The 218804-nt window shown below is 44.4% G+C and overlaps 1 pseudogene across 1 annotated transcript; it reads right to left on the reverse strand.

Moving 5' to 3' along the window:
• Positions 1–2839: 2839 nt before the first annotated feature.
• LOC309794541 (zinc finger protein 541-like) lies at positions 2840–195528 on the reverse strand (annotated as a pseudogene). Its single transcript has 14 exons — positions 195076–195528; positions 184208–184612; positions 180069–180312; positions 176553–178415; positions 160654–160712; positions 160287–160446; positions 158749–159069; positions 10661–10724; positions 9924–10066; positions 9415–9518; positions 8100–8175; positions 7453–7541; positions 3816–3956; positions 2840–3632 (listed from the first exon to the last, which is right to left on the reverse strand). The product of its transcript is annotated as a zinc finger protein 541-like (transcript).
• Between the last annotated feature and the right edge of the window lie 23276 nt (positions 195529–218804).

Below are 218804 nucleotides of genomic sequence, written 5' to 3' on the forward strand. Positions count from 1 at the left end.
CCCCTCTTCTCTCTCCCTCCCACTCCCCCCTCCTCCGTCTTCATTAACATAACTATCAGTTACCAAATACCTATCATATGCCAGGCCCTTTACAGTAATTTTCATTTAGTCCTCACAACAACCACAGTAACATTCCAAATAATTTATCTGGCATAATATAAATGACTAAATCCAGAACCCAACAAATACACATTATGTTCATGTTATTACATTTACGGAAGAGTAACAATGTGCATTATTCTTACCCGTGCCGTCCTCTTAATGCCCATAACGTCCCTGGTCAGGTTCTCGGCACCTCCTGTACGTGACATCAGTGAACGTCACGACTGTCCTAGGAGGCGGGTTTGGTTATGGCCATTTAGCGGTTAGGAACTCAGAACTGCCTGGTCCTTGGTTGGGGGCTGAGCCGGAGCCCCATCCTGCCAGGCACTGCCCTCCACTCAGCAGCAGGGTGACCCCTTTCCCCGGTCTGGGAGGCAAGGAGGGAGCAGTGCCCACCTCACTGAGCTGTTATTAACGACAACATGGACAGTAATAATGACGGTAACAACGATAGATGATGTTTCTCGCGTGCCAGCCAAGAGCCACGTACTGCTCTGAGCCCTCCACTAGGATTAATAACAGGTGGTGTTATTTTTTTTTAAATTTTATTTATTTTATTTATTTATTTTTGGCTGCGCTGGGTCTTCATTGCTGTGCGTGGGCTTTCTCTAGTTGCGGCGAGTGGGGGCTACTCTTCGTTGCAGTGCGCGGGCTTCTGGTTGCAGTGGCTTCTCTTGTTGCAGAGCATGGGCTCTAGGCGTGCGGGCTTCAGTAGTTGTGGCTTGCGGGCGCTAGAGCGCAGGCTCACTAGTGGCGCATGGGCTTAGTTGCTCCGCGGCATGTGGGATCTTCCCGGACCAGGGCTCGAACCCGTGTCCCCTGCATTGGCAGGCAATTCTTAACCACTGTGCCACCAGGGAAGCCCCCGAACTACAGGTTTTGATCCGTCGCCTGGTCAAGTATCAGTGGGTTTTCCATGCCCTTGGCATAATTATTACTTGTGGAATATTTGCTCTAAAATGCATGTATAGATTACACACTCGTGTCCTGGATTGCCATCCCGGAAAGCATTTAAGAAACATCAGGTTCGGGACTTCCTTGGTGGTGCAGTGGTTGGGAGTCTGCCTGCCGATGCAGGGCCCTGGTCTGGGAAGATCCCACATGTCGCAGAGCAACTAGGCCCGTGAGCCACAACTACTGAGCCTGGGCGTCTGGAGCTTGTGCTCGGCAACGAGAGGCCGTGACGGTGAGAGGTCCGCGCACCGCGATGAAGAGTGGCCCCCGCTCGCCGCAACTAAAGAAAGCAATCGCACAGAAACGAAGACCCAACACAGCAAAACAACAACAACAAGAAAAAGTTAAAGGGCATTAAAAACAAACCAACCAGATATATGTGGGTAGGCATTTTCCATCCCAGTTACAGAATGAGAAAACTGAGACTCAAACAGGGCAAATGACTTGCCCAAGGTGGCAAAGAAGGAAGAAGAGCCAGGCTGTAGATTCTGGTTCATCTGATGCCAGAGTCCTTTCCCCAACCACAGTGCCCGCACCGCTTCCAACTCAACTTCCTCCTCTGCTCCTCCTCCCTCCCCGTCTTTTCAGATGGACTGAGCTGAAACCTGGCCCTTCTGTGAAGCCTCCTGACACCAGCGTTTGCCCTGCTCCCCTAGCCAGTCCCTCCGAAGGCAGCACACAGTTACAGACACAGTCACGCCTTTAAGCCATCAATCCTCTGAGGTGTCCCTCTTCCTCATCTCAGTTAACAGCATCTACTCAGTTGCTCAAACCCCAACCTGCCCTGCCAACCTCGATCTGTCCTTTTCCTTACCAGCTCTCCCTGTGATGTGTGACCCGTCAGCATGTCTGAATCTACTTCTAACGTGATCCCTAATCCTTGCGCTTCTGGCCTCTTCACTGCTACTCCAGCCCAGGCCACCATCTCCGCTGAGAGCCTTCCAGCTACTCTCCAGGATTCCCGTCATGCCGCCCACGGCACCCTCACAGCAGCTAGAGCTTTGCACAGCCTCCCCTGGTTCCCGTGGCAGAGTCTGTGCTTTGCCGCACCGTGGCCTGGAAGTGGGTCTCAGCCTCAGCAGCCTCCTCAGTGTGGCTTCCCACCCCCGCGCCATCCACCTGCCAGCGTCTGCCACTCCCTGTCACTCCCTCGGACTTGGCCCCCTGCTGTACTTTCCTCATGTCGCTTTGTGGTGGACACAAGGTCTGACTCCCCAGTGGCTGTTTCTGCTTCCTCTTCTTTTCCTGGCAAATGGGATTCCAGTTTGGATCGGGTGACAACAAATTTGAGGGAACACACTGGTTCTCCCCAGTCCTGGAACTGGGGAAAACCAGGGGGGAACACAACTTACGCTTTTGCCCTGGAGACAAATCTTGAGGGTCTGGGATAACGGTGGCCACTTCCCTTTCCACTGCCACGGATCAGTTCAGAAAGAGCACGGGCTACAGTTCTGGCTGAGGAGACGTGAGGGGCGTTCCGTTGGGCGCTGCTACAAGCTTTCCTCACTTTTAAAAAGGGGAACAAGGAAGGGAGGGAGCTGCTCTCTGCCCTGCACCCTCCGAAGGTTTGGGTGCTCCGCGTACAAGAGGGGATTCTTGCTGCTGCTGCTGCAGCCGACTTGCAGACGCTGGCCACTGCTGGCAGGCCTGGACTTCACCGTGGAGCCACTGGCACCACCACGTGTCCTGAGAGCTTAAACCTACGCTGACTCCTCTGTTATTACGGCCCAAAGCATATGCACTATAGATATCTAAACTCACCTTTTTGCTGCTTTATCACTCCTACCTTAGATGCTCCTAAAATGTAAGCTCTGTGAGGGGAGGGGCCTGTCCCTCCATCACTATGTCCCCATCACGTGGACTGGGCATTGTCTGGCACAGCTACAGCAGGTGCTTGATAAATGCTGGCTGCATTAATGTATGAGGGTCCTCCAGAGCAGGGACTCAGTCACTGTGGCTTCTGGGAGCAGCAGGGGCTCAAAAGCCTTCGCTGGATCAACAGGCAGGGAAGCCAGAAAACAGCTTCTTAAGAAACAAATTTAATACTATATACAAGGGAAAACGTACAGAAACAACAAAGGAGACGCAACAGGGCTGGAGGTGCCCATCCCAACTAGCTGCCCACGCAGAGGGCCGATGCCAGCCCCTAGCTCGCCCTCCTCCTCCTACAGTTGGAAGGGCTCCATGGGCCCCCTTGCCCTGGCGGTGGGATCCACGTGGTCCTGAAGCCGGTGCCACTTCATGTGGGCATTCCGACCCTTGATCTTGCTAAACACCCTGAGGAGGCACCAGAGGACACAGGGGTCAGAGCAGGGGGAGGCGGGTAGCCCTGAGGGGGGCACCCCAGAGGGCTGAGGGCAGGCGGTGTGGGAGCATCTAGGGAAAGGGCGGTACCTCTCACACTTCTGGCAGGGAAAGAAGCCCTGGCCCTTGCTGCTCCCCGGCAGCTCAGGGGTCCGCTTCGAGTCGGTGTTTGGGCTGGAGTTGGGGATGGACTCCCTCCTGGAACTCTCAGTAGTCCTCTGTAATTCGGGGGTTGGGCGGTGGCTGGGTTTCCTCCGAGGGCTACGAGTGACCTGCACAGGGGGCAGAGGTGATGAAAGGGTGCTGACCGCCCCGCCGCCCTTCTAAGAGAGAAGCAGGTGTCCAGAGCGTCCAGACGTCGCGGGGTGCACCCCCCCACCGCCACCCAGCTTGGATGGGCACCGGGCATCCAGATCCGTGCTGAACTCCTGAAGCCCTATCCCGAGACCCTCTACCTTCGCTTCTGTCCTGTCTGCTTCACCCAGCTCTCTCTTGACCCTCTTTTCCGGCACTGGGGCTCGGCCGCAGTCAAACTTGATCATTTTCTTCTGCGTGTAGTAGAACTCGACACACTGGGCTACTGTTTTTGTCTGGACCTAGTGGAGGAAGACAGAAGCCGACTAAGGACAGTGCCTCAGGAGTAGCAGTGAGAATGGCCTTGACGCCCTAAATCCCCTCCCCATGGGGCCACAGCTGCCACTTTTTGAAAGCCCTCCTGAAACGTGTCTCCCCTACGGCTTGCTGTGCTCCACTGCTACGGGAGACAGAGAATCACAAAGTCCTCCTGGGGATGAAGGAGTTCAGAGAGAAGCCACCAGAGTCAACACCATCTAAGCTCTGCACGCTCTGAGCAACAAGGCTGGCCCAAGAAGGCTTCTCTCCAGGAAAAGGCACACAAAGGTACACACGAGGACGCTCACTGTGACATCATGTGGAGCCACATGACTACCGACTGGGACTAATTAAACCAGAGTGTCCTTACGTGTTGGATACCTCATAGCCTTATGCGACAGCTAGGCAGAGCCCTCCAAAAAACTGAAGAGGAAGGAATACTTCCCAACTCAGTCCGTAAGTTCAACATTTCTCTGATACCAAAGCCAGACAAAGATATTACAAGGAAAGAAGGCTACAGACCAATGTCCCTCATGAACATAGATGAAAATTTTTAAACAAAACTTTAACGAACAGAATCCAACAATATATATATGTATATATATATATATATATATAAAGGACAATATACCATGACTAAGTGGAGCTCATCCCAGAAACGTGGGGTTGGTTTAACAATCTAAAATCAATGTAATTCGTCATATTAAACTTAAAAAGGAAAAATCATATGAGCATCTTGATAGGTGCAGAAAAAGCATTTGATACAATCCAATGTCCATTCCTGATGGAAACTCTCAGCACAATAGGAATAGAAGGAACTTCTCTTCAACCTGATAAATGATACCTACAAAATCCCTACAGCTAACGGTGGAGTGGTTTCCCCTCAAATATCATGAACAACACAAGGATTTCCACTCTCACCACTTCTACTCAATACTGTACTGGTGGTTCTAGAGTGCAAAAAGGCAAGAAAAAAAGTAAAGGCATCCAGGTTGGAAAGGAAGAAAGAAAAGTGTCTTTATTTACAGATGATATGACTGTCTATGTAGAAAATTCAGTGGAATCCACAAAAAAGTTACCAAAACTAGTAAGTTAGTTTGGCAACATTTCAGAACACAAGATCAATATAAAAATCAATTTTATTTCTATACATAGTAGGAACAAACCATTGGAAACTGAAATAAAAAAGAACTCTATAACATCATAAAAAACACAAGTACTGGGCTTCCCTGGTGGCACAGTGGTTGAGAGTCCGCCTGCCGATGCAAGGGACACGAGTTCGTGCAATGGTCCTGGAGGGATCCCACGTGCCATGGAGCGGTGGGGCCCGTGAGCCATGGCCGCTGGGCCTGCGCGTCCGGAGCCTGTGCTCCGCGGCGGGAGAGGCCACAATGGTGAGAGGCCCGCATACCGCAAAAAAAAAAACAAAAACAAAACAGAAAAAAACCAAGCGCTTAGGAATAAATCTGACAAAAAGTATGCAACAACTGTACACTAAAAACTTCAAAACATTGCTGAAAAATTAAAGATTGAAATAGATATACCCTGTTCACGAGTCAGAAGACTCAATATTGTTAAGGTAACAACTCTCCCCAGTTGACGTAGAGAGTCAAAAACAGTACCAATCAAGTTCCTAGCAGGAATGTTTATTTTGAAATTGACAAGTTATTTCTAAAATTCATAGGGAATTAAAAAGGATGTAGAATACAAAAAATAACTTTGAAAAAATAACAAAGTTGAAGGACTAACATTTTCTAATTTCAAGACTTAGAATAAAGCTACAGTAATAAAGACAGTATGGGAATAGCTTAATAAAAGACAAACAGATCAATGGAACAGAATACAGGGTCCAGAAGTAGATGCATATATATATGGCCAACTGATACTTAACAAAGGTACAAAAGCAACTGAGTGGAGAAAGTATGGTCTTTCCAACAAAAGGTATTGGAATAAATATCCATATGCAAAAATGAACTCACCTCGCACCCCATACAAAAATAAACTTACAATGGATCATAAATCTAGAAATAAAACCTAAAACTGTAAAACCTCCAGAAGAAAACATGGGAAATCTTTGTGACTTTGGGTTAGGCAAAGATTTCTTAGATACAACACGAAAAGCACAGTCTATAAAAGAGAAACTAGTAAGTTATGCTTAAGCAAAATTTAAAACTTTTCTTCAAAAGACACTGTTAGAAGACTGACAAATGGCATATTGGGAGAAAATATTTCCAAAGCATATATCTGGATAAAGGACTGGTGTTCAGAACAAAATAAGAACTCCTACAGCTCAATAAAAACACAGACACTCCAATAAAAACAGAGGCAAAAGATATGAACAGACAGCTCACCAGAGAAGGTGCACATAGAGCAAAAAACCACAAAGATGCTCAGCATCATTAGTCATTAGGAAAATGGAGTCAGATGCTACTGTACACTCATTAGAATGGCTAAAATTAAAGAGACTTAGCATACCACGTGTCGACGAGGGTGTGGAGCAACTGGACCTTTCATAACCTGCTGGTGGGAATGGGAAGTGGTAGAGCCACTTTGGAAAACAGTTTGGCAGTTTCTTAAAAAGTTAAACATACATCTACTATAAGTTACCCTCATTCCCCTCCTAGGTATTTATAATCCCAACCCCGTGTCCGCAAAAAAAAAAAACAAACAAAAAAAAACCCAGTACATGTCCGTACAAAGACTTGTATGTAAATGTGCAGAGCAGCTTTATCTGTAGTCATCAGTAACGGGAAACCACCAACAGGTGGATGATTAAATGAACGGTGGTCCGTCCACACAGTGGTATACTCCTCAACAGTAAAGGGATGAACTATGGGTACACATGACAACATGGATGAATCTCAAAATCATTAGGTTGAGTGTAAGAAGCCAGACAAAGCAGATCACATGCTGTATGATTATTCCATTTATATAAACCTCTAGAAAATGCAAACTCATTTAGAGTGACAGAAAGTAGACAAGAGTTGACTAGGGACCCGGGTGGCAGGAAGGAAGGGTTGCAAAGGGGCAGGAGGGAACTTTTGGGGGTGAAGGATACTCTCATTATCTTGATCATGGTGGTGGTCTTACAAGTGTATAACTATGTCAAAAACATTAAATCTTACACTTCGATTATGTGCAATTTTGCGTACATCAAGTTAAAAAATTAATCAGCAGGATATTAAGTATATGATGTCATCCTTTTTTGAGAAAGTGCATATAGGTGTGTAAAATCCGTATGGGCAGTAAATACCTGTCAGGTTATCAATCAGAAGTAGGATTGTGGGGAGGGGTCTGGAGGGCTTTATTTGGAACATGGGATTCATTTCTGTACTGTTTGGGGTTGTTCAAAGCAATGGCATTTCAGTTGTCAACTGTTCACAGCATGAGCAGAGTATCGCCCCTGACAGGCCCTGCAGTTCTAGCGCCTCGGCCGTGTGAAGGAGCCTTGTCTACACCAGCCTGCCATGTTCGCCTTACCATCTTGTGTATCAAGTAGAAGTCCTTCTTGTAGGCACAGAACGCCTTCTTAAAGAGCCTCTTCTCCATGGAGGTCCAGATGTCCGAACCTATTGGAGAAACAGCCAAGAGGAGGAAGGCTGTTTCTCCTTCTGGGACCACAGCCACGGCTGAAGTGCAGACTCCCCTCCTTTTTCAGGCCACTGAGCGCCACTTATATGCCAAGATTTCTGCTAAGCCCCTTACTTGCTTTATCTCACACAATCCTCACAAAAACCTTAGCAGGTAGGGGCTATTACCATCCCCACTTGACAGGTGCAGCAACTTGAGGCTTCCTCTGGTTAAGAGACTTGCCAAGGGCAGCCGTGGGCCCCTGGTTGCCTGACTCCAAGGCTGGAGTGCTCAACTGGGAAACCTGAGCCCACCCCAACCTGGCACCCCCCTTCTGGCCAGGAAGAGCCCACGAGGGAACCAGTGGAAAGGGGAAGGTTGGATCCAACTAGAGAACAGCACCCACTGAGTCCCCCAGAGAGGACGGGCCCTTCTGGGAGGGCAGGTGTAGGCCCCAAGAGAACTCCGGGAGGCACGTGCAGAGCTTGCCATGGAAAGTGACTGGCTCGCAGGGGCCTCAGCCAGGCCAAAACCACGCGGGCAGCCACGCTCGTTACCTGTGTAGTGATAGTTGGCGAGAGGGTGAGTCCGTGGCTTCTGGGGTCCTCTCAGTAACAGGGTCTCCAGGGCAACCTGGAACGAGAGGAGTGGTGGGCAACTCTCTGAGGGAGGGAAGGTGAGGTAGAGGCCCGCCTTCATTCTTTCATCCATTCAGAAAATATGTGCAGCCCTCCCTAAAGCCACCCCTACCCCAGGGCGACTCAAAGTGTGGTCGGTCTGTGGACTGGCCACCAGCTGTGAACCACTTGGGACACATTGCCTACAGCACTAAGCGGACTGTTGAGTGCAGCTGACGTTACCTTTTTCATAGCAAGATTTACTTGATGACGAAACAGTGTGTGGACTTATTCTGGCACAAGCTCCTTATTTCTTCAGGGAGCAGCATTTGGAGCGGCACTGCCCCCGCCCTACCCCATGTTATGGTCCTCATAGCACTCATCATTATCTATCACTTTTAAAAAATGTATTTCATGTGCTCACTCTCCTAAAATGTAAGCCCTGCAAAGAGGGGGCATTTGTCTTGCTCAACAGCGTAACCCCGGTCAGGACTCGCTATGCAGTTTGCAGGACCCCGCGCAAAATGGAAACACGGGGCCCTGTGCTCAGAAACTATTAAGAATTTCAAGATGGTGGCAGCAGAGCATTAAACCAAGAATGGGCCCCTGAGCTGGCCCCAGCCTGATACCATGACATCACCAGGTATCAGGAGGACCCAGTAAACGTGTGCTGATTACTCTGCTGAGCACCCACCACGTGCCAGCCACTGCCTCTCAGCTTGAGAAAAAGCACCATGTAGCCCTGACTCTTGGGTCTCCAACTCGGGTGACGTGACTTCCTCTCCCACTACACACAGTTGGACTTCTTCATTGTCTAAACTTCAGGGTTGTGAGGAGGGTCCTTGGAGGAGGCAGAGGCATTTCTGTTGCATCAGAGGTTTGCATACACCATTTTTAATCCAAAAGTCAATGTTCAGTAAATAAACCAGATTAATGCAGGCCCTGAGTTGGTTCTGCTAGGCACCGCCTCCCCAGTGCTGCGCTGAGATGAGGTAACGCTGGAGGAACCCTGGTGCTCTGCTGTCACCCCAGAGAAATAACTGATTGAGCCCGTATGTGTGCATTTCCCCTACGTTCAAAAGGACACCACCAGTCCCAAAGCGACCAGGGAGAAGGGTGGGTGGCCAGCCTTTGGTTCTCGTGAGCTGCAAAGCCCCAGGTAGAAGGCACGTGTCTTGCGCCTAGAGCCCCTGGCCCTAAGAGAGCAGGGAGCTTCCCGCAGCTCCTCTGAGCACCCCCCTCGCCTGCACCGCACCTGGATGTTGCCCTGGGCTTCATGCAGGCAGTGCAGAGCGAGCTCCAGGTTGGTGCCCCCGCCCGGCATCACGTTGGAGCAGGCCAGGTTGCAGAGTTCGGTCACTGTTTCCAGCAGGCAGCCCGGCAGCGAGAAGGAGAGGAGACACAGAGGGTCAGCAAGTGCCAGAGAGGAAACCTCCCCAACAGCACAGATGGGGTGGGGGGCTCCTGTCACCATCTCCCTCATCTCTCTGTTACAAGCAGGCTGAGGGAAGGGAGGGACAAGGAGGATGGGCAGAAACCCTGCTCCTGGCACCTGCTCTGGATGGCCTGGCCAGCTACTGGGTGAGAGGAGAGGTGGGGCAAGGGACTGCAGCACAGCAAAGCAGTCCTGCGCTGAAGGCCAGCTCTGCCCACCCCACCCCCGCCTGGGGATCACTGCTTCTTGGTCAAGGTGAGAACTGGGAGGAGAAACCCCTTGGACATGGAGGAGGGCTCTCAGGAACCTGGCCCCAAAGTCTCAGTCACCTCTATCCTGCGTCTTCGGGTTGGTCATCACATCTCCCCATGGCTTCCAGACCAGAGTAGCTACATGCTCGTCACTTCCAGCCAGTGATCTGTCCTGGAGCTCTGGGATCTCAGCCTGAAACTGGCTCCCTATGTTGATGTGTCTGAAATGAGGCCACACACACGGACATAAAAGGCATATGTGTGTGACCAAGATGGGAAATACAAGAGAGATGTGCGGTGAGCCCTGCTCACCAGGGCTGTGGAACCCACCTTTTGGCCATCTCTCAGACACAGGGAGTGCTCATCAGCCCAGTAGACACGCTCTGGTATTCCAGAGACCTCTTGAGGGATACTTCCTTCCTTCCTCCAATTTGCTTTATCGCCAGATTTCTGGCTTCAGGCGTTTGGGGTCTAGGACAGGGGAGGTATGTGCTGATACCTGGCATTCTGCTGTATCCAAGGTAACATCCAAGCTACAAAACAGTATCTCACTGCGCCATCACCAATTCTATCTAGAACCCCAGGGTGCTGGGCATTCTGTCTGCAGACATCCAACTATGGTATGTCTGGACAGAAGGAATATTGGGGAAACACCTGGAGAAATCCACCACTTCTCTCCTAGAGAGGTTCTGGGTCTAGACCTGACTTTCCCGTGATGAAGGCTCCCTTGGGAAAAACCGACACTGGAATGCAAGGAGGGTAAAAGCATCCCCACATTGCAATGACCCTCAGGTTCTAAGTCTGTTCCAACTCACGGTTCAGTGCTGATCTTGCTGTTGTCCTTCACCACACTGATGCCAAAAGAGCCGTCCATGTGATCTGGAAAACGCCCAAAGAAGAGGCTCAAGGAGACTGGGTACAACTGACCCATGAGGCCCTTTTTGCCTGCCTTTCCAGAGCAGCTAAAAGCAGGCTCTTCAAGATTGCATGGTATACACACACTACTGTATATAAAATAGATAATCAAAAAGGACCTACTGTATAGCACAGGGAACTATACTCAATACTCTGTAATAACCTATATGGAAAAAGAATCTAAAAAACAATAGATATGTGATTATGTATAACAAAATCACTTTGCTGTATACCTGAAACTAACACATTGTAAATCAACTCTAATCCAATGTAAAATTGAAAATTGGAAAAAAAAGATTGCATGGTATGGAGTTTCCTCAAAAATTAAAAGTAGGACTACCATATCATGCAGCAAACCCACTTCTGGGTATTCATCCAAAAGAACTGCAGTCAAGACCTCAAAAAGATATCTGAACTCCCATGTTCACTCCAGCACCATTCATAATAGCCAAGATGTGGAAACAACCTAAATGTCCACTGACAGATGAGCACATAAAGGTAATGTGACATAAACATACAATGAAATACCATTTAGCCTTAAAAAGAAATTCTGCAATATGCAACAACATGGATGACCATTGAGGACATTATACTAAGTGACATAAGCCAGTCACAGAAAGAGAAATACTGCATGACTCCACTTATATAACGTATCTAAAGTAGTTGAATTCATATTGATAGAATCAAAGAGTGGAATAGGGGTCACCAGGGGTTGGGGCAGTGGGAAATGGGAGGTTACTAATCAATGGGCATAAAGTTTCAATTAATCAAGCTCTAGAAATCTGCTGTATAACATTGTACCTATAGTCAACAATACTGTATTGCACACTTAAATATTTGTTAAAAGGGCAGATCACAGATTAACTGTTCACATCACAATAAAATAAAAAGATTGCATGGAAGTGGGATAAGACTTCTGAAAAAGTAGAGTAAGGAACTCGGCAAAACAACAGATTTACTGACAAAAATCATTAAAAAAAAAAGAACAGTAAGCTAAAGTCTGCAAGTTGTCCTAAAGGCATACAGCATTTTAAGAAATACTCATTCAAGAAAATCTACTAAATCTCGGGAAGAACAGTGAGAGTCTGTGGCACTGGAGCCATGGCCCACTCCCTTACCCACCTAGCCCCCAGCTCTTTGTAAAGGAAGCTCTACCCAGGTAGGTGCAGCCAAGGAGATGGGGGCTTCTTCTTCCCCTGGCTCCCATGCTTAAAGAATTAAAGTAAGATAAAATAAAAATTTCTCATCAAAGAGAAAATGCCATCAAGAGATGGAAATTATTTTTTAAAAAGATACAAATGTGGACTTCCCTGGCGGTCCAGTGGTTAAGACTCCACGCTTCCACTGCAGGGGGCATGGGTGTGATCCCTAGTAGAGGAAGTAAGATCCTGCATGCTGTGCGATGCAGCCAAAAAACAGAAGAACCAAATGGAAATAGTTCAGGGGTTACAAAAGTACAATAACCAAAATAAGGCTCAACAGTAGATCTGAGCTGGCAGATGAAATGATCAGCAAACCTGAAGATAGAACAATGGAGACTATGAAATCTGAAGAACAGAGAAAAAAATATAGGAAAGTGAAGAGAGCCTCAGAGAAATGTGAGATGTCATTAAATGCAACAATATATATGTAGTGGGAGTACCAGAAAGAGGGGAGAAAGGGACAGAATATTTAAAGTATTAATGGCTGAAAATTTCCCAACGTTGATGAAAAACAATATGTATATCCAGCAAACTCTACAAACTCCAAGAAAGATTAAACACAAAGAGCTCTACATCCAGACATAACATAGGCAAAATGTGGAAAGCAAAAATAAAGATAAGATCTTGAAAGCAAAAAGGGAAAAACAATTTGTTACATACAAGGGCACTACAGTAAAATTAACAGCTAACTTTTTAAGAGAAACGATGTAGGTTACAAGGCAATGGGATAATATATTCAAATTACTGAAAGTAAAAAAGTGTTAACCAAGTATCTTATATTCAGCAAATTATCTTGCAAAAATGAAGGTAAAATAAAGACACTCCCAGATAAATAAAAACTGAGGCTACCTGTTGCTGGCAGACCTGTCTTACAAGAAATATTAAAGGTGAAATATTATTCAGCCCGCAAAAAGGAACAAAGTACTGATACATACTGCAACTTGGATGAAACCTAAAAACATCATGCTAACTAAAAGAAGGCATTCATAAAGGACCACATACTGTATGATTCCACTCATATGAAATATGCAGAATAGCCACATCGATAGAGACAAAGTAGATTAGTCGTTACCCATGGCTGGGGACGGGGAGGATGGAAAGGAGGGACTGCTAATAAGTACAGGGCTTCTTTTGGGGATGATGAAAATTTCTGAAAACGGATGGTAGTGATGGTTGCACAGCTCTGTGAATATACTAAAAACCATTGAATTCTATACTTTAAAGGGATGAATTGTATGGTATGTGAATTATATATCCCTAATAAAAATAAAAAGTAAAGGAAGTCCTGCAGATTGAAAGCAAATGACATCAGATGGTAACTTGAATTCAAACCAAAAAAAAAAAAAAAAAGCGAAGCGCTAGTAAATATGGGTAACTATAAAAATCAGTATGATTACATATTTCTTTTCTTTTCTTAAGTGCCTTAAAAAATAACTGCATAAAACAATATGTATTGTGGGCCTCTAACATATAGAAATATAATATATGTGACAGTAACTGCACAAGGAGCACAGCTGCATTGGAGTAAAGGAATATCACCTCAGACAGTAACTCAAATCCACAAGAATAAATGAAGAGATCAGAAATGGTCAGTAAGAAGGTTAATATAACAACCTCTATAAATCATGCTTGTTTTCCTTTATTCTCTCAGTGTTTTTACACGAAATAAAAGTATATAAAGCAAGAAACATGACCAGTAAGGTATTACTGGGTCTCTCACATATAATAGCAAAAGAGTTAGAAGGAAGAGAGCTAGATAGGAGCAGTGTTTCTATATTTCATTGTTAGTGAGTTATTACACATCCTAACAGATTCTGATAAGACATATATTTTAAGTCCTAGAGCAACCACTAAGAAATGACTAAGAAAAAGTGAAAAATTAACAGAATTAAAATGTTACACTAGAAAATACTCTCTTAATACAAAAGAAAGCAGGAAAGGAGGAACAGAGGGAGAAAAAGACATGTAACATATAGAAAATAGAAAGCAAAATGGCAGATGTAAATGCAACCATATCAATATAACAGTAAACAAGAATGGATTAAACAAACCAAGCCAAAAGGCAGAGTTTCTAAGACTGGATAAAAAAACACATGATCCAACTAATGGTGTCTAGAGGTAACATGCTTTATTTTCAAAGACACAAATAGGCTGAAAGTAAAAGAAGAGAAAAATATATACCAAGAAAACAACAACCAAAAAAGAGAATGGAATGACTATACTAATGTCAGGCACATTAGACTTTAAAACAAAAAAATATTACCAGAGATAATGATAAAATTATTGTAGTAATGACAAATGAAGTCACAATCACATCATAATGGTAAAAGGTCAAGCCGTGAGGAAGATGTGACAATTACAAACATATACACACCTAAAAACAGAACCCCAAAATACACCAAGCAACAAACGACAGAACTGAAGGATGAAATAAACCATTACAAAATAATAGTTGGAGATTTCAATACTTTCAACAGTGGATAGGGCAGCTAGGCAGAAGATCAACAAGGAAATTGAAACTAACTAGACAAAACAGACAAAATACAGCATTCCACCAAACATCAGTAGAATACATTCTTCTCAAATTCACATGGAACATTCTTCAAGACAGACCGGATTCTAGCCCATATAACATGCCTCAATAAATTTTAAATTTTAAAATAAATTTAAGGGAATTCCCTGGCGGTCCAGTCATTAGGACTCCACGCTTCCGCTGCAGGGGGCATGGGTTCGATCCCTGGTGGGGCAACTAAGATCCTGCAAACCACACAGCACAGCCAAACAAATTAAAAAAAATTTAATAAATTCAATTGAAAAAGAAACAAAGTATGTTCTCTGACCACAAGAGAATTAGATTACAAATCAATAAAAGGCAGCAATTTGGAAAATTCACAAATATGTGAAAATTAAGCAACACACTCTTTAATACTCAGTGTATTAAACAAGAAGTGGAATGATAAATTAGAAAACACTTTAGCTGAATAAATATAAAAACACAACATACTAAAACTTACAAAATGTAGCTAAAGCAATGTTCAGAAGGAAATCTAGAGCTGTAAAATGCCTGTATTAAAAAAGAAGAAAAATCTCAAATCATTTATGGTCAACTGATTTTCCACAAAGGTACCAAGGCAGGGCTTCCCTGGTGGCGCAGTGGTTGAGAGTCTGCCTGGCGATGCAGGGGACATGGGTTTGTGCCCCGGTCTGGGAAGATCCCACGTGCCGCGGAGCAGCTGGGTCCGTGAGCCATGGCCACTGAGCCTGCGCGTCCGGAGCCTGTGCCCCGCAACGGGAGTGCCACAACAGTGAGAGGCCCGTGTACCGCAAAAGAAAACAAAACAAAACAAAGTACCAAGACTATTCAATGAGAAAAGAACAGTATTTTCAAGTGCTGGAAGAACTGATACATACATGCAAAAGAATAAATTTGGACTCCTACCTCATACAGTATATAAAAGTTCACTAAAGATTGATCGCAGGCCTAAGAATAAGTTGGACTTCATCAAAATTAAAAACTTGTGTACTGCAAACCATATCATAAATAAAATGAAAGGACAACCCACAAAATTGGAGAGAATTTGCAAATCATATATCTGATAAGGGGCTTGCATCCAGACTATATAAGGAACTGAGACAACTCAATGATAAAAAGATAAGAATTCAATTTAAAAAATGGGCAAAGGATCTGAGCAGACATTTCTCCCGAGAAGATATACAAATGGATAATAAGCACATGGAAAGATGCTCAACATCGTTAGCCATCAGGGAAATGTAAATCAAAACCACAATGAGGGGGCTTCCCTGGTGGCGCAGTGGTTGAGAGTCCGCCTGCCGATGCAGGGGACGCAGGTTCGTGCCCCGGTCCGGGAGGATCCCGCTTGCTGCGGTGCGGCTGGGCCCGAGAGCCATGGTCGCTGAGCCTGCGCATCCGGAGCCTGTGCTCCACAACGGGCGAGGCCACAAACACTGAGAGGCCCACGTACCGCAAAACAAACAAACAAACAAATAAACAAACACCCCACAACGAGCTACCACTTTACACCCACTAGGATGGTTATAATGAAAAAGACAGATAAGAAGTGTTTAGCAAGGATGTGGAGAAACTGGAACTTTCATACAATGCTGGTGGAAATTTAAAATGACCCGGCCATTTTGGAAAACAGTCCGGCAGTTCCTTAAACGGTTAGACATAGTTACCCTTTGACCCAGCAATTCCACTCTGAGCTGTATACCCAAGAGAAATGAGGACTTATGTCCAAAAACAACTTATACATAAATGTTCTTAACAGCACTATTTGCAATAGCCAAAGGACGAAAACAACCCAAATGCCCCTCAACTGATGAATGGATAAATAAAATGTTGTCTCTCCAGAGAATGGAATATCATTCATCCATAAAAAGAAATGAAGCACTGAGGCATGGTACAACATGGATGAACCTTGACAACATTATTCTAAGTGAACAAACTAGACACAGAATGTCACATATTGTATGATCCCAAGTATATGAAATGTCCAGAATAGGGAGACCCATAGAAAAAGTAGGTTGGTAGACTGGTGGTTGCCCAGGGCAGAGGAGCTGGGGGCTACAGGGCCTGTGTGTCACCGCTCGTGGATATAATCTTCTGGGGTGATGAAAATGCTCTAGAATTAGATTGTGGGATGGGTGTACAATCCTAAGAATACACTAAAAAATCACTGTACACTTTAAATGGGTGATTCATATGGCATGTGAATTATACCTCAATAAAGCTGTTTAAACAATTACTCGAAAGGGCAGGCAGAAGGGTGGTTAGGCTAAATTGCATCTATTTTCTTTCTGGCTACAAAGTTATAAGCACCTAGAAGGCTGCTGGTCCCAGATGGTCCTGGGATAGTTCTGAACAGCAACAGGACCCCCAGACCAGACCCAAGCGTAGGCCAGAGGGAATGGCTGGACCGAATTCTACAGGGGGCGGGGGTCTGGCCCCCCACAGGCCTATCATGGGGTGATCAAGCTCACTCACCAAGCATGGCGCTGATGAGCCTGTCGGGACGGGCCCGGGCAGATGTGGAACACAGAGTGTTGAAATACAGCCCAGAGCCCTCCCGGATGGGGCTGAGCATCGGGGGCGGCGTGTAGGCAGGGCACTGGGACACTCCCTTCAGGAGACGGTCCACCAGGAACACGGGCGAGCACAGGCAGCTCTGGCGGCATCCTCCCGGGCCCGGCTCCCCAGACATGGAGGGCGGAGGAGGGATGAGCAGTGCCTTGGGCCGTGGGAGCTTCTTCCGCTTCCTGTGTTGGCTGCTCTCCTTGCTGTCTCTCTCTTCCCCGTCCTTCTCCTGTCCCTGGAGAAGAAGAGACTTCAGAACCATAGGGGTCACCTGAGGCCACCGGCCCCACAGCTCAGTCCTCAAGATGGCCTGAGAGTGGGAAAGGGTACTGACCAGCCAGACGCACACCCAGCATGGCCGTGCAAAGAGTCCTCAGCACAGGAAGCCGGGCAGGGCCACCACGCCTGAGCCAGACTCCAGACCCTAAGCCGGGCGATGTTTGAGGCTGGGGCCTTCTCAGGCACCCACACCCCCCAAGGAGAGGCCCTCACTCAGACCATTTTGGAAACTCATGTCCGTTGTTAAAGTGACTGGCACTTAAAGAGTGGGGGCCAGACGGATGCAACAGCATGACAAAAGGAAAACCTGTTGCCCTCAAAAGGACAGCAGCTCCTGGGAGACAAACAGTGGGCTCCATGCACCCCGTACCCGAGTCCAGCATGAACGTCTCCAGGTGGGGTCTTCCAGCACAGGCTGAAGAGACGACGGCTTGACCTTGCTACACTCGCTCTTACCTCCACGCAATCTCCCCTCCTCTCTGCCCATCTTACCCCTCCTCATCCTCCAGCTCTCAGCTGCAACACCCCCTTCCTCAGGCAGGGTCTCTGGTGCCCTCGGGGCTCCTACAGCTCCCTCTCCCAGCCCGGCCCGTTCTGGGTCGTCAGTGTCCGGGGATGGGTCTATCTACTCCGCTGGGCTGGGAGCCCCAGGAGACGGGGGCAGGCCTGTTGTGGTCGCTGCAGTGTCCCCAGCCCTGCCCAGACACAAAAGAAGTTCACTGGAGGTTGAATGGATGAATGAACACGCAAATCAAGCTCTTATGGAGTCAGGATTTGGGGGCTTTTCTCACAGCTCCCACTGGCAGCTGGAAAGCAGCTGGAAGGAAGTGCACCCACCTTGCTCCCCGGGGGATGGTTCGCTGGAGCCACAGGCACCGACACAGGGACCACCAAAGGGGCGGTGGTCATGTTGTCCAAGGACTTCCTGGCTCTCGGGGAACTCTGCCTGTCCCCCTCCGGCCTCAGCACCTGTCTTCGTGGCTTGCAAAACTCCATGCCACACACCTACACACAGAGAAGAGCCAGCCCTTTAAGAGACACAGTACGTAGGGAGAAAGGGGCCTCTCCAGAGCAGCACAGCCCTGACTCCCGGCCCCCAGCCAGGCTCCCCGGAGGACGGCTCCATCCTGAGATGAATGGCAGCTTCGAGCCCCTTCACCTGCGGCTCCTGCTTCCCTCGAGGTGACGGCCACTGGTCGCTGTGAAAACACATGTGGCTGCTCAGCCCTCTCTCTGTATAAAACATCTGGCTGCAATTCTTGCAGACGTAAGTGCTCCTTGGCTCTGCCCAGTCTGTGGGACCACCATTGTGCTGGTTACTGTGGGGAAGAAAGGGAGAATGGGACTCTGTCCCCAAACACTGATCCTCTGACAGCTTTGGACGAACCCTAAAGAAATGGGGATGATGCCCCCGATTCCCCGTGGCCTGGTGCTCACCCCTTCAGGAGTGAAGCATCCAGAGCTCGCTCACCCAGGCCCAGCACATCAAAGCCACCAGAGGATTCCCGAGGGGCTTCGGAACTTACCAGCCACACGCCATGTTCTCCTCCTTCATCGGGTGGGGGACCCGGTAGATATTTCCACCCTGAAGACGAAAATACATCTGAGCCAACATATCAGAAATGAGATGCAAGAGTGAAAACTATAAGACTTGGAAGAAAACACAGGTATAATTCTTGGTGACCCGGGAGTAAGCAGTGGTTTCTTGGATGACTCCAAAACCAAACAAAAGACAGACATGTTGGACTTCATCAAAACTTACAACTTCTGACGGATACACCAGAAATACAGCTACACGTGGAACAACTCCTACAGAACACCTACTGAACGCTGGCAGAAGATCCCAGACCTCCCAAAAGGCAAGAAACTCCCCACATACCTGGGTAGGGCAAAGCGGAGAGATTCCCGCACAGAGGATCGGTGCCGAGCGGCACTCACCAGCCCGAGAGGCTTGTCTGCTCGCCCGCTGGGGCGGGCGGCGCTGGAAGCTGAGGCTCGGGCTTCGGGCAGAGCGCAGGGAGAGGACTGGGGCTGGCGGCGAGAACTCAGCCTGAAGGGGGCTAATGTGCCACAGCTAGCCGAGAGGGAGTCCGGGAAAACTCTGGAGCTGCCGAAGAGGCAAGAGACTTTTTCTTCCCTCTTGGTTTCCTGGTGCGCGAGGAGAGGGGATTAAGAGCGCTGCTTAAAGGAGCTCCACAGACGGCTGAAAGCGCGGAGCCCAGTGACGGGCGTGGGACGCTGGGGCCGCTGCTGCCGCCGCCAAGAGGCCTGTGTGCGAGCGCAGGTCACTGTCCACACCGCCCTTCCGGGAGCCTGTGCAGCCCGCCACTACCGGGGTCCCGGGATCCAGGGGCGGCTTCCCTGGGAGAACGCACGGCGCGCCTCGGGCTGGTGCAACGTCACGCGGGCCTCTGCCGCTGCAGGCTCGCCCCGCACTCCGTGCCCCTCCCTCCCGCCCGGCCTGAGTGAGCCACAGTCCCCGAAGAGGCTGCTCCTTTAACCCTGTCCTGTCTGAGCGAAGAACAGACGCCCTCCGGCGACCTACACGCAGAGGCGGGGCCAAATCCAAAGCTGAGACCCAGGAGCTGTGAGAACAAAGAAGAGAAAGGGAAACCTCTCCCAGCAGCCTCAGAAGCAGCAGATTAAAGCTCCACAATCAACTTGATGTACCCTGCATCTGTGGAATACATGAATAGACAACAAATCATCCCAGATTGAGGAGCCAGGAGTCACTGCTGTGCCTCTGAGGTGGGAGAGCCAACTTCAGGACACTGGTCCACAAGAGACCTCCCAGCTCCACATAATATCAAACGGCGAAAATCTTCCAGAGGTCTCTCTCCATCTCAACACCAGCACCCAGCTTCACTCAACGACCAGCAAGCTACAGTGCTGGACACCCTATGCCAAACAACTAGCAACACAGGAACACAATGCCACCCATTAGCAGAGAGGTGGCCTAAAATCATAAAACGTCCGCAGACACCCCAAAACACACCACCAGACCTGGACCTGCCCACCAGAAAGACAAGATCCAGCCTCATCCACCAGAACACAGGCACTAGTCCCCTCCACCAGGAAGCCTACACAACCCACTAAACCAACCTTAGCCACTGGGGACAGACACCAAAAACAACGGGAACTACGAACCTGCAGCCTGCAAAAAGGAGACCCCAAACACGGTAACATAAGCAAAATGAGAAGACAGAAAAACACACAGCAGGAGAAGGAGCAAGATAAAAACCCACCAGACCTAACAAATGAAGAGGTAATAGGCAGTCTACCTGAAAAAGAATTCACAATAATGATGGTAAAGATGATCCAAGATTCTATTTCCAAGATCCAAAATCTTGGAAATAGAATAGACAAAATGCAAGAAACAGTTAACAAGGACCTAGAAGAACTAAAGATGAATCAAGCATCGATTAAAAACACAATAAGTGAAATGAAAAATACTCTAGATGGGATCAATAGCAGAATAACTGAGGCAGAAGAACGGATAAGTGAGGTGGAAGATAAAATAGTGGAAATAACTGCTGCAGAGCAAAATAAAGAAAAAAGAATGAAAAGAACAGAGGACAGTCTCAGAGACCTCTGGGACAACATTAAACGCACCAACATTCGAATTATAGGGGTTCCAGAAGAAGAAGAGAAAAAGAAAGGGACTGAGAAAATATTTGAAGAGATTCTAGTTGAAAACTTCCCTAATATGGGAAAGGAAATAGTTAATCAAGTCCAGGAGGCACAGAGAGTCCCATACAGAATAAATCCAAGGAGAAATACGCCAAGACACATATTAATCAAACTGTCAAAAATTAAACACAAAGAAATCATATGAAAAGCAGCAAGGCAAAAACAACAAATAACACACAAGGGAATCCCCATCAGGATAACAGCTGATCTCTCAGCAGAAACTCTACAAGCCAGAAGGGAGTGGCAGGACATAATTAAAGTGATGAAGGAGAAAAACCTGCAACCAAGATTACCCTACCCAGCAAGGATCTCATTCAGATTGGATGGAGAAATTAAAACGGTTACAGACAAGCAAAAGCTGAGAGAGTTCAGCACCACCAAACCAGCTTTACAACAAATGCTAAAGGAACTTCTCTAGGCAAGAAACACAACAGAAGGAAAAGACCTACAATAACGAACCCAAAACAATTAAGAAAATGGGAATAGGAACATACATATCGATAATTACCTTAAATGTAAATGGACTAAATGCTCCCACCAAAAGACACAGATTGGCTGAATGGATACAAAAACAAGACCCATATATATGCTGTCTACAAGAGACCCACTTCAGACCTAGAGACACATACAGACTGAAAGTAAGGGGATGGAAAAAGATATTCCATGCAAATGGAAACCAAAGGAAAGCTGGAGTAGCAATTCTCATATCAGACAAAATAGACTTTAAAATAAAGACTACTACAAGAGACAAAGAAGGACACTACATAATGATCAAGGGATCGATCCAAGAAGAAGATATAACAATTGTAAATATTTATGCACCCAACATAGGAGCACCTCAATACATAAGGCAAATACTAACAGCCATAAAAGGAGACATCGACAGTAACACACTCATAGTAGGGGACTTTAACATCCCACTTTCACCAATGGACAGATCATCCAAAATGAAAATAAATAAGGAAACACAAGCTTTAAATGATACATTAAACAAGATGGACTTAATTGATATTTATAGCACATTCCATCCAAAAACAACAGAATACACATTTTTCTCAAGTGCTCATGGAACATTCTCCAGGATAGATCATATCTTGGGTCACAAATCAAGCCTTGGTACATTTAAGAAAATTGAAATTGTATCAAGTATCTTTTCCGACCACAATGCTATGAGACTAGATGTCAATCACAGAAAAAAGAGCTGTAAAAAATACAAACACATGGAGGCTAAACAATACACTACTTAATAACGAAGTGATCACTGAAGAAATCAAAGAGGAAATTTAAAAATACCTAGAAACAAATGACAATGGAGACACGACGACCCAAAACCTATGGGATGCAGCAAAAGCAGTTCTAAGAGGGAAGTTTATAGCAATACAATCCCACCTTAAGAAACAGGAAACATCTCGAATAAACAACCTAACCTTGCACCTAAAGCAATTAGAGAAAGAAGAACAAAAACATCCCAAAGTTAGCAGAAGGAGAGAAATCATAGAAATCAGATCAGAAATAACTGAAAAAGAAATGAAGGAAACGATAGCAAAGATCAATAAAACTAAAAGCTGGTTCTTTGAGAAGGTAAACAAAATTGATAAACCATTAGCCAGACTCATCAAGAAAAAAAGGGAGAAGACTCAAATCAATAGAATTAGAGATGAAAAAGGAGAAGTAACAACTGACACTGCAGAAATACAAAAAAGATCATGAGAGATGACTATAAGCAACTCTATGCCAATAAAATGGACAACCTGGAAGAAATGGACAAACTCTTAGAAATGCACAACCTGCCAAGACTGAATCAGGAAGAAATAGAAAATATGAACAGACCAATCACAAGCACTGAAATTGAAACTGTGATAAAAAATCTTCCAACAAACAAAAAAGCCCAGGACCAGATGGCTTCACAGGCGAATTCTATCAAGCATTTAGAGAAGAGCTAACACCTATCCTTCTCAAACTCTTCCAAAATAGAGCAGAGGGAGGAACACTCCCAAACTCATTCTACGAGGCCACCGTCACCTTGATACCAAAACCAGACAAGGATGTCACAAAGAAAGAAAACTACAGGCCAATATCACTGATGAACATAGATGCAAAAATCCTCAACAAAATACTAGCAAACAGAATCCAACAGCACATTAAAAGGATCATACACCATGATCAAGTGGGGTTTATTCCAGGAATGCAAGGATTCTTCAATATACGCAAATCAATCAACGTGATACACCATATTAACAAATTGAAGGAGAAAAACCATACGATCATCTCAATAGGTGCAGAGAAAGCTTTCGACAAAATTCAACACCCATTTAGGATAAAAACCCTGCAGAAAGTAGGCATAGAGGGAACTTTCCTCAACATAATAAAGGCCATATATGACAAACCCACAGCCAGCATCGTCCTCAATGGTGAAAAACTGAAACCATTTCCACTAAGATCAGGAACAAGACAAGGTTGCCCACTCTCACCACTCTTAGTCAACATAGTTTTGGAAGGTTTAGCCACAGCAATCAGAGAAGAAAAGGAAATAAAAGGAATCCAAATCGGAAAAGAAGAAGTAAAGCTGTCACTGTTTGCAGATGACATGATACTATACATAGAGAATCCTAAAGATGCTACCAGAAAACTACTAGAGCTCATCAATGAAGTTGGTAAAGTTGCAGGATACAAAATTAATGCACAGAAATCTCTGGCATTCCTATATACTAATGATGAAAAATCTGAAAGTGAAATCAAGGAAACACTCCCATTTACCATCGCAACAAAAAGAATAAAATATCTAGGAATAAACCTACCTAAGGAGACAAAAGACCTGTATGCAGAAAATTATAAGACACTGATGAAAGAAATTAAAGATGATACAAATAGATGGAGAGATGTACCATGTTCTTGGATTGGAAGAATCGACATTGTGAAAATGACTCTACTACCCAAAGCAATCTACAGATTCAATGCAATCCCTATCAAACTACCACTGGCATTTTTCACAGAACTAGAACAAAAAATTTCACAATTTGTATGGAAACACAAAAGACCCCGAATAGCCAAAGCAATCTTGAGAACGAAAAATGGAGCTGGAGGACTCAGGCTCCCTGACTTCAGACTATACTACAAAGCTACAGTAATCAAGACAGTATGGTACTGGCACAAAAACAGAAGGATAGATCAATGGGACAGGATAGAAAGCCCAGAGATAAACCCACGGACATATGGTCACCTTATCTTTGATAAAGGAGCCAGGAATGTACAGTGGAGAAAGGACAGTCTCTTCAATAAGTGGTGCTGGGAAAACTGGACAGGGACATGTAAAAGTATGAGATTAGATCACTCCCTAACACCATACACAAAAATAAGCTCAGAATGGATTAAAGACCTAAATGTAAGGCCAGACACTATCAAACTCTTAGAGGAAAACATAGGCAGAACACTCTATGACATAAATCACAGCAAGATCCTTTTTGACCCACCTCCTAGAGAAATGGAAATAAAGACAAAAATAAACACATGGGACCTAATGAAACTTCAAAGCTTTGGCACAGCAAAGGAAACCATAAACAAGACCAAAAGACAACCCTCAGAATGGGAGAAAATATTTGCAAATGAAGCAACTGACAAAGGATTAATCTCCACAATTTATAAGCAGCTCATGCAGCTCAATAACAAAAAAACAAACAACCCAATCCAAAAATGGGCAGAAGACCTAAATAGACATTTCTCCACAGAAGATATACAGACTGCCAACAAACACATGAAAGGATGCTCAACATCTTTACTCATTAGAGAAATGCAAATCAAAACTACAATGAGATATCATCTCACACCAGTCAGAATGGCCATCATCAAAACATCTAGAAACAATAAATGCTGGAGAGGGTGTGGAAAAAAGGGAACACTCTTGCACTGCTGGTGGGAATGTGAATTGGTACAGCCACTATGGAGAACGGTATGGAGGTTCCTTAAAAAACTACAAATAGAACTACCATATGACCCAGCAATCCCACTACTGGGCATATACCCTGAGAAAACCATAATTCAAAAAGAGACATGTACCAAAATGTTCATAGCAGCCCTATTTACAATAGCCCAGAGATGGAAACAACCTAAGTGTCCATCATCGGATGAATGGGTAAAGAAGATGTGGCACATATATACAATGGAATATTACTCAGCCATAAAAAGAAATGAAATTGAGCTATTTGTAATGAGGTGGATGGACCTAGAGTCTGTCATACAGAGTGAAGTAAGTCAGAAAGAGAAAGACAAATACTGTATGCTGACACATATATATGGAATTTAAGAAAAAAAATGTCATGAAGAACATAGGGGTAAGACAGGAATAAAGACACAGACCTACCAGAGAATGGACTTGAGGATATGGGGAGGGGGAAGGGTAAGCTGTGACAAAGTGAAAGAGCGGCATGGACATATATACACTACCAAACGTAAGGTAGATAGCTAGTGGGAAGCAGCCGCATAGCACAGGGAGATCAGCTCGGTGCTTTGTGACCGCCTGGAGGGGTGGGATAGGGAGGGTGGGAGGGAGACGCAAAAGGGAGGGGATATGGGAACATATGTATATGTATAGCTGATTAAATCTGTTATAAAGAAAAAAAATACTATACTTTATAGATGTGCAGTTTCTTGTATGCTAGTTATATCTCAATAAAGCTGTTAAAATATCTGCATAAAAAAGAGATTGCATGGAAGGGGGATAAGACTTCTGAAAAAGTACAGTAAGGAACTCGGCAAAACAACACATTTACTGATAAAAATCATTAAAAAAAAAAAAAAAGGACAGTAAGCCAAAGTCTCTGCAAGTTGTCCTAAAGGCATACAGCATTTTAAGAAATACTCATTCAAGAAAATCCACTAAATCTTGGGAAGAACAGTGAGAGTCTGTGGCACTGGAGCCATGGCCCACTCCCTTACCCACCTAGCCCCCAGCTCTTTGTAATGGAAGCTCTACCCAGGTAGGTGCAGCCAAGGAGATGGGGGCTTCTTCTTCCCCTGGCTCCCATGCTTAAAGAATTAAAGTAAGATAAAATAAAAATTTCTCATCAAAGAGAAAATGCCATCAAGAGATGGAAATTATTTTTTTAAAAAGAAACAAATGTGGACTTCCCTGGGGGTCCAGTGGTTAAGACTCCGTGCCTCCACTGCAGGGGGCATGGGTTTGATCCCTAGTCGAGGAACTAAGATCCTGCATGCTGTGTGATGTAGTCAAAAAAGAAAAAAAAAGAAGAACCAAATGGAAATAATTCAGGGGTTTAAAAAGTACAATAACCAAAATAAAGCTCAACAGTACATCTGAGCTGGCAGAAGAAACGATCAGCAAACCTGAAGATAGAACAATGGAGACTATGAAATCTGAAGAACAGAGAGAAAAACAATGTAGGAAAGTGAAGAGAGCCTCAGAGAAATGTGAGATGTCATTACATGCAACAATATATATGTAGTGGGAGTACCAGAAAGAGGGGAGAAAGGGACAGAATATTTAAAGTATTAATGGCTGAAAATTTCCCAAAGTTGATGAAAAACAATATGTATATCCAGCAAACTCTATAAACTCCAAGAAAGATGAACACAAAGAGATCTACATCCAGACACAACATAGGCAAAATCTGGAAAGCAAAAATAAAGATAAGATCTTGAAAGCAAAAAGGGAAAAACAATTTGTTACATACAAGGGCACTACAGTAAAATTAACAGCTAACTTCTTAACAGAAACGATGTAGGTTACAAGGCAATGGCATAATATATTCAAATTACTGAAAGTAAAAGAGTGTCAACCAAGTATCTTATATTCAGCAAATTATCTTGCAAAAATGAAGGTAAAATAAAGACATTCCCAGATAAATAAAAACTGAGAATACCTGTTGCTGGCAGACGTCTCTTACAAGAAATATTAAAGGTGAAATATTATTCAGCCCGCAAAATGGAACAAAGTACTGATACATAGTGCAACGTGGATGAAACGTAAAAACATCATGCTAACTAAAAGAAGGCATTCATAAAGGACCACATACTGTATGATTCCACTCATATGAAATATGCAGGATAGCCACATCGATAGAGACAAAGTAGATTAGTCGTTACCCATGGCTGGGGATGGGGAGGATGGAAAGGAGGGACTGCTAATAAGTACAGGGCTTCCTTTGGGGATGATGAAAATTTCTGAAAACTGATGGTAGTGATGGTTGCACAGCTCTGTGAATATACTAAAAACCATTGAATTCTATACTTTAAAGGGATGAATTGTATGGTATGTGAATTATACATGCCTAATAAAAATAAATAGTAAAGAAAGTCCTTCAGATTGAAAGCAAATGACATCAGATGGTAACTTTAATCCAAACCAAAAAAAAAAAAAAAAAAGCGAAGCGCTAGTGAATATGGGTAACTATAAAAATCAGTATGATTACATATTTCTTTTCTTTTCTTAAGTGCCTTAAAAAATAACTGCATAAAACAATATGTATTGTGGGCCTCTAACATATAGAAATATAATATATGTGACAGTAACTGCACAAGGAGCACAGCTGCATTGGAGTAAAGGAATATCACCTCAGACAGTAACTCAAATCCACAAGAATAAATGAAGAGATCAGAAATGGTCAATAAGAAGGTTAATATAACAACCTCTATAAATCATGCTTGTTTTCCTTTATTCTCTCAGTGTTTTTACACGAAATAAAAGTATATAAAGCAAGAAACATGACCAGTAAGGTATTACTGGGTCTCTCACATATAATAGCAAAAGAGTTAGAAGGAAGAGAGCTAGATAGGAGCAGTGTTTCTATATTTCATTGTTAGTGAGTTATTACACATCCTAACAGATTCTGATAAGACATATATTTTAAGTCCTAGAGCAACCACTAAGAAATGACTAAGAAAAAGTGAAAAATTAACAGAATTAAAATGTTACACAATACAAAAGAAAGCAGGAAAGGAGGAACAGAGGGAGAAAAAGACATGTAACATATAGAAAATAGAAAGCAAAATGGCAGATGTAAATGCAACCATATCAATATAACAGTAAACAAGAATGGATTAAACAAACCAAGCCAAAAGGCAGAGTTTCTAAGACTGGATAAAAAAACACATGATCCAACTAATGGTGTCTAGAGGTAACATGCTTTATTTTCAAAGACACAAATAGGCTGAAAGTAAAAGAAGAGAAAAATATATACCAAGAAAACAACAACCAAAAAAGAGAATGGAATGACTATACTGATGTCAGGCACATTAGACTTTAAAACAAAAAAATATTACCAGAGATAATGATAAAATTATTGTAGTAATGACAAATGAAGTCACAATCACATCATAATGGTAAAAGGTCAAGCCGTGAGGAAGATGTGACAATTACAAACATATACACACCTAAAAACAGAACCCAAAAATACACCAAGCAACAAACGACAGAACTGAAGGATGAAATAAACCATTACAAAATAATAGTTGGAGATTTCAATACTTTCAACAGTGGATAGGGCAGCTAGGCAGAAGATCAACAAGGAAATTGAAACTAACTAGACAAAACAGACAAAATACAGCATTCCACCAAACATCAGTAGAATACATTCTTCTCAAATTCACATGGAACATTCTTCAAGACAGACCGGATTCTAGCCCATATAACATGCCTCAGTAAATTTTAAATTTTAAAATAAATTTAAGGGAATTCCCTGGCGGTCCAGTCATTAGGACTCCACGCTTCCGCTGCAGGGGGCATGGGTTCGATCCCTGGTGGGGCAACTAAGATCCTGCAAACCACACAGCACAGCCAAACAAATAAAAAAAAATTAAATAAATTCAATTGAAAAAGAAACAAAGTATGTTCTCTGACCACAAGAGAATTAGATTACAAATCAATAAAAGGCAGCAATTTGGAAAATTCACAAATATGTGAAAATTAAGCAACACACTCTTTAATAGTCAGTGTGTTAAACAAGAAGTGGAATGATAAATTAGAAAATACTTTAGCTGAATAAATATAAAAACACAACATACTAAAACTTACAAAATGTAGCTAAAGCAATGTTCAGAAGGAAATCTATAGCTGTAAAATGCCTGTATTAAAAAAGAAGAAAAATCTCAAATCATTTATGGTCAACTGATTTTCCACGAAGGTACCAAGACAGGGCTTCCCTGGTGGCGCAGTGGTTGAGAGTCTGCCTGGCGATGCAGGGGACATGGGTTTGTGCCCCGGTCTGGGAAGATCCCACGTGCCGCGGAGCAGCTGGGTCCGTGAGCCATGGCCACTGAGCCTGCGCGTCCGGAGCCTGTGCCCCGCAACGGGAGTGCCACAACAGTGAGAGGCCCGTGTACCGCAAAAGAAAACAAAACAAAACAAAGTACCAAGACTATTCAATGAGAAAAGAACAGTATTTTCAAGTGCTGGAAGAACTGATACATACATGCAAAAGAATAAATTTGGACTCCTACCTCATACAGTATATAAAAGTTCACTAAAGATTGATCGCAGGCCTAAGAATAAGTTGGACTTCATCAAAATTAAAAACTTGTGTACTGCAAACCATATCATAAATAAAATGAAAGGACAACCCACAAAATTGGAGAGAATTTGCAAATCATATATCTGATAAGGGGCTTGCATCCAGACTATATAAGGAACTGAGACAACTCAATGATAAAAAGATAAGAATTCAATTTAAAAAATGGGCAAAGGATCTGAGCAGACATTTCTCCCGAGAAGATATACAAATGGATAATAAGCACATGGAAAGATGCTCAACATCGTTAGCCATCAGGGAAATGTAAATCAAAACCACAATGAGGGGGCTTCCCTGGTGGCGCAGTGGTTGAGAGTCCGCCTGCCGATGCAGGGGACGCAGGTTCGTGCCCCGGTCCGGGAGGATCCCGCTTGCTGCGGTGCGGCTGGGCCCGAGAGCCATGGTCGCTGAGCCTGCGCATCCGGAGCCTGTGCTCCACAACGGGCGAGGCCACAAACACTGAGAGGCCCACGTACCGCAAAACAAACAAACAAACAAATAAACAAACACCCCACAACGAGCTACCACTTTACACCCACTAGGATGGTTATAATGAAAAAGACAGATAAGAAGTGTTTAGCAAGGATGTGGAGAAACTGGAACTTTCATACAATGCTGGTGGAAATTTAAAATGACCCGGCCATTTTGGAAAACAGTCCGGCAGTTCCTTAAACGGTTAGACATAGTTACCCTTTGACCCAGCAATTCCACTCTGAGCTGTATACCCAAGAGAAATGAGGACTTATGTCCAAAAACAACTTATACATAAATGTTCTTAACAGCACTATTTGCAAGAGCCAAAGGACGAAAACAACCAAAATGCCCCTCAACTGATGAATGGATAAATAAAATGTTGTCTCTCCAGAGAATGGAATATCATTCATCCATAAAAAGAAATGAAGCACTGATGCATGGTACAACATGGATGAACCTTGACAACATTATTCTAAGTGAACAAACTAGACACAGAATGGCACATATTGTATGATCCCAAGTATATGAAATGTCCAGAATAGGGAGACCCATAGAAAAAGTAGGTTGGTAGACTGGTGGTTGCCCAGGGCAGAGGAGCTGGGGGCTACAGGGCCTGTGTGTCACCGCTCGTGGATATAATCTTCTGGGGTGATGAAAATGCTCTAGAATTAGATTGTGGGATGGGTGTACAATCCTAAGAATACACTAAAAAATCACTGTACACTTTAAATGGGTGATTCATATGGCATGTGAATTATACCTCAATAAAGCTGTTTAAACAATTACTCGAAAGGGCAGGCAGAAGGGTGGTTAGGCTAAATTGCATCTATTTTCTTTCTGGCTACAAAGTTATAAGCACCTAGAAGGCTGCTGGTCCCAGATGGTCCTGGGATAGTTCTGAACAGCAACAGGACCCCCAGACCAGACCCAAGCGTAGGCCAGAGGGAATGGCTGGACCGAATTCTACAGGGGGCGGGGGTCTGGCCCCCCACAGGCCTATCATGGGGTGATCAAGCTCACTCACCAAGCATGGCGCTGATGAGCCTGTCGGGATGGGCCCGGGCAGATGTGGAACACAGAGTGTTGAAATACAGCCCAGAGCCCTCCCGGATGGGGCTGAGCATCGGGGGCGGCGTGTAGGCAGGGCACTGGGACACTCCCTTCAGGAGACGGTCCACCAGGAACACGGGCGAGCACAGGCAGCTCTGGCGGCATCCTCCCGGGCCCGGCTCCCCAGACATGGAGGGCGGAGGAGGGATGAGCAGTGCCTTGGGCCGTGGGAGCTTCTTCCGCTTCCTGTGTTGGCTGCTCTCCTTGCTGTCTCTCTCTTCCCCGTCCTTCTCCTGTCCCTGGAGAAGAAGAGACTTCAGAACCATAGGGGTCACCTGAGGCCACCGGCCCCACAGCTCAGTCCTCAAGATGGCCTGAGAGTGGGAAAGGGTACTGACCAGCCAGACGCACACCCAGCATGGCCGTGCAAAGAGTCCTCAGCACAGGAAGCCGGGCAGGGCCACCACGCCTGAGCCAGACTCCAGACCCTAAGCCGGGCGATGTTTGAGGCTGGGGCCTTCTCAGGCACCCACACCCCCCAAGGAGAGGCCCTCACTCAGACCATTTTGGAAACTCATGTCCGTTGTTAAAGTGACTGGCACTTAAAGAGTGGGGGCCAGACGGATGCAACAGCATGACAAAAGGAAAACCTGTTGCCCTCAAAAGGACAGCAGCTCCTGGGAGACAAACAGTGGGCTCCATGCACCCCGTACCCGAGTCCAGCATGAACGTCTCCAGGTGGGGTCTTCCAGCACAGGCTGAAGAGACGACGGCTTGACCTTGCTACACTCGCTCTTACCTCCACGCAATCTCCCCTCCTCTCTGCCCATCTTACCCCTCCTCATCCTCCAGCTCTCAGCTGCAACACCCCCTTCCTCAGGCAGGGTCTCTGGTGCCCTCGGGGCTCCTACAGCTCCCTCTCCCAGCCCGGCCCGTTCTGGGTCGTCAGTGTCCGGGGATGGGTCTATCTACTCCGCTGGGCTGGGAGCCCCAGGAGACGGGGGCAGGCCTGTTGTGGTCGCTGCAGTGTCCCCAGCCCTGCCCAGACACAAAAGAAGTTCACTGGAGGTTGAATGGATGAATGAACACGCAAATCAAGCTCTTATGGAGTCAGGATTTGGGGGCTTTTCTCACAGCTCCCACTGGCAGCTGGAAAGCAGCTGGAAGGAAGTGCACCCACCTTGCTCCCCGGGGGATGGTTCGCTGGAGCCACAGGCACCGACACAGGGACCACCAAAGGGGCGGTGGTCATGTTGTCCAAGGACTTCCTGGCTCTCGGGGAACTCTGCCTGTCCCCCTCCGGCCTCAGCACCTGTCTTCGTGGCTTGCAAAACTCCATGCCACACACCTACACACAGAGAAGAGCCAGCCCTTTAAGAGACACAGTACGTAGGGAGAAAGGGGCCTCTCCAGAGCAGCACAGCCCTGACTCCCGGCCCCCAGCCAGGCTCCCCGCAGGAGGACGGCTCCATCCTGAGATGAATGGCAGCTTCGAGCCCCTTCACCTGCGGCTCCTGCTTCCCTCGAGGTGACGGCCACTGGTCGCTGTGAAAACACATGTGGCTGCTCAGCCCTCTCTCTGTATAAAACATCTGGCTGCAATTCTTGCAGACGTAAGTGCTCCTTGGCTCTGCCCAGTCTGTGGGACCACCATTGTGCTGGTTACTGTGGGGAAGAAAGGGAGAATGGGACTCTGTCCCCAAACACTGATCCTCTGACAGCTTTGGACGAACCCTAAAGAAATGGGGATGATGCCCCCGATTCCCCGTGGCCTGGTGCTCACCCCTTCAGGAGTGAAGCATCCAGAGCTCGCTCACCCAGGCCCAGCACATCAAAGCCACCAGAGGATTCCCGAGGGGCTTCGGAACTTACCAGCCACACGCCATGTTCTCCTCCTTCATCGGGTGGGGGACCCGGTAGATATTTCCACCCTGAAGACGAAAATACATCTGAGCCAACATATCAGAAATGAGATGCAAGAGTGAAAACTATAAGACTTGGAAGAAAACACAGGTATAATTCTTGGTGACCCGGGAGTAAGCAGTGGTTTCTTGGATGACTCCAAAACCAAACAAAAGACAGACATGTTGGACTTCATCAAAACTTACAACTTCTGACGGATACACCAGAAATACAGCTACACGTGGAACAACTCCTACAGAACACCTACTGAACGCTGGCAGAAGATCCCAGACCTCCCAAAAGGCAAGAAACTCCCCACATACCTGGGTAGGGCAAAGCGGAGAGATTCCCGCACAGAGGATCGGTGCCGAGCGGCACTCACCAGCCCGAGAGGCTTGTCTGCTCGCCTGCTGGGGCGGGCGGCGCTGGAAGCTGAGGCTCGGGCTTCGGGCAGAGCGCAGGGAGAGGACTGGGGCTGGCGGCGAGAACTCAGCCTGAAGGGGGCTAATGTGCCACAGCTAGCCGAGAGGGAGTCCGGGAAAACTCTGGAGCTGCCGAAGAGGCAAGAGACTTTTTCTTCCCTCTTGGTTTCCTGGTGCGCGAGGAGAGGGGATTAAGAGCGCTGCTTAAAGGAGCTCCACAGACGGCTGAAAGCGCGGAGCCCAGTGACGGGCGTGGGACGCTGGGGCCGCTGCTGCCGCCGCCAAGAGGCCTGTGTGCGAGCGCAGGTCACTGTCCACACCGCCCTGCCGGGAGCCTGTGCAGCCCGCCACTACCGGGGTCCCGGGATCCAGGGGCGGCTTCCCTGGGAGAACGCACGGCGCGCCTCGGGCTGGTGCAACGTCACGCGGGCCTCTGCCGCTGCAGGCTCGCCCCGCACTCCGTGCCCCTCCCTCCCGCCCGGCCTGAGTGAGCCACAGTCCCCGAAGAGGCTGCTCCTTTAACCCTGTCCTGTCTGAGCGAAGAACAGACGCCCTCCGGCGACCTACACGCAGAGGCGGGGCCAAATCCAAAGCTGAGACCCAGGAGCTGTGAGAACAAAGAAGAGAAAGGGAAACCTCTCCCAGCAGCCTCAGAAGCAGCAGATTAAAGCTCCACAATCAACTTGATGTACCCTGCATCTGTGGAATACATGAATAGACAACAAATCATCCCAGATTGAGGAGCCAGGAGTCAGTGCTGTGCCTCTGAGGTGGGAGAGCCAACTTCAGGACACTGGTCCACAAGAGACCTCCCAGCTCCACATAATATCAAACGGCGAAAATCTTCCAGAGGTCTCTCTCCATCTCAACACAAGCACCCAGCTTCACTCAACGACCAGCAAACTACAGTGCTGGACACCCTATGCCAAACAACTAGCAACACAGGAACACAATGCCACCCATTAGCAGAGAGGTGGCCTAAAATCATAAAACGTCCACAGACACCCCAAAACACACCACCAGACCTGGACCTGCCCACCAGAAAGACAAGATCCAGCCTCATCCACCAGAACACAGGCACTAGTCCCCTCCACCAGGAAGCCTACACAACCCACTAAACCAACCTTAGCCACTGGGGACAGACACCAAAAACAATGGGAACTACGAACCTGCAGCCTGCAAAAAGGAGACCCCAAACACAGTAACATAAGCAAAATGAGAAGACAGAAAAACACACAGCAGGAGAAGGAGCAAGATAAAAACCCACCAGACCTAACAAATGAAGAGGTAATAGGCAGTCTACCTGAAAAAGAATTCACAATAATGATGGTAAAGATGATCCAAGATTCTATTTCCAAGATCCAAAATCTTGGAAATAGAATAGACAAAATGCAAGAAACAGTTAACAAGGACCTAGAAGAACTAAAGATGAATCAAGCATCGATTAAAAACACAATAAGTGAAATGAAAAATACTCTAGATGGGATCAATAGCAGAATAACTGAGGCAGAAGAACGGATAAGTGAGGTGGAAGATAAAATAGTGGAAATAACTGCTGCAGAGCAAAATAAAGAAAAAAGAATGAAAAGAACAGAGGACAGTCTCAGAGACCTCTGGGACAACATTAAACGCACCAACATTCGAATTATAGGGGTTCCAGAAGAAGAAGAGAAAAAGAAAGGGACTGAGACAATATTTGAAGAGATTCTAGTTGAAAACTTCCCTAATATGGGAAAGGAAAGAGTTAATCAAGTCCAGGAGGCACAGAGAGTCCCATACAGAATAAATCCAAGGAGAAATACGCCAAGACACATATTAATCAAACTGTCAAAAATTAAACACAAAGAAATCATATGAAAAGCAGCAAGGCAAAAACAACAAATAACACACAAGGGAATCCCCATCAGGATAACAGCTGATCTCTCAGCAGAAACTCTACAAGCCAGAAGGGAGTGGCAGGACATAATTAAAGTGATGAAGGAGAAAAACCTGCAACCAAGATTACCCTACCCAGCAAGGATCTCATTCAGATTGGATGGAGAAATTAAAACGGTTACAGACAAGCAAAAGCTGAGAGAGTTCAGCACCACCAAACCAGCTTTACAACAAATGCTAAAGGAACTTCTCTAGGCAAGAAACACAACAGAAGGAAAAGACCTACAATAACAAACCCAAAACAATTAAGAAAATGGGAATAGGAACATACATATCGATAATTACCTTAAATGTAAATGGACTAAATGCTCCCACCAAAAGACACAGATTGGCTGAATGGATACAAGAACAAGACCCATATATATGCTGTCTACAAGAGACCCACTTCAGACCTAGAGACACATACAGACTGAAAGTAAGGGGATGGAAAAAGATATTCCATGCAAATGGAAACCAAAGGAAAGCTGGAGTAGCAAGTCTCATATCAGACAAAATAGACTTTAAAATAAAGACTACTACAAGAGACAAAGAAGGACACTACATAATGATCAAGGGATCGATCCAAGAAGAAGATATAACAATTGTAAATATTTATGCACCCAACATAGGAGCACCTCAATACATAAGGCAAATACTAACAGCCATAAAAGGAGACATCGACAGTAACACACTCATAGTAGGGGACTTTAACACCCCACTTTCACCAATGGACAGATCATCCAAAATGAAAATAAATAAGGAAACACAAGCTTTAAATGATACATTAAACAAGATGGACTTAATTGATATTTATAGCACATTCCATCCAAAAACAACAGAATACACATTTTTCTCAAGTGCTCATGGAACATTCTCCAGGATAGATCATATCTTGGGTCACAAATCAAGCCTTGGTACATTTAAGAAAATTGAAATTGTATCAAGTATCTTTTCCGACCACAATGCTATGAGACTAGATGTCAATCACAGGAAAAGAGCTGTAAAAAATACAAACACATGGAGGCTAAACAATACACTACTTAATAACGAAGTGATCACTGAAGAAATCAAAGAGGAAATTTAAAAATACCTAGAAACAAATGACAATGGAGACACGACGACCCAAAACCTATGGGATGCAGCAAAAGCAGTTCTAAGAGGGAAGTTTATAGCAATACAATCCCACCTTAAGAAACAGGAAACATCTCGAATAAACAACCTAACCTTGCACCTAAAGCAATTAGAGAAAGAAGAACAAAAACATCCCAAAGTTAGCAGAAGGAGAGAAATCATAGAAATCAGATCAGAAATAACTGAAAAAGAAATGAAGGAAACGATAGCAAAGATCAATAAAACTAAAAGCTGGTTCTTTGAGAAGGTAAACAAAATTGATAAACCATTAGCCAGACTCATCAAGAAAAAAAGGGAGAAGACTCAAATCAATAGAATTAGAAATGAAAAAGGAGAAGTAACAACTGACACTGCAGAAATACAAAAAAGATCATGAGAGATGACTATAAGCAACTCTATGCCAATAAAATGGACAACCTGGAAGAAATGGACAAACTCTTAGAAATGCACAACCTGCCAAGACTGAATCAGGAAGAAATAGAAAATATGAACAGACCAATCACAAGCACTGAAATTGAAACTGTGATAAAAAATCTTCCAACAAACAAAAAAGCCCAGGACCAGATGGCTTCACAGGCGAATTCTATCAAGCATTTAGAGAAGAGCTAACACCTATCCTTCTCAAACTCTTCCAAAATAGAGCAGAGGGAGGAACACTCCCAAACTCATTCTACGAGGCCACCATCACCTTGATACCAAAACCAGACAAGGATGTCACAAAGAAAGAAAACTACAGGCCAATATCACTGATGAACATAGATGCAAAAATCCTCAACAAAATACTAGCAAACAGAATCCAACAGCACATTAAAAGGATCATACACCATGATCAAGTGGGGTTTATTCCAGGAATGCAAGGATTCTTCAATATACGCAAATCAATCAACGTGATACACCATATTAACAAATTGAAGGAGAAAAACCATACGATCATCTCAATAGGTGCAGAGAAAGCTTTCGACAAAATTCAACACCCATTTAGGATAAAAACCCTGCAGAAAGTAGGCATAGAGGGAACTTTCCTCAACATAATAAAGGCCATATATGACAAACCCACAGCCAGCATCGTCCTCAATGGTGAAAAACTGAAACCATTTCCACTAAGATCAGGAACAAGACAAGCTTGCCCACTCTCACCACTCTTAGTCAACATAGTTTTGGAAGGTTTAGCCACAGCAATCAGAGAAGAAAAGGAAATAAAAGGTATCCAAATCGGAAAAGAAGAAGTAAAGCTGTCACTGTTTGCAGATGACATGATACTATACATAGAGAATCCTAAAGATGCTACCAGAAAACTACTAGAGCTCATCAATGAAGTTGGTAAAGTTGCAGGATACAAAATTAATGCACAGAAATCTCTGGCATTCCTATATACTAATGATGAAAAATCTGAAAGTGAAATCAAGGAAACACTCCCATTTACCATCGCAACAAAAAGAATAAAATATCTAGGAATAAACCTACCTAAGGAGACAAAAGACCTGTATGCAGAAAATTATAAGACACTGATGAAAGAAATTAAAGATGATACAAATAGATGGAGAGATGTACCATGTTCTTGGATTGGAAGAATCGACATTGTGAAAATGACTCTACTACCCAAAGCAATCTACAGATTCAATGCAATCCCTATCAAACTACCACTGGCATTTTTCACAGAACTAGAACAAAAAATTTCACAATTTGTATGGAAACACAAAAGACCCCGAATAGCCAAAGCAATCTTGAGAACGAAAAATGGAGCTGGAGGACTCAGGCTCCCTGACTTCAGACTATACTACAAAGCTACAGTAATCAAGACAGTATGGTACTGGCACAAAAACAGAAGGATAGATCAATGGGACAGGATAGAAAGCCCAGAGATAAACCCACGGACATATGGTCACCTTATCTTTGATAAAGGAGCCAGGAATGTACAGTGGAGAAAGGACAGTCTCTTCAATAAGTGGTGCTGGGAAAACTGGACAGGGACATGTAAAAGTATGAGATTAGATCACTCCCTAACACCATACACAAAAATAAGCTCAGAATGGATTAAAGACCTAAATGTAAGGCCAGACACTATCAAACTCTTAGAGGAAAACATAGGCAGAACACTCTATGACATAAATCACAGCAAGATCCTTTTTGACCCACCTCCTAGAGAAATGGAAATAAAGACAAAAATAAACACATGGGACCTAATGACACTTCAAAGCTTTGGCACAGCAAAGGAAACCATAAACAAGACCAAAAGACAACCCTCAGAATGGGAGAAAATATTTGCAAATGAAGCAACTGACAAAGGATTAATCTCCACAATTTATAAGCAGCTCATGCAGCTCAATAACAAAAAAACAAACAACCCAATCCAAAAATGGGCAGAAGACCTAAATAGACATTTCTCCACAGAAGATATACAGACTGCCAACAAACACATGAAAGGATGCTCAACATCTTTACTCATTAGAGAAATGCAAATCAAAACTACAATGAGATATCATCTCACACCAGTCAGAATGGCCATCATCAAAACATCTAGAAACAATAAATGCTGGAGAGGGTGTGGAAAAAAGGGAACACTCTTGCACTGCTGGTGGGAATGTGAATTGGTACAGCCACTATGGAGAACGGTATGGAGGTTCCTTAAAAAACTACAAATAGAACTACCATACGACCCAGCAATCCCACTACTGGGCATATACCCTGAGAAAACCATAATTCAAAAAGAGACATGTACCAAAATGTTCATAGCAGCCCTATTTACAATAGCCCAGAGATGGAAACAACCTAAGTGTCCATCATCGGATGAATGGGTAAAGAAGATGTGGCACATATATACAATGGAATATTACTCAGCCATAAAAAGAAATGAAATTGAGCTATTTGTAATGAGGTGGATGGACCTAGAGTCTGTCATACAGAGTGAAGTAAGTCAGAAAGAGAAAGACAAATACTGTATGCTGACACATATATATGGAATTTAAGAAAAAAAATGTCATGAAGAACATAGGGGTAAGACAGGAATAAAGACACAGACCTACCAGAGAATGGACTTGAGGATATGGGGAGGGGGAAGGGTAAGCTGTGACAAAGTGAAAGAGCGGCATGGACATATATACACTACCAAACGTAAGGTAGATAGCTAGTGGGAAGCAGCCGCATAGCACAGGGAGATCAGCTCGGTGCTTTGTGACCGCCTGGAGGGGTGGGATAGGGAGGGTGGGAGGGAGACGCAAAAGGGAGGGGATATGGGAACATATGTATATGTATAGCTGATTAAATCTGTTATAAAGAAAAAAAATACTATACTTTATAGATGTGCAGTTTCTTGTATGCTAGTTATATCTCAATAAAGCTGTTAAAATATCTGCATAAAAAAGAGATTGCATGGAAGGGGGATAAGACTTCTGAAAAAGTACAGTAAGGAACTCGGCAAAACAACACATTTACTGATAAAAATCATTAAAAAAAAAAAAAAAGGACAGTAAGCCAAAGTCTCTGCAAGTTGTCCTAAAGGCATACAGCATTTTAAGAAATACTCATTCAAGAAAATCCACTAAATCTTGGGAAGAACAGTGAGAGTCTGTGGCACTGGAGCCATGGCCCACTCCCTGACCCACCTATCCCCCAGCTCTTTGTAACGGAAGCTCTACCCAGGTAGGTGCAGCCAAGGAGATGGGGGCTTCTTCTTCCCCTGGCTCCCATGCTTAAAGAATTAAAGTAAGATAAAATAAAAATTTCTCATCAAAGAGAAAATGCCATCAAGAGATGGAAATTATTTTTTTAAAAAGAAACAAATGTGGACTTCCCTGGGGGTCCAGTGGTTAAGACTCCGTGCCTCCACTGCAGGGGGCATGGGTTTGATCCCTAGTCGAGGAACTAAGATCCTGCATGCTGTGTGATGTAGTCAAAAAAGAAAAAAAAAGAAGAACCAAATGGAAATAATTCAGGGGTTAAAAAAGTACAATAACCAAAATAAGGCTCAACAGTACATCTGAGCTGGCAGAAGAAACGATCAGCAAACCTGAAGATAGAACAATGGAGACTATGAAATCTGAAGAACAGAGAGAAAAACAATGTAGGAAAGTGAAGAGAGCCTCAGACAAATGTGAGATGTCATTAAATGCAACAATATATATGTAGTGGGAGTACCAGAAAGAGGGGAGAAAGGGACAGAATATTTAAAGTATTAATGGCTGAAAATTTCCCAAAGTTGATGAAAAACAATATGTATATCCAGCAAACTCTATAAACTCCAAGAAAGATGAACACAAAGAGATCTACATCCAGACACAACATAGGCAAAATCTGGAAAGCAAAAATAAAGATAAGATCTTGAAAGCAAAAAGGGAAAAACAATTTGTTACATACAAGGGCACTACAGTAAAATTAACAGCTAACTTCTTAACAGAAACGATGTAGGTTACAAGGCAATGGCATAATATATTCAAATTACTGAAAGTAAAAGAGTGTCAACCAAGTATCTTATATTCAGCAAATTATCTTGCAAAAATGAAGGTAAAATAAAGACATTCCCAGATAAATAAAAACTGAGAATACCTGTTGCTGGCAGACCTCTCTTACAAGAAATATTAAAGGTGAAATATTATTCAGCCCGCAAAATGGAACAAAGTACTGATACATAGTGCAACGTGGATGAAACGTAAAAACATCATGCTAACTAAAAGAAGGCATTCATAAAGGACCACATACTGTATGATTCCACTCATATGAAATATGCAGGATAGCCACATCGATAGAGACAAAGTAGATTAGTCGTTACCCATGGCTGGGGATGGGGAGGATGGAAAGGAGGGACTGCTAATAAGTACAGGGCTTCTTTTGGGGATGATGAAAATTTCTGAAAACTGATGGTAGTGATGGTTGCACAGCTCTGTGAATATACTAAAAACCATTGAATTCTATACTTTAAAGGGATGAATTGTATGGTATGTGAATTATACATGCCTAATAAAAATAAATAGTAAAGAAAGTCCTTCAGATTGAAAGCAAATGACATCAGATGGTAACTTGAATCCAAACCAAAAAAAAAAAAAAAAAAGCGAAGCGCTAGTAAATATGGGTAACTATAAAAATCAGTATGATTACATATTTCTTTTCTTTTCTTAAGTGCCTTAAAAAATAACTGCATAAAACAATATGTATTGTGGGCCTCTAACATATAGAAATATAATATATGTGACAGTAACTGCACAAGGAGCACAGCTGCATTGGAGTAAAGGAATATCACCTCAGACAGTAACTCAAATCCACAAGAATAAATGAAGAGATCAGAAATGGTCAATAAGAAGGTTAATATAACAACCTCTATAAATCATGCTTGTTTTCCTTTATTCTCTCAGTGTTTTTACACGAAATAAAAGTATATAAAGCAAGAAACATGACCAGTAAGGTATTACTGGGTCTCTCACATATAATAGCAAAAGAGTTAGAAGGAAGAGAGCTAGATAGGAGCAGTGTTTCTATATTTCATTGTTAGTGAGTTATTACACATCCTAACAGATTCTGATAAGACATATATTTTAAGTCCTAGAGCAACCACTAAGAAATGACTAAGAAAAAGTGAAAAATTAACAGAATTAAAATGTTACACAATACAAAAGAAAGCAGGAAAGGAGGAACAGAGGGAGAAAAAGACATGTAACATATAGAAAATAGAAAGCAAAATGGCAGATGTAAATGCAACCATATCAATATAACAGTAAACAAGAATGGATTAAACAAACCAAGCCAAAAGGCAGAGTTTCTAAGACTGGATAAAAAAACACATGATCCAACTAATGGTGTCTAGAGGTAACATGCTTTATTTTCAAAGACACAAATAGGCTGAAAGTAAAAGAAGAGAAAAATATATACCAAGAAAACAACAACCAAAAAAGAGAATGGAATGACTATACTAATGTCAGGCACATTAGACTTTAAAACAAAAAAATATTACCAGAGATAATGATAAAATTATTGTAGTAATGACAAATGAAGTCACAATCACATCATAATGGTAAAAGGTCAAGCCGTGAGGAAGATGTGACAATTACAAACATATACACACCTAAAAACAGAACCCCAAAATACACCAAGCAACAAACGACAGAACTGAAGGATGAAATAAACCATTACAAAATAATAGTTGGAGATTTCAATACTTTCAACAGTGGATAGGGCAGCTAGGCAGAAGATCAACAAGGAAATTGAAACTAACTAGACAAAACAGACAAAATACAGCATTCCACCAAACATCAGTAGAATACATTCTTCTCAAATTCACATGGAACATTCTTCAAGACAGACCGGATTCTAGCCCATATAACATGCCTCAATAAGTTTTAAATTTTAAAATAAATTTAAGGGAATTCCCTGGCGGTCCAGTCATTAGGACTCCACGCTTCCGCTGCAGGGGGCATGGGTTTGATCCCTGGTGGGGCAACTAAGATCCTGCAAACCACACAGCACAGCCAAAAAAAAAAATAATAAATTAAATTAATTAAATTGAAAAAGAAACAAAGTATGTTCTCTGACCACAAGAGAATTAGATTACAAATCAATAAAAGGCAGCAATTTGGAAAATTCACAAATATGTGAAAATTAAGCAACACACTCTTTAATAGTCAGTGTGTTAAACAAGTGGAATGATAAATTAGAAAATACTTTAGCTGAATGAATATAAAAACACAACATACTAAAACTTACAAAATGTAGCTAAAGCAATGTTCAGAAGGAAATCTATAGCTGTAAAATGCCTGTATTAAAAAAGAAGAAAAATCTCAAATCATTTATGGTCAACTGATTTTCCACAAAGGTACCAAGACAGGGCTTCCCTGGTGGCGCAGTGGTTGAGAGTCTGCCTGGCGATGCAGGGGACATGGGTTTGTGCCCCGGTCTGGGAAGATCCCACGTGCCGCGGAGCAGCTGGGTCCGTGAGCCATGGCCACTGAGCCTGCGCGTCCGGAGCCTGTGCCCCGCAACGGGAGTGCCACAACAGTGAGAGGCCCGTGTACCGCAAAAGAAAACAAAACAAAACAAAGTACCAAGACTATTCAATGAGAAAAGAACAGTATTTTCAAGTGCTGGAAGAACTGATACATACATGCAAAAGAATAAATTTGGACTCCTACCTCATACAGTATATAAAAGTTAACTAAAGATTGATCGCAGGCCTAAGAATAAGTTGGACTTCATCAAAATTAAAAACTTGTGTACTGCAAACCATATCATAAATAAAATGAAAGGACAACCCACAAAATTGGAGAGAATTTGCAAATCATATATCTGATAAGGGGCTTGCATCCAGACTATATAAGGAACTGAGACAACTCAATGATAAAAAGATAAGAATTCAAGTTAAAAAATGGGCAAAGGATCTGAACAGACATTTCTCCCGAGAAGATATACAAATGGATAATAAGCACATGGAAAGATGCTCAACATCGTTAGCCATCAGGGAAATGTAAATCAAAACCACAATGAGGGGGCTTCCCTGGTGGCGCAGTGGTTGAGAGTCCGCCTGCCGATGCAGGGGACGCAGGTTCGTGCCCCGGTCCGGGAGGATCCCGCTTGCTGCGGTGCGGCTGGGCCCGAGAGCCATGGTCGCTGAGCCTGCGCATCCGGAGCCTGTGCTCCACAACGGGCGAGGCCACAAACACTGAGAGGCCCACGTACCGCAAAACAAACAAACAAACAAATAAACAAACACCCCACAACGAGCTACCACTTTACACCCACTAGGATGGTTATAATGAAAAAGACAGATAAGAAGTGTTTAGCAAGGATGTGGAGAAACTGGAACTTTCATACAATGCTGGTGGAAATTTAAAATGACCCGGCCATTTTGGAAAACAGTCCGGCAGTTCCTTAAACGGTTAGACATAGTTACCCTTTGACCCAGCAATTCCACTCTGAGCTGTATACCCAAGAGAAATGAGGACTTATGTCCAAAAACAACTTATACATAAATGTTCTTAACAGCACTATTTGCAAGAGCCAAAGGACGAAAACAACCCAAATGCCCCTCAACTGATGAATGGATAAATAAAATGTTGTCTCTCCAGAGAATGGAATATCATTCATCCATAAAAAGAAATGAAGCACTGATGCATGGTACAACATGGATGAACCTTGACAACATTATTCTAAGTGAACAAGCTAGACACAGAATGGCACATATTGTATGATCCCAAGTATATGAAATGTCCAGAATAGGGAGACCCATAGAAAAAGTAGGTTGGTAGACTGGTGGTTGCCCAGGGCAGAGGAGCTGGGGGCTACAGGGCCTGTGTGTCACCGCTCGTGGATATAATCTTCTGGGGTGATGAAAATGCTCTAGAATTAGATTGTGGGATGGGTGTACAATCCTAAGAATACACTAAAAAATCACTGTACACTTTAAATGGGTGATTCATATGGCATGTGAATTATACCTCAATAAAGCTGTTTAAACAATTACTCGAAAGGGCAGGCAGAATGGTGGTTAGGCTAAATTGCATCTATTTTCTTTCTGGCTACAAAGTTATAAGCACCTAGAAGGCTGCTGGTCCCAGATGGTCCTGGGATAGTTCTGAACAGCAACAGGACACCCAGACCAGACCCAAGCGTAGGCCAGAGGGAATGGCTGGACCGAATTCTACAGGGGGCGGGGGTCTGGCCCCCCACAGGCCTATCATGGGGTGATCAAGCTCACTCACCAAGCATGGCGCTGATGAGCCTGTCGGGACGGGCCCGGGCAGATGTGGAACACAGAGTGTTGAAATACAGCCCAGAGCCCTCCCGGATGGGGCTGAGCATCGGGGGCGGCGTGTAGGCAGGGCACTGGGACACTCCCTTCAGGAGACGGTCCACCAGGAACACGGGCGAGCACAGGCAGCTCTGGCGGCATCCTCCCGGGCCCGGCTCCCCAGACATGGAGGGCGGAGGAGGGATGAGCAGTGCCTTGGGCCGTGGGAGCTTCTTCCGCTTCCTGTGTTGGCTGCTCTCCTGTCTCTCTCTTCCCCGTCCTTCTCCTGTCCCTGGAGAAGAAGAGACTTCAGAACCATAGGGGTCACCTGAGGCCACCGGCCCCACAGCTCAGTCCTCAAGATGGCCTGAGAGTGGGAAAGGGTACTGACCAGCCAGACGCACACCCAGCATGGCCGTGCAAAGAGTCCTCAGCACAGGAAGCCGGGCAGGGCCACCACGCCTGAGCCAGACTCCAGACCCTAAGCCGGGCGATGTTTGAGGCTGGGGCCTTCTCAGGCACCCACACCCCGCAAGGAGAGGCCCTCACTCAGACCATTTTGGAAACTCATGTCCGTTGTTAAAGTGACTGGCACTTAAAGTGTGGGGGCCAGACGGATGCAACAGCATGACAAAAGGAAAACCTGTTGCCCTCAAAATGACAGCAGCTCCTGGGAGACAAACAGTGGGCTCCATGCACCCCGTACCCGAGTCCAGCATGGACTTCTCCAGGTGGGGTCTTCCAGCACAGGCTGAAGAGACGACGGCTTGAGCTTGCTACACTCTCTCTTACCTCCACGCAATCTCCCCTCCTCTCTGCCCATCTTACCCCTCCTCATCCTCCAGCTCTCAGCTGCAACACCCCCTTCCTCAGGCAGGGTCTCTGGTGCCCTCGGGGCTCCTACAGCTCCCTCTCCCAGCCCGGCCCGTTCTGGGTCGTCAGTGTCCGGGGATGGGTCTATCTACCCCGCTGGGCTGGGAGCCCCAGGAGACGGGGGCAGGCCTGTTGTGGTCGCTGCAGTGTCCCCAGCCCTGCCCAGCACACGGCCAGGCACAAAAGAAGCTCACTGGAGGTTGAATGGATGAATGAACACGCAAATCAAGCTCTTATGGAGTCAGGATTTGGGGGCTTTTCTCACAGCTCCCACTGGCAGCTGGAAAGCAGCTGGATGAAGTGCACCCACCTTGCTCCCCGGGGGATGGTTCGCTGGAGCCACAGGCACCGACACAGGGACCACCAAAGGGGCAGTGGTCATGTTGTCCAAGGACTTCCTGGCTCTCGGGGAACTCTGCCTGTCCCCCTCCGGCCTCAGCACCTGTCTTCGTGGCTTGCAAAACTCGATGCCACACACCTACACACAGAGAAGAGCCAGCCCTTTAAGAGACAGAGTATGTAGGGAGAAAGGGGCCTCTCCAGAGCAGCACAGCCCTGACTCCCGGCCCCCAGCCAGGCTCCCCGCAGGAGGACGGCTCCATCCTGAGATGAATGGCAGCTTCGAGCCCCTTCACCTGCGGCTCCTGCTTCCCTCGAGGTGACGGCCACTGGTCGCTGTGAAAACACATGTGGCTGCTCAGCCCTCTCTCTGTATAAAACATCTGGCTGCAATTCTTGCAGACGTAAGTGCTCCTTGGCTCTGCCCAGTCTGTGGGACCACCATTGTGCTGGTTACTGTGGGGAAGAAAGGGAGAATGGGACTCTGTCCCCAAACACTGATCCTCTGACAGCTTTGGACGAACCCTAAAGAAATGGAGATGATGCCCCCGATTCCCCGTGGCCTGGTGCTCACCCCTTCAGGAGTGAAGCATCCAGAGCTCGCTCACCCAGGCCCAGCACATCAAAGCCACCAGAGGATTCCCGAGGGGCTTCGGAACTTACCAGCCACACGCCATGTTCTCCTCCTTCATCGGGTGGGGGACCCGGTAGATATTTCCACCCTGAAGACGAAAATACATCTGAGCCAACATATCAGAAATGAGATGCAAGAGTGAAAACTATAAGACTTGGAAGAAAACACAGGTATAATTCTTGGTGACCCGGGAGTAAGCAGTGGTTTCTTGGATGACTCCAAAACCAAACAAAAGACAGACATATTGGACTTCATCAAAACTTACAACTTCTGACGGATACACCAGAAATACAGCTACACGTGGAACAACTCCTACAGAACACCTACTGAACGCTGGCAGAAGATCCCAGACCTCCCAAAAGGCAAGAAACTCCCCACATACCTGGGTAGGGCAAAGCAGAGAGATTCCCGCACAGAGGATCGGTGCCGAGTGGCACTCACCAGCCCGAGAGGCTTGTCTGCTCGCCCGCTGGGGCGGGCGGCGCTGGAAGCTGAGGCTCGGGCTTCGGGCAGAGCGCAGGGAGAGGACTGGGGCTGGCGGCGAGAACTCAGCCTGAAGGGGGCTAATGTGCCACAGCTAGCCGAGAGGGAGTCCGGGAAAACTCTGGAGCTGCCGAAGAGGCAAGAGACTTTTTCTTCCCTCTTGGTTTCCTGGTGCGCGAGGAGAGGGAATTAAGAGCGCTGCTTAAAGGAGCTCCACAGACGGCTGAAAGCGCAGAGCCCAGTGACGGGCGTGGGACGCTGGGGCCGCTGCTGCCGCCGCCAAGAGGCCTGTGTGCGAGCGCAGGTCACTGTCCACACCGCCCTTCCGGGAGCCTGTGCAGCCCGCCACTACCGGGGTCCCGGGATCCAGGGGCGGCTTCCCTGGGAGACCGCACGGCGCGCCTCGGGCTGGTGCAACGTCACGCCGGCCTCTGCCGCTGCAGGCTCGCCCCGCACTCCGTGCCCCTCCCTCCCGCCCGGCCTGAGTGAGCCAGAGTCCCCGAAGAGGCTGCTCCTTTAACCCTGTCCTGTCTGAGCGAAGAACAGACGCCCTCCGGCGACCTACACGCAGAGGCGGGGCCAAATCCAAAGCTGAGACCCAGGAGCTGTGAGAACAAAGAAGAGAAAGGGAAACCTCTCCCAGCAGCCTCAGAAGCAGCGGATTAAAGCTCCACAATCAACTTGATGTACCCTGCATCTGTGGAATACATGAATAGACAACAAATCATCCCAGATTGAGGAGCCAGGAGTCAGTGCTGTGCCTCTGAGGTGGGAGAGCCAACTTCAGGACACTGGTCCACAAGAGACCTCCCAGCTCCACATAATATCAAACGGCGAAAATCTTCCAGAGATCTCTCTCCATCTCAACACCAGCACCCAGCTTCACTCAACGACCAGCAAGCTACAGTGCTGGACACCCTATGCCAAACAACTAGCAACACAGGAACACAACGCCACCCATTAGCAGAGAGGTGGCCTAAAATCATAAAAAGTCCGCAGACACCCCAAAACACACCACCAGACCTGGACCTGCCCACCAGAAAGACAAGATCCAGCCTCATCCACCAGAACACAGGCACTAGTCCCCTCCACCAGGAAGCCTACACAACCCACTAAACCAACCTTAGCCACTGGGGACAGACACCAAAAACAACGGGAACTACGAACCTGCAGCCTGCAAAAAGGAGACCCCAAACACAGTAACATAAGCAAAATGAGAAGACAGAAAAACACACAGCAGGAGAAGGAGCAACATAAAAACCCACCAGACCTAACAAATGAAGAGGTAATAGGCAGTCTACCTGAAAAAGAATTCACAATAATGATGGTAAAGATGATCCAAGATTCTATTTCCAAGATCCAAAATCTTGGAAATAGAATAGACAAAATGCAAGAAACAGTTAACAAGGACCTAGAAGAACTAAAGGTGAATCAAGCATCGATTAAAAACACAATAAGTGAAATGAAAAATACTCTAGATGGGATCAATAGCAGAATAACTGAGGCAGAAGAACGGATAAGTGAGGTGGAAGATAAAATAGTGGAAATAACTGCTGCAGAGCAAAATAAAGAAAAAAGAATGAAAAGAACAGAGGACAGTCTCAGAGACCTCTGGGACAACATTAAACGCACCAACATTCGAATTATAGGGGTTCCAGAAGAAGAAGAGAAAAAGAAAGGGACTGAGACAATATTTGAAGAGATTCTAGTTGAAAACTTCCCTAATATGGGAAAGGAAAGAGTTAATCAAGTCCAGGAGGCACAGAGAGTCCCATACAGAATAAATCCAAGGAGAAATACGCCAAGACACATATTAATCAAACTGTCAAAAATTAAACACAAAGAAATCATATGAAAAGCAGCAAGGCAAAAACAACAAATAACACACAAGGGAATCCCCATCAGGATAACAGCTGATCTCTCAGCAGAAACTCTACAAGCCAGAAGGGAGTGGCAGGACATAATTAAAGTGATGAAGGAGAAAAACCTGCAACCAAGATTACCCTACCCAGCAAGGATCTCATTCAGATTGGATGGAGAAATTAAAACGGTTACAGACAAGCAAAAGCTGAGAGAGTTCAGCACCACCAAACCAGCTTTACAACAAATGCTAAAGGAACTTCTCTAGGCAAGAAACACAACAGAAGGAAAAGACCTACAATAACGAACCCAAAACAATTAAGAAAATGGGAATAGGAACATACATATCGATAATTACCTTAAAGGGAAATGGACTAAATGCTCCCACCAAAAGACACAGATTGGCTGAATGGATACAAGAACAAGACCCATATATATGCTGTCTACAAGAGACCCACTTCAGACCTAGAGACACATACAGACTGAAAGTAAGGGGATGGAAAAAGATATTCCATGCAAATGGAAACCAAAGGAAAGCTGGAGTAGCAATTCTCATATCAGACAAACTAGACTTTAAAATAAAGACTACTACAAGAGACAAAGAAGGACACTACATAATGATCAAGGGATCGATCCAAGAAGAAGATATAACAATTGTAAATATTTATGCACCCAACATAGGAGCACCTCAATACATAAGGCAAATACTAACAGCCATAAAAGGAGACATCGACAGTAACACACTCATAGTAGGGGACTTTAACACCCCACTTTCACCAATGGACAGATCATCCAAAATGAAAATAAATAAGGAAACACAAGCTTTAAATGATACATTAAACAAGATGGACTTAATTGATATTTATAGGACATTCCATCCAAAAACAACAGAATACACGTTTTCCTCAAGTATTCATGGAACATTCTCCAGGATAGATCATATCTTGGGTCACAAATCAAGCCTTGGTACATTTAAGAAAATTGAAATTGTATCAAGTATCTTTTCCGACCACAGTGCTATGAGACTAGATGTCAATCACAGGAAAAGAGCTGTAAAAAATACAAACACATGGAGGCTAAACAATACACTACTTAATAACGAAGTGATCACTGAAGAAATCAAAGAGGAAATTTAAAAATACCTAGAAACAAATGACAATGGAGACACGACGACCCAAAACCTATGGGATGCAGCAAAAGCAGTTCTAAGAGGGAAGTTTATAGCAATACAACCCCACCTTAAGAAACAGGAAACATCTCGAATAAACAACCTAACCTTGCACCTAACGCAATTAGAGGAAGAAGAACAAAAACATCCCAAAGTTAGCAGAAGGAAAGAAATCATAAAAATCAGATCAGAAATAACTGAAAAAGAAATGAAGGAAACGATAGCAAAGATCAATAAAACTAAAAGCTGGTTCTTTGAGAAGGTAAACAAAATTGATAAACCATTAGCCAGACTCATCAAGAAAAAAAGGGAGAAGACTCAAATCAATAGAATTAGAAATGAAAAAGGAGAAGTAACAACTGACACTGCAGAAATACAAAAGATCATGAGAGATGACTATAAGCAACTCTATGCCAATAAAATGGACAACCTGGAAGAAATGGACAAACTCTTAGAAATGCACAACCTGCCAAGACTGAATCAGGAAGAAATAGAAAATATGAACAGACCAATCACAAGCACTGAAATTGAAACTGTGATAAAAAATCCTCCAACAAACAAAAGCCCAGGACCAGATGGCTTCACAGGCGAATTCTATCAAGCATTTAGAGAAGAGCTAACACCTATCCTTCTCAAACTCTTCCAAAATAGAGCAGAGGGAGGAACACTCCCAAACTCATTCTACGAGGCCACCATCACCTTGATACCAAAACCAGACAAGGATGTCACAAAGAAAGAAAACTACAGGCCAATATCACTGATGAACATAGATGCAAAAATCCTCAACAAAATACTAGCAAACAGAATCCAACAGCACATTAAAAGGATCATACACCATGATCAAGTGGGGTTTATTCCAGGAATGCAAGGATTCTTCAATATACGCAAATCAATCAACGTGATACACCATATTAACAAATTGAAGGAGAAAAACCATACGATCATCTCAATAGATGCAGAGAAAGCTTTCGACAAAATTCAACACCCATTTAGGATAAAAACCCTGCAGAAAGTAGGCATAGAGGGAACTTTCCTCAACATAATAAAAGCCATATATGACAAACCCACAGCCAGCATCGTCCTCAATGGTGAAAAACTGAAACCATTTCCACTAAGATCAGGAACAAGACAAGGTTGCCCACTCTCACCACTCTTAGTCAACATAGTTTTGGAAGGTTTAGCCACAGCAATCAGAGAAGAAAAGGAAATAAAAGGAATCCAAATCGGAAAAGAAGAAGTAAAGCTGTCACTGTTTGCAGATGACATGATACTATACATAGAGAATCCTAAAGATGCTACCAGAAAACTACTAGAGCTCATCAATGAAGTTGGTAAAGTTGCAGGATACAAAATTAATGCACAGAAATCTCTGGCATTCCTATATACTAATGATGAAAAATCTGAAAGTGAAATCAAGGAAACACTCCCATTTACCATCGCAACAAAAAGAATAAAATATCTAGGAATAAACCTACCTAAGGAGACAAAAGACCTGTATGCAGAAAATTATAAGACACTGATGAAAGAAATTAAAGATGATACAAATAGATGGAGAGATGTACCATGTTCTTGGATTGGAAGAATCGACATTGTGAAAGTGACTCTACTACCCAAAGCAATCTACAGATTCAATGCAATCCCTATCAAACTACCACTGGCATTTTTCACAGAACTAGAACAAAAAATTTCACAATTTGTATGGAAACACAAAAGACCCCGAATAGCCAAAGCAATCTTGAGAACGAAAAATGGAGCTGGAGGACTCAGGCTCCCTGACTTCAGACTATACTACAAAGCTACAGTAATCAAGACAGTATGGTACTGGCACAAAAACAGAAGGATAGATCAATGGAACAGGATAGAAAGCCCAGAGATAAACCCACGGACATATGGTCACCTTATCTTTGATAAAGGAGCCAGGAATGTACAGTGGAGAAAGGACAGTCTCTTCAATAAGTGGTGCTGGGAAAACTGGACAGGGACATGTAAAAGTATGAGATTAGATCACTCCCTAACACCATACACAAAAATAAGCTCAAAATGGATTAAAGACCTAAATGTAAGGCCAGACACTATCAAACTCTTAGAGGAAAACATAGGCAGAACACTCTATGACATAAATCACAGCAAGATCCTTTTTGACCCACCTCCTAGAGAAATGGAAATAAAGACAAAAATAAACACATGGGACCTAATGACACTTCAAAGCTTTGGCACAGCAAAGGAAACCATAAACAAGACCAACAGACAACCCTCAGAATGGGAGAAAATATTTGCAAATGAAGCAACTGACAAAGGATTAATCTCCACAATTTATAAGCAGCTCATGCAGCTCAATAACAAAAAAACAAACAACCCAAACCAAAAATGGGCAGAAGACCTAAATAGACATTTCTCCACAGAAGATATACAGACTGCCAACAAACACATGAAAGGATGCTCAACATCTTTACTCATTAGAGAAATGCAAATCAAAACTACAATGAGGGGCTTCCCTGGTGGCGCAGTGGTTGAGAGTCCGCCTGCCGATGCAGGGGACACGGGTTCGTGCCCCGATCCCGGAAGATCCCACATGCCGCGGAGCGGCTGGGCCCGCGAGCCATGGCCGCGGAGCCTGTGTGTCCGGAGCCTGTGCTCCGCAACGGGAGAGGCCACAGCAGTGAGAGGCCCGCGTACAGCAAAAAAAAAAAAAAAAAAAAAAAAAAACTACAATGAGATATCATCTCACACCAGTCAGAATGGCCATCATCAAAACATCTAGAAACAATAAATGCTGGAGAGGGTGTGGAAAAAAGGGAACACTCTTGCACTGCTGGTGGGAATGTGAATTGGTACAGCCACTATGGAGAACGGTATGGAGGTTCCTTAAAAAACTACAAATAGAACTACCATACGACCCAGCAATCCCACTACTGGGCATATACCCTGAGAAAACCATAATTCAAAAAGAGACATGTACCAAAATGTTCATAGCAGCCCTATTTACAATAGCCCGGAGATGGAAACAACCTAAGTGTCCATCATCGGATGAATGGGTAAAGAAGATGTGGCACATATATACAATGGAATATTACTCAGCCATAAAAAGAAATGAAATTGAGCTATTTGTAATGAGGTGGATGGACCTAGAGTCTGTCATACAGAGTGAAGTAAGTCAGAAAGAGAAAGACAAATACTGTATGCTGACACATATATATGGAATTTAAGAAAAAAAATGTCATGAAGAACATAGGGGTAAGACAGGAATAAAGACACAGACCTACCAGAGAATGGACTTGAGGATATGGGGAGGGGGAAGGGTAAGCTGTGACAAAGTGAAAGAGCGGCATGGACATATATACACTACCAAACGTAAGGTAGATAGCTAGTGGGAAGCAGCCGCATAGCACAGGGAGATCAGCTCGGTGCTTTGTGACCGCCTGGAGGGGTGGGATAGGGAGGGTGGGAGGGAGACGCAAAAGGGAGGGGATATGGGAACATATGTATATGTATAGCTGATTAAATTTGTTATAAAGAAAAAAAAATACTATACTTTATAGATGTGCAGTTTCTTGTATGCTAGTTATATCTCAATAAAGCTGTTAAAATATCTGCATAAAAAAGAGATTGCATGGAAGGGGGATAAGACTTCTGAAAAAGTACAGTAAGGAACTCGGCAAAACAACACATTTACTGATAAAAATCATTAAAAAAAAAAAAAAGAACAGTAAGCCAAAGTCTCTGCAAGTTGTCCTAAAGGCATACAGCATTTTAAGAAATAATCATTCAAGAAAATCCACTAAATCTTGGGAAGAACAGTGAGAGTCTGTGGCACTGGAGCCATGGCCCACTCCCTTACCCACCTAGCCCCCAGCTCTTTGTAATGGAAGCTCTACCCAGGTAGGTGCAGCCAAGGAGATGGGGGCTTCTTCTTCCCCTGGCTTCCATGCTTAAAGAATTAAAGTAAGATAAAATAAAAATTTCTCATCAAAGAGAAAATGCCATCAAGAGATGGAAATTATTTTTTTAAAAAGAAACAAATGTGGACTTCCCTGGGGGTCCAGTGGTTAAGACTCCGCGCCTCCACTGCAGGGGGCATGGGTTTGATCCCTAGTCGAGGAACTAAGATCCTGCATGCTGTGTGATGTAGTCAAAAAAGAAAAAAAAAGAAGAACCAAATGGAAATAATTCAGGGGTTAAAAAAGTACAATAACCAAAATAAGGCTCAACAGTACATCTGAGCTGGCAGAAGAAACGACCAGCAAACCTGAAGATAGAACAATGGAGACTATGAAATCTGAAGAACAGAGAGAAAAACAATGTAGGAAAGTGAAGAGAGCCTCAGAGAAATGTGAGATGTCATGAAATGCAACAATATATATGTAGTGGGAGTACCAGAAAGAGGGGAGAAAGGGACAGAATATTTAAAGTATTAATGGCTGAAAATTTCCCAAAGTTGATGAAAAACAATATGTATATCCAGCAAACTCTATAAACTCCAAGAAAGATGAACACAAAGAGATCTACATCCAGACATAACATAGGCAAAATCTGGAAAGCAAAAATAAAGATAAGATCTTGAAAGCAAAAAGGGAAAAACAATTTGTTACATACAAGGGCACTACAGTAAAATTAACAGCTAACTTCTTAACAGAAACGATGTAGGTTACAAGGCAATGGCATAGTATATTCAAATTCCTGAAAGTAAAAGAGTGTCAACCAAGTATCTTATATTCAGCAAATTATCTTGCAAAAATGAAGGTAAAATAAAGACATTCCCAGATAAATAAAAACTGAGAATACCTGTTGCTGGCAGACCTCTCTTACAAGAAATATTAAAGGTGAAATATTATTCAGCCCGCAAAATGGAACAAAGTACTGATACATAGTGCAACGTGGATGAAACGTAAAAACATCATGCTAACTAAAAGAAGGCATTCATAAAGGACCACATACTGTATGATTCCACTCATATGAAATATGCAGGATAGCCACATCGATAGAGACAAAGTAGATTAGTCGTTACCCATGGCTGGGGATGGGGAGGATGGAAAGGAGGGACTGCTAATAAGTACAGGGCTTCCTTTGGGGATGATGAAAATTTCTGAAAACTGATGGTAGTGATGGTTGCACAGCTCTGTGAATATACTAAAAACCATTGAATTCTATACTTTAAAGGGATGAATTGTATGGTATGTGAATTATACATGCCTAATAAAAATAAATAGTAAAGAAAGTCCTTCAGATTGAAAGCAAATGACATCAGATGGTAACTTGAATCCAAACCAAAAAAAAAAAAAAAAAAGCGAAGCGCTAGTGAATATGGGTAACTATAAAAATCAGTATGATTACATATTTCTTTTCTTTTCTTAAGTGCCTTAAAAAATAACTGCATAAAACAATATGTACTGTGGGCCTCTAACATATAGAAATATAATATATGTGACAGTAACTGCACAAGGAGCACAGCTGCATTGGAGTAAAGGAATATCACCTCAGACAGTAACTCAAATCCACAAGAATAAATGAAGAGATCAGAAATGGTCAATAAGAAGGTTAATATAACAACCTCTATAAATCATGCTTGTTTTCCTTTATTCTCTCAGTGTTTTTACACGAAATAAAAGTATATAAAGCAAGAAACATGACCAGTAAGGTATTACTGGGTCTCTCACATATAATAGCAAAAGAGTTAGAAGGAAGAGAGCTAGATAGGAGCAGTGTTTCTATATTTCATTGTTAGTGAGTTATTACACATCCTAACAGATTCTGATAAGACATATATTTTAAGTCCTAGAGCAACCACTAAGAAATGACTAAGAAAAAGTGAAAAATTAACAGAATTAAAATGTTACACAATACAAAAGAAAGCAGGAAAGGAGGAACAGAGGGAGAAAAAGACATGTAACATATAGAAAATAGAAAGCAAAATGGCAGATGTAAATGCAACCATATCAATATAACAGTAAACAAGAATGGATTAAACAAACCAAGCCAAAAGGCAGAGTTTCTAAGACTGGATAAAAAAACACATGATCCAACTAATGGTGTCTAGAGGTAACATGCTTTATTTTCAAAGACACAAATAGGCTGAAAGTAAAAGAAGAGAAAAATATATACCAAGAAAACAACAACCAAAAAAGAGAATGGAATGACTATACTGATGTCAGGCACATTAGACTTTAAAACAAAAAAATATTACCAGAGATAATGATAAAATTATTGTAGTAATGACAAATGAAGTCACAATCACATCATAATGGTAAAAGGTCAAGCCGTGAGGAAGATGTGACAATTACAAACATATACACACCTAAAAACAGAACCCAAAAATACACCAAGCAACAAACGACAGAACTGAAGGATGAAATAAACCATTACAAAATAATAGTTGGAGATTTCAATACTTTCAACAGTGGATAGGGCAGCTAGGCAGAAGATCAACAAGGAAATTGAAACTAACTAGACAAAACAGACAAAATACAGCATTCCACCAAACATCAGTAGAATACATTCTTCTCAAATTCACATGGAACATTCTTCAAGACAGACCGGATTCTAGCCCATATAACATGCCTCAGTAAATTTTAAATTTTAAAATAAATTTAAGGGAATTCCCTGGCGGTCCAGTCATTAGGACTCCACGCTTCCGCTGCAGGGGGCATGGGTTCGATCCCTGGTGGGGCAACTAAGATCCTGCAAACCACACAGCACAGCCAAACAAATAAAAAAAAATTAAATAAATTCAATTGAAAAAGAAACAAAGTATGTTCTCTGACCACAAGAGAATTAGATTACAAATCAATAAAAGGCAGCAATTTGGAAAATTCACAAATATGTGAAAATTAAGCAACACACTCTTTAATAGTCAGTGTGTTAAACAAGAAGTGGAATGATAAATTAGAAAATACTTTAGCTGAATAAATATAAAAACACAACATACTAAAACTTACAAAATGTAGCTAAAGCAATGTTCAGAAGGAAATCTATAGCTGTAAAATGCCTGTATTAAAAAAGAAGAAAAATCTCAAATCATTTATGGTCAACTGATTTTCCACGAAGGTACCAAGACAGGGCTTCCCTGGTGGCGCAGTGGTTGAGAGTCTGCCTGGCGATGCAGGGGACATGGGTTTGTGCCCCGGTCTGGGAAGATCCCACGTGCCGCGGAGCAGCTGGGTCCGTGAGCCATGGCCACTGAGCCTGCGCGTCCGGAGCCTGTGCCCCGCAACGGGAGTGCCACAACAGTGAGAGGCCCGTGTACCGCAAAAGAAAACAAAACAAAACAAAGTACCAAGACTATTCAATGAGAAAAGAACAGTATTTTCAAGTGCTGGAAGAACTGATACATACATGCAAAAGAATAAATTTGGACTCCTACCTCATACAGTATATAAAAGTTCACTAAAGATTGATCGCAGGCCTAAGAATAAGTTGGACTTCATCAAAATTAAAAACTTGTGTACTGCAAACCATATCATAAATAAAATGAAAGGACAACCCACAAAATTGGAGAGAATTTGCAAATCATATATCTGATAAGGGGCTTGCATCCAGACTATATAAGGAACTGAGACAACTCAATGATAAAAAGATAAGAATTCAATTTAAAAAATGGGCAAAGGATCTGAGCAGACATTTCTCCCGAGAAGATATACAAATGGATAATAAGCACATGGAAAGATGCTCAACATCGTTAGCCATCAGGGAAATGTAAATCAAAACCACAATGAGGGGGCTTCCCTGGTGGCGCAGTGGTTGAGAGTCCGCCTGCCGATGCAGGGGACGCAGGTTCGTGCCCCGGTCCGGGAGGATCCCGCTTGCTGCGGTGCGGCTGGGCCCGAGAGCCATGGTCGCTGAGCCTGCGCATCCGGAGCCTGTGCTCCACAACGGGCGAGGCCACAAACACTGAGAGGCCCACGTACCGCAAAACAAACAAACAAACAAATAAACAAACACCCCACAACGAGCTACCACTTTACACCCACTAGGATGGTAAGATAAGAAGTGTTTAGCAAGGATGTGGAGAAACTGGAACTTTCATACAATGCTGGTGGAAATTTAAAATGACCCGGCCATTTTGGAAAACAGTCCGGCAGTTCCTTAAACGGTTAGACATAGTTACCCTTTGACCCAGCAATTCCACTCTGAGCTGTATACCTGTATACCCAAGAGAAATGAGGACTTATGTCCAAAAACAACTTATACATAAATGTTCTTAACAGCACTATTTGCAAGAGCCAAAGGACGAAAACAACCAAAATGCCCCTCAACTGATGAATGGATAAATAAAATGTTGTCTCTCCAGAGAATGGAATATCATTCATCCATAAAAAGAAATGAAGCACTGATGCATGGTACAACATGGATGAACCTTGACAACATTATTCTAAGTGAACAAACTAGACACAGAATGGCACATATTGTATGATCCCAAGTATATGAAATGTCCAGAATAGGGAGACCCATAGAAAAAGTAGGTTGGTAGACTGGTGGTTGCCCAGGGCAGAGGAGCTGGGGGCTACAGGGCCTGTGTGTCACCGCTCGTGGATATAATCTTCTGGGGTGATGAAAATGCTCTAGAATTAGATTGTGGGATGGGTGTACAATCCTAAGAATACACTAAAAAATCACTGTACACTTTAAATGGGTGATTCATATGGCATGTGAATTATACCTCAATAAAGCTGTTTAAACAATTACTCGAAAGGGCAGGCAGAAGGGTGGTTAGGCTAAATTGCATCTATTTTCTTTCTGGCTACAAAGTTATAAGCACCTAGAAGGCTGCTGGTCCCAGATGGTCCTGGGATAGTTCTGAACAGCAACAGGACCCCCAGACCAGACCCAAGCGTAGGCCAGAGGGAATGGCTGGACCGAATTCTACAGGGGGCGGGGGTCTGGCCCCCCACAGGCCTATCATGGGGTGATCAAGCTCACTCACCAAGCATGGCGCTGATGAGCCTGTCGGGACGGGCCCGGGCAGATGTGGAACACAGAGTGTTGAAATACAGCCCAGAGCCCTCCCGGATGGGGCTGAGCATCGGGGGCGGCGTGTAGGCAGGGCACTGGGACACTCCCTTCAGGAGACGGTCCACCAGGAACACGGGCGAGCACAGGCAGCTCTGGCGGCATCCTCCCGGGCCCGGCTCCCCAGACATGGAGGGCGGAGGAGGGATGAGCAGTGCCTTGGGCCGTGGGAGCTTCTTCCGCTTCCTGTGTTGGCTGCTCTCCTTGCTGTCTCTCTCTTCCCCGTCCTTCTCCTGTCCCTGGAGAAGAAGAGACTTCAGAACCATAGGGGTCACCTGAGGCCACCGGCCCCACAGCTCAGTCCTCAAGATGGCCTGAGAGTGGGAAAGGGTACTGACCAGCCAGACGCACACCCAGCATGGCCGTGCAAAGAGTCCTCAGCACAGGAAGCCGGGCAGGGCCACCACGCCTGAGCCAGACTCCAGACCCTAAGCCGGGCGATGTTTGAGGCTGGGGCCTTCTCAGGCACCCACACCCCCCAAGGAGAGGCCCTCACTCAGACCATTTTGGAAACTCATGTCCGTTGTTAAAGTGACTGGCACTTAAAGAGTGGGGGCCAGACGGATGCAACAGCATGACAAAAGGAAAACCTGTTGCCCTCAAAAGGACAGCAGCTCCTGGGAGACAAACAGTGGGCTCCATGCACCCCGTACCCGAGTCCAGCATGAACGTCTCCAGGTGGGGTCTTCCAGCACAGGCTGAAGAGACGACGGCTTGACCTTGCTACACTCGCTCTTACCTCCACGCAATCTCCCCTCCTCTCTGCCCATCTTACCCCTCCTCATCCTCCAGCTCTCAGCTGCAACACCCCCTTCCTCAGGCAGGGTCTCTGGTGCCCTCGGGGCTCCTACAGCTCCCTCTCCCAGCCCGGCCCGTTCTGGGTCGTCAGTGTCCGGGGATGGGTCTATCTACTCCGCTGGGCTGGGAGCCCCAGGAGACGGGGGCAGGCCTGTTGTGGTCGCTGCAGTGTCCCCAGCCCTGCCCAGACACAAAAGAAGTTCACTGGAGGTTGAATGGATGAATGAACACGCAAATCAAGCTCTTATGGAGTCAGGATTTGGGGGCTTTTCTCACAGCTCCCACTGGCAGCTGGAAAGCAGCTGGAAGGAAGTGCACCCACCTTGCTCCCCGGGGGATGGTTCGCTGGAGCCACAGGCACCGACACAGGGACCACCAAAGGGGCGGTGGTCATGTTGTCCAAGGACTTCCTGGCTCTCGGGGAACTCTGCCTGTCCCCCTCCGGCCTCAGCACCTGTCTTCGTGGCTTGCAAAACTCCATGCCACACACCTACACACAGAGAAGAGCCAGCCCTTTAAGAGACACAGTACGTAGGGAGAAAGGGGCCTCTCCAGAGCAGCACAGCCCTGACTCCCGGCCCCCAGCCAGGCTCCCCGCAGGAGGACGGCTCCATCCTGAGATGAATGGCAGCTTCGAGCCCCTTCACCTGCGGCTCCTGCTTCCCTCGAGGTGACGGCCACTGGTCGCTGTGAAAACACATGTGGCTGCTCAGCCCTCTCTCTGTATAAAACATCTGGCTGCAATTCTTGCAGACGTAAGTGCTCCTTGGCTCTGCCCAGTCTGTGGGACCACCATTGTGCTGGTTACTGTGGGGAAGAAAGGGAGAATGGGACTCTGTCCCCAAACACTGATCCTCTGACAGCTTTGGACGAACCCTAAAGAAATGGGGATGATGCCCCCGATTCCCCGTGGCCTGGTGCTCACCCCTTCAGGAGTGAAGCATCCAGAGCTCGCTCACCCAGGCCCAGCACATCAAAGCCACCAGAGGATTCCCGAGGGGCTTCGGAACTTACCAGCCACACGCCATGTTCTCCTCCTTCATCGGGTGGGGGACCCGGTAGATATTTCCACCCTGAAGACGAAAATACATCTGAGCCAACATATCAGAAATGAGATGCAAGAGTGAAAACTATAAGACTTGGAAGAAAACACAGGTATAATTCTTGGTGACCCGGGAGTAAGCAGTGGTTTCTTGGATGACTCCAAAACCAAACAAAAGACAGACATGTTGGACTTCATCAAAACTTACAACTTCTGACGGATACACCAGAAATACAGCTACACGTGGAACAACTCCTACAGAACACCTACTGAACGCTGGCAGAAGATCCCAGACCTCCCAAAAGGCAAGAAACTCCCCACATACCTGGGTAGGGCAAAGCGGAGAGATTCCCGCACAGAGGATCGGTGCCGAGCGGCACTCACCAGCCCGAGAGGCTTGTCTGCTCGCCTGCTGGGGCGGGCGGCGCTGGAAGCTGAGGCTCGGGCTTCGGGCAGAGCGCAGGGAGAGGACTGGGGCTGGCGGCGAGAACTCAGCCTGAAGGGGGCTAATGTGCCACAGCTAGCCGAGAGGGAGTCCGGGAAAACTCTGGAGCTGCCGAAGAGGCAAGAGACTTTTTCTTCCCTCTTGGTTTCCTGGTGCGCGAGGAGAGGGGATTAAGAGCGCTGCTTAAAGGAGCTCCACAGACGGCTGAAAGCGCGGAGCCCAGTGACGGGCGTGGGACGCTGGGGCCGCTGCTGCCGCCGCCAAGAGGCCTGTGTGCGAGCGCAGGTCACTGTCCACACCGCCCTGCCGGGAGCCTGTGCAGCCCGCCACTACCAGGGTCCCGGGATCCAGGGGCGGCTTCCCTGGGAGAACGCACGGCGCGCCTCGGGCTGGTGCAACGTCACGCCGGCCTCTGCCGCTGCAGGCTCGCCCCGCACTCCGTGCCCCTCCCTCCCGCCCGGCCTGAGTGAGCCACAGTCCCCGAAGAGGCTGCTCCTTTAACCCTGTCCTGTCTGAGCGAAGAACAGACGCCCTCCGGCGACCTACACGCAGAGGCGGGGCCAAATCCAAAGCTGAGACCCAGGAGCTGTGAGAACAAAGAAGAGAAAGGGAAACCTCTCCCAGCAGCCTCAGAAGCAGCAGATTAAAGCTCCACAATCAACTTGATGTACCCTGCATCTGTGGAATACATGAATAGACAACAAATCATCCCAGATTGAGGAGCCAGGAGTCAGTGCTGTGCCTCTGAGGTGGGAGAGCCAACTTCAGGACACTGGTCCACAAGAGACCTCCCAGCTCCACATAATATCAAACGGCGAAAATCTTCCAGAGGTCTCTCTCCATCTCAACACAAGCACCCAGCTTCACTCAACGACCAGCAAACTACAGTGCTGGACACCCTATGCCAAACAACTAGCAACACAGGAACACAATGCCACCCATTAGCAGAGAGGTGGCCTAAAATCATAAAACGTCCACAGACACCCCAAAACACACCACCAGACCTGGACCTGCCCACCAGAAAGACAAGATCCAGCCTCATCCACCAGAACACAGGCACTAGTCCCCTCCACCAGGAAGCCTACACAACCCACTAAACCAACCTTAGCCACTGGGGACAGACACCAAAAACAATGGGAACTACGAACCTGCAGCCTGCAAAAAGGAGACCCCAAACACAGTAACATAAGCAAAATGAGAAGACAGAAAAACACACAGCAGGAGAAGGAGCAAGATAAAAACCCACCAGACCTAACAAATGAAGAGGTAATAGGCAGTCTACCTGAAAAAGAATTCACAATAATGATGGTAAAGATGATCCAAGATTCTATTTCCAAGATCCAAAATCTTGGAAATAGAATAGACAAAATGCAAGAAACAGTTAACAAGGACCTAGAAGAACTAAAGATGAATCAAGCATCGATTAAAAACACAATAAGTGAAATGAAAAATACTCTAGATGGGATCAATAGCAGAATAACTGAGGCAGAAGAACGGATAAGTGAGGTGGAAGATAAAATAGTGGAAATAACTGCTGCAGAGCAAAATAAAGAAAAAAGAATGAAAAGAACAGAGGACAGTCTCAGAGACCTCTGGGACAACATTAAACGCACCAACATTCGAATTATAGGGGTTCCAGAAGAAGAAGAGAAAAAGAAAGGGACTGAGAAAATATTTGAAGAGATTCTAGTTGAAAACTTCCCTAATATGGGAAAGGAAAGAGTTAATCAAGTCCAGGAGGCACAGAGAGTCCCATACAGAATAAATCCAAGGAGAAATACGCCAAGACACATATTAATCAAACTGTCAAAAATTAAACACAAAGAAATCATATGAAAAGCAGCAAGGCAAAAACAACAAATAACACACAAGGGAATCCCCATCAGGATAACAGCTGATCTCTCAGCAGAAACTCTACAAGCCAGAAGGGAGTGGCAGGACATAATTAAAGTGATGAAGGAGAAAAACCTGCAACCAAGATTACCCTACCCAGCAAGGATCTCATTCAGATTGGATGGAGAAATTAAAACGGTTACAGACAAGCAAAAGCTGAGAGAGTTCAGCACCACCAAACCAGCTTTACAACAAATGCTAAAGGAACTTCTCTAGGCAAGAAACACAACAGAAGGAAAAGACCTACAATAACAAACCCAAAACAATTAAGAAAATGGGAATAGGAACATACATATCGATAATTACCTTAAATGTAAATGGACTAAATGCTCCCACCAAAAGACACAGATTGGCTGAATGGATACAAGAACAAGACCCATATATATGCTGTCTACAAGAGACCCACTTCAGACCTAGAGACACATACAGACTGAAAGTAAGGGGATGGAAAAAGATATTCCATGCAAATGGAAACCAAAGGAAAGCTGGAGTAGCAAGTCTCATATCAGACAAAATAGACTTTAAAATAAAGACTACTACAAGAGACAAAGAAGGACACTACATAATGATCAAGGGATCGATCCAAGAAGAAGATATAACAATTGTAAATATTTATGCACCCAACATAGGAGCACCTCAATACATAAGGCAAATACTAACAGCCATAAAAGGAGACATCGACAGTAACACACTCATAGTAGGGGACTTTAACACCCCACTTTCACCAATGGACAGATCATCCAAAATGAAAATAAATAAGGAAACACAAGCTTTAAATGATACATTAAACAAGATGGACTTAATTGATATTTATAGCACATTCCATCCAAAAACAACAGAATACACATTTTTCTCAAGTGCTCATGGAACATTCTCCAGGATAGATCATATCTTGGGTCACAAATCAAGCCTTGGTACATTTAAGAAAATTGAAATTGTATCAAGTATCTTTTCCGACCACAATGCTATGAGACTAGATGTCAATCACAGGAAAAGAGCTGTAAAAAATACAAACACATGGAGGCTAAACAATACACTACTTAATAACGAAGTGATCACTGAAGAAATCAAAGAGGAAATTTAAAAATACCTAGAAACAAATGACAATGGAGACACGACGACCCAAAACCTATGGGATGCAGCAAAAGCAGTTCTAAGAGGGAAGTTTATAGCAATACAATCCCACCTTAAGAAACAGGAAACATCTCGAATAAACAACCTAACCTTGCACCTAAAGCAATTAGAGAAAGAAGAACAAAAACATCCCAAAGTTAGCAGAAGGAGAGAAATCATAGAAATCAGATCAGAAATAACTGAAAAAGAAATGAAGGAAACGATAGCAAAGATCAATAAAACTAAAAGCTGGTTCTTTGAGAAGGTAAACAAAATTGATAAACCATTAGCCAGACTCATCAAGAAAAAAAGGGAGAAGACTCAAATCAATAGAATTAGAAATGAAAAAGGAGAAGTAACAACTGACACTGCAGAAATACAAAAAAGATCATGAGAGATGACTATAAGCAACTCTATGCCAATAAAATGGACAACCTGGAAGAAATGGACAAACTCTTAGAAATGCACAACCTGCCAAGACTGAATCAGGAAGAAATAGAAAATATGAACAGACCAATCACAAGCACTGAAATTGAAACTGTGATAAAAAATCTTCCAACAAACAAAAAAGCCCAGGACCAGATGGCTTCACAGGCGAATTCTATCAAGCATTTAGAGAAGAGCTAACACCTATCCTTCTCAAACTCTTCCAAAATAGAGCAGAGGGAGGAACACTCCCAAACTCATTCTACGAGGCCACCATCACCTTGATACCAAAACCAGACAAGGATGTCACAAAGAAAGAAAACTACAGGCCAATATCACTGATGAACATAGATGCAAAAATCCTCAACAAAATACTAGCAAACAGAATCCAACAGCACATTAAAAGGATCATACACCATGATCAAGTGGGGTTTATTCCAGGAATGCAAGGATTCTTCAATATACGCAAATCAATCAACGTGATACACCATATTAACAAATTGAAGGAGAAAAACCATACGATCATCTCAATAGGTGCAGAGAAAGCTTTCGACAAAATTCAACACCCATTTAGGATAAAAACCCTGCAGAAAGTAGGCATAGAGGGAACTTTCCTCAACATAATAAAGGCCATATATGACAAACCCACAGCCAGCATCGTCCTCAATGGTGAAAAACTGAAACCATTTCCACTAAGATCAGGAACAAGACAAGCTTGCCCACTCTCACCACTCTTAGTCAACATAGTTTTGGAAGGTTTAGCCACAGCAATCAGAGAAGAAAAGGAAATAAAAGGTATCCAAATCGGAAAAGAAGAAGTAAAGCTGTCACTGTTTGCAGATGACATGATACTATACATAGAGAATCCTAAAGATGCTACCAGAAAACTACTAGAGCTCATCAATGAAGTTGGTAAAGTTGCAGGATACAAAATTAATGCACAGAAATCTCTGGCATTCCTATATACTAATGATGAAAAATCTGAAAGTGAAATCAAGGAAACACTCCCATTTACCATCGCAACAAAAAGAATAAAATATCTAGGAATAAACCTACCTAAGGAGACAAAAGACCTGTATGCAGAAAATTATAAGACACTGATGAAAGAAATTAAAGATGATACAAATAGATGGAGAGATGTACCATGTTCTTGGATTGGAAGAATCGACATTGTGAAAATGACTCTACTACCCAAAGCAATCTACAGATTCAATGCAATCCCTATCAAACTACCACTGGCATTTTTCACAGAACTAGAACAAAAAATTTCACAATTTGTATGGAAACACAAAAGACCCCGAATAGCCAAAGCAATCTTGAGAACGAAAAATGGAGCTGGAGGACTCAGGCTCCCTGACTTCAGACTATACTACAAAGCTACAGTAATCAAGACAGTATGGTACTGGCACAAAAACAGAAGGATAGATCAATGGGACAGGATAGAAAGCCCAGAGATAAACCCACGGACATATGGTCACCTTATCTTTGATAAAGGAGCCAGGAATGTACAGTGGAGAAAGGACAGTCTCTTCAATAAGTGGTGCTGGGAAAACTGGACAGGGACATGTAAAAGTATGAGATTAGATCACTCCCTAACACCATACACAAAAATAAGCTCAGAATGGATTAAAGACCTAAATGTAAGGCCAGACACTATCAAACTCTTAGAGGAAAACATAGGCAGAACACTCTATGACATAAATCACAGCAAGATCCTTTTTGACCCACCTCCTAGAGAAATGGAAATAAAGACAAAAATAAACACATGGGACCTAATGACACTTCAAAGCTTTGGCACAGCAAAGGAAACCATAAACAAGACCAAAAGACAACCCTCAGAATGGGAGAAAATATTTGCAAATGAAGCAACTGACAAAGGATTAATCTCCACAATTTATAAGCAGCTCATGCAGCTCAATAACAAAAAAACAAACAACCCAATCCAAAAATGGGCAGAAGACCTAAATAGACATTTCTCCACAGAAGATATACAGACTGCCAACAAACACATGAAAGGATGCTCAACATCTTTACTCATTAGAGAAATGCAAATCAAAACTACAATGAGATATCATCTCACACCAGTCAGAATGGCCATCATCAAAACATCTAGAAACAATAAATGCTGGAGAGGGTGTGGAAAAAAGGGAACACTCTTGCACTGCTGGTGGGAATGTGAATTGGTACAGCCACTATGGAGAACGGTATGGAGGTTCCTTAAAAAACTACAAATAGAACTACCATACGACCCAGCAATCCCACTACTGGGCATATACCCTGAGAAAACCATAATTCAAAAAGAGACATGTACCAAAATGTTCATAGCAGCCCTATTTACAATAGCCCAGAGATGGAAACAACCTAAGTGTCCATCATCGGATGAATGGGTAAAGAAGATGTGGCACATATATACAATGGAATATTACTCAGCCATAAAAAGAAATGAAATTGAGCTATTTGTAATGAGGTGGATGGACCTAGAGTCTGTCATACAGAGTGAAGTAAGTCAGAAAGAGAAAGACAAATACTGTATGCTGACACATATATATGGAATTTAAGAAAAAAAATGTCATGAAGAACATAGGGGTAAGACAGGAATAAAGACACAGACCTACCAGAGAATGGACTTGAGGATATGGGGAGGGGGAAGGGTAAGCTGTGACAAAGTGAAAGAGCGGCATGGACATATATACACTACCAAACGTAAGGTAGATAGCTAGTGGGAAGCAGCCGCATAGCACAGGGAGATCAGCTCGGTGCTTTGTGACCGCCTGGAGGGGTGGGATAGGGAGGGTGGGAGGGAGACGCAAAAGGGAGGGGATATGGGAACATATGTATATGTATAGCTGATTAAATCTGTTATAAAGAAAAAAAATACTATACTTTATAGATGTGCAGTTTCTTGTATGCTAGTTATATCTCAATAAAGCTGTTAAAATATCTGCATAAAAAAGAGATTGCATGGAAGGGGGATAAGACTTCTGAAAAAGTACAGTAAGGAACTCGGCAAAACAACACATTTACTGATAAAAATCATTAAAAAAAAAAAAAAAGGACAGTAAGCCAAAGTCTCTGCAAGTTGTCCTAAAGGCATACAGCATTTTAAGAAATACTCATTCAAGAAAATCCACTAAATCTTGGGAAGAACAGTGAGAGTCTGTGGCACTGGAGCCATGGCCCACTCCCTGACCCACCTATCCCCCAGCTCTTTGTAACGGAAGCTCTACCCAGGTAGGTGCAGCCAAGGAGATGGGGGCTTCTTCTTCCCCTGGCTCCCATGCTTAAAGAATTAAAGTAAGATAAAATAAAAATTTCTCATCAAAGAGAAAATGCCATCAAGAGATGGAAATTATTTTTTTAAAAAGAAACAAATGTGGACTTCCCTGGGGGTCCAGTGGTTAAGACTCCGTGCCTCCACTGCAGGGGGCATGGGTTTGATCCCTAGTCGAGGAACTAAGATCCTGCATGCTGTGTGATGTAGTCAAAAAAGAAAAAAAAAGAAGAACCAAATGGAAATAATTCAGGGGTTAAAAAAGTACAATAACCAAAATAAGGCTCAACAGTACATCTGAGCTGGCAGAAGAAACGATCAGCAAACCTGAAGATAGAACAATGGAGACTATGAAATCTGAAGAACAGAGAGAAAAACAATGTAGGAAAGTGAAGAGAGCCTCAGACAAATGTGAGATGTCATTAAATGCAACAATATATATGTAGTGGGAGTACCAGAAAGAGGGGAGAAAGGGACAGAATATTTAAAGTATTAATGGCTGAAAATTTCCCAAAGTTGATGAAAAACAATATGTATATCCAGCAAACTCTATAAACTCCAAGAAAGATTAACACAAAGAGATCTACATCCAGACACAACATAGGCAAAATCTGGAAAGCAAAAATAAAGATAAGATCTTGAAAGCAAAAAGGGAAAAACAATTTGTTACATACAAGGGCACTACAGTAAAATTAACAGCTAACTTCTTAACAGAAACGATGTAGGTTACAAGGCAATGGCATAATATATTCAAATTACTGAAAGTAAAAGAGTGTCAACCAAGTATCTTATATTCAGCAAATTATCTTGCAAAAATGAAGGTAAAATAAAGACATTCCCAGATAAATAAAAACTGAGAATACCTGTTGCTGGCAGACCTCTCTTACAAGAAATATTAAAGGTGAAATATTATTCAGCCCGCAAAATGGAACAAAGTACTGATACATAGTGCAACGTGGATGAAACGTAAAAACATCATGCTAACTAAAAGAAGGCATTCATAAAGGACCACATACTGTATGATTCCACTCATATGAAATATGCAGGATAGCCACATCGATAGAGACAAAGTAGATTAGTCGTTACCCATGGCTGGGGATGGGGAGGATGGAAAGGAGGGACTGCTAATAAGTACAGGGCTTCTTTTGGGGATGATGAAAATTTCTGAAAACTGATGGTAGTGATGGTTGCACAGCTCTGTGAATATACTAAAAACCATTGAATTCTATACTTTAAAGGGATGAATTGTATGGTATGTGAATTATACATGCCTAATAAAAATAAATAGTAAAGAAAGTCCTTCAGATTGAAAGCAAATGACATCAGATGGTAACTTGAATCCAAACCAAAAAAAAAAAAAAAAAGCGAAGCGCTAGTAAATATGGGTAACTATAAAAATCAGTATGATTACATATTTCTTTTCTTTTCTTAAGTGCCTTAAAAAATAACTGCATAAAACAATATGTATTGTGGGCCTCTAACATATAGAAATATAATATATGTGACAGTAACTGCACAAGGAGCACAGCTGCATTGGAGTAAAGGAATATCACCTCAGACAGTAACTCAAATCCACAAGAATAAATGAAGAGATCAGAAATGGTCAATAAGAAGGTTAATATAACAACCTCTATAAATCATGCTTGTTTTCCTTTATTCTCTCAGTGTTTTTACACGAAATAAAAGTATATAAAGCAAGAAACATGACCAGTAAGGTATTACTGGGTCTCTCACATATAATAGCAAAAGAGTTAGAAGGAAGAGAGCTAGATAGGAGCAGTGTTTCTATATTTCATTGTTAGTGAGTTATTACACATCCTAACAGATTCTGATAAGACATATATTTTAAGTCCTAGAGCAACCACTAAGAAATGACTAAGAAAAAGTGAAAAATTAACAGAATTAAAATGTTACACAATACAAAAGAAAGCAGGAAAGGAGGAACAGAGGGAGAAAAAGACATGTAACATATAGAAAATAGAAAGCAAAATGGCAGATGTAAATGCAACCATATCAATATAACAGTAAACAAGAATGGATTAAACAAACCAAGCCAAAAGGCAGAGTTTCTAAGACTGGATAAAAAAACACATGATCCAACTAATGGTGTCTAGAGGTAACATGCTTTATTTTCAAAGACACAAATAGGCTGAAAGTAAAAGAAGAGAAAAATATATACCAAGAAAACAACAACCAAAAAAGAGAATGGAATGACTATACTAATGTCAGGCACATTAGACTTTAAAACAAAAAAATATTACCAGAGATAATGATAAAATTATTGTAGTAATGACAAATGAAGTCACAATCACATCATAATGGTAAAAGGTCAAGCCGTGAGGAAGATGTGACAATTACAAACATATACACACCTAAAAACAGAACCCCAAAATACACCAAGCAACAAACGACAGAACTGAAGGATGAAATAAACCATTACAAAATAATAGTTGGAGATTTCAATACTTTCAACAGTGGATAGGGCAGCTAGGCAGAAGATCAACAAGGAAATTGAAACTAACTAGACAAAACAGACAAAATACAGCATTCCACCAAACATCAGTAGAATACATTCTTCTCAAATTCACATGGAACATTCTTCAAGACAGACCGGATTCTAGCCCATATAACATGCCTCAATAAGTTTTAAATTTTAAAATAAATTTAAGGGAATTCCCTGGCGGTCCAGTCATTAGGACTCCACGCTTCCGCTGCAGGGGGCATGGGTTTGATCCCTGGTGGGGCAACTAAGATCCTGCAAACCACACAGCACAGCCAAAAAAAAAAATAATAAATTAAATTAATTAAATTGAAAAAGAAACAAAGTATGTTCTCTGACCACAAGAGAATTAGATTACAAATCAATAAAAGGCAGCAATTTGGAAAATTCACAAATATGTGAAAATTAAGCAACACACTCTTTAATAGTCAGTGTGTTAAACAAGTGGAATGATAAATTAGAAAATACTTTAGCTGAATGAATATAAAAACACAACATACTAAAACTTACAAAATGTAGCTAAAGCAATGTTCAGAAGGAAATCTATAGCTGTAAAATGCCTGTATTAAAAAAGAAGAAAAATCTCAAATCATTTATGGTCAACTGATTTTCCACAAAGGTACCAAGACAGGGCTTCCCTGGTGGCGCAGTGGTTGAGAGTCTGCCTGGCGATGCAGGGGACATGGGTTTGTGCCCCGGTCTGGGAAGATCCCACGTGCCGCGGAGCAGCTGGGTCCGTGAGCCATGGCCACTGAGCCTGCGCGTCCGGAGCCTGTGCCCCGCAACGGGAGTGCCACAACAGTGAGAGGCCCGTGTACCGCAAAAGAAAACAAAACAAAACAAAGTACCAAGACTATTCAATGAGAAAAGAACAGTATTTTCAAGTGCTGGAAGAACTGATACATACATGCAAAAGAATAAATTTGGACTCCTACCTCATACAGTATATAAAAGTTAACTAAAGATTGATCGCAGGCCTAAGAATAAGTTGGACTTCATCAAAATTAAAAACTTGTGTACTGCAAACCATATCATAAATAAAATGAAAGGACAACCCACAAAATTGGAGAGAATTTGCAAATCATATATCTGATAAGGGGCTTGCATCCAGACTATATAAGGAACTGAGACAACTCAATGATAAAAAGATAAGAATTCAAGTTAAAAAATGGGCAAAGGATCTGAACAGACATTTCTCCCGAGAAGATATACAAATGGATAATAAGCACATGGAAAGATGCTCAACATCGTTAGCCATCAGGGAAATGTAAATCAAAACCACAATGAGGGGGCTTCCCTGGTGGCGCAGTGGTTGAGAGTCCGCCTGCCGATGCAGGGGACGCAGGTTCGTGCCCCGGTCCGGGAGGATCCCGCTTGCTGCGGTGCGGCTGGGCCCGAGAGCCATGGTCGCTGAGCCTGCGCATCCGGAGCCTGTGCTCCACAACGGGCGAGGCCACAAACACTGAGAGGCCCACGTACCGCAAAACAAACAAACAAACAAATAAACAAACACCCCACAACGAGCTACCACTTTACACCCACTAGGATGGTTATAATGAAAAAGACAGATAAGAAGTGTTTAGCAAGGATGTGGAGAAACTGGAACTTTCATACAATGCTGGTGGAAATTTAAAATGACCCGGCCATTTTGGAAAACAGTCCGGCAGTTCCTTAAACGGTTAGACATAGTTACCCTTTGACCCAGCAATTCCACTCTGAGCTGTATACCCAAGAGAAATGAGGACTTATGTCCAAAAACAACTTATACATAAATGTTCTTAACAGCACTATTTGCAAGAGCCAAAGGACGAAAACAACCCAAATGCCCCTCAACTGATGAATGGATAAATAAAATGTTGTCTCTCCAGAGAATGGAATATCATTCATCCATAAAAAGAAATGAAGCACTGATGCATGGTACAACATGGATGAACCTTGACAACATTATTCTAAGTGAACAAGCTAGACACAGAATGGCACATATTGTATGATCCCAAGTATATGAAATGTCCAGAATAGGGAGACCCATAGAAAAAGTAGGTTGGTAGACTGGTGGTTGCCCAGGGCAGAGGAGCTGGGGGCTACAGGGCCTGTGTGTCACCGCTCGTGGATATAATCTTCTGGGGTGATGAAAATGCTCTAGAATTAGATTGTGGGATGGGTGTACAATCCTAAGAATACACTAAAAAATCACTGTACACTTTAAATGGGTGATTCATATGGCATGTGAATTATACCTCAATAAAGCTGTTTAAACAATTACTCGAAAGGGCAGGCAGAATGGTGGTTAGGCTAAATTGCATCTATTTTCTTTCTGGCTACAAAGTTATAAGCACCTAGAAGGCTGCTGGTCCCAGATGGTCCTGGGATAGTTCTGAACAGCAACAGGACCCCCAGACCAGACCCAAGCGTAGGCCAGAGGGAATGGCTGGACCGAATTCTACAGGGGGCGGGGGTCTGGCCCCCCACAGGCCTATCATGGGGTGATCAAGCTCACTCACCAAGCATGGCGCTGATGAGCCTGTCGGGACGGGCCCGGGCAGATGTGGAACACAGAGTGTTGAAATACAGCCCAGAGCCCTCCCGGATGGGGCTGAGCATCGGGGGCGGCGTGTAGGCAGGGCACTGGGACACTCCCTTCAGGAGACGGTCCACCAGGAACACGGGCGAGCACAGGCAGCTCTGGCGGCATCCTCCCGGGCCCGGCTCCCCAGACATGGAGGGCGGAGGAGGGATGAGCAGTGCCTTGGGCCGTGGGAGCTTCTTCCGCTTCCTGTGTTGGCTGCTCTCCTGTCTCTCTCTTCCCCGTCCTTCTCCTGTCCCTGGAGAAGAAGAGACTTCAGAACCATAGGGGTCACCTGAGGCCACCGGCCCCACAGCTCAGTCCTCAAGATGGCCTGAGAGTGGGAAAGGGTACTGACCAGCCAGACGCACACCCAGCATGGCCGTGCAAAGAGTCCTCAGCACAGGAAGCCGGGCAGGGCCACCACGCCTGAGCCAGACTCCAGACCCTAAGCCGGGCGATGTTTGAGGCTGGGGCCTTCTCAGGCACCCACACCCCGCAAGGAGAGGCCCTCACTCAGACCATTTTGGAAACTCATGTCCGTTGTTAAAGTGACTGGCACTTAAAGAGTGGGGGCCAGACGGATGCAACAGCATGACAAAAGGAAAACCTGTTGCCCTCAAAATGACAGCAGCTCCTGGGAGACAAACAGTGGGCTCCATGCACCCCGTACCCGAGTCCAGCATGGACTTCTCCAGGTGGGGTCTTCCAGCACAGGCTGAAGAGACGACGGCTTGAGCTTGCTACACTCTCTCTTACCTCCACGCAATCTCCCCTCCTCTCTGCCCATCTTACCCCTCCTCACCCTCCAGCTCTCAGCTGCAACACCCCCTTCCTCAGGCAGGGTCTCTGGTGCCCTCGGGGCTCCTACAGCTCCCTCTCCCAGCCCGGCCCGTTCTGGGTCGTCAGTGTCCGGGGATGGGTCTATCTACCCCGCTGGGCTGGGAGCCCCAGGAGACGGGGGCAGGCCTGTTGTGGTCGCTGCAGTGTCCCCAGCCCTGCCCAGCACACGGCCAGGCACAAAAGAAGCTCACTGGAGGTTGAATGGATGAATGAACACGCAAATCAAGCTCTTATGGAGTCAGGATTTGGGGGCTTTTCTCACAGCTCCCACTGGCAGCTGGAAAGCAGCTGGAAGGAAGTGCACCCACCTTGCTCCCCGGGGGATGGTTCGCTGGAGCCACAGGCACCGACACAGGGACCACCAAAGGGGCAGTGGTCATGTTGTCCAAGGACTTCCTGGCTCTCGGGGAACTCTGCCTGTCCCCCTCCGGCCTCAGCACCTGTCTTCGTGGCTTGCAAAACTCGATGCCACACACCTACACACAGAGAAGAGCCAGCCCTTTAAGAGACAGAGTATGTAGGGAGAAAGGGGCCTCTCCAGAGCAGCACAGCCCTGACTCCCGGCCCCCAGCCAGGCTCCCCGCAGGAGGACGGCTCCATCCTGAGATGAATGGCAGCTTCGAGCCCCTTCACCTGCGGCTCCTGCTTCCCTCGAGGTGACGGCCACTGGTTGCTGTGAAAACACATGTGGCTGCTCAGCCCTCTCTCTGTATAAAACATCTGGCTGCAATTCTTGCAGACGTAAGTGCTCCTTGGCTCTGCCCAGTCTGTGGGACCACCATTGTGCTGGTTACTGTGGGGAAGAAAGGGAGAATGGGACTCTGTCCCCAAACACTGATCCTCTGACAGCTTTGGACGAACCCTAAAGAAATGGAGATGATGCCCCCGATTCCCCGTGGCCTGGTGCTCACCCCTTCAGGAGTGAAGCATCCAGAGCTCGCTCACCCAGGCCCAGCACATCAAAGCCACCAGAGGATTCCCGAGGGGCTTCGGAACTTACCAGCCACACGCCATGTTCTCCTCCTTCATCGGGTGGGGGACCCGGTAGATATTTCCACCCTGAAGACGAAAATACATCTGAGCCAACATATCAGAAATGAGATGCAAGAGTGAAAACTATAAGACTTGGAAGAAAACACAGGTATAATTCTTGGTGACCCGGGAGTAAGCAGTGGTTTCTTGGATGACTCCAAAACCAAACAAAAGACAGACATATTGGACTTCATCAAAACTTACAACTTCTGACGGATACACCAGAAATACAGCTACACGTGGAACAACTCCTACAGAACACCTACTGAACGCTGGCAGAAGATCCCAGACCTCCCAAAAGGCAAGAAACTCCCCACATACCTGGGTAGGGCAAAGCAGAGAGATTCCCGCACAGAGGATCGGTGCCGAGTGGCACTCACCAGCCCGAGAGGCTTGTCTGCTCGCCCGCTGGGGCGGGCGGCGCTGGAAGCTGAGGCTCGGGCTTCGGGCAGAGCGCAGGGAGAGGACTGGGGCTGGCGGCGAGAACTCAGCCTGAAGGGGGCTAATGTGCCACAGCTAGCCGAGAGGGAGTCCGGGAAAACTCTGGAGCTGCCGAAGAGGCAAGAGACTTTTTCTTCCCTCTTGGTTTCCTGGTGCGCGAGGAGAGGGAATTAAGAGCGCTGCTTAAAGGAGCTCCACAGACGGCTGAAAGCGCAGAGCCCAGTGACGGGCGTGGGACGCTGGGGCCGCTGCTGCCGCCGCCAAGAGGCCTGTGTGCGAGCGCAGGTCACTGTCCACACCGCCCTTCCGGGAGCCTGTGCAGCCCGCCACTACCGGGGTCCCGGGATCCAGGGGCGGCTTCCCTGGGAGAACGCACGGCGCGCCTCGGGCTGGTGCAACGTCACGCCGGCCTCTGCCGCTGCAGGCTCGCCCCGCACTCCGTGCCCCTCCCTCCCGCCCGGCCTGAGTGAGCCACAGTCCCCGAAGAGGCTGCTCCTTTAACCCTGTCCTGTCTGAGCGAAGAACAGACGCCCTCCGGCGACCTACACGCAGAGGCGGGGCCAAATCCAAAGCTGAGACCCAGGAGCTGTGAGAACAAAGAAGAGAAAGGGAAACCTCTCCCAGCAGCCTCAGAAGCAGCGGATTAAAGCTCCACAATCAACTTGATGTACCCTGCATCTGTGGAATACATGAATAGACAACAAATCATCCCAGATTGAGGAGCCAGGAGTCAGTGCTGTGCCTCTGAGGTGGGAGAGCCAACTTCAGGACACTGGTCCACAAGAGACCTCCCAGCTCCACATAATATCAAACGGCGAAAATCTTCCAGAGATCTCTCTCCATCTCAACACCAGCACCCAGCTTCACTCAACGACCAGCAAGCTACAGTGCTGGACACCCTATGCCAAACAACTAGCAACACAGGAACACAACGCCACCCATTAGCAGAGAGGTGGCCTAAAATCATAAAAAGTCCGCAGACACCCCAAAACACACCACCAGACCTGGACCTGCCCACCAGAAAGACAAGATCCAGCCTCATCCACCAGAACACAGGCACTAGTCCCCTCCACCAGGAAGCCTACACAACCCACTAAACCAACCTTAGCCACTGGGGACAGACACCAAAAACAACGGGAACTACGAACCTGCAGCCTGCAAAAAGGAGACCCCAAACACAGTAACATAAGCAAAATGAGAAGACAGAAAAACACACAGCAGGAGAAGGAGCAACATAAAAACCCACCAGACCTAACAAATGAAGAGGTAATAGGCAGTCTACCTGAAAAAGAATTCACAATAATGATGGTAAAGATGATCCAAGATTCTATTTCCAAGATCCAAAATCTTGGAAATAGAATAGACAAAATGCAAGAAACAGTTAACAAGGACCTAGAAGAACTAAAGGTGAATCAAGCATCGATTAAAAACACAATAAGTGAAATGAAAAATACTCTAGATGGGATCAATAGCAGAATAACTGAGGCAGAAGAACGGATAAGTGAGGTGGAAGATAAAATAGTGGAAATAACTGCTGCAGAGCAAAATAAAGAAAAAAGAATGAAAAGAACAGAGGACAGTCTCAGAGACCTCTGGGACAACATTAAACGCACCAACATTCGAATTATAGGGGTTCCAGAAGAAGAAGAGAAAAAGAAAGGGACTGAGACAATATTTGAAGAGATTCTAGTTGAAAACTTCCCTAATATGGGAAAGGAAAGAGTTAATCAAGTCCAGGAGGCACAGAGAGTCCCATACAGAATAAATCCAAGGAGAAATACGCCAAGACACATATTAATCAAACTGTCAAAAATTAAACACAAAGAAATCATATGAAAAGCAGCAAGGCAAAAACAACAAATAACACACAAGGGAATCCCCATCAGGATAACAGCTGATCTCTCAGCAGAAACTCTACAAGCCAGAAGGGAGTGGCAGGACATAATTAAAGTGATGAAGGAGAAAAACCTGCAACCAAGATTACCCTACCCAGCAAGGATCTCATTCAGATTGGATGGAGAAATTAAAACGGTTACAGACAAGCAAAAGCTGAGAGAGTTCAGCACCACCAAACCAGCTTTACAACAAATGCTAAAGGAACTTCTCTAGGCAAGAAACACAACAGAAGGAAAAGACCTACAATAACGAACCCAAAACAATTAAGAAAATGGGAATAGGAACATACATATCGATAATTACCTTAAAGGGAAATGGACTAAATGCTCCCACCAAAAGACACAGATTGGCTGAATGGATACAAGAACAAGACCCATATATATGCTGTCTACAAGAGACCCACTTCAGACCTAGAGACACATACAGACTGAAAGTAAGGGGATGGAAAAAGATATTCCATGCAAATGGAAACCAAAGGAAAGCTGGAGTAGCAATTCTCATATCAGACAAACTAGACTTTAAAATAAAGACTACTACAAGAGACAAAGAAGGACACTACATAATGATCAAGGGATCGATCCAAGAAGAAGATATAACAATTGTAAATATTTATGCACCCAACATAGGAGCACCTCAATACATAAGGCAAATACTAACAGCCATAAAAGGAGACATCGACAGTAACACACTCATAGTAGGGGACTTTAACACCCCACTTTCACCAATGGACAGATCATCCAAAATGAAAATAAATAAGGAAACACAAGCTTTAAATGATACATTAAACAAGATGGACTTAATTGATATTTATAGGACATTCCATCCAAAAACAACAGAATACACGTTTTCCTCAAGTATTCATGGAACATTCTCCAGGATAGATCATATCTTGGGTCACAAATCAAGCCTTGGTACATTTAAGAAAATTGAAATTGTATCAAGTATCTTTTCCGACCACAGTGCTATGAGACTAGATGTCAATCACAGGAAAAGAGCTGTAAAAAATACAAACACATGGAGGCTAAACAATACACTACTTAATAACGAAGTGATCACTGAAGAAATCAAAGAGGAAATTTAAAAATACCTAGAAACAAATGACAATGGAGACACGACGACCCAAAACCTATGGGATGCAGCAAAAGCAGTTCTAAGAGGGAAGTTTATAGCAATACAACCCCACCTTAAGAAACAGGAAACATCTCGAATAAACAACCTAACCTTGCACCTAACGCAATTAGAGGAAGAAGAACAAAAACATCCCAAAGTTAGCAGAAGGAAAGAAATCATAAAAATCAGATCAGAAATAACTGAAAAAGAAATGAAGGAAACGATAGCAAAGATCAATAAAACTAAAAGCTGGTTCTTTGAGAAGGTAAACAAAATTGATAAACCATTAGCCAGACTCATCAAGAAAAAAAGGGAGAAGACTCAAATCAATAGAATTAGAAATGAAAAAGGAGAAGTAACAACTGACACTGCAGAAATACAAAAGATCATGAGAGATGACTATAAGCAACTCTATGCCAATAAAATGGACAACCTGGAAGAAATGGACAAACTCTTAGAAATGCACAACCTGCCAAGACTGAATCAGGAAGAAATAGAAAATATGAACAGACCAATCACAAGCACTGAAATTGAAACTGTGATAAAAAATCCTCCAACAAACAAAAGCCCAGGACCAGATGGCTTCACAGGCGAATTCTATCAAGCATTTAGAGAAGAGCTAACACCTATCCTTCTCAAACTCTTCCAAAATAGAGCAGAGGGAGGAACACTCCCAAACTCATTCTACGAGGCCACCATCACCTTGATACCAAAACCAGACAAGGATGTCACAAAGAAAGAAAACTACAGGCCAATATCACTGATGAACATAGATGCAAAAATCCTCAACAAAATACTAGCAAACAGAATCCAACAGCACATTAAAAGGATCATACACCATGATCAAGTGGGGTTTATTCCAGGAATGCAAGGATTCTTCAATATACGCAAATCAATCAACGTGATACACCATATTAACAAATTGAAGGAGAAAAACCATACGATCATCTCAATAGATGCAGAGAAAGCTTTCGACAAAATTCAACACCCATTTAGGATAAAAACCCTGCAGAAAGTAGGCATAGAGGGAACTTTCCTCAACATAATAAAAGCCATATATGACAAACCCACAGCCAGCATCGTCCTCAATGGTGAAAAACTGAAACCATTTCCACTAAGATCAGGAACAAGACAAGGTTGCCCACTCTCACCACTCTTAGTCAACATAGTTTTGGAAGGTTTAGCCACAGCAATCAGAGAAGAAAAGGAAATAAAAGGAATCCAAATCGGAAAAGAAGAAGTAAAGCTGTCACTGTTTGCAGATGACATGATACTATACATAGAGAATCCTAAAGATGCTACCAGAAAACTACTAGAGCTCATCAATGAAGTTGGTAAAGTTGCAGGATACAAAATTAATGCACAGAAATCTCTGGCATTCCTATATACTAATGATGAAAAATCTGAAAGTGAAATCAAGGAAACACTCCCATTTACCATCGCAACAAAAAGAATAAAATATCTAGGAATAAACCTACCTAAGGAGACAAAAGACCTGTATGCAGAAAATTATAAGACACTGATGAAAGAAATTAAAGATGATACAAATAGATGGAGAGATGTACCATGTTCTTGGATTGGAAGAATCGACATTGTGAAAGTGACTCTACTACCCAAAGCAATCTACAGATTCAATGCAATCCCTATCAAACTACCACTGGCATTTTTCACAGAACTAGAACAAAAAATTTCACAATTTGTATGGAAACACAAAAGACCCCGAATAGCCAAAGCAATCTTGAGAACGAAAAATGGAGCTGGAGGACTCAGGCTCCCTGACTTCAGACTATACTACAAAGCTACAGTAATCAAGACAGTATGGTACTGGCACAAAAACAGAAGGATAGATCAATGGAACAGGATAGAAAGCCCAGAGATAAACCCACGGACATATGGTCACCTTATCTTTGATAAAGGAGCCAGGAATGTACAGTGGAGAAAGGACAGTCTCTTCAATAAGTGGTGCTGGGAAAACTGGACAGGGACATGTAAAAGTATGAGATTAGATCACTCCCTAACACCATACACAAAAATAAGCTCAAAATGGATTAAAGACCTAAATGTAAGGCCAGACACTATCAAACTCTTAGAGGAAAACATAGGCAGAACACTCTATGACATAAATCACAGCAAGATCCTTTTTGACCCACCTCCTAGAGAAATGGAAATAAAGACAAAAATAAACACATGGGACCTAATGACACTTCAAAGCTTTGGCACAGCAAAGGAAACCATAAACAAGACCAACAGACAACCCTCAGAATGGGAGAAAATATTTGCAAATGAAGCAACTGACAAAGGATTAATCTCCACAATTTATAAGCAGCTCATGCAGCTCAATAACAAAAAAACAAACAACCCAATCCAAAAATGGGCAGAAGACCTAAATAGACATTTCTCCACAGAAGATATACAGACTGCCAACAAACACATGAAAGGATGCTCAACATCTTTACTCATTAGAGAAATGCAAATCAAAACTACAATGAGATATCATCTCACACCAGTCAGAATGGCCATCATCAAAACATCTAGAAACAATAAATGCTGGAGAGGGTGTGGAAAAAAGGGAACACTCTTGCACTGCTGGTGGGAATGTGAATTGGTACAGCCACTATGGAGAACGGTATGGAGGTTCCTTAAAAAACTACAAATAGAACTACCATACGACCCAGCAATCCCACTACTGGGCATATACCCTGAGAAAACCATAATTCAAAAAGAGACATGTACCAAAATGTTCATAGCAGCCCTATTTACAATAGCCCGGAGATGGAAACAACCTAAGTGTCCATCATCGGATGAATGGGTAAAGAAGATGTGGCACATATATACAATGGAATATTACTCAGCCATAAAAAGAAATGAAATTGAGCTATTTGTAATGAGGTGGATGGACCTAGAGTCTGTCATACAGAGTGAAGTAAGTCAGAAAGAGAAAGACAAATACTGTATGCTGACACATATATATGGAATTTAAGAAAAAAAATGTCATGAAGAACATAGGGGTAAGACAGGAATAAAGACACAGACCTACCAGAGAATGGACTTGAGGATATGGGGAGGGGGAAGGGTAAGCTGTGACAAAGTGAAAGAGCGGCATGGACATATATACACTACCAAACGTAAGGTAGATAGCTAGTGGGAAGCAGCCGCATAGCACAGGGAGATCAGCTCGGTGCTTTGTGACCGCCTGGAGGGGTGGGATAGGGAGGGTGGGAGGGAGACGCAAAAGGGAGGGGATATGGGAACATATGTATATGTATAGCTGATTAAATTTGTTATAAAGAAAAAAAAATACTATACTTTATAGATGTGCAGTTTCTTGTATGCTAGTTATATCTCAATAAAGCTGTTAAAATATCTGCATAAAAAAGAGATTGCATGGAAGGGGGATAAGACTTCTGAAAAAGTACAGTAAGGAACTCGGCAAAACAACACATTTACTGATAAAAATCATTAAAAAAAAAAAAAAGAACAGTAAGCCAAAGTCTCTGCAAGTTGTCCTAAAGGCATACAGCATTTTAAGAAATAATCATTCAAGAAAATCCACTAAATCTTGGGAAGAACAGTGAGAGTCTGTGGCACTGGAGCCATGGCCCACTCCCTTACCCACCTAGCCCCCAGCTCTTTGTAATGGAAGCTCTACCCAGGTAGGTGCAGCCAAGGAGATGGGGGCTTCTTCTTCCCCTGGCTTCCATGCTTAAAGAATTAAAGTAAGATAAAATAAAAATTTCTCATCAAAGAGAAAATGCCATCAAGAGATGGAAATTATTTTTTTAAAAAGAAACAAATGTGGACTTCCCTGGGGGTCCAGTGGTTAAGACTCCGCGCCTCCACTGCAGGGGGCATGGGTTTGATCCCTAGTCGAGGAACTAAGATCCTGCATGCTGTGTGATGTAGTCAAAAAAGAAAAAAAAAGAAGAACCAAATGGAAATAATTCAGGGGTTAAAAAAGTACAATAACCAAAATAAGGCTCAACAGTACATCTGAGCTGGCAGAAGAAACGACCAGCAAACCTGAAGATAGAACAATGGAGACTATGAAATCTGAAGAACAGAGAGAAAAACAATGTAGGAAAGTGAAGAGAGCCTCAGAGAAATGTGAGATGTCATGAAATGCAACAATATATATGTAGTGGGAGTACCAGAAAGAGGGGAGAAAGGGACAGAATATTTAAAGTATTAATGGCTGAAAATTTCCCAAAGTTGATGAAAAACAATATGTATATCCAGCAAACTCTATAAACTCCAAGAAAGATGAACACAAAGAGATCTACATCCAGACATAACATAGGCAAAATCTGGAAAGCAAAAATAAAGATAAGATCTTGAAAGCAAAAAGGGAAAAACAATTTGTTACATACAAGGGCACTACAGTAAAATTAACAGCTAACTTCTTAACAGAAACGATGTAGGTTACAAGGCAATGGCATAGTATATTCAAATTCCTGAAAGTAAAAGAGTGTCAACCAAGTATCTTATATTCAGCAAATTATCTTGCAAAAATGAAGGTAAAATAAAGACATTCCCAGATAAATAAAAACTGAGAATACCTGTTGCTGGCAGACCTCTCTTACAAGAAATATTAAAGGTGAAATATTATTCAGCCCGCAAAATGGAACAAAGTACTGATACATAGTGCAACGTGGATGAAACGTAAAAACATCATGCTAACTAAAAGAAGGCATTCATAAAGGACCACATACTGTATGATTCCACTCATATGAAATATGCAGGATAGCCACATCGATAGAGACAAAGTAGATTAGTCGTTACCCATGGCTGGGGATGGGGAGGATGGAAAGGAGGGACTGCTAATAAGTACAGGGCTTCTTTTGGGGATGATGAAAATTTCTGAAAACTGATGGTAGTGATGGTTGCACAGCTCTGTGAATATACTAAAAACCATTGAATTCTATACTTTAAAGGGATGAATTGTATGGTATGTGAATTATACATGCCTAATAAAAATAAATAGTAAAGAAAGTCCTTCAGATTGAAAGCAAATGACATCAGATGGTAACTTGAATCCAAACCAAAAAAAAAAAAAAGCGAAGCGCTAGTAAATATGGGTAACTATAAAAATCAGTATGATTACATATTTCTTTTCTTTTCTTAAGTGCCTTAAAAAATAACTGCATAAAACAATATGTATTGTGGGCCTCTAACATATAGAAATATAATATATGTGACAGTAACTGCACAAGGAGCACAGCTGCATTGGAGTAAAGGAATATCACCTCAGACAGTAACTCAAATCCACAAGAATAAATGAAGAGATCAGAAATGGTCAATAAGAAGGTTAATATAACAACCTCTATAAATCATGCTTGTTTTCCTTTATTCTCTCAGTGTTTTTACACGAAATAAAAGTATATAAAGCAAGAAACATGACCAGTAAGGTATTACTGGGTCTCTCACATATAATAGCAAAAGAGTTAGAAGGAAGAGAGCTAGATAGGAGCAGTGTTTCTATATTTCATTGTTAGTGAGTTATTACACATCCTAACAGATTCTGATAAGACATATATTTTAAGTCCTAGAGCAACCACTAAGAAATGACTAAGAAAAAGTGAAAAATTAACAGAATTAAAATGTTACACTAGAAAATACTCTCTTAATACAAAAGAAAGCAGGAAAGGAGGAACAGAGGGAGAAAAAGACATGTAACATATAGAAAATAGAAAGCAAAATGGCAGATGTAAATGCAACCATATCAATATAACAGTAAACAAGAATGGATTAAACAAACCAAGCCAAAAGGCAGAGTTTCTAAGACTGGATAAAAAAACACATGATCCAACTAATGGTGTCTAGAGGTAACATGCTTTATTTTCAAAGACACAAATAGGCTGAAAGTAAAAGAAGAGAAAAATATATACCAAGAAAACAACAACCAAAAAAGAGAATGGAATGACTATACTAATGTCAGGCACATTAGACTTTAAAACAAAAAAATATTACCAGAGATAATGATAAAATTATTGTAGTAATGACAAATGAAGTCACAATCACATCATAATGGTAAAAGGTCAAGCCGTGAGGAAGATGTGACAATTACAAACATATACACACCTAAAAACAGAACCCCAAAATACACCAAGCAACAAACGACAGAACTGAAGGATGAAATAAACCATTACAAAATAATAGTTGAAGATTTCAATACTTTCAACAGTGGATAGGGCAGCTAGGCAGAAGATCAACAAGGAAATTGAAACTAACTAGACAAAACAGACAAAATACAGCATTCCACCAAACATCAGTAGAATACATTCTTCTCAAATTCACATGGAACATTCTTCAAGACAGACCGGATTCTAGCCCATATAACATGCCTCAATAAGTTTTAAATTTTAAAATAAATTTAAGGGAATTCCCTGGCGGTCCAGTCATTAGGACTCCACGCTTCCGCTGCAGGGGGCATGGGTTTGATCCCTGGTGGGGCAACTAAGATCCTGCAAACCACACAGCACAGCCAAAAAAAATAATAATAAATTAAATTAATTAAATTGAAAAAGAAACAAAGTATGTTCTCTGACCACAAGAGAATTAGATTACAAATCAATAAAAGGCAGCAATTTGGAAAATTCACAAATATGTGAAAATTAAGCAACACACTCTTTAATAGTCAGTGTGTTAAACAAGTGGAATGATAAATTAGAAAATACTTTAGCTGAATGAATATAAAAACACAACATACTAAAACTTACAAAATGTAGCTAAAGCAATGTTCAGAAGGAAATCTATAGCTGTAAAATGCCTGTATTAAAAAAGAAGAAAAATCTCAAATCATTTATGGTCAACTGATTTTCCACAAAGGTACCAAGACAGGGCTTCCCTGGTGGCGCAGTGGCTGAGAGTCTGCCTGGCGATGCAGGGGACATGGGTTTGTGCCCCGGTCTGGGAAGATCCCACATGCCGCGGAGCAGCTGGGTCCGTGAGCCATGGCCACTGAGCCTGCGCGTCCGGAGCCTGTGCCCCGCAACGGGAGAGGCCACAACAGTGAGAGGCCCGTGTACCGCAAAAGAAAACAAAACAAAACAAAGTACCAAGACTATTCAATGAGAAAAGAACGGTATTTTCAAGTGCTGGAAGAACTGATACATACATGCAAAAGAATAAATTTGGACTCCTACCTCATACAGTATATAAAAGTTAACTAAAGATTGATCGCAGGCCTAAGAATAAGTTGGACTTCATCAAAATTAAAAACTTGTGTACCGCAAACCATATCATAAATAAAATGAAAGGACAACCCACAAAATTGGAGAGAATTTGCAAATCATATATCTGATAAGGGGCTTGCATCCAGACTATATAAGGAACTGAGACAACTCAATGATAAAAAGATAAGAATTCAAGTTAAAAAATGGGCAAAGGATCTGAACAGACATTTCTCCCGAGAAGATATACAAATGGATAATAAGCACGTGGAAAGATGCTCAACATCGTTAGCCATCAGGGAAATGTAAATCAAAACCACAATGAGGGGGCTTCCCTGGTGGCGCAGTGGTTGAGAGTCCGCCTGCCGATGCAGGGGACGCAGGTTCGTGCCCCGGTCCGGGAGGATCCCGCTTGCTGCGGTGCGGCTGGGCCCGAGAGCCATGGTCGCTGAGCCTGCGCATCCGGAGCCTGTGCTCCACAACGGGCGAGGCCACAAACACTGAGAGGCCCACGTACCGCAAAACAAACAAACAAACAAATAAACAAACACCCCACAACGAGCTACCACTTTACACCCACTAGGATGGTTATAATGAAAAAGACAGATAAGAAGTGTTTAGCAAGGATGTGGAGAAACTGGAACTTTCATACAATGCTGGTGGAAATTTAAAATGACCCGGCCATTTTGGAAAACAGTCCGGCAGTTCCTTAAACGGTTAGACATAGTTACCCTTTGACCCAGCAATTCCACTCTGAGCTGTATACCCAAGAGAAATGAGGACTTATGTCCAAAAACAACTTATACATAAATGTTCTTAACAGCACTATTTGCAAGAGCCAAAGGACGAAAACAACCCAAATGCCCCTCAACTGATGAATGGATAAATAAAATGTTGTCTCTCCAGAGAATGGAATATCATTCATCCATAAAAAGAAATGAAGCACTGATGCATGGTACAACATGGATGAACCTTGACAACATTATTCTAAGTGAACAAGCTAGACACAGAATGGCACATATTGTATGATCCCAAGTATATGAAATGTCCAGAATAGGGAGACCCATAGAAAAAGTAGGTTGGTAGACTGGTGGTTGCCCAGGGCAGAGGAGCTGGGGGCTACAGGGCCTGTGTGTCACCGCTCGTGGATATAATCTTCTGGGGTGATGAAAATGCTCTAGAATTAGATTGTGGGATGGGTGTACAATCCTAAGAATACACTAAAAAATCACTGTACACTTTAAATGGGTGATTCATATGGCATGTGAATTATACCTCAATAAAGCTGTTTAAACAATTACTCGAAAGGGCAGGCAGAATGGTGGTTAGGCTAAATTGCATCTATTTTCTTTCTGGCTACAAAGTTATAAGCACCTAGAAGGCTGCTGGTCCCAGATGGTCCTGGGATACTTCTGAACAGCAACAGGACACCCAGACCAGACCCAAGCGTAGGCCAGAGGGAATGGCTGGACCGAATTCTACAGGGGGCGGGGGTCTGGCCCCCCACAGGCCTATCATGGGGTGATCAAGCTCACTCACCAAGCATGGCGCTGATGAGCCTGTCGGGACGGGCCCGGGCAGATGTGGAACACAGAGTGTTGAAATACAGCCCAGAGCCCTCCCGGATGGGGCTGAGCATCGGGGGCGGCGTGTAGGCAGGGCACTGGGACACTCCCTTCAGGAGACGGTCCACCAGGAACACGGGCGAGCACAGGCAGCTCTGGCGGCATCCTCCCGGGCCCGGCTCCCCAGACATGGAGGGCGGAGGAGGGATGAGCAGTGCCTTGGGCCGTGGGAGCTTCTTCCGCTTCCTGTGTTGGCTGCTCTCCTGTCTCTCTCTTCCCCGTCCTTCTCCTGTCCCTGGAGAAGAAGAGACTTCAGAACCATAGGGGTCACCTGAGGCCACCGGCCCCACAGCTCAGTCCTCAAGATGGCCTGAGAGTGGGAAAGGGTACTGACCAGCCAGACGCACACCCAGCATGGCCGTGCAAAGAGTCCTCAGCACAGGAAGCCGGGCAGGGCCACCACGCCTGAGCCAGACTCCAGACCCTAAGCCGGGCGATGTTTGAGGCTGGGGCCTTCTCAGGCACCCACACCCCACAAGGAGAGGCCCTCACTCAGACCATTTTGGAAACTCATGTCCGTTGTTAAAGTGACTGGCACTTAAAGAGTGGGGGCCAGACGGATGCAACAGCATGACAAAAGGAAAACCTGTTGCCCTCAAAATGACAGCAGCTCCTGGGAGACAAACAGTGGGCTCCATGCACCCCGTACCCGAGTCCAGCATGGACTTCTCCAGGTGGGGTCTTCCAGCACAGGCTGAAGAGACGACGGCTTGAGCTTGCTACACTCTCTCTTACCTCCACGCAATCTCCCCTCCTCTCTGCCCATCTTACCCCTCCTCACCCTCCAGCTCTCAGCTGCAACACCCCCTTCCTCAGGCAGGGTCTCTGGTGCCCTCGGGGCTCCTACAGCTCCCTCTCCCAGCCCGGCCCGTTCTGGGTCGTCAGTGTCCGGGGATGGGTCTATCTACCCCGCTGGGCTGGGAGCCCCAGGAGACGGGGGCAGGCCTGTTGTGGTCGCTGCAGTGTCCCCAGCCCTGCCCAGCACACGGCCAGGCACAAAAGAAGCTCACTGGAGGTTGAATGGATGAATGAACACGCAAATCAAGCTCTTATGGAGTCAGGATTTGGGGGCTTTTCTCACAGCTCCCACTGGCAGCTGGAAAGCAGCTGGAAGGAAGTGCACCCACCTTGCTCCCCGGGGGATGGTTCGCTGGAGCCACAGGCACCGACACAGGGACCACCAAAGGGGCAGTGGTCATGTTGTCCAAGGACTTCCTGGCTCTCGGGGAACTCTGCCTGTCCCCCTCCGGCCTCAGCACCTGTCTTCGTGGCTTGCAAAACTCGATGCCACACACCTACACACAGAGAAGAGCCAGCCCTTTAAGAGACAGAGTATGTAGGGAGAAAGGGGCCTCTCCAGAGCAGCACAGCCCTGACTCCCGGCCCCCAGCCAGGCTCCCCGCAGGAGGACGGCTCCATCCTGAGATGAATGGCAGCTTCGAGCCCCTTCACCTGCGGCTCCTGCTTCCCTCGAGGTGACGGCCACTGGTCGCTGTGAAAACACATGTGGCTGCTCAGCCCTCTCTCTGTATAAAACATCTGGCTGCAATTCTTGCAGACGTAAGTGCTCCTTGGCTCTGCCCAGTCTGTGGGACCACCATTGTGCTGGTTACTGTGGGGAAGAAAGGGAGAATGGGACTCTGTCCCCAAACACTGATCCTCTGACAGCTTTGGACGAACCCTAAAGAAATGGAGATGATGCCCCCGATTCCCCGTGGCCTGGTGCTCACCCCTTCAGGAGTGAAGCATCCAGAGCTCGCTCACCCAGGCCCAGCACATCAAAGCCACCAGAGGATTCCCGAGGGGCTTCGGAACTTACCAGCCACACGCCATGTTCTCCTCCTTCATCGGGTGGGGGACCCGGTAGATATTTCCACCCTGAAGACGAAAATACATCTGAGCCAACATATCAGAAATGAGATGCAAGAGTGAAAACTATAAGACTTGGAAGAAAACACAGGTATAATTCTTGGTGACCCGGGAGTAAGCAGTGGTTTCTTGGATGACTCCAAAACCAAACAAAAGACAGACATATTGGACTTCATCAAAACTTACAACTTCTGACGGATACACCAGAAATACAGCTACACGTGGAACAACTCCTACAGAACACCTACTGAACGCTGGCAGAAGATCCCAGACCTCCCAAAAGGCAAGAAACTCCCCACATACCTGGGTAGGGCAAAGCAGAGAGATTCCCGCACAGAGGATCGGTGCCGAGTGGCACTCACCAGCCCGAGAGGCTTGTCTGCTCGCCCGCTGGGGCGGGCGGCGCTGGAAGCTGAGGCTCGGGCTTCGGGCAGAGCGCAGGGAGAGGACTGGGGCTGGCGGCGAGAACTCAGCCTGAAGGGGGCTAATGTGCCACAGCTAGCCGAGAGGGAGTCCGGGAAAACTCTGGAGCTGCCGAAGAGGCAAGAGACTTTTTCTTCCCTCTTGGTTTCCTGGTGCGCGAGGAGAGGGAATTAAGAGCGCTGCTTAAAGGAGCTCCACAGACGGCTGAAAGCGCAGAGCCCAGTGACGGGCGTGGGACGCTGGGGCCGCTGCTGCCGCCGCCAAGAGGCCTGTGTGCGAGCGCAGGTCACTGTCCACACCGCCCTTCCGGGAGCCTGTGCAGCCCGCCACTACCGGGGTCCCGGGATCCAGGGGCGGCTTCCCTGGGAGAACGCACGGCGCGCCTCGGGCTGGTGCAACGTCACGCCGGCCTCTGCCGCTGCAGGCTCGCCCCGCACTCCGTGCCCCTCCCTCCCGCCCGGCCTGAGTGAGCCAGAGTCCCCGAAGAGGCTGCTCCTTTAACCCTGTCCTGTCTGAGCGGAAGAACAGACGCCCTCCGGCGACCTACACGCAGAGGCGGGGCCAAATCCAAAGCTGAGACCCAGGAGCTGTGAGAACAAAGAAGAGAAAGGGAAACCTCTCCCAGCAGCCTCAGAAGCAGCGGATTAAAGCTCCACAATCAACTTGATGTACCCTGCATCTGTGGAATACATGAATAGACAACAAATCATCCCAGATTGAGGAGCCAGGAGTCAGTGCTGTGCCTCTGAGGTGGGAGAGCCAACTTCAGGACACTGGTCCACAAGAGACCTCCCAGCTCCACATAATATCAAACGGCGAAAATCTTCCAGAGATCTCTCTCCATCTCAACACCAGCACCCAGCTTCACTCAACGACCAGCAAGCTACAGTGCTGGACACCCTATGCCAAACAACTAGCAACACAGGAACACAACGCCACCCATTAGCAGAGAGGTGGCCTAAAATCATAAAAAGTCCGCAGACACCCCAAAACACACCACCAGACCTGGACCTGCCCACCAGAAAGACAAGATCCAGCCTCATCCACCAGAACACAGGCACTAGTCCCCTCCACCAGGAAGCCTACACAACCCACTAAACCAACCTTAGCCACTGGGGACAGACACCAAAAACAACGGGAACTACGAACCTGCAGCCTGCAAAAAGGAGACCCCAAACACAGTAACATAAGCAAAATGAGAAGACAGAAAAACACACAGCAGGAGAAGGAGCAACATAAAAACCCACCAGACCTAACAAATGAAGAGGTAATAGGCAGTCTACCTGAAAAAGAATTCACAATAATGATGGTAAAGATGATCCAAGATTCTATTTCCAAGATCCAAAATCTTGGAAATAGAATAGACAAAATGCAAGAAACAGTTAACAAGGACCTAGAAGAACTAAAGGTGAATCAAGCATCGATTAAAAACACAATAAGTGAAATGAAAAATACTCTAGATGGGATCAATAGCAGAATAACTGAGGCAGAAGAACGGATAAGTGAGGTGGAAGATAAAATAGTGGAAATAACTGCTGCAGAGCAAAATAAAGAAAAAAGAATGAAAAGAACAGAGGACAGTCTCAGAGACCTCTGGGACAACATTAAACGCACCAACATTCGAATTATAGGGGTTCCAGAAGAAGAAGAGAAAAAGAAAGGGACTGAGACAATATTTGAAGAGATTCTAGTTGAAAACTTCCCTAATATGGGAAAGGAAAGAGTTAATCAAGTCCAGGAGGCACAGAGAGTCCCATACAGAATAAATCCAAGGAGAAATACGCCAAGACACATATTAATCAAACTGTCAAAAATTAAACACAAAGAAATCATATGAAAAGCAGCAAGGCAAAAACAACAAATAACACACAAGGGAATCCCCATCAGGATAACAGCTGATCTCTCAGCAGAAACTCTACAAGCCAGAAGGGAGTGGCAGGACATAATTAAAGTGATGAAGGAGAAAAACCTGCAACCAAGATTACCCTACCCAGCAAGGATCTCATTCAGATTGGATGGAGAAATTAAAACGGTTACAGACAAGCAAAAGCTGAGAGAGTTCAGCACCACCAAACCAGCTTTACAACAAATGCTAAAGGAACTTCTCTAGGCAAGAAACACAACAGAAGGAAAAGACCTACAATAACGAACCCAAAACAATTAAGAAAATGGGAATAGGAACATACATATCGATAATTACCTTAAAGGGAAATGGACTAAATGCTCCCACCAAAAGACACAGATTGGCTGAATGGATACAAGAACAAGACCCATATATATGCTGTCTACAAGAGACCCACTTCAGACCTAGAGACACATACAGACTGAAAGTAAGGGGATGGAAAAAGATATTCCATGCAAATGGAAACCAAAGGAAAGCTGGAGTAGCAATTCTCATATCAGACAAACTAGACTTTAAAATAAAGACTACTACAAGAGACAAAGAAGGACACTACATAATGATCAAGGGATCGATCCAAGAAGAAGATATAACAATTGTAAATATTTATGCACCCAACATAGGAGCACCTCAATACATAAGGCAAATACTAACAGCCATAAAAGGAGACATCGACAGTAACACACTCATAGTAGGGGACTTTAACACCCCACTTTCACCAATGGACAGATCATCCAAAATGAAAATAAATAAGGAAACACAAGCTTTAAATGATACATTAAACAAGATGGACTTAATTGATATTTATAGGACATTCCATCCAAAAACAACAGAATACACGTTTTCCTCAAGTATTCATGGAACATTCTCCAGGATAGATCATATCTTGGGTCACAAATCAAGCCTTGGTACATTTAAGAAAATTGAAATTGTATCAAGTATCTTTTCCGACCACAGTGCTATGAGACTAGATGTCAATCACAGGAAAAGAGCTGTAAAAAATACAAACACATGGAGGCTAAACAATACACTACTTAATAACGAAGTGATCACTGAAGAAATCAAAGAGGAAATTTAAAAATACCTAGAAACAAATGACAATGGAGACACGACGACCCAAAACCTATGGGATGCAGCAAAAGCAGTTCTAAGAGGGAAGTTTATAGCAATACAACCCCACCTTAAGAAACAGGAAACATCTCGAATAAACAACCTAACCTTGCACCTAACGCAATTAGAGGAAGAAGAACAAAAACATCCCAAAGTTAGCAGAAGGAAAGAAATCATAAAAATCAGATCAGAAATAACTGAAAAAGAAATGAAGGAAACGATAGCAAAGATCAATAAAACTAAAAGCTGGTTCTTTGAGAAGGTAAACAAAATTGATAAACCATTAGCCAGACTCATCAAGAAAAAAAGGGAGAAGACTCAAATCAATAGAATTAGAAATGAAAAAGGAGAAGTAACAACTGACACTGCAGAAATACAAAAGATCATGAGAGATGACTATAAGCAACTCTATGCCAATAAAATGGACAACCTGGAAGAAATGGACAAACTCTTAGAAATGCACAACCTGCCAAGACTGAATCAGGAAGAAATAGAAAATATGAACAGACCAATCACAAGCACTGAAATTGAAACTGTGATAAAAAATCCTCCAACAAACAAAAGCCCAGGACCAGATGGCTTCACAGGCGAATTCTATCAAGCATTTAGAGAAGAGCTAACACCTATCCTTCTCAAACTCTTCCAAAATAGAGCAGAGGGAGGAACACTCCCAAACTCATTCTACGAGGCCACCATCACCTTGATACCAAAACCAGACAAGGATGTCACAAAGAAAGAAAACTACAGGCCAATATCACTGATGAACATAGATGCAAAAATCCTCAACAAAATACTAGCAAACAGAATCCAACAGCACATTAAAAGGATCATACACCATGATCAAGTGGGGTTTATTCCAGGAATGCAAGGATTCTTCAATATACGCAAATCAATCAACGTGATACACCATATTAACAAATTGAAGGAGAAAAACCATACGATCATCTCAATAGATGCAGAGAAAGCTTTCGACAAAATTCAACACCCATTTAGGATAAAAACCCTGCAGAAAGTAGGCATAGAGGGAACTTTCCTCAACATAATAAAAGCCATATATGACAAACCCACAGCCAGCATCGTCCTCAATGGTGAAAAACTGAAACCATTTCCACTAAGATCAGGAACAAGACAAGGTTGCCCACTCTCACCACTCTTAGTCAACATAGTTTTGGAAGGTTTAGCCACAGCAATCAGAGAAGAAAAGGAAATAAAAGGAATCCAAATCGGAAAAGAAGAAGTAAAGCTGTCACTGTTTGCAGATGACATGATACTATACATAGAGAATCCTAAAGATGCTACCAGAAAACTACTAGAGCTCATCAATGAAGTTGGTAAAGTTGCAGGATACAAAATTAATGCACAGAAATCTCTGGCATTCCTATATACTAATGATGAAAAATCTGAAAGTGAAATCAAGGAAACACTCCCATTTACCATCGCAACAAAAAGAATAAAATATCTAGGAATAAACCTACCTAAGGAGACAAAAGACCTGTATGCAGAAAATTATAAGACACTGATGAAAGAAATTAAAGATGATACAAATAGATGGAGAGATGTACCATGTTCTTGGATTGGAAGAATCGACATTGTGAAAGTGACTCTACTACCCAAAGCAATCTACAGATTCAATGCAATCCCTATCAAACTACCACTGGCATTTTTCACAGAACTAGAACAAAAAATTTCACAATTTGTATGGAAACACAAAAGACCCCGAATAGCCAAAGCAATCTTGAGAACGAAAAATGGAGCTGGAGGACTCAGGCTCCCTGACTTCAGACTATACTACAAAGCTACAGTAATCAAGACAGTATGGTACTGGCACAAAAACAGAAGGATAGATCAATGGAACAGGATAGAAAGCCCAGAGATAAACCCACGGACATATGGTCACCTTATCTTTGATAAAGGAGCCAGGAATGTACAGTGGAGAAAGGACAGTCTCTTCAATAAGTGGTGCTGGGAAAACTGGACAGGGACATGTAAAAGTATGAGATTAGATCACTCCCTAACACCATACACAAAAATAAGCTCAGAATGGATTAAAGACCTAAATGTAAGGCCAGACACTATCAAACTCTTAGAGGAAAACATAGGCAGAACACTCTATGACATAAATCACAGCAAGATCCTTTTTGACCCACCTCCTAGAGAAATGGAAATAAAGACAAAAATAAACACATGGGACCTAATGACACTTCAAAGCTTTGGCACAGCAAAGGAAACCATAAACAAGACCAACAGACAACCCTCAGAATGGGAGAAAATATTTGCAAATGAAGCAACTGACAAAGGATTAATCTCCACAATTTATAAGCAGCTCATGCAGCTCAATAACAAAAAAACAAACAACCCAAACCAAAAATGGGCAGAAGACCTAAATAGACATTTCTCCACAGAAGATATACAGACTGCCAACAAACACATGAAAGGATGCTCAACATCTTTACTCATTAGAGAAATGCAAATCAAAACTACAATGAGATATCATCTCACACCAGTCAGAATGGCCATCATCAAAACATCTAGAAACAATAAATGCTGGAGAGGGTGTGGAAAAAAGGGAACACTCTTGCACTGCTGGTGGGAATGTGAATTGGTACAGCCACTATGGAGAACGGTATGGAGGTTCCTTAAAAAACTACAAATAGAACTACCATACGACCCAGCAATCCCACTACTGGGCATATACCCTGAGAAAACCATAATTCAAAAAGAGACATGTACCAAAATGTTCATAGCAGCCCTATTTACAATAGCCCGGAGATGGAAACAACCTAAGTGTCCATCATCGGATGAATGGGTAAAGAAGATGTGGCACATATATACAATGGAATATTACTCAGCCATAAAAAGAAATGAAATTGAGCTATTTGTAATGAGGTGGATGGACCTAGAGTCTGTCATACAGAGTGAAGTAAGTCAGAAAGAGAAAGACAAATACTGTATGCTGACACATATATATGGAATTTAAGAAAAAAAATGTCATGAAGAACATAGGGGTAAGACAGGAATAAAGACACAGACCTACCAGAGAATGGACTTGAGGATATGGGGAGGGGGAAGGGTAAGCTGTGACAAAGTGAAAGAGCGGCATGGACATATATACACTACCAAACGTAAGGTAGATAGCTAGTGGGAAGCAGCCGCATAGCACAGGGAGATCAGCTCGGTGCTTTGTGACCGCCTGGAGGGGTGGGATAGGGAGGGTGGGAGGGAGACGCAAAAGGGAGGGGATATGGGAACATATGTATATGTATAGCTGATTAAATTTGTTATAAAGAAAAAAAAATACTATACTTTATAGATGTGCAGTTTCTTGTATGCTAGTTATATCTCAATAAAGCTGTTAAAATATCTGCATAAAAAAGAGATTGCATGGAAGGGGGATAAGACTTCTGAAAAAGTACAGTAAGGAACTCGGCAAAACAACACATTTACTGATAAAAATCATTAAAAAAAAAAAAAAGAACAGTAAGCCAAAGTCTCTGCAAGTTGTCCTAAAGGCATACAGCATTTTAAGAAATAATCATTCAAGAAAATCCACTAAATCTTGGGAAGAACAGTGAGAGTCTGTGGCACTGGAGCCATGGCCCACTCCCTTACCCACCTAGCCCCCAGCTCTTTGTAATGGAAGCTCTACCCAGGTAGGTGCAGCCAAGGAGATGGGGGCTTCTTCTTCCCCTGGCTTCCATGCTTAAAGAATTAAAGTAAGATAAAATAAAAATTTCTCATCAAAGAGAAAATGCCATCAAGAGATGGAAATTATTTTTTTAAAAAGAAACAAATGTGGACTTCCCTGGGGGTCCAGTGGTTAAGACTCCGCGCCTCCACTGCAGGGGGCATGGGTTTGATCCCTAGTCGAGGAACTAAGATCCTGCATGCTGTGTGATGTAGTCAAAAAAGAAAAAAAAAGAAGAACCAAATGGAAATAATTCAGGGGTTAAAAAAGTACAATAACCAAAATAAGGCTCAACAGTACATCTGAGCTGGCAGAAGAAACGACCAGCAAACCTGAAGATAGAACAATGGAGACTATGAAATCTGAAGAACAGAGAGAAAAACAATGTAGGAAAGTGAAGAGAGCCTCAGAGAAATGTGAGATGTCATGAAATGCAACAATATATATGTAGTGGGAGTACCAGAAAGAGGGGAGAAAGGGACAGAATATTTAAAGTATTAATGGCTGAAAATTTCCCAAAGTTGATGAAAAACAATATGTATATCCAGCAAACTCTATAAACTCCAAGAAAGATGAACACAAAGAGATCTACATCCAGACATAACATAGGCAAAATCTGGAAAGCAAAAATAAAGATAAGATCTTGAAAGCAAAAAGGGAAAAACAATTTGTTACATACAAGGGCACTACAGTAAAATTAACAGCTAACTTCTTAACAGAAACGATGTAGGTTACAAGGCAATGGCATAGTATATTCAAATTCCTGAAAGTAAAAGAGTGTCAACCAAGTATCTTATATTCAGCAAATTATCTTGCAAAAATGAAGGTAAAATAAAGACATTCCCAGATAAATAAAAACTGAGAATACCTGTTGCTGGCAGACCTCTCTTACAAGAAATATTAAAGGTGAAATATTATTCAGCCCGCAAAATGGAACAAAGTACTGATACATAGTGCAACGTGGATGAAACGTAAAAACATCATGCTAACTAAAAGAAGGCATTCATAAAGGACCACATACTGTATGATTCCACTCATATGAAATATGCAGGATAGCCACATCGATAGAGACAAAGTAGATTAGTCGTTACCCATGGCTGGGGATGGGGAGGATGGAAAGGAGGGACTGCTAATAAGTACAGGGCTTCTTTTGGGGATGATGAAAATTTCTGAAAACTGATGGTAGTGATGGTTGCACAGCTCTGTGAATATACTAAAAACCATTGAATTCTATACTTTAAAGGGATGAATTGTATGGTATGTGAATTATACATGCCTAATAAAAATAAATAGTAAAGAAAGTCCTTCAGATTGAAAGCAAATGACATCAGATGGTAACTTGAATCCAAACCAAAAAAAAAAAAAAGCGAAGCGCTAGTAAATATGGGTAACTATAAAAATCAGTATGATTACATATTTCTTTTCTTTTCTTAAGTGCCTTAAAAAATAACTGCATAAAACAATATGTATTGTGGGCCTCTAACATATAGAAATATAATATATGTGACAGTAACTGCACAAGGAGCACAGCTGCATTGGAGTAAAGGAATATCACCTCAGACAGTAACTCAAATCCACAAGAATAAATGAAGAGATCAGAAATGGTCAATAAGAAGGTTAATATAACAACCTCTATAAATCATGCTTGTTTTCCTTTATTCTCTCAGTGTTTTTACACGAAATAAAAGTATATAAAGCAAGAAACATGACCAGTAAGGTATTACTGGGTCTCTCACATATAATAGCAAAAGAGTTAGAAGGAAGAGAGCTAGATAGGAGCAGTGTTTCTATATTTCATTGTTAGTGAGTTATTACACATCCTAACAGATTCTGATAAGACATATATTTTAAGTCCTAGAGCAACCACTAAGAAATGACTAAGAAAAAGTGAAAAATTAACAGAATTAAAATGTTACACTAGAAAATACTCTCTTAATACAAAAGAAAGCAGGAAAGGAGGAACAGAGGGAGAAAAAGACATGTAACATATAGAAAATAGAAAGCAAAATGGCAGATGTAAATGCAACCATATCAATGTAACAGTAAACAAGAATGGATTAAACAAACCAAGCCAAAAGGCAGAGTTTCTAAGACTGGATAAAAAAACACATGATCCAACTAATGGTGTCTAGAGGTAACATGCTTTATTTTCAAAGACACAAATAGGCTGAAAGTAAAAGAAGAGAAAAATATATACCAAGAAAACAACAACCAAAAAAGAGAATGGAATGACTATACTAATGTCAGGCACATTAGACTTTAAAACAAAAAAATATTACCAGAGATAATGATAAAATTATTGTAGTAATGACAAATGAAGTCACAATCACATCATAATGGTAAAAGGTCAAGCCGTGAGGAAGATGTGACAATTACAAACATATACACACCTAAAAACAGAACCCCAAAATACACCAAGCAACAAACGACAGAACTGAAGGATGAAATAAACCATTAAAAAATAATAGTTGGAGATTTCAATACTTTCAACAGTGGATAGGGCAGCTAGGCAGAAGATCAACAAGGAAATTGAAACTAACTAGACAAAACAGACAAAATACAGCATTCCACCAAACATCAGTAGAATACATTCTTCTCAAATTCACATGGAACATTCTTCAAGACAGACCGGATTCTAGCCCATATAACATGCCTCAATAAGTTTTAAATTTTAAAATAAATTTAAGGGAATTCCCTGGCGGTCCAGTCATTAGGACTCCACGCTTCCGCTGCAGGGGGCATGGGTTTGATCCCTGGTGGGGCAACTAAGATCCTGCAAACCACACAGCACAGCCAAAAAAAAAAATAATAAATTAAATTAATTAAATTGAAAAAGAAACAAAGTATGTTCTCTGACCACAAGAGAATTAGATTACAAATCAATAAAAGGCAGCAATTTGGAAAATTCACAAATATGTGAAAATTAAGCAACACACTCTTTAATAGTCAGTGTGTTAAACAAGTGGAATGATAAATTAGAAAATACTTTAGCTGAATGAATATAAAAACACAACATACTAAAACTTACAAAATGTAGCTAAAGCAATGTTCAGAAGGAAATCTATAGCTGTAAAATGCCTGTATTAAAAAAGAAGAAAAATCTCAAATCATTTATGGTCAACTGATTTTCCACAAAGGTACCAAGACAGGGCTTCCCTGGTGGCGCAGTGGCTGAGAGTCTGCCTGGCGATGCAGGGGACATGGGTTTGTGCCCCGGTCTGGGAAGATCCCACATGCCGCGGAGCAGCTGGGTCCGTGAGCCATGGCCACTGAGCCTGCGCGTCCGGAGCCTGTGCCCCGCAACGGGAGAGGCCACAACAGTGAGAGGCCCGTGTACCGCAAAAGAAAACAAAACAAAACAAAGTACCAAGACTATTCAATGAGAAAAGAACAGTATTTTCAAGTGCTGGAAGAACTGATACATACATGCAAAAGAATAAATTTGGACTCCTACCTCATACAGTATATAAAAGTTAACTAAAGATTGATCGCAGGCCTAAGAATAAGTTGGACTTCATCAAAATTAAAAACTTGTGTACTGCAAACCATATCATAAATAAAATGAAAGGACAACCCACAAAATTGGAGAGAATTTGCAAATCATATATCTGATAAGGGGCTTGCATCCAGACTATATAAGGAACTGAGACAACTCAATGATAAAAAGATAAGAATTCAAGTTAAAAAATGGGCAAAGGATCTGAACAGACATTTCTCCCGAGAAGATATACAAATGGATAATAAGCACATGGAAAGATGCTCAACATCGTTAGCCATCAGGGAAATGTAAATCAAAACCACAATGAGGGGGCTTCCCTGGTGGCGCAGTGGTTGAGAGTCCGCCTGCCGATGCAGGGGACGCAGGTTCGTGCCCCGGTCCGGGAGGATCCCGCTTGCTGCGGTGCGGCTGGGCCCGAGAGCCATGGTCGCTGAGCCTGCGCATCCGGAGCCTGTGCTCCACAACGGGCGAGGCCACAAACACTGAGAGGCCCACGTACCGCAAAACAAACAAACAAACAAATAAACAAACACCCCACAACGAGCTACCACTTTACACCCACTAGGATGGTTATAATGAAAAAGACAGATAAGAAGTGTTTAGCAAGGATGTGGAGAAACTGGAACTTTCATACAATGCTGGTGGAAATTTAAAATGACCCGGCCATTTTGGAAAACAGTCCGGCAGTTCCTTAAACGGTTAGACATAGTTACCCTTTGACCCAGCAATTCCACTCTGAGCTGTATACCCAAGAGAAATGAGGACTTATGTCCAAAAACAACTTATACATAAATGTTCTTAACAGCACTATTTGCAAGAGCCAAAGGACGAAAACAACCCAAATGCCCCTCAACTGATGAATGGATAAATAAAATGTTGTCTCTCCAGAGAATGGAATATCATTCATCCATAAAAAGAAATGAAGCACTGATGCATGGTACAACATGGATGAACCTTGACAACATTATTCTAAGTGAACAAACTAGACACAGAATGGCACATATTGTATGATCCCAAGTATATGAAATGTCCAGAATAGGGAGACCCATAGAAAAAGTAGGTTGGTAGACTGGTGGTTGCCCAGGGCAGAGGAGCTGGGGGCTACAGGGCCTGTGTGTCACCGCTCGTGGATATAATCTTCTGGGGTGATGAAAATGCTCTAGAACTAGATTGTGGGATGGGTGTACAATCCTAAGAATACACTAAAAAATCACTGTACACTTTAAATGGGTGATTCATATGGCATGTGAATTATACCTCAATAAAGCTGTTTAAACAATTACTCGAAAGGGCAGGCAGAATGGTGGTTAGGCTAAATTGCGTCTATTTTCTTTCTGGCTACAAAATTATAAGCACCTAGAAGGCTGCTGGTCCCAGATGGTCCTGGGATACTTCTGAACAGCAACAGGACACCCAGACCAGACCCAAGCGTAGGCCAGAGGGAATGGCTGGACCGAATTCTACAGGGGGCGGGGGTCTGGCCCCCCACAGGCCTATCATGGGGTGATCAAGCTCACTCACCAAGCATGGCGCTGATGAGCCTGTCGGGACGGGCCCGGGCAGATGTGGAACACAGAGTGTTGAAATACAGCCCAGAGCCCTCCCGGATGGGGCTGAGCATCGGGGGCGGCGTGTAGGCAGGGCACTGGGACACTCCCTTCAGGAGACGGTCCACCAGGAACACGGGCGAGCACAGGCAGCTCTGGCGGCATCCTCCCGGGCCCGGCTCCCCAGACATGGAGGGCGGAGGAGGGATGAGCAGTGCCTTGGGCCGTGGGAGCTTCTTCCGCTTCCTGTGTTGGCTGCTCTCCTGTCTCTCTCTTCCCCGTCCTTCTCCTGTCCCTGGAGAAGAAGAGACTTCAGAACCATAGGGGTCACCTGAGGCCACCGGCCCCACAGCTCAGTCCTCAAGATGGCCTGAGAGTGGGAAAGGGTACTGACCAGCCAGACGCACACCCAGCATGGCCGTGCAAAGAGTCCTCAGCACAGGAAGCCGGGCAGGGCCACCACGCCTGAGCCAGACTCCAGACCCTAAGCCGGGCGATGTTTGAGGCTGGGGCCTTCTCAGGCACCCACACCCCGCAAGGAGAGGCCCTCACTCAGACCATTTTGGAAACTCATGTCCGTTGTTAAAGTGACTGGCACTTAAAGAGTGGGGGCCAGACGGATGCAACAGCATGACAAAAGGAAAACCTGTTGCCCTCAAAATGACAGCAGCTCCTGGGAGACAAACAGTGGGCTCCATGCACCCCGTACCCGAGTCCAGCATGGACTTCTCCAGGTGGGGTCTTCCAGCACAGGCTGAAGAGACGACGGCTTGAGCTTGCTACACTCTCTCTTACCTCCACGCAATCTCCCCTCCTCTCTGCCCATCTTACCCCTCCTCACCCTCCAGCTCTCAGCTGCAACACCCCCTTCCTCAGGCAGGGTCTCTGGTGCCCTCGGGGCTCCTACAGCTCCCTCTCCCAGCCCGGCCCGTTCTGGGTCGTCAGTGTCCGGGGATGGGTCTATCTACCCCGCTGGGCTGGGAGCCCCAGGAGACGGGGGCAGGCCTGTTGTGGTCGCTGCAGTGTCCCCAGCCCTGCCCAGCACACGGCCAGGCACAAAAGAAGCTCACTGGAGGTTGAATGGATGAATGAACACGCAAATCAAGCTCTTATGGAGTCAGGATTTGGGGGCTTTTCTCACAGCTCCCACTGGCAGCTGGAAAGCAGCTGGAAGGAAGTGCACCCACCTTGCTCCCCGGGGGATGGTTCGCTGGAGCCACAGGCACCGACACAGGGACCACCAAAGGGGCAGTGGTCATGTTGTCCAAGGACTTCCTGGCTCTCGGGGAACTCTGCCTGTCCCCCTCCGGCCTCAGCACCTGTCTTCGTGGCTTGCAAAACTCGATGCCACACACCTACACACAGAGAAGAGCCAGCCCTTTAAGAGACAGAGTATGTAGGGAGAAAGGGGCCTCTCCAGAGCAGCACAGCCCTGACTCCCGGCCCCCAGCCAGGCTCCCCGCAGGAGGACGGCTCCATCCTGAGATGAATGGCAGCTTCGAGCCCCTTCACCTGCGGCTCCTGCTTCCCTCGAGGTGACGGCCACTGGTCGCTGTGAAAACACATGTGGCTGCTCAGCCCTCTCTCTGTATAAAACATCTGGCTGCAATTCTTGCAGACGTAAGTGCTCCTTGGCTCTGCCCAGTCTGTGGGACCACCATTGTGCTGGTTACTGTGGGGAAGAAAGGGAGAATGGGACTCTGTCCCCAAACACTGATCCTCTGACAGCTTTGGACGAACCCTAAAGAAATGGAGATGATGCCCCCGATTCCCCGTGGCCTGGTGCTCACCCCTTCAGGAGTGAAGCATCCAGAGCTCGCTCACCCAGGCCCAGCACATCAAAGCCACCAGAGGATTCCCGAGGGGCTTCGGAACTTACCAGCCACACGCCATGTTCTCCTCCTTCATCGGGTGGGGGACCCGGTAGATATTTCCACCCTGAAGACGAAAATACATCTGAGCCAACATATCAGAAATGAGATGCAAGAGTGAAAACTATAAGACTTGGAAGAAAACACAGGTATAATTCTTGGTGACCCGGGAGTAAGCAGTGGTTTCTTGGATGACTCCAAAACCAAACAAAAGACAGACATATTGGACTTCATCAAAACTTACAACTTCTGACGGATACACCAGAAATACAGCTACACGTGGAACAACTCCTACAGAACACCTACTGAACGCTGGCAGAAGATCCCAGACCTCCCAAAAGGCAAGAAACTCCCCACATACCTGGGTAGGGCAAAGCAGAGAGATTCCCGCACAGAGGATCGGTGCCGAGTGGCACTCACCAGCCCGAGAGGCTTGTCTGCTCGCCCGCTGGGGCGGGCGGCGCTGGAAGCTGAGGCTCGGGCTTCGGGCAGAGCGCAGGGAGAGGACTGGGGCTGGCGGCGAGAACTCAGCCTGAAGGGGGCTAATGTGCCACAGCTAGCCGAGAGGGAGTCCGGGAAAACTCTGGAGCTGCCGAAGAGGCAAGAGACTTTTTCTTCCCTCTTGGTTTCCTGGTGCGCGAGGAGAGGGAATTAAGAGCGCTGCTTAAAGGAGCTCCACAGACGGCTGAAAGCGCAGAGCCCAGTGACGGGCGTGGGACGCTGGGGCCGCTGCTGCCGCCGCCAAGAGGCCTGTGTGCGAGCGCAGGTCACTGTCCACACCGCCCTGCCGGGAGCCTGTGCAGCCCGCCACTACCGGGGTCCCGGGATCCAGGGGCGGCTTCCCTGGGAGAACGCACGGCGCGCCTCGGGCTGGTGCAACGTCACGCCGGCCTCTGCCGCTGCAGGCTCGCCCCGCACTCCGTGCCCCTCCCTCCCGCCCGGCCTGAGTGAGCCACAGTCCCCGAAGAGGCTGCTCCTTTAACCCTGTCCTGTCTGAGCGAAGAACAGACGCCCTCCGGCGACCTACACGCAGAGGCGGGGCCAAATCCAAAGCTGAGACCCAGGAGCTGTGAGAACAAAGAAGAGAAAGGGAAACCTCTCCCAGCAGCCTCAGAAGCAGCGGATTAAAGCTCCACAATCAACTTGATGTACCCTGCATCTGTGGAATACATGAATAGACAACAAATCATCCCAGATTGAGGAGCCAGGAGTCAGTGCTGTGCCTCTGAGGTGGGAGAGCCAACTTCAGGACACTGGTCCACAAGAGACCTCCCAGCTCCACATAATATCAAACGGCGAAAATCTTCCAGAGATCTCTCTCCATCTCAACACCAGCACCCAGCTTCACTCAACGACCAGCAAGCTACAGTGCTGGACACCCTATGCCAAACAACTAGCAACACAGGAACACAACGCCACCCATTAGCAGAGAGGTGGCCTAAAATCATAAAAAGTCCGCAGACACCCCAAAACACACCACCAGACCTGGACCTGCCCACCAGAAAGACAAGATCCAGCCTCATCCACCAGAACACAGGCACTAGTCCCCTCCACCAGGAAGCCTACACAACCCACTAAACCAACCTTAGCCACTGGGGACAGACACCAAAAACAACGGGAACTACGAACCTGCAGCCTGCAAAAAGGAGACCCCAAACACAGTAACATAAGCAAAATGAGAAGACAGAAAAACACACAGCAGGAGAAGGAGCAACATAAAAACCCACCAGACCTAACAAATGAAGAGGTAATAGGCAGTCTACCTGAAAAAGAATTCACAATAATGATGGTAAAGATGATCCAAGATTCTATTTCCAAGATCCAAAATCTTGGAAATAGAATAGACAAAATGCAAGAAACAGTTAACAAGGACCTAGAAGAACTAAAGGTGAATCAAGCATCGATTAAAAACACAATAAGTGAAATGAAAAATACTCTAGATGGGATCAATAGCAGAATAACTGAGGCAGAAGAACGGATAAGTGAGGTGGAAGATAAAATAGTGGAAATAACTGCTGCAGAGCAAAATAAAGAAAAAAGAATGAAAAGAACAGAGGACAGTCTCAGAGACCTCTGGGACAACATTAAACGCACCAACATTCGAATTATAGGGGTTCCAGAAGAAGAAGAGAAAAAGAAAGGGACTGAGACAATATTTGAAGAGATTCTAGTTGAAAACTTCCCTAATATGGGAAAGGAAAGAGTTAATCAAGTCCAGGAGGCACAGAGAGTCCCATACAGAATAAATCCAAGGAGAAATACGCCAAGACACATATTAATCAAACTGTCAAAAATTAAACACAAAGAAATCATATGAAAAGCAGCAAGGCAAAAACAACAAATAACACACAAGGGAATCCCCATCAGGATAACAGCTGATCTCTCAGCAGAAACTCTACAAGCCAGAAGGGAGTGGCAGGACATAATTAAAGTGATGAAGGAGAAAAACCTGCAACCAAGATTACCCTACCCAGCAAGGATCTCATTCAGATTGGATGGAGAAATTAAAACGGTTACAGACAAGCAAAAGCTGAGAGAGTTCAGCACCACCAAACCAGCTTTACAACAAATGCTAAAGGAACTTCTCTAGGCAAGAAACACAACAGAAGGAAAAGACCTACAATAACGAACCCAAAACAATTAAGAAAATGGGAATAGGAACATACATATCGATAATTACCTTAAAGGGAAATGGACTAAATGCTCCCACCAAAAGACACAGATTGGCTGAATGGATACAAGAACAAGACCCATATATATGCTGTCTACAAGAGACCCACTTCAGACCTAGAGACACATACAGACTGAAAGTAAGGGGATGGAAAAAGATATTCCATGCAAATGGAAACCAAAGGAAAGCTGGAGTAGCAATTCTCATATCAGACAAACTAGACTTTAAAATAAAGACTACTACAAGAGACAAAGAAGGACACTACATAATGATCAAGGGATCGATCCAAGAAGAAGATATAACAATTGTAAATATTTATGCACCCAACATAGGAGCACCTCAATACATAAGGCAAATACTAACAGCCATAAAAGGAGACATCGACAGTAACACACTCATAGTAGGGGACTTTAACACCCCACTTTCACCAATGGACAGATCATCCAAAATGAAAATAAATAAGGAAACACAAGCTTTAAATGATACATTAAACAAGATGGACTTAATTGATATTTATAGGACATTCCATCCAAAAACAACAGAATACACGTTTTCCTCAAGTATTCATGGAACATTCTCCAGGATAGATCATATCTTGGGTCACAAATCAAGCCTTGGTACATTTAAGAAAATTGAAATTGTATCAAGTATCTTTTCCGACCACAGTGCTATGAGACTAGATGTCAATCACAGGAAAAGAGCTGTAAAAAATACAAACACATGGAGGCTAAACAATACACTACTTAATAACGAAGTGATCACTGAAGAAATCAAAGAGGAAATTTAAAAATACCTAGAAACAAATGACAATGGAGACACGACGACCCAAAACCTATGGGATGCAGCAAAAGCAGTTCTAAGAGGGAAGTTTATAGCAATACAACCCCACCTTAAGAAACAGGAAACATCTCGAATAAACAACCTAACCTTGCACCTAACGCAATTAGAGGAAGAAGAACAAAAACATCCCAAAGTTAGCAGAAGGAAAGAAATCATAAAAATCAGATCAGAAATAACTGAAAAAGAAATGAAGGAAACGATAGCAAAGATCAATAAAACTAAAAGCTGGTTCTTTGAGAAGGTAAACAAAATTGATAAACCATTAGCCAGACTCATCAAGAAAAAAAGGGAGAAGACTCAAATCAATAGAATTAGAAATGAAAAAGGAGAAGTAACAACTGACACTGCAGAAATACAAAAGATCATGAGAGATGACTATAAGCAACTCTATGCCAATAAAATGGACAACCTGGAAGAAATGGACAAACTCTTAGAAATGCACAACCTGCCAAGACTGAATCAGGAAGAAATAGAAAATATGAACAGACCAATCACAAGCACTGAAATTGAAACTGTGATAAAAAATCCTCCAACAAACAAAAGCCCAGGACCAGATGGCTTCACAGGCGAATTCTATCAAGCATTTAGAGAAGAGCTAACACCTATCCTTCTCAAACTCTTCCAAAATAGAGCAGAGGGAGGAACACTCCCAAACTCATTCTACGAGGCCACCATCACCTTGATACCAAAACCAGACAAGGATGTCACAAAGAAAGAAAACTACAGGCCAATATCACTGATGAACATAGATGCAAAAATCCTCAACAAAATACTAGCAAACAGAATCCAACAGCACATTAAAAGGATCATACACCATGATCAAGTGGGGTTTATTCCAGGAATGCAAGGATTCTTCAATATACGCAAATCAATCAACGTGATACACCATATTAACAAATTGAAGGAGAAAAACCATACGATCATCTCAATAGATGCAGAGAAAGCTTTCGACAAAATTCAACACCCATTTAGGATAAAAACCCTGCAGAAAGTAGGCATAGAGGGAACTTTCCTCAACATAATAAAAGCCATATATGACAAACCCACAGCCAGCATCGTCCTCAATGGTGAAAAACTGAAACCATTTCCACTAAGATCAGGAACAAGACAAGGTTGCCCACTCTCACCACTCTTAGTCAACATAGTTTTGGAAGGTTTAGCCACAGCAATCAGAGAAGAAAAGGAAATAAAAGGAATCCAAATCGGAAAAGAAGAAGTAAAGCTGTCACTGTTTGCAGATGACATGATACTATACATAGAGAATCCTAAAGATGCTACCAGAAAACTACTAGAGCTCATCAATGAAGTTGGTAAAGTTGCAGGATACAAAATTAATGCACAGAAATCTCTGGCATTCCTATATACTAATGATGAAAAATCTGAAAGTGAAATCAAGGAAACACTCCCATTTACCATCGCAACAAAAAGAATAAAATATCTAGGAATAAACCTACCTAAGGAGACAAAAGACCTGTATGCAGAAAATTATAAGACACTGATGAAAGAAATTAAAGATGATACAAATAGATGGAGAGATGTACCATGTTCTTGGATTGGAAGAATCGACATTGTGAAAGTGACTCTACTACCCAAAGCAATCTACAGATTCAATGCAATCCCTATCAAACTACCACTGGCATTTTTCACAGAACTAGAACAAAAAATTTCACAATTTGTATGGAAACACAAAAGACCCCGAATAGCCAAAGCAATCTTGAGAACGAAAAATGGAGCTGGAGGACTCAGGCTCCCTGACTTCAGACTATACTACAAAGCTACAGTAATCAAGACAGTATGGTACTGGCACAAAAACAGAAGGATAGATCAATGGAACAGGATAGAAAGCCCAGAGATAAACCCACGGACATATGGTCACCTTATCTTTGATAAAGGAGCCAGGAATGTACAGTGGAGAAAGGACAGTCTCTTCAATAAGTGGTGCTGGGAAAACTGGACAGGGACATGTAAAAGTATGAGATTAGATCACTCCCTAACACCATACACAAAAATAAGCTCAAAATGGATTAAAGACCTAAATGTAAGGCCAGACACTATCAAACTCTTAGAGGAAAACATAGGCAGAACACTCTATGACATAAATCACAGCAAGATCCTTTTTGACCCACCTCCTAGAGAAATGGAAATAAAGACAAAAATAAACACATGGGACCTAATGACACTTCAAAGCTTTGGCACAGCAAAGGAAACCATAAACAAGACCAACAGACAACCCTCAGAATGGGAGAAAATATTTGCAAATGAAGCAACTGACAAAGGATTAATCTCCACAATTTATAAGCAGCTCATGCAGCTCAATAACAAAAAAACAAACAACCCAAACCAAAAATGGGCAGAAGACCTAAATAGACATTTCTCCACAGAAGATATACAGACTGCCAACAAACACATGAAAGGATGCTCAACATCTTTACTCATTAGAGAAATGCAAATCAAAACTACAATGAGGGGCTTCCCTGGTGGCGCAGTGGTTGAGAGTCCGCCTGCCGATGCAGGGGACACGGGTTCGTGCCCCGATCCCGGAAGATCCCACATGCCGCGGAGCGGCTGGGCCCGCGAGCCATGGCCGCGGAGCCTGTGTGTCCGGAGCCTGTGCTCCGCAACGGGAGAGGCCACAGCAGTGAGAGGCCCGCGTACAGCAAAAAAAAAAAAAAAAAAAAAAAAAAACTACAATGAGATATCATCTCACACCAGTCAGAATGGCCATCATCAAAACATCTAGAAACAATAAATGCTGGAGAGGGTGTGGAAAAAAGGGAACACTCTTGCACTGCTGGTGGGAATGTGAATTGGTACAGCCACTATGGAGAACGGTATGGAGGTTCCTTAAAAAACTACAAATAGAACTACCATACGACCCAGCAATCCCACTACTGGGCATATACCCTGAGAAAACCATAATTCAAAAAGAGACATGTACCAAAATGTTCATAGCAGCCCTATTTACAATAGCCCGGAGATGGAAACAACCTAAGTGTCCATCATCGGATGAATGGGTAAAGAAGATGTGGCACATATATACAATGGAATATTACTCAGCCATAAAAAGAAATGAAATTGAGCTATTTGTAATGAGGTGGATGGACCTAGAGTCTGTCATACAGAGTGAAGTAAGTCAGAAAGAGAAAGACAAATACTGTATGCTGACACATATATATGGAATTTAAGAAAAAAAATGTCATGAAGAACATAGGGGTAAGACAGGAATAAAGACACAGACCTACCAGAGAATGGACTTGAGGATATGGGGAGGGGGAAGGGTAAGCTGTGACAAAGTGAAAGAGCGGCATGGACATATATACACTACCAAACGTAAGGTAGATAGCTAGTGGGAAGCAGCCGCATAGCACAGGGAGATCAGCTCGGTGCTTTGTGACCGCCTGGAGGGGTGGGATAGGGAGGGTGGGAGGGAGACGCAAAAGGGAGGGGATATGGGAACATATGTATATGTATAGCTGATTAAATTTGTTACAAAGAAAAAAAAATACTATACTTTATAGATGTGCAGTTTCTTGTATGCTAGTTATATCTCAATAAAGCTGTTAAAATATCTGCATAAAAAAGAGATTGCATGGAAGGGGGATAAGACTTCTGAAAAAGTACAGTAAGGAACTCGGCAAAACAACACATTTACTGATAAAAATCATTAAAAAAAAAAAAAAGAACAGTAAGCCAAAGTCTCTGCAAGTTGTCCTAAAGGCATACAGCATTTTAAGAAATAATCATTCAAGAAAATCCACTAAATCTTGGGAAGAACAGTGAGAGTCTGTGGCACTGGAGCCATGGCCCACTCCCTTACCCACCTAGCCCCCAGCTCTTTGTAATGGAAGCTCTACCCAGGTAGGTGCAGCCAAGGAGATGGGGGCTTCTTCTTCCCCTGGCTTCCATGCTTAAAGAATTAAAGTAAGATAAAATAAAAATTTCTCATCAAAGAGAAAATGCCATCAAGAGATGGAAATTATTTTTTTAAAAAGAAACAAATGTGGACTTCCCTGGGGGTCCAGTGGTTAAGACTCCGCGCCTCCACTGCAGGGGGCATGGGTTTGATCCCTAGTCGAGGAACTAAGATCCTGCATGCTGTGTGATGTAGTCAAAAAAGAAAAAAAAAGAAGAACCAAATGGAAATAATTCAGGGGTTAAAAAAGTACAATAACCAAAATAAGGCTCAACAGTACATCTGAGCTGGCAGAAGAAACGACCAGCAAACCTGAAGATAGAACAATGGAGACTATGAAATCTGAAGAACAGAGAGAAAAACAATGTAGGAAAGTGAAGAGAGCCTCAGAGAAATGTGAGATGTCATGAAATGCAACAATATATATGTAGTGGGAGTACCAGAAAGAGGGGAGAAAGGGACAGAATATTTAAAGTATTAATGGCTGAAAATTTCCCAAAGTTGATGAAAAACAATATGTATATCCAGCAAACTCTATAAACTCCAAGAAAGATGAACACAAAGAGATCTACATCCAGACATAACATAGGCAAAATCTGGAAAGCAAAAATAAAGATAAGATCTTGAAAGCAAAAAGGGAAAAACAATTTGTTACATACAAGGGCACTACAGTAAAATTAACAGCTAACTTCTTAACAGAAACGATGTAGGTTACAAGGCAATGGCATAGTATATTCAAATTCCTGAAAGTAAAAGAGTGTCAACCAAGTATCTTATATTCAGCAAATTATCTTGCAAAAATGAAGGTAAAATAAAGACATTCCCAGATAAATAAAAACTGAGAATACCTGTTGCTGGCAGACCTCTCTTACAAGAAATATTAAAGGTGAAATATTATTCAGCCCGCAAAATGGAACAAAGTACTGATACATAGTGCAACGTGGATGAAACGTAAAAACATCATGCTAACTAAAAGAAGGCATTCATAAAGGACCACATACTGTATGATTCCACTCATATGAAATATGCAGGATAGCCACATCGATAGAGACAAAGTAGATTAGTCGTTACCCATGGCTGGGGATGGGGAGGATGGAAAGGAGGGACTGCTAATAAGTACAGGGCTTCTTTTGGGGATGATGAAAATTTCTGAAAACTGATGGTAGTGATGGTTGCACAGCTCTGTGAATATACTAAAAACCATTGAATTCTATACTTTAAAGGGATGAATTGTATGGTATGTGAATTATACATGCCTAATAAAAATAAATAGTAAAGAAAGTCCTTCAGATTGAAAGCAAATGACATCAGATGGTAACTTGAATCCAAACCAAAAAAAAAAAAAAGCGAAGCGCTAGTAAATATGGGTAACTATAAAAATCAGTATGATTACATATTTCTTTTCTTTTCTTAAGTGCCTTAAAAAATAACTGCATAAAACAATATGTATTGTGGGCCTCTAACATATAGAAATATAATATATGTGACAGTAACTGCACAAGGAGCACAGCTGCATTGGAGTAAAGGAATATCACCTCAGACAGTAACTCAAATCCACAAGAATAAATGAAGAGATCAGAAATGGTCAATAAGAAGGTTAATATAACAACCTCTATAAATCATGCTTGTTTTCCTTTATTCTCTCAGTGTTTTTACACGAAATAAAAGTATATAAAGCAAGAAACATGACCAGTAAGGTATTACTGGGTCTCTCACATATAATAGCAAAAGAGTTAGAAGGAAGAGAGCTAGATAGGAGCAGTGTTTCTATATTTCATTGTTAGTGAGTTATTACACATCCTAACAGATTCTGATAAGACATATATTTTAAGTCCTAGAGCAACCACTAAGAAATGACTAAGAAAAAGTGAAAAATTAACAGAATTAAAATGTTACACTAGAAAATACTCTCTTAATACAAAAGAAAGCAGGAAAGGAGGAACAGAGGGAGAAAAAGACATGTAACATATAGAAAATAGAAAGCAAAATGGCAGATGTAAATGCAACCATATCAATGTAACAGTAAACAAGAATGGATTAAACAAACCAAGCCAAAAGGCAGAGTTTCTAAGACTGGATAAAAAAACACATGATCCAACTAATGGTGTCTAGAGGTAACATGCTTTATTTTCAAAGACACAAATAGGCTGAAAGTAAAAGAAGAGAAAAATATATACCAAGAAAACAACAACCAAAAAAGAGAATGGAATGACTATACTAATGTCAGGCACATTAGACTTTAAAACAAAAAAATATTACCAGAGATAATGATAAAATTATTGTAGTAATGACAAATGAAGTCACAATCACATCATAATGGTAAAAGGTCAAGCCGTGAGGAAGATGTGACAATTACAAACATATACACACCTAAAAACAGAACCCCAAAATACACCAAGCAACAAACGACAGAACTGAAGGATGAAATAAACCATTACAAAATAATAGTTGGAGATTTCAATACTTTCAACAGTGGATAGGGCAGCTAGGCAGAAGATCAACAAGGAAATTGAAACTAACTAGACAAAACAGACAAAATACAGCATTCCACCAAACATCAGTAGAATACATTCTTCTCAAATTCACATGGAACATTCTTCAAGACAGACCGGATTCTAGCCCATATAACATGCCTCAATAAGTTTTAAATTTTAAAATAAATTTAAGGGAATTCCCTGGCGGTCCAGTCATTAGGACTCCACGCTTCCGCTGCAGGGGGCATGGGTTTGATCCCTGGTGGGGCAACTAAGATCCTGCAAACCACACAGCACAGCCAAAAAAAAAAATAATAAATTAAATTAATTAAATTGAAAAAGAAACAAAGTATGTTCTCTGACCACAAGAGAATTAGATTACAAATCAATAAAAGGCAGCAATTTGGAAAATTCACAAATATGTGAAAATTAAGCAACACACTCTTTAATAGTCAGTGTGTTAAACAAGTGGAATGATAAATTAGAAAATACTTTAGCTGAATGAATATAAAAACACAACATACTAAAACTTACAAAATGTAGCTAAAGCAATGTTCAGAAGGAAATCTATAGCTGTAAAATGCCTGTATTAAAAAAGAAGAAAAATCTCAAATCATTTATGGTCAACTGATTTTCCACAAAGGTACCAAGACAGGGCTTCCCTGGTGGCGCAGTGGCTGAGAGTCTGCCTGGCGATGCAGGGGACATGGGTTTGTGCCCCGGTCTGGGAAGATCCCACATGCCGCGGAGCAGCTGGGTCCGTGAGCCATGGCCACTGAGCCTGCGCGTCCGGAGCCTGTGCCCCGCAACGGGAGAGGCCACAACAGTGAGAGGCCCGTGTACCGCAAAAGAAAACAAAACAAAACAAAGTACCAAGACTATTCAATGAGAAAAGAACAGTATTTTCAAGTGCTGGAAGAACTGATACATACATGCAAAAGAATAAATTTGGACTCCTACCTCATACAGTATATAAAAGTTAACTAAAGATTGATCGCAGGCCTAAGAATAAGTTGGACTTCATCAAAATTAAAAACTTGTGTACTGCAAACCATATCATAAATAAAATGAAAGGACAACCCACAAAATTGGAGAGAATTTGCAAATCATATATCTGATAAGGGGCTTGCATCCAGACTATATAAGGAACTGAGACAACTCAATGATAAAAAGATAAGAATTCAAGTTAAAAAATGGGCAAAGGATCTGAACAGACATTTCTCCCGAGAAGATATACAAATGGATAATAAGCACATGGAAAGATGCTCAACATCGTTAGCCATCAGGGAAATGTAAATCAAAACCACAATGAGGGGGCTTCCCTGGTGGCGCAGTGGTTGAGAGTCCGCCTGCCGATGCAGGGGACGCAGGTTCGTGCCCCGGTCCGGGAGGATCCCGCTTGCTGCGGTGCGGCTGGGCCCGAGAGCCATGGTCGCTGAGCCTGCGCATCCGGAGCCTGTGCTCCACAACGGGCGAGGCCACAAACACTGAGAGGCCCACGTACCGCAAAACAAACAAACAAACAAATAAACAAACACCCCACAACGAGCTACCACTTTACACCCACTAGGATGGTTATAATGAAAAAGACAGATAAGAAGTGTTTAGCAAGGATGTGGAGAAACTGGAACTTTCATACAATGCTGGTGGAAATTTAAAATGACCCGGCCATTTTGGAAAACAGTCCGGCAGTTCCTTAAACGGTTAGACATAGTTACCCTTTGACCCAGCAATTCCACTCTGAGCTGTATACCCAAGAGAAATGAGGACTTATGTCCAAAAACAACTTATACATAAATGTTCTTAACAGCACTATTTGCAAGAGCCAAAGGACGAAAACAACCCAAATGCCCCTCAACTGATGAATGGATAAATAAAATGTTGTCTCTCCAGAGAATGGAATATCATTCATCCATAAAAAGAAATGAAGCACTGATGCATGGTACAACATGGATGAACCTTGACAACATTATTCTAAGTGAACAAACTAGACACAGAATGGCACATATTGTATGATCCCAAGTATATGAAATGTCCAGAATAGGGAGACCCATAGAAAAAGTAGGTTGGTAGACTGGTGGTTGCCCAGGGCAGAGGAGCTGGGGGCTACAGGGCCTGTGTGTCACCGCTCGTGGATATAATCTTCTGGGGTGATGAAAATGCTCTAGAACTAGATTGTGGGATGGGTGTACAATCCTAAGAATACACTAAAAAATCACTGTACACTTTAAATGGGTGATTCATATGGCATGTGAATTATACCTCAATAAAGCTGTTTAAACAATTACTCGAAAGGGCAGGCAGAATGGTGGTTAGGCTAAATTGCGTCTATTTTCTTTCTGGCTACAAAATTATAAGCACCTAGAAGGCTGCTGGTCCCAGATGGTCCTGGGATACTTCTGAACAGCAACAGGACACCCAGACCAGACCCAAGCGTAGGCCAGAGGGAATGGCTGGACCGAATTCTACAGGGGGCGGGGGTCTGGCCCCCCACAGGCCTATCATGGGGTGATCAAGCTCACTCACCAAGCATGGCGCTGATGAGCCTGTCGGGACGGGCCCGGGCAGATGTGGAACACAGAGTGTTGAAATACAGCCCAGAGCCCTCCCGGATGGGGCTGAGCATCGGGGGCGGCGTGTAGGCAGGGCACTGGGACACTCCCTTCAGGAGACGGTCCACCAGGAACACGGGCGAGCACAGGCAGCTCTGGCGGCATCCTCCCGGGCCCGGCTCCCCAGACATGGAGGGCGGAGGAGGGATGAGCAGTGCCTTGGGCCGTGGGAGCTTCTTCCGCTTCCTGTGTTGGCTGCTCTCCTGTCTCTCTCTTCCCCGTCCTTCTCCTGTCCCTGGAGAAGAAGAGACTTCAGAACCATAGGGGTCACCTGAGGCCACCGGCCCCACAGCTCAGTCCTCAAGATGGCCTGAGAGTGGGAAAGGGTACTGACCAGCCAGACGCACACCCAGCATGGCCGTGCAAAGAGTCCTCAGCACAGGAAGCCGGGCAGGGCCACCACGCCTGAGCCAGACTCCAGACCCTAAGCCGGGCGATGTTTGAGGCTGGGGCCTTCTCAGGCACCCACACCCCGCAAGGAGAGGCCCTCACTCAGACCATTTTGGAAACTCATGTCCGTTGTTAAAGTGACTGGCACTTAAAGAGTGGGGGCCAGACGGATGCAACAGCATGACAAAAGGAAAACCTGTTGCCCTCAAAATGACAGCAGCTCCTGGGAGACAAACAGTGGGCTCCATGCACCCCGTACCCGAGTCCAGCATGGACTTCTCCAGGTGGGGTCTTCCAGCACAGGCTGAAGAGACGACGGCTTGAGCTTGCTACACTCTCTCTTACCTCCACGCAATCTCCCCTCCTCTCTGCCCATCTTACCCCTCCTCACCCTCCAGCTCTCAGCTGCAACACCCCCTTCCTCAGGCAGGGTCTCTGGTGCCCTCGGGGCTCCTACAGCTCCCTCTCCCAGCCCGGCCCGTTCTGGGTCGTCAGTGTCCGGGGATGGGTCTATCTACCCCGCTGGGCTGGGAGCCCCAGGAGACGGGGGCAGGCCTGTTGTGGTCGCTGCAGTGTCCCCAGCCCTGCCCAGCACACGGCCAGGCACAAAAGAAGCTCACTGGAGGTTGAATGGATGAATGAACACGCAAATCAAGCTCTTATGGAGTCAGGATTTGGGGGCTTTTCTCACAGCTCCCACTGGCAGCTGGAAAGCAGCTGGAAGGAAGTGCACCCACCTTGCTCCCCGGGGGATGGTTCGCTGGAGCCACAGGCACCGACACAGGGACCACCAAAGGGGCAGTGGTCATGTTGTCCAAGGACTTCCTGGCTCTCGGGGAACTCTGCCTGTCCCCCTCCGGCCTCAGCACCTGTCTTCGTGGCTTGCAAAACTCGATGCCACACACCTACACACAGAGAAGAGCCAGCCCTTTAAGAGACAGAGTATGTAGGGAGAAAGGGGCCTCTCCAGAGCAGCACAGCCCTGACTCCCGGCCCCCAGCCAGGCTCCCCGCAGGAGGACGGCTCCATCCTGAGATGAATGGCAGCTTCGAGCCCCTTCACCTGCGGCTCCTGCTTCCCTCGAGGTGACGGCCACTGGTCGCTGTGAAAACACATGTGGCTGCTCAGCCCTCTCTCTGTATAAAACATCTGGCTGCAATTCTTGCAGACGTAAGTGCTCCTTGGCTCTGCCCAGTCTGTGGGACCACCATTGTGCTGGTTACTGTGGGGAAGAAAGGGAGAATGGGACTCTGTCCCCAAACACTGATCCTCTGACAGCTTTGGACGAACCCTAAAGAAATGGAGATGATGCCCCCGATTCCCCGTGGCCTGGTGCTCACCCCTTCAGGAGTGAAGCATCCAGAGCTCGCTCACCCAGGCCCAGCACATCAAAGCCACCAGAGGATTCCCGAGGGGCTTCGGAACTTACCAGCCACACGCCATGTTCTCCTCCTTCATCGGGTGGGGGACCCGGTAGATATTTCCACCCTGAAGACGAAAATACATCTGAGCCAACATATCAGAAATGAGATGCAAGAGTGAAAACTATAAGACTTGGAAGAAAACACAGGTATAATTCTTGGTGACCCGGGAGTAAGCAGTGGTTTCTTGGATGACTCCAAAACCAAACAAAAGACAGACATATTGGACTTCATCAAAACTTACAACTTCTGACGGATACACCAGAAATACAGCTACACGTGGAACAACTCCTACAGAACACCTACTGAACGCTGGCAGAAGATCCCAGACCTCCCAAAAGGCAAGAAACTCCCCACATACCTGGGTAGGGCAAAGCAGAGAGATTCCCGCACAGAGGATCGGTGCCGAGTGGCACTCACCAGCCCGAGAGGCTTGTCTGCTCGCCCGCTGGGGCGGGCGGCGCTGGAAGCTGAGGCTCGGGCTTCGGGCAGAGCGCAGGGAGAGGACTGGGGCTGGCGGCGAGAACTCAGCCTGAAGGGGGCTAATGTGCCACAGCTAGCCGAGAGGGAGTCCGGGAAAACTCTGGAGCTGCCGAAGAGGCAAGAGACTTTTTCTTCCCTCTTGGTTTCCTGGTGCGCGAGGAGAGGGAATTAAGAGCGCTGCTTAAAGGAGCTCCACAGACGGCTGAAAGCGCAGAGCCCAGTGACGGGCGTGGGACGCTGGGGCCGCTGCTGCCGCCGCCAAGAGGCCTGTGTGCGAGCGCAGGTCACTGTCCACACCGCCCTGCCGGGAGCCTGTGCAGCCCGCCACTACCGGGGTCCCGGGATCCAGGGGCGGCTTCCCTGGGAGAACGCACGGCGCGCCTCGGGCTGGTGCAACGTCACGCCGGCCTCTGCCGCTGCAGGCTCGCCCCGCACTCCGTGCCCCTCCCTCCCGCCCGGCCTGAGTGAGCCACAGTCCCCGAAGAGGCTGCTCCTTTAACCCTGTCCTGTCTGAGCGAAGAACAGACGCCCTCCGGCGACCTACACGCAGAGGCGGGGCCAAATCCAAAGCTGAGACCCAGGAGCTGTGAGAACAAAGAAGAGAAAGGGAAACCTCTCCCAGCAGCCTCAGAAGCAGCGGATTAAAGCTCCACAATCAACTTGATGTACCCTGCATCTGTGGAATACATGAATAGACAACAAATCATCCCAGATTGAGGAGCCAGGAGTCAGTGCTGTGCCTCTGAGGTGGGAGAGCCAACTTCAGGACACTGGTCCACAAGAGACCTCCCAGCTCCACATAATATCAAACGGCGAAAATCTTCCAGAGATCTCTCTCCATCTCAACACCAGCACCCAGCTTCACTCAACGACCAGCAAGCTACAGTGCTGGACACCCTATGCCAAACAACTAGCAACACAGGAACACAACGCCACCCATTAGCAGAGAGGTGGCCTAAAATCATAAAAAGTCCGCAGACACCCCAAAACACACCACCAGACCTGGACCTGCCCACCAGAAAGACAAGATCCAGCCTCATCCACCAGAACACAGGCACTAGTCCCCTCCACCAGGAAGCCTACACAACCCACTAAACCAACCTTAGCCACTGGGGACAGACACCAAAAACAACGGGAACTACGAACCTGCAGCCTGCAAAAAGGAGACCCCAAACACAGTAACATAAGCAAAATGAGAAGACAGAAAAACACACAGCAGGAGAAGGAGCAACATAAAAACCCACCAGACCTAACAAATGAAGAGGTAATAGGCAGTCTACCTGAAAAAGAATTCACAATAATGATGGTAAAGATGATCCAAGATTCTATTTCCAAGATCCAAAATCTTGGAAATAGAATAGACAAAATGCAAGAAACAGTTAACAAGGACCTAGAAGAACTAAAGGTGAATCAAGCATCGATTAAAAACACAATAAGTGAAATGAAAAATACTCTAGATGGGATCAATAGCAGAATAACTGAGGCAGAAGAACGGATAAGTGAGGTGGAAGATAAAATAGTGGAAATAACTGCTGCAGAGCAAAATAAAGAAAAAAGAATGAAAAGAACAGAGGACAGTCTCAGAGACCTCTGGGACAACATTAAACGCACCAACATTCGAATTATAGGGGTTCCAGAAGAAGAAGAGAAAAAGAAAGGGACTGAGACAATATTTGAAGAGATTCTAGTTGAAAACTTCCCTAATATGGGAAAGGAAAGAGTTAATCAAGTCCAGGAGGCACAGAGAGTCCCATACAGAATAAATCCAAGGAGAAATACGCCAAGACACATATTAATCAAACTGTCAAAAATTAAACACAAAGAAATCATATGAAAAGCAGCAAGGCAAAAACAACAAATAACACACAAGGGAATCCCCATCAGGATAACAGCTGATCTCTCAGCAGAAACTCTACAAGCCAGAAGGGAGTGGCAGGACATAATTAAAGTGATGAAGGAGAAAAACCTGCAACCAAGATTACCCTACCCAGCAAGGATCTCATTCAGATTGGATGGAGAAATTAAAACGGTTACAGACAAGCAAAAGCTGAGAGAGTTCAGCACCACCAAACCAGCTTTACAACAAATGCTAAAGGAACTTCTCTAGGCAAGAAACACAACAGAAGGAAAAGACCTACAATAACGAACCCAAAACAATTAAGAAAATGGGAATAGGAACATACATATCGATAATTACCTTAAAGGGAAATGGACTAAATGCTCCCACCAAAAGACACAGATTGGCTGAATGGATACAAGAACAAGACCCATATATATGCTGTCTACAAGAGACCCACTTCAGACCTAGAGACACATACAGACTGAAAGTAAGGGGATGGAAAAAGATATTCCATGCAAATGGAAACCAAAGGAAAGCTGGAGTAGCAATTCTCATATCAGACAAACTAGACTTTAAAATAAAGACTACTACAAGAGACAAAGAAGGACACTACATAATGATCAAGGGATCGATCCAAGAAGAAGATATAACAATTGTAAATATTTATGCACCCAACATAGGAGCACCTCAATACATAAGGCAAATACTAACAGCCATAAAAGGAGACATCGACAGTAACACACTCATAGTAGGGGACTTTAACACCCCACTTTCACCAATGGACAGATCATCCAAAATGAAAATAAATAAGGAAACACAAGCTTTAAATGATACATTAAACAAGATGGACTTAATTGATATTTATAGGACATTCCATCCAAAAACAACAGAATACACGTTTTCCTCAAGTATTCATGGAACATTCTCCAGGATAGATCATATCTTGGGTCACAAATCAAGCCTTGGTACATTTAAGAAAATTGAAATTGTATCAAGTATCTTTTCCGACCACAGTGCTATGAGACTAGATGTCAATCACAGGAAAAGAGCTGTAAAAAATACAAACACATGGAGGCTAAACAATACACTACTTAATAACGAAGTGATCACTGAAGAAATCAAAGAGGAAATTTAAAAATACCTAGAAACAAATGACAATGGAGACACGACGACCCAAAACCTATGGGATGCAGCAAAAGCAGTTCTAAGAGGGAAGTTTATAGCAATACAACCCCACCTTAAGAAACAGGAAACATCTCGAATAAACAACCTAACCTTGCACCTAACGCAATTAGAGGAAGAAGAACAAAAACATCCCAAAGTTAGCAGAAGGAAAGAAATCATAAAAATCAGATCAGAAATAACTGAAAAAGAAATGAAGGAAACGATAGCAAAGATCAATAAAACTAAAAGCTGGTTCTTTGAGAAGGTAAACAAAATTGATAAACCATTAGCCAGACTCATCAAGAAAAAAAGGGAGAAGACTCAAATCAATAGAATTAGAAATGAAAAAGGAGAAGTAACAACTGACACTGCAGAAATACAAAAGATCATGAGAGATGACTATAAGCAACTCTATGCCAATAAAATGGACAACCTGGAAGAAATGGACAAACTCTTAGAAATGCACAACCTGCCAAGACTGAATCAGGAAGAAATAGAAAATATGAACAGACCAATCACAAGCACTGAAATTGAAACTGTGATAAAAAATCCTCCAACAAACAAAAGCCCAGGACCAGATGGCTTCACAGGCGAATTCTATCAAGCATTTAGAGAAGAGCTAACACCTATCCTTCTCAAACTCTTCCAAAATAGAGCAGAGGGAGGAACACTCCCAAACTCATTCTACGAGGCCACCATCACCTTGATACCAAAACCAGACAAGGATGTCACAAAGAAAGAAAACTACAGGCCAATATCACTGATGAACATAGATGCAAAAATCCTCAACAAAATACTAGCAAACAGAATCCAACAGCACATTAAAAGGATCATACACCATGATCAAGTGGGGTTTATTCCAGGAATGCAAGGATTCTTCAATATACGCAAATCAATCAACGTGATACACCATATTAACAAATTGAAGGAGAAAAACCATACGATCATCTCAATAGATGCAGAGAAAGCTTTCGACAAAATTCAACACCCATTTAGGATAAAAACCCTGCAGAAAGTAGGCATAGAGGGAACTTTCCTCAACATAATAAAAGCCATATATGACAAACCCACAGCCAGCATCGTCCTCAATGGTGAAAAACTGAAACCATTTCCACTAAGATCAGGAACAAGACAAGGTTGCCCACTCTCACCACTCTTAGTCAACATAGTTTTGGAAGGTTTAGCCACAGCAATCAGAGAAGAAAAGGAAATAAAAGGAATCCAAATCGGAAAAGAAGAAGTAAAGCTGTCACTGTTTGCAGATGACATGATACTATACATAGAGAATCCTAAAGATGCTACCAGAAAACTACTAGAGCTCATCAATGAAGTTGGTAAAGTTGCAGGATACAAAATTAATGCACAGAAATCTCTGGCATTCCTATATACTAATGATGAAAAATCTGAAAGTGAAATCAAGGAAACACTCCCATTTACCATCGCAACAAAAAGAATAAAATATCTAGGAATAAACCTACCTAAGGAGACAAAAGACCTGTATGCAGAAAATTATAAGACACTGATGAAAGAAATTAAAGATGATACAAATAGATGGAGAGATGTACCATGTTCTTGGATTGGAAGAATCGACATTGTGAAAGTGACTCTACTACCCAAAGCAATCTACAGATTCAATGCAATCCCTATCAAACTACCACTGGCATTTTTCACAGAACTAGAACAAAAAATTTCACAATTTGTATGGAAACACAAAAGACCCCGAATAGCCAAAGCAATCTTGAGAACGAAAAATGGAGCTGGAGGACTCAGGCTCCCTGACTTCAGACTATACTACAAAGCTACAGTAATCAAGACAGTATGGTACTGGCACAAAAACAGAAGGATAGATCAATGGAACAGGATAGAAAGCCCAGAGATAAACCCACGGACATATGGTCACCTTATCTTTGATAAAGGAGCCAGGAATGTACAGTGGAGAAAGGACAGTCTCTTCAATAAGTGGTGCTGGGAAAACTGGACAGGGACATGTAAAAGTATGAGATTAGATCACTCCCTAACACCATACACAAAAATAAGCTCAAAATGGATTAAAGACCTAAATGTAAGGCCAGACACTATCAAACTCTTAGAGGAAAACATAGGCAGAACACTCTATGACATAAATCACAGCAAGATCCTTTTTGACCCACCTCCTAGAGAAATGGAAATAAAGACAAAAATAAACACATGGGACCTAATGACACTTCAAAGCTTTGGCACAGCAAAGGAAACCATAAACAAGACCAACAGACAACCCTCAGAATGGGAGAAAATATTTGCAAATGAAGCAACTGACAAAGGATTAATCTCCACAATTTATAAGCAGCTCATGCAGCTCAATAACAAAAAAACAAACAACCCAAACCAAAAATGGGCAGAAGACCTAAATAGACATTTCTCCACAGAAGATATACAGACTGCCAACAAACACATGAAAGGATGCTCAACATCTTTACTCATTAGAGAAATGCAAATCAAAACTACAATGAGATATCATCTCACACCAGTCAGAATGGCCATCATCAAAACATCTAGAAACAATAAATGCTGGAGAGGGTGTGGAAAAAAGGGAACACTCTTGCACTGCTGGTGGGAATGTGAATTGGTACAGCCACTATGGAGAACGGTATGGAGGTTCCTTAAAAAACTACAAATAGAACTACCATACGACCCAGCAATCCCACTACTGGGCATATACCCTGAGAAAACCATAATTCAAAAAGAGACATGTACCAAAATGTTCATAGCAGCCCTATTTACAATAGCCCGGAGATGGAAACAACCTAAGTGTCCATCATCGGATGAATGGGTAAAGAAGATGTGGCACATATATACAATGGAATATTACTCAGCCATAAAAAGAAATGAAATTGAGCTATTTGTAATGAGGTGGATGGACCTAGAGTCTGTCATACAGAGTGAAGTAAGTCAGAAAGAGAAAGACAAATACTGTATGCTGACACATATATATGGAATTTAAGAAAAAAAATGTCATGAAGAACATAGGGGTAAGACAGGAATAAAGACACAGACCTACCAGAGAATGGACTTGAGGATATGGGGAGGGGGAAGGGTAAGCTGTGACAAAGTGAAAGAGCGGCATGGACATATATACACTACCAAACGTAAGGTAGATAGCTAGTGGGAAGCAGCCGCATAGCACAGGGAGATCAGCTCGGTGCTTTGTGACCGCCTGGAGGGGTGGGATAGGGAGGGTGGGAGGGAGACGCAAAAGGGAGGGGATATGGGAACATATGTATATGTATAGCTGATTAAATTTGTTATAAAGAAAAAAAAATACTATACTTTATAGATGTGCAGTTTCTTGTATGCTAGTTATATCTCAATAAAGCTGTTAAAATATCTGCATAAAAAAGAGATTGCATGGAAGGGGGATAAGACTTCTGAAAAAGTACAGTAAGGAACTCGGCAAAACAACACATTTACTGATAAAAATCATTAAAAAAAAAAAAGAACAGTAAGCCAAAGTCTCTGCAAGTTGTCCTAAAGGCATACAGCATTTTAAGAAATAATCATTCAAGAAAATCCACTAAATCTTGGGAAGAACAGTGAGAGTCTGTGGCACTGGAGCCATGGCCCACTCCCTTACCCACCTAGCCCCCAGCTCTTTGTAATGGAAGCTCTACCCAGGTAGGTGCAGCCAAGGAGATGGGGGCTTCTTCTTCCCCTGGCTTCCATGCTTAAAGAATTAAAGTAAGATAAAATAAAAATTTCTCATCAAAGAGAAAATGCCATCAAGAGATGGAAATTATTTTTTTAAAAAGAAACAAATGTGGACTTCCCTGGGGGTCCAGTGGTTAAGACTCCGCGCCTCCACTGCAGGGGGCATGGGTTTGATCCCTAGTCGAGGAACTAAGATCCTGCATGCTGTGTGATGTAGTCAAAAAAGAAAAAAAAAGAAGAACCAAATGGAAATAATTCAGGGGTTAAAAAAGTACAATAACCAAAATAAGGCTCAACAGTACATCTGAGCTGGCAGAAGAAACGACCAGCAAACCTGAAGATAGAACAATGGAGACTATGAAATCTGAAGAACAGAGAGAAAAACAATGTAGGAAAGTGAAGAGAGCCTCAGAGAAATGTGAGATGTCATGAAATGCAACAATATATATGTAGTGGGAGTACCAGAAAGAGGGGAGAAAGGGACAGAATATTTAAAGTATTAATGGCTGAAAATTTCCCAAAGTTGATGAAAAACAATATGTATATCCAGCAAACTCTATAAACTCCAAGAAAGATGAACACAAAGAGATCTACATCCAGACATAACATAGGCAAAATCTGGAAAGCAAAAATAAAGATAAGATCTTGAAAGCAAAAAGGGAAAAACAATTTGTTACATACAAGGGCACTACAGTAAAATTAACAGCTAACTTCTTAACAGAAACGATGTAGGTTACAAGGCAATGGCATAGTATATTCAAATTCCTGAAAGTAAAAGAGTGTCAACCAAGTATCTTATATTCAGCAAATTATCTTGCAAAAATGAAGGTAAAATAAAGACATTCCCAGATAAATAAAAACTGAGAATACCTGTTGCTGGCAGACCTCTCTTACAAGAAATATTAAAGGTGAAATATTATTCAGCCCGCAAAATGGAACAAAGTACTGATACATAGTGCAACGTGGATGAAACGTAAAAACATCATGCTAACTAAAAGAAGGCATTCATAAAGGACCACATACTGTATGATTCCACTCATATGAAATATGCAGGATAGCCACATCGATAGAGACAAAGTAGATTAGTCGTTACCCATGGCTGGGGATGGGGAGGATGGAAAGGAGGGACTGCTAATAAGTACAGGGCTTCTTTTGGGGATGATGAAAATTTCTGAAAACTGATGGTAGTGATGGTTGCACAGCTCTGTGAATATACTAAAAACCATTGAATTCTATACTTTAAAGGGATGAATTGTATGGTATGTGAATTATACATGCCTAATAAAAATAAATAGTAAAGAAAGTCCTTCAGATTGAAAGCAAATGACATCAGATGGTAACTTGAATCCAAACCAAAAAAAAAAAAAAGCGAAGCGCTAGTAAATATGGGTAACTATAAAAATCAGTATGATTACATATTTCTTTTCTTTTCTTAAGTGCCTTAAAAAATAACTGCATAAAACAATATGTATTGTGGGCCTCTAACATATAGAAATATAATATATGTGACAGTAACTGCACAAGGAGCACAGCTGCATTGGAGTAAAGGAATATCACCTCAGACAGTAACTCAAATCCACAAGAATAAATGAAGAGATCAGAAATGGTCAATAAGAAGGTTAATATAACAACCTCTATAAATCATGCTTGTTTTCCTTTATTCTCTCAGTGTTTTTACACGAAATAAAAGTATATAAAGCAAGAAACATGACCAGTAAGGTATTACTGGGTCTCTCACATATAATAGCAAAAGAGTTAGAAGGAAGAGAGCTAGATAGGAGCAGTGTTTCTATATTTCATTGTTAGTGAGTTATTACACATCCTAACAGATTCTGATAAGACATATATTTTAAGTCCTAGAGCAACCACTAAGAAATGACTAAGAAAAAGTGAAAAATTAACAGAATTAAAATGTTACACTAGAAAATACTCTCTTAATACAAAAGAAAGCAGGAAAGGAGGAACAGAGGGAGAAAAAGACATGTAACATATAGAAAATAGAAAGCAAAATGGCAGATGTAAATGCAACCATATCAATATAACAGTAAACAAGAATGGATTAAACAAACCAAGCCAAAAGGCAGAGTTTCTAAGACTGGATAAAAAAACACATGATCCAACTAATGGTGTCTAGAGGTAACATGCTTTATTTTCAAAGACACAAATAGGCTGAAAGTAAAAGAAGAGAAAAATATATACCAAGAAAACAACAACCAAAAAAGAGAATGGAATGACTATACTAATGTCAGGCACATTAGACTTTAAAACAAAAAAATATTACCAGAGATAATGATAAAATTATTGTAGTAATGACAAATGAAGTCACAATCACATCATAATGGTAAAAGGTCAAGCCGTGAGGAAGATGTGACAATTACAAACATATACACACCTAAAAACAGAACCCCAAAATACACCAAGCAACAAACGACAGAACTGAAGGATGAAATAAACCATTACAAAATAATAGTTGGAGATTTCAATACTTTCAACAGTGGATAGGGCAGCTAGGCAGAAGATCAACAAGGAAATTGAAACTAACTAGACAAAACAGACAAAATACAGCATTCCACCAAACATCAGTAGAATACATTCTTCTCAAATTCACATGGAACATTCTTCAAGACAGACCGGATTCTAGCCCATATAACATGCCTCAATAAGTTTTAAATTTTAAAATAAATTTAAGGGAATTCCCTGGCGGTCCAGTCATTAGGACTCCACGCTTCCGCTGCAGGGGGCATGGGTTTGATCCCTGGTGGGGCAACTAAGATCCTGCAAACCACACAGCACAGCCAAAAAAAAAAATAATAAATTAAATTAATTAAATTGAAAAAGAAACAAAGTATGTTCTCTGACCACAAGAGAATTAGATTACAAATCAATAAAAGGCAGCAATTTGGAAAATTCACAAATATGTGAAAATTAAGCAACACACTCTTTAATAGTCAGTGTGTTAAACAAGTGGAATGATAAATTAGAAAATACTTTAGCTGAATGAATATAAAAACACAACATACTAAAACTTACAAAATGTAGCTAAAGCAATGTTCAGAAGGAAATCTATAGCTGTAAAATGCCTGTATTAAAAAAGAAGAAAAATCTCAAATCATTTATGGTCAACTGATTTTCCACAAAGGTACCAAGACAGGGCTTCCCTGGTGGCGCAGTGGCTGAGAGTCTGCCTGGCGATGCAGGGGACATGGGTTTGTGCCCCGGTCTGGGAAGATCCCACATGCCGCGGAGCAGCTGGGTCCGTGAGCCATGGCCACTGAGCCTGCGCGTCCGGAGCCTGTGCCCCGCAACGGGAGAGGCCACAACAGTGAGAGGCCCGTGTACCGCAAAAGAAAACAAAACAAAACAAAGTACCAAGACTATTCAATGAGAAAAGAACAGTATTTTCAAGTGCTGGAAGAACTGATACATACATGCAAAAGAATAAATTTGGACTCCTACCTCATACAGTATATAAAAGTTAACTAAAGATTGATCGCAGGCCTAAGAATAAGTTGGACTTCATCAAAATTAAAAACTTGTGTACTGCAAACCATATCATAAATAAAATGAAAGGACAACCCACAAAATTGGAGAGAATTTGCAAATCATATATCTGATAAGGGGCTTGCATCCAGACTATATAAGGAACTGAGACAACTCAATGATAAAAAGATAAGAATTCAAGTTAAAAAATGGGCAAAGGATCTGAACAGACATTTCTCCCGAGAAGATATACAAATGGATAATAAGCACATGGAAAGATGCTCAACATCGTTAGCCATCAGGGAAATGTAAATCAAAACCACAATGAGGGGGCTTCCCTGGTGGCGCAGTGGTTGAGAGTCCGCCTGCCGATGCAGGGGACGCAGGTTCGTGCCCCGGTCCGGGAGGATCCCGCTTGCTGCGGTGCGGCTGGGCCCGAGAGCCATGGTCGCTGAGCCTGCGCATCCGGAGCCTGTGCTCCACAACGGGCGAGGCCACAAACACTGAGAGGCCCACGTACCGCAAAACAAACAAACAAACAAATAAACAAACACCCCACAACGAGCTACCACTTTACACCCACTAGGATGGTTATAATGAAAAAGACAGATAAGAAGTGTTTAGCAAGGATGTGGAGAAACTGGAACTTTCATACAATGCTGGTGGAAATTTAAAATGACCCGGCCATTTTGGAAAACAGTCCGGCAGTTCCTTAAACGGTTAGACATAGTTACCCTTTGACCCAGCAATTCCACTCTGAGCTGTATACCCAAGAGAAATGAGGACTTATGTCCAAAAACAACTTATACATAAATGTTCTTAACAGCACTATTTGCAAGAGCCAAAGGACGAAAACAACCCAAATGCCCCTCAACTGATGAATGGATAAATAAAATGTTGTCTCTCCAGAGAATGGAATATCATTCATCCATAAAAAGAAATGAAGCACTGATGCATGGTACAACATGGATGAACCTTGACAACATTATTCTAAGTGAACAAGCTAGACACAGAATGGCACATATTGTATGATCCCAAGTATATGAAATGTCCAGAATAGGGAGACCCATAGAAAAAGTAGGTTGGTAGACTGGTGGTTGCCCAGGGCAGAGGAGCTGGGGGCTACAGGGCCTGTGTGTCACCGCTCGTGGATATAATCTTCTGGGGTGATGAAAATGCTCTAGAATTAGATTGTGGGATGGGTGTACAATCCTAAGAATACACTAAAAAATCACTGTACACTTTAAATGGGTGATTCATATGGCATGTGAATTATACCTCAATAAAGCTGTTTAAACAATTACTCGAAAGGGCAGGCAGAATGGTGGTTAGGCTAAATTGCATCTATTTTCTTTCTGGCTACAAAGTTATAAGCACCTAGAAGGCTGCTGGTCCCAGATGGTCCTGGGATAGTTCTGAACAGCAACAGGACACCCAGACCAGACCCAAGCGTAGGCCAGAGGGAATGGCTGGACCGAATTCTACAGGGGGCGGGGGTCTGGCCCCCCACAGGCCTATCATGGGGTGATCAAGCTCACTCACCAAGCATGGCGCTGATGAGCCTGTCGGGACGGGCCCGGGCAGATGTGGAACACAGAGTGTTGAAATACAGCCCAGAGCCCTCCCGGATGGGGCTGAGCATCGGGGGCGGCGTGTAGGCAGGGCACTGGGACACTCCCTTCAGGAGACGGTCCACCAGGAACACGGGCGAGCACAGGCAGCTCTGGCGGCATCCTCCCGGGCCCGGCTCCCCAGACATGGAGGGCGGAGGAGGGATGAGCAGTGCCTTGGGCCGTGGGAGCTTCTTCCGCTTCCTGTGTTGGCTGCTCTCCTGTCTCTCTCTTCCCCGTCCTTCTCCTGTCCCTGGAGAAGAAGAGACTTCAGAACCATAGGGGTCACCTGAGGCCACCGGCCCCACAGCTCAGTCCTCAAGATGGCCTGAGAGTGGGAAAGGGTACTGACCAGCCAGACGCACACCCAGCATGGCCGTGCAAAGAGTCCTCAGCACAGGAAGCCGGGCAGGGCCACCACGCCTGAGCCAGACTCCAGACCCTAAGCCGGGCGATGTTTGAGGCTGGGGCCTTCTCAGGCACCCACACCCCGCAAGGAGAGGCCCTCACTCAGACCATTTTGGAAACTCATGTCCGTTGTTAAAGTGACTGGCACTTAAAGTGTGGGGGCCAGACGGATGCAACAGCATGACAAAAGGAAAACCTGTTGCCCTCAAAATGACAGCAGCTCCTGGGAGACAAACAGTGGGCTCCATGCACCCCGTACCCGAGTCCAGCATGGACTTCTCCAGGTGGGGTCTTCCAGCACAGGCTGAAGAGACGACGGCTTGAGCTTGCTACACTCTCTCTTACCTCCACGCAATCTCCCCTCCTCTCTGCCCATCTTACCCCTCCTCATCCTCCAGCTCTCAGCTGCAACACCCCCTTCCTCAGGCAGGGTCTCTGGTGCCCTCGGGGCTCCTACAGCTCCCTCTCCCAGCCCGGCCCGTTCTGGGTCGTCAGTGTCCGGGGATGGGTCTATCTACCCCGCTGGGCTGGGAGCCCCAGGAGACGGGGGCAGGCCTGTTGTGGTCGCTGCAGTGTCCCCAGCCCTGCCCAGCACACGGCCAGGCACAAAAGAAGCTCACTGGAGGTTGAATGGATGAATGAACACGCAAATCAAGCTCTTATGGAGTCAGGATTTGGGGGCTTTTCTCACAGCTCCCACTGGCAGCTGGAAAGCAGCTGGATGAAGTGCACCCACCTTGCTCCCCGGGGGATGGTTCGCTGGAGCCACAGGCACCGACACAGGGACCACCAAAGGGGCAGTGGTCATGTTGTCCAAGGACTTCCTGGCTCTCGGGGAACTCTGCCTGTCCCCCTCCGGCCTCAGCACCTGTCTTCGTGGCTTGCAAAACTCGATGCCACACACCTACACACAGAGAAGAGCCAGCCCTTTAAGAGACAGAGTATGTAGGGAGAAAGGGGCCTCTCCAGAGCAGCACAGCCCTGACTCCCGGCCCCCAGCCAGGCTCCCCGCAGGAGGACGGCTCCATCCTGAGATGAATGGCAGCTTCGAGCCCCTTCACCTGCGGCTCCTGCTTCCCTCGAGGTGACGGCCACTGGTCGCTGTGAAAACACATGTGGCTGCTCAGCCCTCTCTCTGTATAAAACATCTGGCTGCAATTCTTGCAGACGTAAGTGCTCCTTGGCTCTGCCCAGTCTGTGGGACCACCATTGTGCTGGTTACTGTGGGGAAGAAAGGGAGAATGGGACTCTGTCCCCAAACACTGATCCTCTGACAGCTTTGGACGAACCCTAAAGAAATGGAGATGATGCCCCCGATTCCCCGTGGCCTGGTGCTCACCCCTTCAGGAGTGAAGCATCCAGAGCTCGCTCACCCAGGCCCAGCACATCAAAGCCACCAGAGGATTCCCGAGGGGCTTCGGAACTTACCAGCCACACGCCATGTTCTCCTCCTTCATCGGGTGGGGGACCCGGTAGATATTTCCACCCTGAAGACGAAAATACATCTGAGCCAACATATCAGAAATGAGATGCAAGAGTGAAAACTATAAGACTTGGAAGAAAACACAGGTATAATTCTTGGTGACCCGGGAGTAAGCAGTGGTTTCTTGGATGACTCCAAAACCAAACAAAAGACAGACATATTGGACTTCATCAAAACTTACAACTTCTGACGGATACACCAGAAATACAGCTACACGTGGAACAACTCCTACAGAACACCTACTGAACGCTGGCAGAAGATCCCAGACCTCCCAAAAGGCAAGAAACTCCCCACATACCTGGGTAGGGCAAAGCAGAGAGATTCCCGCACAGAGGATCGGTGCCGAGTGGCACTCACCAGCCCGAGAGGCTTGTCTGCTCGCCCGCTGGGGCGGGCGGCGCTGGAAGCTGAGGCTCGGGCTTCGGGCAGAGCGCAGGGAGAGGACTGGGGCTGGCGGCGAGAACTCAGCCTGAAGGGGGCTAATGTGCCACAGCTAGCCGAGAGGGAGTCCGGGAAAACTCTGGAGCTGCCGAAGAGGCAAGAGACTTTTTCTTCCCTCTTGGTTTCCTGGTGCGCGAGGAGAGGGAATTAAGAGCGCTGCTTAAAGGAGCTCCACAGACGGCTGAAAGCGCAGAGCCCAGTGACGGGCGTGGGACGCTGGGGCCGCTGCTGCCGCCGCCAAGAGGCCTGTGTGCGAGCGCAGGTCACTGTCCACACCGCCCTTCCGGGAGCCTGTGCAGCCCGCCACTACCGGGGTCCCGGGATCCAGGGGCGGCTTCCCTGGGAGAACGCACGGCGCGCCTCGGGCTGGTGCAACGTCACGCCGGCCTCTGCCGCTGCAGGCTCGCCCCGCACTCCGTGCCCCTCCCTCCCGCCCGGCCTGAGTGAGCCAGAGTCCCCGAAGAGGCTGCTCCTTTAACCCTGTCCTGTCTGAGCGAAGAACAGACGCCCTCCGGCGACCTACACGCAGAGGCGGGGCCAAATCCAAAGCTGAGACCCAGGAGCTGTGAGAACAAAGAAGAGAAAGGGAAACCTCTCCCAGCAGCCTCAGAAGCAGCGGATTAAAGCTCCACAATCAACTTGATGTACCCTGCATCTGTGGAATACATGAATAGACAACAAATCATCCCAGATTGAGGAGCCAGGAGTCAGTGCTGTGCCTCTGAGGTGGGAGAGCCAACTTCAGGACACTGGTCCACAAGAGACCTCCCAGCTCCACATAATATCAAACGGCGAAAATCTTCCAGAGATCTCTCTCCATCTCAACACCAGCACCCAGCTTCACTCAACGACCAGCAAGCTACAGTGCTGGACACCCTATGCCAAACAACTAGCAACACAGGAACACAACGCCACCCATTAGCAGAGAGGTGGCCTAAAATCATAAAAAGTCCGCAGACACCCCAAAACACACCACCAGACCTGGACCTGCCCACCAGAAAGACAAGATCCAGCCTCATCCACCAGAACACAGGCACTAGTCCCCTCCACCAGGAAGCCTACACAACCCACTAAACCAACCTTAGCCACTGGGGACAGACACCAAAAACAACGGGAACTACGAACCTGCAGCCTGCAAAAAGGAGACCCCAAACACAGTAACATAAGCAAAATGAGAAGACAGAAAAACACACAGCAGGAGAAGGAGCAACATAAAAACCCACCAGACCTAACAAATGAAGAGGTAATAGGCAGTCTACCTGAAAAAGAATTCACAATAATGATGGTAAAGATGATCCAAGATTCTATTTCCAAGATCCAAAATCTTGGAAATAGAATAGACAAAATGCAAGAAACAGTTAACAAGGACCTAGAAGAACTAAAGGTGAATCAAGCATCGATTAAAAACACAATAAGTGAAATGAAAAATACTCTAGATGGGATCAATAGCAGAATAACTGAGGCAGAAGAACGGATAAGTGAGGTGGAAGATAAAATAGTGGAAATAACTGCTGCAGAGCAAAATAAAGAAAAAAGAATGAAAAGAACAGAGGACAGTCTCAGAGACCTCTGGGACAACATTAAACGCACCAACATTCGAATTATAGGGGTTCCAGAAGAAGAAGAGAAAAAGAAAGGGACTGAGACAATATTTGAAGAGATTCTAGTTGAAAACTTCCCTAATATGGGAAAGGAAAGAGTTAATCAAGTCCAGGAGGCACAGAGAGTCCCATACAGAATAAATCCAAGGAGAAATACGCCAAGACACATATTAATCAAACTGTCAAAAATTAAACACAAAGAAATCATATGAAAAGCAGCAAGGCAAAAACAACAAATAACACACAAGGGAATCCCCATCAGGATAACAGCTGATCTCTCAGCAGAAACTCTACAAGCCAGAAGGGAGTGGCAGGACATAATTAAAGTGATGAAGGAGAAAAACCTGCAACCAAGATTACCCTACCCAGCAAGGATCTCATTCAGATTGGATGGAGAAATTAAAACGGTTACAGACAAGCAAAAGCTGAGAGAGTTCAGCACCACCAAACCAGCTTTACAACAAATGCTAAAGGAACTTCTCTAGGCAAGAAACACAACAGAAGGAAAAGACCTACAATAACGAACCCAAAACAATTAAGAAAATGGGAATAGGAACATACATATCGATAATTACCTTAAAGGGAAATGGACTAAATGCTCCCACCAAAAGACACAGATTGGCTGAATGGATACAAGAACAAGACCCATATATATGCTGTCTACAAGAGACCCACTTCAGACCTAGAGACACATACAGACTGAAAGTAAGGGGATGGAAAAAGATATTCCATGCAAATGGAAACCAAAGGAAAGCTGGAGTAGCAATTCTCATATCAGACAAACTAGACTTTAAAATAAAGACTACTACAAGAGACAAAGAAGGACACTACATAATGATCAAGGGATCGATCCAAGAAGAAGATATAACAATTGTAAATATTTATGCACCCAACATAGGAGCACCTCAATACATAAGGCAAATACTAACAGCCATAAAAGGAGACATCGACAGTAACACACTCATAGTAGGGGACTTTAACACCCCACTTTCACCAATGGACAGATCATCCAAAATGAAAATAAATAAGGAAACACAAGCTTTAAATGATACATTAAACAAGATGGACTTAATTGATATTTATAGGACATTCCATCCAAAAACAACAGAATACACGTTTTCCTCAAGTATTCATGGAACATTCTCCAGGATAGATCATATCTTGGGTCACAAATCAAGCCTTGGTACATTTAAGAAAATTGAAATTGTATCAAGTATCTTTTCCGACCACAGTGCTATGAGACTAGATGTCAATCACAGGAAAAGAGCTGTAAAAAATACAAACACATGGAGGCTAAACAATACACTACTTAATAACGAAGTGATCACTGAAGAAATCAAAGAGGAAATTTAAAAATACCTAGAAACAAATGACAATGGAGACACGACGACCCAAAACCTATGGGATGCAGCAAAAGCAGTTCTAAGAGGGAAGTTTATAGCAATACAACCCCACCTTAAGAAACAGGAAACATCTCGAATAAACAACCTAACCTTGCACCTAACGCAATTAGAGGAAGAAGAACAAAAACATCCCAAAGTTAGCAGAAGGAAAGAAATCATAAAAATCAGATCAGAAATAACTGAAAAAGAAATGAAGGAAACGATAGCAAAGATCAATAAAACTAAAAGCTGGTTCTTTGAGAAGGTAAACAAAATTGATAAACCATTAGCCAGACTCATCAAGAAAAAAAGGGAGAAGACTCAAATCAATAGAATTAGAAATGAAAAAGGAGAAGTAACAACTGACACTGCAGAAATACAAAAGATCATGAGAGATGACTATAAGCAACTCTATGCCAATAAAATGGACAACCTGGAAGAAATGGACAAACTCTTAGAAATGCACAACCTGCCAAGACTGAATCAGGAAGAAATAGAAAATATGAACAGACCAATCACAAGCACTGAAATTGAAACTGTGATAAAAAATCCTCCAACAAACAAAAGCCCAGGACCAGATGGCTTCACAGGCGAATTCTATCAAGCATTTAGAGAAGAGCTAACACCTATCCTTCTCAAACTCTTCCAAAATAGAGCAGAGGGAGGAACACTCCCAAACTCATTCTACGAGGCCACCATCACCTTGATACCAAAACCAGACAAGGATGTCACAAAGAAAGAAAACTACAGGCCAATATCACTGATGAACATAGATGCAAAAATCCTCAACAAAATACTAGCAAACAGAATCCAACAGCACATTAAAAGGATCATACACCATGATCAAGTGGGGTTTATTCCAGGAATGCAAGGATTCTTCAATATACGCAAATCAATCAACGTGATACACCATATTAACAAATTGAAGGAGAAAAACCATACGATCATCTCAATAGATGCAGAGAAAGCTTTCGACAAAATTCAACACCCATTTAGGATAAAAACCCTGCAGAAAGTAGGCATAGAGGGAACTTTCCTCAACATAATAAAAGCCATATATGACAAACCCACAGCCAGCATCGTCCTCAATGGTGAAAAACTGAAACCATTTCCACTAAGATCAGGAACAAGACAAGGTTGCCCACTCTCACCACTCTTAGTCAACATAGTTTTGGAAGGTTTAGCCACAGCAATCAGAGAAGAAAAGGAAATAAAAGGAATCCAAATCGGAAAAGAAGAAGTAAAGCTGTCACTGTTTGCAGATGACATGATACTATACATAGAGAATCCTAAAGATGCTACCAGAAAACTACTAGAGCTCATCAATGAAGTTGGTAAAGTTGCAGGATACAAAATTAATGCACAGAAATCTCTGGCATTCCTATATACTAATGATGAAAAATCTGAAAGTGAAATCAAGGAAACACTCCCATTTACCATCGCAACAAAAAGAATAAAATATCTAGGAATAAACCTACCTAAGGAGACAAAAGACCTGTATGCAGAAAATTATAAGACACTGATGAAAGAAATTAAAGATGATACAAATAGATGGAGAGATGTACCATGTTCTTGGATTGGAAGAATCGACATTGTGAAAGTGACTCTACTACCCAAAGCAATCTACAGATTCAATGCAATCCCTATCAAACTACCACTGGCATTTTTCACAGAACTAGAACAAAAAATTTCACAATTTGTATGGAAACACAAAAGACCCCGAATAGCCAAAGCAATCTTGAGAACGAAAAATGGAGCTGGAGGACTCAGGCTCCCTGACTTCAGACTATACTACAAAGCTACAGTAATCAAGACAGTATGGTACTGGCACAAAAACAGAAGGATAGATCAATGGAACAGGATAGAAAGCCCAGAGATAAACCCACGGACATATGGTCACCTTATCTTTGATAAAGGAGCCAGGAATGTACAGTGGAGAAAGGACAGTCTCTTCAATAAGTGGTGCTGGGAAAACTGGACAGGGACATGTAAAAGTATGAGATTAGATCACTCCCTAACACCATACACAAAAATAAGCTCAAAATGGATTAAAGACCTAAATGTAAGGCCAGACACTATCAAACTCTTAGAGGAAAACATAGGCAGAACACTCTATGACATAAATCACAGCAAGATCCTTTTTGACCCACCTCCTAGAGAAATGGAAATAAAGACAAAAATAAACACATGGGACCTAATGACACTTCAAAGCTTTGGCACAGCAAAGGAAACCATAAACAAGACCAACAGACAACCCTCAGAATGGGAGAAAATATTTGCAAATGAAGCAACTGACAAAGGATTAATCTCCACAATTTATAAGCAGCTCATGCAGCTCAATAACAAAAAAACAAACAACCCAATCCAAAAATGGGCAGAAGACCTAAATAGACATTTCTCCACAGCAGATATACAGACTGCCAACAAACACATGAAAGGATGCTCAACATCTTTACTCATTAGAGAAATGCAAATCAAAACTACAATGAGATATCATCTCACACCAGTCAGAATGGCCATCATCAAAACATCTAGAAACAATAAATGCTGGAGAGGGTGTGGAAAAAAGGGAACACTCTTGCACTGCTGGTGGGAATGTGAATTGGTACAGCCACTATGGAGAACGGTATGGAGGTTCCTTAAAAAACTACAAATAGAACTACCATACGACCCAGCAATCCCACTACTGGGCATATACCCTGAGAAAACCATAATTCAAAAAGAGACATGTACCAAAATGTTCATAGCAGCCCTATTTACAATAGCCCGGAGATGGAAACAACCTAAGTGTCCATCATCGGATGAATGGGTAAAGAAGATGTGGCACATATATACAATGGAATATTACTCAGCCATAAAAAGAAATGAAATTGAGCTATTTGTAATGAGGTGGATGGACCTAGAGTCTGTCATACAGAGTGAAGTAAGTCAGAAAGAGAAAGACAAATACTGTATGCTGACACATATATATGGAATTTAAGAAAAAAAATGTCATGAAGAACATAGGGGTAAGACAGGAATAAAGACACAGACCTACCAGAGAATGGACTTGAGGATATGGGGAGGGGGAAGGGTAAGCTGTGACAAAGTGAAAGAGCGGCATGGACATATATACACTACCAAACGTAAGGTAGATAGCTAGTGGGAAGCAGCCGCATAGCACAGGGAGATCAGCTCGGTGCTTTGTGACCGCCTGGAGGGGTGGGATAGGGAGGGTGGGAGGGAGACGCAAAAGGGAGGGGATATGGGAACATATGTATATGTATAGCTGATTAAATTTGTTATAAAGAAAAAAAAATACTATACTTTATAGATGTGCAGTTTCTTGTATGCTAGTTATATCTCAATAAAGCTGTTAAAATATCTGCATAAAAAAGAGATTGCATGGAAGGGGGATAAGACTTCTGAAAAAGTACAGTAAGGAACTCGGCAAAACAACACATTTACTGATAAAAATCATTAAAAAAAAAAAAAAGAACAGTAAGCCAAAGTCTCTGCAAGTTGTCCTAAAGGCATACAGCATTTTAAGAAATAATCATTCAAGAAAATCCACTAAATCTTGGGAAGAACAGTGAGAGTCTGTGGCACTGGAGCCATGGCCCACTCCCTTACCCACCTAGCCCCCAGCTCTTTGTAATGGAAGCTCTACCCAGGTAGGTGCAGCCAAGGAGATGGGGGCTTCTTCTTCCCCTGGCTTCCATGCTTAAAGAATTAAAGTAAGATAAAATAAAAATTTCTCATCAAAGAGAAAATGCCATCAAGAGATGGAAATTATTTTTTTAAAAAGAAACAAATGTGGACTTCCCTGGGGGTCCAGTGGTTAAGACTCCGCGCCTCCACTGCAGGGGGCATGGGTTTGATCCCTAGTCGAGGAACTAAGATCCTGCATGCTGTGTGATGTAGTCAAAAAAGAAAAAAAAAGAAGAACCAAATGGAAATAATTCAGGGGTTAAAAAAGTACAATAACCAAAATAAGGCTCAACAGTACATCTGAGCTGGCAGAAGAAACGACCAGCAAACCTGAAGATAGAACAATGGAGACTATGAAATCTGAAGAACAGAGAGAAAAACAATGTAGGAAAGTGAAGAGAGCCTCAGAGAAATGTGAGATGTCATGAAATGCAACAATATATATGTAGTGGGAGTACCAGAAAGAGGGGAGAAAGGGACAGAATATTTAAAGTATTAATGGCTGAAAATTTCCCAAAGTTGATGAAAAACAATATGTATATCCAGCAAACTCTATAAACTCCAAGAAAGATGAACACAAAGAGATCTACATCCAGACATAACATAGGCAAAATCTGGAAAGCAAAAATAAAGATAAGATCTTGAAAGCAAAAAGGGAAAAACAATTTGTTACATACAAGGGCACTACAGTAAAATTAACAGCTAACTTCTTAACAGAAACGATGTAGGTTACAAGGCAATGGCATAGTATATTCAAATTCCTGAAAGTAAAAGAGTGTCAACCAAGTATCTTATATTCAGCAAATTATCTTGCAAAAATGAAGGTAAAATAAAGACATTCCCAGATAAATAAAAACTGAGAATACCTGTTGCTGGCAGACCTCTCTTACAAGAAATATTAAAGGTGAAATATTATTCAGCCCGCAAAATGGAACAAAGTACTGATACATAGTGCAACGTGGATGAAACGTAAAAACATCATGCTAACTAAAAGAAGGCATTCATAAAGGACCACATACTGTATGATTCCACTCATATGAAATATGCAGGATAGCCACATCGATAGAGACAAAGTAGATTAGTCGTTACCCATGGCTGGGGATGGGGAGGATGGAAAGGAGGGACTGCTAATAAGTACAGGGCTTCTTTTGGGGATGATGAAAATTTCTGAAAACTGATGGTAGTGATGGTTGCACAGCTCTGTGAATATACTAAAAACCATTGAATTCTATACTTTAAAGGGATGAATTGTATGGTATGTGAATTATACATGCCTAATAAAAATAAATAGTAAAGAAAGTCCTTCAGATTGAAAGCAAATGACATCAGATGGTAACTTGAATCCAAACCAAAAAAAAAAAAAAGCGAAGCGCTAGTAAATATGGGTAACTATAAAAATCAGTATGATTACATATTTCTTTTCTTTTCTTAAGTGCCTTAAAAAATAACTGCATAAAACAATATGTATTGTGGGCCTCTAACATATAGAAATATAATATATGTGACAGTAACTGCACAAGGAGCACAGCTGCATTGGAGTAAAGGAATATCACCTCAGACAGTAACTCAAATCCACAAGAATAAATGAAGAGATCAGAAATGGTCAATAAGAAGGTTAATATAACAACCTCTATAAATCATGCTTGTTTTCCTTTATTCTCTCAGTGTTTTTACACGAAATAAAAGTATATAAAGCAAGAAACATGACCAGTAAGGTATTACTGGGTCTCTCACATATAATAGCAAAAGAGTTAGAAGGAAGAGAGCTAGATAGGAGCAGTGTTTCTATATTTCATTGTTAGTGAGTTATTACACATCCTAACAGATTCTGATAAGACATATATTTTAAGTCCTAGAGCAACCACTAAGAAATGACTAAGAAAAAGTGAAAAATTAACAGAATTAAAATGTTACACTAGAAAATACTCTCTTAATACAAAAGAAAGCAGGAAAGGAGGAACAGAGGGAGAAAAAGACATGTAACATATAGAAAATAGAAAGCAAAATGGCAGATGTAAATGCAACCATATCAATGTAACAGTAAACAAGAATGGATTAAACAAACCAAGCCAAAAGGCAGAGTTTCTAAGACTGGATAAAAAAACACATGATCCAACTAATGGTGTCTAGAGGTAACATGCTTTATTTTCAAAGACACAAATAGGCTGAAAGTAAAAGAAGAGAAAAATATATACCAAGAAAACAACAACCAAAAAAGAGAATGGAATGACTATACTAATGTCAGGCACATTAGACTTTAAAACAAAAAAATATTACCAGAGATAATGATAAAATTATTGTAGTAATGACAAATGAAGTCACAATCACATCATAATGGTAAAAGGTCAAGCCGTGAGGAAGATGTGACAATTACAAACATATACACACCTAAAAACAGAACCCCAAAATACACCAAGCAACAAACGACAGAACTGAAGGATGAAATAAACCATTAAAAAATAATAGTTGGAGATTTCAATACTTTCAACAGTGGATAGGGCAGCTAGGCAGAAGATCAACAAGGAAATTGAAACTAACTAGACAAAACAGACAAAATACAGCATTCCACCAAACATCAGTAGAATACATTCTTCTCAAATTCACATGGAACATTCTTCAAGACAGACCGGATTCTAGCCCATATAACATGCCTCAATAAGTTTTAAATTTTAAAATAAATTTAAGGGAATTCCCTGGCGGTCCAGTCATTAGGACTCCACGCTTCCGCTGCAGGGGGCATGGGTTTGATCCCTGGTGGGGCAACTAAGATCCTGCAAACCACACAGCACAGCCAAAAAAAAAAATAATAAATTAAATTAATTAAATTGAAAAAGAAACAAAGTATGTTCTCTGACCACAAGAGAATTAGATTACAAATCAATAAAAGGCAGCAATTTGGAAAATTCACAAATATGTGAAAATTAAGCAACACACTCTTTAATAGTCAGTGTGTTAAACAAGTGGAATGATAAATTAGAAAATACTTTAGCTGAATGAATATAAAAACACAACATACTAAAACTTACAAAATGTAGCTAAAGCAATGTTCAGAAGGAAATCTATAGCTGTAAAATGCCTGTATTAAAAAAGAAGAAAAATCTCAAATCATTTATGGTCAACTGATTTTCCACAAAGGTACCAAGACAGGGCTTCCCTGGTGGCGCAGTGGCTGAGAGTCTGCCTGGCGATGCAGGGGACATGGGTTTGTGCCCCGGTCTGGGAAGATCCCACATGCCGCGGAGCAGCTGGGTCCGTGAGCCATGGCCACTGAGCCTGCGCGTCCGGAGCCTGTGCCCCGCAACGGGAGAGGCCACAACAGTGAGAGGCCCGTGTACCGCAAAAGAAAACAAAACAAAACAAAGTACCAAGACTATTCAATGAGAAAAGAACAGTATTTTCAAGTGCTGGAAGAACTGATACATACATGCAAAAGAATAAATTTGGACTCCTACCTCATACAGTATATAAAAGTTAACTAAAGATTGATCGCAGGCCTAAGAATAAGTTGGACTTCATCAAAATTAAAAACTTGTGTACTGCAAACCATATCATAAATAAAATGAAAGGACAACCCACAAAATTGGAGAGAATTTGCAAATCATATATCTGATAAGGGGCTTGCATCCAGACTATATAAGGAACTGAGACAACTCAATGATAAAAAGATAAGAATTCAAGTTAAAAAATGGGCAAAGGATCTGAACAGACATTTCTCCCGAGAAGATATACAAATGGATAATAAGCACATGGAAAGATGCTCAACATCGTTAGCCATCAGGGAAATGTAAATCAAAACCACAATGAGGGGGCTTCCCTGGTGGCGCAGTGGTTGAGAGTCCGCCTGCCGATGCAGGGGACGCAGGTTCGTGCCCCGGTCCGGGAGGATCCCGCTTGCTGCGGTGCGGCTGGGCCCGAGAGCCATGGTCGCTGAGCCTGCGCATCCGGAGCCTGTGCTCCACAACGGGCGAGGCCACAAACACTGAGAGGCCCACGTACCGCAAAACAAACAAACAAACAAATAAACAAACACCCCACAACGAGCTACCACTTTACACCCACTAGGATGGTTATAATGAAAAAGACAGATAAGAAGTGTTTAGCAAGGATGTGGAGAAACTGGAACTTTCATACAATGCTGGTGGAAATTTAAAATGACCCGGCCATTTTGGAAAACAGTCCGGCAGTTCCTTAAACGGTTAGACATAGTTACCCTTTGACCCAGCAATTCCACTCTGAGCTGTATACCCAAGAGAAATGAGGACTTATGTCCAAAAACAACTTATACATAAATGTTCTTAACAGCACTATTTGCAAGAGCCAAAGGACGAAAACAACCCAAATGCCCCTCAACTGATGAATGGATAAATAAAATGTTGTCTCTCCAGAGAATGGAATATCATTCATCCATAAAAAGAAATGAAGCACTGATGCATGGTACAACATGGATGAACCTTGACAACATTATTCTAAGTGAACAAGCTAGACACAGAATGGCACATATTGTATGATCCCAAGTATATGAAATGTCCAGAATAGGGAGACCCATAGAAAAAGTAGGTTGGTAGACTGGTGGTTGCCCAGGGCAGAGGAGCTGGGGGCTACAGGGCCTGTGTGTCACCGCTCGTGGATATAATCTTCTGGGGTGATGAAAATGCTCTAGAATTAGATTGTGGGATGGGTGTACAATCCTAAGAATACACTAAAAAATCACTGTACACTTTAAATGGGTGATTCATATGGCATGTGAATTATACCTCAATAAAGCTGTTTAAACAATTACTCGAAAGGGCAGGCAGAATGGTGGTTAGGCTAAATTGCATCTATTTTCTTTCTGGCTACAAAGTTATAAGCACCTAGAAGGCTGCTGGTCCCAGATGGTCCTGGGATAGTTCTGAACAGCAACAGGACCCCCAGACCAGACCCAAGCGTAGGCCAGAGGGAATGGCTGGACCGAATTCTACAGGGGGCGGGGGTCTGGCCCCCCACAGGCCTATCATGGGGTGATCAAGCTCACTCACCAAGCATGGCGCTGATGAGCCTGTCGGGACGGGCCCGGGCAGATGTGGAACACAGAGTGTTGAAATACAGCCCAGAGCCCTCCCGGATGGGGCTGAGCATCGGGGGCGGCGTGTAGGCAGGGCACTGGGACACTCCCTTCAGGAGACGGTCCACCAGGAACACGGGCGAGCACAGGCAGCTCTGGCGGCATCCTCCCGGGCCCGGCTCCCCAGACATGGAGGGCGGAGGAGGGATGAGCAGTGCCTTGGGCCGTGGGAGCTTCTTCCGCTTCCTGTGTTGGCTGCTCTCCTGTCTCTCTCTTCCCCGTCCTTCTCCTGTCCCTGGAGAAGAAGAGACTTCAGAACCATAGGGGTCACCTGAGGCCACCGGCCCCACAGCTCAGTCCTCAAGATGGCCTGAGAGTGGGAAAGGGTACTGACCAGCCAGACGCACACCCAGCATGGCCGTGCAAAGAGTCCTCAGCACAGGAAGCCGGGCAGGGCCACCACGCCTGAGCCAGACTCCAGACCCTAAGCCGGGCGATGTTTGAGGCTGGGGCCTTCTCAGGCACCCACACCCCACAAGGAGAGGCCCTCACTCAGACCATTTTGGAAACTCATGTCCGTTGTTAAAGTGACTGGCACTTAAAGAGTGGGGGCCAGACGGATGCAACAGCATGACAAAAGGAAAACCTGTTGCCCTCAAAATGACAGCAGCTCCTGGGAGACAAACAGTGGGCTCCATGCACCCCGTACCCGAGTCCAGCATGGACTTCTCCAGGTGGGGTCTTCCAGCACAGGCTGAAGAGACGACGGCTTGAGCTTGCTACACTCTCTCTTACCTCCACGCAATCTCCCCTCCTCTCTGCCCATCTTACCCCTCCTCACCCTCCAGCTCTCAGCTGCAACACCCCCTTCCTCAGGCAGGGTCTCTGGTGCCCTCGGGGCTCCTACAGCTCCCTCTCCCAGCCCGGCCCGTTCTGGGTCGTCAGTGTCCGGGGATGGGTCTATCTACCCCGCTGGGCTGGGAGCCCCAGGAGACGGGGGCAGGCCTGTTGTGGTCGCTGCAGTGTCCCCAGCCCTGCCCAGCACACGGCCAGGCACAAAAGAAGCTCACTGGAGGTTGAATGGATGAATGAACACGCAAATCAAGCTCTTATGGAGTCAGGATTTGGGGGCTTTTCTCACAGCTCCCACTGGCAGCTGGAAAGCAGCTGGAAGGAAGTGCACCCACCTTGCTCCCCGGGGGATGGTTCGCTGGAGCCACAGGCACCGACACAGGGACCACCAAAGGGGCAGTGGTCATGTTGTCCAAGGACTTCCTGGCTCTCGGGGAACTCTGCCTGTCCCCCTCCGGCCTCAGCACCTGTCTTCGTGGCTTGCAAAACTCCATGCCACACACCTACACACAGAGAAGAGCCAGCCCTTTAAGAGACAGAGTATGTAGGGAGAAAGGGGCCTCTCCAGAGCAGCACAGCCCTGACTCCCGGCCCCCAGCCAGGCTCCCCGCAGGAGGACGGCTCCATCCTGAGATGAATGGCAGCTTCGAGCCCCTTCACCTGCGGCTCCTGCTTCCCTCGAGGTGACGGCCACTGGTCGCTGTGAAAACACATGTGGCTGCTCAGCCCTCTCTCTGTATAAAACATCTGGCTGCAATTCTTGCAGACGTAAGTGCTCCTTGGCTCTGCCCAGTCTGTGGGACCACCATTGTGCTGGTTACTGTGGGGAAGAAAGGGAGAATGGGACTCTGTCCCCAAACACTGATCCTCTGACAGCTTTGGACGAACCCTAAAGAAATGGAGATGATGCCCCCGATTCCCCGTGGCCTGGTGCTCACCCCTTCAGGAGTGAAGCATCCAGAGCTCGCTCACCCAGGCCCAGCACATCAAAGCCACCAGAGGATTCCCGAGGGGCTTCGGAACTTACCAGCCACACGCCATGTTCTCCTCCTTCATCGGGTGGGGGACCCGGTAGATATTTCCACCCTGAAGACGAAAATACATCTGAGCCAACATATCAGAAATGAGATGCAAGAGTGAAAACTATAAGACTTGGAAGAAAACACAGGTATAATTCTTGGTGACCCGGGAGTAAGCAGTGGTTTCTTGGATGACTCCAAAACCAAACAAAAGACAGACATATTGGACTTCATCAAAACTTACAACTTCTGACGGATACACCAGAAATACAGCTACACGTGGAACAACTCCTACAGAACACCTACTGAACGCTGGCAGAAGATCCCAGACCTCCCAAAAGGCAAGAAACTCCCCACATACCTGGGTAGGGCAAAGCAGAGAGATTCCCGCACAGAGGATCGGTGCCGAGTGGCACTCACCAGCCCGAGAGGCTTGTCTGCTCGCCCGCTGGGGCGGGCGGCGCTGGAAGCTGAGGCTCGGGCTTCGGGCAGAGCGCAGGGAGAGGACTGGGGCTGGCGGCGAGAACTCAGCCTGAAGGGGGCTAATGTGCCACAGCTAGCCGAGAGGGAGTCCGGGAAAACTCTGGAGCTGCCGAAGAGGCAAGAGACTTTTTCTTCCCTCTTGGTTTCCTGGTGCGCGAGGAGAGGGAATTAAGAGCGCTGCTTAAAGGAGCTCCACAGACGGCTGAAAGCGCAGAGCCCAGTGACGGGCGTGGGACGCTGGGGCCGCTGCTGCCGCCGCCAAGAGGCCTGTGTGCGAGCGCAGGTCACTGTCCACACCGCCCTTCCGGGAGCCTGTGCAGCCCGCCACTACCGGGGTCCCGGGATCCAGGGGCGGCTTCCCTGGGAGAACGCACGGCGCGCCTCGGGCTGGTGCAACGTCACGCCGGCCTCTGCCGCTGCAGGCTCGCCCCGCACTCCGTGCCCCTCCCTCCCGCCCGGCCTGAGTGAGCCACAGTCCCCGAAGAGGCTGCTCCTTTAACCCTGTCCTGTCTGAGCGAAGAACAGACGCCCTCCGGCGACCTACACGCAGAGGCGGGGCCAAATCCAAAGCTGAGACCCAGGAGCTGTGAGAACAAAGAAGAGAAAGGGAAACCTCTCCCAGCAGCCTCAGAAGCAGCGGATTAAAGCTCCACAATCAACTTGATGTACCCTGCATCTGTGGAATACATGAATAGACAACAAATCATCCCAGATTGAGGAGCCAGGAGTCAGTGCTGTGCCTCTGAGGTGGGAGAGCCAACTTCAGGACACTGGTCCACAAGAGACCTCCCAGCTCCACATAATATCAAACGGCGAAAATCTTCCAGAGATCTCTCTCCATCTCAACACCAGCACCCAGCTTCACTCAACGACCAGCAAGCTACAGTGCTGGACACCCTATGCCAAACAACTAGCAACACAGGAACACAACGCCACCCATTAGCAGAGAGGTGGCCTAAAATCATAAAAAGTCCGCAGACACCCCAAAACACACCACCAGACCTGGACCTGCCCACCAGAAAGACAAGATCCAGCCTCATCCACCAGAACACAGGCACTAGTCCCCTCCACCAGGAAGCCTACACAACCCACTAAACCAACCTTAGCCACTGGGGACAGACACCAAAAACAACGGGAACTACGAACCTGCAGCCTGCAAAAAGGAGACCCCAAACACAGTAACATAAGCAAAATGAGAAGACAGAAAAACACACAGCAGGAGAAGGAGCAACATAAAAACCCACCAGACCTAACAAATGAAGAGGTAATAGGCAGTCTACCTGAAAAAGAATTCACAATAATGATGGTAAAGATGATCCAAGATTCTATTTCCAAGATCCAAAATCTTGGAAATAGAATAGACAAAATGCAAGAAACAGTTAACAAGGACCTAGAAGAACTAAAGGTGAATCAAGCATCGATTAAAAACACAATAAGTGAAATGAAAAATACTCTAGATGGGATCAATAGCAGAATAACTGAGGCAGAAGAACGGATAAGTGAGGTGGAAGATAAAATAGTGGAAATAACTGCTGCAGAGCAAAATAAAGAAAAAAGAATGAAAAGAACAGAGGACAGTCTCAGAGACCTCTGGGACAACATTAAACGCACCAACATTCGAATTATAGGGGTTCCAGAAGAAGAAGAGAAAAAGAAAGGGACTGAGACAATATTTGAAGAGATTCTAGTTGAAAACTTCCCTAATATGGGAAAGGAAAGAGTTAATCAAGTCCAGGAGGCACAGAGAGTCCCATACAGAATAAATCCAAGGAGAAATACGCCAAGACACATATTAATCAAACTGTCAAAAATTAAACACAAAGAAATCATATGAAAAGCAGCAAGGCAAAAACAACAAATAACACACAAGGGAATCCCCATCAGGATAACAGCTGATCTCTCAGCAGAAACTCTACAAGCCAGAAGGGAGTGGCAGGACATAATTAAAGTGATGAAGGAGAAAAACCTGCAACCAAGATTACCCTACCCAGCAAGGATCTCATTCAGATTGGATGGAGAAATTAAAACGGTTACAGACAAGCAAAAGCTGAGAGAGTTCAGCACCACCAAACCAGCTTTACAACAAATGCTAAAGGAACTTCTCTAGGCAAGAAACACAACAGAAGGAAAAGACCTACAATAACGAACCCAAAACAATTAAGAAAATGGGAATAGGAACATACATATCGATAATTACCTTAAAGGGAAATGGACTAAATGCTCCCACCAAAAGACACAGATTGGCTGAATGGATACAAGAACAAGACCCATATATATGCTGTCTACAAGAGACCCACTTCAGACCTAGAGACACATACAGACTGAAAGTAAGGGGATGGAAAAAGATATTCCATGCAAATGGAAACCAAAGGAAAGCTGGAGTAGCAATTCTCATATCAGACAAACTAGACTTTAAAATAAAGACTACTACAAGAGACAAAGAAGGACACTACATAATGATCAAGGGATCGATCCAAGAAGAAGATATAACAATTGTAAATATTTATGCACCCAACATAGGAGCACCTCAATACATAAGGCAAATACTAACAGCCATAAAAGGAGACATCGACAGTAACACACTCATAGTAGGGGACTTTAACACCCCACTTTCACCAATGGACAGATCATCCAAAATGAAAATAAATAAGGAAACACAAGCTTTAAATGATACATTAAACAAGATGGACTTAATTGATATTTATAGGACATTCCATCCAAAAACAACAGAATACACGTTTTCCTCAAGTATTCATGGAACATTCTCCAGGATAGATCATATCTTGGGTCACAAATCAAGCCTTGGTACATTTAAGAAAATTGAAATTGTATCAAGTATCTTTTCCGACCACAGTGCTATGAGACTAGATGTCAATCACAGGAAAAGAGCTGTAAAAAATACAAACAGGGCTTCCCTGGTGGCGCAGTGGTTGAGAGTCCTCCTGCCAATGCAGGGGACACGGGTTCGTGCCCCAGTCCGGGAAGATCCCACATGCCGCGGAGCGGCTGGGCCCGTGAGCCATGGCCGCTGAGCCTGCACGTCCGGAGCCTGTGCTCCGCAACGGGAGAGGCCACAACAGTGAGAGGCCCGCGTACGATAAAAAAAAAAAAAAAAAAAAAAAAAAAAAAAAAAAAAAAAAAAATACAAACACATGGAGGCTAAACAATACACTACTTAATAACGAAGTGATCACTGAAGAAATCAAAGAGGAAATTTAAAAATACCTAGAAACAAATGACAATGGAGACACGACGACCCAAAACCTATGGGATGCAGCAAAAGCAGTTCTAAGAGGGAAGTTTATAGCAATACAACCCCACCTTAAGAAACAGGAAACATCTCGAATAAACAACCTAACCTTGCACCTAACGCAATTAGAGGAAGAAGAACAAAAACATCCCAAAGTTAGCAGAAGGAAAGAAATCATAAAAATCAGATCAGAAATAACTGAAAAAGAAATGAAGGAAACGATAGCAAAGATCAATAAAACTAAAAGCTGGTTCTTTGAGAAGGTAAACAAAATTGATAAACCATTAGCCAGACTCATCAAGAAAAAAAGGGAGAAGACTCAAATCAATAGAATTAGAAATGAAAAAGGAGAAGTAACAACTGACACTGCAGAAATACAAAAGATCATGAGAGATGACTATAAGCAACTCTATGCCAATAAAATGGACAACCTGGAAGAAATGGACAAACTCTTAGAAATGCACAACCTGCCAAGACTGAATCAGGAAGAAATAGAAAATATGAACAGACCAATCACAAGCACTGAAATTGAAACTGTGATAAAAAATCCTCCAACAAACAAAAGCCCAGGACCAGATGGCTTCACAGGCGAATTCTATCAAGCATTTAGAGAAGAGCTAACACCTATCCTTCTCAAACTCTTCCAAAATAGAGCAGAGGGAGGAACACTCCCAAACTCATTCTACGAGGCCACCATCACCTTGATACCAAAACCAGACAAGGATGTCACAAAGAAAGAAAACTACAGGCCAATATCACTGATGAACATAGATGCAAAAATCCTCAACAAAATACTAGCAAACAGAATCCAACAGCACATTAAAAGGATCATACACCATGATCAAGTGGGGTTTATTCCAGGAATGCAAGGATTCTTCAATATACGCAAATCAATCAACGTGATACACCATATTAACAAATTGAAGGAGAAAAACCATACGATCATCTCAATAGATGCAGAGAAAGCTTTCGACAAAATTCAACACCCATTTAGGATAAAAACCCTGCAGAAAGTAGGCATAGAGGGAACTTTCCTCAACATAATAAAAGCCATATATGACAAACCCACAGCCAGCATCGTCCTCAATGGTGAAAAACTGAAACCATTTCCACTAAGATCAGGAACAAGACAAGGTTGCCCACTCTCACCACTCTTAGTCAACATAGTTTTGGAAGGTTTAGCCACAGCAATCAGAGAAGAAAAGGAAATAAAAGGAATCCAAATCGGAAAAGAAGAAGTAAAGCTGTCACTGTTTGCAGATGACATGATACTATACATAGAGAATCCTAAAGATGCTACCAGAAAACTACTAGAGCTCATCAATGAAGTTGGTAAAGTTGCAGGATACAAAATTAATGCACAGAAATCTCTGGCATTCCTATATACTAATGATGAAAAATCTGAAAGTGAAATCAAGGAAACACTCCCATTTACCATCGCAACAAAAAGAATAAAATATCTAGGAATAAACCTACCTAAGGAGACAAAAGACCTGTATGCAGAAAATTATAAGACACTGATGAAAGAAATTAAAGATGATACAAATAGATGGAGAGATGTACCATGTTCTTGGATTGGAAGAATCGACATTGTGAAAGTGACTCTACTACCCAAAGCAATCTACAGATTCAATGCAATCCCTATCAAACTACCACTGGCATTTTTCACAGAACTAGAACAAAAAATTTCACAATTTGTATGGAAACACAAAAGACCCCGAATAGCCAAAGCAATCTTGAGAACGAAAAATGGAGCTGGAGGACTCAGGCTCCCTGACTTCAGACTATACTACAAAGCTACAGTAATCAAGACAGTATGGTACTGGCACAAAAACAGAAGGATAGATCAATGGAACAGGATAGAAAGCCCAGAGATAAACCCACGGACATATGGTCACCTTATCTTTGATAAAGGAGCCAGGAATGTACAGTGGAGAAAGGACAGTCTCTTCAATAAGTGGTGCTGGGAAAACTGGACAGGGACATGTAAAAGTATGAGATTAGATCACTCCCTAACACCATACACAAAAATAAGCTCAAAATGGATTAAAGACCTAAATGTAAGGCCAGACACTATCAAACTCTTAGAGGAAAACATAGGCAGAACACTCTATGACATAAATCACAGCAAGATCCTTTTTGACCCACCTCCTAGAGAAATGGAAATAAAGACAAAAATAAACACATGGGACCTAATGACACTTCAAAGCTTTGGCACAGCAAAGGAAACCATAAACAAGACCAACAGACAACCCTCAGAATGGGAGAAAATATTTGCAAATGAAGCAACTGACAAAGGATTAATCTCCACAATTTATAAGCAGCTCATGCAGCTCAATAACAAAAAAACAAACAACCCAAACCAAAAATGGGCAGAAGACCTAAATAGACATTTCTCCACAGAAGATATACAGACTGCCAACAAACACATGAAAGGATGCTCAACATCTTTACTCATTAGAGAAATGCAAATCAAAACTACAATGAGGGGCTTCCCTGGTGGCGCAGTGGTTGAGAGTCCGCCTGCCGATGCAGGGGACACGGGTTCGTGCCCCGATCCCGGAAGATCCCACATGCCGCGGAGCGGCTGGGCCCGCGAGCCATGGCCGCGGAGCCTGTGTGTCCGGAGCCTGTGCTCCGCAACGGGAGAGGCCACAGCAGTGAGAGGCCCGCGTACAGCAAAAAAAAAAAAAAAAAAAAAAAAAAACTACAATGAGATATCATCTCACACCAGTCAGAATGGCCATCATCAAAACATCTAGAAACAATAAATGCTGGAGAGGGTGTGGAAAAAAGGGAACACTCTTGCACTGCTGGTGGGAATGTGAATTGGTACAGCCACTATGGAGAACGGTATGGAGGTTCCTTAAAAAACTACAAATAGAACTACCATACGACCCAGCAATCCCACTACTGGGCATATACCCTGAGAAAACCATAATTCAAAAAGAGACATGTACCAAAATGTTCATAGCAGCCCTATTTACAATAGCCCGGAGATGGAAACAACCTAAGTGTCCATCATCGGATGAATGGGTAAAGAAGATGTGGCACATATATACAATGGAATATTACTCAGCCATAAAAAGAAATGAAATTGAGCTATTTGTAATGAGGTGGATGGACCTAGAGTCTGTCATACAGAGTGAAGTAAGTCAGAAAGAGAAAGACAAATACTGTATGCTGACACATATATATGGAATTTAAGAAAAAAAATGTCATGAAGAACATAGGGGTAAGACAGGAATAAAGACACAGACCTACCAGAGAATGGACTTGAGGATATGGGGAGGGGGAAGGGTAAGCTGTGACAAAGTGAAAGAGCGGCATGGACATATATACACTACCAAACGTAAGGTAGATAGCTAGTGGGAAGCAGCCGCATAGCACAGGGAGATCAGCTCGGTGCTTTGTGACCGCCTGGAGGGGTGGGATAGGGAGGGTGGGAGGGAGACGCAAAAGGGAGGGGATATGGGAACATATGTATATGTATAGCTGATTAAATTTGTTATAAAGAAAAAAAAATACTATACTTTATAGATGTGCAGTTTCTTGTATGCTAGTTATATCTCAATAAAGCTGTTAAAATATCTGCATAAAAAAGAGATTGCATGGAAGGGGGATAAGACTTCTGAAAAAGTACAGTAAGGAACTCGGCAAAACAACACATTTACTGATAAAAATCATTAAAAAAAAAAAAAAGAACAGTAAGCCAAAGTCTCTGCAAGTTGTCCTAAAGGCATACAGCATTTTAAGAAATAATCATTCAAGAAAATCCACTAAATCTTGGGAAGAACAGTGAGAGTCTGTGGCACTGGAGCCATGGCCCACTCCCTTACCCACCTAGCCCCCAGCTCTTTGTAATGGAAGCTCTACCCAGGTAGGTGCAGCCAAGGAGATGGGGGCTTCTTCTTCCCCTGGCTTCCATGCTTAAAGAATTAAAGTAAGATAAAATAAAAATTTCTCATCAAAGAGAAAATGCCATCAAGAGATGGAAATTATTTTTTTAAAAAGAAACAAATGTGGACTTCCCTGGGGGTCCAGTGGTTAAGACTCCGCGCCTCCACTGCAGGGGGCATGGGTTTGATCCCTAGTCGAGGAACTAAGATCCTGCATGCTGTGTGATGTAGTCAAAAAAGAAAAAAAAAGAAGAACCAAATGGAAATAATTCAGGGGTTAAAAAAGTACAATAACCAAAATAAGGCTCAACAGTACATCTGAGCTGGCAGAAGAAACGACCAGCAAACCTGAAGATAGAACAATGGAGACTATGAAATCTGAAGAACAGAGAGAAAAACAATGTAGGAAAGTGAAGAGAGCCTCAGAGAAATGTGAGATGTCATGAAATGCAACAATATATATGTAGTGGGAGTACCAGAAAGAGGGGAGAAAGGGACAGAATATTTAAAGTATTAATGGCTGAAAATTTCCCAAAGTTGATGAAAAACAATATGTATATCCAGCAAACTCTATAAACTCCAAGAAAGATGAACACAAAGAGATCTACATCCAGACATAACATAGGCAAAATCTGGAAAGCAAAAATAAAGATAAGATCTTGAAAGCAAAAAGGGAAAAACAATTTGTTACATACAAGGGCACTACAGTAAAATTAACAGCTAACTTCTTAACAGAAACGATGTAGGTTACAAGGCAATGGCATAGTATATTCAAATTCCTGAAAGTAAAAGAGTGTCAACCAAGTATCTTATATTCAGCAAATTATCTTGCAAAAATGAAGGTAAAATAAAGACATTCCCAGATAAATAAAAACTGAGAATACCTGTTGCTGGCAGACCTCTCTTACAAGAAATATTAAAGGTGAAATATTATTCAGCCCGCAAAATGGAACAAAGTACTGATACATAGTGCAACGTGGATGAAACGTAAAAACATCATGCTAACTAAAAGAAGGCATTCATAAAGGACCACATACTGTATGATTCCACTCATATGAAATATGCAGGATAGCCACATCGATAGAGACAAAGTAGATTAGTCGTTACCCATGGCTGGGGATGGGGAGGATGGAAAGGAGGGACTGCTAATAAGTACAGGGCTTCTTTTGGGGATGATGAAAATTTCTGAAAACTGATGGTAGTGATGGTTGCACAGCTCTGTGAATATACTAAAAACCATTGAATTCTATACTTTAAAGGGATGAATTGTATGGTATGTGAATTATACATGCCTAATAAAAATAAATAGTAAAGAAAGTCCTTCAGATTGAAAGCAAATGACATCAGATGGTAACTTGAATCCAAACCAAAAAAAAAAAAAGCGAAGCGCTAGTAAATATGGGTAACTATAAAAATCAGTATGATTACATATTTCTTTTCTTTTCTTAAGTGCCTTAAAAAATAACTGCATAAAACAATATGTATTGTGGGCCTCTAACATATAGAAATATAATATATGTGACAGTAACTGCACAAGGAGCACAGCTGCATTGGAGTAAAGGAATATCACCTCAGACAGTAACTCAAATCCACAAGAATAAATGAAGAGATCAGAAATGGTCAATAAGAAGGTTAATATAACAACCTCTATAAATCATGCTTGTTTTCCTTTATTCTCTCAGTGTTTTTACACGAAATAAAAGTATATAAAGCAAGAAACATGACCAGTAAGGTATTACTGGGTCTCTCACATATAATAGCAAAAGAGTTAGAAGGAAGAGAGCTAGATAGGAGCAGTGTTTCTATATTTCATTGTTAGTGAGTTATTACACATCCTAACAGATTCTGATAAGACATATATTTTAAGTCCTAGAGCAACCACTAAGAAATGACTAAGAAAAAGTGAAAAATTAACAGAATTAAAATGTTACACTAGAAAATACTCTCTTAATACAAAAGAAAGCAGGAAAGGAGGAACAGAGGGAGAAAAAGACATGTAACATATAGAAAATAGAAAGCAAAATGGCAGATGTAAATGCAACCATATCAATGTAACAGTAAACAAGAATGGATTAAACAAACCAAGCCAAAAGGCAGAGTTTCTAAGACTGGATAAAAAAACACATGATCCAACTAATGGTGTCTAGAGGTAACATGCTTTATTTTCAAAGACACAAATAGGCTGAAAGTAAAAGAAGAGAAAAATATATACCAAGAAAACAACAACCAAAAAAGAGAATGGAATGACTATACTAATGTCAGGCACATTAGACTTTAAAACAAAAAAATATTACCAGAGATAATGATAAAATTATTGTAGTAATGACAAATGAAGTCACAATCACATCATAATGGTAAAAGGTCAAGCCGTGAGGAAGATGTGACAATTACAAACATATACACACCTAAAAACAGAACCCCAAAATACACCAAGCAACAAACGACAGAACTGAAGGATGAAATAAACCATTACAAAATAATAGTTGGAGATTTCAATACTTTCAACAGTGGATAGGGCAGCTAGGCAGAAGATCAACAAGGAAATTGAAACTAACTAGACAAAACAGACAAAATACAGCATTCCACCAAACATCAGTAGAATACATTCTTCTCAAATTCACATGGAACATTCTTCAAGACAGACCGGATTCTAGCCCATATAACATGCCTCAATAAGTTTTAAATTTTAAAATAAATTTAAGGGAATTCCCTGGCGGTCCAGTCATTAGGACTCCACGCTTCCGCTGCAGGGGGCATGGGTTTGATCCCTGGTGGGGCAACTAAGATCCTGCAAACCACACAGCACAGCCAAAAAAAAAAATAATAAATTAAATTAATTAAATTGAAAAAGAAACAAAGTATGTTCTCTGACCACAAGAGAATTAGATTACAAATCAATAAAAGGCAGCAATTTGGAAAATTCACAAATATGTGAAAATTAAGCAACACACTCTTTAATAGTCAGTGTGTTAAACAAGTGGAATGATAAATTAGAAAATACTTTAGCTGAATGAATATAAAAACACAACATACTAAAACTTACAAAATGTAGCTAAAGCAATGTTCAGAAGGAAATCTATAGCTGTAAAATGCCTGTATTAAAAAAGAAGAAAAATCTCAAATCATTTATGGTCAACTGATTTTCCACAAAGGTACCAAGACAGGGCTTCCCTGGTGGCGCAGTGGCTGAGAGTCTGCCTGGCGATGCAGGGGACATGGGTTTGTGCCCCGGTCTGGGAAGATCCCACATGCCGCGGAGCAGCTGGGTCCGTGAGCCATGGCCACTGAGCCTGCGCGTCCGGAGCCTGTGCCCCGCAACGGGAGAGGCCACAACAGTGAGAGGCCCGTGTACCGCAAAAGAAAACAAAACAAAACAAAGTACCAAGACTATTCAATGAGAAAAGAACAGTATTTTCAAGTGCTGGAAGAACTGATACATACATGCCAAAGAATAAATTTGGACTCCTACCTCATACAGTATATAAAAGTTAACTAAAGATTGATCGCAGGCCTAAGAATAAGTTGGACTTCATCAAAATTAAAAACTTGTGTACTGCAAACCATATCATAAATAAAATGAAAGGACAACCCACAAAATTGGAGAGAATTTGCAAATCATATATCTGATAAGGGGCTTGCATCCAGACTATATAAGGAACTGAGACAACTCAATGATAAAAAGATAAGAATTCAAGTTAAAAAATGGGCAAAGGATCTGAACAGACATTTCTCCCGAGAAGATATACAAATGGATAATAAGCACATGGAAAGATGCTCAACATCGTTAGCCATCAGGGAAATGTAAATCAAAACCACAATGAGGGGGCTTCCCTGGTGGCGCAGTGGTTGAGAGTCCGCCTGCCGATGCAGGGGACGCAGGTTCGTGCCCCGGTCCGGGAGGATCCCGCTTGCTGCGGTGCGGCTGGGCCCGAGAGCCATGGTCGCTGAGCCTGCGCATCCGGAGCCTGTGCTCCACAACGGGCGAGGCCACAAACACTGAGAGGCCCACGTACCGCAAAACAAACAAACAAACAAATAAACAAACACCCCACAACGAGCTACCACTTTACACCCACTAGGATGGTTATAATGAAAAAGACAGATAAGAAGTGTTTAGCAAGGATGTGGAGAAACTGGAACTTTCATACAATGCTGGTGGAAATTTAAAATGACCCGGCCATTTTGGAAAACAGTCCGGCAGTTCCTTAAACGGTTAGACATAGTTACCCTTTGACCCAGCAATTCCACTCTGAGCTGTATACCCAAGAGAAATGAGGACTTATGTCCAAAAACAACTTATACATAAATGTTCTTAACAGCACTATTTGCAAGAGCCAAAGGACGAAAACAACCCAAATGCCCCTCAACTGATGAATGGATAAATAAAATGTTGTCTCTCCAGAGAATGGAATATCATTCATCCATAAAAAGAAATGAAGCACTGATGCATGGTACAACATGGATGAACCTTGACAACATTATTCTAAGTGAACAAGCTAGACACAGAATGGCACATATTGTATGATCCCAAGTATATGAAATGTCCAGAATAGGGAGACCCATAGAAAAAGTAGGTTGGTAGACTGGTGGTTGCCCAGGGCAGAGGAGCTGGGGGCTACAGGGCCTGTGTGTCACCGCTCGTGGATATAATCTTCTGGGGTGATGAAAATGCTCTAGAATTAGATTGTGGGATGGGTGTACAATCCTAAGAATACACTAAAAAATCACTGTACACTTTAAATGGGTGATTCATATGGCATGTGAATTATACCTCAATAAAGCTGTTTAAACAATTACTCGAAAGGGCAGGCAGAATGGTGGTTAGGCTAAATTGCATCTATTTTCTTTCTGGCTACAAAGTTATAAGCACCTAGAAGGCTGCTGGTCCCAGATGGTCCTGGGATAGTTCTGAACAGCAACAGGACACCCAGACCAGACCCAAGCGTAGGCCAGAGGGAATGGCTGGACCGAATTCTACAGGGGGCGGGGGTCTGGCCCCCCACAGGCCTATCATGGGGTGATCAAGCTCACTCACCAAGCATGGCGCTGATGAGCCTGTCGGGACGGGCCCGGGCAGATGTGGAACACAGAGTGTTGAAATACAGCCCAGAGCCCTCCCGGATGGGGCTGAGCATCGGGGGCGGCGTGTAGGCAGGGCACTGGGACACTCCCTTCAGGAGACGGTCCACCAGGAACACGGGCGAGCACAGGCAGCTCTGGCGGCATCCTCCCGGGCCCGGCTCCCCAGACATGGAGGGCGGAGGAGGGATGAGCAGTGCCTTGGGCCGTGGGAGCTTCTTCCGCTTCCTGTGTTGGCTGCTCTCCTGTCTCTCTCTTCCCCGTCCTTCTCCTGTCCCTGGAGAAGAAGAGACTTCAGAACCATAGGGGTCACCTGAGGCCACCGGCCCCACAGCTCAGTCCTCAAGATGGCCTGAGAGTGGGAAAGGGTACTGACCAGCCAGACGCACACCCAGCATGGCCGTGCAAAGAGTCCTCAGCACAGGAAGCCGGGCAGGGCCACCACGCCTGAGCCAGACTCCAGACCCTAAGCCGGGCGATGTTTGAGGCTGGGGCCTTCTCAGGCACCCACACCCCGCAAGGAGAGGCCCTCACTCAGACCATTTTGGAAACTCATGTCCGTTGTTAAAGTGACTGGCACTTAAAGTGTGGGGGCCAGACGGATGCAACAGCATGACAAAAGGAAAACCTGTTGCCCTCAAAATGACAGCAGCTCCTGGGAGACAAACAGTGGGCTCCATGCACCCCGTACCCGAGTCCAGCATGGACTTCTCCAGGTGGGGTCTTCCAGCACAGGCTGAAGAGACGACGGCTTGAGCTTGCTACACTCTCTCTTACCTCCACGCAATCTCCCCTCCTCTCTGCCCATCTTACCCCTCCTCATCCTCCAGCTCTCAGCTGCAACACCCCCTTCCTCAGGCAGGGTCTCTGGTGCCCTCGGGGCTCCTACAGCTCCCTCTCCCAGCCCGGCCCGTTCTGGGTCGTCAGTGTCCGGGGATGGGTCTATCTACCCCGCTGGGCTGGGAGCCCCAGGAGACGGGGGCAGGCCTGTTGTGGTCGCTGCAGTGTCCCCAGCCCTGCCCAGCACACGGCCAGGCACAAAAGAAGCTCACTGGAGGTTGAATGGATGAATGAACACGCAAATCAAGCTCTTATGGAGTCAGGATTTGGGGGCTTTTCTCACAGCTCCCACTGGCAGCTGGAAAGCAGCTGGAAGGAAGTGCACCCACCTTGCTCCCCGGGGGATGGTTCGCTGGAGCCACAGGCACCGACACAGGGACCACCAAAGGGGCAGTGGTCATGTTGTCCAAGGACTTCCTGGCTCTCGGGGAACTCTGCCTGTCCCCCTCCGGCCTCAGCACCTGTCTTCGTGGCTTGCAAAACTCCATGCCACACACCTACACACAGAGAAGAGCCAGCCCTTTAAGAGACAGAGTATGTAGGGAGAAAGGGGCCTCTCCAGAGCAGCACAGCCCTGACTCCCGGCCCCCAGCCAGGCTCCCCGCAGGAGGACGGCTCCATCCTGAGATGAATGGCAGCTTCGAGCCCCTTCACCTGCGGCTCCTGCTTCCCTCGAGGTGACGGCCACTGGTCGCTGTGAAAACACATGTGGCTGCTCAGCCCTCTCTCTGTATAAAACATCTGGCTGCAATTCTTGCAGACGTAAGTGCTCCTTGGCTCTGCCCAGTCTGTGGGACCACCATTGTGCTGGTTACTGTGGGGAAGAAAGGGAGAATGGGACTCTGTCCCCAAACACTGATCCTCTGACAGCTTTGGACGAACCCTAAAGAAATGGAGATGATGCCCCCGATTCCCCGTGGCCTGGTGCTCACCCCTTCAGGAGTGAAGCATCCAGAGCTCGCTCACCCAGGCCCAGCACATCAAAGCCACCAGAGGATTCCCGAGGGGCTTCGGAACTTACCAGCCACACGCCATGTTCTCCTCCTTCATCGGGTGGGGGACCCGGTAGATATTTCCACCCTGAAGACGAAAATACATCTGAGCCAACATATCAGAAATGAGATGCAAGAGTGAAAACTATAAGACTTGGAAGAAAACACAGGTATAATTCTTGGTGACCCGGGAGTAAGCAGTGGTTTCTTGGATGACTCCAAAACCAAACAAAAGACAGACATATTGGACTTCATCAAAACTTACAACTTCTGACGGATACACCAGAAATACAGCTACACGTGGAACAACTCCTACAGAACACCTACTGAACGCTGGCAGAAGATCCCAGACCTCCCAAAAGGCAAGAAACTCCCCACATACCTGGGTAGGGCAAAGCAGAGAGATTCCCGCACAGAGGATCGGTGCCGAGTGGCACTCACCAGCCCGAGAGGCTTGTCTGCTCGCCCGCTGGGGCGGGCGGCGCTGGAAGCTGAGGCTCGGGCTTCGGGCAGAGCGCAGGGAGAGGACTGGGGCTGGCGGCGAGAACTCAGCCTGAAGGGGGCTAATGTGCCACAGCTAGCCGAGAGGGAGTCCGGGAAAACTCTGGAGCTGCCGAAGAGGCAAGAGACTTTTTCTTCCCTCTTGGTTTCCTGGTGCGCGAGGAGAGGGAATTAAGAGCGCTGCTTAAAGGAGCTCCACAGACGGCTGAAAGCGCAGAGCCCAGTGACGGGCGTGGGACGCTGGGGCCGCTGCTGCCGCCGCCAAGAGGCCTGTGTGCGAGCGCAGGTCACTGTCCACACCGCCCTTCCGGGAGCCTGTGCAGCCCGCCACTACCGGGGTCCCGGGATCCAGGGGCGGCTTCCCTGGGAGAACGCACGGCGCGCCTCGGGCTGGTGCAACGTCACGCCGGCCTCTGCCGCTGCAGGCTCGCCCCGCACTCCGTGCCCCTCCCTCCCGCCCGGCCTGAGTGAGCCACAGTCCCCGAAGAGGCTGCTCCTTTAACCCTGTCCTGTCTGAGCGAAGAACAGACGCCCTCCGGCGACCTACACGCAGAGGCGGGGCCAAATCCAAAGCTGAGACCCAGGAGCTGTGAGAACAAAGAAGAGAAAGGGAAACCTCTCCCAGCAGCCTCAGAAGCAGCGGATTAAAGCTCCACAATCAACTTGATGTACCCTGCATCTGTGGAATACATGAATAGACAACAAATCATCCCAGATTGAGGAGCCAGGAGTCAGTGCTGTGCCTCTGAGGTGGGAGAGCCAACTTCAGGACACTGGTCCACAAGAGACCTCCCAGCTCCACATAATATCAAACGGCGAAAATCTTCCAGAGATCTCTCTCCATCTCAACACCAGCACCCAGCTTCACTCAACGACCAGCAAGCTACAGTGCTGGACACCCTATGCCAAACAACTAGCAACACAGGAACACAACGCCACCCATTAGCAGAGAGGTGGCCTAAAATCATAAAAAGTCCGCAGACACCCCAAAACACACCACCAGACCTGGACCTGCCCACCAGAAAGACAAGATCCAGCCTCATCCACCAGAACACAGGCACTAGTCCCCTCCACCAGGAAGCCTACACAACCCACTAAACCAACCTTAGCCACTGGGGACAGACACCAAAAACAACGGGAACTACGAACCTGCAGCCTGCAAAAAGGAGACCCCAAACACAGTAACATAAGCAAAATGAGAAGACAGAAAAACACACAGCAGGAGAAGGAGCAACATAAAAACCCACCAGACCTAACAAATGAAGAGGTAATAGGCAGTCTACCTGAAAAAGAATTCACAATAATGATGGTAAAGATGATCCAAGATTCTATTTCCAAGATCCAAAATCTTGGAAATAGAATAGACAAAATGCAAGAAACAGTTAACAAGGACCTAGAAGAACTAAAGGTGAATCAAGCATCGATTAAAAACACAATAAGTGAAATGAAAAATACTCTAGATGGGATCAATAGCAGAATAACTGAGGCAGAAGAACGGATAAGTGAGGTGGAAGATAAAATAGTGGAAATAACTGCTGCAGAGCAAAATAAAGAAAAAAGAATGAAAAGAACAGAGGACAGTCTCAGAGACCTCTGGGACAACATTAAACGCACCAACATTCGAATTATAGGGGTTCCAGAAGAAGAAGAGAAAAAGAAAGGGACTGAGACAATATTTGAAGAGATTCTAGTTGAAAACTTCCCTAATATGGGAAAGGAAAGAGTTAATCAAGTCCAGGAGGCACAGAGAGTCCCATACAGAATAAATCCAAGGAGAAATACGCCAAGACACATATTAATCAAACTGTCAAAAATTAAACACAAAGAAATCATATGAAAAGCAGCAAGGCAAAAACAACAAATAACACACAAGGGAATCCCCATCAGGATAACAGCTGATCTCTCAGCAGAAACTCTACAAGCCAGAAGGGAGTGGCAGGACATAATTAAAGTGATGAAGGAGAAAAACCTGCAACCAAGATTACCCTACCCAGCAAGGATCTCATTCAGATTGGATGGAGAAATTAAAACGGTTACAGACAAGCAAAAGCTGAGAGAGTTCAGCACCACCAAACCAGCTTTACAACAAATGCTAAAGGAACTTCTCTAGGCAAGAAACACAACAGAAGGAAAAGACCTACAATAACGAACCCAAAACAATTAAGAAAATGGGAATAGGAACATACATATCGATAATTACCTTAAAGGGAAATGGACTAAATGCTCCCACCAAAAGACACAGATTGGCTGAATGGATACAAGAACAAGACCCATATATATGCTGTCTACAAGAGACCCACTTCAGACCTAGAGACACATACAGACTGAAAGTAAGGGGATGGAAAAAGATATTCCATGCAAATGGAAACCAAAGGAAAGCTGGAGTAGCAATTCTCATATCAGACAAACTAGACTTTAAAATAAAGACTACTACAAGAGACAAAGAAGGACACTACATAATGATCAAGGGATCGATCCAAGAAGAAGATATAACAATTGTAAATATTTATGCACCCAACATAGGAGCACCTCAATACATAAGGCAAATACTAACAGCCATAAAAGGAGACATCGACAGTAACACACTCATAGTAGGGGACTTTAACACCCCACTTTCACCAATGGACAGATCATCCAAAATGAAAATAAATAAGGAAACACAAGCTTTAAATGATACATTAAACAAGATGGACTTAATTGATATTTATAGGACATTCCATCCAAAAACAACAGAATACACGTTTTCCTCAAGTATTCATGGAACATTCTCCAGGATAGATCATATCTTGGGTCACAAATCAAGCCTTGGTACATTTAAGAAAATTGAAATTGTATCAAGTATCTTTTCCGACCACAGTGCTATGAGACTAGATGTCAATCACAGGAAAAGAGCTGTAAAAAATACAAACACATGGAGGCTAAACAATACACTACTTAATAACGAAGTGATCACTGAAGAAATCAAAGAGGAAATTTAAAAATACCTAGAAACAAATGACAATGGAGACACGACGACCCAAAACCTATGGGATGCAGCAAAAGCAGTTCTAAGAGGGAAGTTTATAGCAATACAACCCCACCTTAAGAAACAGGAAACATCTCGAATAAACAACCTAACCTTGCACCTAACGCAATTAGAGGAAGAAGAACAAAAACATCCCAAAGTTAGCAGAAGGAAAGAAATCATAAAAATCAGATCAGAAATAACTGAAAAAGAAATGAAGGAAACGATAGCAAAGATCAATAAAACTAAAAGCTGGTTCTTTGAGAAGGTAAACAAAATTGATAAACCATTAGCCAGACTCATCAAGAAAAAAAGGGAGAAGACTCAAATCAATAGAATTAGAAATGAAAAAGGAGAAGTAACAACTGACACTGCAGAAATACAAAAGATCATGAGAGATGACTATAAGCAACTCTATGCCAATAAAATGGACAACCTGGAAGAAATGGACAAACTCTTAGAAATGCACAACCTGCCAAGACTGAATCAGGAAGAAATAGAAAATATGAACAGACCAATCACAAGCACTGAAATTGAAACTGTGATAAAAAATCCTCCAACAAACAAAAGCCCAGGACCAGATGGCTTCACAGGCGAATTCTATCAAGCATTTAGAGAAGAGCTAACACCTATCCTTCTCAAACTCTTCCAAAATAGAGCAGAGGGAGGAACACTCCCAAACTCATTCTACGAGGCCACCATCACCTTGATACCAAAACCAGACAAGGATGTCACAAAGAAAGAAAACTACAGGCCAATATCACTGATGAACATAGATGCAAAAATCCTCAACAAAATACTAGCAAACAGAATCCAACAGCACATTAAAAGGATCATACACCATGATCAAGTGGGGTTTATTCCAGGAATGCAAGGATTCTTCAATATACGCAAATCAATCAACGTGATACACCATATTAACAAATTGAAGGAGAAAAACCATACGATCATCTCAATAGATGCAGAGAAAGCTTTCGACAAAATTCAACACCCATTTAGGATAAAAACCCTGCAGAAAGTAGGCATAGAGGGAACTTTCCTCAACATAATAAAAGCCATATATGACAAACCCACAGCCAGCATCGTCCTCAATGGTGAAAAACTGAAACCATTTCCACTAAGATCAGGAACAAGACAAGGTTGCCCACTCTCACCACTCTTAGTCAACATAGTTTTGGAAGGTTTAGCCACAGCAATCAGAGAAGAAAAGGAAATAAAAGGAATCCAAATCGGAAAAGAAGAAGTAAAGCTGTCACTGTTTGCAGATGACATGATACTATACATAGAGAATCCTAAAGATGCTACCAGAAAACTACTAGAGCTCATCAATGAAGTTGGTAAAGTTGCAGGATACAAAATTAATGCACAGAAATCTCTGGCATTCCTATATACTAATGATGAAAAATCTGAAAGTGAAATCAAGGAAACACTCCCATTTACCATCGCAACAAAAAGAATAAAATATCTAGGAATAAACCTACCTAAGGAGACAAAAGACCTGTATGCAGAAAATTATAAGACACTGATGAAAGAAATTAAAGATGATACAAATAGATGGAGAGATGTACCATGTTCTTGGATTGGAAGAATCGACATTGTGAAAGTGACTCTACTACCCAAAGCAATCTACAGATTCAATGCAATCCCTATCAAACTACCACTGGCATTTTTCACAGAACTAGAACAAAAAATTTCACAATTTGTATGGAAACACAAAAGACCCCGAATAGCCAAAGCAATCTTGAGAACGAAAAATGGAGCTGGAGGACTCAGGCTCCCTGACTTCAGACTATACTACAAAGCTACAGTAATCAAGACAGTATGGTACTGGCACAAAAACAGAAGGATAGATCAATGGAACAGGATAGAAAGCCCAGAGATAAACCCACGGACATATGGTCACCTTATCTTTGATAAAGGAGCCAGGAATGTACAGTGGAGAAAGGACAGTCTCTTCAATAAGTGGTGCTGGGAAAACTGGACAGGGACATGTAAAAGTATGAGATTAGATCACTCCCTAACACCATACACAAAAATAAGCTCAAAATGGATTAAAGACCTAAATGTAAGGCCAGACACTATCAAACTCTTAGAGGAAAACATAGGCAGAACACTCTATGACATAAATCACAGCAAGATCCTTTTTGACCCACCTCCTAGAGAAATGGAAATAAAGACAAAAATAAACACATGGGACCTAATGACACTTCAAAGCTTTGGCACAGCAAAGGAAACCATAAACAAGACCAACAGACAACCCTCAGAATGGGAGAAAATATTTGCAAATGAAGCAACTGACAAAGGATTAATCTCCACAATTTATAAGCAGCTCATGCAGCTCAATAACAAAAAAACAAACAACCCAAACCAAAAATGGGCAGAAGACCTAAATAGACATTTCTCCACAGAAGATATACAGACTGCCAACAAACACATGAAAGGATGCTCAACATCTTTACTCATTAGAGAAATGCAAATCAAAACTACAATGAGATATCATCTCACACCAGTCAGAATGGCCATCATCAAAACATCTAGAAACAATAAATGCTGGAGAGGGTGTGGAAAAAAGGGAACACTCTTGCACTGCTGGTGGGAATGTGAATTGGTACAGCCACTATGGAGAACGGTATGGAGGTTCCTTAAAAAACTACAAATAGAACTACCATACGACCCAGCAATCCCACTACTGGGCATATACCCTGAGAAAACCATAATTCAAAAAGAGACATGTACCAAAATGTTCATAGCAGCCCTATTTACAATAGCCCAGAGATGGAAACAACCTAAGTGTCCATCATCGGATGAATGGGTAAAGAAGATGTGGCACATATATACAATGGAATATTACTCAGCCATAAAAAGAAATGAAATTGAGCTATTTGTAATGAGGTGGATGGACCTAGAGTCTGTCATACAGAGTGAAGTAAGTCAGAAAGAGAAAGACAAATACTGTATGCTGACACATATATATGGAATTTAAGAAAAAAAATGTCATGAAGAACATAGGGGTAAGACAGGAATAAAGACACAGACCTACCAGAGAATGGACTTGAGGATATGGGGAGGGGGAAGGGTAAGCTGTGACAAAGTGAAAGAGCGGCATGGACATATATACACTACCAAACGTAAGGTAGATAGCTAGTGGGAAGCAGCCGCATAGCACAGGGAGATCAGCTCGGTGCTTTGTGACCGCCTGGAGGGGTGGGATAGGGAGGGTGGGAGGGAGACGCAAAAGGGAGGGGATATGGGAACATATGTATATGTATAGCTGATTAAATTTGTTATAAAGAAAAAAAAATACTATACTTTATAGATGTGCAGTTTCTTGTATGCTAGTTATATCTCAATAAAGCTGTTAAAATATCTGCATAAAAAAGAGATTGCATGGAAGGGGGATAAGACTTCTGAAAAAGTACAGTAAGGAACTCGGCAAAACAACACATTTACTGATAAAAATCATTAAAAAAAAAAAAAAGAACAGTAAGCCAAAGTCTCTGCAAGTTGTCCTAAAGGCATACAGCATTTTAAGAAATAATCATTCAAGAAAATCCACTAAATCTTGGGAAGAACAGTGAGAGTCTGTGGCACTGGAGCCATGGCCCACTCCCTTACCCACCTAGCCCCCAGCTCTTTGTAATGGAAGCTCTACCCAGGTAGGTGCAGCCAAGGAGATGGGGGCTTCTTCTTCCCCTGGCTTCCATGCTTAAAGAATTAAAGTAAGATAAAATAAAAATTTCTCATCAAAGAGAAAATGCCATCAAGAGATGGAAATTATTTTTTTAAAAAGAAACAAATGTGGACTTCCCTGGGGGTCCAGTGGTTAAGACTCCGCGCCTCCACTGCAGGGGGCATGGGTTTGATCCCTAGTCGAGGAACTAAGATCCTGCATGCTGTGTGATGTAGTCAAAAAAGAAAAAAAAAGAAGAACCAAATGGAAATAATTCAGGGGTTAAAAAAGTACAATAACCAAAATAAGGCTCAACAGTACATCTGAGCTGGCAGAAGAAACGACCAGCAAACCTGAAGATAGAACAATGGAGACTATGAAATCTGAAGAACAGAGAGAAAAACAATGTAGGAAAGTGAAGAGAGCCTCAGAGAAATGTGAGATGTCATGAAATGCAACAATATATATGTAGTGGGAGTACCAGAAAGAGGGGAGAAAGGGACAGAATATTTAAAGTATTAATGGCTGAAAATTTCCCAAAGTTGATGAAAAACAATATGTATATCCAGCAAACTCTATAAACTCCAAGAAAGATGAACACAAAGAGATCTACATCCAGACATAACATAGGCAAAATCTGGAAAGCAAAAATAAAGATAAGATCTTGAAAGCAAAAAGGGAAAAACAATTTGTTACATACAAGGGCACTACAGTAAAATTAACAGCTAACTTCTTAACAGAAACGATGTAGGTTACAAGGCAATGGCATAGTATATTCAAATTCCTGAAAGTAAAAGAGTGTCAACCAAGTATCTTATATTCAGCAAATTATCTTGCAAAAATGAAGGTAAAATAAAGACATTCCCAGATAAATAAAAACTGAGAATACCTGTTGCTGGCAGACCTCTCTTACAAGAAATATTAAAGGTGAAATATTATTCAGCCCGCAAAATGGAACAAAGTACTGATACATAGTGCAACGTGGATGAAACGTAAAAACATCATGCTAACTAAAAGAAGGCATTCATAAAGGACCACATACTGTATGATTCCACTCATATGAAATATGCAGGATAGCCACATCGATAGAGACAAAGTAGATTAGTCGTTACCCATGGCTGGGGATGGGGAGGATGGAAAGGAGGGACTGCTAATAAGTACAGGGCTTCTTTTGGGGATGATGAAAATTTCTGAAAACTGATGGTAGTGATGGTTGCACAGCTCTGTGAATATACTAAAAACCATTGAATTCTATACTTTAAAGGGATGAATTGTATGGTATGTGAATTATACATGCCTAATAAAAATAAATAGTAAAGAAAGTCCTTCAGATTGAAAGCAAATGACATCAGATGGTAACTTGAATCCAAACCAAAAAAAAAAAAAAGCGAAGCGCTAGTAAATATGGGTAACTATAAAAATCAGTATGATTACATATTTCTTTTCTTTTCTTAAGTGCCTTAAAAAATAACTGCATAAAACAATATGTATTGTGGGCCTCTAACATATAGAAATATAATATATGTGACAGTAACTGCACAAGGAGCATAGCTGCATTGGAGTAAAGGAATATCACCTCAGACAGTAACTCAAATCCACAAGAATAAATGAAGAGATCAGAAATGGTCAATAAGAAGGTTAATATAACAACCTCTATAAATCATGCTTGTTTTCCTTTATTCTCTCAGTGTTTTTACACGAAATAAAAGTATATAAAGCAAGAAACATGACCAGTAAGGTATTACTGGGTCTCTCACATATAATAGCAAAAGAGTTAGAAGGAAGAGAGCTAGATAGGAGCAGTGTTTCTATATTTCATTGTTAGTGAGTTATTACACATCCTAACAGATTCTGATAAGACATATATTTTAAGTCCTAGAGCAACCACTAAGAAATGACTAAGAAAAAGTGAAAAATTAACAGAATTAAAATGTTACACTAGAAAATACTCTCTTAATACAAAAGAAAGCAGGAAAGGAGGAACAGAGGGAGAAAAAGACATGTAACATATAGAAAATAGAAAGCAAAATGGCAGATGTAAATGCAACCATATCAATGTAACAGTAAACAAGAATGGATTAAACAAACCAAGCCAAAAGGCAGAGTTTCTAAGACTGGATAAAAAAACACATGATCCAACTAATGGTGTCTAGAGGTAACATGCTTTATTTTCAAAGACACAAATAGGCTGAAAGTAAAAGAAGAGAAAAATATATACCAAGAAAACAACAACCAAAAAAGAGAATGGAATGACTATACTGATGTCAGGCACATTAGACTTTAAAACAAAAAAATATTACCAGAGATAATGATAAAATTATTGTAGTAATGACAAATGAAGTCACAATCACATCATAATGGTAAAAGGTCAAGCCGTGAGGAAGATGTGACAATTACAAACATATACACACCTAAAAACAGAACCCCAAAATACACCAAGCAACAAACGACAGAACTGAAGGATGAAATAAACCATTACAAAATAATAGTTGGAGATTTCAATACTTTCAACAGTGGATAGGGCAGCTAGGCAGAAGATCAACAAGGAAATTGAAACTAACTAGACAAAACAGACAAAATACAGCATTCCACCAAACATCAGTAGAATACATTCTTCTCAAATTCACATGGAACATTCTTCAAGACAGACCGGATTCTAGCCCATATAACATGCCTCAATAAGTTTTAAATTTTAAAATAAATTTAAGGGAATTCCCTGGCGGTCCAGTCATTAGGACTCCACGCTTCCGCTGCAGGGGGCATGGGTTTGATCCCTGGTGGGGCAACTAAGATCCTGCAAACCACACAGCACAGCCAAAAAAAAAAATAATAAATTAAATTAATTAAATTGAAAAAGAAACAAAGTATGTTCTCTGACCACAAGAGAATTAGATTACAAATCAATAAAAGGCAGCAATTTGGAAAATTCACAAATATGTGAAAATTAAGCAACACACTCTTTAATAGTCAGTGTGTTAAACAAGTGGAATGATAAATTAGAAAATACTTTAGCTGAATGAATATAAAAACACAACATACTAAAACTTACAAAATGTAGCTAAAGCAATGTTCAGAAGGAAATCTATAGCTGTAAAATGCCTGTATTAAAAAAGAAGAAAAATCTCAAATCATTTATGGTCAACTGATTTTCCACAAAGGTACCAAGACAGGGCTTCCCTGGTGGCGCAGTGGCTGAGAGTCTGCCTGGCGATGCAGGGGACATGGGTTTGTGCCCCGGTCTGGGAAGATCCCACATGCCGCGGAGCAGCTGGGTCCGTGAGCCATGGCCACTGAGCCTGCGCGTCCGGAGCCTGTGCCCCGCAACGGGAGAGGCCACAACAGTGAGAGGCCCGTGTACCGCAAAAGAAAACAAAACAAAACAAAGTACCAAGACTATTCAATGAGAAAAGAACAGTATTTTCAAGTGCTGGAAGAACTGATACATACATGCCAAAGAATAAATTTGGACTCCTACCTCATACAGTATATAAAAGTTCACTAAAGATTGATCGCAGGCCTAAGAATAAGTTGGACTTCATCAAAATTAAAAACTTGTGTACTGCAAACCATATCATAAATAAAATGAAAGGACAACCCACAAAATTGGAGAGAATTTGCAAATCATATATCTGATAAGGGGCTTGCATCCAGACTATATAAGGAACTGAGACAACTCAATGATAAAAAGATAAGAATTCAAGTTAAAAAATGGGCAAAGGATCTGAGCAGACATTTCTCCCGAGAAGATATACAAATGGATAATAAGCACATGGAAAGATGCTCAACATCGTTAGCCATCAGGGAAATGTAAATCAAAACCACAATGAGGGGGCTTCCCTGGTGGCGCAGTGGTTGAGAGTCCGCCTGCCGATGCAGGGGACGCAGGTTCGTGCCCCGGTCCGGGAGGATCCCGCTTGCTGCGGTGCGGCTGGGCCCGAGAGCCATGGTCGCTGAGCCTGCGCATCCGGAGCCTGTGCTCCACAACGGGCGAGGCCACAAACACTGAGAGGCCCACGTACCGCAAAACAAACAAACAAACAAATAAACAAACACCCCACAACGAGCTACCACTTTACACCCACTAGGATGGTTATAATGAAAAAGACAGATAAGAAGTGTTTAGCAAGGATGTGGAGAAACTGGAACTTTCATACAATGCTGGTGGAAATTTAAAATGACCCGGCCATTTTGGAAAACAGTCCGGCAGTTCCTTAAACGGTTAGACATAGTTACCCTTTGACCCAGCAATTCCACTCTGAGCTGTATACCCAAGAGAAATGAGGACTTATGTCCAAAAACAACTTATACATAAATGTTCTTAACAGCACTATTTGCAAGAGCCAAAGGACAAAAACAACCCAAATGCCCCTCAACTGATGAATGGATAAATAAAATGTTGTCTCTCCAGAGAATGGAATATCATTCATCCATAAAAAGAAATGAAGCACTGATGCATGGTACAACATGGATGAACCTTGACAACATTATTCTAAGTGAACAAACTAGACACAGAATGGCACATATTGTATGATCCCAAGTATATGAAATGTCCAGAATAGGGAGACCCATAGAAAAAGTAGGTTGGTAGACTGGTGGTTGCCCAGGGCAGAGGAGCTGGGGGCTACAGGGCCTGTGTGTCACCGCTCGTGGATATAATCTTCTGGGGTGATGAAAATGCTCTAGAACTAGATTGTGGGATGGGTGTACAATCCTAAGAATACACTAAAAAATCACTGTACACTTTAAATGGGTGATTCATATGGCATGTGAATTATACCTCAATAAAGCTGTTTAAACAATTACTCGAAAGGGCAGGCAGAATGGTGGTTAGGCTAAATTGCGTCTATTTTCTTTCTGGCTACAAAATTATAAGCACCTAGAAGGCTGCTGGTCCCAGATGGTCCTGGGATACTTCTGAACAGCAACAGGACACCCAGACCAGACCCAAGCGTAGGCCAGAGGGAATGGCTGGACCGAATTCTACAGGGGGCGGGGGTCTGGCCCCCCACAGGCCTATCATGGGGTGATCAAGCTCACTCACCAAGCATGGCGCTGATGAGCCTGTCGGGACGGGCCCGGGCAGATGTGGAACACAGAGTGTTGAAATACAGCCCAGAGCCCTCCCGGATGGGGCTGAGCATCGGGGGCGGCGTGTAGGCAGGGCACTGGGACACTCCCTTCAGGAGACGGTCCACCAGGAACACGGGTGAGCACAGGCAGCTCTGGCGGCATCCTCCCGGGCCCGGCTCCCCAGACATGGAGGGCGGAGGAGGGATGAGCAGTGCCTTGGGCCGTGGGAGCTTCTTCCGCTTCCTGTGTTGGCTGCTCTCCTGTCTCTCTCTTCCCCGTCCTTCTCCTGTCCCTGGAGAAGAAGAGACTTCAGAACCACAGGGGTCACCTGAGGCCACCGGCCCCACAGCTCAGTCCTCAAGATGGCCTGAGAGTGGGAAAGGGTACTGACCAGCCAGACGCACACCCAGCATGGCCGTGCAAAGAGTCCTCAGCACAGGAAGCCGGGCAGGGCCACCACGCCTGAGCCAGACTCCAGACCCTAAGCCGGGCGATGTTTGAGGCTGGGGCCTTCTCAGGCACCCACACCCCGCAAGGAGAGGCCCTCACTCAGACCATTTTGGAAACTCATGTCCGTTGTTAAAGTGACTGGCACTTAAAGTGTGGGGGCCAGACGGATGCAACAGCATGACAAAAGGAAAACCTGTTGCCCTCAAAATGACAGCAGCTCCTGGGAGACAAACAGTGGGCTCCATGCACCCCGTACCCGAGTCCAGCATGGACTTCTCCAGGTGGGGTCTTCCAGCACAGGCTGAAGAGACGACGGCTTGACCTTGCTACACTCGCTCTTACCTCCACGCAATCTCCCCTCCTCTCTGCCCATCTTACCCCTCCTCACCCTCCAGCTCTCAGCTGCAACACCCCCTTCCTCAGGCAGGGTCTCTGGTGCCCTCGGGGCTCCTACAGCTCCCTCTCCCAGCCCGGCCCGTTCTGGGTCGTCAGTGTCCGGGGATGGGTCTATCTACCCCGCTGGGCTGGGAGCCCCAGGAGACGGGGGCAGGCCTGTTGTGGTCGCTGCAGTGTCCCCAGCCCTGCCCAGCACAGGGCCAGGCACAAAAGAAGTTCACTGGAGGTTGAATGGATGAATGAACACGCAAATCAAGCTCTTATGGAGTCAGGATTTGGGGGCTTTTCTCACAGCTCCCACTGGCAGCTGGAAAGCAGCTGGAAGGAAGTGCACCCACCTTGCTCCCCGGGGGATGGTTCGCTGGAGCCACAGGCACCGACACAGGGACCACCAAAGGGGCGGCGGTCATGTTGTCCAAGGACTTCCTGGCTCTCGGGGAACTCTGCCTGTCCCCCTCCGGCCTCAGCACCTGTCTTCGTGGCTTGCAAAACTCCATGCCACACACCTACACACAGAGAAGAGCCAGCCCTTTAAGAGACACAGTACGTAGGGAGAAAGGGGCCTCTCCAGAGCAGCACAGCCCTGACTCCCGGCCCCCAGCCAGGCTCCCCGCAGGAGGACGGCTCCATCCTGAGATGAATGGCAGCTTCGAGCCCCTTCACCTGCGGCTCCTGCTTCCCTCGAGGTGACGGCCACTGGTCGCTGTGAAAACACATGTGGCTGCTCAGCCCTTTCTCGGTATAAAATATCTGGCTACAATTCTTGCAGACGTAAATGCTCCTTGGCTCTGCCCAGTCTGTGGGAACACCATTGTGCTGGTTACTGTGGGGAAGAAAGGGAGAATGGGACTCTGTCCCCAAACACTGATCCTCTGACAGATTTGGACGAACCCTAAAGAAATGGAGATGATGCCCCCGATTCTCTGTGACCTGGTGCTCGCCCCTTCAGCAGTGAAGCATCCAGAGCTCGCTCACCCAGGGCTAGCACAACAAAGCCACCAGAGGATTCCCGAGGGGCTTCGGAACTTACCAGCCACCCTCCACGTTCTCCTCCTTCATCCGGTGCGGGAGCCGGTAGATATTTCCGCCCTGAAGACGAAAATACATCTGAGCCAACATAAAAGAAATGAGATGCAAGAGTGAAAACTATAAGACTTGGAAGAAAACACAGGTATAATTCTTGGTGACCCTGGAGTAAGCAGTGGTTTCTCGGATGACTCCAAAACCAAACAAAAGACAAACATATTGGATTTCATCAAAACTTACAACTTCTGTGCTTCAAAGGACATCATCAAGAAGTGAAAGAACAGAATAAGAGAAAGAAGTTGCAAATCATGTATCTGATAAGGGACTGTATATTTCTGTATCTGTGATACATAATGAACTCTCACAGCTCAAAAATAAAATCACAACCCAATTTAAAAATGGGCAAAGACTCTGAAGAGACACTTATCCAAAGAGGATATACAAATGGCCAATAAACACATTAAAAGATGCTCAGGATTATTTGCCATCGGGGAAATGCAAATTAAACCATAATAAGATTATCATTTCCCACCCACTAAGGTGGCTGTAATCAAAAGAACCAACTGGACAATAACAAGTGTTGGTGAGGATGCAGAGAAACTGCAGGCCTCATACACTCTGGGTAGGGATATAAAACAGCACAGCTTTTTGGAAAAGTCTGGCACTTCCTCCAATAGAATTACCCTAGAGCCCAGCAATTCCGCTCCTAGGTATTTCCAAAGAGAAATGAAAACATATGTGTAAACAATAATCTGTACACAAATGTTCATAGCAGCGTTATCACAATGGCCAAGAAGTGAAAACAACCCACATATCTATCAGCTGATGAATGGATAAATAAAATACGGTGTATCCATACAATGAACAACTTACCAGCGATAAAAAGGACTGAAGTTCTGACCCATGCTACAGCACAGAGGAACTCTGAGAACATCACGTGAAGTGAAAGAAGCAAAAGACACAAAAGGCCACGCAGCATTATGATTCCAATCACATGAAGTGTCCAGAATAGGCAAATCCATGGAGACAGAAGGTAGATGCATGGTTACCAGGGGCTGGGAGGGATGGAGAGATTGTGGGTGACAACCAAGGGTGTCGGGTTTCTTTCTGCGGTGATGAAAGTGTTTTGGCAAAGAGTGGCAATGGGTGCACAACCTCGTAAACAAACTGGATGGTGCACTTCAAGATGGCGAATTAGATGGCACGTGAATATTAAAGCTGTGAAAAAAAAAAGAGGAGGAGGTAGCTGTGGTGCGACAGGAAGGATGCTGGACCTCGGAACATCACGAAGAGACGTGGCCGAGCTCTCTGCGACCAGGACCTCATGGGCACGATGTGGGAGGACCCAAGCTGCTCCACAAGGGCGGACCGGCGCCAGGCCTGCAGCAAGGGCCAAGTCGGACTTATGGACCTGTGATTCACAACCAGAATAGACACAGCATTTCACGTACAAATATCAAGGGCAAAGGAGCTCTGCCTTTACATTCTCTGAAGAAGTGAAGGAGGCAAATCCAAAAGGAAGCGAAAGGCAGAAAGAAAGCAAATAGAAAAAGGTTAGTGAAGAAACATGATGCAAAGTGTCTCTGACAACTCTAAAGCCCTGTTCTGTTTTGTGTGTGTGTGTTGCAGGGTGGAGGGTGATGGGAGGAACCATCACTTCTCTGGACCTTCATTCCCCCCTCTGTAAACAAACTGCATCTGAGGATTTGCTGAGGTTAAATACAGTGCCTGGACAAGTCAGAAACACGGACACAGGTAAGGACGAGACTCTGCCTCCCGCATGGTCAGCTCCCGTGAGAGGGCCCTGGTACCTGGATCCTGTTGAATATCGTCAGCTTGGACTTGGAGTCCCAGGGAGGATCCGCTGGAGGCCCGGCCGACGATGAGAATGAGGCCATGGCTACCTGGCTTGGAGAAGCCGCACAGCACATATCCATTTTCACCTTCTCCTTCCGGAAGCCTGAAAAGTGCTGGGCCCTGGAGTTGCCAGAGATGAGCCTGTATCCTCGGCCCTTGGAGCAGGCCGGGCCCTCTTCACCTTTTGTGGCCCTGGAAGCCATGCAATTCTCAGCCTGGGCCTGCTTCCCTGCGAGGTGGGCTCTGGATGGCTCCTCTCCTCCTAACTGGGTCTGACGCAGGGCCCCGGGGGAGAAGATGTCCCACGGGCCCAAGGTCCCTTTTGAGGATCTCAACTGCTTGGCCAGAGAGATGTCTGGCTTCCCAGGAGGGTCCAGGGACGACACTGTGAGGGCAGGTGGAGCAGCAGCCACTTTTGGTCTTCCCTTTGTGTCCTGGCTCACGCTGCTGGGGGAGGCTTCTGTGGGGAAAGCAGGTTTGGATTTTCTACTGCGGGTTAGGGATCCCTCTGGCTCAGGGTTCACGGGGCCAGCATGGAGAAAGTCAACAGTGGGCGCCATAGGCGGGGGCTAATGTGGCCACGGCCCCTGCAGTGACTTCAGGGCAATTTGCTTGCCGTCGGGTGTGGGAAGCTGGGAGGAGGCGGCGGCACCTGGGTGTGGGAGGAGATCCGCTGGGATTTGGTGATCATCTGGAACACCTGCATCTGCTCGTGGCTCACCAGAGACTCCTGAGACCTCAGGAACAGCTGCTGGAAGAGCGGAGTGGCATCGGACGGGAGGCCGCTGGACTTTGGGCTGCCCTGGGGGACAGGCTCACCAGGGTTCTGCCACAAGGAGTCGCAGTCGAACTTGCGCCTCTTGGAAGCCCAGGCCTCCCCTGGTTCCTTCAGGAGCGTGAGAGGGAAGGGCGGCCTCCCCTGGTGCCTTCAGGAGCGTGAGAGGGAAGGGCGGCATGGCCTCCAGACAGGTGCCCCGGCTGGGTGAGGGCTCCCCCGCAGGGGAGTCGCTGCTGAGCCCGGGGCCAGGCTCGGAGGCCTCCCGGGACGACACTGCAGAGGGCTTGTGGACGACAAACATACTGTTTCCTTTGCTCTTAGGGCAGCCCGACAGGTTTCAGAGCCACTGGAAACTGTGGCTTGATGGCTGGGAACTGGCGGGGACAGTCTGGCTAAGGAACAGAGGCAGGCAGGCGGGCAGGGGAGCGCCCTCGGGCCAGCCCTCCAGGGATGATGGGGGCTGGAGCAGGGGCAGCTCCGGCTCAGCTGGGTTGGGCCGCTGTTCTCCGCTGCCCACGAGTGGATGGCTGTGAACACGTCCGTGCCCGGCTCCTTCCGTGGGGGACGGGGCTCCTAGGGAACCTCAGTGCCCAGGGCTCCTGGGGCCGCCGGGGTGCTGGCTGGGCCCCAGAAGGAGGACCCTGACGAGGGCAGGGAGGAACAGGCCGTGTTCCTCCCTTCGCCGCTGTCTGAAGGCCCTCCCGGGGCTGGCCCGGGAGAAGGGATCTTCTGGCAGACGATGCTGCTCATGATACAGGACAGGAGGTCTCGGTTGGGCAAGAGGGAGCTGGGGAATGGGGTTTCCGGGGGCACCAGGGACCACAGGCTCGCGGGTGCGGGCTGGCTTGCCACCTCGTGCGTATGGGGTGAGTTCCCGCAGGTCTCCTCCTCCGGGGGGGGGGGCTCCTTGAGGATGCACAGGCCGTGCTGGACCTCGTAGTGCCAGTGCAGGGAGCGGTAGTCGCAGTAGCTCTTGCTGCAGCCCTGCTCAATGCACACAAAGGGCTTGGTCTTCTGGTGAGTGAGCGTGTGCCCAGTCCTGGAATCACATGAGGAGAAAGTTAGTGGGTGTCTTGGCGAGGGTCACTAACTGCAGGAACCCAGGTGTGTCCCCAGGGGGCAGTAGCATCGCAACTCAGAAACTGTGCTCAGACCCTATGAGGAAAGACCCCTGCTACGGCCAAAGCCGTCTGGAAGGGGGAGCTCTTGCCCTCACCCCTAAGCAAACCCCTAATCTGAGATTAAAAAAATCAGTGGGAGCCAAGTCAGAGTTCCCCAAAGTGGGTTCCTAAGGAACACCAGTCTCCAGAGTTGCTCCCTGAGGACTTGGGCTCAGCTGGCAAATAAGTTTGGGAAAAACACTCTTTACTTCTTGGAGGTTCCTAGGAGCAAACTGAAAAGCCACAGAGCAGATAAGGAGAGATCTGTTGAACTTTCCATGTCTCTCAAACTTATTTGCCCACAAAACCATTTTTTTAAATAGACCCGTTTAGCATCCCCGAGAACCAGAGAACCAGAGTTCTGAGAACGCACTTGAGGAAATGCTAACTTGGGGATGATCCTTCCTTGAACAAAGAGTCTTTGCCTTCCCACAGGAGTCCTCTAGACAGTGACCTGGGAGCCCCACAGCAAAAAAAAAAAAAAAGAAAAAGAAAAAGCCAAATTTGCCTATAATTTCTGCAAACATAAACGAATGCAAGTATGTATTATATTTACATCATACTTATATCTGCATTAATATATTATAAATATAAACAAATGGGTAAATCACCCTCTGGGTTCCCAACAATCCTACTCCGGATGGTTCTAATCAATGGGACCCAGTAAATAATGAAACCCTTTCCCAAACGTGGACCCTTGGCCTCCATCTGAAGGAAGCAGCAGAGAGGGCATCTGGAGACCCACTTTCTAGCCCTGTTACCAGCTTGTGACAGGAGTAAATCATTTCCCATCCTTAATGGCGAGAGGGGAGAGGATACAATGAAAGCGGGATCCATCGAAGCGTCAGTAAAGGCTGGGCGAGCTGTAAACATGCAAGGGATCGACCTCTCCCACGTACCAGTCTCTCAGTTTGAAAGTCTGTCTCTCCTCCCTCGGCAGCAAGAAAAGCTTATCATTTCTAAGACATGAAGAACAAATGGAATTCTGCTCCTCTTGCACTGATCCTGCTTTGTAAAGTCAAGTTTAAACAAAAACTGAGTTAATAAAAGGGGGAATTAAAAACGGAAAAAAAAAGAGTGAACACTCCATTGCCATGTTCTAGAAACAGGCATCTCAGAACCCCTTATGCCCTGGTGTTATCCCAACATATATTCCTCATGGAGTGCATATCTGTTCTGCTCAGACACCTACCAGGGACTCTGAAAAGTTCTCTACAGAGTTAGCCAAACTCCCTCCATGACAAAATAGCCTCTGGAGTGTGTTTTTAAAGCACAAGGGTCCTGTCTGCAAATCGCAGCAGCATTCTCCTCACTGGAGTGAATCTGGAGGCTGGGGAGGGCGGGCTGTCCAGGGCAGTGTAGGCCCTGCCCCCCACAAACACTGGCCGTGGGAGGAGAACAGGTTGCACACACCTGGGACACCTGACGGTGGGGGGCGGTGCAGGTGGATGGGAGGGGATGCAAAAGAACCAGGAACACGCCCAGCCCCCAGCAACCCCCTGAATAGACGTCCCGACCAGACTCCTACATACAGGTGGTCCTGACGCTTAAAGGCCTTGCTGAACATTTTGCACACGTGTCTCCTCTCCTGGCTGTGGGTCAGGTAGTGCTTGCTGAGAGGACTGGCGCTGCTGAACACCTTCCCGCAGAGGCTGCAGTCCAGGAGTGGGTTCTGAGGGGACCTGTGCTGCCGCTTTCCTTTCCTTGTGCTCCCAGACGTGGCCCTGACTCCTTCGTTAGCCTCTTTGGGCACCTTGGCCACGCCTAGCCCCAGGTCTAGACAGAGGGAGAAAGCACAGGTTATGACATCCGGGGACATCGGAGCCCAGGCGGAAGCACTCTACCACCCTCGCACCAACTTCAGCAGCCGAGTCCAACTCAGGGAGTTGGCCAAGAACCCCAACTTCAGCAGCTTCACTCGCAGAGAAGACCAGGCTTAGCACCAGGTGAGGGGGAGAAGGGACCCTGGTCAGGCCACTCCTCCAGGGCAGCACCCAAGCTTCAAGCCACACTTGGGGCGTAAGGGAGGGGACAGCAACAGTCTGAGTGCTTCCAGGACAGAGTGACTGGACAGGCAGGACTTCATGACAGTAACATCAACAGCACACTTGCAAGTGCAATCCAGAAATGCACAATGCAAAATCTTAGAAAAGTTTAAGTCCTTTCTCCCAGCCAATTCCACTCTGGGTTTTTTAATTAAGGAAATTAAGGCCGATCTGTACAAATTAACGGAGATCTTGCAGTGAACTGCAAGCGAGTTAACTGCAGCATTGTTTTTCCTGGTGAAATGTGAGAAACCACCTAATAACTGACACGAGGGCAGGTGGGTGACTGTATTCTGGTCTCAATGGTCTATGGCTCAGGCATTTAAGATACAACTGTAGGAAAATATCTGATGACGTGAAAGGATGTTCATGCCATACCACTAAGTGCTGTGCCACTAACAAGAGGATTGCTGAAAAACGGAATGATCTAGTCTTTAGAAGGGACAAATAAATTTGAATACAAACAAACAGAATGGGATTCATTGGTAGCATCATGGATCAACTTAATTTTCCTTTTCCTGTATATCTGAATTTTCCATGTTTATGTACTTCTTGGGTAAATGATAAAAGGTATTTCCACGAATCACCTCATCAGAGGAACAGGTGAAGAGGCTGGGAATGTCCATGTGGGAGAGGGAGATGTCTTCAAGTAGCTGAAGGGCCAGGATGTGGAGGAGGGAGCACACTGCTTCTGTCTTGCTACAAGGGGCAGAGCTAGATTTGATGAATAAAAGGTAAAGAGAGGGACTTCCCTGGTGGCGCAGTGATTAAGAATCCGCCTGCCAATGCAAGGGACATGGGGTCGGGCCCTGGTCCAGGAAGATCCCACATGCTGCGGAGCAGCAAAGCCCGTGCGCCACAACTACTGAGCCTGCGCTCTAGAGCCCACGAGCCACAACTACTGAAGCCCACGCGCCCAGAGTCCGTGCTCCGCAACAAGAGAAGCCACCTCAATGACAAGCCCGTGAACCGCAACGAAAAGTAGCCCCCGCTTGCTGCAACTAGGGAAAGCCCACATGCAGCAACGAAGACCCAATGCAGCCAAAAATAAATAAATAAATTTATATTAAAAAGATGTGTAAAAAAAAGTATAGGGAAGCTGATTTTAAATCACTAGAGACGTAAGGACAGTGGATACAAGACCTAAGAACTCTGCAGGCTTGCTGCTGTGTTCCTAGCTCCTGGGATTCCCATTCCTGTACTCGTAGGCACACAGTAACTATTGGATGGATGAATCATGGAAGAGTTTTCTACCCCTTAAGATGGATTAGACTGCCTCACGTGATAGCAAGTTTAAAAACTGCCCTTCATCTAGGATGCAGCAGAGGCTGGACCCAAGAATCCAACAGGTCAGGGCGTGCATACTGCACTAAAGGACCCCAAATGCTAATTCTCTGTGGCTGAGATGTAGCTTGAGAGACACAGCAGAAAGGAACCTTGACTCTCATCCCAACTCTGTCTCTGGCCATTTGTCACTTAACCTGTCTGGTCTACATCTTCTTCATACGAAAAGCTGCTGTGTTGAGTGGTCGAATGATTCTAACAGTTTAAATGAGGGAAAATAGGACTCCCATGTAGGAAAGTCCTTGCCTTGATAACTTACTTTTAAAATGTTCATTAGAGGACTTCCCTGGTGGCACAGTGGATAAGACTCCGCGCTCCCAATGCAGGGGGCCCGGGTTCGATCCCTGGCCAGGGAACTAGATCCCATATGCATGTGGCAACTAAGAGTTCGCATACCACAACTAGGGAGCCCGCCTGCCACAACTAACACCTGGTGCAACCAAATAAATAAATAATAAGTATTATTTTTTAAAAAGATGAGTATTTAAAATAAATAAATAAAAATCAAATCAAATCAAATCAAATGCTCATTAGGACCTCCCTGGTGGCACAGTGGTTAAGAATCCGCCTGCCAATGCAGGGGACACGGGTTCGAGCCCTGGTCTGGGAAGATCCCACATGCTGCGGAGCAACTAAGCCCGTGCGCCACAACTACTGAGCCTGCACTCTACAGCCCGCAAGCCACAACTACTGAGCCCACGTGCCACAATTACTGAAGCCCGTGCACCTAGAGCCCGTGCTCTGCAACGAGAAGCCACCGCGATGAAGAGCCCGTACACCGCAAAGAAGAGTAGCCCCCGCTCGCCACAAATAGAGAAAGCCCGCGTGCAGCAACGAAGACCCAACGCAGCCTAAATAAACAAACACAAGGTTTTCTCTAAAAATAAATAAATTAATTAAATGCTTATTAAAGCAACTGTTAAACTAGAGAACAAAATGTGGTTTCAAAAAAATTGGCAGGGACACTGAAAAACAGGCACATTGAGTCACTGGCCCGGGAAGCCACTTGCTCTTCCCAGAAAGCATGTGCACAAGCTCTAAAACTGTGTGTGTTCTCCGACCAGCAAGCCTACTTCCTAGGGAGGAATATGTGCGAAGAACTCATCCAAGAGAAAAGTCAATGGACAAGTTATTCACAGATCCACTCTAACAGTCTATCAGGCAAGAATATGGTCCGACAATACAATGGAATAACCATTACAATGACAACCGAATAGTCTACCTTCATATAAGAAAGCAGACTCACTAAGTTTTAGAAACTTCAAATGAATTAGACACTTAATACATCTCTGCAAAACCATGTGTACCCTAGTGGCCTCACCTACGTTTTTTAAAAATCCACGTGTGGGAGCCATGGTGGGGATTTTAATTGTTATTACTTTTCTTTATTTTCTAACTTTTCTATACAAATATATATCACTTTCTAATTAAAATATATAAGCATGTCCATTTGTATGAATCTGAATTTAAGTTAGAGAAGTGTAAAGAGTTAAAATTTAACGTTCAGTGGATTTTTTTAAATAAGGTAACCAAAAAAAAAATCCTCAAGTTTAAAACAAATTAGGAAAAATTGAACTAGATTAATGCTTTGTAACATTCACTGGGGGGCACAGACCCATATGAAAATCTGGTGAAATATCACAGTTTCTCTGCCCAGCAAAACGCACACGTACTCACCCTAGCAGCATTTTTAGGTAATTTCTGTGGTTCAGGTTGAGAACCTGAATTACTGTAACCAGGCCTGGCCCAGCACCTGCAATACCAAGGATGGCCTTGGTTTCTAGGATTTCACATTTAGCCATGGTTCCAACACGGGGACAAGGCTAACGGCCTGTCTACATTGTGTGGAGTGCGGGCCTCGGCAGTCTTTCATTCTAGCGAGTATGCAGGACAGTTCTTGAGCTGCTGATCCCAATTAACATTGACATTTGTTCTGCAGGGCTGTTCCGGATGTGGCCTTCCATGCGTGTGGTGTGATTATAAATACGAAGGAGCTCTAAGCAACTTACCCAAGAACCCATGAAGTGGGTTAAAAACAAAGGTAAACCAAAAGGTGATGTAACCAACGTCTCTGACTGTTCCACTAGTTCTCCCTTTGCTCCTCCGCTGCGGAAGAGAAAGACTTAGAACTGCATCAATGGACTGTGGGAAGGTATTCTAACAGTAGTGGTAAAAATCACTACCATCTGTCCAGTGCTTCCCAGCCTGCAAAGCGCTTTTACTTTCATTTCTTCTTTTGCTTCTTACCGCTGGCACTCTGGGGGGAAAGCAGAGTGGGTATTATTGTAAGGCAGTCTGAGATTCCGGATCTGCATACTCCACCAGCGGCTTCATGGAGTCACTGTCCTTCCCTGAATACACGGACAGGGCATCCAAGTTGTCCTCCAGCATCTCGCTGGGCGCGTCAGGCATCAGGAGGCTGGGCTCCAGGTCCAAGTGGCTCAGGCCGTCGTACAGCAGGTCTCGTGAGCCAGGCCCCAGATCCCGGTTGAGGGTGTCACTGCATTTGAGTGCCTGGCTCTCGGGAAACGAAGGGAGGTGCATCTCGGATGGAAGGGTGCCCTTGTCCCCCAGGCTGCACTGGTCCATGGCTCTCCACTACCAGGTCTCAGCCAACAGCTACTCTCTAGACAAGCAAGGCTGTGTAAGGAGTCAGGGAGGAGAGAGCTCTTGGTGGTGTTTATTTCCTGAGAATGAACGAGGAGGAATCACAATTATGAGATGGCAACACACATGGTGGATAGAGCGTGGACTTGGAATTCAAACAGACCTGTATGGGGGTTTGTTCTCGGCCACTTAACAGCCACATGACCTTGGGCAAGTCACTTAAGGTCCATGAGCCCTCGTTTCCTCATCTGTAAACTGAGCGTAAGAGTACCTCCATCATAAGAGTGTTGTAAGGAAATAGCAACCGAAATGTCCATCAACAGACGAATGGATAAAGAAGATGTGGTACATATATACAATGCAATATTACTCAGCAATAAAAGAGAACAAACTAATGCCATCTGCAGCAACATGGATGGACCTAGAGATTGTCATACTGAGTGAAGTAAGTCAGACACAGAAAGACAAATATCATATGATATCACTTATATGTGGAATCTAAAAAAAGGGGGATACAAATGAACTTATTTATAAAACGGAAGTAGAGTCATGGATGTAGAAAACAAATTTATGTTTACCAGGGGATGGTGGGGGGAAGGGATAAATTGTGAGATTGGGATTGACATACACACTACTATATATAAAACAGATAACTAATAAGAACCTACTGTATAGTACAGGTAACTCTACTCAATACTCTGTAATGGCCTCTATGGGAAACGAATCTCAAAAAAGAGTTGATATATGTATATGTATAACTGATTCACTTTGCTGTACACCTGAAACCAACACAACATTGTAAATCAACTATACCCCTACAAAAATTTTTAAAAAAGAAGAAGAAGAAAAAAAAAGATTGTTGTGAGGAATAAATGAAAGGATTTTGGCAACATGGTGGACTAAACTGACCTCTTTCTCCAACTATAAACACATAGAGATATGAGAAAAGACCATTTTTAATACAGAGTCAAGCTCAAGAGACAGGTAAGACCCCAAGTGCCAGCAACAATGAGGAAACTCAAAGCCACAGGTGCGAGCACAAGTTGGCCCAAGGGGAAAGTCAGACTCCAATACAGGGCCTGGAACTGTCATCCAATACGGTGGCCACCAGTCACATGTGGTGATGACACACTTGAAATGTGGCCCCGAATTGAGACCTGCTGTGAGTGTCAAATACACTGGATTTGGAAGACTTAGTACCCCAAATAATTCATTTTCATATTGATTACATGTTGAAATGAGAATATTTCGGATCTACTGGCTTAAATGTAATATGTTATTAAAATTAATTTCATCTACCTCTTTATTTTTTAATGTGGCTATCTGCAAATTTTAAATTATATACATGGCTCATATTATATTTCTCTTAAAGGGCACTACCCTGGAGGCTGGGACCTGAGGTTGTAACAAACACATGGAAAAGGAAACAGGGACTTGAGTTCACAGGCAAGGGAGACCTGGGACCCTGGAAGAGCCAAGCCATCCACAGGAAAACTAAATAAATGAAAGAAAAACACCGCACACAAGCCTTGAAAAGCATCACAAGAACTAGTTCAAAACAGGACGAGAGACAACAAAACCTAGCAGAGAAAAGAAGACACAAGGGGCAAGGACTTTTTTAAAAGAAACAAATGAAACTTCTAGAAATGAAAGACTTTTAAATTTAAAACTCACTGGGAGGGTTAAACAGCAGATAAACAGTGCTGAAGAGACAAATAATGAACGGGCAGAGCAATCTGAAGATAATTCTCCCCCAGAATTCAGTGCAGAAAGAGAAACAAATGGAAAATACAAATGAAGAAGCAAATGCAAAAGTCCAACATATGCCTAAAAGGGGTCCTGAAAGGGAAGAGGAGAGGATGGAGAAGACATGGTACCTCAGGATGGCGGAGGGATTTCCAGAACTGCGGAAACACAGGGCTCCAGACTTAAAGATATGATTCTTGAAGGTATATGGTTAATCATGAACAAGCACTGCAAGGCCAGAGCAGGACAAAAAAAAAAATGAATTCACTCCTCGACACACAAGCAGAACTGCAGAACCCTAAAGACCAAGAGAAAACCCTAAAGACTACCAGGAAGACCAGGCAGATCCTTTACAACTTCTCAACAGAAACGAGGCTAGAAGACAAGGACTACCACCACCTGCAGACTGAGGAAAGGCAGGAGTCAGCGCAGAACTCAATGCACAGGAAAACCAGTATTCAAGAGTCTACACAGACTTTTCCAGACAAGGCATAAGACTGTACCTTGTAGACTTTGGCTCAAACACTACCACAGGTTTTGAATCATTTAGTAAAAACAAAAAGAAAGATGAAGATTAACTTCATACTTTAAGTATTCACACTCAAAGAATCTAACCGTAACCGCCAGACAAAAGGAATAAACTATGTAACATGTAAACTAGTAGAATTGATCCTAAAAAGAAAAAGGGAGAAAAGAGTCAAAATATTAAAATCAGAAATTAAAGAAGGGACATCACTCATGATCTTACAAAATTAAAAGGATTGTAAAGGAATACTATAAACAACTGCATGCCAACAAATTAGGCAACTCAGAGAAAAACGGACAGATTTCTAGAAAGATAGAAATTACCAAAACTGACTCGAGGAAACAGACTATCTGAAAAGACCTATAAGGGTAAAAAGCTTGAATTACTAATTGAAAAACTTCCCACCCATGCCAGCCTAGAAACAGTGAAAACAATCTACCTTGTCTGAACTGTGGAAAATAGTAAGGTTTACAGCAACCAAGCAAACACTTATCAAGAGAAAGGTGAATGAACCACCCCCGCTTCCCCACTCTCCAGCTCAGCAGTGATTCTGAAGACAGCACCCCCCTTCTCTTGTGGGTTCCTGGTGTGGGAGGCAGCAGACAGGACCTTGTTCTCAAAGAACTGAGGCTGTCTGTCCTGACCTGTCAAATAGCTGCTGAAGGTCTAATGAAAAGGTGTTGCCTTTGGGAGTTGCCTTCTGAGTTGTGTCTAACTCAGAATTTGCTCAGAGCAGAGAGTGGCCATGGGGAAGGCATTTGTCAAAAACATTCAAGGCAGTCAACCAGTCACTGCAGCCTGGGGCAAAGGATATTAACTGAGGCCGACAACAGACAGCACTGAAAGACAGGGAGAAAAGCTGGAGAGTGAGATGCTTTGGGGAACAAGGGCTCTGAAAGGGCTCCACACTGGCAGTTTCTTACAAAGCTAAACATAAACAGGGCCTTACCATACCATCCAGCCATCGCACTTCTAGGTATCCACCCCAATAAGCTGAAAACTTATGTCCATACAAATGTTTATAGCAGCTTTATTCATAACTGCCAAAAACTGGAAGCAACCAAGATGTCTCTCAACAGAAGAATGGATAAACGAACTGCAGTACATCATATAATGGGATATTATCCAGCAATAAAAAGCAAAGAGCTATTGGACTTCCCTGGTGGCGCAGTGGTTAGGAGTCCGCCTGCCGCTGCAGGGGACACGGGTTCGATCCCTGGTCCGGGAAGATCTCACACGTCGCGGAGCAACTAAGCCCGTGCGCCACAACTACTGAGCCCACGTGCCACAACTACTGAAGCCCGCGTGCCTGGAGCCCACGCTCCGCAACAAGAGAAGCCACCGCAATGAGAAGCCCGTGCACCGCAATGAAGAGTAGCCCCCGCTCGCCGCAACTAGAGAAGGCCTGCGCACAGCAATGAAGACCCGATGTAAGCTGTAAGCTGCCTGCTGAATGTTGAAGGCCTGTCCCAACACTCACCCAGAGGTCAACTGCAGAGACTGTGAGTTGTCTGATGTGGGGTTTGTTTGTTTTGCTTTGAACATTTAAGGAAATCTCTGTCAAATGTCTCTTTGGACACTTAAGGAAATCTCTGTCAAATCTCAGAAGAGAGACTTCACTGACCACGCGTGACAAAAAATACAGTCTTTCTAAAAATAGCCTAGAGAAGTCACTAAACGAACAAACAATTAGAACCCACACTGGACAACAGCAAAGCCTGGGGTGGAGGTGCGGGGGAGAATCTGATTCCCAGAGGTACCATATTATAATATTCAAAATGTCCAGTTTTTCAACAAAAAGTTATGACGTATGCAAAGTATGGAGAGGGCCATCCATTTCACATAAATGGCATCAAACAATATGCAGCCTTTTCTGTCTGGCTGCTTTCCCTAAGCATAGCATTTTCGAGTTTGATCCCCTCCCTTGGGGCACATATCATCACTTTATTCCCTTTTATGGATGAACACTATTCCACTGTGTGGATAGAACACATTTTCTTCATCCATTCATCTGCTGATGAGTATTCGGGTTGTTTCCATTCTGGGCTATCACGCGTAATTCTGTCCATAGCGAGACATTTAATAAACGCTTGACGACTCACTGATAAATCGAGTGGATCCTAGAATAACTGGAGTTTGGGCTAGTTTCCTAGGCCATAGGTTTCGACTGTTTTTAAACCTTTCATGTTGCAATGGAATAGACTAGCTGCAAGTGTAACGTCTGAGTGTCACATTATGTGTCCACCTGTGTGTCTGTGTTAAGTAGCCTACTGAGGGGGCTCAAATTAAAGTTCAGTGCAGGTCTGAAATCCTGTACCAGAACTCCGGGACCCAAGTGAGTTTCAGAATTCACAATCTGAGGGATTCAGAAAGGTAAATCAATGCATACGCCACACTGTAAGTAACCGCCAGTGGGTCCAGGGCAGCACCTGGTGACCAAGTCATTCTTTCTGCATTGAAACCCTGACAGCTCAGAGTAAACAGAATAAATAAAGACAGGAACGAGCAATATGTGAGTTCAGGTGTGGCCACAAAGAGGTCTGAGCCACCTCAGCATTTTCAGAGCTTCTGGGAATTCTAAATTGCAGACAAGGGAATGTGGATGACAGAAGTTTATATTTTAAGGCAAAGTGAATTTCTCTGCCAATTCCAAAGTTTCTTCTACAGTGCTGCTCTAAAGTGTTCCCAGTACTCCAAGGGGAAAAGAGCCCATCTCCTTCACCTCCCGACTATAAAAACAAGCAAATAATATAAAACATAAAGCATTACTTAAAAGGAACATAAAGCAACGTCTTCTAAAGTAAAGCTGTAAGCGTTTTCTCCTGGTCAGGCAGCACACCAAGTGCTCTTCGGGCCTTAATTCACTCACCCCTCGCAACGACCCCGAGGTCGGTTCTATCATTACTCCCACTTTGCAGAGAAGAAAAGGGACTCTGAGAGGGTAAATCATTTGTCCACAGCCACACAACTAACAGGTAGTTGAACCAGATCTTAAACCCAGATTATTATTTTTTTTGGATATATTTTTTTTTTTGCGGTACGCGGGCCTCTCACTGTTGTGGCCTCTCCCGTTGCGGAGCACAGGCTCTGGACGCACAGGCTCAGCGGCCATGGCTCACGGGCCCAGACACTCCACGGCATGTGGGATCTTCCCGGACCGGGGCACGAACCCGTGTCCCCTGCATCGGCAGGCGGACGCTCAACCACTGCGCCACCAGGGAAGCCCAAACCCAGATATCTTGACTTTAGAGCTTGTGTTCTTACCCGCTGCACAATACTGACTCCCTATAAATTAATCTGTAGACCGCACTGCACCAATTATACTAGAAAACACAAACGGTGCCAGTGGGGGCGGGGTGGAACACAGGATTATGTCTCGGGATTTCCCCAATGCCGAAATCGCCTTCCTTCCAACATACTCCTACAGTCCATAGAACAAACTGGTCCGGTTACAACCTCAGGCAGGCACGCCAGAAGTCCAAAGGCTGGGCTTTGACAGTTACATCCTTTTCCAGATAGTAAAACAACACCCCCCCCGCCCCCCCCGCTCAACCAGTACTGAACTTGCTCTTGTTCTGTCAACAGATACATTCAATTCAACAAGTTTTAGCACCTTCTATGCACAGAGCTCCCCGCTACTCCCTGTAGGGCAGGGTTTCTGGTCCCCGGGAGACATTCCCAAGCGTCCAACTACTCTTTACAAGAATTTTGTAATTTTGTGCTTTCGTTTTGAGAACAATCTAAACAAGAAAATCTGTAGATCTGGATTACTGGATTACCACTTTGTAACCCAGTAATACGACCATTTGGTTTCAATGCCCGGGCTTTGTTTATGATTGCACTAATGCCACTGACGCTGACTAGGACTACTTTAATTGCCGCAGGCTAATGAGAAGGGGACAGAGGTGGACTGAGCTCATGATAATGCTTTTGGGCTCAACTAAAGCCAGTGGACATCATGGTACAAGTGGAGGTTTTGCTGCAGTTCAAACTGAAAAAGGGATGGGAGATCTGAGATACCACAGGGGCTGTTAAACCCAAAAGGGCCCGGTGTGGCAGTCTGCAAAGTATTTGTTTCAAGGAAGCCGTTAAATTCCAGCAAAATAGCAGCCCTCTCATTAAATTAATGTTTGTAATTTGAGTTACATTAGTTTGGTTGCTTTGTTTCTATTTGATTGGCAAATTGACTGGCTTTATGGTGGCATGAGAGCTGTAAGCTTTAGGAACTTGTGCCTCATTTTAGCATCATTTAGGCCTTGTTTAATTGTTTAAAAAACAGTTTAAGTCAACACTGAGGATCCAAAGAAATTTTTTTTTTCTTTTGAAAAAGGCCTATCGGGGCTTCCCTGGTGGCACAGTGGTTGACAGTCTGCCTGCCGAGGCAGGGGACACGGGTTCGTGCCCCAGTCCGGGAGGATCCCACATGCCACGGAGCGGCTGGGCACATGAGCCATGGCCGCTGGGCCTGTGCGTCCCGAGCCTGTGCTCCGCAACGGAAGAGGCCACAGCGGTGAGAGGCCTGCGTACTACAAAATAATAAAATAAAATAAATAAAAATAAAAATAATAAAAAGGCCTATCATTCCACGACTGGTGGGGTAGGAGGAGAAAGAGATTCTCCTGTGAAATGCTACAACCTCGTGGGAAAGTAACCCACCATAGATTCTAGACCGCAGCCATAAATCCACAATTAGGTAAATAATATTTACTGAGGCCTTGTTTGGAGGGAAGGGAGAGAACAATTTCAATATCTACCTGTTCTATAAAAATGTTTTACTCAGCCTGCAGTAAATTTCAATATTTTTCAATTAGTTACCAAGTTGAAAAATCTGTCAGAGTTTCTTTGGACAGAGTATCACTGTCCAAAAGAACTTTCTGAGCTGCTGGAAATGTTCTAAATCTGCATTGTCCAATGACAGCCACTCAGCACGTGCAGTTAATGAGCAGCTAGAAATGCAGCTAGTGCAACTGACAAGAACTGACTAAGTTCTTTATTTTATTGAATTTTAATTAAGTTAGCTACAAATGGCTTGTGGCTACCACCTGGGACACTGCATTGAAAATAAGGTTATCCAAATTCTATTTAAAAACCTGGGGAAAAATATCTGATGCTCTGTCAACACTGAGTCCACAAAGCAACAACTGGCTGGAGCTGAGAAGCCACAGCTGCCTTTAGACACAGCATGCACTCTCCAGTTTGCCACAGTCCTCACCACTCCCTAACCTCTCACACCTGGCCATACCGCTCATCTATATGCCCTGCCCAGCCCCTCGAGACATCTGAATTTATGACACTCATTTGTGCCGTTGCCCTGGACCACCTTCTCTTCACTCGGCTTTACCAAATGAAACGCTTCCAAATAAGACCGAAACGCCCCCTCTACTGCAGAGAATACTCCCAACATAACTAAGTCTGAGATTATTTCCCCCTCCTCTGAACTCTGATAAGCACTTGTCTGAAAATCCATGTAACACTCATCCTGAATGGCTTCAAATTTTAATTATCTTTCAGGTTCTTCTATTTTCCCACGGACTATAAGCTCTAGGATGACTTTGACTCTACCTTATGTGTCTATACTTCTTATAGCATCTTGCTGGTCACAGCACTCTGATCAAAGAAGGCTCTCAGCATCCCTTTCCTTATGAGTGACAGGATTCCATTGGGCCACCTCTCTTCCTCTTTGAGCAGCCCTAACCTGTTGGTGTGTCAGCTTTGCCACCTCCCCCTCCCCACCAAGAGCCACCTTCTCTTCCTCTCTGTGCATCAGTGTTACCAGGGAGACAGTGATCATGTCTCAGTAACATCAGGTTGTTGGGAGCTGGGAGGTAGGAGAGACTTGCAGCTTTTACCCCGCCGATGCCAATTCTTTCCTTATTTTCCCACTCCAAACATTGTTGTAAACTACAGGCTTCTTTTGTTTAACCTACACAGGGTTTTAAAAAATTGGATCAAAAAAAAAAGAAAAGAAAAAAAAATTGGATCAGATTGCCTGAATACCCCAAAAATAAAAAATAAATAAAAATTGGATCAGCCACCAACATTTTTTTTAATGGGGAGATTACACCTAGAGATATGGCTTTCTGGCTTCTCTTGAAAATGATTAGATTTGATATTCCCGGATAGGTAATAATAGGATAGAGTGAGGGACAACGGCCATCTCTGGATGGGGCAATGGCTTCCAGGTCCCACAGTCCCCACTTACCTTCCAGCCTGGCCCCCATAATAACCACCATCATAAGACTAAGAATAGCAGCAAACATTTACCAAAGCGTTATCATGTTTCAAGCATCACTGCAATCACTTATATATCACTTCATTTAATTCCCACAACATCCCTTTGAGGCATAAACTGTATTATTGACCCGATTTTATGGATGAGGTGAATAAAGTCCACACAAGTAACTTGTCCCAAATCAAGCTTAGCATTCAACCCTGGGAAGTCTGACTTCAAAGCCCTCACCCTTAACCACTCACTGTGCTGTGATTCCACGCTTGACGCTGGGATTCCTGCCCTATACTCTGCACTTACATTCTTCAGTTGAACAACCAAGGAAAACTCCTCCTCTAGCCATGGAACCAATATATAATTTTAACCGTAAGTTTCACTCATTTCCTCTGATCGCTCATTTAAAAAGCAGATATAAAGCTTATGCTGGAAAACAGAACGACATAGAGGAATCAGAAGGCTATGATTGCACTTGCCAGAGAGACTTCTTACATAGAATTAACTAAACGAGGAAAAGAGACATCAAAGTTTCTCACTCCACAAGCTCTTCCTACCAGAAAATGCAGACAATCGTTAAAATCTAGAATAGACATTTTCATAGTGAGGACAATGAGAGGACCCCCGGGGTCCTCGAGAGTCTTTCACGGAGTCTCTGAGGTCAAAATTATTTTCATAACAATATTTAGATGTTATCTGCCCTTCCCATTCAGTGAAACTTTCCAGGGGCTACAGGACTTATCTCAAAAGGCTGAATGCAGAAGCAGATATAAGACTCCAGATCACTCTAAAAATGTAAAACGGGACTTCCCTGGTGGCACAGTGGTTAAGAATCCGCCTAACAATGCAGGGGACACAGGTTCGAGCCCTGGTACGGGAAGATCTCACATGCCACAGAGCAACTAAACCCGTGAACCACAACTACTGAAGCCCATGTGCCTAGAGCCCGTGCTCTGCAACAAGAGAAGCCACTGCAATGAGAAGCCTGTTCACTGCAATGAAGAGCAGCCCCCGCTCACCATAACTAGAGAAAAGCCTGCGCACAGCAACAAAGACCGAACGCAGCACCCCCCAAAACGATGCCACTATTCTTGCTAAATTTTTTATCTTCTGAAATATAGTTTTTTAATTAAAATGTCAATTATGTTAATATATAATGGGTTTACTATTGCTATTTTTAAATGAATTAATTTTTAAAAATTTATGTTTAAACTTTTAATACAGCAAATATCAGCAGATACAGTTCACATGCACAAAAATACCCTGAGGTCTTCAATAATTTTTAAGTGTAAACGGGTCCTAAGATAAAAAAGTCTGAGAACTGCTGCTCTGAAGAGAAAAAGTCCAGCATGGCCGCATGGGTCCAAATAGGTGTGTATATGTGTCTAACCTAAAACCAAAATTCCAAACTGGTGGCCAGTAACGTGTTTTGCAAGCTCCCACACCTTGGTGTGGTCTTTAATAAGGTCTTTAAATACTTATATTTAAATACTTTAATAATTTAAAATTTAATAATTTTAATAAATATATTAAATATTTAAATAAAGGTCTTTAAATACTTATTAAATTGGTTGTCAACATTTAAAGATCAAAAAGCTTCACATAAAGACAGTGTTCTGGTTTCTTCTGGAAAAAAAAAAAAAAAGAAAGTAAAAGTTCTGGCAACACTGCCCCGACATTTCCACTTGGCCATTTCCACTGGCTGGCATCGCTTAGATGGGGAACACAATCTTAGGTTTGCCAGTCTGGGCCTTTACCTGCCCATCCCCTGCAGGTATCTAAGTTGCTGAGCTAGAGGGAAAAAAAGGGTTTCTTTGCAATAAATGATAACACATACACCAATCGAATAAATGTCTGCATTCCTACAGAGCAGTCAACATGTACGAGAAATAACCCTTTCCCTCATCTGACCTCCCAAAGCAGCAACTTCTAATGGTTTCACCATTGGTACAGAGACCCTTGCATTGATGAGAAACCCTTCTGCGAAAGAAAGGAATCCATCTGACAAAGTGGATGTCCTCAGACAAATGCAAAGGGAGGAAACTCACCAGGAGAAGTGCGAGTGAATGAAAGAACCTCGAGGGAACAGGAGGGCCCAGTTTAGGTCGCACAGTGAAGGGGGTTCAGGTGACAGACCATTAGATATTTCCTCCTGGAATGCTGGATAATCAATTCGGGACACTCATCCAACTTCTTTTGCCCTGAAAGCAGGTGGTGGAAAGGCAGGGGCAATCAGAACTTGGGTCGCCAAAGCAAGGGCACAGGTGTAAAACTGGGGGAGATTGGCAATTTGGGGAAGAAAGAAGAAAGCAATACTGAACTGGGGAGATCTAGGTAGGAAAAGGGATTTTGTTGTTAGAGGAGTTATCTTCTTTCTTTCCGTATTTTTCCTCCCTTGGGAAGGAACCTGGAGAGCTTTGCTGGGAGAAGCCTAATAGGGGTGGAACTGGTGAGGAAAAGGGGTTTTCGATGGAGAGTTGGGGAAGGCGGTTGGAAAAATAAATATTAGACGAGAGAGAAAATGGAAGGACTGAGCTGGTTGGTTATCAGTGGAAACATCTTCCAAACAGGGGGACTCTTGGTGGGAAGAAAGAATTTTTGCTGGAAAGTGATCCTCAATGCAGGAGGAATCTGGGAAAGAAAAAATAATTTCTTTGCTAGAGGAAGCTCCTAAAAGGAGCGGGAGGGGCGTAATCAAGGAGTCTGGGAGGGCTCTTTGGTTTTGCTGGAAGATCCTACAAGGAAACAAATCTGGGTCCCCTAAAGGGAGGGGGTCTCTTCAGAAGGAAAGGAGATTTTAGCACCAGGGGCCTAGAAAGCAGAGGGCGAATGCAAGGCCGACATGCAGAAAGTGCGGAGGTCGGGTAGGGCCCGCGGCGCGAGCTGGGGAGCTGTGAGGGGGCAGTTGGGGCCTCGGGGGCGGGGCGGGATAGGAAAGAAAAGTCGGCCCGGGCCTCTAAGGAGAGTCTTCTCCAAGGGGGAAGGGGCTGCGGGGATGCAGAAGGTGCGTGACGCGGTGCGAGGGGCACCCGCCGCGCCTGCTGCGCCCCTCGAAAGGGAGATTGGGCCCCCCTGAAGAAGAAATATAAACGCATTCGATTTTAAAAGGGGGGAGGGGTTGAAGAATGAGGAAGGGGCGGGAAAGGACGGGGTAGGGAGGAAGGGGAGGGGGGCAGGGGCAGCAGCAACCGGGTTTTACCCGACCCTGGGGTCTCGCGCGCCGGGCCTCGTGCCTTGCGGGCCTGCCGGCAGCCGCCGCCTCCCCTTCGCCGCCCGCCGGCCGGCCGCAGCCGGGCCCGCTCCTGGGGCTGCCCGCTCACCCGCAGCGCAGGCGCGCGTGCGTGGCCGCTCGCCGCCTCGCAGCGCCCGAGCTTCCGGCGCGTGCCGCCCGGCCGCGCATGCTCTGAGGCTATTAGGCCGGCGCCGAGGGGCGGGGCCCCGCGGGGGGCGGGTCTTGGCGTGGTCAGGTGACCAGTGGCGGGCGGGAAAGGAGGCGGTTGGTCGCCATTTTGGAAGGAGGGCGGTTGAAGGCGGGAGAGTGTGAAGGGGCAGCGGGAAAGGAGCTGCGTGGGGCGGGGCCGGCCCCCCACGACCCACACACCGAGGCCGAGAGCCGGGCAGCTCCGGCCATTGTTCCTTGAGACGCAGCATGGGGAGCTGCGGCTCCCCGCGGGCCGCTCTGAGCTGCAACCTCCCGCGATGCAGAGGAGGGTGTTGAGAGTAGGGGCCGCCCTCGCATTGTCGTGGGGCCGAGCGAGGCAGTCCCCCGTGCTCCCGAGGGGCCACCGAGGCCTTCCTGGCAGTGGGTTGGGAAGATGTGGGGCTGCAGAAGCACAAAGCGGGACGCGATCTGCTCCGCCTTTCTTTAAGCAAACCCTGAACCACCTGTGGGTCCGGCTATGTCCTGAGCTGTGCCGCCGGACAGAGGGAAACCGGGAAGAGCAATGGCCCGGGGTGGAAGTTGGGGGCGTGCTGATCGGCCAAGAAGTCTGAACCGTGGAATGACTTAGAAAGGGAATTCATTCCTTAGAAATTGCGCACTGAAAACCTATGGAGACAGCAGATTTGTGGTTGCCTGGGGGCGGGAATGGGTATCGACTAGTAAACAAACTCGAGGGGATCTGATTGGGGTGATGGAAATATTCTGAAAGTGGGTTGTAGCAATGGCCGCACAACGTGGTGACTTTACTAAAAATCCTTGTATTTTACACTTCAAATGGGTGACTTTCATGTAACTTCTATCCCAATAAAGTTTTGATGTTTTAAAAAATTGATCCCTGGAGTAGGTAGAGCAGAGAGGAGAGGAAAAGGACTGGCATTCCACTTTTGGATTCCTTCATTCAACAAATATTGTTTATGGAGTTTCCGTTTTGTTCTGAAATACCGCAGTATACGAGTCAAACATCCCTGCTCTGGTTTATGTTCTAGAGCAACGCTGTCTGGTAGAAATAGAATACAAGCCCCAAGTGCCAGTCACAAAGTTTTACATTTCCTGGTAGGCATATTTTTTAAAGGTTAAAAAAAAGTGAAATTAACTTTAATAATACAATTTAACCCTAAATGTTATTTCAACAGGTAATCAATACAAAAATTTTTAATGAGATAATTTACTTTGGGGGAGACTTTACAATCTGGTGTATATTTTACATTTACAGGACATGTCAGTTCAGACCAGCCACATTTCAAAGGCTCCATAGCCCAATGCAGCTAATGGCTTTGGTACTGAAGAGCAAGCATACCTTTAGTGGGGGACAGGCAAATACATTTAGAATGCAATGTGGTTATCCTTTTTGGAAAATGTAAGGAAAGAAGGTAGAGACTGTCCGAGGATTCTATTTTATATAGGTCAATAAAAGCCTCTCTGGCAAAGTTACACTGAGCAGAGACTGGAAAGCCATGAGGAAGGGAGCTATAAAAATATCTGGGGGAGGAGCAAGTGCAAAGGCCCTGAGGCAGGAAGAGGTGGGATCCATTTGAACAGCAGTGACCAGTGTGGTTAGAACGATGTGAGTAAAGGAAAGCGTAAACTAGGGGCATATTATGTAGGGCCTTGTAGGTTATGCAAAGACAGGGATTAAAAACCTGCCTTCGTTTTAGGAGGGATTCTTCATTTATATAGCAAACACTAAAAAATACTGAGTTTCAGCAGTGTGATCTCTTGGTGGAAGAAATGAGAACCCTGGCCAATGGGTAGATGAGAGTTTAAAGAACAGGACTTAAGCTCCTGAAGGACACTGACATTTTCCTGTCCTTTGACAAACATTGATCACTTTATGGACAGAGACAAGATCCTTGCAACACCTAACACAAAGTAGCATTCAGAAATTATTTTAGAAGACTACAAGTTAATGCGACAGCCCAATGAACAAATAAAAGATATGAAGAGGCACTTCCTACAAGAGGAAACATAGGAAAAGGGGCCTAATTGTAGCAAGATTTTAATGCAAATTAAAACCACAGATATTAGGTCACACCCACCAGTTTGGCAAATTTGTACATTTTTTCTATCACGCAGAGCAAGGGGAACTCACAGTACTGGTCATGGGTAAACTTGGTACAATCACAGTGGAGTACAAATTGAAGATATTGAATAAAATAAAAGATGTGATGTGTCCCATGCCCCAGCAATCCAGGGATTGACGGTAGAGAAACTTGCTCATATGCACTAGGAGATGTGCACAAGAATAGTCATAAGCAGCAAGGTTTGTAATAAAAACAAACAAAAAAACCAACTTGGATTGGATGATTCTGGAACAGAAAAAGGACATTAGTGGAAAAACTAGTGATATCTTAAAGACTGAAATTCAATGCAGGGGACACGGGTTTGAGCCCTGGTCTGGGAGGATCCCACATGCCGCGGAGCAACTAAGCCCGTGTGCCACAACTACTGAGCCTGCGCTCTAGAGTCCGCGAGCCACAACTACTGAGCCCACGTGCCACAACTACTGAAGCCCACGCACCTAGAGACTGTGCTCTGCAACAAGAGAAGCCACCGCAATGAGAAGCCTGCGCGCCGCAACCAAGAGCAGCCCCCGCTCGCTACAGCGAGAGAAAAGTCCGCGTGCAGCGACGAAGACTCAACGCAGGCAAAAAAGAAAAAAAAAATTAAATTATTGATGAAAGTTAAACTAAAATTCGGTAGTCACATTAAACTTAAATGTTAGTGATTAGATTATCCTTTTTTACTAAATTTTGATTAAAATGTAGTAAATAAAAGTAAACAGTGAATTAAAATTAAATTTTAAATTATAAAATTACATTTTCTGCAGATGATGTTTTACAATTTTAATTCTACAATGAAAGGAATTCATGCAACATGTGTGTGAAGGTACCAAATGCAGGGCCTGGTGCATGGGAGATGCTCTGATGGGTGAGTTTCGAGGTAGGACGTGAGCTCAGGCTTAGAAGCTGGGGATGCTAACCTCTTGCCAGAGACCACACGCCATGGTGGAAGGAGCATGAGCTCTGAATCAAATATTTATCAGAAGCAGCAGCATCTCTGCCATGTGCCAGGCACTGTTTGAAGCCCTTTACATATATTAACTCACTTGAATCCTTATAAGCACCCTATGAGGCAGATAGCATTCTTATCCCCGTTTTCCAGATGAGTAAACTGAGGCACAGAGACACTCATCGAATCAATGGAGGAGTCAGGATCCAAAGACCTGGATTTGAACCCAGCCTAACCCACAAGCTATATGGCCTCAGTCGAACCTCAGTTTCTGCCCCACAGATTGAGGACAGAGACCCGCTGTGTTGGAGGTCACAAAGAGAAAATGGGAATACTTGGAAGAAAGCCCTCACTGAATCCTAACATATGCTGAACATATGTGAATGGTTAAAGAGCCAGGAGGGAGGCTGGCAGTCCTGGCAGGGAAGAAGGCAGGAGCAAAGGTACTGAGGCCTCACCTTGAAGGCCGGGCCAGTATGGCTGTGTGGAAGTTGCTACAGGAGATGGGGAGTGAGGTGTGTTTGTGCCTGAATCCTGGATGCCTCCTGGAGCAGCCTTCTTCCTTCTGGTGCTTAGTGAGTGTGCCACTTGGTGGCCACAGGGCAGGGCACTCTTCTGGTAATGCTGGTTCCCATGGGTGGGGGCAGTGTGACTCTGAGGGGGGTCAGCTCCTTGGGTCAGGGCCTCCCACCCTGAAGACATGTCCCATTATCTCCGGTGGAGTCTCAGAACTCCCCCCAAACCCCCAGAGAAAACTCACCTCAATTTAGGAAAGCGAAATAGGTTGTAGAACTGGAAAGGACCAGAGATGTCATCTGGTCCAACCCTTTCAATATACGCAGATCAGGAGACTGAGGCCCAGAGAGGGCAAGGGACTTGCCTAAAGTTACACAGCAAGTCAGTGGCAGAAACAGGGCCCGATGCAGCTATCTTGACTCCTGGACCTGTGCTTTTTCCTCTCCCCCAGGTTTGTGTATGGGAGTATCTGGGTATTCACATGAATTGAACAGATGGGAGCAGGGGAGGGGAGCTGCCAGCCATATTGCACTAAAGGAGAATTGGGTTGTGCTTGCCTTGACAGTAAACAACAACCGCCATGCTATTAAATTATTTTTAAGTTTGACATTCAGCCATTTTACTGAATAAATGATTCAACCAAGTATTTCCTAAGTCTCTACTATATCTCCAGTAAGCTAAGCACCAAAGGAGATTATAGACAAAGACCCAAGAAATTGTCCCACCTTGTTAGGTCTTAATGTTTTTGTCCCCCCCCTAAATTCATATGCTGAAACCTAACTCCCAATGTGATGGTATTAGGAGGTGGGCCTTTGAGATATGATTAGATCATGGGGGTAGAGCCCTCATGAATGGGATTAGTGCCCTTTTAATTTATTTTTTATTAAAATTTTTTTATTGAAGTATAGTTGATTTACAATGTTGTGTTAGTTTCAGGTGTACAACAAAATGATTCAGATATATATATATATATATATATATATATATATATATATATATATATAAAATGTTCTTCTTCAGATTCTTTTCCCTTGTAGGTTATTACAAAATATTGAGTATAGCTCCCTGTGCTATACAGTAGGTCCTTGTTCATTATCTATTTTATATATAGTAGTGTGTACATGTTAATCCCAAACTCCTGATTTATCCCTCTCCTTTCCCCTTTGGTAACCATAAGTTCGTTTTCTACGTCTGTGGGTCTCTTTCTGTTTTGTATGTAAGTTCATTTGTATCTTTTTATTGACTCCACATATAAGCAGTATCGTATATTTGTCTTTCTCTGTCTGGCTTACTTCACTTAGTATGATAATCTCTAGGCTTATCCATGTTTGGAGGCGATTAGATCATGGGGGTGGAGCCCTCATGAATGGGATTAGTACCGTTTTAAAAGAGACCCTAGAGAGCTCCCTCACCCCTTCCGCCATGCGATGTTATAGCAAAAAAAAAAAAACCCAGCTGTCCATGAGGAAGCAATATCACCAGACATTGAATCTGCCGGCACCATGATCTTGGACTTTCCAGCCTCTAGAACTATGAGAAATACATGTTTATTGTTTATAAGCCACCAGTTTGTAGTATATTTGCTATAGCAGCCTGAATGGACTAAGACCCACCCTTTCCAGCTTCACAATTGTTGTCAGATAAGGTTGGAGAAGTAAAAAGAGCCACATAAAATAATAAAGAACAATGATCAAGGTTAGGATTGGCCATGATTAAAAATAACACTAGGCAAGTCTTTGCTGTACTCTGCCACACCTCCATCATCTTATAAGTGCATTTGTCCTTCAGTATCTTCTAGATGGACACCATCTCTTTTTATCTTTGAGTCTCCTGCAGTCAAACATTTAACAAATATTGAACACCTGCTCTGTGCCAGAATACCGCAGTAAACAATCAGAAAATCTCCCTGGTCTCATGGAATTTATGTTCTTGTGCAGAAGACAAGCAATAAACAAGGAAAGAGATAACAAGTTAACTCCAAAATGAGGTGAGAGCTATGAAAGAAATGAACACGACAGTGTGATAGAGAGGGTCTGGGTGCTTTAGAACCTGGCTGTTCAAAGCACGGTACCCAGACCAGCAGCATCAACAGCTCGTTAGAAATGCAGAAGCTCAGGCCCTATCCCAGACCTCCTAAGGCAGGAATTGTTGCATTTTAGCAACATTCCCATGGGATTCATGTGTACCTTGAATTTTGAAAAGAACTGCCTTAGACGCATGATCCACGAAGACTTTTCAGAGGAGGTGGCATTTGAATGGAGACCTGAAGGTTAAGAATCAGGCTGTCAAGCAGAGGTCTGGAGCAAGAATTCCAGGCAAAGGGAACTTCAAGTACAAAGGTCATTATACCAAGTAGAGGTCTGAGGAGCTCAAAGAGGACCCGTGTGGCTATGGCAAGCAAGTTGAGGATACTGATGTGGTTAAAGAAGTGGCTGAGGGCCAACCAGAGCCTGGTGGGCCCTAGAAAGGAGTTTGGATAGCATGTGAAATCAACAGAATCCACTGAAGAGCTATATGCGAAGAGAGACACAATCTGATGGGCATTTACAAAAATGTCCCTCTGGGCCTGAGGGACTTCATACTGTGACAACTTAGCTAAGCTGGAACCACATTTCTCAGAATTCCCTTCCATATATGGTCTGGGTTAGGCTTGGCCAGAGGAGAAATCCACACAACATTAAGATTCATTCAGTGATTTTTTATTTTTATTTTTTTTTCGGTACGCGGGCCTCTCACTGTTGTGGCCTGTCCCGTTGCGGAGCACAGGCTCCGGATGCGCAGGCTCAACAGCCATGGCTCACGGGCCCAGCTGCTCCGCGGCATGTGGGATCTTCCCGGACCGGGGCACGAACCCGTGTCCCCTGCATCGGCAGGTGGACTCTCAACTACTGCGCCACCAGGGAAGCCCCTCATTCAGTGACTTTTATCTAATGTTAATCCATGTTCAGATTTCCCAATCATCGTGCAAATATCTCACCTTAATAATATTAAGATGAATAATATTCCACGTGACAATTAGAGCTGTCCTAAGGTTGATCATACATAATTGCAAAAAAAAAAAATTGTTAGGGGTGGCAAACAGCATCTTCCAATGGTTTCTCCCCTTGGAGTGACCAGATTTTACACAACCAGCCCTAAACGGAATGGTGTGATGGGAAATGCACATCTCATGCCTGGAGATTGTGAATGAATTGACAAGCCCATGACAAGGGCATTGTTTGGTTTGAAAGCTTCCCCAGGTGGTCCCAGCATGCATCCTGGTTTGGGAATCACTGCTGTGGCTGCAGGAAAACCTGCCTGTCTCAGAAGTCAAATCCTCACCATGCTCTCCCTGGCATGTTGGTGGATAAAGCTGCCCCTGGGGTCCTCTCCGCCTCCCACCACTGCCTGACCTGCATGCAGACCACCTGCTTTTTTCAACAGGTCATGACAGTGCTTCTGATACTGGGATCAGGAAGGTTATCTGGTCACCGAAACTTTGGAAGGCGTGAGAATGCTTAGGAAGCCCAGGCAGAAAAGGAGAGTCAAGGGGTCGGGGGGGTGGGATGAGGGTGGGGTGCCCGGATTTGCACTCGGAAAAGTGCAGGCATTTGAGGAGAAGTCAATCAGTGAGGACACTGCAAAAGAAGAACCAGAGAAGTGGAAGGAAAACCATGAAAAATTAAGCCCTGGTGAAGTGAAGGAAAAAGATGCTCTCCAGAAGGCATGAGGGGTCCACCCTGGCCACCGGTTTCTGCTCTCCACCCTGCTTTCCTTTCCTCACATTCATCCCTTGAGTCACTTCCTTCAAGCATCCTCAAAGCCCATGCCCCTCACAATCTGCAGTAGGCACGTTGCCAAACTCCGCCATCTGCCCCCCAAGCCAGCTGAACACAGCCAAAGGAAACCACCCAGCCAGCCTGGCATGTTTTACCTGAATCACAGAAATCACAGACCTCAAGGGGGCACAGGGCACTCTCTCTGTGTCTCTGGGGAGCTTGCTTTCACTCCATCACAATAGGACTGTTTCCTTCCAGGCCTCCCCCCCACCCACCCCTGCCATCCAGCTGATGGCCATGTCCCGTGCTTCTCTGTGCAAACTGAACCCGACAGTAGGGAACCCCCTCATTGCCTAGCCCGAGAGCCCAAGCCCCCTCATTTTCCCGTTGGTTACCAGTCCCGCAACCCTTGGGTTCCATCCTGTTTCTCAAGGACTGAGGTTATTTCCTTTCTTCTTTCCCTTCTTTCCTTCCTTCCCCATTTCCTCTTCTGCTGCTGCTTCTACTTCTCCTCCTTCTAACTCTCCTCCTCCTCCCCGCTTCCTGTACAATCTGGCCCCATGCCAGCTGCTGCAATCCTTTCTAAAAGGCAGATGGGGACCCTCCACCTCTTGGCGGGAAGAAGGGTCACAGTACTGAGGACAGATTTAGCTGCTACTGTCTTGTCTGAATGTGTTTAGGTGGTGACTGTTAGCTCCCTCCGTAGTAAAGGAATCTCTTCTCCTTGGCGAACAGCAATCTGAGACGTGATGCTTTGAGACCGTGTGAGCATCCTGCACCCCACCAACCTTTCCCCAGGGATGTTGGCATGTCATTCTGCCTTTCGCCTGGAACAACGTTTCTCAGCAGTTGACCACGTCAGAGATGATAGCAGCCTGAAGTCAAGTAGTCAGAATGGAGATGGACAAAGATGATGACTCTCGGTTTAATTGCAATGAAATCAATCCCTCACTGTGTAACTAATGACTAAGTACGCATCTCTTTTGCTCATTCCATGAGGATGGGGGCCATGCAGGTCTTGGTCACTGCGTCTCCAGTACCTAAGAGGACCTTCCAGTAACAATAATATAAAAGCACCAGGTAGTGTTCTAGCACTTCACATCCACTCCCTCTTTGAGCAAGGAGGGTTGCTGCTATGCCCATTGTACAGATGAGGAAAATGAGGCACAGAGAGGAGACTAACTTGCTCAAGGCACAGAGCCAGTAGGTGGCAGAGCTGGGATATGAACCTGGAAGCCTCATTCCAGAGCCTGCACTCTTCGATATCATACTCTCTGGCTTCAGAATGAAGCTGCAGGGCTTCCCGTGTGGCGCAGTGGTTAAGAATCTGCCTGCCAATGCAGAGGACACGGGTTCGAGCCCTGGTCTGGGAAGAGCCCACATACCACAGGGCAACTAAGCCCGTGCGCCACAACTGCGGGGCCTGCGCTCTAGAGCCCACGAGCCACAACTACTGAAGACCACGTGCTTAGAGCCCGTGCTCTGCAACAAGAGAAGCCACCACAGGGCTGTTCACCACAACGAGGAGTAGCCCCTGCTCGCTGCAACTATAGGAAGCCCGCGCACAGCAGCAAAGACCCAATGCAACCAAAAAAATAGAAATAAAATAAATAAATTCAAAAAGAAGAAAGAAAGAAGCTGCAGTGCCACTCTGGAAAACAGTATGGAGGTTCCTCAGAAAACTAAAAGTAGAATTGCCATATGTTCCTGCAATCTCTTTCCTGGGCATATATTAGGAGAAAACCATAATCGAGAAGATACATGCACCCCAGTGTTCATAGCAGCACTATTTATAATAGCCAAGACATGGAAGCAGCCTAAATGTCCATCGACAGATGAATGGATAAAGAAGAGGTGGTGTCAATACATATACACGATGGAGTACTACTCAGCCATAAAAAGAATGAAATAATGCCATTTGCAGCAACATGGATGGACCTAAAAGTGATCATACCAAATGAAGTCAGACAGAGAAAGGCAAATACCATAAGATATCACTTATGTGTGGAATCTAAAATATGACCCAAATGAACCTATCAACAAAACAGAAACAGATGCACAGACATAGAGAACAGACCTGTGGTCACCAAAGGGGAGGGGGAGTGGGGGATGGAAGGATTGGGAGTTTGGAATTAGCAGATGCAAACTATTATATAGGGGATGGATAAACAACAAGGCCCTACTGTAGAGCACAGGGAGCTATAGTCAATACCCTGTGATAAACCATGAGAGTTTATCACAAAAGAATGTGCAAAAGAATGTATATATGACTGAATCACTTTGCTGTACAGCAGAAATTAACACAACACTGTAAATCAACTATACTTCAATAAAAAAAGAAATCCTTTGAGACTATAATAATAAAGATATTCTCCTTAAACAAAACAAAGCAAATAACAGAAGAAACTGCAGTAAAAATTTATTGAATGAGTTAACGCTGCAGGGTGTGGAGAGGATGGGGGGTGGGGAGTTTGGGAAATGTGTTCCAGGTCATTTCAGCTCCCTCTACTTCAAATCCTTTAAAGGGGGACTTTTATCTCGTTTGCTGGGTTTTTTTTCAACGATGGGAAACGTCCAGCCTTCACAGAATGCGTTTTCTGAGCACGAGTAGCACTGGGCCAGCCTGGCAGATGGGTCCCTGCTCTGCCATGCCAGGTCCTTTAGGGCACAAGGCTCCAAGATTCCAAAGTGCAGCTCCTTCCATGAAGAAAAAAATTCAAGTGTGTCCTATGTCTGAGGCCACCCAGGATATTCATTTTCCTAACAGAAAACTCCAGATTCACAGATACTGTCCCTTCCTTAACCAAAGTCGTTGAAGTTTCCCTGTGTGGGGTCCAGAAAAGAGGAAAGGGTGTAACAAAGGCAATTTGGCCAAAGCCATCTTTGCGCAGGTGACGTGGGTGGCTGAGGAGGAAGTGTGCTTCTCTCCCTTCCACTAGTACCTCTCACCTTATTTCCTGAGATTCAGCAAGATCATCAACTGCTCTGAAATCAAGACCATTGTTCCTTGATTGCAATGATAATCATAGCTCTCACCAAAACATGGTCCAAGTTTCAAAGCTGTTGTTCTTTGTCCCTGCCATTCTCTCTTGAAATGTTAATTCAGCATCCCTGGAAGGGACATATTTTGTATTATTAGCAGCAAGCTACAAGCTGAATATCAGAATAAGAGTTTCAAGAGGAAGTTGTTGAGGGAAAGGTGAGAGATAATTTTGGATTTCTTTTGTCATTCAATAAATACTAAAATACTGGGTGTTGGGGATGCCCACACGTTCATCCTAGTGCTTAGCCTCTCCTTTGTATCAGTTAGCTACAGCTGTGTAAGAAACCATCTTGAAATTTAGTAGCTTAACACAACAACTTTTTCTTTTTCTCTCACGTGTATTTGGGTCGTCTAGACAGTTCTGCTAATCTGGGCCAGGCTTGGCTGACCTTGGCTGGTTTCACTCGTGAAGCTGCCATCATCCTCTGGCAGGTTAACTAGAGGCTGGCTGGTTTCGAATTACTTCAGCTGGGATGACTCAGTTCTTCTTTACCTCTCCCCCACATCCCTCCAGCAAGCTAGCCCAGGCATGTTCTCATGGCAAAGGTGGAGAAGAAGAGAGAGAAGAGAAATACTCTGAGCCTCTTAAGGCTTAGCCTTGGAATTTGTGCACTCCTGCTGTATTCTACCGGCTAAAGCAAGTTGTAAATTTCAGTTCAGGGGATGGGAAAAGAGACTCCATCTCTCTTTTTTTTAATTTTTAAAAAATATTTATTTATTTATTTTGGCCCTGCTGGGTCTTAATTGCGGCATGCAGGATCTTCGCTGCAGCATGCGGGATCTTTAGTTGCGGCATGCATTTGGGATCTAGTTCCCCCATCAGTGATGAAACCTGGGCTCCCTGCATTGGGAGCGTGAAGTCCTGCCCACTGGACCACAAGGGGAGTCCCAAGAGACTCCATGTCTTGATGGGAGGAGCTGCGAAAGCACACCGCAAAGCGCCCGGATAAAGGGAGGGGTGGAGAAGGGCAGCCTCAAGGCAGGGAAGAGTGGTCCTTCTTATTTCTGCTTCTCCCATGAGCCAATGAAAGTCTGATTCCCATTGTCCACAGTTGCCTCATCTGCCCCACAGTCCTGTTATCTGACTTTAACCTTCACTTCTTTCTGTGAGTCCCTTAGGTCTCTTTTGGGGCAGCTCTATCCCATTCCTTACTCTCCAAGCCCCCAACCCCACCTCCACCCATCATTGGAGGCTGATGAATCCCCCTCCTACTTCAGGATAAGGCCGATTCCAGCTTCCCTGCCTTTTGTTTATTTCTTCCATCTCCTGTGGGAGGTGTTTGTTCTTGAATGCTCATGAGGGAGGGGTTCAAACTGGACTCCTCCCACTTTCTCAGATTCCCCCCTCCCCACAGCCCCAAGTTAGTCACCCTTCTACCTCCCTGTGGGTCAGTCCTCTTGTTTCCATCCCCACGTTTCCATCCCGGTCCAGGCCCCACCATTATCTCTTGCCCTAGACTAACATCACCGTTGCGGCCTCTCCCGTTGCGGAGCACAGGCTCCAGATGCGCAGTCTCAGCGGCCATGGCTCAAGGGCCCAGCCGCTCTGTGGCACGTGGGATCTTCCCGGACCTGGGCACGAACCCGTGTCCCCTGCATCGGCAGGCGGACTCGCAACCACTGCGCCACCAGGGAAGCCCGGTGTCTGCTTTTTAATCCTGGTTCTGCTGTTGATCTGCTGGGTGACCTCAGGGACCTGACTTTGCCTCTCTGTGCTTCAGTTTCCTCCTGCTGGAGACTGAATGTTTATTTCCCCCCCAGCCCTCAAACTCTATATGTTGAAACCTAATCCCCAAAGTGATGGTATTTGTAGATGGGGCCTTTAGGAGGTGATTAGGTCATGAGGGTGGCATTCTCATGTATGAGATTAGTTCCCTTAGAAAAGAGACCCCAGAGAGCTCCCTCACCCTTTCTGCCACGCGAGGACGTGCAAGAAGATGGCTGTCTGTGAACCAGGAAGCACCTTGATCTTGGACTTCCCAGCCTCTAGAACAGTAAGAAATAAATTTCTGTTGTTTACAAGCCACCCAGTCTATGGTATTGTGTTCCAGCAGCCTGAACAGACTAAAATACCTCTTCTATAAGACACCTCACTTCTACAGATTAGTGATGATAATAGTATCTGCTTATAAGGTTGTTTGCTGTAAGGATCCGAACAGCAACCTCATCTGAAGATCTGAAGCACTTGGGACTCTTCTGGTCCTGGAAATTGACAGGGATAAATGGCGATGATAGGATGGGGGTGGGGGGATTCATTCCATCCGATGTACTAGGTCTGTGCTCAGTATGTCACTGGTCCTCCCAGTGAGCCTAGGGGTCAGTTCCATTTTCCCGATGAGACAACTGAGGCGCAGAGAGCCTCAGGGTCACGGTTGCCCAAGGTCACGGTTACTGAATAACTGGGCCACGATTTGAACTGAGATCCATCTGATTCCTAAGTTTCTCTTTCTGACTGTGAGCACCGGCTTCTCCCTTGTCTCCCCGCTTCCCCTCTGACCCCCCAGTCTCTGCTCCCCAGTCCGCCAAAGGGAGGCAAAGAAGGGGTCAAGCTTATCAAGTCTCCCCCTTCCTAAGATTTTTCAGCAACATGACTCAGTCCAATGCATGATCCAAGATTGGATCCTATACTGGCGAAAACATGGCTATAAAGGACGTTACTGAAGGGAAGCGAGAGATTTGAATTTGTGGATTAAACAACAGTATTACTGTATCAGTGTTACAGTTCCTGATTTTGATAACTGTCCTGGGGTTTTTGAAGAGAATGTCTTTGTTCTGTAGCTCCATGCTGAAGTATTTATAGGGATCAAGGGACAGGATGTCTGCCGCTGCCTCTCAAATGTTCCGAAAAGAGTGAGATAAAACACATGTGGTTAAGTATTATTGACTGATGAACCTAGGAGGATGGGGTTCTTTTTACTCTTCTTGTTTGAGAAGAGTAAACTGTCAAAGAGTTCTGTAGTTTGATCTTATTTCAGGTGAAAAACAAATCAGCAAAAACACACTCTTCATTCTGCTCCTCAGTAGGTACCCATGAGAAAGGAAAATCTATGTCCACACAGACACTTGTACCCGAAGGTTCAAAGCAGCATTATTCACAGCAACCAAAAAGCAGAAACAACCCAAATGTCTATCAACTGATGACTGGATAAACCAAATGTGGTGTATCCCAACAGTAGAAATATTGTTTTATTGAAGTATAGTTGATTTACAATGTTGTGTCAGTTCCAGGTGCACAGCAAAGTGATTCAGTTTTATGTATATATATATATATATATATATATATATATATATCCTTTTCCATCATAGGTTATTACAAGATATTGAATATAGTTCCCTGTGCTATACAATAGGACCTTGTTGTTTATCTATTTTATGTTTAAAAATTTTTTATTGCCGTATAGTTGATTTACAATGTTATGTTACTTTCTGCTGTACAGCAAAGTGAACCAGTTATACATATACATATGCCACTCTTTTTAAGATTCTTTTCCCATATAGGTCATTACAGAGTATTGAGTAGAGTTCCCTGTGCTATACAGTAGGCCTTTATTAGTTATCTATTTTATATATAGTAGTGTGTATATATCAATCCCAATCTCCCGTTTTATACCTCCCCCCTTGTAACCATAAGATTGTTTTCTACATCTGCGACCCTATTTGTGTTTTGTGAACAAGTTCATTTGTACCATTTTTTTAGATTCCACGTATAAGCAATATCATACGATATTTGTCCTTCTCTCTCTGACTTACTTCACTCAGTATGACAATCTCTAGGTCCATCCACGTTGCTGCAAATGGCATTATTTCATTCTTTTTTATGGCTGAGTAATATTCCATTGTATATATGTACCACATCTTCTTTATTCATTCCTCTATCAATGGACATTTAGGTTGCTTCCATGTCCTGGCTATTGTAAACAGCACTGCAATGAACATTGGGGTGTATGTATCTTTTCGAATTACAGTTTTCTCTGGATATATGCCCAGGAGTGGGATTGCTGGATCATATGGTAGCTCTATTTTTAGTTTTTTATGGAACTGCCATACTGTTCTCCATAGTGCTTGTCCCAATTTACATTTCCACCAAGAGTGTAGAAGGATTCCCTTTTCTCCACACCCTCTCCAGCACTTATTATTTGTGGACTTTTTAATGTCGGCCATTCTGACCAGTGTGAAGTGATACCTCATCGTAGTTGTTGTTGTTGTGTTTTTTTTTTGGCTGCACCATGTGGCATGTGGGATCTTAGTTCCCCAACCAGGGGTCGAACCTACGCCCCCTGCATTGGAAGTGTGGAGTCTTAACCACTGGACTGCCAGGAAAGTCCCCTACCTCACTGTAGTTTTGATTTGTATTTCACTAATAATGAGCAATGTTGAGCACCATTTCATGTGCCTATTGACCATATGTATGTCTTCTCTGGAGAAATGTCTGTTTAGGCCTTCTGTCCATTTTTTGATTGGGTTGTTTGTTTTTTTGTTATCAAGTTGTATGAGCTATTTGTATATTTTGGAAATTAAGCCCTTGTCAGTTGCATCATTTATAAATATTTTCTCCCAATCCATAGGTTGTCTTTTTGTTTTGCTTATGGTTTCCTTTGCTGTGCAAAAGCTCATAAGTTTGATTAGGTTCCATTTATTTATTTTTGCTTTTATCTCTATTGCCTTGGGAGACCCAACGGGGAATATTATTCAGCCATAAAAAGGAATGAAGTTCTGATTCATGCTACAGCATGGGTGAACTTTGCAAACATTGTGCTGGGAATTCGCTGGCAGTCCAATAGTTAGGACTCTGTGCTTTCACTGCCAAGGGCCTGGGATCAATCCCTGGTTGGGGAACTAAGATCCCACAAGCCATGAGGGGTGGCCAAAAAGAAAACATCATGCTAAGTGAAAGAAGCCAGACACAGAGGCCATATATTGTAGGATTCCAGTTATATGAAACGTCTGGAATAGACAAATCCATAGAGATAGAAAGCAGATTCGTGGTTGCCTAGGGTTGGTGGGGAGGGGGACATAGGAAGGACTGCTAATGGTACAGGATTTCTTCTTGGGGTGATGAAAATGTTCTGGAACTAGATAGTGGTGATGGTTGCACAGCCTTGTGAATATACAATAAACCATGGAATGGTCCACTTTACATGAATAAGTTTTATGGTATGTGAATTGCATAGCAGTTAAAAGTAATAACGACAGTGACAACAAACCCTTCAATGACTGTGTATGGCTTTTGGGATCAAACCCCAAATCCCCGGTGTAAGGTCACCCAGTCCCTAAGCCTCTCTCAGCCAAGCTCTCAAGACTCCAGCAGCCCAACCTGCCTTCTTTCCCTGCCGCTGCCACCTCTGGGGCTTTGCACCTGCCCTTCCCCTCCAACCTTGTCTGACTAACTCTACTTATCTTGCAAGTCTTAGCTTACAACTGACTTCCTTCACGATGTTGCCCCTTAATCCCCAGAGTCTAAGTCACCGGGTTCCCAAAGTAGCATTTGGGATGATTTCCAGGTGACTTTTTTTTTTTTTCTTTTGCTGTACACGGGCCTCTCACTGTTGTGGCCTCTCCCATTGCGGAGCACAGGCTCCAGACGTGCAGGCTCAGCGGCCATGGCTCATGGGCCCAGCCGCTCCGTGGCATGTGGGATCTTCCCAGACCGGGGCACGAACCCATGTCCCCTGCATTGGCAGGCGGACTCTCAACCACTGTGCCACCAGGGAAGCCCTCCAGGTGACATTTTAATTGTTATGCATGTATTTTAAAGCACGTTGGGGAAAAAAGGAACTGGCCCTTCACACCTGTGACTTCATGACTATTGTTCCCTGGGATCAGCCTAAGGTAGCCCCAGGGGAACCCATCAAAGGAAGAAAAAAAGTTGGTTGAATGAACAAGGAACAAATTTTATTTTATTTTATTGAAGTATAGTTGATTTACAATGTTGTGTTGATTTCTACTGTACAGCAAAGTGATTTGGTGATACATATATATTTTTTCATATTCTTTTCCATTATGGTTTATCACAGGATACTGAATATAGTTCCCTGTGCTATACAGGAGGACCTTGTTGTTTATGAGAGAACACATTCTCAAGGTACAGACAATAGAGGCAGTACTCGGCAAAAGTTGTGAAATAGACCTTTAGGAATAATAGAAGTGGGGAAACCCCGGGGGGCTGAGTTAACTCCACCTGACCTCCCATAGCAGCCATCAGGCTAATATCTGTCACACCGCGAAGTGATTTGTTTTATGTCTGTCTCCCGCACTGGGGTGTGAGTCCCATGAAGGCAGGGCTGGGCCTGGCTCTTCCCCGCTGTTTCCCTAGCACTGCCCGCGCAGGGCGGGGCATGGAGCAGGTGCTCAGACAGGGTGTGCTGAATAAACTGAGGCCAAGCTGTTCCGGACTGTGGACTACCCCCAAGGGCACTAGGGAGCCTTAGGAGGGTTTCAATCAGGGGAGTGTCCAGGTTGATCTGTGCTTTACAAATTCCAGGCCCCCTTTCTACTTTGCACCCGGAAAATCCACATGCCTCCCCGTCTGACATTTCCTATCAGACTCCTCTTTACCCTTCTCCTCCTCCAGGAAGCCTTCCTGAACTGCAGGCTGGGTCAGGTGCCTGCTCTGGGCTTCCACAATCCCCCACCTTCCCCCATCACAGCCCTGTCTACCCTGGGGGTGGGTCTGTATCCTCCAGAGACTTGTGAGATCTCCACAAGTTCTGCCCTAGGCTCTCAGGACCCACTCCAGAGCAGGTGCATTGACTGGACCCCTCTCCACTGCCATGTCCCCAGATCTCCCTCCATTATTTTCCTCCACCAGTCCCTCCCTAGCTGTATTTGGATCCTCTCCTCGTATACACTGCCATGTGTATTATTTTTAAAATCGTGTGCTTAACACCACTGCTTTCTCACCATTTAAAATTTAAAAACAATTTTTGTGTCCTGAAATTGACTGTTGTCACCATTTAAAATGTACAATTCAGTGGCATTAAGCACATTCACAGTGTTGTACCACCATCACCACTATCTAATTCTCGAAATTTCCCATCACCCCCAAAGGAAACCCTATGCCCATGTAGCAGTTACTAGCCACTCCCCCCTCCCCCCAGGCCCTGGCCACCTCTGCGTTCTGTCTCTATGGATTTGCCTCTTCTGGACAGTTCATATAATGGACTCACCCAATATGTGGCCTTTTGGATCTAGTTTCTTACACTTAGCATCATGTTTTCGAGGTTCCATGTCATAGCATGGATCCGTTCCTTTTTGTGGCTGAATAATATTCCATTGTGTGGATAGACCACATTTTGTTGATTCATTCATCTGCTGGTGGACATCTGGGTCGTTTCTACCTTCTGGCTATTGTGAATAATGCTGCTGGGAACATTCATGTACAAGTTATTGTTTGAACACCTGTTTTCAACTATTCTGGGTATACACATAGGTGTGGCCATGTAGTAATTCCAGGTGCAACTTATGGAGGAAACAGCAAACTGTTGTCCATATTGGTGGCCCCTTTACCCACCAGCAGTGTGTGAGGATTCTGATTTCCCCACATCCTTCCTAACACTTGGTATTGTCCCTTTTCTGGATTATGGCCATTCTAGCAAGGGCGAAGTGGCCTCTCATGGTTTTGACTTGCATTTCACGAATAACTAATAACCTTGAACATCTTTTTATGTGCTTCTTGGTCATTTTCTCACTACCTTTTGCAAACTGACCTCAGCTCCTACCACCTTGCTAAAGCCATTTTCCCAATATTCACCAGTCCACTGGCTTCCCTTTTTAAAAAATTTTTTTAAAATTTAGTTTATTGAAGAATAGTTGATTTACAATGTTGTATTAATTTCTGCTGTACAGCAAAGTGATAAAGTTATTCATATATATATATATATACTCTTTTTCATACTTGTTTCCGTTATGGCTTATTACACAATATTGAATATAGTTCCTTCGGCTATACAGTAGGACCTTGTTGTTTATCCACTGGCTTATCTTAATTCCCATTTTTTCCCGTCTCTCAGCAACTCTGGAGGCCTTCCTCTCTCTCCCACCATGACCTACCCATTCTTGGTCTTCCTCTTCTTTTTCTGGAGAGAGATGGGGGACCTTGGGCCAGTTATTTAACTTCTCTTTGCCTCGGTTTTTTCATCTGTGAAATGAGACCGCTAACTATTTCGACTTCTTGGTTGTTGTAACAATTCAATGAGCTTAGAAGTGTGCCTGATGATTACCTAGTAACGATCAGGGAATTATTTAATGGTGAGAGGAGTAGGAGGGCTGAGGGCAGAACATTTCCTCGTGAAAGGTACTTAAAAAAATTAAAAAGCTGGAGGGTGAAAAAATAAAATAAAATTTAAAAGCTTGCCCTGATACAGAATTTTAGGAAACACCATCAGAAATTCTTTTATTAAAAAAACCCCCACAAGAATATTACTCAGCCATAAAAAAGAATGAAATAATGCCATTTGCAGCAACATGGATGGACCAGGAGATTATCATACGAAGTGAAGTAAGTCAGACAAAGACAAATATCATATGATATCGCTTATATGTGGAATCTAAAAAGAAAAAAAGAAATACAAATGAACTTATTTACAAAACAGAAAGAGATTCACGGACATAGAAAACAAACTTATGGTTACCAAAGGAGAAAGGGGAGGGGGGTAGGGATAAATTAGTAGTCTGGGATTAACATATACACACTACTATATATAAAATAGATAACTAATAAGAACCTGCTGTATAAAAAAATAAATAAAATTCAAAGATTCAAAAAAAAATCTGCATTAAGCTTCTTATAGCTTTTAAAACAATGCATCAAAAGACAAAAAAGTTTTTAGGGGCAAGTGTCATATGGTGGTTAAAAGTATGAACTTTGGGGCTTCCCTGGTGGCGCAGTGGTTGAGAGTCTGCCTGCCGATGCAGGGGACACGGGTTCGTGCCCCGGTCTCGGAAGATCCCACATGCCTCGGAGCGGTTAGGCCCGTGAGCCATGGCAGCTGAGCCTGCGCGTCCAGAGCCTGTGCTCCGCGGCGGGAGAGGCCACAACAGTGAGAGGCCCGCGTACCGCAAAAAAAAAAAAAAAAAAAAACAAGTATGAACTTTGGAGAAGGGCTGCCTGGGTCCGAATCCCTGTGACGCCTGATGTGGGCAATTCTATAACTCTCTGTGCCTCAGTTTCCACAGGCGTAAAACGGGAGGCTGGTAGAAGCTGCTAGGATCTTTCTGGGCATTCACCGAGTTTATCTATGTACCTGGGTTGGCAGCTCCAGCTCTGGCTGGTAGGCGTTAACTTAGAACATCTCATAGCCGGTCAAGTTTTCACTCCAGGCCTGGGTGACTTTCCCAGCCATCTAAAAACAATGTTTCACAAACCCTGTAGCGAACTTATACACAGGAAGTCTTAACAAGTAAGATCCATAACAGGTCAAATCTCAGCTGCAGGAAGTCGTTCTCATTCTCTGCTCCAGATCTCCCGGAACACAGAGGAATAATAAAAGTCAAAACCCGGACAACTCTCCCTTCTGCAGGTCAATTCCGCCAGCGTCGTTGTCCGGAGGAGGCAGGCTTCCCTTCTTAAAGGGGCCTCTCCTAGTTTTGACTTTCTCTTCTCTCTCCTAAGAGGGCCTGGCTGGTTTCTCCTCCTCATCCCCCACTTAGCATCTCTCAGGAAGCGGCCCCTCCCTCTCCGTTGGGATGTTAAATACTGCAGTGATTACTAATAAATAAAGCCACTCTTCATTGAATCTGGATTTCTGTTGGTCCTGAGTACGTGAAGCAGCTCAATTCCCCAAATACCATTGTGGGTTGTAGGGGGCGCAGGTCGGGGGTCCATGGCCTCTATAGCCAAGTCAAGAATTTTCCTAGGGGCCGTTGCTTCGAGGTACGTGGATGAAAAGGGAGAGTTCTCAGAACTTACTATTTGTTTACAAGTTTCTAACTTTACAAAGGTCCAAATAGATCCACCCTCCACGCACCCCGGTCTCCCTCCCCACAGACGCTGCAGTTACCAGTTTGTTTCTGCTTTCGAAGATATTCTGTGCGTTTAGCGAGCAGCAGCTTAGATATTCTCACCTCCCCCTTAAATTATTATACACTCTTCTTCCTTCATTGCCTTTCCCCCTTAACTGAATTCATAGCTTATTCCGCGTCGGTTCATGTATTACTTCCTCATTTTACGGTTAGGTCATGTCCCCCTGTGGGCCAGACCACAGCTTATTTAATGAGTCCCCTATCCATGGACAGCTAGGTTGTTTTCGGGTTTGTTTATCCTTACCACTTTTTTATGAAAACAGAAACAATGTTCCCTACCCCCTTGGTTAGCATTTATCAAGAAACCTGCGGAAGCCTCAACCTGCCCGCCCCCACTGCCAGCCTCCACTTAGAGTATCCCCATCTCCAGGGTTCCAGTGCTTGGGCGGCGCGTCTTACGTGGGTTGCCTAGCTGAAGCTGTCAGGCGCAGGCCGGGGCCCTCTGGCGCCCCGCCCCGCGGCCGGCCCGCAGTCGGGCCGATTCAAATCTAGCCAATGGCAGCGTGTAAACAAACCCAGGCCCGCCCCACGATGAATAATTCCCCGGGCCGGCGCGAAGCCTATTTAACTAGGCGGGGGATGGGGGCGGGACGGAGATGTGGCCCCGCCCCCCGGCGTGGGCCAACGGGCGACTAGGCCCCGCCCCCCGCACCTGCCGCTCTGAGGACCCAAGGTCCGGGTGGGCTTGTAGCTGTCTGATTTGCCGCCGCTCGCGGTCTTGGCGCTCCAGGAGAGCCAGTGTAGCTGCGTGCTGGAGTAGCACTGTCCCGCTGTACGAGCCATCGTTAAAGGGCGCGGTCAGAGGGCGCAGGTCGCTCCGGAGGCAGTGCTCTCCTAGTCCTCCTATTTTTCCCCTCCTGGCGGCTAGAATTCGGATCCTGGAGAGGTCTTTGATGAAAACTTTCCCCTGAAGTCGGATTGAACGAGAAGTGGAGGGACCAGCAGGGGTGTTTTGGGCAAGGCTTTTTCTTGCTTTGTTCCTTCTTGTTATTGAAGTGTTACATGCCTCCAGAAAAGTGCACGGATCCTAAGCGTGCTGCTCAACTGAAAACGAAAATCACCCGTGGAAACATCTTGCCAGATCAAGAAACAGAACTTGGGTTGGCCAAGTTTTAGACTTTGCAGTTGCGGGTGCGAGGGAGGAGCCGCGAAGGCCGTTCTTTTGACTTTCAGAGGCACAAACGACTTGTTAAGAAAGAAAGGGAGGGAGGGAGGGAGGGAGCAAAAGGAAAACCACGCCTCTGTAGAGAACCGGGAATCAGGCCAGGCTCTGGTCAGGCTCCCTCAGGGTAGGAACTGGGCTGTTGGACGGGTAGGAGGTGTAGGAGTCAGAGATAAAGGGTATTAGGATCTGGTTGGGAGAGCTGAGGGTGGGGTGGGGAAGGACTAGAAATTGGAGGGGACTAGAAATTTGAGGGGTTAGAAAATGCGCTGGTACTGGGGGTGGGAGAGGGGAGGTTTCTGAGCTGGAGGGTTGGGAGGACCAGGGGGACTTGGAGCTGGTGGGCTAAAAGTGGAACAAGGCATCACAGCCCCTGGGAGAGGGCAGGTTAATTCTCCAGTGTCCTGGACTTTCCACAGCAAATGGGTTTCCTGCTGTTCCTTTTCAGCTGCACGGTTATAATTAAAACAGTCCATTAAACGTTGAGATGAGGGGTCCAGAAATCCAAGCTCATTCAGCAAATATTTGTGAGGTGTCTGTCTCCTGCCCAGACCTATGTTAGGAGAGAGAAAATATCATGACCTATATGGGATTAAGTTCCATATTGGCAGGCAAGGACCCTGTGTCCAGAGCCCAGCTGAGCACAGAGGTGTAGCGTATTTGGTAGATGAGAAAAGGTGGGTGCATCTTCTCCCGTCCTAATTTCTTGCATCTGGATGCTGCTCTGTCCCTGTCCCATAAGAGCTTCTATGTGCCTCGTCCCATTTCATCCTTTCCATGGCCTTCATAACGTCTGAACTCGGGACAAACAGAGCTGGGTTTGACTC

Source organism: Mesoplodon mirus (assembly GCF_964341445.2).
Source record: "Mesoplodon mirus genome assembly, chromosome: 19".
NCBI classification, from domain to species: domain Eukaryota; kingdom Metazoa; phylum Chordata; class Mammalia; order Artiodactyla; family Ziphiidae; genus Mesoplodon; species Mesoplodon mirus.